We start from the raw sequence: 256569 nt of genomic DNA on the forward strand, positions 1-256569 counted from the left end.
GAGAGAAGGATGTGCTGTTGCAACAAGATTCCCCTTAACTGCCAGGAAAAAATATATGTTGCATGCAAAAGTGCAAAACTACTATAAATGAATAGAGTACACACCTCTCACAAAAAAAAAAAAAGATAAATTAGGGACTAAGGAATCACATTACAAAAATAATCTTTGCTTTATAAAAGGTTCCTTTAAATTATAAATTCATAGGAGCCCAGATTTAGAGCTGAAATGGACCTGGCAAATTATCTAATCCAAACCCATCATTTTACAAATGAAGAAACTGAGACCCAGAGAGATTAAGTGATTTGCCCAAGACCACTCAAGTACATCAAATAGCCATATAAATCCAGATTCCCAAAATCTAAATCCTTATTGTCACATTGCTTCCCTTTCCTCTTTGACATCTAAAATATGGGGGGGAGGGGGAGAGAGAGAGACAGAGAGACAGAGACATGTACACACACAAATACATATGTAACCCCTGTCCCAAAGACCACTGATAGAGGACTCTTCTTATTGACAGGGATGAAGGCCCTATCTTGTGTGAGCAGTGAGATGGGTTTGGGCAGAAGAGAGAATGTCTCAGTTCTTAGTACTGCAGTCTCCTTGAATACTCTTCAGGGTCAGTCCTTTAGGGACTCTTCAAGCATCAAATCTTCAAGGTTCTTCAAACACTTCAGCTGCCTCTGGCTTCTAGCTTCTAGCTTTGAGAGAAAAGATAGAAGAGGTCAACCCCACTTCAGTTTGCTGAAGGAAAAGACTCTTGGAAGGTAAGAAAGGAATGAGTAGTCTCCATATTGTCCCTGTTCCCAGTCTGCTACTCTAGAGACTACAGGAGATTCCCCTTGGGTGAGATCTAGGACACTTTCTTGGTTGAGCTGAGTTATCTGTTTCCCAAAGGGACAGCTTCTTCACACTGTATAATGTGGTTTATATTCTCCTATGCATACCATCTCTGATTTCTACTTGGCTATAATTTGGATAAATGGGTTTCTTTGCTTTTCTATTTGTGTGTTTATTGTGGAACTGGTATGTGGTAGGGAAGAAATCAAGCCTTGGATATAGAGTTTGGGGTCTTACTTGCCCCCCATACATCAAAATGACAAAGTAACTAGAACATAGATGGAACCCAATCACATCCCCTAGAAGTCATCAATTACAACCTTCAGATGAGGGAATTGAGTCTTACAAGGGCTAAGTGACTTGCTCAAGTTCCCATAGCTAATAAATGTCAGGGGCAGAATTTGAAAACAGGCCTTCTGACTCCAAGTCCTGCACTCTCTATTTGATAAACCATGCCATGGCTCAAATGAGCTTTATAACCATAAAAGACCACATAGTAAGCTATTATTGGTAGTATGTAACCTAAGACCCAAAGCCTATTGGTGTGGGGCTCTTTCCTCATTTGATGGAAAGCAATGCCCTAAGCATCTGAGCAGCATAGGGCAGAATTGGGAAGAGAGGAAGAATAGAGAGATCTGGTCTCTTCAGTTCTCTTCAGGTTCTTCTATCTTCTGTTTTTGAGAGAGAAGATGGGCTGTTCCAATATCTCTCCAAGTCGCTGAAGGCCGAGGCAGACTCTGAGAAGTTGACATAAGAGCTGGCAGTCTCCATCATGTCCCTATCTTCAGCTTGCTGTACTAGAGATCAGGGAATTTTTCCACTAGCTGAGAACTGGGACTCTCTCTCTCTCTCTCTCTCTTCTCTCTCTCTCTCTCTCTCTCTCTCTCTCTCTCTCACTTTCTCTCCACTGAGTTATCTCACTCCCAATGTGAGAGCTCCTTCAATCTGTATTATCTGCCTCCTATGTTTACTTTCTCTGATTTCTGTTTTGCTACAGACTTGGATAAATGCTGGCTATTTGCTATTTGTGTTCATTGTAGAACTGGTATTTTATGGGAAGGGAGTCAAACCTTGTCTATAAAGCTTTATTGTTGTTGCGCAGTCATTCAGTCATATCTGTCTCTTTGTGACCCTGTGCACCATTATGTCCATGGGGTTTTCTTGACAAAGATACTGGAGTGGTTTGCCATTTCTTTGTCCAGTGGATTAGGGCAAACAGAGGTTAAGTGACTTGCCCAGGGTTACACATCTGGTAAGTGTCTGAGGGTGCATTTGAACTCAGGTCTTCCTGATTCCAAGACCACTGCTCTATCCACTGAGCACCTAGATGCATCTTACATAAAGTTTTATTGGTCATTTCAGAACCGAAACAAGTTTATCCAAACTGGCATGACTTCATGAAAATACTGTTATGTAACTGCTAAATTTATTGATAATATGTATCTCCTAAAAGTATGAATGCTATATATGTAACTAATGGTTATATGTTTAAACATAAAAAGTCATTGGCATTGTTTTCATGATTTGAAACTGAATATAGTTTGTTCAGTTTGTTGAAAACTGTTGTTTCAGTTGGGTTCACCTCTTCATGACCCAATTTGGGGTTTTCTTGGCAAAGATACTGGAGTGATTTGAACTATTTCCTTCTCTAGCTCATTTTATAGATAAGGAAAAGAGATAAACAGAGTCAAGTGACTTGCCCGAGGTCACATACCTAGTAAGTGTCTAAGGCTGGATTTGAATTGGGGAAGATGAGTCCTCCTGACTCCAGGCCCTATACTCTATCCACGAAGCCACCAAGCTGCCCTATATAAAGTTTGCCCCAACCGATCTCCCATGAATTAATAATGATCCAGAATTTACCTTGAACCTAAAATTTACTTCCCCTAAAATAACAATAGTTAAGGAAGCCAATAGATAACAATTTTAGCCCAGCATGTGCTCTCTAAGTAGAGCTGAGAGCTAACCTCTGGCCCCAATCTTCTGCTCCCCCTCCTGGCAGGAATTAAAGTCTCTCTTAGAGAAGGGTGTGGGGAGGAGATGCTAGAGATGCCTGTCCTTGACTCCCTGCAAGCCACATCAAGACAGCCACACTACATGTTGGAGTTCTCTCTACAGGAATGTGATCATAATTTCTGGTTCCTTATTTTGCAGTAAACTGTGGGGTTTTGTTTGTCTTTTCCAAAAAGCCTTGGGCCATTTTTTTCCCTGTCCTTCTGTGGTTCTTAAGTATCTTGACTCATGACCAGCCCATTGTTTTCTAAATGGCACCTCTGGTGTGAGGGCTGCTCATTCACCTTTGGTATCTGCCTGGCACCCAGCTCTCACCTGTGGCTCCAAGAAGCTGCAGCATGCACAGCAGCTACACCAAGAGAAACATCTCAATGGATGGGCTAAACCAGGTGAGGGTAACTCAAATCAGCCAGTGAGTTAGCAGTACATCTGCTCCAAGCATGTGAAGATTTCCTCCGCTAGAATGGGTGAATGAGAACCATTTGTTCCGACGGTCGTGAAGTCAGCTGAAGCAAGCATTGTAGAGTACTTAGAACTTGGTCAGACATCAAAGACACCAAGCTCATGCACTGCATCCTGGGCCATTACCAGTCATCTTGACTTTTGACTTGCCTCTGGACTTCAATAACTCTGGAAGAGAGAGTGAGTCTGATGACTTGGGGCAACTCTGCCTCACTTAAATTCAGTTCATGTGCCAATCAAGACACCACCCCCTGAAGTCTTTGGTCCTCTTCAAAAGAAAAGACAAACTGGGGGCAGCTAGGTGGTGCAGTGGATAGAGCACCGGCCCTGGAGTGAGGAGGACATGAGTCCAAATCTGACCTCAGACACATAACACTCACCTGCGTGACTCTGGGCAAGTAAGTCACTTAACCCCAATTGCCTCACTAAAAGAGAAAAAGGACAAAGAAGAGCAAATAGGACTACTTGAATATACCTTTTAGTACAGATCGCCTCAGGCTTTTACTGAATGGTCACTGAAAGCTCCAGCCTTCAATTGGTTTATACTTTTGTTGTCTTGGAAGGAGTTTAGATAGGAATTGTTTTCTACAAACAGCCTGGCTTACAATTTCTGTTCTAAAAGTTTTTGTGAGGAAAAAAATTGTTTTTGTTTCTGCTGAGGAATTTTACCATCTCAGTTTCCTAATTTCTTATCTAGCCCTTTGTACTTGAATGGATGTTGCCTCAGGCAAACAGTCTGAGGCTGAGAAACTTCTTTAATTTAGGAAATTCCTGACTATGTTTTGCTGTGGTAATTTTTTGTTTCAGAAGTAGATTTTTTTTTCTCTATTCTATAAAATTCTTTTGTTTACATTTTTCTTTAATTTTTTTTCTTCATAGGAAGCAGACTTTCTTTAGTCCCAGATAATTTTGTTTTCCCAGGTCCTACCCTCAGATCTATTTAATGTAAATTTCATTTTGCTTTATTATGAGGTTTTTGAAGAACTGAAACAAATTTTCCAAACTGGTGTGACTTCATGAAAATATTGTTATGCAACTGCTAAAATTATTGATAATGTGTATCTCCTAAAAGTCTGAATGCTACTATATGTATAATTAATTGTTACATAAAAAGTTATTGGCATTGTTTTCATGATTTGAATTCATATCTTTTCCTGTATTATTATATTGCTTAAGCACAGTATACTAATCCAACAGACCATTTTTGTTTTAGTACATTACATTGATTAATTTCTTTAATATTTGTATATTAATATGGGCACACATGGAGCAATCTCTAGAAAACATGGAAGCTAAGGTAATTAAGGAGTACTGTCTTGTTGTTGCATTTGAAAATCATAGCTCTCTTCTAAAATTAAGAATAGACCCAGACCTTAAGAATGAGAACATTTTAAGGATATTAGGCAGAAAAATGAAAGGATTAGAAGTATACAGGTAAGGCCACTGATTTCCAGGCAGGTAAAGCAACTCAGGAAATTTTTCTAATCTTTTTTTTTATTTTCCTTTTAGGCAACTGGGGTTAAGTGACTTGCCCAGGATCACACAGCTAGTAAGTGTTAAGTATTTGGTCTGAGGTCAGATTTGAACTCAGGTCCTCCTGACTTCAGGGCTGGTGCTCTATCCACTGCACCACCTAGCTGCCCCAATTTTTCTAATCTTGCCTGAGAATTTTGACCACAAAGATATACCTGAGGAATTAAGAGTAAAGAGTTATTTCTGGGAGTTCTAGACTTGTCTATGCTCTGAGGATAGGGAATTGCTTAAAAAAGGTAGGAGACCTTCTAATTAAAGCAGGTGTTTCTACAGAGACTGAATGTCTCAATTAAATCCAAGAACCCCACTTCATCTGTGAGTAAGGATATGGCCATACTCCCTTGGTAGATATGCCATAGGTTCCGACTTTGCATTTTCTATGGACAGGAGCCATGTATATCAGAACAATCCTGAAACACTTGTGTTGGACAGGCAAGTCTGTGCCTGTGATATTGAAAGGTCTCACAACCAGACAAAATCATAAGCCTGACAGAAAACCCAAGGGGAATAGCTGCAGCAGCCATGGAGGGCCTCACAGAAGCAAAACCAGACATAGTCTGGCATGACTGTATGTAAACTTTCGCTGAGATGTTTGAAGGAGTAGAAGACCCGTATGCTAATTTTGTCTCTAATACTGTGCAGCTTGAAAGAGAAAAACCCATTGAGTACTTCCTTGGGATCGAACAACCAATACTAATACAATACTAATATACAGGACTGATATAGAAAGGCACTGTGGATCCTGAGAATGCAGGAAAAAAGGCATTGCCAAGATTGAGCCAGGGTTTGTAGGTGACCCTCGTGCATCTGATGTCATCAGATCTATATGGACACATTGCCAACAATGGCTGAGGTGAACCAAGTATTCTTGAGTTTCAATATGATTCACGGGGCTCAGGTTCAGAAGGTTCCAGGCCTTCTTGAGTATGGGACAAGAGTACCACCAGATTAGATGGGCTAGCAAAGAGAATGCAGGATAGGTCACAAAGAAGTTAAAATCTGACACAACTTTGGAAAATAGAGCAGGGCCAAGGAAAGAGATAACCCTGGGCTCTAATGACAGTCACATTGACCTAGTTATCAATTCCGTATGGGTCTATTCCACCTCCACTCATAGGACCTCATGTAGAAGTTGTGGTGAAAAATTGAGAATCTGGACTGCAAATTGAGAATGTGGACTGCAATGCTGTTCCGGACAGTGGATCTCAAGTTACCAACATTTTCCAATCTTTTATCACACATTTCTAGGTGAAATTCCTTTAAAGCCTATGACAGGGGTTGCACTTAGTGATTTGGATAATAAAGGCTATCATACCTGGGATACCTTGAGGTAAACTGGACACTTCCCAAGGAAGTCATTGGTGTCAACAGTAGACACTGTGTCTCTAATATGTCCAGACCCTCTGACACTCATTGGAGCATCAGCACTAATCTGAAGTAATTCTAGTCTTTTCAGATTCTAGCAGAATACTTCAAGCAACAAGCTGGAACCGCAAACCTATACACTTTGACTAGTCATGCAGGCTGTGCAGAAGCTTTCAAGAGGATAGAGACAAGAGGTTTCAATGAATATCACAAGGATCCTAACTGTTCACCCTCTGAGCTACATCCTCAGGTATTTTATTTTGGGGACTCCCCAGTACCACAAGAATGGAAGGATAGGTTGAGGCTGGCACTCAACAAGGGGACAGTCATATTCTCATTTAATGAGTGGTATGTGGGCTGTGCTGACGGAAAAGCCACAGAATTCAGCTCACTGATTCCCAACCATTCAAAGAAAGAACTAGGAGGATTCCTCTGTGAAGTATGATGGAAGATCTCAGAAACCACCTCAAAGAAATTCTGGTTAATGGCATCAACACAAAATCCAGTGGCCCACATGCCTCACCCATAATGGTGGTGCCTGAGAAAGAAAGAAAAGATATGAATGTGTGTAGATTACCAAGCTTTGAACAAAAGAACTGAAATGGACTGATACACTATGCCACAGGTATATGCCCTTGATTGTCTTCTAGGGAGCCAATAGTTTGCATTCATGGACTTACTTACATAGTAGTTGTTACCAGATTTCTATACCTGAGGAAGAGAGGAAAAGATTGGTTTCATCTCTCTAGCAGGACTCTACCAGTTTGAGCGAATACGCCAAAGCACCTCAGGGGGCACCAGCCACTGTCCAAAGGCTAATGGAGAAAGTAGTTTGGGACAGGAATTAGCTGTGTCAATTAAGTACCTTGATGAATGACATAGCTGTCTTTGGCAAGATACTGAAGGAACAGGAAAAGACGCTGATGAAAGTGTTCGATTGGTTGGAGGAAGCTGTTCTAAAGCTGTCAACTGACAAATGCCAATTCTATAGAGCTACTATGAAGCATTAAATATGTGGGCCACATTGTTTCACAACAAGGTGCAAACCCTAATCCAGAGAAGCTAGAAGTGACCACACCTACAAAAATCTTAGAGATTTAAGGACTTTTTCTGGGATTTAGTGGTCACTATGGCAAATTTGTTAAGAACTACATTGTTACTGCTAAAGCACTAAATTACCTCACTCATGCACATGTGATTGCAGAGACCCAGGATCAAAAAATTTTGGCAAGCAAGGCAAAATTAATGATTAAAACCTACAAAATCTTTTGGAGACAAATGGACCAACAAATGTAAAAAAACATTCAAGGACATAATCAACAGCCTTACCCATGCACTGGGATTGGCTTATGCAGACTCAAATAAACCTTTTGCTCTCTGCATAGAGGCCATCCTGGAAGGTTTGGAAGTTTTCCTATGCCAGAAGAACAATGGTCACCAGACTCCAATTGCATTTGCCAGCAGAAGTTTAAACTGATCATGTGTCTTGCTACCTTGTCCATTATCTTGAGCTGTTGGCTTTAAAATCAGCTATTACGGAGAAGTTCAAAGACTATGTATATACAGCAAAAGTTTTAAGTGTAGACAACAATCCATTGACCTATCTTGATCAAAGACACAGCTTACCAGAGTTGGGTAGTAGCACTAGCCAATTATGGTTTCAGGATACATTAAGCTTTTCTTAAGCTCCTACTATGTGCTAGATGCCACTCCCACTCTCACAGGTGACATGTATCTTTTACTGAGCATATCCGTTTTCCTATCCATCTATGCTGATAGCACTACTGTGCACAGTAGCTCCTGCTGTACATTAAGCTTTTCCAGAAGTAAGCCCAGAAAGAACCTGAATGCCTGAACTGATCCCAACAAAGTCAAAGGTTCTCAGGATGGTATCTGGAATTTCCCACCAAGCAATGGGCTGTTATTATTCATACTGGAAGGGAAGTACTTAAATAGCAACCAGGGAAGTGGAAGAAGAAAAAAGTGTGAAAGAAAGAAAGAAAATCCCATTTGTTCCCTGCCTCTCACATACATTCCTCTGCTGTCTCACCATTCCTTAGTAAGAATCTCTTTTCCCTCTCTACTAGTTACAAGTGCTGGTTAGGAAGCAAAAGAAGATGAGCTCTATTTAATCTCTGACAATGAGGACTCAACCCACAGAGACACTTTTTTTAATTCCTTTTAAATGGCACTACAACATTCACTTTGCTGTTGACTTTTTTTTTTATCCAGATTCATGATTTTGTCATGATGGGAAAATCTCTGGTGTCAAAATCCTCTCTACCTGATACATTTCAACCATACAGCTATATGCTTACTCTCTTTGTACTGTTATTTTCCACCAGTAGAATGTAAGCTTTTTGAGAGCAGGGGCAATTTCATTTTGGTCTATCACCAGAACCTAGCACAAGGGATGACATAAAATAGGTAGCTAGGTAGCACAGTAAATAAAGCATTGTGGCCAGAATAAGGAAAACCTGAGTTCAAATCTGCCCTCTGACACTTACTAAATGTGTGACTCTGGGCAAGTCACTTAACCTCAGCTTCCTCAACTATAAAATAGGGATAATAACAGCACCTATCTTCCAGCATTCTTGTGAGGATCAAATGAAATAATTTTTGTGAAGCACAGAGTGCCTAGTACATAATAGGCACTAGACAAATGCTAGTTATTATTATCATGTACTTAATAGATGCTTATTGGATGAAAGAATGAACTTGTAATTTTAGAAAATTGTTTGAGACACTAAGAGATTAATGATTTACCCATGTACACCAATTTGTGTCAGAGGCAGGATCTTAATCTAGGTCTTCCAGACTCCAAGGCTGGCTATCTAACCACTATACCACACATGATCATGGGTCTTATGTAACATGCTACTAGTTACAAATTACATATACATACATACACACACACACACACACAACACACGTATGTAGGCATTGTTACCAGACACTCCCAAAACCAAGTTTTAAAAAAATATGGACACTTTATTCCTGATACAGTGTAGAAAGCACTTGGAGAAGTCAATTAGATACATATCCTTGGACAAATAATTTTTTGTACCTTGATTTCTTTATCTGAATGACAAAAATGAATGTCAACAACATGTGTTCCACTGACCTTAAAGGGTGATTGGAAGGATAAACCAAAAATAATGTACAAGAAAGCATTTTGAAAAGTGCTTTATAATATATATATAACATAATAGATAATAGATAAATAAAATATTGTTATTGCTTCCTTACAAAGGAATTCCATACAGGTACAGAAATTCCAAAATCTTTTATCCTAAGAGTCAGGATGGAGAGTTAGGATTTTTTTCCAGGAATTTCATATCTAAGAGTCACCAGTAATGGAAGCATGCCTGCTATAATACCATATAGAAGATCCTGCCCAAGGTAGTTTATAAAAAGTTCAAGGGACATTCCTGTCTCATGATGCACATATATAGCTTCCATTAACATTAATAGCATCTATGTGCTCAGATCCAAAGGAAGACTTTTGTCTTAAAAGAGAAGTATACTCATCTAAAACATGAACCAAAACCGACAGATTTAATGTTGTAGGAGGGAAAAGAAAAAAACTGAAAAATCATTAAACATTTCGTCTATTAACTAGTGAATATCACTTAATAGTGTAGGGGTGGGGAAGGGAGGGGAATAAAGGTCTCTCTTGAATTTCTCTTGTGAATTAAAAAAGTTCACCTAGGAAAGAAGCATTTTAGCAGGGTTCAGAATAAGAAAATATATCCTCAGAAAAATTTATTGAGAAGCTATTTTGCTTTATTCCAAGAAAAGATAAATGAAACCATTCTCGCATTTCTGTAAAATAGATCATTATTAAATTGCCAAATTACATGCACAATTAAATCTATTTATTAAACAAGACATATGCCAACAACACTGCAATAATCCTGTAGGCCATAATAGCAAATTTTCAACTTTAATAACAACACTGTGCAGCCAATACTCACAGGGCTCATTTGAAAAGCTGGGGCACTCAGTAATTGAAACTGAAATTATACAATTAGGCACTTGAGTAATTTAAATATGAGCATAAGTGTCCTGAACTGTGTTGCTTCTGGCTTTTAGTCAAATTTACTAGCACAAGTCGGACTTTATCACTCGAATGATTTCTGCCGTAGATCAGATTTTGCCAAACAGAAATTGAAAATTATTTGAAGTATTATTTTTATAATTTTTATGACCATGCATTTTCTGCTATATTACTATATCCTCCTCCTAATTAAAATTTCACAGAGATAATCAAAGTACTGCTTTGAGGATTTGGATGGAAATACAAAGATAGCTGTATTCTGATTTGCCTAGTTATTTCCAGTTAGAGGGGCAATAGAGAAACTGCTTAAATAGTGTAATGGGAACATGAGTCTTTGCTGTCAAGGCAGGGTTTCCAGCAGCACTCACTCCTTCCCTGTGAGTGCTTCTAATTCTTACTTGGACCTTCTCCAATCAGAGGGTAACTTGCACGGTCTTCTTGGCAAAAATACTAGAGTGGTTTGCCATTTTACAGATGAGGAAGCTGAGGCAAACAAGGTAGGGTTAAGTGACTTGACTAGGGTTACTCACACAGCTAGTCACTATCTGAGGTCAGATTTGAACTCAGGTCTTCCTGACTCCAGGCCCAGCACTCTATCCACTGCACCATCTAGCTGACCACTCACCAACAGGGATAAAGGGAAATAAAAAGGTCAATAGAAATCAGTACAAGAGTCTTTCCTCATCCCCAGAATAACTGGAGTCAGCCACCCCTAACTTCACTAGAAGTGAGTGCCCAGGACAATTAAATAAGAAGACTGGAAGATGATTAGTTAAGAAGATGGAAGCAGGGAAGAAAAAAGGTCTTTATAGCCACCTGAAATAGGGGAAAGGGGGAGACTGGGTAAACTAGGAGGTGAGGGGAATGGAGTAGTTAAAGTGAGACTTGAAAAAGAAATGTTACTAGAAATGTGCTAACTACCTCAAGAGCATTTTGGCCCTAGCCACTAAATTGTAAGAGAGCTGTAACACTTCTTCTAAAGGAAGAAAAGAATTAGCATCATAAAAAATATAAAAGGATAGGATTTTAGAAAATTATTCCCCCGGGGGCCTCCTGAGTGATGTCATCTAGAGAATTTGAAGATATAGATAACTGAGTTTGGGGAATGAGAAGTGATTTTATAAATAATCTAATTGAGGAGTTCTTAACATGAGAACCATATGTTTTTTAAATGAGTTAACATTTTATTTTCCCTTAATTACATACAAAAAAGTTCTTTCTCTGGAGATGAATGGCATTTTTCATCATAAGTCTTTTGGAATTGTCCGTGATCATTGTATTGCTGAGAATAGCTAAATCATTCACAGCTGATTATAGTACAATATTGCTTTTACCGTGTACAATGTTTTCCTGGTTCTGCTTATTTCACTTTGCATCATTTGTGTTAAGTCTTTCTAGGTTTTTCAGAGAGCATCCTACTCATCGTTTCTTATAGCACAATAGCATTCCATCACAATCATATAAAACAACCTGCTCAGCCATTCCCCAATTGATGGGCATCCCCTCCGTTTCCAGTTCTTGGCCACCATAAAAAAACTTCTGCAAACACTTTGTGCGTGTGGGTCCTCTCCCTTTTGTCTTTTGTTTTGTTTTAATCCCTTTGGGATACATACCTAGTAGTGGCATTACTTGATCAAAAAGTATGCATGATTTTATAGTCCTTTGGGCATAGTTCCAAACTGCTCTACAAAATGTTTGAAATCGGGGCAGCTAGGTGGCTCAGTGGATAGTGCACCAGCCCGGATTCAGGAGGACCTGAGTTCAAATCCAGCTTCAAACACATAAGACTTACTAGCTAGGTGACCCTGGGCAAGTCACTTAACCCCATTGCCTAACCCCCCCCCAAAAAAAGTTTACAACTTTACCAACAGTGCATTAGTGTCTCAATTTTGCCACATCCACTCTAACATTTGTCATTTTCCTTTTCTGTCACATTACCAATTTGAGAGGTGTGAAGTGGTAGCTCAGAGTTGTTTAATTTGCATTTCTTTAAATAATAGTGATTTAGAGCATTTTTATGTGACTATAGATAGCTTTGATTACTTTGTCTGAAAACTGCCTGTTCATATCCTTTGACCATTTATCAACTGGGGAATGGTTCTCATTTTTATAAATTTGACTCAGTTCTCTACATATTTGAAAAATGAGGTCTTTATCAAAGAAATTTGATGTAAAATTTTTCACAGTTATGATTACTGTGTATTTCTCTCCATCCTAGTCCCCCTTTTTACCCTACTCTTTCGCTCCTTTCACCTTGTCCATCCTCAAAAGTGTTTTGCTTCTGTCTTTTACCTACCCCAATCCTTCTCTCTCTCTCTCTCTCATACACACACCCTTCTCTTATCTCCTTCCCTTTCTACTTTCCTGTGGGGTAAGATAGATTTCTATACCCAACTGAGTGTGTATGTTATTCCCTCTTCATGCCACATAAACTTGTTTTTTAAAAAATATTTTGACAACTATATTTCACCATAATTGGTTTCCTTTATAATCCTATGTATTTTATTTATGCATTTAAGAACATTATTCTGAGATGAGGTCCATAGGTTTCACCTATGTGAAGTATGTAGTCACACCTATGTAATCCAGAATACAAAAAAGGGTTAAGAACTTCTGCTCTAGTCTAACCTGATTATTTAACAGAAAAGGAAACTGAGGCTCAGCAAGACAATATGATTTGCCCCAAATCACAGAAATGATTAGTAGGTGATCGCCCAGGACCCTAACTCCTAGCCTTGTGTTCTTTCCTCTCATAAGACTTGTTTATTCACTGAGCACAGCACCTGGCCATCATCTCTGCTTTGCAAATGAACTGAGTACGCTCAGATAACTGAGCGCTGAAAGGCTTGAAGGTCTCCCTCACTCCTCATCAGGGTACTTTAGCCACTCCAATGGGCCACTTCACTGACACACTAGAAAAGCTGGCCATTAGCAACAAACCCAAGCCTCTCCTCAGGCCCCCTAACATTCATAGGAATGTTTTATGTAACAAATCACACTATCAGTGGAGCAGACTTGAACTCAGTGTAAGAAGACTGAGGCTTTTTTGCCAACCAAAATAAAACTGTAAGCAACCAGGCTTGGCTGCTAGAAGGTATGTACAATAAAGGCAGGACTGCAGGCTTGGTGTGCTACAGAATAATATCACTCCTTAGCCAACTTGTTGTTCTGGCTTAAATTTGTTTGCAGCTAAACCAGAGATATTTTGGGATTATTTAACACTAAAATAGATACTTTTTTATAACAGAGGACAATGATTTTTGCCCAGATATATAGAGGCAAAAAAAAAAAGAAAGAAACAATCAGAGTCTGAGCAATATGGTGTATTGAAAAGCCCAGGAGCAGGAGGAGCTATGTCTGGCTTGCCCTGGAGAAGACTCTGGGTGTGAAAGTGCCCTTGGCCCAGAGGACATCCTAGGACAGTGCCTACAGAAGCTGCTAGATGAATAGTGAGGTCCTGAGAGTTATCTGAGCCTGCTGAAAAAGGCAATGGGTCTTTGCTCCACCATAGGCCAGCTGGCCATCATGAGATAATTGGTCAGAGATCCCTGCCAATCACTGGACACGAAACAGAAAAATATTGGCCTATAGAAATTTTCATTTGCACAGGATGCCAAGTCTGTGCCTTATGCTCAGAGAGGTCCCAGGTCCAAACTTCCTACAAAGTTTCAGTCTTCATCTGATGACCAGCCCTATCGGATGCTCGAATCAAAACTCATTTTCAGACTGTGCTGTATCATCTTCATTCCTTTGTCCATTTAAAATACAAACAACCATGAGAGCTAAACAAAGTTATTGTACATCCTTAGTACTCCTGGGTTTGCAGGGGTTTATGCTGAGGTCTTGAGAGTCTGAAGGAGTACAGTTGAGTGGTAGATGCTGTATTATTAATTTTTGTTGTCATTATGTATTTTATTTATTCTATATCAAGTATAAAAGACTGCATGCTGTTAAGTATGTTTTGTCCATTCATTTGGGAGAAGTGTCTCCATTCTCCTCAGGCCACAAGGTTACAGGATACAACGAAACACAGGTTTCAAGAAAGAGCAAGAGGTAGGGTTTGCCACAGATAAGGACTGGTAAGTTCATTCTGATGGGGTAAATCCATGATGATCCACACTATTGCTATATAGCCATCTGGTCCTGCCCCATAAAGAGCTGACAAACAGAGAGAAGGCGCTGTACTTCTTAGCACTTCTACCCAGTGGAATGTATGTGCATAACCACCAAATTCAGCTTGGGAATCCTGATCCTTCCTGTCAAACTACTTTATCTAAAGGGAAAATTCTGAACCAAAAAAAGGAAGAGAACTCATAAGAGAACAAACAGGCAAATGTGACCACATAAAATGAAAAAAGCTTTTACTTTAACAAAGTAAATGCAGCTAGGATAAGATAGGACACTATCAATTTGTTTAAAAAAATATTTGTATCAAATATCTCTGATAAAAATCTGATTTCTGAAATATATGGAGAAATAACAAATATATAAGGCCAAGTACACCCCCCACAGATAAATGATCAAAGGATATGAAATTTTCAAAAGTACTGCAAACTAACCACAATATGAAAAATTGCTCCAGATCACTAACAATAAGAGAAATGAAAATTTAAGGCAACTCTGAGGTTTCATCAGGCCCCCAGAAAAATGGCAAAGATAGCAAAAAATGTATACATCAGTACTGAAGGAGCTACAGGAAGACAGGCATACTAATATACTGCTGGTGGAGCCGTGAGGTGGTCTAATTATTCTGGAAAATAATTTTGGAGTTATTTGACAAAAGTCACCAAACTGTTCATACCCTTTAGCCCAGAGGCAAAAGACAGAAAGAAAGGTAACATACATACCAAAATATTCACTGAAGCACTTTTTGTGGTAACAAAAATTACTGGATGCAAAATAGATTGGGGAATGGCTAAACAAATATGGTATATGAATGCAATGGAATAGTATTGTACCATAAGAAATAACAAATATGAAAGATTCAGAGAAAGATGAGAACACTTGTAAGATTAATGCAGAGTGAAGTAAACAGACCAAGAAAACAACATACTCAATGACTCCAATAATGGAAACAAAGCCAATAAAATTCAGATCAAATAAAATCAGCATTGTTGGTCTTTGATAACTGATTTCAAAATATACTTTCTTCCTCTGTTGAGAAATGAGTGAGATGCTGCATATTCTATCCATCCTTATGGTTTAGTTTTTTGGTTTTTTGGTTTTGTTTTGTTTTTTAAAGAAAGGTACTAGAGTGGGAGTAAGGAGATGACTATTGTTATGTGCAAATAAAATGCATTAATAAAACAATTTTAGGTGGAATTGACCATCTAGAAGGGTTTTGATCTCCCTTGAGGTCTTGAAGTAAAGCCTCAAAAAATGTCCCCTTGTCCAGTATATTAAGAGAGGATTCTTTTTCAGCTATAAATTGAACTAGAGGGCCGCTGAGATATCTTCCAACTCTGAGATTTTGATTCTATGATTTTGATACCTATCCTCCATTCTAGACACAGCTCAGGTCCCAGGCATCATGAACACATACAACCACTCACTTCAGCATCCATCCACAGCATGGATACCATTTGCAAGATTATGCAAGTAACTTAGTTTTCCAAATAGTAGAGCAAGTTCCCCTACACATAATGCAAGACACTCTGAGGTAATGTGCTAAGCAGTGGCGAAAACTGCTGAGTGTTTTTTAGTATAACTCTCACATAAATCTGTTTGTTCATAAAAACAAAGTTAAAATTAAAGTTAATGAAAGTGAGATTAACTTTGTAAATTTGTTCCAGATGACAATGAATACTGCACAGCAATTATTTAAGACTGTATACACAAAGCCAGGTCTGAGTCAGCACAGATGTTGAATCTTAACATGAGCACTGTTGCCATCAGTTGGCATAGGGTCATGACACAGATAAGTTGCATTATCTCACTGCTTCCTCTATTGGAACATAACGAGGGTAAGCTAAATATTAAATGATCTTTAATTATATAATAGTCAAAATATTAGTGTGAAAGTTAAAAGGACCACAATATCTGCTATAGATCTCATCATCTGTTTTAATAAGTACAACATAAGTTGGTTTCAAAAAAAAACAACATATGACTTTTAAAGCCATAAGACCATACACAGATTTAGAGCAAGACCAGACCTAAAAGTCCATCAAAGCCAACTCCCTCATTTTAAAGATGAACAAACTTAGGCACAGGTCAACAAGCCCTTACTATGTACCAGGCATTTTGCTAAGTGCTGGGAATAGAAGAAAGACAAAAACAGTCCTTGCCCACAAGGAACTCACAATCAATTGGTGAAATAACATGCACATAACTACATACATATAAAATACAGACAGGGCACAGAGAATTACTTGCTCAGAGTCACAAAGCTAGTAGCTAAGGTAGAATTTAAACCCAGGTTTTCTTGACTCCTAAGTCCAGTGCTCTATTTAATACACCAAACTTCTCAAAAATGAGACACTTAAGAGTGCTTATAAATAATCATTTTAAATGTCCAGCAATGAAATTTAAATTTAATGGTCCTGAATTTTTTATATCTTTAAGTTTTTTAAGTGAAATAATATCCTCTCAGATGGATAATTGCTTAATCAATTTTTTTTTAAAAAATCCAATAGGGCCACCCAAACTAGTAAAGATAATTTAAGTAGAAGAAATTCAGAAACATAAAGTAGAAAGATCAAATTCAGAAAATACAATCTATTATATTTACAATTAAGGGTTAAAAGTACTGTTATTGATGGAGAAGAAAAAACAGTTTGCTTTATGTGAAAATTTTAGTTGCAGACAGTATGAAACACCACTCATTGCAACTACTTTTTAAAAGGGTAATTTAAAAAAATAGGTTGACAAGATAAAATAATTTAACCAGAGAAATTTTGAAGCTTTTAATAAGTAAAACAATTTTCCCCAAAAAACCATGTCTGTGACATCAGAAGGACTGCTTGCTTTAATAAGGTGGTATATAGAATTGCTTAATTCAAAAGAACCATTGGTCTACCCAAAACCACTGTTATGGTTGGAATGATGCTTCATGAATCATATAGAAAACAACTCCTAATTGGTTCCACTTGCAGATAATATAGTGGGAGGTATTATTGCCCATATTTTAAAAACCCTTGCAATCAATTCACTGAAAAACTAAATCTTCATATTTTGTACTATAAGTGGATGAATGGATCAATATTAAAAGCTCAGTGAATGTCCGGACAAAATGCAAGTCTACAAGCACCAGTTAAAAATGTAACCCCCCTACAATTTGGACACATTTAATGCTTCACATACAATCACTTTCATCAAGCAAGAAATATAAGTAGAGAGTTATAATACAGTTTTTCAGCTTTATTTTTTTAAAGTCTATTATAAGGAACCCTCTTTGTAAAATTATGATGATATGGGAGCAGAGAAAGGGCACTTCCATATTACTGCAAAACATTCTGGCTTTCCCATGTCAAAGTAATTCAAAGTGTGTTCAAGCTCAGAGAAGAAAGTGACATGTGTCTTAGGAATAATAATAAAGATGAAGTAAATTCACTTTATAACAAAAGTTTCCTCCTCAAACTTACTCAAACTTACACAAACTTATATGTTTGATGGATTTTTTTTTAAACTGAGAAAGGAAATCAATGGAAGGTCCTCAAATTCATATTATGCTCAGAAAGACAAAATAAATACATTTATGAAAAAGATAAAGCTATGGACATTTTTTACAAAATAATATTTTTTTACTTTTTCCAATTTTAAAAATACTTGCCCAGCAAATGAAGTAGAAGGAAGGACTTGTTTATTAATTACATAATTTATATACAGAAACAATTCTCATTTGATTTTTAAAACCAAGAAATTTCTAAACATGAATAAATAAGGAACCAATTTGTCATGGACAAATGCTACATTTGTTCTTACTCCATATTAACAACAGGGTAACAAGCAGTGTTTTTCTTCTTAGCTCCTTTAAGAAAACTCTATCAACAAAGTATTATAGCTTGATAGCAAAGCTTCAGGGGAACAAAATCCAACATTTCTCTCCGAGGGCATGTCAATCTATAACTTCTAAGGATAGGGTATTGGCTAGAGAAAAAGTCCAGGAACTGAGGAAATTTATCCAAAGGTCCGTAGCTAACTTAGATTGGGAGAAGGTGGTATGAATAGATTGTATTATTTCTGTCACTATATAAGCACCATGAAGAGTTAAGGCTAAATAATAGGAAAGAATTTCCCAACCAGGAGGATTTCAAGATATAGGAATGTCTTACCAGGAAAACTGCTAAATCACTTCTGGAGATTTTTTTTAATGATTTATTAACAAACTAATATTGTAAATCAATGCATCTAATTAAATTTACTTAGTAACTATTTGCTTTTAAATTAATTTCAATGCATAACATATCATAGCAACTTTTTTAGTCATTCTCTCTAATCTTCCATTCAGATTCTTTGCCCATTCTCATTTACCTTCCTTCTTTTTTGGCCTCAGTATATGCACTGGTTCTATTTTTTTTGTTTTATATTATTTCATTAGGATGTTTCTAGATTGCTTTATATTCTTCATATTTATCCACTTTAATTGCATTATAGGATTCCATTATATTAATGTACCACAATCTATTTAATCATTACTCTGTGGTTGGACATTTAGATTACTTCTATTTTTTTAACAATTACAAATAATGCTGCTGTGAAAATAGCTCTTAATATTTTTTAATAAAACATTGGGAAACTATTACATAAAACAGAACCATTGGTCCAAAGGGTACAATTATTTTTACAATTTTTATTGCCAGATCACTCTCTGAAGTTTACAATTCCACCAATAATGAATGAGTGTTTCTGTTTCTACAACCCCACCACCATTTTAAGTTTCATTGTTTGAAAATTGTTTGGTTTGGGGTTTGTTTTTTTTCCATTTGATGTACATGAGGCAGGACGTTAAAACTGTTTTCATTTGAATCTTTTTGATTATTAGTGAAGTTAAACATTTTTTCAATTAATGATTAAGTTTTAACAATGTAATAGTGCACACCAATGCAGCTAATTAAATGTTTAATATCAATTTGCTTTTAAATTAATTTCAATGCACAAAATATCATCATAACTTTTTTAGTCACTCTTCCTAATTCTCCTTCCAGGTTTTTTGGCCAATCACTCTCATTCACTTTCCTTCTTCTATAACCTTAGCATATACATTGTTCTTCTGCTTCAGCTTTTTGTTGTTGCCATTTTATATTGTAACACGAACAGCTACAACTGCTGACCAACTGCTACCAATAAGCAGGTAAGCACAGGAGCCCTGGGAGTAGAAGCATTCCACTATCACCACCACCACTCCTCCAGGACAGCCCTGAGGACCATCGTTAGAAAAGCAACTCCTGTGGAGAATCCTGTGGCAGCAATCCCCATCAACTCCTACCCAACTGCCACTCACAAGGCAGGTGGAGCAGCATGGCTGGAACAGCAAGTCCCACACCCCCACGAAGCGACAGGGATCAGCATGTGCCTCCTGACCAGTCCAACCAATACCACCACCATCTTGGCTTCCACTTCTCCCTTAGACCCTGATTGAGAGCCAAGAACTATCAGCCTCCACTTCTCCCTTAGACCCTGATTGAGAGCCAAGAACCATCAGAGTAGCAATGCTTCCAGCCCAGTGCCCTCAGCCATCATCCAGGGAAGCAACCACTATGGAGATACAGCCTGGCAACTATTCCTGCAGGTGTTACAGTCACAGCTCCTGAAATCCCCCAAAAAGAAAGTTCTTCCTTCTTCTTGGAAGCAAGCCTGGAATCAGAAAGATCTGAGTTCAAAGATAACCTCAGACACTAGCTGTGTAACCCTCAGCAAGGCACTTAATCTCTGATTGCTCGGTTTCTTCAACTATAAAATGGAAGTGGTAAATGCACCTACCTCGAAGGGCTGTTCTGAGGATCAAATGAGATAATACTTGTAAAAATTGCTTAGCACAATGCTTGGCACAAAGTAAGTGCTATATAGATGCTATTCCCTTCTCCTGCCACCAAAGCCCTTGGTATTGTCAACGTCAGAAACTGGTGTGATTTTGTCAATGGAAATGGCATGAATGAAGAGGCATTAATATCTTATCTGCTTTGATGCTCTACCCAAAGAACCATGTCACCTTTCCAACACAACTGCACCTAAAACCTTCCATATGTGTTTTCTCCCCGTTAGAATGTGAGCTCCTTGGTGGGGGGTGGAGGACCTATCTGACTTTTCCATTTGTATCCTCATGCTTTGCACCTAGTCGATGCTTAATAAATACTTATATCATTCATTCACTCATTCATCCATTGTAAACTGAGAGTTACTTTTGTGAATCTTAATAGGCCATTATACATTTTAGATTTCAAGTTTTTATCTGTCATATTTGCAATGAATATTTTCCCAATCAGTTATTATTCATTTAATTATATATTTGAAGTACAGATTTTTTTATACTAATGTAGTTGAGCATATATATCTTATCTCAAATAACTCCTTCTGATTGTTGAATAGGAAAAAAAAATTACCTTCCCTTTATAATTGATATTATTCTTTTTTATTCCACCTTTTAAGATTCTTTAAAATGTTTCAGTCAATTTGTCTACCTGAAATCCACTGAGGTATAATGGTATAGGTTTTGAGTCTAAATTCATTTCCTGCCAAATTATTTTCTCGAATACATTTGTTAAATAATGAATTATTTCTCAAGTTTTTATTGAATTTAGACTAATCAAATATCAATATTTTGTATCTATTTGGTTGCTTTTATCATTTTTTTAGCCAGCAAAAAGTCTTTATACTTCTGTAAATTTTTAAGTAGAGAAAACTTCAGCTTACTGGGTTTCTGATGTCCTTCATAGCCTTGTGATAGTTTTAAGAACCTGAAGCAGGTTTCACACAATTCAACATTCATTTCCTCATTCAAATCATTAAAGAGTGCACATCAGACATACAGCTTACATCTAAGAAAACTGAATTTTAAACCTGATAAGCCTATGTGCAGCTCTAATGTAATCTACAAATGACCTTACTAAGCCTTCCTACCTTCCATAAATTTATATTAATTGTATCATTTTATTTAAGTTCTCAACTTGCTGTGATGTATTAGCATATTAAAATTAACTCTGCAGGCTCTAATCACTTCACCTTATAAACCAACTTAGCAGGACAAATTTGATAAAAATTTTAGTACCCTCTTGTGGTGTTACCTTCATACCCCAATAGGACATTTCTTAATATTATATTTTACAAAAATCTTCTTCCACCAAGCTCAGTGGATAACTAATTAACCTTTTCCAAAATCCAATAAAAGCAAGGGAAAATTAAAGGCCCCTTCACCAGATTGTGAGAACAGATGAGATAGGATGACATTTCACCATAAATTAAGAAAGAAATCTTGAGAATCAATACAGAAATACTTCCTATGGACTGGTCCACTCAGCCAAATTAAATTAAAAGGTTATGCAACTATCCACTGAATTTGAGTCTGTGGTGCCAGCTAATTCAGATAATCCAAAAACTCCTAAAAATGAATTTTCCTGTTTCATCAATGAAAGTTTTTTTTTCATTCAGAGACAAAGTAAAAATCAGTTAAACTTTTTATTCCAAAGGGTTCTTCCTCAAAATCATACTCAAATTTCTTTCATGCATTCTTCAGTAAATCAACAATAAATTGTCAGTATCTCTATATTATCATGTGGAGGTTGAGGCAAAACCATCATCAGTTTTTTGGGGAGAATTCCTGCAAAGACAGTGATGTAGTGGAAAGAGTGGAAACCTGAGGTCAGATCCCACCTCTGACAATTTAGTGAGTGACTAATCACTGAGTCCAATCACTTAACCTCTTAACCTCAGTTTCCTCACATATGAGGATAACAATCCCTATAATATGTATCATAAGGCTTAAATGAGAGAACACGTATAAGAAAGCGATATGGAGAGGTTCTTGATTAGTTTGATGAGCTTATGGGGTGGTGAACCTCTGCTTGAGACTTTATATTAAATCAACAGGGGACAAATTGTGTATTAGTTGTGGCTGATTTGGTTGGATCTGACTGGAGAAGTTTGGGGTCACCCCTTTGTGCTGGCTTATCAATAATCTTCCTGCTTTTTGCCCTTCTGCAAAAAAGATAAGCGATCCCCAGAGCAGCATATTAAGGAGCCACCCACTGAAGAAAAAAACCTGTGACTACTCACTGTTGATGAGCCTTGGCAGAGGAGTACCCAATTTCCACCAGCTGCCTCTGCTGTGCCCCTACATCTACTGCAGTGCCAGGACCTCAGGACCTTTTGCCCTTGATCTTAAGCACATCAGCAAAGCTGAACCCATAAATAAACTATGAGTTTGCTCCAGAGAAAGGTATTTAAGGGGAACTATCAGAATATTCATGATAGAGGATTCCATTTGACTCCACAGAGCAAAGCCAACAGCAATGAGTGGGAATTGCAAAGAGACAACCCATGGCTTGAGGTCAGGATAAACTTTCTAATAACTGAAGCGGTCCAAAAGTGGAAGAGACTGCTAGAGATGGGGTGTGTTTCCTCTCCTTGAAGGTCTTCAAGGACAGCATCTGCAGGATAATCATTTGTTACGTACATTGTAGGGGGAGATTCCTTATATGAATAGACTGGATTAAAGAGTCACAGGGGCCCATTCCAACTCTCAAATTCTGTGATTCTGTGGACTGTGGACACTGCTAAGGGCAAGTGGAGCTGGAGACATCTCCCATTTTGTTGTTGTTCAGTCATGTGTAGTTGACTCTTCATGACTCCTTTTGGGGTTTTCTTGGCAGAGGTACTGGAGTGGTTTTGCCATTTCCTTCTCCAGCTCATTTCACAGATGAGGAAACTGAGGCAAACAGGGTTAAGTGACTTGCCCAGGGTCACACAGCTAGTGAGCATCTGAAGCCAGATTTGAACTCACAAAGATGAGTCTTCCTGACTCCAGACCCAGCACTCTATCCACTGTGCCACCTAACCACTTTCCCATTGGTCACAAACAATTCTAACACATGCTGTGTTTAGGAAACACAATTTACTTTCTTGACTTCTCTGAAACTTTTGATACTATCAATCACTCCTCATCTCTTTGATGGTCTCTTCTCTCCATATTTTCACAACCCTACTTACTTCTTCTAGTTCTCCTCCTACCTCTTTCTTGGTCTCCTTAGCTGTACCTTCGTATAGGTCACACCCACTAATCATGAGCATCTTCCAAGGCTCTATCTTGGGCCTTCTTCCCTCTCCATACTATTTCACTTGGTAATCTCATCAATTCCATGGATTCAATTGTCAATTACACTGATGATTCCCAGCTCTATTTATCAAGCCCTAACCTCTATCATGACCTCCAGTCTTAAATCTCCAACCACCTATTGGATATCTCAAACTGAATGTCCCATAGACATCTGAAACTTACCAAGTCCAAAACTGAACCTCATTATCTTCACCCTCCAACCCAACCCCCCCCCAGTTCTCCCCTCTTCTGAATTTCTCTGTTATTATCAAAGGTACCACCATCCTCCCTGTCATCCAAGCTTAAAACCTAGGTGTTAACCTCAACTCCTCCCCTTCCCTCACCTCCCCATAAGCAATCTGTTGCAAAGTCCTTTGGGCTTTACTTTTGTAATGCCTCTGGTATATACCCCCTTCTTTCTTCTAGCACTGGGCCCCTGGTAGGGGTACTCATTACTTAACCTGCTGATTGACCCTTCTACCTAAAGTCTTGTAGTTCATCTGCCACTTAGCTGTCAAAATGATCTTCCTAAAGCACATATCTGACCACATCACTCCCCTTTCAATGAACTCCAGTGTCTCCCTCTCATTTCCAGGATCAAATATAAAATCCTCTCTTTGTGATTATAAGCCCATCATAACCTCACCACGCCTCTCTTTTGTCAAAATATTTTGAAGGCATACTGTTTCCCAGAGCTAAGGCCCAGCAAGCAGGGTGTGCCCTGAGCTTGACATAACAACAATCCTCTGCACTCCAGATGATCTCACCCTCTGACAAAGCACATTGCTTTGACCAAGCACCAGGTGTTCACTGCCCTCTATTTCCCAGGGACCTGAGAGCCATCCGTCACTTTGCTTGACTTATTCACAATCCCTGTTCCTTATAATAGCTAAGTGAACCAAACCAGGTCCTATACCCTGCTGTGAGACAATCAACTTGGAGACTGTTCCCACAGGAATCCAGGAACACCTGCATTGTCCACACATGAGGCTGCTGTGGGAACAGCTCCTCAAGACATAAGAATGATTATGTCATAGTCCAGCCCACTTATGTATATAAGCACTGCCTGTACCCTAAGCCTCTCCTTCTTGGGAAGGGGAGAGGTTTCCACTTGCAAGTGTTTTTCTCACTCTGAAATTAATTAATTCCTGACACACCTGTCTCTAGCATGCTCCATTTTGCCTCTGGCCATTCCCTGGTTAGAGGCTGGTCTAGTCCATACTACAGTAAAATTCTGTTAACACTTTCCGTCTTCTTACCCTTTACCTCGCCCTACATACTCGGTAATCCAACGATACTCGTCTCCTTGCTATTCCTTCATCTCCCAACTCCAGAAATTTGCAGTTGACAACTCTGCATAGCTCTGCCTCACTTAAAACCAATCCAAACCAAATCAAAACATCACCCATGTCACATCACTGGTCCTCTTCAAGAACGAAGGACAAACAACAAGACACTAGGCAGCTCTACTGGCTTTCTTCCATGCCTGGAATTCTCTCCCTCCTGACTTCCTTCAAATCCCAGTTAAAATCACACCCTGACTTTCCCAATCCCCCTTAAAACTAGTGCCTTTCCAATGCTGATTGTCTCAAATTTGTCCTGTGTATTATCTTGGCTGTACATAGTTGTTCATATGTTGTCTCCCCATTAGACTATGAACTCCATGAGAATAGACTGAATTTTGTCTTTCATTGCATCCTCAAGGCTTAGCACAATGTCAGCACATTTTTGTTGTTACTCAGTGGCCTTGGTGACCCTGTATGGGGTTTTCTTGGCAAAGATACTAGAATGGTTTGCCATGTCTTTCTCCAGTGGATTCAGGCAGAGGTGAAGTGATTTGCCAAGGATCACACAGCTAGTGAGTGTCTATGGCCAGATTTAAACTGTCTTCCTGACTCCAGGCCCAGTGCTTTATCCACTGAGCCATCTAGCTGCCTCTGTGATGGAACATAATAGCACTTCCTAAGTGCTTACTGACTAACTGACTACATCTCTGAACAATCCTCAGTCTCCTTCACTGGTTCTTCATCCACTCACCCTTGGTGAACACCAAGCTTCTGTCCAGAGCCCTCTCTCTTCTCTTCTCCCTCTATACTATCTCATAAGATGACCTCATCAACTCCCATGGCTTCAACTATCATCTCTATGTAGGTAGTTCCTGTATCTATGCATCTAGCCCTAGTCTCTCTGCTGAACTATACAGACCAGAAACTCTAACTGCCCATTCGATATTTCATACTAGATACTAAGGAGGTAACTGAAACTTACTATGCTTAAAACAGAAATCATTATCATTGTCCCAAAACTTCTCTTCCCAGCTTTTCTGTCAGTGTCAAGGGCGCCTACCACCCTCCCAATCACTGGGCTTGTGACCTCAAGGTCGACCTCAACTCTTCACATTCTTCTCCCACATCTTCTCTGTCATCAGATTTTATCATTTCGACCTTCACAACATCTCTCATAGACATCCCCTTCTTTCCACTCACACAGCCACCACCCTAGCATGGGTCTTCCTTAGCTGATCTAATGCAGTAGCCTTCTGATTGGTCTCCCTGCCTCAAATCTCTCCATACTCCTGGCAAAGTGATTTTCCTAAAGTGCAGGTCTGATCAGGCCACACACACACACACACACACACACACACACACACACACACACACACACACACACTTCTGCTAAATGACCTCCAGTAATTCCCTATTACTTCCATGATCAAATATAAACTTCTACGTTTAGCTTCTAAAGCCCTTCATAACTTTGCTCTTCCCACCTTTCCATTCTCCTTATACTCGACTACCATTTTCCTGTCCTCTACAGACGCTACGGTCCAATGACACTGGCCTCCTCACAATTCTTCCCACAATAGCACTCCATCTCCAGACTGTCTTTTCACTGGCCGACTCCCATGCTTGGAATGTTCTCTCTCCTCACCTCCACCTTCTCACTTACATGGCTTCCTTCAAAATTCAATTCAAATCCCACCTTCAGCAGGCGGTTGTCCTTCCTCCTACGCCTCTGCTCATGCCTTCCCACTGAGATTACCTGATATTTACTCACTGTATGTCTCGTGTGTAAAACAGTTATTTGCATGTCATCTCTGCTCTTAGAATGTGAAGTGCTTTTAATCAGGGACTTTGTTTTTGCCTTTCTTTGTATCCCCAGCACTCAGCCAATGCCTGGTACTTAGTAGGCACTTAATAAATGCTTGTTGACTAACTCATTGACTTGCCTCTAAGGCAAAATACAAACCTCTCTGGCATTTAAAAATCCAGCCTCCAACCTACCTTTCCAGACTGACTCCGCGTTATTCTCTCACATACTACATTCCAGCCAAACTGGCCTGCTAATTTTCATCTGTACATAACACAGTTTCTTCCACCCCATGGGGAACTGGATAGACTGTCACATGCCTGGAGAGCTCATCCTCCTCCCCTCCACCACAGGGCTTCCCAGTTCAGGTGCTGCCTGAAGGCAGTTACTGTTTCATTTTTGGTTTTGTATCTATGACACAACACATCAGGATAGGTAGGTGGTGAAGTGGATAGGACATTGGCCCTGGAATCTGGAGGACCTGAGTTCAAATCCAGCCTCAGATACTTACTAGCTGTGTGACCTTGGTCAAGTCACTTAACCCTGTTCACCTCAGTTTCCTCATCTGTAAAACAAGCTGGAGAAAGAAAGAGCAAATCACTCCAATATCATTGCCAAGAACACTTCAAATAGGTTCACAAATGTGGACATGACTGAAAAGGATCTAAATACCACATACGTTATTAAATTTAATCAAATTAATATTAAAAAATTTGTTACAAGATCATAGGATTATTGATCTAGTCCACCTACTTATTTTACAAATGAGGAAACTGAGGCCCAAAGGGATTAAGTGGCTTGCCCACAATCATACCAGCAATGACCAAAACAGGTCTCTTCGTTACAGCTATCTAGTTACACTCATTAAACTTATTTAGGAACTTGTTATAATTGGCATTGATGTCCCTTCCTCCGTCCATTTCATATATCTCAGCATCAGTAACATGTTTAAATAGGTTGAATTGGAGTTGTATACATTGCCTCCACATCCTTTTCTCTCTTTTATATTTTTTTCTAGTTTTGCATTAATTTTGACCTTTGCTCTAACAAATCAGTGGTCTGACTGTACACCAGCAGCTGCTCCCAGAACAATTCCCACATCGGTAATGAGTTATTTCCTCTCTGCTATAATAAAATAAATTTCATTTTTGTGGTGTTATTCATTATTCTTCATGTACAGCACCTACCAATTCATTTCTCAAAGAAAATATAAATGACATATAGGCTTGAGACTTCCATGTAAGCCTATAAACCTCTGGCTTTCTCTCCTTCCATACTCATCATGCATTACCTTCTGACATATTTTCCACCAGCTTCCCCTGTGCCCACATTTGCAATGAAGTCATCAAGCATCAAAGTATATATGCTGATTTAATTTGGAGGATCTTACTGAATCCTTCATAAACATTTTTCTATCTCTTTGTTCTCTGAAACTGACAGTGCATAAACTGCAATCATTTTCATAGGGATCTGTTTACAAATACTTATCATGAGAAGTGCAACATGAGATAACTGTCCCACAAAGAGATGTTTCTTGTTACCTTTGGATACATAATAAAACCAATTTCATCACCAATTTCTTTAATTGTCTCTCCAAGGAGAACATGTAAGCCACAGGTACCATTGGGAAAATTTCCCACCCCACCGTCAGTATATTTACTCCTTCCCCTCTTCATCAGTTCGTGATTGCTATTAGCATCTCTCAGAATATGGGCTCTCTGCTCTCAGGCAGTGATCTCTGAGTAAGAGTCCCACCTCACTCCTTTTGGTTTGGTGGGAGACAGAGTGAGTCACCTAGGATGAGCAGGTACGCATGGGATGTAATCTGCATCACCAAACTCTTTAGCACAGAACCTGATTTCCCTATTTCTGTTGAAAACACTGCCATCCTTCCAAACACCAAGGCTCCCAACCTCCTCACTCTCACTCAGCCCACATGTCCAATCAGTTGCAAATCTTATCATAACATTTCTTATGGGGGTCCCCATTCTCTCTCTTCTCACAACTACTCCCTTGTTGGGCCCTTTCCATCTCTTGACTGCCTATTGCAATAAACTCCTAATTAGTTTCCCTGTCTTGAGTTTCTCCCCCACTCTACTCTATCCTTACTCAGCTGCCAAAATGATTTTGCTAAGATATGAGTCTGACTATGTCACTCCCCAGCTCATTAAACTCTAGTAACTCCCTGTGGACTCTAGGATAAAATGTTATTTCATCTCTATTTCATCCCTCTTTCATTTGCTGTTGGTGTTTTGTAATGTATATAATCATAAGTACAGCGGTATATGTATGGGCAGCTAGTCGGCACAATGGATAGAGCACCAGGCCTGGAGTCAGGAGAATTTATCTTCCTGAATTCAAATCTGGCCTCAGACCCTTATTAAGTGTGTGACCCTGGGAAAGTCATTTCACCCTCTTTCCCTCCAATTTCTCATCTGTAAAATGAGCCAGAGAAGGAAATGGCAAACCACTGTAGTATCTTTGCAAAGAAAACCTCAAATGGGGTCATAAAGTCAGATTTGACATAAAAATGACTTTACAACAGTATATGTATGTGATACATAAATAATCAACTATACATGTAATGAGGGTCTGGAACATTCACAGACCCCACCAGCTTGCTCAGAGGCTGGAAACCTGATTCTAGGAAAGTGGTGATGATGTGTGGGGGAAGTACCTTAGAGAGACTGGAGTATGAATGGATTTCCTGTAGCTGGTTCCAAGCAGCTAACTACTTAATGAAAAAGTCTCTTTGACTTTGGAGACATTAAAAAAGGCATTTCAGCTGTGGCAACTTTCTCTTTGCCACTCTTCATATCATCTTCAGCTATTCTTTGGTGGTGTGCTGGTATCTGGTGGAAAGACTATGCTGCAAGGGATGCCCTCTGATGCCTCCCAAAATAGGACTGGTCCAAAATTAGGGAGTGGTCTCTAACCTTGAGAGTTTGAGTCTGGAAGAGTGAGCCATAGGAATCCAAGAGACCAAATCCAAGCTGGATATTGCAACCAGCCCAACATCAATGCCCCAAGGAGCAAGATTCGGGAGTGACCTTTACTACCTCAGTCCAATGGAAGGACTCATTCAATGTCACCTTTGAATGTGAATTTAGTAGGACTAATGCTGAGTCAAATTGCAAGCCTAATTCTCTCCTAGAGATTGAGGTTGCATAGGTGGGACTATTCCCCTAAAGTATTGGGAATATAATTTATTCTTGCTAAAAGACATTGTATGTATTTTGCATATGTGTTCTTGCTATCTCTGTGAAGTAAAAGATTGCTTTGTTAAAAAAAAATTACCCAATAATAAATGAAACTAGGATATAAGTCACTGGCCCCTAACAAATGGGGGCAATAGAACTGATGGGGACTCAAGTTTATGGCAAAGAAAAGAGACTTTACCAAGTCCCTTAGGGTACCTGAAACCCTGAGGAGAGGAGAACAGGGGGAATATATAACATATATAATACACACATTATATCCATATTAGAGGATGGGAGTAGTTTGCTCAAAAAAATATGTTTACTGATAGGGTACACAATCAAAAAAGTTTGGAAACAATCCTCAAGTTCATCCTTCACACTGCTGGCAAAATAGATTTTCTAATGCTCTGACCAAATCACCCTCCTACTTCATAACCTTCAATAGCCTATAGGATAAAATACAAACTCCTCAGCCTGGTATTTGAAAAAAACCTTCACCATCTGCCTTCAACCTGCCTTTCACGTGGATTTCATATAACCTCTTCCCATGTACACATTACTCTCCTTCATTCAAATGGTCTAGTTCCAACTAAACTAATCTTCCTTCAATAATAATAATAATAGCATTTAGATAGTGCCTTAAGGTTTTCAAAGCACTGTACATGTTATCTCATCAGATCCTCACAATACCCCTATGAAGGTGTTTTTATTTATCCTCATTCTACAAATAAGGAACCCGAAGGTAAGTGACTCTCTCAAGCTCACATAGCTGTTAAGTATCCGAGATGAAAACTGAACTCAAGTCTTCAAGGCATGGTTTCCCTCATGGAGGGTTCCCTGAAGCTTCCTGGCTACAAGTATACTTTTCTGCGTCCTCAAATTTTCCCAGAATATTTTGTCTGGATGGCTCCTTTGTCCCATCACAGTCTACCTTGTAATTTGTTTAGCGGTGTATATCTAATTTCCTACCTAACACATCAAAAGCTCCTTGAGGGCAGAAACTATGGAGTACTGCGAAATACTGGGTAGGCTGAAGACTAAAGGCTTTAAATACAAGGCTGAGAGGTTTGTGTTTATCCCAACAACCACTGTCATTTTCCATCTTTGTCATTCAAGCTCTATATTAGCCTAGTAGACTAGCCAATAAGTGCTCAGATTTGAATTGTAAGATGCAAAAAAGTGACTTACACAGGAGACTCGTGGTTACAGAATGAATCAAGGTTTATTGACAAAAAACAAAGACTTAGTTACTAATCAGCAGCCCCAATTAATGACCACCCAAACCAATAGCCCCATCAGCAGGACAATTTCTGAGGGCCTTGAACTGTCAGCCTCACCAGCCAGGCAGCTCACCTTGGACCTTAGTTTCCAACTCACTAGAGTATACAGTAGGCCACACATAAAATGGGATTGCACAGCAGAAGATAGGATTGCTACTTCAATGATGAATAAGCCTACTGTCTCTGGGCAAGGAGACCCCTCAGGAGCTAGAAGAAAAAGCATTGACACAGATGAGTTTTGTTCCACCAACACCAGTTCACAAATGGTCAAGAAGCGCAGCTGGAACTATATGATCTGACAGCTTCATCACTGTTTCAAGATGAAATCTTCCCAAGCTTGGCTGATTCCCAGGAAACAGAAATCTAAGCAGAAAAGCACGTAGAAAGGACATAACCATCCCATCTTTAGAAAGGACATAGCAGCCCAAAATAAATTATTTGCGTTAGCCACAATGATAGGGTTAGTACTGGACTTGGCCTCTTGAACCAATTTATGGGATAGTAATCTGTTGATTGCAGCACTTAGTACAGCACCCTTCATACAGCAGGTGCTTAACAAATGTGTATTGAATTAAATTGGGGTCTCCAATCCTGATTACTGAATATAAACCAGATAACAAGTACATTCATGTAAAAATGATAATGATAACAAAGGATGCAATGACAACATTAAAAAGAAAAACAGCTTAAGCAGATTTCAAACTCTAATCAATGAAATGTTAAACCATGATGCCAAAGGACAACAGATGACATATACTACCCACTTTCCAATAGAGAGGTGATGGGCTTAAAATTTGAAAGGAGACATACATTTTTTTTAGACATGGCCAATGTGAGAATTTACTTTATCAAACTATACATATTTGGTATGAGGATTTTCTTTCCCTTTTATTTATTGTTCACTGTCAGGGAGAGAAGGGAGAGATAATATGTAATCGTAATAAATAATGTTAGGCTGTTGAGTAGTACAGTGTATAGAGTATGGAGCCTGGAATCGAGAAGACCCGAATTCAATCTGACCTCAAACATTTATCAGCTGTGTGACCCTGGGCAAGTCACTTAACTTCTGTCTGCCTCAGCTTCATCATCTGTAAAATGGAGATAATGATAGTACCTACTTCCCAAGGTCGTTTTGAGGATAAAATGAGATGAAGATTATGAGCTACTTCAGAGCAGGAATTGTTTGTTTTTTTGCCTTTCTTTGTATCCCTAGCTCTTAGCATGGTGCCTGGTACACAGTAGACAATTAATAAATGCCAACTGATTTGTAAAACAGTTTGAAAACCTTAAAGTATCATATAAATGCTAGCCACTATTGTTATCATTAGTGACTACTGAATAATAAATAAAAAATAAAGTGCTTAATACCTGAATTTAGCTATACAATCCTAGGGCCAGAGCCAGGGGAGCAATGGAGAAACCTCAAGAGGTCATCTAGCCCACGTCCTTGCTTTCAAGTGTTATCACACTTAAATGACCCAAAAGAAAATGATGGAAATGGAGCATCCAAAAAAAAAAAAAAGGTAGGAGGTTAAAAAAACTTTTTCATGGCCAGGAGAAAATATACTCACTTGCTAAAAAAGGCTCTCCTACGACTTGAGCCCACATGTGGCATGACCCTGAATAAAGGCTCCTTTCTATACTCTCTCGCACAACTAACGATGAAAATGTTTTGCTCGTCAAACAGGCACGTTTAATTCAGCAGCAGCCCTTAAATCTGCCTTTCATTTTCCTACTGCCTTTCTGAAATTCCAGAGGAAGGCGTTATTGTTAAACAGCAGCAAGTGTTATTCTCACAGCAGTGCACATTAATAATAATTCAGTGTGGTGTCATGGAAGCCTGTGGGCTCTTAGCTGAATTTATTTGAAAAATAAAGTTTGTTTTTTTTCTCAGAGATCTTTACTTAAGTCAGCATGGAACTCTTGTAAAGATAACTACCAATAAGTCACAACTACCCAAGGATCAGCCTTTTTATTTTTTTTAATTCATTACTCACCATGACAACATAATAAATGAGCCCTCAGAGACTAAGAAGTGCATAACTATTTAAAATTTTATATTTTATCTTACATTGTATGCTTCTAGTCATAACTTTCAACTACTTTTAAAAAGACTTCTCTTAAATGGCATCTAGTAAAATGGTTTAATTCTCAACCACGAGCTCCTAGATAATAGTACTTTAAAGTTAGAGAGGGGGAAAAAACAAGCCTTATTTAGTGAGTCATCCATAATTCTACAATTTCTGATTTTTTAAAAATGAATGCAACATCTGTTTTCTTCATTTTTATTTGGAGTTCTGTTCGATGTCCCTGTATCCTTTCATATATGACTAATAGGAAAGATACAAGACTAATAAGAAACATAACTGCAACTTCATTGAGGGTTGGTTTTAGTTAACAGCTGGTCTTTAAACTATCCAACATAAAAGTACACATTTTTTTAAATGACCCCAAAACTGCTTCATAAAATAAAATATTTCATTTTTGAAAGCCTTAGGATTGTTAAAGAAATTATAGCACTAAAGGGTCCCTACAGCTGTGGGTTGTGTTGCTTTGTTTTGTTTTAACACAAAAAGCAAGACACAGAAAACAAGGGAAAAATGGAAAAGTTGTTTTCACCCTTAAATATGGGAGAAACTAAAAATTTTACAATGCTGTAAATACCATAAATAAAACAAATCTCATCAAAAGCTGTTACGTAAAAAGTGGGCTTCTGATACAAAAGTTTTTCCTTCCAAATTTTCAGGGCTAACATAAAATGATAATGAACAACTCCAGTGCTGTCTTTCTTCCCATGAAGTTCAGTCACCCAAATCAACAAGAATTTCCATCTTTCCATCTGTGTACAATATAAGCCGGCCATGTTGAACTTCTCTGATAGCTCAGCAGCTGATTCTTTCCGGTGAAGTAAATACCATCATGGGGCATCATGAAGCCTAGCATTCAATTTCTCAGCACGATGCTTCCTCAGGCAAACCCTCAAAATAACCTTCTCAGGTTATATAAAACATATGTATATACTTCTTTATTAACTAAATTATTAAATAGTATTTAATTAAATAGTATTAATTCATTTAAAATCAATCTTTTTGTTCTCTCTCTCTCTCTCTCTCTCTCTCTCTCTCTCTCTCTCTCTCTCTCTCTCTCTCTCTCTTTCTCTCTCTCTCCCCCCCCCGCTTTAACTGGATTCTGAAAAAGTAGTAAGTATACTTGGTCCCAAAACCCACAGAAAAATAAGAATTCAAAAAAGTTTAGGTTAGGGTAAGTCAAAAAGAAAGTCAGATGGTCAAAAATCACCTTGAAAGTAGCTCACTTGTAATTATGTGATCAGTCTATAAGGTCTGCCTAGTTTTCTCTATAGCCATGATAATGAACTTTCAGCACTTTTGGCAAATTACTTGGAAGAAGAAATTACTTTCCCCTTCCAATGAAGAGAAATTGATAGTGACCACATAAGAGAAGAACATTAACCATTAGATTATAAATTTTTGAAGGATGAATAAGTACATTTTAACCACACAAATTCAAAACAACTACCCCCCCCCAAAAAAAATCTGGGTTTTAAATTTTTCTCCTGCTAAAATATGAGTTGCTAACATGTCACAAAACTGACTAATTTTCACTTCCCCTCCAGGATTATGCTTGCCTTTTGCTGCCTTACTTTGAAGGGAGACACCTTAACTTCTCATCAATAACTCCACCAGTGGGCAGTTGCAGGGAGATACAAATTTGACAATCAGTCCTTGGATAATTAAAAATTGATAGTAGTTTATAATTGTAATGTGTCATGTCCTTTCCAAGGAGTCTAAATGGACCTACATTACCCTCCACACATCAGGAATGACATGCACAATTTAGCAGTTGGACTCATTTTTCATTTTTCCCAGACTAGTGTGTACTGTTCCACAGCACTGAGATTGTTCCCAATAGCCTATGTGCCTCACACAGCTCCATGTGAAGGTGAGAGCTTAATAAATACTATTTGGTGATGAATGTGCTCAATTTGCGAACATTCAAAATGCTGCATTTTTGAGTGCCCTAAAAATAGCCAAGTAGTCATGTCCTTTATGTCCAGATTAACTCCAAGTCCAACTAATTCATTTTGAATGTGCAATCAATGCCTCACGACAGCTTCACTTTAAACAGTGGTTTTCACACCTGCCAACACCACAGAGCAAATCTCACAACCAAAATCAAACACAAAGTCATTGGAGAAAGTAGATGATGCAGCTGGTTTTGTGTTGTTGTTGTTGGGGGGCGGGGGGTTCCAGCATCGAAAATGGCATGCCATTCTTTAATAAGAAAACTGTGATTTATTGCAAAATCGGAATTCTATGATTTTTTTTTAGAATTCTGTGATCTTTACCAAAGAACATTTCCACTCATCCTCCACTCCCCATACTATAAAAATATTGGGAGCTCCCTGAATATTGAGTCAATGTGTATCACTTGGGTGACCAACTACTGTTGCAGATGCGTCCTTGTTATTTGCATCTAATCCATTCACTACTAAGCACTATGCAAAACCAGGGCCAAAATACCGGCGAAGAAGAAGTCTAACATGCACAAGTTTAGAGAGCAGGGAATAGAGAATGTGTCTTGGTTATAGAACAAAAGAACTCATTTTATCACTTGGCTTTACCGCTTGAGAAAATGGCTCCTGGTGTGCTGAACTCCATGATAAATGTGCCCCCTCTAGTTCTTTATTGCCTCTGTAAATCACAGGACTGACAGCAGTTAATAAGAAAAGCTTTTGAGTGGTTTTGAAGTTTTGCTTTGTACAAATAAAGTCTCATATTAAAGAATTTGCTAGTCCTCAAGGTGTGGAAAAATCAGCACAAGTTAGACTTCCATACTTTTAACTGTTTGTCTCCTTTCTTAATTCTAAAAAAAAAAATAACAACAAAAACCTATAACCCTGGTTTCAGATGCAAATGTTTTAAAAAATCCACTTAAATGATTTAATCTAGATTTTTATTTAATACTTAGATTTTTCATAACCTAAATATTCAGAAAAACAATACCAAACACGAGAAAAGGCATGGGGTAGAAAGAAGGGGGTTGCTAAAGATTTATTGTTGCGCTTCCATCCGAAATGGTATGCTCTACCTCTTTTAGCCAAAGCAAATTTCAGTGCAGTGTCTAGAAATAAGAAATCCAAATTCCACTTGGCTAGTGTAAGAGGCAAAAAGTCAATTCATCAAATGCCAGCTAATGCATGAAGATAACTGAAATTCTTAAATCAGATATAAGATTTTAGGGTATATCCTACAAATAATATTTCCCATGATATATCCTATGTAAAAAAGAATTTTAAAGTGACTATGTCATTCTTCTCTCTGATGAGCTCAAAGAATCTTAGAGAAATTATACCATTACTCACAGCATCATTATTTCTTAATGAAAAAGGCAGATATTATCATTCCCTTTTCCAAAAAAAAGGAAACAGGCATAGGAAAGAAGAAAAGCCTTCCCCAGATCATTTAATAAGTCAGTAGCAGAGTAAGACATGGGACTTACAGTCCTGTGTTTTTCCCATATTATAAATTCTTTCAAAGCTCAGCACAAGCAACCCTGTCTATATGAGGTTTTTCCTGATCCTCCCAGGAACTAGTGTTTTCCCCCAGAAGTGACTTAGTATCTGGTACATATATTTTTTCCCTGCTAGAATATATGCTTCTTGAGGGTAGGGACTGTTTTACTTTTGTTTTTGTATCATTAGTGACTAGAAGAGTTCCAGGCAGAGAGTAGACTTTTATGAAATGCTTGTTGGCTGATCTGATTAATTAATTGACTGATTTCATAAACTACAAAACAAAGATTTTGAATTTATATTTCCTTAATGAAATTGCTTCTGCTTAACAAAGATGCCCTTATAATCTAAACGGTGTGACTCAATACATTTCAACACAACCACCAAAAGGATAGTTGCTAATTAAATGAAAAATGAGCAAACTGGCTAGTTTACAGCCATACAGAAAAGACTCCAGTTGGCATAAAGCAATCAGATTTAGTAAAAATAAGACTTTCCAACAATTCACCTGGAGAAAGCTATAGTTTGGCATGTACAGTACAAACAAAGATCGAGGAGCAAGACAATAGCTCATTTAAAATGCATTCTATTACATAGTTCTGATTATTAAACACACATTTCATTGCAGTATGCATTCAATATACAGCTTTTAGCATTAAGGTTTCTTTGAATGGCATTTCAGTGAAACAAACTGGAACTAATGTTCTGATGATTCTGTTTTCTTTTCAGTGGCTTATAACATTCTAGACTAATTCTGGCCAATTCTTTCTAAAGCCTATTTTGTTAATTCACTCTTTCAAGTGAACAAGAATCCATATTCATCCAGACCTCACTGACTGACAAAAAGAAACAGATTTCCTATCTTAACAGGCAGTACTGGGACTGCATGACCATCTTCTCAGGCAGTTTTTGACACAATTGTCGAAGGCCTCTTTGTGACTTACCTAAATGAAGCTAAGACACTCCCTGCCAGATGGAAGGTAGTCCCACAAAGCTCAGAATTCCACAGGCAACATGAAGCTAAAAAATTTTTTGCCACTAGAAACAAAACTCCTGCTTCTGACTGAATTGACTGAATAAATGGCTTCATTTTTCTCCTTTGTTTTTCCAGCAGAAACTTAGGCAAATAAAAGGGTAATGGGATACTAACCAATGAGAACCCAGGCCTTATGAGGATGCCCACCATGCTCTGCCTGATGAGACCTCAGAACATGCCTGGGTACTCTACGACTGTTTCCTGCCTAGAACACTGGCCACTTAATAAATGTTTACTAACTGATTGACTGATGTACCATATGGTAAAGAGCAGCCTTTTAGGGCCATAGAAAAGGTTATTAAACCTCCCAAACCAAGCTCCTTTTTTCCTGTTGGCCATCAAGGTAAAACATGCTATAAGCCCTCCTCTAGATGAGGAGAGGGGCCTGTAGGCCTCCACATCTCAGCCAACATGTGGTCTATGTACACATGGCCTAGCTGTGTTGTATCTATTCTTGCTTGTTCTTAGATGAAGGAATGTTACAAACAGAATGGACTAGGCGGAAACTGTGTGAGCTTCAAAAGGCTGGAAGAGCTATTAAGGATCCATCAACTGGAGGCCATGTCAGAGTTTTCCAGCAATCAAACCTGGGGAGGTGCCAGCAACAACCTATCGGAGTGACCTGCTTGACCTAAGAGACAAGGAATTAACCCGGCAGCCAAGATGCCATTTTCTGCAAACAAGGCAGCCACTTCATCCACCAGTTTTGCTGCATTCAGAAGTGAACCACAAAGCAAATGCTTTGTAGAGACCACTCAAGTTTGAGCTTACTCTCCACAGAGACCAAGGGGGTGGGGGTGGGGGGAGGAAGAATGTGTTTAGAATTATTCTGTTCTTGCTATATCTTCTTAGTAAATATCCCTTTGGAAAAAGGAAAGACAACTTAGGGGTGTGTTTCATGGGGTCTACCCCCCAGGCGTTAGGGGAAGCTCTGAGGGGTAAGATGAAGTTATCCAGCCTTCTGTGAACATGATTTGTCAGTGAGAGTGAGAGCTGGAATAAGGACCGTTAGCAACTATAGAAGCTATAATACTACAGCATGAAGCAAGAGGGACAAGGCCTCAGAACTCATACAAAGGTTAGGCTGAATTAAATATTGGGTAGGTCCCCAGGCAAATATATTCAAGGGTTTGCCCCTGTAAATTTTCATCAAACTTCAGAATTAAGAGCCAAGTAGGTAGTACAATGGATGGAGTGTTGGATTTGGAGTCAGAAGGGCAGGAGTTCAAATTCCACCTTAGACGTTTATTTAGCTATGTGACCCAGACCATGTCACAACCAGTCTGCTTCCTTATTGACAAAATGAAGGAAATAAAGTCTTCTCAGGGTTGTTGAGAAGATCGAATGAGATGATATATGTAAAGTGCTTTGCAAATCTTCAAGCACTATGTAAATCCTAGTTATTGTTATTATTAAAATAGACTCCAAGGTCTCTGAAGTTTAAATAGGCTTCCGAGGATTTGGAGTAGTGATATACAAGTGGTACCATTATTACAGAGTCCTTGGGCTGATAGGGACCTTGAAAGGCTCCTCTTCTGGCTCCTTTCCAAAACTAAACTAACATGATTTTGGAAGGAGAATTGTCTACTTTTTCCAAATTCAATTATTAATTAATGAAGCATTTGTTGAATACTCTAGTATATATGAAGTACTGCACTAAGTTCTACAGGAATACAAGGATATATAAGGCAGTTTCTGCCTTAGGTATAGTAGAGGGTATGACAGGTACATGCATAATTACAATACAAAGCATTACGGCACAAATTTTCCTAAAGGGGTAGGATACTTTTTGGTATAACCCTGCTCAGTAGCACGTTTCTACATCCTTGCTGTTCCTCACACAAGACATTCCATCTCCCATCTCCATGTCTTCCTCTTATATGCACCTCCCGGCTCCCCTGGTCTATTTCAAGACTGTCTATCAGTCCACAAGTATTAGCACCTTCTATGTGGCATGTACTACAGTTAAGTGCTGGGGATACAAAGAAGGGCAAAAAACAGACCCTGATTTAAAGGAGCTCACAGTCCAGTGAAGGTGACAACATGAAAACAACTGAATACAAATGTGATATATACAGGATAAATTAGAGATAATTAACAGTGGGGAAGCACTAGCATTAAGGGGGATCAAGAAAAGCTCAGCTCAAATCTCATCTTCTACAAGAAGCCTATTCTAGTCCCCCTCCAAGCGAGTGCGAAACAAAAAGGGCCTCTTTTTCATATTTCTTTACAATGAAGCTTAAAATGCTCTTGTATATCCAGTTTGCTTACTGCTGATTATGCTTCTACATATTACTGGTAATTGCCACATTATTGTTACACATTCATTCATTCATTTATTTATTCATCAGTTCATTTACTTCCAAGTAGGCATTCCAAGCTCCCGCCTTGAGACCTTGGGCTTCTGTGACCTAGTGACTCTGCACCACAATTATCCTCTACTCGCCAGCCATCTTGAGGCCATACATTTGTATATGTACCCTTCTCACCTCAATGCCCTCACACGCACTTTCTAACAATGGCTCTGAAAACTGTTATCAAATCAACACAATCAAAGCACTCCTTCCAAGGCACTATCGCCCAAGATGTATCCTTCCCCTATTAGAATGTAAACTCTTTTGATCCTCCTGGCTTGTATTTTTATCCCCCAGAGATTATCACATTGCCTGGCATACAGACTTAACAAATACTTTTTCTTTCTTTCATTGCTTCAGTCATTCATTCATTCATTCAACAAGCATTTATTAAGTACCTACCCTTCTCCATGCCCCCGTGCCTAGCACTAGCCATACAAAGACTAAAATAAAACAGTATTTTCCAGTTGTTTACATTCTCCTGGATCCATGACATTATATTTTTATTTGGTTTTCACTTACCAACAGATTTCACAAAGGCATTTTCAGTATCTCAGATAGTTTAAATTGATGCCTATCACAGCAGTTTTTAACAGGTTTTTTTTCGTCTCTACCAGTCAATTGTTGCAATTTTAAGTGTGAACTCATTTAAGGGAAAGAACCTGGTTTTCCCTAAAATCATTTAATAGATCTAAGCATAAGTAGAAATTTTCTTGTGAAATTAATATTTAACAAAAGAAAAGAAAAAGAAAGGTTCTATTAATGATCAAAATACTTGACTTTATAGACCTAGTCTGTTTAATGGGGAAAATTCCGGCCTCTTTTCTTGGTCTCCTGCCAGATCTTCTTTTTACTGAAGAATCATTCTAAACTTCTAATCACAGTTCAACAACCATCTGCCAAATCATATACAGATATTGATATTTGCCACTCTACAGTTAAATTGCATCAAATGTCAATCAGTGCAATCAACTCATTAGCTGGCTGTTACTGAGCTTCAGGACTAGCTATATACTTTTGCAATTCTTTGATTAAGCAATGACAATATTCCCTGTCTACATCTACTGACTGATTAACTCAATGATACAGCTAATCTTCTGAAGCCAAATGAGTAAAAGAATTATAGGAATTTTGGGGCTATTAGTGACTTTGGAAATCATCTCCACACAAATCCCTCATTTTATAGCAAAGGAAACCATGGCCTAGAGAGATTAAGTAACTTACCCAAGGTTGAAAGTAGGCCAAAAATTAAAAAAAACAAAACAGTGATTACTCTCTATTCCTCTTATTCAGAATATCAATATGCAGCAAACAATAAAACAACTCGTTAAGTGAAATTTTAAATATCCTGAGAGAAATTTTAAACAAAAGCCAGAATTAGACATTCAAATATCTTCTCATTGTCCCCAGATCCTAATCATTCCACCATCTTCCTAGCTACCTGAGATTTTAAATTTCTCCAAATGATGTCACAACCAAGAAAAGATTGTGCGATTGTCACATACAGAATCCAAAAGTCAAGAGGTCAATGCTGCTTACTGGTGTGCTGGCCCACTGCTCCAAATTTTATATCTTTTCTGTCCCTCAGTTATTGCCTGACATGATTTAACAACTGTAATTCCTTATTTAACGATGTCAAAGGTTTTTAGGAAATTGACTGTATTTCACCGACGATATATTTCTTCTTGATTACAGAGTGGTTAAAATGATTTTAAACCAAGACAGCAAAATAAAGCAGTAATAAAATCAATAAAAGGTGCTTAAAACATTCCTTCTATTAGGTAATGGCATTTAAAATATCCGTAGCTTGTAATGGCACTTAGGATATGCCCAAAAATCAATGAGCTAAATTACTTATTGAACTAGTTAATTTGAACATTGAGTTTTTTATGTATATTGATAAAATAGGCTACTGAATACTACTAGAAAGTAGTAGTATCATTTTCATGGTCAAATGTCTCCCTCTGCTGGGAAAAATAAATAAATTAATTCTCTCAGGTAAGGAACAAAAAGATATAAAAATTAAAAGCTGTAACCTCCAAAAACTCCACAAGAGGTCCCCGAATCTCTGTAGGCTTCCCAAATTCATGCAGCTTAGTAAAGAATCCTTCAGGGTTTATTTGAGTAGTAAGATTTCACACAAAAGCATTTCTTTAACAGCTCAGTAATCTATTCACCTAAAGTATGAAACATATTCAAGTCCATGCAGATAACTGATGAAAAAGAAAATAAGTTTGTGGTAAAAAATTCACGTATGAAGACTGTAAGATTTTTCAGCATTCCTAGAAATCAACTTCTAATAACCTTGGATCTTTTCTCTTATGTCAAGGGGTATTTGTTTGTTTGGGTTTGAAGATTTCATTTTTGTTTTGTGGTCTGATTTTTTTTTAAGGCTAAATCTATTTTCAAGGAAATGTCTGCATTTTCAGTAGTATACTGATTTAAGGCGAAGTCTGCATCGAGCTACCTTTTTAAAATTCTTTGAGTACTCTAAGATTTGAATTCATTATTTCATAGCACAAGAGAGCCTTGGAGTGTAAATGATATGTAGGTAGGCCATGTGAGTTTCTGATAGTATTATTACCATGACTTTTTAAGTACATAGGTGCTTGCAAAAGTTCACTTGCCTTTGCAAAATATCCTCAGCCTTCATTTCCGCTCTTAGCACTGAATCAATCTCTGTTCTCTCCTCTGTGCCAGATGAACCCCAAGCTGATTCTGGAGTTCTAAAGAGTTTAGCTGGGGATTTTTAGCTATAATGACAAAGGCAGCTTCAGAAATTATTTATATAGCATGCTTAAGCAAAGGGGATGTTGAGAAATCATCTGTAACTACTTTAAAAATTGTACCTGAAATCTTAAGGTAAACATTTTAACTATGCATATGTTTGAATTATTTTCACTGCAATGTATTCATCAATAGTGGTTCACATAGCCCTGCACACAGAGAAAAGTTCTCTGCATTTCAATTTTATTCAGCTTTTTGTATTTAAAACAACATGGACTACTCCAGAGAAGATGGTAGTAAAACAGTATTGTGGTTTGAGTTGGCTTTTGTGTTTCTTCACAGGCAAAAATACTACACCCTAAAAAATAAAGCAATTATCTCCATATAAGATTACCAGTAGAATCTTAACTACCAAGAGAATCTTTGTCAAACACCAGGAAAATAAACAAAATATCTTCCTTCATTCAATGAATCACAAAGTGATTTTGAGAAGACTCATAAACAAATGTTTATATTTGAGTTTTGTTTGACTAATAGAAAACTGGATTTTACTATTAGAAATTGCAGGTCAAAGAATCTGCAAGTTGGAAGGGACCTTAGTAGCTATCTATTCCAACCCATGTCTACTGTACAACACATTTGGAAGACTTCCAAGGAAGAAGAATGTAATAACCGTGAACCCAAATTAACCCTTCCTACCACTCCAGTTCAATCCAATTAATACTTTAAGTGCCTACTTCTTGCAATAACAGTATGGTAAGTGCTGGGGAAACAAAAATGAAAAATGATACAGTTAAAATTCCTGACTTCAAAGAACTTACAGTCTACTGAGAGTAGAGGGGAGGGCATGACATACACACAGTAGAATGTGATAGGAGCAAAAGGAGAGGTCCAGACAAAGGGCTTCCCGAAGATTTTAGGAAGAGGATGTCACTGAGGAGCTAAACCTTGATGGAAAAGAATATTAAACGGCAAAGATGATGAAATGCATTCCAGACATAAGGGAGAGGCTATACAAATAAACAGACACAGGAGAAACTAAACTGAGACTAGGGAACTGTTCAATCAGTAGCTGAAGTGTAGAATTTGTGAAGCAATAAGGTAAGAAACACAGGTAAGAGCCAGATTGTAGAGGTCTCTACATGAGAGGTTAACATGATAAGAAGTATTCATTTTACCCTACAGGTATCAGTAGCAGCCCAAGAAGGTGAGAGAGAAGAAAGAGTCCCAGCTATGGGCAGAAGAGACAAGGTTCAATCTTAGGAGACACCAAAGAAAGGTCATAATCTCTCATTCCTTATGCCCCCTCCCTGAGTTAGAGCCAGAGGGAAAATCTCTTAAATAAAGTTTAAGTGTGGCTCATATCTAAGGTCTTTCCAAAAAGAACTAAAAAGGTCCCTCTAGAAGAGTTATTGTGCACAGTACAATATCAAATATAGGACAGCTATTTTCTATACCACAAAATGCTTCAAATGTTAAAGACTCATAAGTATAAAAATACGTAAAACATAAAATAGTAACCTTTAAATGCTATTTAATATTCTTCTTGGACACTGATAATTAAAATATGAAATACTTTATGGGAATGTTGAACAGGTACTTCACCTTCACCTCAGATCTATACTGTGCAAACAATTCACTCAAAGACCCCTGACCTTCTTTCCAGCCAGCCATGCTGGCTAAGCCTCCTATTGGTGGTCATCTCCTCCAAGAAGTGTCTAGTTGCAGGAAGCACATCCCTCAGGCAACTAGCACTTGATTCAATGACTCTGGACCTCTTAAAACTCACCTAAGTATCCATAAAGGTTTAAAATATCCATCTCAGAATTGCTATTTCCTTACCTGTGCATAGGGAAAGAAACACAAAACAGAAATAGCAGCGAGGAACTTGAGATTCAGCTCACCTAGACATCAGATGTACTTGCTGTCATGTGCATGCATCCATGACTATTGGTGGAAGAAGAAGTGGGGAAGTCCCCCCGCCCCTGCATTGGCAGTCCAAAGGAAAGTTGGCTGAGTTCCAAGCAACATGCTCAACAAGAAGGGAAGAGAGGAAAAGACTTTGGCCTCTCCTTTTAAGCCTACTGAGTAGGTAGCTCTTCCTTACACAAGCACCCTCACATTTGCCATCAAGGGACCATGGAAACAAGGGTCTAATCAGGAGTTTCTAGTTGCTCACTCCCTTTAACAAGCAGCCGGAGCATGCATTCATGTCACTAAAAGTGGCTCAGTCCCATCTCATCTGTTACTTAGGCATGTGAACTCCTTGTTTACTTCCTTTTCTCAGCTACATTAAAATGCTTCATTGGCATATAATCTCAAAGAAAAGGGACAACGTCTTTGGCCCTTAAAAAATAAAAAGATGCAAAGCTTATGCTCTTTAATCTGTGTCCAAATCTCCTATTTGTTTTGAAACAACTTGGTCCAAAGTAAACAAGTCAGGTAAAAAACCAAGGCGTTTTTAGAATGCTGTGCAGCCAGTAAATATAAAATATTTGCAGCATAGACAAGAGCAAAAAATATAATTTAATTCATCTTAAAAGATTACAATGATGTTAAGCTAGTTTTAAGCAATTCCTTTCATTACAATTAAAATTGTTGAATAGAAGAAATGGATAGAGGGAGGAGAGGCAGCAGAAAAATGAGAGCCTGACCAAGACTAGCTGGAGAGGAAGCAGCTGCAAGGCCCAAATGCTTGTCTCCGGGGTTTCTTTGATATTTAACTGTTCTATGTGTTCTTGTGCCAAATGTACATGTTTTATTTTAATCATAGTAATCCCTAACTCTGATTCTACAAGAAAATTAACTATTCAGATGGGAGGCTCCCTGTAGTTTATATACCAAGATCTGTCTAAGCTGTCTAAGCTGAATCTATCCAAGACAGCTTCAAATGAATGCCACCGTATCCCGGGTTTTAAGGCTTCCAATCCAGAATGGAAAAATAATTGTAATCCTCTCGTAGTGTGCCAGGTTTCCTACATGGATTACTATTTCTGTGATGTGAGGAAGAAATTGCAACAGTATCATTGGGGTTTTTTTGTACTTTTTTTTTTCACTTTCAAGTAAGTGGACTATAATACAAACAAGAGTAACAATGACTATGTAGTTACAATAGGATAACATGATGCTACCATTTTATATGAAAAATACAACAAAGGAAATAAACAAATCAAGTATTTCTGCAACAATTATCCATTTGGGAAAGCCAATGTTTGAAAAATGGGCGAAAGAGTAAGAACAATTTTCGTGTAGTTAAAAATAACTGAAGCATATATTTTAATTAAGTAATTAGATAATAAATAATAAAATTAAGACATCCTAATAGACCAGCTAATACAGAGAAGCCTGGGAATAAAAAAAGTAAAAATCCTCATAATAGGTCACAATTAAATTTCAATTTAACAAACATTTATTAAGCACCTACTAAGCACTAAGTATATATCTAGCCACATAGATACATAAAAGCAAAAATGAAATAGTTCCTGCCATCAAGGAAGTTACATTCTACTTGGCACTAGCACACTAATACTTTCACATTCTTTATCTCAATGAATTTTTAAGTGGAAGGGACCTCAGTGCTCATCTTCTCCAACCTTCTTTTACAAATGAGGCATCCATGTCCCAAAGAAGTTAATACTCAGGACAGCTAGGTGGCACAGTGGATAGAACACCACCCCTGGATTCAGGAGGACCTGGGTTCAAATGCAGCCTCAGACACATAACACTCAGTAGCTGTGTGACTCTGGGAAAGTCACTTAACTCCATGTGCCTCGCCAAAAAAAAAGACAAATGCTAATACTCTCCCTCCTCCACTCTGACTACTGACCTCCCTCCCTGGCTTCCTTTAAGTCCCAATTAAAAGCCCACCTCCTAAGGGTGAGATCTTATTTATTTATCCCGTATATAGCTTGCTGTTGCTATTTAGTCGTTTCAATCACGTCTGACTCTCTGTGACCCCATTTGGGGTTTTCTTGGCAGAGGTACTGGAGTGGTTTTCCATTTCCTCCTCCAGCTCATTTTACAGATGAGGAAACTGAGGCAAACAGGATGAAATGACTTTCTCAGGGTGACAGAGCTAGTAAGTGTCCGAGGCCAGATATGAACTCATGAAAACGAGTCTTCCTGATTCCAAGCCCAGTGTTCAGTCCACTGTGCCACCTAGCTGTCTCATATGTAACTTACTTTGTATAGATTTGTTCACATGGCTCTCCCATTAAATTATAAGCTCCTTGAAGATAAGGGTTTTCTTTTGCCTCTTTTTGTTTCCCCATATCTTAGCATACTGCCTGGCGCATAGTAGGATTTAATAAACGTTTAACGAATTGAATTAAATTATTTTCCCAAGTTCACATGACTGATAGCAAGAATAGAATTAAACCTACTGTCAACACCCTGAAGATTTTTACAACAAACCTGTAAAGTGGGTGGGCAGGTCCTATTCTCATTTTATTTTTTTTTTAGCAAAAGACATGGTTTATTACAGATCCACCACATTGGCCAGTATCTTAAAGAATCTGAACATTTGTGAGCTATTGGCTAGATTACAAAAATCTGAGCCCTTGGTTAGACTCTTAAGAATCTGAGCACTTTAATGGAGACAAGATGAGGTTCTATCCTCATTTTATAGAAGAGTAAAATAAGGCATAAAAAAGAGGTAGGCAGGGTAACATAGTAGAATGAGCACTGGCTATAGAGTCAAAGGATATGGATTCAAATCCTGCCTCTTACACTTATTGCCTGTGTCATTTAAGTTTCTCAGTACTAGAATCATCAGTAAAATGAGGAGGTTGACTAGGTGGTCTTTGAGATCCCCTCCAGATCTAGAGCTAGTCTCATTAAGTATCAGAACTATTTGAACTGCCACCCAAGATACCTTTTATAACATGAAAGCCTTCACAAAACTAGATGGTGGTGCTTGGGCAGAATTTTGAAGGAAACAAATTATTCTAAGAGGCAGAAGTAGAGTGGGAGTACATTCCAGGCATGGGAACCAATCAGTGCAAAGGTACAGAGACAGGCGACAGCATCATGTGTGAAGATGAGCAAGCAGGTCAGTTTGACCAGACTGTGGAGTATGAGAACAGGACTAGTGTATAATAAGATTGGAAAGGTAGATGGGAATCACAAAGAGAGGTCTTTACATTTGATCCTACAGGCAATAGGGAGCCACTGAGGTTTATTGAGCAAGGAAGTGACATCAAGTTTACACTTCTGGGAAATCACTTCAGCAGTTATCAGAAGGAAGGATTAGAGAGGAGACAAGTTTAAGTCAGAGAAACCCATTGGGATGCTATTGTAAATAGTCTAGGCAAAAAGTGATGAGAGCCTGAACCTGAGTCATAACTGAGAAGAGAGAAGGAACAAATATGAGAGATGTTGTGGAGAAATGGCAAGGCGTTACTTCTGATTAGATATGGTGTGAGAGAGTGAAGACATCAAGAATGACAATGAGTTTGTGAATCTGCTTGATGGGAAGGGTGCTAGTGCCCTCAACAGAAAAAGAGAAGTTGAAAAGAAGGGTGGTTTTGAGGAACAACATAAAAATGAATTCATTTTTGGATATGTTGACTTTGAGGTACTTAAGGGACACCCAGTTTGACATATCCAACAGGTTGATGGAGATGCACAAACTGATGTCAGGAGAGAGACTAGAGTTAGATATATAGATTTAGTAGTCATATGCATGGGATAATAATTAAACCCATGGAAGTTGATGAGATCACTGAGAAAGAGTATAAAGTGATTTAAAAAAAAGAGAGAGAGAGCTTGGGATGGATCTTTGGAGTACATAATTAGGAGGCTTGATATGAATGATGATATAGCAAAAGAGACTAAGAATGAGTAACCAGTTGGGTAGGAAAAAAGCCAAGAGAGAACTATATTATGAAAACCCAGAGATGAGAGAGCATTCAGGGGGAGAATGGGGTTAACAGTGTCAAATGCTACAGCGAGATCAAGAATGATGAGTATTGAAGAGAGGTCAGATTTATCAATTAAGAGATCACTGGAATAAAGACTTCACATACAATAAAACTTATAGCTGTATTTTTTTTTGTGATACAAAGAACTAGAAACAAAATAAATGACTATCAATTGGGGACTAGATAAAAAAAATTATGGTCCATGAATAAAATAGATTATTACTGCTTTAAAAGAAACAATTAACATAATGAAAATAGAGAAGCACAGAAAGACTAATATGAACTGATGCAAAATAAAGTAAGCAGAAAAGGGAATACAATATATAGAATAACCACAACTATGTAAATGGAAAGAGCAACTACCACAAAACAATGTAACTGAAAGCTGTGAAATTATAAAAAATAAGCTTACCCCCCCCCAAAAAATAGATATAAGACACTTCCCCCACTCCTTTGCAAAGGTCAGGGATCATAGGTATGAAATATTGCATACGTCAGCTTTTTCTTTAACTGTGGTCAGTTTTGTTGAATTTTTTATTCTCTTCCTCTTTAAAAAAAACTTTTGTTCTAAGGGATGATTTTCTGGGAGGGGAAGGGGAAAGGATATATAGAAGGAAACTGAGGCAATACAAAAACGAAAGGAATAAAAATGTATGTTTAAAAAAAGGGATCATTGGCTATTTCGGGGAGATCAGATTCAGTTGAGTGATAAAGTTGGAAGCTGGATTGCAAGGGGCTGAAAAGTGAGAGGACAGAAGAGAGGGAAACAAATGTGGATAGAAACAAAGGGGCCATGAAACGGAAGTGGGTGAAGCAGTAGGGAGAATATAGACAGGTATAAGACAGAGGGATGGGAAAGGTTAGTCTGGAATGAACCAGTATAACAAATACCAGAGGGAAAACACAACCCCAAAGTTTGGTAAAGTGAATCTAAGTAATTAACAGAGAAGGGGGAAGGGAATAAGGATTTATATAGTGTCTGCTATGTACCAGACACTGTGCTAAGTGCTTTACAGATATTATCACATTTGATCCTCACAACAACCATAGGAGGTGAGCGCTATTATTATCCCCATTTTACAGATAAGGAAATTGAGACAGAACGAGGTACGTGACTAGTCCAGGATCACACAGCTAGTGAGTGTCTGAGACCTGATTTAAGGTCAGATTGTCCTAACTCCAGGCCCAGCACTCTAGCCACTGTGCTACAAGCTTACTAGCTGTGTGACCCTGGGCAAGTCACTTAACCCCCTTGCCTAGCCAAAAAAAAAGACGAAGAAGAACTGAGATAAGCATCCACCTATACCATGAAGCATACTATAAAGCAAAAAAAAAATTTTTCCCAAGCCTTGATCTTTTGATAGTTAATACAACTATAATATTACAAACTTTAGGAAGAAGGAAGGAAGGAACCCTTTGATCCTATTTTGGAGAGTTATGTGGCACAGTGGATAAGATGTTGTACCTGGAGTTAGGACAGTCTAACTTTAAATCTAACACTTACTAGCTCTATGACTCTGGGCAAGTCACTTAATCCCTGATTGCTTCAGTTTTCTCATTTATAAAAGAAGCATAATAATAGTACCTACCTGTCAGAATTGTGAAGATAAGAGATAACATTTATAAATCCATTTGCAAATCTTCCATAATTACACAAATACCTTCCCTGAACTGAAGGACAATATGCAAGCAGTATTGTTACTCTGAATCAAGTAGTGAAAACAGTAAACTACTCATTAAAAACTGCTAAGGAGGGGCCAGCAGCTAGGTGGTGCAGTGGACAAAGGATGGGCCCTGGAGTCAAGAGGACCTCAGTTCAAATCTTGTCTCAGACCAGACACTTGACACTTACTAGCTGTGTGACCCTGGGCATGTCACTTAACCCCAACTGCCTCGCAAAAATAAATAAATGGATGGATGAATGGATAAATAAATAATTAAAAAAAGAATAACTGCCAAGGGAATGAGGCAGTCAAGATGACAGAGGAGCAAGGAGTACAGCCAATATAATCCAATATAATTCCCTCACAAAGACTGAATGATGACCCAAACATTCAAGAAAAAAAATCACAGTGAGTCATATTTCTAGACCAGGTCAGCATAGAGAAATAGAGGGGTCTATAAAAACTGGAGAAAATTAGAATGGACCAAATAGAAGCCAATGACTCCATAAGGCAACAAGAAATATTCAAACAGTCAAAAGACTGGAGAAAAAATAGGAAAAAAAAGGAAGATATAACAAAAACAACTGAACTGGAAAAAAGAAGAGAAAAAATTTAATAATTATTGAACTACATGAAAATCATGACCACAAAAAAGCTTAGATATCATATTTCAATAAATATTAAAATTTCCCAGATCTCTTAGGACCAGAATAAGTGGAAATAGAAAGAATCCACCAGTTACCTCCTAAAATAAACCCCAAAATGAAAACTCTCAGTAATATTATAACCCAAACCCAGAGCTTCCAGGTCAAAGAAAAAAAAAAACTCTAAGCAGACAGAAAGAAAAAATTCAAGTACCAAGGAGCCACAGTCAGGATCAAGATTTGTCAGCCACCTCTGTAAAGAAGAAGAGAGCTTGGAATATTATATTACAGAAGCCAAAAAATATAAACTTACAATTAAGAATTATATCCAGAAAAACAGTAATCTCACAAAAGAAAGAATGTATTTTTAATAAAAGAGTTCCAAGCATTCTTGATGAAAAGACTAGAGCTGCACAGAAACTTGAAAATATAAACACAAGAACAAGATAATAAAAAGGTAAAAAATGAATGAACAATCCTAAAGGACTAAACAAAGATAAACAGTTTACATTCCAACATGGGGAAATGATATAAGTATCATCTCATAACTCAATCATCATCAGTAGTCACAGTCAGAATCAAATTAGACAGAAGCCTTGGGAGTGGTTCTATTATTTTTCAATCATCTAAAATGAGAATGAAAAGGGAGGGGAAAAGGAATGCACAAGCTGGGGCACGAATAGGTGGGACAGAAAATTATCTCACAGAGGTACACAAGTAGACATCTATAGAATCAAGGAAGAAGAGGTACAGGGAGCAAGTGACAATTGAACCTTACTCTCCATACTAGTCAAATGATGGAATGCATACTACACACACACACGTGCTCACACAGACATGAAACTGGGCAAAAATGCATTTCACTAAATAGGGGAAAAGAGGAAAGGAGAGATAGCAAAGGGAAGGACAAGATGGATTAAAGGAGGGGTCAATATAACCATGGACAATATAAAATATTTGGGAGACTACCTACCAAGACAAACTCAGGAGCTATATGAACATAATTACAAAACACCTTTCACACAAATAAAGTCAGATCTAAACAATTGGGAAAATATCAATTACTCATAGGTAGGCCAAATTAATATAATAAAAATGACAATCCTGCCTAAATTAATTTACTTATTCAGTGCCATAACAATCAAACTACCAAAAAATTATTTTATAGAGCTAGAAAAAATAAATAACAAAAATTCATCTGGAAGAACAAAAGGTAAGGAATATCAAGGGAATTAATGAAAAAAATGTAAAGGAAGGTGGCCTTGCTGTATCAGATCTAAAACTATATTATAAAGTGGCAATCATCAAAACTGTTTGGTATTGGCTAAGAAATAAAGTGGTGGATCAGTGGAATAGGTTAGGTACACAAGACACAGTAGTCAATGGCTATGGTTATCTACTGTTTAATAAACCCAAAGACTCCAGCTTCTGGGATAAGAACTCACTATTTCACAAAAACTGCTGGGAAGACTGGAAAAGAGTATGGCAGAAAGTAGGCACAGACCAACATCTCACACCATATACCAAGATAAGGTCAAAATGGGTACATGATTTAGACATGAAGGGTGATACTATAAGCAAAATAGGAGAGCACAGAATAGTTTACCTATCAGATCTATGGAGAAGGGAAGAATTTGTCACCAAATAAGAGACAGAACATAATGAAATTCAAAATGGATAATTTTGATTACATTAAATTAAAAAGTTTTTGCACAAACAAAACCAGTGCAACCAAGATTAGAAGGAAAGCGGAAAGCTAGGAAACAATTTTTACAGGCAGTGTTTCTGGTAAAGGCTTCATTTCACAAATATACAGAGAACTGAGCCAAAGTCATAATAATACAAGTCATTCCCCAACTGATAAATGGTCAAAGGATATGAACAGGCAGTTTTCAGATGAAAAAATTAAAGCTATCTTTAGTCATATGAAAAAATGCTATAAATCACTATTGATTAAAGAAATGCAAATCAAAGCAACTCCAAGGTACCACCTCACACTTATCAGATTGGCTAATATGACAGAAAAGGAAAATGATAAATGTTGGAGACAATATGGGAAAATTGGAATACTACCACATTGCTGGTGGAGTTGTGAACTGATCCAGCCATCCTGGGGAGCAATTTGGAACTATGCCCAAAGAGCAATTAAAGTGTGCATACCCTTTGATCCAGCAATACCACTACTAGATCTGTATCCCAAAGAGATCACAAAAAAGGGGAAAGGACCTACATTTACAAAAATATTTATAGCAGCTCTTTTTCTGGTGGCAAAGAATTGGAAATTGAGGGGATGCCCATCAATTGGGGAATGGCTGAACAAATTGTGGTATATGAATGTAATGAAATACTATTGTGCTATAAGAAATGATGAGCAGGATGATTTCAGAAAAACCTGGAAAGCCTTATATGAACTGATGCTGAGTGAAGTGAGCAGAACTAGGAGAACACTGTACATAGTAACAGCAATATTGTGTGATGATCAACTATGATAGACTTAGTTCTTCGCAACAATACAATGATCCAAGATAATTCCAAAAGACCCATGATGCAAAATGCTCTCCATATCCAGAGAAAGAACTATAGAGTCTGAATGGAGATCAAAGCATACTATTTTCGCATATGGGTTTTTTTTCCCTTTCTTGTGGCTTTTCCCTTTTGTTCTGATTCTTCTTTGATAATATAACTCATGTGGAAATATATTTAACATGATTGTACATGGATAACCTATATCAGATTGCTTGTTATCTTGGGGAGGTGGAAGGGGAAGAAGGGGAAAAAAAATCAGTACTAAAAATCTCATAAAAAATAAATGTTGAAAACTATCTTTACATGTAACTGGAAAAAAATAAAATGCTATTAAGTGGGGGGGAGAAAGAAAAAAGGAAGGGTTTAATCTTAAGCAAAATAAGTTCTAAATGAAGAGGGTAGATTTTGAAGAGAAACTTAAAAGAAAAGAAATAAAAGAGAACTGGCCCTGGGTGAGGAATAGAAAAGAAGAGCAGGGGAACAGAAACAGATTACATTAAACCTAGAACACTAATGCTGAGCTCATTCCTCTCTCAACAACATCTTCTTCTTTATAAAGAGGGAACAGGAAATAAAGAGAAGGAAAAGTGTAACAGAAAAGGTATATACACAATTGACAATCATAATTGAATGTCAATGGGATGAACTTACTCATAAAAAATGAGAGAGGGCAGCAGAGTGCATTCAAAGGCAAAATCCAGCAATATGTTGTTTCCAAAAAACATACTTAAAACTGAAAGATGCACAGAGTTAAAATAAAGAACTGAACAAAATTTATTATGCACCAGCTGAAGTAAAAAAAAAAAGGCAAAAGTAGAAATCATAATCTCAAAGCAAGTGCAAAAACAGACTTAATTAAAAGAGATAAACAGGGAAACTACATTTTGCTGAAAGGCACAGTAGACAATAAATGAATATCAATATCAAATATATATGCACCAAATGGTATAGCATGAAAGAAAATTAAATGAATTACAAGTAAAAATAAAAAGTAAAACTATAATAGTGGGGGACCTCAAAATACCCCCTTCTAAGACATAAATCAAAACAAAAAATAAGTGAAGGACCTAAATTGAACTTTAGTAAAATTAGATAATTCTCTGTAGATTATTAGAATGGAATAGAAATGGAATGGAATATTTCTCAGCTACCTTACCATCACAAAAACTGAATGTATTAGGACACAAAAATCTCACAAACAAATACAGAAAAGCAGAGATATCCAACACATTACAACAAACCACCAGGACACAACCATTTTGTGAATTACAATGCAATAAAAATTATATTCAATGAAGAGCCATTAATGAAATGTCTAAAAATTAATTGAAGACTAAATAATAGAATATTAAAGAATGGTTAGGTCAAAGAACAAATCATAGGAACAATCAATAATTGTATTAAAGACAATAACAATGAAACAACATACCAAAGTTTTGAGATACAGCCAAAGTAGTCCTTAGGGGAAATTTTATATCTCTAAACACTTTCATCAATAGAAGAGAGAAAGAGACGATCAAGAAATTGGTCATGCAACTTTAAAAAAACAACTGGTAAACCAATAAATTAAAACATCCAACTAAAAGCCAAAATAGAAATCCTGAAAAATCAAAGAATAGAGTGATAAAATTCAAAGAAAAAAACCTTTTGAATTAATAAATAAAACATTAGCTAATGATTTAAGTAGAAAACCAAATTACCATTATCAAAAATGAATAAGGTGAATTCACAGCCAATGAAGAGGAAATTAAAAAGTTATTAGGAACTATTTCACCCAATTATATGTCAATAAAACTGACAATCTAAATGAAATGGATGAATAATTACAAAAACAATAAAATAAAATGTCCAGATTAACGGAACAAGAAATAGAAATATAACACAGTCTTAGAAAAAAGAAATTGAGCATGTCATAAGTGAATTCCCAAAAGAGAAAAAAAGCAAAGATAGTATAGATTTACAAGCAAATCATATCAAATATTTAAAGAATAACTAATTCTAATATTGTATTAACTATTTGAAAGTATAGGAAAAGAAAGGATCCTATTAATATCCTTCTACAATACAAATTTGGTTCTGACACCTACACATGGTAGATTTAAAAAAGAGAAAGAAAACTATAGACCAATATCTCTAATGAATATTAATGCAAAATTTTTCAATACAATAGTAGCAAAGAAACTACAGTGGCGTATCACCAACATTATACAGTATGGTCAAATTAGATTCATATCATAAAAACAAGCCTGGTTAAATATTAGAAAAACTATAAACATAACTGACCAAATTAATAACAAGAACAAAAAAATTCATGGTTACATCAATAGATGCAGGAAAAGCTTTTGATAAGCTACAACACCCATTAATGTTAAAAACTTAGAAAGCATAGGAATAAACGGGTCTTTCCTTAATATGATAAGCAGCAGCTATCTAAAATGAAAATCCAGTATTAACTGTAATGAGAATTAATCTAAAAACATTTATTAAGCACCTAGGCACTGAGCTGAAGACTGGTGATACAATAAGAGGCAAAGTATAATACCTGCTCTCCAGAAGCTCACAATCTAATAGGTCCATTATCACCATTGCTATTAAATCTAGTGCTAGACATGGTAGCTATCGTAATGACAAGAAAATGAAATTGAGAGTAAGCATAGGCAAAGAGGAAACAAAATGATCACTTTTTGTAAATGATATGATGGCATATTTAGAGAACTCTATAGAGTCAAATAAAAAAACTAATCGAAACAATTAACAACTTCAGAAAAGTTGCAGGATGTAAAATAAATCCACATAAATCATCAGCATTTCTGTGTATTATCAATAAAATCCAGTCAAGTTCAATTCTTCACAATCCCATGGACTATAGCATGCCAGGCCCTTCTATCCTCCACTATCTTTCAAAGTCTATTCAAATTCATGTCTGCTATTTCTATGACACTATTTATCCATCTCTTTCTCTACGGTCCCCTTTTCCTTTTGACTTCAAACTTTCCCAGTATCAGGGTCTTTTCAAATGAGTCCTGTTTTCTTATCATATGGCCAAAGTATTTAAGCTTCAGCTCCAGTATTTGACCTTCCAGTGAATAGACTGAATTAATTTCTTTAAGTATTGACTGATTTGATCTCCTTACTATCCAAAGGTCTCTTAAATGTCTTCTCGAACTCAATTTGAAAGCATCATTTCTACAACACTCTGTTTCCCTTATAGTCCAATTCTCACAGCCACACAATGCTACTGAAAAAACCATAACTTTGATTATATGGACTTCTGTCAACAAGATGATGTCTCCGCTTTTTAATAATACACTGTCCAGATCTGCCATAGCTTTCCTTCCAAGAAGCAAGCATCCTTTAATTTCATGGCTATGGTCATTGTCTGCAATGACCTTGAAGCTCAAAAATATAAAATCTGACACTGCTTCCATTTCTTCTCCCTCTGTTTGCCAGGAAGTGATGGGACCAGTTACCAAGATCTTAGTTGTTGGGTTTTTTTTTTATGTTAAGCTTCAAGCCAGCTTTTACACTTTCTTCTTTCACCCTCATCAAGAGGTTTCTTAATTCTTCTTCACTTTCTGCAATCAGAGTGGTATTGTCTGCATATCTGAGATTGCTGACATTTCTCCCAGCAACTTTGATTCCAGCTTTTGATTTATCCATCCTGGCATGTCACCGGATGTACTCTATGTTAAACAAATAAGGTGAAAATATACATCCTTGTCATACTCCTTTTCCAATCTTAAACCTGTCAGTTTCATGTTTGGTTCTAACTATTGCTTCTTGGTCTACAAACAGGTCCCTCAGGACACAAGTAAAATTATCTGGTACTCCCATCTCTTTGAGGACTTGCTACATTTTGATATATCACCTATGAAGTGAAGATTAAAAATGTTAAAGGCAATAGCAAAGAGCCATGGAATACAGCTATGGAAAAAGTATCTTTATAAAAATAATGATCTGAACATGTAAGGGAGTTTATTTTTTGTTTTTATTGATTTTTTTAATGTACATATTTATTTTGTATCATACAGTTAATTCAAAATCCAGTATTTTTTTCAAAAGATGAAGAAGCCTTGTCAAAACCAAAAACAAAAGTAAAGCAAGGGCTACTTGAAATCAAAGCTTCTCTCTATGGACCACTAGGTCGCCCAATTATTCTTATAACTATGAACACAATCCATCTTTGAAATCAATTTCATAATTTTTTCATAATTGAAAGAGACTTTAGCAATGATGCTCTTCAACATCCCACTACATGTAGGAATCTGATACATGGCCCTGCAATTATCACCCAGCCTCTAGTATAACTAAATAGTAGAGTGGATACAGTGCTGGACCTGGAGTCAAAAAGACCTAAGTTCAAATCCTGCTCCCAAACACTTAGCAGCTGTGTGACCCTGGACAAATCACTTAACCTCTCAGTTACAATTTTGTTACTTGTAAAATTATAATAATGGCACCTTCCTCACAGAGTTATTATGAGAATCAAGTTAGGCAAAATATGTAAAGTATTATATAAATACTGGCTATCACTTTTGTTTAAAAAACAGAATATCCAAACTCACTCAACCTAGACTTCAAGAAAATAGCTATATCTGTAGTCAGTTTGTTCCCACAAAAAGTTTAACATTCTTTCAGGAAAGATAAGCTGAGACAAGGAACATGATTTATAGTAAAGGCTAATCTGGAAGCTGGAAATGAGAAGAAAGAGACGATCGAGGAAAGCTATAGATGGATTCATCTTTCACTCGTCCCTCTTCATTAGTCCCCACACTGAGTAAATGAAAAATCTCACCAAGTTTCTTCCTTTTACAGCAGAAAAAGACCCACCTGTGTCAAGGGCTGTCATTCTGTGGCTCAAAGAGAGGCAGAATAGATATCTCTAGTCTTATCTCCCCCCACCCACCCTTCTCCAAGGGAGACTTTTATTCCTGACAGGAGGGGAAGCAGGAAGTTGGGGCTAAAGACCACTCTGCTCTTCTCAGACAGAATAGGGCTAACTGGCTGGATGCATAACTATCTGCCCTTTAAATATTGTTCGTCTAAGGGATATGATTGGGTTCAAATTAATTTCTGATTATTCATTTTGGGAGAGGAGGACCCCAAGCTCTAAATCTAAGGCTCGTCTACTTTTCTGCCAAATAACATCCATAACGAATAGCAAAGAAATCCATCTACCTAAATCATAGCAAAACAGAAATGAGAGGAGGTATACATAGGAGAATATAGATGAGACAATACAGAACGATAAAATTCTCCCATTGGGAGTAAGATAACTCAGCTCAACTAGTAGAGAAGGTCCTGGTTCTCAACCAAAGGGAAATGTCCCACAGTCCATAGCGTGGCAAGTTGGAGATAGAGATATGATGGAGACTTGCCAGTTCCACTCATGTCTTCCCAGAATCTTTTCCTTCAACAACCTCACGTGGGATTGGCCTCTTCCATCTTCTCTCTCAAAGCTGGAAGTCAGAAGCCCCAAAGCAACCCAATGGAAGAGTACCAAAGAAGATTCAGATTGATGAGTACCCGAAAGGCACTGGCCCTGAAGAGCCCCAAAGGGGAACTGACAGAGAACTGAAGCTCTCTCACCTCTCACCAACTACACCCAGCTTCTCACACAGGGCAGGGCATTCATCTCCATCAATAAGGGGACAGTGCCATACTAATGGGCTTTGGGACAGGGGTTACACTTTAAAATGTCTCTTAAATCTGTCTTTTCTCCTTTTTCATATTCATCACATAGTATAAGCTTTCAGTACCTTTCACATAGACCACTCTAAGATGCTTCTCTCTTCACTCATTTCTTTAATTCCAAGGTCTACCACCTCCTCTTCAACCCTTCCAATCCATCTTGCATATTATTAATTATATTAATCTTTCTAAAATGTTTTGAAAAAATGTTGATGTTATCTACTCAAAGATCTATAATGGCTCCCTATTGGACAAGTCCAACAACACTGCCTGACCACAGTACACTCTATCAACTCTACCTAGCCCATTCACTCTCCTATTGATGGCTCTCCTAAGCTGTTTTTTATTTTTCAATTTGGATTTCTCTGGCACCCTTCACTTCAGTCTGATACAGAGATTGGACACATTTCCTGCCTTTCTGGAGGAAGACAGGTGGTTCAGTGGAATGGCTAGAGTGCTGGGACTGGAGTCAAGAATACCAGAGTTCAAATCCAGACTTAGTTGTGTGACCCTGGGCAAGTCACTTGACCTCTTTTTGCTACAATGCCCTCAACTAAAATGGGGGTAATGATAGACCCCACCTCTGAGGTTTGTTGTGAAGATCAAATGATATAATATTTGTAAAGTACTTAGCATGATGCCAAGCATATAGTAGGCACTTCCTACCTCATCAAACATAAACATTGCTTAGTTTCCAAGGTTTTATAATTAAGCCCCCATACTACTTAACAACATCACTTACCACTATTTTGCCAAAGTTCAACCTCTGTTCCAGTCACTATTGAATTTTTTTATTTCAAAAAATATTTGTTAAATATTTATGTGCAGGGCAGTCAGAGATAAAAAATGAAAAGGAAAAGATAGATTGTCCTCAAGGAGTTTACAGTCTAACCAGAGGATAGTACATGCATAAAAACATCTACATATTAGAATGTAATAAATACATAGGAGAGGTCAGTCAGAGAAGGATGAGAGATTCAGTGAGAAAATAATCACTTCTAGTGAGTAGAAGTAAGAAAGACCCTAAGGAGAAGGAGACCACTGGAGGTCCTGATTGGGGAAAAGCCATTAACTTAAAGTCTGTGAAAGGTGGAAGCCCAGACATGATAATCTGTTAAAAACATAACGAGTCATAACTTAGATACTGTGAACTGATGAAAGCCATAATATGGCTACAGTGACCAGTTCATGTCCAGTACCTGATCAGTACACAACCTCGTGTTTGGGCATTCACCCATCAACACTGACTTCATGCCCAAGCTTGGCAATGAGCTCTTTACTAACCAGAAACCCAAAATATCCACTAATCTGCAACCAAGCACCCTGTGGCTCCTCCTCCCTTTGTCTGACTTCTATGATTACCATGGGAATTTTGGGGGGTCTTTTGCAGGGATCCATTGAATTGTCTGGTGGCTGCCCCAGATTGCTCCTGTTTTGTAAATATTCATAATGATTGATTAAACTCCTATAATCAATCTGGAGCCCCATGGCCTCTTCCTTTGGTATCAAGATCCTCCCTACAGTTATGGGAGAGGCACAGAGCTCCCCAGCCAGGGGAATTCCAGACCTTACAAGGTCTCAGGTGGGTTTAGAAGGAAATAAATAGGTAGAAATTATTTGCTTCTCAAATGCCTCAAACAACAGCAATGCAAGGAGCAAATAAATACAGCGGCGAAGGACAGCAACTTCACCAGTGTGACAGCAGAAAGATGAATGAGAAACTTCTTTCTAAATGTATACAAGGAGATAAGGGCGAAGGCAGAAGTCCTGTGGAGGTAACAGTAAAGAAGTGGGCTTGGGGCATTGTGAACAGAAACTGGCAACACTTTTCCTACAGGTGAATCTGTCTTGTTTTGTTTTTTCACAATACATATTTATTTGTGCTAATACAGGCTAGTGGACTTATGTACGCTTTTGATAGAACTGTGAATTGATCTAACCATTCTGGAAAATATGTGACTTATCAAACTTATTAAACATATTTTTTGACCCACAGATCCCACTACTTGGCCCATACCCCAAGGAAGAGAGAAAGAAAATCTCATATATCCAAATATTTCTAGCAGTACTTTTTGTACCAGCAAAGAACTGGAAGGAAAGTGGGTGCCCTTCAAATTGGGAATGATTAAATAAACCATGATATATAATTGCAATGGAATATTATTACTTTATAAGAAACTGTGAAGAATTTAGATGAACATGGAAAGATTTGTATGAACTGATGTTGAGTGAAATAAACAGGACCAGGGAAGTAATCATGTAAATTTTTTAAAAAAAAGTAAGTTGAATTCTAAGTAATTGTGATGAAAAAATCTTGGTTCCAGAAAATGAATAATGAAACATGTTTTCTCTCAGCAGAGAAGTTGGAGACTATGAGGACAGAAAGTTTCATTCGCTATTAGATGTGATCAATCTATTACTATTTTTGCTTAATTTTTTTTTTCTGTTACAATGCTGGGGTGGAGGGAGGTTCTACCTGGAAATGCTGTGTTGCAAAGACAAAAAGGCATCAATAAAATTTATATGTTAAAGGTTTAAGCTTGGGACCTAGGAAAGGACACTTGAGCCCAGTAAAGGCAGTAGTACAGCAAGAAAAGCATTGGATTTGGAATCAGAAGACCAAAGTTTGAACGTTAGCTCTACAACTTACTAGCTGTGTGACCTTGGGCAAGTCACGATGTCTCTCAGCCTTATTCTCCCTCTCTGTAAAACGAGAAGGACATTGAACTAGATGATCTCTGGGTCTCTTTCAGTTTTAAATCCTATAATACTCCACACAATGACCAACCACAATTCCAAAGGACTTATGATGAAACATGCTATCCACTTTGAGAAAGAGCTGATGGAGTAAGTGTAGGCTGAAGCACATTTTCCTCACACATACCCTTTTTTTGGGACATGGCAGAAATTTATTTTGCTTGACTGTGTGTGGGTGTGTACACACACACACACACACACACACACACACACACACATACATATACATTTACATATATATGTGATGGGGTTTTTCTTGCCTTCTCAATGGGTGGAACAGGAGGAAGTAGGAAACAGAGAATTAAGAATTGAAAATAAAGGGGCAGCTAAGTGGCATAGTGGATAGAGCACCAGCCCTGAAGTCAGGAGGACCTAAGTCTAAATCCAGCCTCAGATCAAACTTGACACTTACTAGCTGTGTGACCCTGGGCAAGTCACTTAACCTCAACTGCCTAAAAAAAACTGAAAATAAAATTGAATATTATAAATATTATGCTTTAAAAAATAAATAGTATGATATTGGTCTCTAACACTACAAGGCACAAAGTCAGTTGCTGAAAGCAGCTTGCAGTGAATGAATCACCTCCATCATACACTGCCTGCCTGTTTTTTTCCCCTAGACTAGAAGGCCATTAAGTAATAAAAGAGTTCCGAAAGTTTATTTTAAAGACATTAAAAATGGATATTTTTTTCATCTCTGTTTACCAAGAGACTCAAAAGAATATATACAAGTTGGGTATCCAGAATCTCTTTCCAAGTCATGTCATTGTTGTCCAACAAAAGAGGTCATGGATTATCTGGCCTCTGGCATTTCATCCTGGATGTCTCCATTTCCTCTTCTTTAGTCTGTCTGGCATCATACATGCTATTGTAGGGCCTTTCCTCTCATCTAGCTTCATGATGACCTCAGTTTTTCATGTTTCTTCTTTTATTCACACTCACTGTCTGAACTACTCTTCTTGTGTTTCTTCTTTTTCTCCTCTTTCTGTTTCACTTGGTGAAACTCCATCAGACTTTTTGGTCTGCTCATTTGCTCTTCTCCCACAGCATTATCAGAAATATATTCATCTGCATTAGCAATTTCCTTCCCAGCTTCTCCAGTAAAGTAGGAAATTTTGACAAAGGAATAATAGCACTTGTACCCATCAACTTCTTTCCAATAGGAACCTCAGATATGTGTATAATCATTGCTGATCTTGACATACTATTGGATATCAACTAGCTAGTGGATAGCTTGCTCTTGCCCTTTAGTGATTGCTCCATGTCTTGAATATTCCTATCTTCTGTTTGAGCTAACAGTAACAGAGGGAAGTGGATCTAAATGTTCTTGACCGCCATACTTCTCTAGAAGGTTTTGAAATCTTTTTTGACTTTCAATGATTTGTACAGCATCTCAAGTTTGTTGGATCTCCTTGGAGATGTACTTCAGACCCTTTGTCATCAGCCTCCCAACCAAACAATGATGTTTATGCCATTAAAATTATATCTCCATTGCAGAGAAACAAACTGTCTCCTGCAGAACTTCATCAGGATTATTTCCTACATTAATATAGCTCTTGTCTTTGCATGGTAGTAGGAAGAATCAGTATCTAGATTTCACAAGTATTTAGTAATACCTTCTTGAATGCTGAGATTTTGGACTATAATTTGTCTTTTAGAGTCAAAATTCTGTCCAGGCATATCAATGTCATCTGAATACTTATCTTTATCCTCATGTGGATGGTCTATTTCTATCTGAGAATTTGATTCTTTTTCTCCCCACTGATATTTTGGGGAATTCACTTGTTCCATTAACTTTCCTGAGGCTAATTCCTCTAGCTTCTGAGCTTTCAGCGTACATTTAGCCAGATCAATTTTGGCATATTCTTCTATAATCTTCATATGTGCTTCTAAGTTGTAGCCATTCCACAATCCCTTTTCCCATTATAGTTAAACATAAATGAGGTTGGATATGTTCATCTGGTGCCATAATCATTCCCACGAATTCAGTACCAACATGCCTAGGTCTCTCAAAGCAGTCTTTTTTTGGGGAGGGATGAATCAGAGCCCAAATTTTTACCTGCTCTTTTGTGATATTTCATAATCATAATATTCTCCATCATGCCCCTCTCACGCCACTATCCAGATAGGCTATACTCTTTTTGTTTCTCAGATTGGGATCTTTTTGATGGATACACATAACCATGGCACAGAGGAGATGTACTAAGGAATATGAAGATTGATAGCTTTTCCTTCTTCATCTACTTCAGCTGAAGCATCTGTTCTACCTAACTGAGAGGAAAAAAGGGGTGGGGACGGTGGGGAAGAACTGCATAACTGGATAAAAGTGGAAGAGAGTAAGGAACTAATAAGCAAAACTCCAAAGGGAAAGGCGTAACAAACAAGAGAAGATCAGGGGTAAGGCGAATAAGATGAGGACCACCTTTAAAAAATAGATTAAAGTAAAGCAGTTTAAGGAATACACGACTGTGTTTATAGCAGGAATAGAGGGAAAATCATAACTTGAAAGGAAATCAATATTGGAGACAAATGGAGGAAAAATATGAACCAAACTCAACCTTAAGTGTGAATAGATTAAACAATCCAATAAAATGAAAAAGAGTGACAGAATGGATAAGAATACAAAACTCTACAATATGCTGTTTACAAGAAACACATTTAAAATTGTGTGTGTGCATACACACACACACACACACACACACACACAAAATAAAACTGAGGAAATGGAATATTTTACATAGATGAGAAAGTAGGCATGTAAGTCTGGGGGGAGAGGGGAAGAGGTAATCAGGGTTAAGTAACTTGCCCAGGATCACATAGCTAATAAGTATCTGAGGTCAGATTTAAACTCAGTTCCTCTTCATTCTAGGGCCACTGCTCTATCTACTGTGCCACCTAACTGCCCCTATAAACCAGTGTTTATTGATGTTTTCTCAGTCACTTCTTTCCACAATTAGTAAGGCCCCAAACTTTTTCCCATGATTTTGGTATGGTCCCTCCCTCACACATGCTTCAATACCATCGCAATTGTTTTGCCTCCAGCAAAATTGTTTTGCCTCTGTATACACTTGGTCCAGTCTGGCTGCTTCTTCTGTCTCTCCTGCCATTTCTACCTCCAAAGACTGTTATATAAGAGTCCAAGTGGGATAATTCTATTAACCTGGATGGTGAGAAATTTGTTATAAAAATATTTGTGAATAACAAAAGACTTGCAAAATCAATATTGCAGGGACTACCAAAAAATAGTCAGATTGTTGGCAAAACTGCAAACTAGTTGACCAAGTTTGTAAAGCAATTTGGAATTGTGCTTTAAAAAAAAGTGACTAAAATGTCCATACTCTTTAACTCAGAGATCCCACTATTAAGCATATACTCCAAGTAGGTCAACAATAGTAAAAAGAAAGAATCCACATACACCAAAATATTCATAGTGCTACTTTTCACTTGCCCTCAGCTTACACACTCAATCTGGTTGTCAAACCCTGCCATTTCTACCTTGACAACATCTCTCCTATTTTCCCTTCTCTCCATTCACACAGCCACCACTTCAGTTGAGCTCTTCATCCCATCTCCTGGACTACTGCAAAAGATTTCCAACTGGTCTCCCTGTTCTCAAGTCTCTGCCCACTTAAATCTGTCGTCCTCTACTCAGCTGCCAAAGTGATTTTCCTAAGTCACAGGTCTGACCACATCATTACACCTGCTCAATAAAAGTCCAGAGGCTTCCTGTGGCCTCCAGGATCAAATATAAAGTCTTCTGTTTAGCATTTCAAGCCCTCCATAACCTAACTGCTTCCTACCTTTCCAATCTTACTCTTTATTCCCCTCTGCACACTACAACCCAGATTGCTTCTTCTCCCATTATCTATGCCTTGACACTGCTCTTTCACCTCTACCTCTTAAATCCCATCTTCTTCAGGAGGTTTTTCTCAGCATATTCTATTACCACCACCACCACCCACACACACACACACACACACACACACACACACACACACACACACACACAAAATGGACTTGGTCCCTCTGAGATTACCTTTCATATGCTCTATATATATCTTATATGTGCCTAGTTATTTACATCTTGTCTCCCTCATTAGAGCACCATCCTTGAGGGCACAGATCATGGTTTTTCGCTTTATTTAGTATCCTCAACACTTAACACAGTAATGGGCACATAGTAAGCACTTAATAAATGTGGTAACTGAATGATTGACTAATTTGTGGTAGCAACGAATTGTAGATGCTCATCAACTGAGGAATAGCTAAATAAACCGGCTCATAAATATACTGGAACATAATTATTGTACTAAAACTATGAGGAATCCAGAGAAGCATGAAAAGACACAGATGAGTGGATGTGGGATAAAGTATGCGGAACCAATAGAACAATATACACAGCAACTACAACAATAAAAGTGAAAATAAGAAAACAACAAAACCTAACACTTTACGGTGCTCATGTAATTAGAGTGAGGGCTCCTAGGTGGCAGAGTAGATAAAGCACCAGGACTAGAGTCAGGAAGACCTGAGTTTAAAAGTGACCTCAAACACTTACTAGCTGTACGACCCTAAGCAAGTCATTTAACCCTTTTTGCCTCAGTGTCCTCATCTGTAAAAGAAGTCAGAGAAGGAAATGGCAAACCACTCCAGTATCTTTGCCAAGAAAACCCCAAATGGGGTTACAAAGAGTTGGACAGGACTGAAACAACTGAACAACAAAATAATTATAGTGATCAAACTTGTCCCCAAAGAAGTGATGAGATGATGAATATAGTTCTCTTTTTTTCTAGAGGTGGGGGATTAAAGGTGGAGATAAAAGCACATATTGTCAAATCCAATTGATGTATGGTTTGGTATTACTAATTTTTTTTTCTTTCTTTTCTATCCTGTGTTACAAGGGGTGATTCGCTAGAAAGGGGAGGAGGCAGGATATATTTTTTAAAAGTTCTGCAAAGGATAACAATATAAAATTAAAATAAGTGAATAAATTATTTGCAGATCATTTCCACTTTTCTTCTGTTTATTGTTCCCATTCCATTTTTATCCTTAAATGCCTTTGGAAATTACTTTGTTTAGCTGAATCTCTTGCCAAACTTACTTTCAATTGGCTTCATCTCTCACTGTTTCTCTTTGTTTTATGAGTTGATACTGATCAAAATCATCCACCATCCTTCTTTAAAAGATTTTACAAACTAGTTTATACTCAAAACCTTCATTACCTTTGGCCACCATCTCTGTCTGCTTGTTAAGTAGGGCAAGTGTTCACTAATTAAGTCACTTTTTGTGCTTTTTTTGGCAGTTGATTTACAGCAGTTAAATTTCTGTATAAACAATAATCAGTGTTAATGTCATTTTTACTGCCCATTACACATTTTTCATTATCTTAAGAGATTTGGTTAGTTTAGAACTGTTATAATTTTATGCCATATCTAGATTCAAGTCTTCCCCTCTGACAAATATGTGATCCTGGGCAAGTTACAACCCTTAAGGGCTCTAGACAACTCTCTAAGACTGTATGTCGCAAAGTGGTCAATCTGTAGGGATAAAACATTCTCCTTACCTGGAAGTTCCTTATGCCATTCTTTTTTCTAACTTTTTGCTCATTCTGACATTCTGACCTTCACTCCAACAAGTCAGTGGTCTACACACCAACACGTGATTTAGGTAGATTCCCACATCAAGTATTTTCCTGTTAAAACATATCAATTTCATTTTTTGTGATGTCACTTGGTGCTCACCACGCCTAGTGTCTATGGATTCTCTTTCGAAGCAAATATTCAAGATACAAGATACAATGATTTGAGATTTCTGTATACTCTACATGTCTTTGTCCTCTCTTCACTCCTTATTCCTGACCCGGGCTTTACCATAAATTTATCTAATATCATTACGTATTCCTACCTTTGCATTGAAGTGCTAAAAGGCACAGTGGATAGACTATTGGGCCTGGAGTCAGGAAGATCTGAGTTTAAATGTAGCCTAAAATACTTACCAACTGTGGACCCATGGATAAATTACTTAACTTCTGTTTGCCACAGTTTCCTCAATTGCAAAATGGATATAATAATAGTATCTACCTCTTAGGATTGTTGTGTGGATAAAATGAGATATTTGTAAGGCACTTAACACAGTGCCTGGCACATAGTAGGTACTATATGTTAGTTACTATTATTTCCCTTTATCAACTAAATATTATCTTGATTGCCACAGTGTATGTCATTTAATTTGGAGGATCTTATTGCATGCTTCATAGACTTATTCTACCTCCTCATCCTATACAATTGACGTTGGCATATAAGCTGCAATTATTTTCATGGTAGACTTTTTGGAAATGCTTTTATGAACACTGTAATATGAAGTGACCAAATGTACCATGAAATAATATTTTTATTGCCTTGGCCAAATGATAAAAGTGACTCTGCCACTTCTTTTCTCTGCTTCTCCAAAGTGTACCCGAGAGCCACTTTTCTATATCTTTAACTTCGTTTTTTGTTTGTTTACGGTGAGAAGGTCAAATTTGGTAAGATTCAATTCCTCCCATAATATGTCCACTCACTGGTCATTGGACAAGGGCCTCACATTTGAGAAACAATGACTAAATCACCATTTACAGGCTTAAAAATCAGAGATTCTTAGCATTCTCTTCCTCCTTTTCTGTCATTTAACTACCATCTCAGCATAAGAGGAATGGGAAAGAATAGGATAAAAGGATGTTTTATATTTGTTGTTATTGATGTTGTTTGATGGGTTGTCATAGACAAAGAACTCCTTACCAAACGGCCAGATCACTGCTGATGCTCCTCTCAATACTGAGCTAGGTTGGTGCTCAGAAAGCAGATTGTGTCTGTTGCCAAGGCTACACTCAAAGCATTTCCAGCACAGTAGAACCTTGCCAGAGCTTATGTATGCTTCACTGGCCTAGCCTTTGAGAACCTTCATATCACAATTGAGCACTAGAGAAAGACTTTGTGCTGTTTTGGGTTGAACCTCATCCCACAGCAGCTAGTCAGGATTAGTAAAGCCAAACAGACTTCTGCAGAGTATACTTAGTTTTCAAATATAATCCACATCAAAGATGCTGAGCTCCACAGAAATCAAACAGAAAAGCTCTCTAAAATTCAAAGTATAGCATCTTAAGGAAATTCCTCTCAAAAAAATGACTTCTACACATGAAAATTAACGTTGTCTTCTGTAAAATGAGGGGTCTGCCAAAGATAGATGTCCTCCAAGGTCCCATCTGAATTTTAGCTGCAAAGTCATTTCTTCTCATTCTTCATTGTCTGAAGAACTCAGCCTAATTACCTGAAAATGGTCCCAGCTACCCCACATGAAGGCCTCCTAATACTTTAGAGAAGTGACTATGAGATGTCAATATTATTCACTTAAATGGGTGTTTTAGAGAAATAACTGTTCAGTGATTTGGATGTTTTTCATCCGTCATTTTCAAAGAGGACCAATGACATTATGTGGTGATATCCTGATCTGCATGTGAATTGGAGTTAAATAAGGCAGAGTTGCACTAAGTCATGGATCTTACTCTCTCCTCCAGTCATAGAAATCCTGCGGCAAAACAAAAGTCAAGATGACCACAATGGCTCAGGACAAAATAGATGACCTTGGAGTCTTCCATGTCTAACCAAGCTCTAAGCACTCCACAACATTAGCTTTCAGCCCCCTTCATGGCTGCTGGAACAAACTGTTTTCATCAGCCCATTCTATCAGGGGAAGTCTTACCAATCTTGGGGCTGGCATCCCCCAACTCACTGATGGATTTGATGCCTGTAACTAAGGTAAACCATAAAGAAATATAGGGGTAGGACTAGATGACTCCTAAAGTAGCCCTCTCAACTCTGCTTTGTTTCACAGGCCCCTGTTCCATCCGCTGGAGCTAATTAATGTGATAAAACATCTAAATTATCAGTCTTATGATTATGCACTTAGTATATGGCCAAAAAGAGAGGCAAAGAAAGACCAAAGGGGGACAATCCTGGATCTGGAGGCAAACATCCCCCTAAAAATATTAAGGAACTTAGGATAGCTACGAGTCATTGTGGACAGAGCTCCAGCCTTGAAGTCAGAAATATCTGCATCAGTCACTTACTACTAGGGGGTCCTGGCAAGCCACTTCACGCCTGTGACTCAGTTTCCTCATCTTTGGAATGAGGAGACTGGCCTCGACGCCCTTTAAGGGCCCTCCCAACTCTAAATCTAGGCTCTTATGAAAGGAATAAGGGCCTGACATGGGGGAGGAGGGCGGGGCGACACGGGGGTAAAGGGGCCCTGGCCAGCCCTCTCCAGGCCCAGGAAGCTCAGGGCGCCCCGGGTCTCTCCAGGATGGGGGCGGGTGTTGGCCTTTCAGGGACTAAGGCCCCTTTCTGGTCGTCAGTTTCCCCATTTGTCAGACTAGAGCTTCGAACTCCTAAGATGTCTCTACACTCCGTGACTCCTTTGATCCGCTCGCGCTCGCTTTACCAAAATGGCGACGCTCGCTGGCGTGGTGCAGGCCGGGAGCGGAAGCGGAAGGAGGGCGGCTGCGTGGGGCGGCGGAAAGGGCGGAGTCAGGGCCGGGAGTTTACGGAGTCTGACTGGAGTCGCTGGGGCTGCCGACTTTCGCCGGTAGACGGGCTTGGGTGGCGGGCGCGATGCCGGAGCTGGCGGTGCAGAAGGTTGTGGTTCACCCCCTGGTGCTCCTCAGTGTGGTGGATCACTTCAACCGGTGAGCGCGGCCCGGCCGGCGGGCGGACGGAAGGGCTGAGGCCTAGGCCGGCGGTAGCGGCGGCTGAGGCTGAGTCACGGGGGCGGCTGGGAAGCCTCGGGAGCCACCGTGGGACCCCTCGGCTCCTTCGCCCCGGGCTGCCTCCCATGGCCCCCAGCCTTCTGCTCCCTCCCCATCCCCCAGAGCCCCTGCCAGGAGGAGAGGGTGTTAGGTTGAAGTCCTCGGTCTGAAAGGGTGGTCACGCCTGTAGCACCTGCCGCTCACGGTTATTGACGTGCATGGTGTTATGTAAATACCTTGTATGGAGTCAGGAAGGCTTGGGTTCAGATGCAGGCTCAGATGAGGGTCATAATAGTATCTACTTCCCAGTGTCGTTGTGAGGATTAAACGTGATAATAATCGTAAAGTGCTTTGTAAAACTTAATGTGTCAGGGAAATCTTGTTTTTGACACGTATGTAAATAAACCTACGATACCTACATAATATATGCAAAATGCTTTGCAAACGGAAAAGCATTATATAAATTAAGTTATGGCTTAGGGCTGAAAGGGACTGTGAAGCCCGTTCAGACAAACTTTCATTTTCCAGATACAGAACCAGGCCCAGAGAGGCAGCGGGTTGTTTCCCCACAGTTATCGGATAGAGTCCAGGACCTGAAATTCTGAATCCTTGTCAGAAGGATGTTTCTCTCAAAAAAATGTTATTTATACATAAAAATCATCTTCCTGTTCATGAATCAGGATGATGGCATTGTTCTTACCAAGACTACATCAAGGTGCTAAAACTCCAGGGCTTTCCCAAGAGGCTGGAGGTAAAATGAGGTGTTGTGCCGCCTGCCTGTCTTGTGCCTTCCCTTACTCTCACCTTCCTCTGAGGAAAATAAAGCTAGGTTACTTTCAAGTTGGTGCTGAGTTTATTAATCTCCTGTGTGTAAAGCACCATGCTAAGAACTGGGGTATAGGTTTAGAGTTGAGTTAAAATGTCTGCCCTTGCCCACAGCCTGGTAAGGAGAATAAGATTCCAGAAGTAATAGCCACAGTATGCAGTATTAAAGGAAAACTGAGTGGAGGTATTAAAAATGTTGGGTGAGATCTAAAGAATTAAGGCATCTTTCTCCAATCACCTTTACCTCTGACAACTGTGTTGAAAACCCTGTACCAGCTCCCTGACAGAGGAGTTTCCCTTCTAGAAAAGAATTATAATAGGGGGGGAAATGTGTGTGTATATACATATATATGTATGTATGTATACACACATGTGTATGTTGCTTGGATCCAGTTTATTAACATTGTAAAATTCAAGTATAATGCATAGTCTGCAAAGTGATTAGTTTATAGGAATGAGATCAGTTTGTAGCAATTGATGAATCAATTGTAGAAATAGAGAGGTGGGGAAACGTTCAGCAAAATAAACATGCTGGTACTTGTTTTGGGATTCGCATTCTTCCAACTCCTGCTTAGGTTTGGACTACCCGGGCTATCATACTTAAGTCAGTTTTTATGTTTTCAAATATAAATAAACATTTGTTGGACATACAACCTTAGATTCAGATTGTTTGTTCCAAGAAGGCAGGGTCTGCTTTTTGAACTTGGCTTTATATAACAGAATTCAACCTAACAACCAAAATCAAGCACACAAACAAAACAAAAAAAAAACTTATGTGGTGAATTGAGAATACCACTTAATGTATAATATGTATGCTTTTTAGGGTGTTGATCATTGCTTTATTTTTCTTATTAATTAAAAACTACTCCAAAGGCATTCTTTCACTTTTTGTGGAAGAACATCATTATTGTTTATATGGAGTATGATACGTGCTTATTTTAACAGGTGTGGAAACTCAGTGTTAAAGTTAACTTGTCTTAAGATGAGTAAACAAATCAGTAAGATCCTGTAGTCAAGAGTCCCAAAGTGTGATTGATCCCATTTTTCTCTGGCTTTTTCTGGCCTAGAAAAAAATATCAATAGTAGCTTATTAAAATAAAAATTGGGTTACACTGAAAAGCAGTAAGGCAGTATGGCCACGGGAGTCTGTCAGTCATCAGCTCTCCTGTTCTTTGATAGATAATGGTGTGATGTGATATAGTACAGCCCTGGACATGTCAGGAGGGCCCAGAACCTGAGCAGTTTACTTAACTTCTATAAAACTTAGTTTCCTACAGAGATAATGATACTTGTACCTACTTCACAGCTTGGCTTTAGGATCAAATGAGATAATATATGCAGAATGCTTTCTAACCTTAGAACTGCTGTACATCACTGTCAGTTGCCATGATGGCTAGAGAAGTCATTCTACCTGTGTACCTCAGGATACTTGTCTGTAAAATGGGCTTGCCACCACCAATGTCCTCTGTGTCCTAGGGAAGGGCCAATACAAATTGGATGCTATCTTATGAGTGAAAATATCTGGAACACATTAGGAAAAAAATAAAATAGGAATTTTAAGTGGTGATGGGTATATATAAGTTCATCATTTTCCCATTTTTTCTTTTCCTGCCCAGACAGGGTCACCAGATTATCTCTGGTAATTGCATGCTTCAGCTAACACAGAGGCTATAATAATAATAGTTACCATTATACAGTGCTATGTGCCAGGAACTGTTAAGCGCTTTTACAATTATTCTATCACAACAACCCTGGGAGACAGGTGCTATTATGATCCCTATTTTACACATGAGAAAACTGAGGCAGATGGAGTTAAAATGATTTGCCTGGGGTCACACAGCTAATAAGTGTCTGAGACCAGATTTGATCTCAGGTCTTCCTGTCTGCAGGCCCAACCCTCTTATCCACTCTGCCACTTAACTGCCTTAGTGGTTGAGTGTAAGTATTCAAATCAGGGATTCTTAATTTCAGATTTGTGAACTTGGAAGAGAAAAAAGTTATATCTTTATTTTCACTAAAACTAAGTGAAATTTAGCATTTGCTTCAACTATGAATGTAGGCAGCAAATATTATTTGGAGAAGGGGTCCATAGGCTTTACCAAACTGCCAAGGGCATTCATGGCACAAAAAAAGTTAAGGAATCCTGGTGAGGCACTTGGATACGTACCAGGTATGTAGTATTATTAAGTCCTTATGGACATAGATGAGATTTCCCCTTGAAGAGCATAGCAAGCCAGAAATATACAGAAAAATACCTGGCTTTCATAATAATAGTGACTTAACTTTGAAAAGATTTGGGGCTGTGACAAGATTAACACTTGGAGCTGGTCTAACCACTCTGGATATCCTTTTGGGGTCATTCAAGAAAAATGATTAAACTGTCAATACCTTCTGACCCAGCAAAAGAGTTTCTAGGATTATACCCCAGGGAAGTCAAAAGCCAGTATAGTCTGGTAAATGCCAAAACATTCATGGAAATTTTTACATTAGCAAAAAAAAGTGAGTGCACATCATTTGGAGAGTGGCTGAATAAATTTTGGACTATGAAAGTAATGCGATATTATTGTACAGTGAGAATGAGGAATATGAGGAAATCAAAGAATTACAGGAATAGGACTCTAGGTTTAGGGCTGGACTAGACTGTGGAGGCCATGTCCAATTCCATCTTTTTACAGATAAGAAAACTGAGGAACAAAAAGATGTAAGTGATTTGCCCAGGGTTCTAATAAATATTTGAGGCAGAATTTGAACTCAAGTCCTCGTGATATTTATAAAGCGACACAGGGTGACACAAGCAGAACCAAAGAACAATATTGTAAATGAAAAGAGCACTATAAGGAAGCCAGACTGAATAATGAGAAAACCAGTAATGGTCCCAGAAAACAAAATTAAATATATTTCCCTTCTCTCGTCAGAGAGGCAAGAGACTACTACTAGGGCATAATGTATGAATTGTTAGACATGATTTGATTTTGGTAGAGCAGGTATTTCCAGAAATAACATTAAAAACAAATGACAGTAAGACTTTAGGAGAGGAAAAAAGTTTGGGAAAATGGGGGATACAGAAGGAAAGGAAGGAAAAAAATTAAGTACAGTAACTTTTAAGTATATTTTGCAAATTCTGGCCAGGTGACATTTGAAAGCCTTATGGTTAAGAAGCAGACATGTTTACTAAATTTTAAATTTTTCTCCATCAACAACAGTGAAGCCAACCACATTTGGACTGTAACATCACAGTCTTGATATCAGATGAGGCATACAACCTGCTCCCGAAAGGTGCTGAATAAATGATGCAGCGTACTGTGCAGACAGACATAGAAGGTGCCCATCACAGAGTCCAAATGGAAGGAGGGATTTCCCTCTAGATGATATGATCAAGTCCTCCAAATATCCTTGTTTGCCGATGACATTATGACAGGTCCCAGGACATTGAAGGAGATCAATACTCATTCAAAAGCATTTAACCTTTACTAGCCACACCAGAAGAATCAGGGGGGTAAAGAGTACTTGTTCAAACTGATATTCAGTTAGAGAACTGGCTCCCAGATTTGGTCTGTGTTTATCTTGCACAGATACTGCAGAAGGTCAGTGAACTGGCCCCGTAACTGCTTGGTAAGGAGAGAGTAGACTGGCTTGAGTTTGGGGGACTTTACAGTGCTTTTAATGACCTTGGGCAATTTTTCCCTGAAACAAAAATCCCTCTTTTTAAATACCAGCATTCTTCCCATGCTGCAATATGGCTTCAGATCATGGAATGCCACAGTCTTCATATAATTAAAATTATGAGTCACCCACATGGAAAAAATCATAATAGGTGTGAATAGATTGTAGTATATTACAAAGAAAGACTTAAACAACAAAAATTACGTAAAAGACATCAAAGACAGAGATTGTTCAGCCAGGGGAAAAAGTGGGCCAATTAAATTGTGAGAGTGAAGAGTAACAGATGGATAGCCAATGTACGCCATTAATGCCCACATGATGTCAAAATCTAGAGCAAGAGCTCTTAACCTGGGATCCATGGATAGATTTCAGGGGGTCTGTGAACTTGGATGAGAAAAAAAATTATATCTTTATTTTCATTAATCTAAAATTTCCTGGATGCAACAAACTGCTGCAATATTTGACTTCATTAGACTTCCAAAGGAATGCATGACACAAAGATTTAGAATTCTTAATTGCAAGAAAGGCCCCCATCTCGAAAGCCTTTCGAGAATTTAGAAGAAGACATAACCTGGGATTGTACAGATTGTGTTGGAGTGGATGAGTTTCATACCATCAGAGGAAATGTCTCCAACAGAGATCACAGGCCCCTCAAAATATGGATTGGATGGCTATTTAATACAGACTTGAAGGATATCTGACTTTAGTAGCAAATAGTTTATTTTTTAAAAAAACAAAACCTCAAAACATGTCTATTCTCATTTAATTTAGATAACAGCTGCCAAGAACACTGATCTATTTGTCAATATGCAGTCAGTATTTTCTTTCTTTTTTAATGTTTTTGTTGACCTTTTTTTTTCACATTACCATAATTTACCCCAATAACCCTCTCCCAGAGAGCCTCTCCCATATGATAAGTAATATTTTTTAACACAAAAAGAATGGGGGGGGGCCCAGCATAACTAATCAGTATATCCAAAAGTCTGAAAATATGTACACTGTGCCACACTCATGGACCTCCTACTTCAAGAGAGGGGGCAGAGGGAAGGTCTTTTTGTATTTGTCTTTGAAGCCGTTCTTACTCTTTGTCATTTTACAACATTCACTTTTGATTCAGGGAGGAGGGGTGGTATCACAGTCCATTTCACATTGGGATAGTCAACGTGTATGTTGTTTTTCTGGGCTCTTCACTCTGCATCATTTCATGTAGAGCACACGTTTTGCTTCTCTGTGTTCATATTTGTCGTTTCTTACAGCACAGTAATGTTACTTCAGTCATGTAATTGATGCACCACCATTTCTTTGGCCATTCCCCAGTCATTGGGTGTCTTTTTTTTCAATTCTTTGCCATCACAAAAAGTACTGCTATAAATATTTTGTTGTATTTGGGGATTTTTTATCAGTGGTCTCCTTGGGGTATGAGCCAAGTTGTGAACTCTCTGGGTGTAAACATTTAGTTGATTCATTTGCTTAATCCCAAATTGCTTTCCAGAATGGTTGTACTGATTCACATCTCTACTAACAATGGGCTAATATTCCTATCTTCCTACAGTCCCTCCAACATTTACTGTTACTCCGCTAATTTGCAGGGTATGAGGTGAAACCTCAGGGTTGTTTTGTGATAAGTATTTTTATGGGACTCTAAATGATACCTGCAGGGTTCATGTGTTTGTGTGTTTATTATCTAAACTGATGTCTTCTGTTTTCTCTTTCAGAATAGGAAAAGTTGGAAATCAGAAACGTGTTGTTGGTGTGCTCTTGGGGTCGTGGCAGAAAAAAGTACTTGATGTATCCAATAGTTTTGCAGGTAACAGATAATATTACTTCTTTCTGGCCAAAAGTTAGAGTAGGGGTGGAGAACCGGTAGCCCTTTGGATCCTCAAGTGTGGCCCTTTAACTGAATCCAAACTTCACAGAACAAATCCACTGGGTTAGATGGATCGTCCAACTGTCCACCTTGAAAGTTTTTATTTTTTGTTAACCATTTCTCCAACATTCTGGCCATTTAACTAGTTAAGAGTAAGTGAAGTTGTCCACACAAATAGACATCATTGATTATTTTTAATATTGATTCCAGGGCAAGCCAGTAAATTGAGATATCTTTACTGATTCTAATGTCAGTGTAGATTATTAGGTAATAAGGTTGAGGACCATTTGTTTTTATATATTTCTACACTTTTTATTAACCAGCATAAAAAACTACATCTTGCTTTTGTCTTTAGTCCCTTTTGATGAAGATGACAAAGATGACTCAGTCTGGTTTCTTGATCACGACTATTTGGAAAATATGTATGGAATGTTTAAGAAGGTCAATGGTATGTATTTTATTAGAGGGACTTGTAATATTTTATAATTATGCATAATCGTAATCCTAAAGAGCTAGCTCTTTGTAAATCTGAGTTAGTATCTGATCCAGTCCTCTAATTTTACAGATTAAGAAAACATCTGCAGAGGTTAAATAAATTGCCCATAATCACATTTTAGAAGGGGCAAAGCCAAGACTCTTAACTCTTAATGTAGTGCTCTTTCCATTATAATATATTATATTACAATTCTTTGACTAGAGATTTTGACAGCAAATACATATATTCCTTCATATGCTTAAATTTTATATTGCATTTAAATATTTAAATTTTCTAGTTTTTCTGTTTGTCTTATTTCAAATTAGATTTTTAACTCCTAGACAAAGCATGAACTATGCTGTCTTTTAAGAACGGAAATCAATAAAGCATCTCTTTAAAGTTCATATTTTTTTAGAAATATAAACAAAATCTGTTGCTAATTTTATATTATAAAAGATAACTACTATATATTCAGGCATAGTAATGAGGATACATAAGTTATAGACAAATTCTATAAAAATTTAAAATTCACCTTTCTTATTGCCTCTCTCTTTTTTATTCCCCACATTACTCACTGTAGAGTAGGTGCTAAATAGTTACTTGTTGACACTTCATTCCTTTTCCCCTCTCGGTAGAGAGTTGGAAGACTACAGGTATTGAATGCTGCATGCTCCATCAGACCTGTTTCCAGTAGAGGTAGATGCCTGGAATCTTTAGAAGTTCAGAAAACAAGACATAAACCCTTCCAAACAATTTGGATTCCTTCCCTTAGTGAGTGACCTTTTCAAAATTATACTTATTAGAATTTTTTTTTCTTCCCAGCCAGAGAAAGAATAGTTGGGTGGTACCATACAGGCCCAAAGCTACACAAGAATGACATTGCCATCAATGAACTCATGAAAAGATACTGTCCTAACTCGGTAAGTGCTCTCCAAATAATAACCCCTGAAGAGTGCCCCTTGGTTACTTTACTGCCAGCCAGCTCTGGTGGGAACTAATATGGGATTACAGTAAATTATTTAAGCTCAAAGAGATATAACTCCATTTATCACGTGACAAATAGCTTATTCCTTAATGATGTTGAAAATGTAGAGCAAGAGAGCAGCTAGGTGGCACAGTAGATAGAGCACTGACCCTGGATTCAAGAAGACCTGAATTCAAATCCGACCTCAGACGTTTGATGCTTACTAACTGTGTGACCCTGGGCAAGTCACTTCACCCCACTGCCTTGCCCAATAAGTAAATAAATGTAGAGCAGGTTCTGTAATGTGGACTCATTGCTGACAAAATAACCCTGTAATACAGCCTGGAGATCCATGGCTTGATGAACCTCAAACTTGTCTTGTACATTCTCTCCTCTGCTGTGCCTACGATGGTTTGCTAAAGTGTTTTCTCCTCTAGGTATTGGTGATTATTGATGTGAAGCCAAAGGACCTCGGGCTGCCCACAGAAGCATATATTTCCGTTGAAGAAGTTCATGATGTGAGTCGTTTCAACATTTTTGGTTTAAAAAAAAAACATTTTTTTATACTTCCCATCTGCTACAAGCACACACAGCTTTGGTTCTGTTTGGCATATAACATTTTCAAGACAAAAACTCCTGTCATATTAAAGTAAAGCAAAAAGACATTGTTAGTTTCTGCTGACACTTTAGTTTTAAAAAGCTCTTCTTGGGGTTTTAACTCTTGAATTGTAGACTGTTGGAATCAGAAAGGACGTTAAAGAGCTTGTCTATTCCCTTCTTTTTGCAGATAAGGAAACAGAAGTGAAGAGTTAGTGACAAAACTGGACTTCTTTAGAAGGCCATACTCTTTGCTCTGCCCCCTCCCTGATTTCACTGCCCAGTGAGCACCATGGCAGTTTTGGTACCAGGAGCTGTTTTCAAATGATAGGATTGTCTGTCCATCTAATAGATCAGTCCTGCAAAAGGTTGTCTGGCAGGATACCCAGAGGGAATATTTAACATGTGAGCGCTGATCCCTGCCTTGTCCTCTGCTGCCCAGTGCCTCTCAGAAGAGTTGGAGACTGGCCAGAGTATGGCTGCAGAGCTGACCCGTGGCCTGACAGTGGCTCCTGACCTCTGTGTGGATCCTCATCATTAGTCACAGGACTGATGCCAGGATGGCGAGGAAGCAAGCCAAGGCCTGGTGGTTTTGTTTTATTTTCAGGGCGTTTTCTAAACTATTAAACAGCACTACCAGGAAAAGTTAAATTTAAGTTATTTCAACTCTACTAGTGTTCTGTCATCTAAACATATAAGTACATGTATGGACAGCTAGGGAGGAGGTAGCTGTGGGTTTGCTCGAATGTCTATGTGGATCTGTCCTCTCAGCAGCCCATCCACAGCCTTTCCTGGCATGATTCTTGCCCTTGTCTTACTTGACTATTCTCAATAAAGGAGCCATCTGGAGCCTTGGTAAATTTGCTGTGGATTATAATGTCATGACAGGCCTCCTCTCTTCCAGGACGGAACTCCAACCTCCAAGACATTTGAGCACGTGACCAGTGAGATTGGAGCAGAGGAAGCAGAAGAAGTGGGAGTGGAGCACCTGCTCCGGTGAGAACTGGTCCTGGCGGGCATGACCACTGCAGGGCCAGACTGAGCGCTGAGAGGGAGGCATGTCAGGAGCCCTCTGGCCCAAGCCAATGCTTTCCAGAGGAGACACTGAGGCGTGGGGAGTGAAGGGCTTGCTTACGATCGCAAGACAGGATTGAGCCTTTACCCTTTCGTCTGTGCCCTCTGCTTCCTACCATTTGCCTAAAATACGGTGTAGCTGTGTCTACATACACACTTTTCTTTTTCTAGGAGTCACTTATTTATTTTGTATCCTAGCGAGTTGTATTTGTGTGGCTCCTCTGTTTGAAAAGCTACACTTGTTAAGACTCCTTTCACCTTGGATTCTATTACCTAACTAAGCTTCAACATCTCATTGGCGCAGCACTTTTTAGAAGTGGGAGATATGAGTTACTGAATTTGACTTGTCTATGATCAGATAAGTCATAGGATCTTTAGATAACAATTAACTGTTATCTGTATTATGTTTAACTTTGCAAAATACTTTCTGCCCAACAGCACTTTGAAGTAGGTCATGCAAGTAATATGATCCTAGGATTTAGAGCTGAAAGGCACCTTAGAAATAAATTATCTAGTTCAGTCTCATTGGACAAATGAGGAAACTGAAGTTTAAGAAGGTTCAGGAACTTGCCAAGGTAATACAGATAAGAAGTAGCAGAGCAGAGGCCCAAACCTAAACCCTTTGTCTTCAGCTCCCATACCACTCTTCATGACTTGGTTTCTAGATGTCCACAACCAGTGTTACTGTCATCAAGTAAGGATTTTCACATTTCAGTAATGATCGTCCTGCTAGAAATAACCTTTCTCCAGTATGGTACTTGAATATTTGGAGGCTCTGTGATCTCTTTGATTTGAGCACTCCCTCCACTGTCCCATCCTAGTCTTGCTGCTGCTTAGTAGGACATTTATGGCCAAGCTGTTGAGGAGGGGGATTGATTTTAACTTTTAAAAAGAAATATTTTTGTTAATGAACATTTTTATTGATACCCTTTATTTTTATGTTGTCATTTATTTCCTCCTGTAACCCTCATCCTTCTTCCCAGAGAGCCATCCCTTTTAGCAAAAAAAAATTTAATTTTCTTTTGTTCCTTGAATTCCTTTAGGAAGATTGAACTTTTTTCCTCTTTAAAATGATAGAATTGGATCATATAATCTCTGAAGTCACTGCAGGTCAAAAATCCATGGTCCTATAAAACATAAGTCTAATAGTTATGTCTCCCCAAATCCTTAAATTAATTACCTGATAGTGTAGATACAAAACTCTTTGCTTCACTTTGCCTCCTTTCTCTGGCAAAGCTGGGTGTTTTCTTAGAGGTCCTGTGGAAGTACAGTTGCCTAATGTATTTTCCCCTCCTATTCTGGACTCTTGTAGAGACATCAAAGACACCACAGTGGGCACCCTTTCTCAGCGTATCACGAATCAGGTCCATGGCTTAAAGGGGCTGAACTCCAAGCTTTTGGACATCAGGGGTTACCTAGAGAAAGTGGCAGTGGGCAAGTTGCCCATCAACCACCAGATAATCTACCAGCTGCAGGACGTCTTCAATCTGCTGCCTGATGTCAATCTTCAGGAGTTTGTCAAGGCGTTTTACCTGAAGACTAATGACCAAATGGTGGTGGTGTACTTGGCCTCGCTGATCCGCTCTGTGGTGGCCTTGCACAACCTCATCAACAACAAGATTGCCAACCGGGATGCCGAGAAGAAGGAGGGGCAGGAAAAGGAGGAGAGCAAGAAGGAGAGGAGAGACGAGAAGGAGAAGGACAAAGATAAGGAGAAGGGGGATGCCAAGAAGGAAGAGAAAAAGGAGAAAAAATAAAAGTTGCAGGCTAAATGAATATGCTGCTAGAGGGCTCTTTTCACTGTCAAGTGCTTGTTATAACATTGTTTTGGTAGTTCTCTGCCTTATCTCAGAAAGGCAAGTCCCTTGCTGTTGGATCATTCAAGTCAGTAGGAGGGTAAAAGGGGCCAAGTTCACCTAAAGTGGCAGCTATGACACAGGCGTGTATCATTGGGGTTTTATGGTCTGGGCCTCAAGCGTTGTGTGGAAAGTGAGGAGGAGCAAAGATATGGTGTGTAGCTTATTTTTTCCCCAATAAAACCATGTTTTGAAAAAGCATTGTCTGCCCTCTTCTCATCCTTAAGACCATTTGGGTCTGTCCCCAGCAGTGCATGAAACTTCCAGACTATGCATAAATGCATGCACGCTGCCTTTTATCTGCCGGCGTTCTGTCCCTCCTCCTGACCTCTTGGTAGAGGATTCCACACCAAGGGACTTTGCTTTCTGAGCCTGAGATTGCCTCAGCAGCCTCAGGATTTGAGATTCAGCTCCATATATTGTTTACCTTCAGAGAGATAATTAAATGGTTTGGTTTGTAAATTTGTGTTCTAGTCATTTTTGACTCTAGAAGCTAATGGTCAGTGAGTCTGGAGTGAGTTAAAGTGATGAGACAACTCAGCTGAAGGTCTTAAAATAACAGAGCCAAGCCTGAAAGAAACTCCCTTAGAGAAGTCATTATTTGACCCCTGAAAGGTGGGGATCTCAACCCATTAAATATACCTGAGATAAGTAGGCAGCTTGGTATAGAAAAGACTATACTGAACCAGGAGTGCGGAGATGCATTGCCTGGTCCCAGCTCTGCTCCCAGCTTTATGTGACTAGGGCCTGGGCCGTCTCCTCCCTAGGCCTATGTCAGCATTGGTGAAATGAAGGAGTAAGAGTGAGACCCTTTTATACGGAAAAAGTCAATTCCAAGTAGCCACTGGAAGGAAAACGCAGAAGGATACTTCATTTTAATTGAGTTTTCTTACAAAGTCTGTAACTGCAGCTCTCAATGTCATTAACAAGATGCAAGTCCCAATATGTAAACCTAAATAAGCAGTTTCTAGCAGCCGCCTTGATCTTACTACCACTGAACCAAGTAAATTAACTTACTCTCTGCTTCCTGGGCAGGATTTGAGCCCTATTTCTAAATGGCTATGTAGCTGAAACATTACAAATATGAGGTGAAAGTAACTAGTGAATTGGTGCCAAGCTAGTCAGTGCTAAGGTCCCTTCCAGCTGTAATGTGCTACCATTACCATTCTTTGAAAGCCGTTTTTCACATAACTGCATTACTGTAATACTAGCGGTGTCACCTACACCGTTCCTTCAGAATCATGGGAAAGGATAATGGTTCTAACAACCAGGAATGGGTCACTGGTGCTTCACAGAGGGGGAGGTTGAAACACCTTAAGTAAAAGATACCAATTCTGGTGCCTGCTTGGGTAAATTCAGTGAACTAGTTCAGATAGTAGTTGATAACGTATAAGGTATGTGAGTTTCTGCCCTAAAGGTGATTACAGTTTTGGAAGGATGTTAAGCAGATGATCTTATCTGTCAGTTGACTGGCATTTATTAAGTATCAGCAGATTGCCAGTCATTGTGCTAATAAGTCTTTGGAATTCAAAAAAAGGGCAAAAAACAGTCCCTGCTCTCAAGTAGCTAGCAGTCTGAGGGAGACAGCATGCAAACAGATGTATAAGCAAGATATATACAGAATAAATTGGGGTTAATCTGAGAAGGAAAGTTTAAGATTAAGGAGTACTAGGAAAGGTATTCCGCATGGGGGACAGCTAGTGAAAACACTTGGAACTGGGCTATGGAGTGTCACATTTGAAGAACAAGAAGGCCAGAGTCACTAGATCACAGAGAAGATGGAGAAAAGTAAGGTGTGAGAAAACTGAAAACAGGATTTTATGTTTGATCCTGGTGGTAATAGGAGCCATTGGAATTAACTGAATAGGGGCACGCTACGGTCAGGCCTATTTTTTTAGGTTTCAGGAAGATCATTTGAGATAGGATTTGGGAAAGACTGCAACAGGAAGACCAACCAGAAAACTATTGCAGTAGTCCGGGTGTGAAAGGATAGCATTTGCACCAAGAAGTGTGAGAAGAGAGAAGGAGAATATGTTCAAGAAATTCTACGAAGGTAGAAATGATGACTTGGCAACAGCTGGATATGAGGGGTGTGAGGATGAGTGAAGAGTGACACCTGCCTTTTGAGTTTGGGTGACTGGGAAGGTGGTGGGACCCTCAGCAGTAATGGGAAAGTTAGGAAGAGAGGGGGACAGTAGAGAGAAAGCTAATGAGTACAGTTTTAGACATGTTGATTTTAAGATGTCTATGGGACATCCAGCCCAGATATCTAAATACCAGTTGGATATGCAAAACTGGAGGTTGGGAGAAGTTGGGGCTGAACAAGTAGATCTGAGTCTTCTGAGTAGGGATGATCATTGAAAACATGGCAGCTGATGAGATCAACTGATGAGAGTTGTCTAATCTACCATGTAGGAAGTACTAATTTTCAAAAGGACTAAAAATAAAAATACTTAGCCCTAAAAATTATCCTGAATGCAAGTTAATGTGATTCAGAAGGCACTTTTGGAGTTTATAGAGCTCTAAAATTAACCTAATAATCAATTGTATGATCTGCTAAAGGGCTAGCTAACAAATGGCCAAAGAAAGGAACAAAAGAATAGAAGATATGCCAGCTTTCACCGTACAAATATAAGTGTATACAAAGCATTGGTCACATTGATGTTCCAGAAAATGCCTATGTTGATGTCTAACAGGCATGCTTCATTGAGTTTGAGCTCACTTTAAAAGATAGAAATGTGGGTTTGACAAGCAGAAACAAGGAAAATGTTTAATGGGATTTTTCTTTCTGAAGAAGTTCTAATGCAGAAAAGGAAGGACTAGGGGAGTCCAAGTGTTGCCTGGAGGATGAGGAGAGGAGAAAGTGTGGGTTGGGTAGAAGAAATAGCTTCTAGAAGAATACCTTTAAACCCATAATTGAGAGCCTGGGTTGTTTAGAACCATTTCCCCAAACCTGAAGGAACAGAGTGACAGCAGATGGAAGATTGATTTGGTTGCCATGTTTAAAAGAGAGGTGAGATATAGGAGCAACAGAGACTAGGGATATTTTGTTAGAGGTGAGGCCAAGGCCCAAAGAAGTGATGTGATGAAAATAGAATGGAAAGGGTAGATTCAAGAGCTGGTATAGAAAGAAAAATGGCATGTCTTCCTGATTGAGTCTGGGGAAATAGGATGGGAAAGAAAGAAGGAAACTAACATTAAGCTCCTCCTAGGTGACAGGCACTAATTAATCCAGCTGAGCTTGAGGTTCAGTGAGGAAGGGGTACCTAATTGGAGATGATTTCCAGGCAAGGATTTGAAATCTGGCCTTGTTAATGGTCAGTCTGATTTGAACCCTTAACCACTTTTTCATAGAGTCTGATAAAAGAGTAAAGTTATACAAGGTTGGGGGGGTTAAATATTGTACATTTCTTAGTTGATAGAAGTGACCATTGAGCACCAGAGTTAGAGAGTGCTTATCACTCAAAAGGTAGGCCAATTAAACGTTGAAAGCAAAGGATAACTAACAGCCCAAGATTGTACTTGTATCCGTAAGACCTTTAGTGTGTTGGGTAAATTCTCTGCAGAGGATTTTGGGAAGAGAGTGGACAAGAATGGTGCTGAAAAAGAAGGAATGTTTTACTTGCACTCTGAACCTAGAAGAGGAGTATCCCTATTGATGATATTGCAGACCCAGCAAAGTGTTAAGCAGCTAAGAATATTGAACCTGTCTCGTCCTTGTTACGTATCATCAGTGTGCCCCACATACGTGGTCAAAACAGCTTGACTTTCTCCTCCTTTCTGTTGAAAACTAGTATATGACATGTAGTATCACTAAGGGAGAATCATTCTTATAGCAAGTGCTGCCTTCCGTAAAATGATGGAAGACTACTTGCTTGGCTATTACCATTGGAGTCATCATTTTGATTTAACTAGTAGCAGCTGGCTTGACTCAATAGCTCATAACCAATCATCCATCTCACAGGTGTGGTTGACCTCAGAGATTTGAAAAGTTACTGTTTTAAAAGTGAAAACCCCAGTAAATGCCTGATCCCAAGCCTACTTCTAGTCCCTAGGGCATAGGGGTTGCACCATGCATTTCTATTCCTAAAGCCCTCAGAATGACCAGTACAGATTTCTGCAATCTGGCTGCTGCTACACATCTTAAGAAGAGTGGTGTCTGGTCCTTGTCCTTAACTGATTTCCCATTTTGAAAAATATCAGTGGAATCATCCTTAAATTCATAAGTAGATGACCTAAATTACAGATAGTTTGAGCAAATAGAATGCCAAAAGATAATGGCCTGCAACCAACCAAAGCTTCGTACTTGGTAAGCTATCTCTTTTCCTTCCCCATTTTGACAACTAAATGTCTACTGTATACTAAGCACATTGAGTGAAAAAAAAGCCATTTACCTCTCTCTTTTCCCCTTCTCTACATCATAGAATCCCTTGAGGTCATCCCCATTCTTTCCTTTACTATGACAGTCTCACCAAGGACAACTCTTCTCTATGTACTTTTGATCTATCCCCTCCTCACCAAGGCCAACTCTTCTCTATGTACTTTTGATCTATCCCTTCCTGTCTTTTCCAGCAGATTCCCCTCCCTAATCTTCACTCCCTCTCCATCTGTTGGCTCCTTTCCAGCTGCCTACAAGCATGCCCAAGTATATCTTATAAATTCCTCACTGGACTCCACCATGTCCTTCTCTCCACTCACACACCCGCCACCCTAGTTCAGACCCTCATAATTTCTCACCTGGCTTATTGGAGTCACTCCCCCGCCTCATCTTTCCCTTCCCCAGTGTTGGCCAAACTGATTTCTTTCGTCAATTGTAAGTCTGTGTCATTCCCTTCCCCATCAATTCCAGTGGTTCCCTGTTACCTCTGGGATCAAATATGAAATCCTCTGCTTGGCATTAAAAGACCTTCACAACCTGACCACCATATACATTTCCTGCCTCTTATAGACTACTCTCGTTCATTCAAACCAGGCTGCAGCCAAACTGGCCTTTCTACTATTGCACATTCATGGCACTCAAATCCTCTCTTTGTACCTTTGCATTCGTTGTCTGTCCTCAGTGCCTGGAATGTTCCCCAACCTCACCTGTGTCTCCATAGTTTCCTTTGGGGCCTGACTTAAGTACCTCCTTCTGCAGGAAAATTTTCCTGATCCCCCAGGATACCAGCACCTTCCCCTCAATATGGCTTATATCAATATTGCATATGCCTTAATAATAATAACATTTGCAAAGCACTTTATGAATATTATTTCATTTGATCCTCACAGCAATCCTGGGAGGTAGGCAGACCCCCCATGTTACAGATGAGAAAACTGTAGCAGACAGATTAAGTAACTTACCCAGAGTCATACAGAGTCTGAGGCCAGTTTGAATTCAGATCTTCCTGAATCCAGCTCCAGTACTACCATCTGTTGCCCTATGTCACCTCCCCCAGCTAGACTGTAAACTCCTTGAAGGCAGGGACTTTTTCACTTTTTGTCTTCATATCCTCAGGATCTATTACAATGCCTGGCCCAGAGTAGACACTTGACTGCTTGCTGATTGACTGATTGGATATTCTGGGCAGGAAGTAGGGACCCTAGAATTTCACCTTAGTTTCCATTAGACCTTCTAGCATAGAGTTCATCCACTTAAAACTATTCTGTTTCCAAAAAATAAAAGGTATAAAGAAAGTTTTATACAAATATTTAGGTGGATCAAGTACTCATTCACTTGCTGACCAACCCTATCCGCCATGCCACGTGCCTGCTGAATGCCATGAGGCTTGGAATTGACCATGTTTGCATTGTACTCACAACAGCAGCAAATATTTTCAATATAATAATTAGTTTATCCTTCCTCTTTTCAATATTTTATAGATGAGCAAATAAGTGAGAGAATAATCCCAATAAAATTACCGATTCAGACTCCATTCCTAGAGTCTGGCTATAACGACCTGCACTGTGCCTTCTTTTTCCACTGCCTCTCTACTTTGGAGTCAATTTTTAATTAGGTAAATTTCTGCCAAGAAAATGTTCATTACAAAGGTTTCACTATCCACCTTCACTATCTATGCATACAAATGCTTGATTCCATGAATCAATACAGTCTTACTTCCAGAAAATACACAGGATCATTTGAATTTAGGAGCTGGGGGTGGTCAGCCTAGAAGAGAATATGGTGACTACTTTAATGTATCTTGGGGCTGCCATGTAAAAGAGGGATTCACTTGTTTTCTTTGCCTCCAGAGGATAGAAGTCAGAGCATTTGGGGCAAAGCTGAAGAACAAAGGAGGCTCAATGCCAGGGAAAACTTCCTGATTATTGGAGCTCACGCAGAAGTGGAAATGAGCAGTCTTTGGAGACAGTGAGTGCCCCCTCACTATCATGAAAGGTTATTGCTGTGCAGATATGGATTAGATTAGATGGCTTCTGAGGTCCCTTCCAAACATGAGATTACTATGGTCTTTCCCTCTTTCTTTCTTTCCAACCAGGTCTCCCTCTCTTGCCCAGATTGAAAGTGCAGCAGTAGCTAACTCATGGGCCTTGAATCTTTGACCTATTCCATTTCCAACCTGGGCCAATTTGACCTTCCATAGGCAGCCTGGAGACTCTCAGAAGTTCATCGTACTGGGGCTAGATTTAGTGAGGACACCCAAACAGCTTTAGTCCTACTGCAGCTCAGACCTCGTGAACTTAAGAGATCCCATCCTTCTAAGCCTCCCCTAATAGCAAGGATTACAGGTGTACACCAGCACACCCAGAGATTCTGCGATTTTTCATAGCTCATTTCTGTTGGAAGTATGGTTAGGCAACATCATCTGTACTAATAAACAACTACAGCTGTCCACCTGTCATCGGGCTGGCAAGTAGTGGAAAGAGCAGCTGGACATGCCTCCATAATTGCTGCCATTTATGGTGATAATGGGGCCAATATGGCAGCTATAAGTCTAAGAGGTTAGACACCTGTCTTCAACATGAATAGTAGCATTTTGTCTGTTTTTGAAGTTTGCAAGAAACTTTCTTAACAACAACCTTATGTAAATATTGTCCCCATTTTATAGATGACAGAACAGAGGTTCAGATAACTTAATTTTTTGCCCATGGTCATATAGTTAATATCATAAGACTCAGATCCAAGTCTTCTGGCTCTTTTCACTATAGCAGACTTCTTACAGCCTGGGGAGACTTCAAGCCAGTCTCCTCTTGTCTTCAAAATATTCTATACATAAAAGAATCTATCCTGGGGCACAGCTGAGATGGCGGAGTAGAAGCAGGCACTCACTTGAGCTCTCCCCCAAACCCCTCCCAATACTTGTAAAAACATTACTCTGAATGAATTTTAGAGCAGCAGAACCCACAAAAAGACAGAGTAAAACAAATTTCCAGCACAAGACAACCTGGATGGATGATGGGAAAGGTTTGTTGTGCCAGGCTAGTAGAGGAGCGCAGTTCAGCGTAGGCCACACAGGCAAAGACCAAGGCCCAGCAAACCCAGAGTAGGCCTCAGGAGAGTGAATCAAGGACAGCTGTGGTGCTTTCCAGACTTCTCAACCCACAAATGCCAAAGACAACTTAGAAGATCAGTAGGAAAGGCTTGTCAGATGTCCCTGGATGAGAGGAGCACCGTCCAGCCCTATCCTAGCGCGGCCTTGGGATGGCAGCCACAGGGGCAGCAGCTGCTTCAGGAGTTCTTGGCCCACAGATGGTGGGGGGATTGAGTGGCTAATCAGAGGAGAACTGCAGGGATCTCTTTGCTGGTGCTGAGGCAGGATTCTCTTGCTTTGCCCATGCTTGGATCTGGGTCCCAGTCCTGGGTGGCAGTCCTCGAGGAGGAGCAATAGCAGAACTTGTGGCAGTAATGAAGAGGGAACCCTCCTCTCATTTCCAGGGCAGAAAAGAGTACTTGTGGTAGTAATACTCACAGACCAGAGCACAAATCAGGAGAGGAGTAAACACTTCTTAGAACATATCACCTTGGAAGAACTGAAAATTTACAGGTCCCTAGAAGTATCTCTGAGAACAGCTGCACAAAACCCCTGAAGCTTGGGGTAGTACACCCTCCACACTGGAAGCAGAGCCCTACCTTAACAAAGAGTTTAAAAGTCAAGGATTAGGCTGCAAAGATGAGCAAACAGAGGGAAAGAAGTCAGACTACAGAATCTTACTTTAGTGACAAGGAAGATCAAAACATACAACCAGAAGAAAACAAAGTCAAAGCTACTACATCCAAAGCCCCCAAGAAAAATACTAATTGGTCCCTGGCTGTAGAAGAGCTCAAAAAGAATTTTGAAAACCAAGTAAGAGAAGTAGAGGAAAAATTGGGAAGAGAAATGAGACTGATGCAAGAAAATCATGAAAAACAAGTCAACAGCTTGCTAAAGGAGACTAAAAACAATGCTGAAGAAAATAACACCTTAAAAAATAGACTAGACTGGGGCAGCTAGGTGGCACAGTGAATAGAGCACCAGCCCTGAAGTCAGGAGGACCTGAGTTCAAATCCAGCCTCAGACCAAACACTTGACACTTACTAGCTGTGTGACCCTGGGCAAGTCACTTAACCCCAATTGCCTTTAAAAAAAAAATAGACTAGACAATGGCAAAAAATGACCAAAAAAAATAGCAAAAAAGAGGTCCAAAAAGCCAATGAGGAGAAGAATGCCTTAAAAAGCAGAACTGGCCAAAAGGAAAAGGAGGTCCAAAAGCTCACTGAAGAAAATACTTCCTTAAAAATTAGAATGGAGCAATTGGAAGCTAATAACTCTATGAGAAATCAACAAATTATAAAACAAAACAAAAAGAATGAAAAAAATAGAAGACAATGTGAAATATCTCACTAGAAAAACAACTGACCTGGAAAATAGATCCAGGAGAGATAACTTTAAAATTATTGGACTACCTGAAAGTCATGATCAAAAAGACAGCCTAGATATCATCTTTCAAGAAATCATCAAGGAAAAATGCCCTGATATTCTAGAACCAGAGGGTAAAATGGAAATTGAAAGAATCCACCAATCACCTCCAGAAAGAGATCCCAAAAGGAAAACTCTCAGGAATATTATAGCCAAATTTCAGAGTTCCCAGGTCAAGGAGAAAATATTGCAAGCAGCCGGAAAGAAATGATTCAAGTATTGTGGAAACACAATCAGGATAACACAAGATTTAGCAGCTTCTACATTAAGGGCTTGGAATATGATATTCCAGAGGTCAAAGGAGCTAGGATTAAAACCAAGAATCACCTACTCAGCAAAACTGAGTGTAATCAATGAGGGGAAAATTTTGATATTCAATGATGTAGAGGAATTTAATGCATTCTTGAGAAGCCAGAACTAAATAGAAAACTGACTTTCAAATACAAGACTCAAGAGAAGCATGAAAAGGTCAACAGGAAAGAGAAATCATAAGGGACTTATTAAAGTTGAACTGTTTACATTCCTGCATGGAAAGATATTTGTAACTCATGAGACTTTTCTCGTTATTCGGGTATTTGGAGGGAATATATATAGACAGAGAGCACAGGGTGAGTTGAATGTGAAGGGATGATATCTAAAAAAGAAAATGAAAGGGTGAGAAAGGAGTGTACTGGGAGAAGGAGAAAGGTAGAATGGGGTAAATTATCTCACATAAAAAGGGCAAGAAAAAACTTTCACAGTGGAGGGGAAGAGGGGTGAGATGAGAAGGAATGAGTGAACTTTACTCTCATCGAATTTGGCTTAAGGAGGGAATAACATACACACCCAATTGGGTATGGAAATCTATCTTATCCTACAGGAAAGTATGGGGGAAAGGGATAAGAGAGGGAGGGGTGATAGAAGGAAGGGCAGATTGGGGGAGGGGAGTAATCAGAAGCAAACACTTTTGAGAAGGAACAGGGACAAAGAAAAGAATAGAATAGATGGGGGCCAGGATAGGATGGAGAGAAATATAGTTAGTCTTTCACAACAGGACTATTATGGAAGTGTTTTGCATGGCTGCACATGTATAGCCTCTGTCAAATTGCTTACCTTCTCAACGAGGGTGTGTGGGGAGGAAGGAGGGAAGAGAATTTGGAACTCAAAGTTTTAGAAACGAATGTTAGAAATCGTTTCTGCGTGCAACTGAGAAATAAGATACATAGGCAAAAGGGTATTGAAATCTATCTTACCCTACAGGAAAATAGAAGGGGATGGGGGGGAGGTAATAGAAGAGAGAGAACAGACTGGGTGAAGGGGGAATCAGAATGCAGCCCAACATGTGGTGGGGGGAGGGAAGGGATGGGGAGAAAATTTGGAACTCAAAATCTTGTGTAAATAAAGGTTGAAAACTAAAAAGAAAGAAAGAAAGAAATTGGGGGGGGGGAGAGAATCTTTCCTGTTTTAAAGACTTCCCTCTATCCCAGAAAGGTTTTCATAACTTTTCTCGGTAAACTACTCCAATGTTTAATAATTATAGGTCATTTCATAAGCAACTTCTGATTTGCATACCTGAGCTAAATGGTTTTCTTCTTATCAACTCTCCAGTCTTTGGCTAGAGAGCATCCCCAGTATACATATACTTCAGATTAACTGAGGTGAGTCAGTCAAAAAAGTTTATTCATTGCCTACTATGTTCCTACTCTGCTGAGTGCTGGGAACAGGAAGAAAGGTAAAAGACAGTCTAATGGGGAAAACAACATGCAAGAGACTACGTCCAAACAAGCTATGGGCAAGACAAATTGGAAATAATCAACAAAGGGGAGGCTAAAAATGTTTAAGGACCCAGGAAAACAAAAGTATGGAGGATTAGCCCAGAAAGGTAAAGAAAGTAAGAAGGGAGGACAACCACGCAAATCAATAACATGCAGCCATACCTTAAGAAGTAGAAACATGGCTGGTTTGTTTTTCTTTCCAGTGATCTCTTCCATTAGATTTTCATGATAATTAATGAAATAATATTTGTGAAGCATTCCTGCAGTCCTTAAAGTACTGTATAAATATTAATTATTATGATCATTATTGTAGCTAAGTGGTGTAGTAGATAGAGCACCAGGCTTGGAGTCAAGAAGACCTGAATTCAAATCCAGCCTCAGGCACTTATTAGGTGTGTGACCCTGGGCAAGCCACTTAACCTTGTTTGCCTCAGTTTCCTCATCTGTAAAAGGAAGGCAAATGGCAAACCACTCCAGTATCTTTGCCAGAAAAACCTCAAAAGGGGTCACGCCCAGTAAGACACAACTGAAAGGACTGAACAGCGACAAAAAGTCTTAAGATCATAGGCTTTTAGAACTGTAAGGGACCTTGAAGATCACTTAGTCTTTAAATTTGATTTTCATTCTTGTAAGGTCAACTGAAAATGGGTTTTGTAATACAAACCAATGTATTTCCATTTCGCTGAATTGTTCCAAGTAACCAGTTTAGTAATTCACGTATTACGTGGAACTAGTCTCATGGACTAAAGGTTCTTTGGCACTAGATGGCAGTGTTGACTGAACCCATACCCTGAAATTTGAAAAATTCAGTTCTCCACAAATAGTGTTGTAGGGTCTAGTTACCATCAGTATGACATTAAGAAGTTTCCCTTAAAACTTCTCCACAGTCCCCTTATGGCTTTGGCTCCAGCCAAGGAAGACTTGATGAGACCGTGGAAGTGAGCCCCACAGAAACTATAATGTTCTTTTTTGTCCTACTTAATCTAACCCACACCATCCAGCTAATCTAAAATAGATTAATAGAGTAAGTTCTCTCCACCAGCTAGACTTCTTACGCCCTAAATTTTTCACATGACTGATCCAACATTGGATCTCTTGAAGGCCATAAAGCTCCCTGTCCCCTCAGGCCAATTCAACTGGACCATAACATCCTCACTATCACTAGTGCCCTTGTGGTTGTTAGCCATCATTTTCAGAGCCCAAGACAGGGACTGTGATTTCAGCTTTTTCTTATGATGTATCCTAGGCAAATCCCCTGATATTTCTTTTCTTTTGAGAAATTAAATATTTTAGGACTCAATCTTTTCTAAAGTCAGCCCATTTCAGGGAACCACAAAAATTATAGATGAAAAACAAGTCCTGAGTAGAAGTAAAAACTGGATTTTGGTTTTGTTTTTCTTAAATTGTAGAAACATTTCAACTTAGTGTTTATAGATATTTTAATGTAAATATTCTATATAGCTGTTTGGTTTTTAAACTTGGTTGTAGAAAAGAACGTTAGACTTGGAGCCTGGAAGATATTGGTCTGAAACCTATCGTGCTTACTAGCTGTGTGAACTTGAGCGAGTCACATACTATCTGAGTTTCAGTTTATTCAATTGAAAGATCAGGATGATAATTCTTGCCCTACTGACCTCACATGTTTGGGAGGAAACTGCTTTGTGAACTTTAAAACACTATATAAATGTTTATTGTTATGCCCCTTTCCTCCAAAAATCATGGGCATGCTCAGCCTTCTCTCATTTATGTTACAGCCCACATCTGAAACCAGCAAATGTCAACGTTAATTGGCTAATCTCTTGACCAAAATAGCCAGTTAAAAACCTAAGCTATGTGGGAGAAAGATCTCTTCTAGCTTTTGTCAGCTAGTGTTAGCATTTTTAAATGGCTGACCTCGTTGTGATTTCACCAAACAAGAGACTTCCCAAATACATACTGGACATTAGCCAACCAGTGTAACTAATGTTGACATTAGCCAGCTTAAGATAATACCTCAAATACAACAAATATTTGGATTGATGATGAAAAAAGTAGGTGGGCTGTGGGGGGTGGGGGGAAAACTAAGGTAGTTCAGGAAGAAAACAGAAGAGGGCACTGATGAGTCACGATCAGAATACAAGGCAGGCCAATAATGGTCCTTCAGCATGGAAATAGGGTTTTTAAGGAAGGGGGTCATAGGGCTTAGAGCAGAAAGGGGTCTTAGAGATCATTTGGGATAAGAATTTTTAACATGGGATCCATGGATAGATTTCAGGGGGTCCATGAACTTATGTGGGGGGGGGGGAATAACACTGTGTCTTCACTAATGCCTAATTGGAATTTAGCATTTCCTTCCATTATGAATGGAGATGACAAACAAGGGGGTCCATAGGCTTCCCCAGATGGCCAAATGGGTCCAGGACCCAAAAAAAGGTTAAGAACCCGTGATCTAGAAAAACTCTTCCATTTCATAAATGAGAAAACTGAGGCGGAAAGAAAGGAAGTGACAGATCAAAGATCAATGAAAAATAAGTAACAAATTATTTGTTTAGAGCCAGATCTTCTTTCTGCTAGAACCTTTTAACTCTGCGCCTTTTCAATGCCAGCCCAGGTACACGTTAAACTTTAGATGACCAAAGCAAACAAAAACTTCTGTCAAAGGAAAGGAAAATCAAAAGTCATGCCATGCTGGTGAAATTAATTCTCTTCCAGAAGAGAAATATGGACGTTTCTGTATTCAGCTCTCTTCTCTCTAAAGTTCAGTCATCTAACGTTTGAGAAGAGGGAGTGCAGGATTCCTGCCTTGTACTATCCTTCAAACTAACTGATAATCACAATGGTACCATTGACCACTGCCTCTCTACCCTATAATTACCAAGAAAATGGCACAGAAATTGTCCTTGACTGATTAAATATGGCATATGCCAAGTTGGGTTGGTCTGAGGCCCAGTCAAACATTAATGACATTCAGAGTTGGAACACTGCAGGAATGTAACGTACAATACCAAAGGTGGCCTGTACACGTTGTTGCTACATGAAAGTGATGTCAGGCCTTTGGTAGGAAGCAGGGAAGAAAATTACTTCAGATTCTCCCAATTCTTTTATTCATTCAAAAAGACATTCAATAAGAGTGGTCTAGAAATCAAGATCTAAATTCACTTGTACCATCCACTTTTAATTACAATTCTGGCCTATGTGATCTGCATCTCTATAAAATGTCCATACTTTATTTTTTTCATCTACAAAACAAGGCTGATCTGACCAAGGTAATTGGCAACAGACTGCCAAAAATGTTTTCCCCCATAACTTAAATGCCTTCATTTATTGTATTGGAAACAGTGCTAATTGGTTAGAAAGGCACAGGACCAGAGAGCTGGAATAGATCCCAGAAGTCATTCTAGTCCAAGGCAAAAAGAACACACAACAACAATATACCCAACATGTGGTCATCTAGACTTTTGTTGACAACCTCCATGGGGGAAGCCAACTACTTCCTAATATTGCCCATTTTATTTTTGAATAGCTCTAATTATTAGGAAGTATTTTATATATGTCAAGCTGCAACGTTCACCCATTGTCCACCCTAGTACTGACCTCTGAGGCCAGGTAGAACAAGTCTAACCTCTCTTCCAAACAACAGCTCTTCAAATCATTGATAAAAGATTTCATGTTCCCTCTAGATTTTCTCCAAGCTAAAAACCCCCAGTTGCCTTCAACCAATCTTCATATGGCACGGACTCAGAGTCCTCAACATTTCTAGTCACTCTTCTCTGGATGCACTCTACTTATCAAAATCCTTCTCAAAATGGCGTCACTCAGGAACGAACAGTATCTCTAATATGACAGGGAAGATTATCTCTTCCCTAGTGTGGGACATTTTGTATCTCTTCGTGTATTTTAACACCACATTAGCTTTTTGGCTGCCACATCACACTACTGACTCATATTGAATTTAATGTCCATTAAAATCCTCAGGTGTTTTTCAAATAAATTGTGATCTGCCAAGCCTTAGCTTTGGATCACTCTCATTGAGAAGGCAAGAAACGTGATGTCAATTATACATGTGAAGTCATGCAAAACATATTTCCATATTAGCCATGTTGGGGGGGGGGGAAACAAGAAAAATAAAGTTTAAAAAAGTATGCTTCAATGTACATTCAGACTCCATCAGTTCTCTCTCTGGAGGTGAATGACATTTTTTTTATCCTAAGTCCTTAGGAATTGTCTTGGATGAATGTATTCATCAGAGTAGCCAAGTGTTTCACAGTGGACTATAGTTACAATATTGCTGTTACTGTGTAACAATGTTCTCCTGGCTCTGCTCACTTCACTTTGCATCAATTCATATGTTTTTGCAAGTTTTTCTGACACCATCCTGCTCATCGTTTCTTATAGCACAATAGTATTCCATCACGATTATATACTACAACTTGTTCAACCATTCCCCAATTGATGGGCATCCCATCATTTTCCATTCTTTGCCAACCACAAAAAGAGCTATTATATAAATGTTTTTGTACAAATAGGCCTTTTTCCTTTTTCTTTGATCTCTTTGGGTTTACCAAACATTAGATTACTACGGTCATTTACTACTGTGTATTGTGTACCTCATCTATTCCACTGATCCACTACTCTATTTCTTAACCAGCACCAGATTGTTTTCATGATTACCTTCCTTTACATTTTTTCATCGATTGTACGGATATTCTTGACATTTTGTTCTCCCAGATGAATTTTATTTATTTTTTCTAGCTCTATAAAATAATTTTTGGTAATTTGATTGGTATGGCACTGAATAATCAAATTCAAATAGAATTATCATTTTTATTATATCGGCCCAGCATACCTGTGAACAAATAATAGTTTTCCAGTTGTTTAGATCTGCGTTTGTGTGAAAAGTGTTTTGTAATTGTGTTCATCCACTCCCTAGGTTTGTTTTGGCAGGTAGACTCCCAAATATTTGATGCTGTCTGTAGTTATTTTAATTTCTCTGTCTCTTCCTGCTGGACTTTGTTGGTAATAGATAGAAATGCTGATAATTTGTGTTAGGTTTATTTTATATCCTGCAACTTTTCTAAAGTTGTTAATTGTCTTTTAGTTGATTCTGTAGGATTCTCTAAGTATACCATTACATCGCCTGCAAAAAGTAATAGTTTTGTTTCCTCATTGCCTGTTCTAATTCTTTCATTTTCTTTTTCTTGTCTTATTACTATAGCTAAGATTTCCAGTACAATACTGAATAATGGTGATGATAATGGGCATCCTTGCTTCACCCCTGATCTTATTTAGAAGGCTTCTAACTTATCCCCATTACAGATAATTAGATAGATACTACTAACCATTTTAGGGAACATTCCATTTATTCCTGTACTTTATAGAGTTTTTAATAGGAATGAATGTTGTATTTTGTCAAAAACTTTTTCTGTGTCTATTGAGAATCATGATTTTTGTACTTTTTGTTATGTACAAAAATATTTATAGCAGCTCTTTTTGTGGTAGCAACAAATTGAAAATTGAGGGGATGCTCATTAATTGGGGAATAGCTGAACTAGTTATGGTACATGATTGTGATGAAATACTATGTGCTGTAAGAAATTATGAGTAAGATACTCAAAAAACCTGGAAAGACTTATATGAACTGATGCAAGTGAAACAGTAACGGCAAAATTGTACAGTGACCAACTGCGAATGACTTAGTTATTCTCAGCAATACAAAATGATCCAAGACAATCCCAAAGAACTTGTGACGAAAAATGCTATCCACCTCCAGAGAAAGAACTGATGGAGTCTGAATGCAGAGTGAAGCATACTTTTAAAAGTTTTCCTCATTTTTCTTGTTTGGGTTTTCTTTTTTGCCTTGTGTTTTCTTTCACAACATGACTAATATGGAAATGTATTTTGCATGACTGCACTTGTATAACATATAAAATTGCTTGCCTTCTCAATGAGTGGGCAGGAGAAGGAGGGATAGAATTTGGAACTCAAAGTTTTTCAAAATGAATGTTAAAAATTGTTTTTAAGTGTAATTGGGGGAAATAAAATATTAGATACACTGCAGTAATCTACTTGCTAGTATTTTATTTAAAGTTTTTTGCATTAATATTCATTAGGGAAATTTACATGCACCCCTGATCCCATTCCATCCATCTTCTCTAGCAGCTTGTCCCATATATCATCCCCACTCTCACTAATTTGCAATCTCTACCTGTCTACTGACTATTTCACTGCTGCCTATAAACACAATCATGTCTCCTCTACCACTAAAAAAACCTTTTACTTGATCTGACCAGCCCTACTATCTATCATCCCTTATCTCTCCTTCCTTTCTGGCTAAACTTGAGAGGACTGTCTAGAATAGTTTCCCCTCTCTCTTTGTCTCTGTCTCACTCTTTCTCCCCATCCATCCATCCATCCATCCAGTTTGGCTTCTGACCTCATCATTCAGCCAAAACTGCTCTCTCCAAAGTTACTAACAACCTCTTAATTGTCACATCTAATGGCCTTTTCTCAGTCTTCATCCTTCTTAACTTCTCTGTGGATGCTGACACCATCAATTCACCTCTTCTGGATACTCCCTAGGTTTTAGTGACACTACTGTCTTCTAGCTCTCCATCTACCTGACTGCTCTACCTCAGTCTCCCTTTCTTGATCTTCATCCAGATCATACCAACTAACCATGGCTATCCCACTGGACTCTGTCCTGGGCCCTCTTCTCCCCCCATAAAATTTCCCTTGGTGATCTCATCACAGGTTCAATTATCATTTCTATGCCGATGATTCTCATATCTCCTTATACAGCTTCACTTCTCTCCTACCCTTCAGCCCCACATTTCCAACTGCCTATTAGCTATCTCAGACAGTATATTTGATAAACTTAACTTTTCCCAAAATGAACTGATTATCTTTTCCCCAAGCCCTCATCTCTTCCTAATTTTCCTATTCAGGTGGAGGCCTCATCATTCTCCTAGTCACCTAGGATTGCAACCTAGTATTATCCTTGAATTCTCACTCACCTCCCCGTGTCCAATTTGTTGCCAAGTCCCATCAATTCTAACTTCATAACATCTTTTTTATGTAACTTCTCCTCTCCTCTGATACTACTACCATCCTGTTGCAGGCCTTTAGCACTTCATTCCTAGACTATTGCAATAGCCTACTGGTTGGTCTCCCTGCCTCAAATCTCTCCCTACTCCATTCCATCCTCCACTCAGTAGTCACAGTGATCTTTCAAAAGCGCAGTTCCAACCATATCATCCTTTTATTAAATAAACTCCAGGGTCAAATAAAAAATCCTGTTTGGCATTCAAGGCCCTTTATAACCTGACCCCTTTCTCCCTTTCCTGTTTTGTTACATCTTTATACCCTACTAGCCTCCTTGCTGTTCCCAGCTGAAGACACTCCAGGTCCTAACTGCATTCTCATTGGCTCCCCCCAACACACACACACACACACACACACACACACACACACACACACACACACACACAGCCAGAATGCCCTCCCTCCTCAGCTCCAACTCCCGGCTTACCAGGCTTCCTCCAAGTCCCAGATAAAATTCCACCTTCTATAAGAAGCCTTTCTCAATTCCCCTTAATGCTAGCATCTTCCCTGTTAATTATCTCCGATTTACTCTGTGTATATCTTATTTGCACATTGGTTTTTTGCACCCTGACTGTGATCTCGAGAGCAGTAATTGTATTTTCCCATTCTCTCTATCCCCAGTGCTTAGCACAATGCCTGGTATATAACAGGTGCTTAAATATGTGTTAACTTGTTGATATCTAGCTACACAGTCCCTATATTGTACTTACAAGGTTGATTGTTTTTACCCCAAGTGTAAGCCTTCGCATCTACCCCTATTAATTTTCATATTCTTAGATTTAGTTAAACCTTTTGGCCTACTAATAACTTTTTGAAACCCAACACCCCATCCAGTGCATCTGCTCTCCCTCCTAACTTTGTCTAAGCTGTAAATTTGATAAATATGCCTTTATCTAAAATACTGATAAAATGTTAAAATGACATGGAGCAAAGGGTAGATCATTGGGATACTACGTTAGAGACCTTCTTCCAAGTGGATATTCACTTATTACTAATTTTTCTTTTGTTCTGGTTGTTAAACCAATTTCAAAGAAACCTATAGGCTATCATCTGGCCCACATCTCTCCATAAGAAAAGCATGAATGACTTTATCAAATGCTTTGCTAAAGTTGAGGTAAACTATATCTTTCTTGATCAGCACCATGGCTGTAGAGGTGGAAGAGAACTCAGAGGCCATCTATCTAGTCCAGACTCCTTATTTTATAGATGACTTGTTCAAAGTCACATAAGTAGTAAAGGTCAAAAGTAAGATTTGAACCCAGGTCCTCTGCCTCTAGTGCCAGCTCTTTCCATTGTCCCACTCTGTCTTCCAATTCCTTGATCTAGCTGTTGAGTGGCCCTTTCAAAAAAGGAAATTATGTAATTATGCTGGTCTGCCATGACTTGTTCTGGATGCAGCCATGATGGCTTTTTGTGATCATTGCTTCCCTTTTTTTTTTTTAAGATATTAGCTATCCCTTGGATATGCTTAAGAACCAAAGTCAAGCTCACTGGCCTGTATTTTATAGACTCTGCTGTGTGTTTGTGTGTGTGTGTGTGTGTGTGTGTGTGTGTGTGTGTGTGTGTGACAGAGAAAGATTTGTCCTTCTCTAGTCCTATAGGCACCGCTCCCATGTTCCATAATCTTTCAAAGATCACCTTCTGTGACTCATCAATCTCATCTGCCAATACTTTCACTATTCTAGCATGTACTTTGTCTTAGCATGATGGTCTGAATTCACAAAGGGCAGCTAGGTGCCTTCTTATTATCTCCCAACTTACCTTGTGTTTCAGCTCCTTATATTCTCTCATCTGTCTTTTCCAGATTATTTTCCTTCCCAGAAGAGGGAAAAGGGGACAAAATAAAAAGTTGAATAGTTTCCTTTTTCTCTGGTATCTTTCACCATTATCCGTACCAACCAAAGCGGGGAGCCTAATGCTTCTTTGCTCCTCTCTTTTCCCCAACATTGCTTAGGCATACTCTTTTATTGTCTTTGACTTTCCTCTTCAGCCCAGGTTAGTTGGAGCTTTATCACTTCTGTTCCGGGTTTGGCTAATTTCTGGGAAATTCCTTTCTCTCAGTTTCTGGACAAATAGGTTTAGCCAAGCAAAGGAATTGGACTTTCATGTGCTGGGGTAATCAGCATTTGTGTGATGGGCCAAATAGACATGATTGGAAGTCAGAAAGGATAATCCATTAAGCTCCCAACCCTATTTTTACAGGACCACGATACACTTTCATATTCTTCCTCTGTTACCTGACTTTGCTTCTATCTTTTGTTTTTATCTTTTAAAAATTTACATTACTCGTTGAGTTCCCTGTGTGAAGACATTGCGAGACATTGGTCTCACTAGACAACTTTCCTTTTTCTTCTTCATTGAAATCTTTTTCTCTCTTCATAAGTTCATCCTTGAGAGCTTCCCATTCTACTTGGACTATTCACAGCATTTTAGTCCATGGGATCCTATTCTGTGAATCATTTTATTCTCTGTGAACCCTCTGAAACCTGCTTTCCCCAAATTCATGGAGCATGTCAACCAACATATACTCAGCTTTCCTCTTCTTTACCACAAATTCTTTTCTACCCATGGAATTTCCTCCATCATTTCTGCCTCAAGACCTAGTTCCTCTTTCTTTGAGGACATCCATAATAACAATTCCCCTTGTTGCAACAAGAAACCAGAGGTTCACAGGACCATAGATTTAGAGCAGGACATGTGGTCCAGCCTTACTTTAGAGAAGAAGCCTAGAGAAGGGGAAGGATTTGAACAAAGGTGCTCTAATGCTACATCTAGCACTCTCTTCTGTACCATCAGCCTCTCAATTATTAAATTATCCTCATATCTCTACTTCACAATATAGTATTTTAAATCTTTCAAGGAATACATTCACAGGAACAGTACTGGTTTGAGTGGCATTTCCCCCTCTCTCCATGTCCTTTTTAAGGGCCAAGTTTGAAGTTGATGATTTATGTTCTGCTCCAGTACCTTGAATCTAATTAATCTGTCTCGAGGTGAAGCTGTGCCTAAATTATCTTTAGTAAGTGAGATGACTACATTACTCAAACAGTTCCAGCTGTGGGGTTACCATTTTGCCATCCTAGCTCTAAAAACTATCTTTAGGGAGACTACACGCTTTCTGCTGGTGTCATTCTGGGATCTACTGATCTTCTGTCTGTAGTTGGTAAGCAGAGCTCCAGGAAAATGTGAATGATGTCCTCCTACATCGAGTATCACGTCAGATATGACCTTTTTCAAAATGGTTCCTATTAATCCAAGCAAATGCCTCATTTTATCCTTTCACTCAGAGGATAAACATGACTACCCAGCTGAAAGCCCTGCATGAAGAACCCATGCTTTCTGGGCATGCTTTTATTGGCAGGCACAGACCTATGGGCTTGACTTTGGACAATCTGTAAGTGACAAGTCTTTTCCAAAGTCTTTAAGGCCCTGTGGTAAGGAGCCCCCTCGCAAGTGGGCATTCACAGTTTTCTTTAGCTGCACCTGGATGGTCCAAGAACTGACACCTCTGCTAGACTGGAAAAGAAAGAAATTGTTGTCAGCACCTTCTAGTCAAGTACAGCCCCATCGCCGGAGGAAATATACAAAGAAGTCAACAGCCAGAAAAGGTGACAGAATTAGTTGTGCATGTCTCCTTCCCAGCTCAGGGATGGGGACTTGTGGGCCTCAGCCAACCACCTCAGGGTTTGCACTCTACACCGGTGGACACCGGCTCTGAAATGGATTGCAGGCAAGTTTTTGAAAATGTCTTGAAAACTTTGTGTGATGAGGTTAAAAGAGGATCCACAGGTAGACGACTTCTATGTTTTATTGTACTCCTACTGAGAGCTTTCCTGGATTTAACAAGTACTTGCTTACTTCAGGACATGGACTTGAGATGTCTGGTAGCACTGTTAGCCAGAAACAGTCCATTGCTATAACACAGGAGGAAGGAGAGCAGAACTAGGGTTTTTTCTAGACACCATAAACAGCAGCATCACATGACTACAACCAATTAAGAAAATTAAAGTTTAACCCCAAAAAATTAAACAAAAATTTGAATTAAATTGTTATTCAAGCTCAGTTGGTTATGTGATTTGTAGTGTCGCTAAAAAGTGGCCTCCCCAAGCTCTCATTGCTCTGGGGTTAACTCTCTGAGATAAACCAGGCTAATCATGAATGTGGCTATGCTTGGGATTATACTGAATCCTATAGAAAATACTGGGTATTGTTACTATTGCAACGTTACAGCTGGCCTAACTTCACCACACGGTGGGAGGTGTTGGGCAATAACGTCTTCCACTGGTTATCTTCAAGATGTCGAGAGGTGAGGGGCAGCTAGGTGGCACAGTGGATAGAGCACCAGCCCTGGATTCAGGAGGACCCGAGCTGTGTCACCCCAGGTAAGTCACTTAACCCCATTGCCTAGCTAAAAAAAAAAAAGTCGAGAAGTGGAGAAAGGCCCTGGCATATTGGATAGAAACGCACCACACCGCCCCATTGTGAAAAAGACACGAGCTCAAACACAGCCTCAGACACTTACCGGCTATGTGACTCCGGGCATCATTTAATCGCTCTCTGCCCGAGTTTCTTCATCTGTAAAACGGGGATTATAACGGCACCTACCTTTCAGGTCTATTGCGAGGATAAAATATTCGTAAGGCACTCTGCAAATCTTAAGGCACTATGTAAATGCCAGCTATTATCTTTTTAGTCAGGGTTTGTAAAACACTCCTCACAACAACCTGATGAGGCGACAGCCATCACTTTACCAGCACAGGAACTCGATGACTCAAACAGAAGTCTGAGAGGCCTGCCTGAAGCCTAGCTACCTTTCCAGTGCTGGCACTGAACGATCCAGGGACACTAGCCCAGCTGTTGCATGAATGGCACTCCTTCTCAGCTCCAGAAGCCTCTTCTCTGGCCATCCCCATGCCTGGAAGTCGCATAGGTTAATTCCCTTTGGATGCTTAGGCTGAATATCTATGCTTCTCCGCCTACTTTCTTCCCCACCACTCAACTAGAAAAGGCCATGGCTTAGAAAGAGCATCTTAGGAGAAAGCTACCCTCTTCGTCAAACGCCCCAGCCTGCCAAATCTTTAACGGCCTGACGTTCAAGCCGTCAGTCTCTGAAACCCTACCTGAGCTTTTCAGAAAAAGGCTCAGAAAGTCTGGTGTGGAAAGCGCTGAGCCATTACCCTCATTGAAACATTCTAGTTTCAAGGCCTACCTTGTCCACCCCAATCTTGGTGCCTAGATTCTTCCTTTAAAACAAAGAAATCTTGGTCTATATGGTGATGCAAGTCCAGAGATGTCTGGCGAGGTGCAGGCGGGTAGCTGAACGTGAACCCTGACAGTCCCATGAGCCCAAGAAGGTGACTCAGGCATGCTTCCCAGAACAGTGAGGTGAGCAGATGACCTGCCCTCTTCCCAGAAGGGACAGTAAATTATTCCACTGACTTCCACACCAATACCTCCTGCAGCTGCTGATTGTTTATTGCACAAGAGATCAGCATTGAGGCAGAAGGGATATTACAAAATGAGCTGGTGACCAGCCCGCTGCCACAGAAGTAGTTTTTTTTTTTTACAGACACTTCATTTATATACACATACGTACACGCATACAAGCGAGCACACACACGTGTACACACACACACACAACACACACACACACACACACACACACACACACACACACACACACACACCCCTAGTACTGACACCTCATGGCCGAGGCAGGAAGCCCCAGCAGCTGCAGCTTGCATGATCAAAGGGGTCGCAGTACAACACAGCAAACAAGTGAGGAAACAAGGGCTGCTCCCCCAATCCCAAGAGCTGGGCATCATTTCAAGGAGGACACGACACACGTCAACATGGAGCTGCCGGGCTCAGGTCCCCATGAAGTGGAACCAGCCAGGAAGCAGCTGCCCGAGAACCCTATTTAAAGCTAAAACCCTATGGCACGGGTCAGATCAGGCAAGGAGGAGATGGAGGAGGCATCTGGGGACTCCTTGAGTAAAGCACGCCTGCTAGAATCTAGAAGGCAAAAGGGGAAAGGCCAACATGGGGGCCCGGACACTGGGGGTGAAAGGTGCTGCTTCCCGCCTTTCTTTCTTGCAGACTGATGGAATTCTATTCAGCAGGTGCAGAAAGAAGGCTGCCCAACTCTGACCCTTCCTGTCTCACTCCAAAACAGGAGATAATGGGGTACACTGAAGAGTGCCTCTCTGGGGCAAGGAAAGGGATCCTGTCCCTGGGAACCAGGAGCCTGTAAGTCAGGGTTCACCCTCCGAATCCCCTGCTCTAGCAGAGACACAAGGGGGAGGAGGCTGAACTAGCCGGCAGCCAGCTCTGCTGCCAAGCCGGGCCCTGTTCCAGGGGAGCTTTCAGAGAACTCATTTCTGCATAGAGCCCCTGCCTTTAGGAAAATGGCCCTCCCAAGCCTACGCAGTCCTCTTAAGGATAGACCTAGGCTTAGAAGACCCCAAACTGTGTCCCTGAGAGGGAGGAGGGGAGAACCTGAGCTCTTGGGGCCTGGTTCCCCCAAAGTCCCAGCCCAACCCAGAGCTAGGGTGCCACGGAATGACAGCAGCATCACACCAAAAGGAACAAAAAAACCCCATGATCTGCTAATCAGGAGTGACCACTGCCATGGCCTGAGCCCTTCCTCCACCCCAGGGACCTGTAGCACTGAGCCCCTGCTGGGCTCACAGAGAGGAGGGCGGACAGGCCCAGCCTGGCCCTCGGGCTGCACCCCAAAGCCCTCACTCTCAAATTCAATTTAAATGAATCACTAAAAAAATTTTAAATTTCTATTTCAAAACACCAAAACGTCTCCTATTGGGAAAGGCAAGGGAAACCTCCCCCAAGAAGCTCATCTAACCTGTATCTCTCATCACCCCTTCTTCTAGGCATTTGCTTGGTCCAATGAGAATAGGGGTTCCTTCCCCCCAACTCACAAATGTGATTCTCCTACACTGGGGAAGGTAGGATCACCTTCACTGAGGAGATTCTGGCCCTCTGGTCTCTGATACAGGGCGTGCGCGCGCGCGCACACACACACACACACACACACACACACACACACACACACACACACACCACACACTGTGAGAAGAGGGATGATGGGTAATCCCAGGCTCCATTCCAGTCTCCCACCAGCTGGCTGCCAAGACTGGGGGACAGGAGCTCGTGGGCAGTAGGGCCTGGGAAAATCTGCCAATTTGAAGAGACTCAGAGACCCCCACCATACTGCTGGGGACCTCCTGAGAGTCAAATATCCTGTTGCCACACAGACAGGACTTAGTGACTGCCCAGCACAGCATGACAGGGAACTCGAGAGGGGCTACTCTTCATCACTCTTGTCCAAAACCCTCTGTCTCCTCAATGGCATACAGCAGCTTCTCTTTCAGCTGCTCGTAGCTCTTGTAGGGAGGAAGATCCAGACGGTTGAAACTGGCAAGAAAGAAGGAACAACACTGTCAGCGAAAATCCAGGGGCCTTGGACTCTCCCCCTGTAGGGCTGCCCACTCGAAGCGGAGGGAGTCAGGACAGGTCAGACAGGCTGCACGCCTGAGCACGTGGGGCACATCTCTCTTGGCTGGTCCACACCCCGAGGTGTGCTTTAGGAAAGGAGTGTCACGCACAGACCAGGGGTCCCCAAGCAAGTGCAAGCATTAACCCGACCTCGCCGGGCTGTTTCGTGCTAGGCCAGCACCTCCCCCAAAGGAACAGCTTACCAGGTGTGGCTCCGAGGCAGCCAGGTTTCCTTGCCAACTTTGTCGATGCAGAACTTCTGGGGTCCGTTGCTGCCTGGTGGCCATGAAAAAAAACACAGGGTTTAGCAAAGTAGAAAATTACCCCCCAGCTACTCCACCCCACTCCCCGAGGCTATGACCATCCCCAGCAAACACTGCACCCGAGCCTACAGAACTCTGGCATTCCACAGCTTCTGACCATATTCATCTCACCCTACTCCTGAGCACCCTGGACCTCCCCTCTCCTGACATGGCCCCCACACCAACCGATGAGTTCTGCAAATCCTCCCACAGGCAGGCGGCAGGTGCCGGTCACAAACTGCAGCAGGCGGATCCTCTTCTCATTGTCCATCTCCTTCACCACCTGAAAGCCAAAGGACGGAGCCCAGTCAGACAGGACGCTAGGCCCTGGACTCTGTCCTACCCAACAACCCGATGAAGCAGTGAGAGCACAGAAACAAAGAGATCAGTCCTGGTCTCTGCCCTGAGCTACGACAACATCCCGGGGGTTTCTCAGCAGAGGAGACAGTGGTGGACACCCAACCTCACCATCTCCCAAAGCAGGGGGCCACAGAACATAAGCAGCAATCCGCAGGGGAGCGCTGGGTCCCTGGGACCTTTCAGTCAGCCCATGGAGCCTGGGAGGTAAACTCAGCCCTGGGGCTTCCTGGGATCTTTAAAGGAGGAAGCACAGAACTGATGAAGACCAGGTCTGAAAGAACTTCCTATTTCTCTTCCTGTCTGACTGGCAGGGAAGTCAGTGGCTGGCAGATGCTTTAACTCTAGCCTCTATTCCTCATCCAGTGCTCTGCCTCCTACACACCAGTGATTAGAGCTGGAAGGAAGGCGACCGCTACCTTCCACTTGTCACCCTAGATTCACCATGCCACAGCCTCTCCAGGCCAGGAGAGCCCTGTCTTTCTTTTCAAGAAAGCACATTTGAAAGTCTGAGGACAATCAGCCATAGACAGATAGTACGTGTGTGTATGTGTGTGGGTGGGTGTTTCTGTATAAACCACCAACACGGGCTAAGAGGTGGAGGAAGGGGGAAGGGTGGTAAAGGCAGCACAAGGTTCTCTGGGCCCCCACCTTAAGAGGCTCCCTGGGCCCATGCTCTGTGTCCACGTCACCCACTCCTCCCTCCCTAGAAGGCGCAAAGGGCCTATCCCCAAGACTCACCTGCCAAAACCACTGGATGGGTCTGCTGTTCTTGGTATAGTGACGATAGATGGTGTTCTTCTGCCAGTCGGCCATATCAATCTCCTGCATGCCGCACAGCATCAGCTAGGAGCCAAATGAGACCCATCAGCACTAGGGCCAGCACCCATCCCCCTCAGGGGCTAATACCCAACCCAGGAGGACAGTGGCCAGGGGTGGGGGCAGGTGCTGCTTTCTACACCCTAAGCAGACCCAGGCCCCAACAGGAGAAGAATATGTTAGATCGGTACGGGTATCTGTGTTCATTAATTTCCTAATTAACTGAGATTTACCCCTTTTAAGAACCAAGGCTTTAATTTTAACCATTTAATACGGAAATCCTTCTAAAATGAATCAAATACCTTCATGCCTTCTTAAACAAAGTGTTCTGGCCATAATTTAACCTCTTCTCACTGACTCTGGGCAAACATTATGACTGTCAGTTACTGTACTGTATCACCCTCAGTACCTCAAATTTTCATGAATTTCATTTCAAGTGTTTGATACTTTCCAAATTCTCCTGTATTTTAATAGCTTTTCTGCCTTTTACTTGACAAGAGGCTGTCAGCTGTAATTTTCTGCTGTTGTCACTGTGCCAGGCCCAAGCCTCCCTCCTCCCTGAAATTTCTGATTTGTTGTTCTGATGGTTCTGGACTAGAAAATCAAGTAACAAATCAAATCTGTTTAACTATGTAAAAAAAGAAGAGAAGGTAGGCACTAACTCAGGGTCTAAAAGCCCTCTCATGAATATAGTAAACATGGTTTATTTAGCGTATGGACTTTTTAACATGTGTTTTGGCTCTTCAGAAGCCTCCTTTGCTAACTTTCTGGGGATTAATCTAAGTCCTGAAAGGCCAATGCTGCTATCAAAGCAGCCTCTGGGTATGAAAGGGCCATTCTCCCAACAGGGTACTTCCCCTTAACAAAAGAACAAGTCTCTACAAATAAGCAGCCCAGGAAGATTCACCAGCTACTCCTACCTGACTTTGCAAAGTATCATGAGCATGCAAACCCGGGGCCTTGCTTGCTATAGTCTAGCCTGCAGTTCCAGGAGCCCAGCTATCTATTCCAACCCCTTTCTTTTACAGGTGAGTAAACTGAGGCCACAGAGATTAGGCAGTGATGAGTCTCAGATCCCTTGAATAACAGGTGGCAGACATGAGGCTCAGCCTCAGCTGCATGAGCTTGAAACCCTCTGTTCTTTGCCGAAGCACTATGCAGCCTAGATTATTGAGAAAGGGTCTTCTCCAGAAGCGAGTTCTGACCTCTCCACTACTTAAAAGGAAGCAATTGGGAGCACAGGCTACTGGGCCAATAAGGAACTGAGAGCCACAAGAAACTTGGGGATCTCACCTCTAATTCCTTCTCGTCAAAATAGCGGAGCCATTCCAATGGAGCCACTTCATTGAAGCCATCCAGGAAAGCTTTGGTCTGCTCTTCGACACCTCGGGTGAATCTCCAATCTGTCAGCAGCCTGAAACCAAAAACCAGCCCGTCAGCACCAAATAACGCCGGGTCTCCAACCCTCTTCCTCAGGCTCTCTGCCATCCGTGGAGTCCTTTCACACGTACCAGCCCGTACGGGCCAGGGAGCAAGCCTGGATTGAACCCTGTGCTCCACAGGCACGACTTCCATTCGTTCATTACTTCCAGTATTGACTGAGCGCCTACTCTGTGTAAGGTGCTGCAGAGGCCGAGACACAAAGATGAATAAGACTCGATCCCCGCCCTCAAAAAACTTATAATCTAAGAGGAGAGAAGACGACTACGTAAATGTGATGGTGCTGCATTATAACAATATGAGATAAAGTATTGTGAAATGAAATGTGAGAAGACAGCTCCCTCACTGCTTTGCAGAGGTGAGAAGTCCATACACTGACACTACATGTTGTCAGATTTTTTTTTTACTGATTAGCTTTGTTGTCAATTTTGTGATTTTTCTCTTTTTCTTCTGAAAAAAAATTGCTGTAAGGGGTGACTCTCTGAAAGGGAGGCAGGGGAAATATACAGAAGGAAATTTTGGCTATGTAAAAATACAGATCAATGAAAATTTCTTTTTTAAAAAAAAGTTAAGTGAGGGGCAGCTAGGTAGCACAGTGAATAGAGCTCTGGCCTTGGAATCAGGAGGACCTGAGTTCAAATCCCACCTCAGACACTTAACACTTACTAGCTGTGTGACCCTGGGCAAGTCACTTAACCCCAATTGCCTCACCAAAAAAAAAAAAAAAGCTAAGTGTTCACAGTGAGATCATGTCCAAATGGCAGATAAACTGAAATTACATGGGAGAGAGGGAGTTTAATCTTAGCCTTCAGGGAGGAGTAGGCAGGATTTTCAGAGGCAGAGATGATGGGGAAACCACCCCAAGCAAGAAGGCTATGAGAACGTGTCATCCAGTTTAACTGGCAGAGAGTACGTGAAGGAGAGTACTATTATGAGCCAAGGCTAGAAAGATGAAAGGCTATGGAGCTAAGTAGTGTAAACTTTATTCATTTTTTTGTGAAAGGAAAGTGATATGACTAAAGACATGCAGTAGGAAGATTAATCTGACTGTGTGTAGTATTTAGAAAGATTAGAAATGGCAGAAAGGCTAGCCAAGAGACTACAGAAAGACGTAACGAAGGCCTAAATGACGGTGGTCAAGTAGTAGCCATGAAAAGGGGGAGCTTCCACAGAACTTAGTGGCATATTGATAAAAAAAGAAGCAAGAAAAAGGAAGAAGTGAAAATAAATACAAGGTTTCCAGATTGAGTGACTGGAAGGGAGGGGTCGGTTAGAACTGGAAAGCGAGGAATTCAGTTTGTAAACGCCACGTTTCAGGTATGCCAGCAGGACACTAGAGGAAGCTGTCCAATAGACAACTGGAATTACAAGCCTGGAGTTTGAAAAAAATCAAAGCTGCAACGACAGATTTGGATATCATCCATAGGCACAGCTAGGTGGTGCAGTGGACAGAGTGCTGTGCCTGGAATCAGGAAGACCTGAGTTCAAAATCCAGCCTCAGACCTTACTAACTGTATCACTCTGGGCAAGTCAACACTGTTTGCCTCAGCTTCCTCATCTGTAAAATAAGCTGAAGAAGGAAATGGCAAACCATTCCAATCCTAAATTGGGTCACAAATAGTCTGACGTGACAGAACAACAACAAATATCACCCATGTAATGGTAAAATAGCTGAAACCATGAGAATGGATGAGATTGTCAAGGGAGAAGAATAAAGACTGAAAATAATCATTATTTCATAATTACAATTTATATAACAATTATATTTTTAAAGACTTCCTCTTTGAAAGTCTTTAAAAACTAAGAGTCAGAGAAAAACAGAGAAAAAGAGACAGAGACAGGCAAAGAAAGCTAAGGGCAGAGTCCTGAGGAATGGCGATATTTAGTAAGTAGGAGAAGAAAAGTAAAGGATCGTCTGTCACAGAAGCCCAAGAAAGAAAAAAGGGTCAAGAAAAAGAAGGCAATCATGTTAAATACTGCAGAAAGATCAAGAAGGATGATAAATGGAAAAGGAAAAAAAATGAATGGCATTTACAAAAAGTGGTCTTTGGTGATCCTTGGGAGAATAGTTTCAGTAGAGAGGAGAAAAGTTGGACAATAAGGGACTGAGGAGTGAATGGGGGGTGAGAGAGGGATCAATGTCTACTGGCTGGGCAGTGGAAATATGATAAAGTTGGAAGAGACAGCAATCTCTTTTTAGGCATGTTTGGAGGAAGGAAGAGGAGGCGGAGGAGGGGAAGGAGGAAAAGGAGCCAGTGGAGCACATTGGAACTGCAAATACTTATTAAGCCAATATGAGAAGTAGAATAAAACTATGACATGCCTGTTGGGGTCAGAGTGCTCGTGTTGAACATTGCCTTTCCCAGAAAATGGGAGGCAAGATTACTTCCTGCAGGTGAAGTGAGCCAGGTGGGACTTGGGTGGTGGGGGTGTGAGAAAAATGGAGCAATCCCCGTGAGGAATTCAGTAAGTAGAGGATGACATGTGAATAAGACAAGCGCCATGTGGTGACGGGGTCCCACATTATATAAATGGGCAATGGTTCCAGCCAAGAGCTTCAGGCCTTTCTCTGCTACAAGTGATTGGCAGCCCAGGTGAGAGAATGGATAAAAACAATGTCGATGGAGAGAGACCCTGAGGTTGGGAATAAACAAGGTGGGTACAGTCGACTTCAACAGACGTTCCATTCAGCAAACATTTATTAGGTAGCCCTACAGAGGCAGAAATCAAATGGTCTGGGGGTGAGGGCTGGTAGGGTGGTGGTGAGGGTGCTACCCACCTATGGTAGTGTCTGGGCAGAGAGGCAGGGGAGCCAAGAAGACATTGCTGGATTGGGAGAAGATCAAGGTAAGGTGCAAGAAGTGCGGTGCACGCCAAGTGAGGTGGGAGGAGGGCAGGAGGCCGCAGTCAGAGAGAGGAACCACACTGGCTCAGGCTCTTGCGGGGGAGCAGTGGCAGAGCTTACGAGAAAGGCTGGGGACCCAAGCCCGTGTCACCACCAGACTAAGCAGAAGTTCTAAAAGGGGTGGGGAGGGGCTGCAGCTGGGGGTGGTCAGAGAAGAAAAGACGCACAAGAGCACATGCGAGCAAAGTGAAAAGACACAGAACTCAAGGGGTCATTGGGGAAGGTGAGAGAAGAGAATTCTAGATGGTATTATTTGAGGCATTTTCTTCTCACTCATTGGCAATCCAGGCATGGGGCCTTCACTATTCAAAAGGGCTGAAACTTTCAATATGTTTTTTTAAGTAAGAGAAATTACTCAGTGAAAAGGAGATAAAAATTCAATTGATCAATTAAAACAAGTCTAAAAAAAAAGGCGTGGGATTCAGTAGTGAAAATGCCGCTTGTCCAGCAGCCAGACCTTGATGTCGCCTGACCTGACACTGGCCAGGGGAGCCGCTGAGGGCAATCCCCTCCTCCCACTGACTATTTGTCAAATGGGGACAATAACGGACTGCTGCTTCCTCCTGGCCTCACGGTGAGGAAAGCACTTTACAAGCTTGAGGGTGCCACGGAAATGGGAGTGACAATGCCAAGGGCAGTCTCGTGTCAGTTTCAACAAAGAAGGAACAAGGACTCTGAGACCACCTTCCATCTACTCAGTCTACAACTCATACGTGCAGAGTTTTTCCAATGTTGTCTCGCTGTCAGAACGTGAGCTGCTCGAGGGCAGGGATGGTGTTTTTGCCTTTCGGTGCTCAGCAGAGCGCCTGACATGGCAGACACTTAATAAACGTCTGTCGACTGACTGGCTGATCCCAGAGCGATGCCTCAGCTCTCCCTGCCTTCACCATACCAGCCAGGTGGTACGATGATCGCTCCAGAAACGAGTGTCTTTCGCTGCGGGTGCAGGCATGGGGCTGAGGCAGACAGAGCACTGGACTCAGGTCAGCAGACCCTGCCCCACACCTCACAGAGGTGTCACGTGATCTCTTGCCTCAGTTCCTTCACCTACAAGATGGTGATGACACTTGCCCTACCCACGTCAGAAAGATAAAGTGAGGAAATAAAGCACTGCCTCAAAGTGAGTTACTCTGAGTCACTGGGGACTAGTCTGTGGCTGGCACCCCAAAGAAGACCACAGACATGAGAAAACACATCATCCTGCCTTGGGGACCCCGTGGTTTCCTCTGCCCAGCCTAAATCCAGGCTCCTTCATGTCAGCGCATGAACACTGACTCCAGGCAGCGTAAAGGGGAGCCGAGGGGCCCAGGAGAGGGCAAGGAAGGGCCCACCCCAACTCTCCTCTGGCCTTTGCCCCATTGGCCCCACAGTGGCACAGGCTGCAGGGTTCCCCTCCCCCTTGCCCCATCCTTTGAGAATCACATGATGTATTCTTCTTTGTTCTCCTCCGTGACACGGATGCTCTCACCACCTTCCTTCAATTCGTGGGTTGTCACCTTGCCCAGGATCTCCATGTCCTGGAGGAAGTACAGCTCCAGCCCGCACTCCTCCAGGTTGTTTTCTCTGGGGGAGGAAGGGACCAGAAAGAAAAAAAAAAGGTTGACATCCTAGGGAGTGAGCCACCAACCTGCCGCCGCATCCTCACTTCAGGCCCAAGGCCCATGGCCCAAAGGGGCCACGGGCTTCCAGTTACCGCCTGTGGGATGTCCTTCTGGAATCAATCACCTGGTGCTAAGCTTTGGTCCAATCATGCAACCTCAGCCCCACAAAAACGTTTTCATTCCCACCTGTCTGCGCTCTAGGACCACGGGGAAGAAGCAAACAGTCGGATGACAGGCCTGCGTCCCGGGTCAAGGGGCCCAGGGAACACCGGACCCCGGCTGGCAGTGGCAACCACTCACTTGATCCAGACAATGGAGTTGTAGAATTCGGGATCGATGGATTCGAGGTCCTTCAGCGTCGGTCTCTTGTTTAGCATCCGCTTGTAGAAGGGGAGGGTGAAGCCAGTGTCGATGAACTTTCCGTGATAGAGTGCCTAGGGAAGGAGGTGACAGGCAAAGTCACCTCAGCCACTGGGCAGGCCTGAGCAGCTGGGACAAAGCACCAAGGCAGGCCCTGACCTCCACAGGGACCCAGAGGTGCTGGACACCGGAGGGGGCTGGGAAGAAAGGAAAGTGTTTTCTTCCACACCAAGGGCCCTCCCCGGCCCTCACGCGCCCCACCTCTGACACTCCATGATGGAGGAGGTACTCCCTGAGTCAGACACGGGCCTGAGAGCCCCAGGACACGTTCCACTGACCGCTGCTGCCATTCCCGTGCAGTGCCCGCAGAGGAGAGTGGTGGCCGGCTCCCCCTTGGCTTAGCAGGCAGCCGCCCCCAGGCTTATTGAGAGCACTTGTCTAAACAGCTCCAGGGGGCTGCCTGACTCACGGGCTACAAGATCTGGGAGGCAGAGGCAAAGGCAGCCAAAAATAATGCAGACACTGGAGCGGGCTGGCGGGCCAGTCGTGAGTAATAGTCTGGGGTTTTACTGGTCTGTTCTGGCGGCTCTCAGGGCAGGCAGCCTTTGGGAAACCTGGAAGGAATGTACCCACTTCCTGAGCCCAGCACCTTGGCCAAAAACTGCTAGACAGGGGGAAGGGAGACTGTGAGGCACAGGCACTGAGGCCCCTGGAGTCCTCCAGGGGACGAAGGAGAAGAGAGAACTGGGGCACCAGGGGAAGTGCTAAGGGACGTGAAAGTAAGAACACGTCACTTCCCTCAGCCCACTTTGGTCTCCTACCTTAAGCCACAATATGGCTCTTTGTCACCATAACTGCCCTTGCAAGATCAGACTTTGGACACGCCCTGGGCCCCCATTTGATACACATTCTGAGTCTTCCTATGTGCACAATAACACCCCCTTCTAAACTCCATGTTTCCAAATGACATCTCACTCCCACCTTCCAGGTGGGGCAGTCCCTCTGAAAACTCCCACAAGTGGCTCCAGTGTAACCAAATCCATGGTTTTGTGGTCAGGCTATTGCCTCCTGTCCTTGCTCTCCGATCTGCTACTTACACATATCCAGGGGCCTTAAATGATTACTTATTTCTGAAGGGCCAGGGGGCCCTCACATCCCTGCCTCCTCTGCTTCAACTGGCTTCTCTAAAGCTCTTAAGTTATGAGTTAGAAGCAATCAGTTAGTCAACAGGCATTTATTGTGCGCCAGGCACTATGCAGTAAGTCACTGAGGATACAAGGGCAAAAAGGAAAGTCCCTGCCCTCAGTGGGCTTCTCATCTATAGGGAGATAGATAACTGACAATGACCAGGCTTCAGAGATGTTCAGCAGAGAGATAGATGCATTACCCCAGGGCCAAAGAATCATCCCCTGCTGGAAGGCACTAACATCCACCCATCACTAGCTCCTCAGGAGAGGAACCAGGCTGGGCCTTTTGGATGCGGGTGAGGATCCTGCACCTCTGCAATGGAAGACAGCTCCTCCCCCCAATCCAGCTATCTCGTACCCATGAGCATGGCCAACGTGGGAGGAATGGCCAGGGGGCCACTGGACCGGTAGAACCATGCCTAGGAGTCGGGGAGAGAGGCAAAGGCTAATGCAGGCCCCAGGATTTCCTTTCTGAATAAAGTGGGGCTTTTAGGTCAGTTGTTGGGAAAGGACCCTGATACTAGTACTAGACACAAGTCTTTTATCATGTCCATTTTAGGATAGAGTCTGAGAGTTTTTAGTACCAAAAAGCTTGTAAGCTCTTAGAGGACAGGGATGAAGCTCTGAGAAGGAAAAATCTGCCCCCTGGCCATTCCTCTCATTCAGACAGTGACACCCCCCCCCCAAGCCCTGACAAGATTGACATAATCACAATGCTCCCTTCACCCAGTCATCCCTTCCAAGGAGAGCACAGCCCTGCATGTGTCTGCTCCTCTTCTCTCCTCACCGCTCTGCTTCCTTGGGCTTCAGGAAGGGAGGGAGGAGAGGCCAGGCACCCGGAGCCCAGATGACATCCCTGGAGCCCTTACCATTGCTATAAACCTGCCAATGAAGCGGAAGTAGGTGAGGTGGTCTGGGTTGATGGAGGAGGCCGGGTTGATCTGCAGACAGTAATTGTTCTTCCCAGCATATTCAAACAAACAATACATGGGGTTGAGCACCTCGTGAGACAGAAGGAAGAACCACTCTCTGTGAGAGAAAAGACAGAACCACCGATAAAGGGAGCCTGTCACGAAGACACCACACTGCACTTATGTGTTTCTGCTACAGCCTCAGGACTGAGATCCAGGGCCAGGAATCCCAGGAACAGGGCCTCAACGATCCTTCTTGGGGTCTTAAGGCAATAAATAGGTGGCAGGACAACATATAAGGGCTGGTATGGGGGCAGCGGTGGAGCCCAGGGAGGCATGTGTGAGCAGAGGCTTCCCTGGGGAGTCTGAGGACAGTTCAATGTAACCAGATCTCATGTGGCCTCAGCTAAGGGCAGGAGAATGATAATAACAGCAAAAACATCAGTAACAATGGTAACAACAGCAGCAGCAGCAGCTGGCATTTATCTAGCCCGCTAACGTCTGCAAAGCGCTTTACAAAATGCTTATGGTTTCTGCTCCTCCCTTTGCCGGTCCTGAATCAAACAGCTCCAGTACGTGGCCTGCGCCCTACGACACAGGACAAGGGGGCACCGTGAAGACCGACATGGAAAGGCAGAGCAGACAGTGTGCTGACATACGTGCTAAGATTTACCTCCTAAACCCAGCCACCCCTGAACAGGTTTCCTTGCCTTGCTATAATTTCGGGGTAATCTATGCTGCCTCTCAATTATCAATCTAATTTTCTATCATGTATTGTGTAGAGAATGTGCCAGACTGTGGGTGTCCCCCTTACCCTTTGTGCCCAAGGAACCTTCCTGTGCCACCTCCCCACCACGATGCCCCCTCTCTCATCCTCTTGCATGCACCTGAACCAACACCCCGCTCCTTGGACTGCCCTTGCTCCTTGGGTACCAGGCTCACGCCAGACTCGCTGAGCCCTCAGCACTTGCGCTAAACCCAAAAGGAGCCATGATAAGTAAGCCAGGTTCCTTCAGTCCCTCCTCCCTGGCTTCTCAGCTGTTTGTGGCCAGAGACGAGGAATCCTCCGATGCAGAGAGCGCCCCAGTATCCTGTCCGTGGTTCTACCCTGTGGTAGAACAGCATGACGTAACCTACCATAGGGTAAAACCACTGGCAGGACACAGAGAGAGACACACACACACAAAGGGCAGGAGCCACACCGGAAGCCCACAAACCAAAGCCTGGAGGAGGAGGTGGAGGAGGGTCACCACGGAGAAGGAACAATAAATCTAGAGTGGGACAAACATAAGAGCAACAAGAAGAGGACATGGTGGGCCAGGAGAGGCGTCAAACCCAGAGCCGAGCAAAAAGCAGCCCCCAAGCAGCAGAGGACGTGTCCAGGAGGCCAGGGCCCCGCAGCCTGGCACAGAAACCGCCTGCCTCTGCCCAAGTGCTTGCTTTATCATAGAGGGCAGCTTCTCCCAAGGACTCTGTCTACTTTACGAGACGGAAAAAGGAGGAGGAAGGCAATAATTCAGGAGTTCCAGTGGTCGAGTCATCAACCGGCTCTCTCCATTTGTAGCCTCTTCTCTGCACACCACTGTCCTACAAATTGTTACCCACATTACAGAAAAGGCGCTCTTTAAGAAAAGTCTCGAGGTGACCATGGCCTTATCTGATCCAGAAACTGAGGAATAATACACCTACAGACCTGGGGGAGTGGATGTGACATGCACAACTTCGGCCTTGTTGAATTTAAAATATCCAAGTATAAAATGTATTTCACCATCTTAAAAATAGGAAGAAGTTTCTGGATTCCTTTCAGGTACACACTTCATGCTAACTCAGGAGAATCCTGGCGAGGCGAAAGGTGATCTAACGCTGAACCCAGGAGAGAGAAAGGAATTCACCTGAGTTGATACTACCTGAAACCTCTCTGGCTATGGGTCTTATTCCCCAAGGAGGGATAGAAAAAGAAAAAGGAGCATCCACCTGGTGAGAGCACCCAAGCCACCCTCACTAGGCTCACCTGGCAATGCCACCATAGTCCAGGCCCTCCTCACCACGCATGATGATGTACAGCCGGCGACGTAGGTCGTATGGCTTCATGTTCATGATCTGAGAAGAGAATACAGACATGCCCCCCAAAAGTGTTAGTCCCCAGCTCTCCCAAATCACAGCACAGAGCAGAATCAAGAGAATCTGAGGATGCCCTTGGCTTGAAGAGAACAAGCATCTTTCTAAAAATGCTGTCATTTGGACTACTCCATGTTCTACTTGAGCAGCCAACACATAAGAAGGCCATGTGTGTGGCTTCTCCGTGCTCCTGGGCTCAGGCAGAAGGGCAGAATTTTGGCTTCTCACTGTTCCCCTACCTGTTGGAAAGAATCCTCAAAAAGTGTCTGCCTGGACACACTGATCTTCACGTGGCTGGGCAGGGCATTTGACTGGAAAGAGAAAAAAATCCTTTAGCAGGGAATCAAATGATCTTCACTTATTCTACTCCCTGCTCCACCCTTATAATCCATCCAACCCAGGGGGCCTGCACAGCAGGCAGCCCTAGCCCAGAAAACCAACTTCAGCCCAGCTAGGAATGAACGTCCAGCTTTCTGAACCACACCCACCACAAAAGTCAACTATAGACAATCCGTCTACCCAGAACTAGACAGCTTAACTTCCCTCCAACCCTCAAAACGACAGGACAACTTCGCATCCACTTGAGGCTGAAAATAACCAAGTGATCCTGATGAATACGGTGGGGGCGGCCCCTAGATGGGTGAGGCATAACTGACCCTGTAACTCACATGGCAGAGAAAACGGAACTGGTGATACTTCCAGCGAAAGCTTCGATCATAGGCTCCAGGAGAACCGCCTTGCTTGTTTCTATGAAAAGCAAACAGTTCCCGTAGTTTGTGAAATTTCCCAAGCATCAGCAATTTACCTTTCTGCATCCTTTAAAATGTTTTCTTTTGGGAAAGTTGGTTAGTTTAACAATGGAGAAATGAAGACAAGGAGAAAGTGACTTTCATTAGGCTATCAAGACCAGTCAATACTTAAACTACTTCAGTGGCCCAGGCTTTCAATGGTATGAATGCTCTCCCCACAATCATTCGTTGGTAGATGGCTTCCCAAGGTACTGTGCTGCTCCCCACCCCCAGTTAATCTGCTGCGCAATCTTCTAATGAACAGCCTCTCTGCTGACAACAAACACACACGTTCTCCATCCCTGGTGCAATCCTCAAGGACTTTCCAGCCTGGTAGGACCCACCAGGGTTTGTGTTCTGCCAAGACAGCGGCAGAGAAGCCAGGGTTGCCACCAGGCTATGATAAAACACAGAGGAAACTTTCAGTGGAGGATGGAGATAAACCTGGCACAGAAACCCAGATTTCCTGCTTCCCAGAACCCTGACCAGGCAGCTCAGATCGGGTTCATTCTGGAAAGATACCAGAACTGTTATTGTAAACCATATGGAAATGAGCTGAATTCCTCATCCACTACCACTACTACCATCAGGCTGGCTGATTCAAGTCCACCAAATATACAGTAAGCATCTCCTACATTCAAATGTTCAAATGTTTTTCAAAAGAGACAATTGATCTTTGGACAAATTTACCTGTGCTATTTCTACTGTTCAACACAGAATGATGGGACTGCAATGTACTTGGGAAAGCAAGCTTGCTCCTGCCCCTTCCTCCAGAGAGCTCGGACATCTAAGAGAGGTGTCCTCCCAGGTATTTTAAAATAGGGGTTTTTAACCTGAGAAGGGGTCCAAAGGCTTTACCAGACTGACAATGGGGTCCAAGACACAAAAAAAGTGAAGAACTCTTTTTTTTTAAGAAACTCCAAAGATCTAGAAATGAGTTACTGGACCACTATAAATGTGGACCCTTCCTTCCTTCCAGGTAACTTTTGTCTATCATCCCTTTGGGGGTACTGGGGATCCAAATTACAGCTTCAAATCTAGCCACCAGGGGGTGCCATAGAACAGTACAAACCCATAATGGGCTACTACCCAAACTCACCAGAGGGACCATCTCCTCCAAAACTTCCCTGGATGGAGCCCAGGCTGAAAGAGCATAGTTCAGCCCTGGCGCAGCATGAAGAACTCACCCTGATTCAAATCCGGGACGTGGGTCCTTAAAAGTTGTGGTGCGTGTGTTGTGGTCCACAAAATAGCGCACCCCCTCACTGGTGTATTTCATCTCCCAGCCTGGGGGCAGAGCAGGCTCCTGGATCATCCTGCAGAACCCAGAAGAAATGTGTCATCCGGGGCAACAGACACAGTGACTGTCACTTCTCTGCAGGGCCCAGGGCTCTCCTGTCCCTGCCCCACCTGTGTTTGAGCCAGGGTCTGCAGAGCCCTATATTTAGCACGGCCCGAACCTGGGCCTAACTATGGCCAGGCTCCAAAGAGAGCCTTCAGCAGAGAGCGACAGAGATGGCTATCCCCCAGAGTCTGAGAGAGATTGCCTCCTTCTAGCTGGCTCTGATACAGGAGAGAATCTGCAATGTTGGGGCACTATCCAGCCAGCACCACCTTCCAAGGGGCAGGGGACACTCAGCCTTTTGGGTTCTCACTGGGATCCTCCACAACGGCACTGCGGGTGACAGGGCTAAGTTCACAAGTGGCTTTTTAGAAGCTACCAGCAGCAAACACTATCCCGAGAGGGTCTCAGGACGAAGGACCGGCTCTACCTTTCCTTGGGGACAGATGCAGTGCCAGGCACAGTCATCAGATGCTAAGAACTAGCCAGCCCAGCCCCTAAACCCCAATCCATACATACCCTTGGGTACGAGGGTCCTCCCACTGGGTGGTACGTGTGTTGTGATTAACGTAATACACTCGGCCATTGTCCTGTCTCTTTTCTGGAAAAGAGGAAAAAAAAAAGGTAAAGAGCTAATTTGAATATTTCTTAGCATCTTTCTGTTCTTCTGAACTCATTCTGATGTTCCTGCCCTTAAACTTTTTTAAAGGTTCCACCGATAAGAACTTGATACATTTCCCCCCAGGCTTCACTAGGGAGAAGGGAAAGGAGCCTATTTCTATCTCTGGGGCAAGCACCGTCTCCTCTGCTGTGGCTGGGGCAAAGGGAAGTTGAGGAGAAGCAGCGGCACCTCTGCCGGCGGGGCACCAAACACATGTGCCTCCCTATGCTCAGTGCCTAGCACACAGCAGGTGCTCCATAACTGCTGACTGACCGAGTCTCTCCCCCCGCCCACCAGCCCAGGCTTCTTCAGGCTCTATGATTTTCCATCCACAAGGGACCGAGAAGTTGGATTTTGGACACCTGGACGGGCCAGTCCTCAAAGCACCTAGAAGCAAAGCAGTTCTGGGGGCATCTGTAGTCTTCTAGTTGCTCCATGTCATCCAATTTTGCATAGGAACACCCAATTCCTGCCCCAACACTGACTTAGATGTTGAAATCCCTCTCCTATTAAACAAGGATCCTAAGTTTTAAAGGTCTCATTATCCAAACTCCTAATTTTACAGATGAGGAGACTGAGGCTCAGAGCAGTAATGGAATTCCAACCCAGGTCCTCTGACAAAAGACCTCGGTGCTCCTTCTCTAGACTATGCCTCCCACCTCCCCTTCAGAGGCTCTATATTCTTCACCCAAACCCCTACACCCCAATGACATTCATAACCTTTGTTCTGGTCCCACTGTAGGCCTACACAGATACGTGAATAGTGCCCCTCTGGATCAGACACCCAAAGACAGAGAGACAGTCGGGGTGACTACTGGGGCATTTCTCTCTTTCGGCTTGCTCTTCTTATTCCTTAGGCTCCTGTGACCCTTTGCTGAAGGCTATCTTAAGCCTAAGGTCGGCCTGGCTGCTGACCTGCCTACTGGGCTGATGGAAATTTGTAGAATGATCAAACATTCTGGAGATGAAATATACCTGTTGGGGTCAAAGAGACTTCATTTTGAGGTGAAAAACACTCGAGAATGGGTCTGTAAGAGTTGGTTTGGGTTCCTCCAGGCCAAGAGAACCCTAGCTACTGACTCTCCAAACCATATCGAGGTTCAAAAGAATTCCTGAAGGGACCAAGGCTCTGAAGCCCACAGGAAACCAAGAGTTTCTATAAAGTCACAGTCTTGGGGCCAACAATCATTATCAGGGAGTGCTTTCAGCTCTCTGAGCCCGAGCTTTCTCATTAAAAAACAGACAAAGTGATATCTGAACTCATCATTCCACAGAATTCAGAAATCATCAATGTATTAGGTAAATATTACCATCGCTCCTACTAACGGGGAGGAATTGCTTTCTCTTTTGTAATGCCAATCAGATTCAGAAGCAATAGCAAGCTGAAGCTCAAACAGGAGTCAAACTGGAAAACTCTAGCCAGCTATGCCCCCATTCCTAAGGCCCAGCTCCAGAACTCCTGAGGATCTGTTTGAACACTTTTCCCCCCAATCACATTAAACCTTTCCAGTAATCCTAGAATTTTAAGAGCTAGAAGGAGCCCTCTGGAGCTCATCCAATCCTACCCCATCATGTTACAGATGAGGAGACTGAGGCTCAGGGAGGGAAATGCCTTGCCCAGGAACAGGGCTTGAACCCAGGTCTTTTAGACTCTATAAATTTGATGCTGTTCAACCTGATAGCCAAACCTTTTTCTACTGCTTTCTTCTCTCATCTGTATAGATGGAGAGAAAGGAAAGAAGGCCAGGAGCCAGGAATTAGCTACAACTGCCTCAAAACAGCCTGTGCAACCAGCCTGTGGCTGGAACCTTCCTTCCCCAGAGGCTTCTGTGGGCAAAAGCAGGCCCCTCCCAGCCGAGAAGCTGCTGCTGCCTCCCGATGAGAGCCTTCACGTCTGCCTCCCCGGGCACAAAGCCAAGCTAACCACTGGGACTCAGGATCTGTCCAGCCTGTCTCAAGACCACACCACTGAGCGTGCTGCTGATGGCTGAATGTGTTGACCTCGGCTCACTGAAGCAGCTCCGTCCTCACAGAACAACAGTGTTTCAGATGTGGAAGGGGCACCTGAAATCACACTGCATCTAAGAAAACAGGGAGGCTGGTGGCGGGGGTGGGGCAGGGGAGGTGTCTAGAGTAGGGGTGGGAGGAGGGAATCATTTGCCCAAGGAGACACCAGTAGTTAGTGGTGGTCTTGGGACCAGAACCTGGGTCTCCTGACCCGCCTTCTCCAGGCCTCTTTCCACAAAACCATTCTACAAAGAGAATGAAAATGTGTCTCTTTTGGTGTGTCTAAATCAGGCGTGGGGAACCTGGCCTCAAGGCCACATGTGGCCCACCCCTGGTCTAAAGGGCAGCCAGTAACACCTACCATAAAGAAAACCCCCCAGGGTAACCTGACAGCCTTCTGGGAGCCAGGACAGACAAATGGGATCATTTCTCATCTTGTCTGGCTTCTTGGTCCTATTTCTTTTTAAATATCCCCAGTAAAGTGGCTACTACCATAGACTCAGGCAGACAAACACACAGTCCAAAAGAACTTGTGGTGAAGAAATGTTTCCTGACGCTGAAGCCAAAAAAATTCTTTTTCTCAATTTTGTCCTATTATAGCCTTCTAGTCCTTTCTGAACAATTTCGCCTCTTCCCTTGGATTTTACATCCTGTAAACAGTTTTTAACCTGGCCCTCTGGCCTGCTCCCATCCCAATTTAGCTCTATGCTTAGCAGTGAAAAAACGTTGTTCTCTCTTCTGCTTACTTCTTTAAAAACCCCCGAGTGGTTTTTCTTTATTGACAGCTCGACAGTGGGAGGAATTCAAAAATAAACAGCCTAAAATGTGCTACTCCTCCCTAGGGCCAAAGGAACAACTACCGTTCCGGCTTGGAGCGCTGGGTCATGATGTGCCAAATTCTGCAGGCTCTTTTCTACCAAATTAGATTACAAAATCATTTTAATTACTTCTTGGAAGTAGCTTTAGTGGAAAGCAAAGAGTACTAGGCTGGGAGTCAGATGACCTGGGTTCCAGCCCCAACCCTGCCCAAGTCAGTAGTATGACCCAGGAGAAGTCACTTCTCTTACCCCAACTTCAGTCTCTTCGTCTGTAAAATGGATAGAATTATACTAGCAATACCTACCTCAAAGGGTTGATTATGAGGAATGCACTTTGTAAACCTTCACATCCTATATGACTATGAGTTATCAATACCACTACTACCATTCACTGCCAAGGATAAAATCATAAGAAGGGATGAGGCTGGATCAGATACACTCAAAGATCTCTTGGATTCTGTAAGTTCACCCTTCCAGCTTTCCATATTTCTGTAGCCTGTCGATATGTGAAATCCCAATAATTTTTCTATTAATACGCTTAGCCAGACAGATTACCTGAGTAAGCGACTCCCCAGGAGCAAATGAGGCATGTCTGGAACATACATTAACTCATTTGTGGGGCCAAAGGGACAACAGGTACAGAGCCCATTCTGAGCCCTTAAGTACAAGAGTAATTCACTCAGTGATCTCCTTGTGGTCTCAAGGAATGGATGCTTCTCCCTAGTCTGAACACCAAGGAGTAGTTTCTAGGCTGGAAGAATCCAGTTCCATAGATGTCTTTTTCCAGGCAGATACTTCCTTGTCACTTCCTGCTCTTCCAAGTCTTCCTGTCTCTGTCCTCCCTGGCATTTGCATCTGCTCCCAATTTAATGCTATCTGTGTGATTCCAAGTCACACTGCCTCCCTTCTGGAAGACTTCGATGGCAAGCAAAACCAGTACTCAACAATCCTTACAGCTGCACCTGACCACTACCAGCTCATCAGTGTCTCTTTAGCGGCCCTTCTGGTTTCAAGCCTTAGTGACAACTCCAGACTCATTCATTAATTAGTAGAGTATTCTTATAAAATACACTAGAAAGATGCACCCCAACCCAAAGAGTTGCAGAGCTCTGAGCTTGGCCGCAGAGCTCACAACCAGTCTGGGGCACGCAGGGAGAGGAAAGCACCATGAATTACCTCTCCATTGTGCTGGTGATACCAGCATTCTTACTACAGCACGTTACCAAGTCACCAGACCTAGTTTGGTCTCATGTTCCTAGCATACAACCTAATCACTATGCAAAGTACTTCTGCAATCACGCCCTCAGTCTCTCTAACGTGATGGATTTATGTTTTCCCCATGCCCCACAACTATTTGCAACATTCGTAACTTTCATTTCACGTACAGAGGAATAGAGAAAGGTAAGCGCCAGATAGCAATGGAAAAGCAGAGGAGACGTTAGGGTAAATAAAGAAGCAGCGAATTCCTGGGACCTTCGGGTCCCCTAGAAGGAACTCCACATTACAGCCCTCCACTTCCTCCTCATAGCATCCTCCCCAGCTGTGTCACAACCAAAGGAGTTAGGCTGTTAACAAAAATGGGAAGAGTTACCATTGCTAGTTATAATGAGGCTTAAGTCTCCAACATCTAGGCTTCCATGAGGACCCATTACAGTGTTTGAATCCAGCCTCAAAGTCACAGACCAAAAACAAATGTGCTTTATCATAAAATTCACAGATAATCTCAACATTTCTTAACTTGGCTACCTGGGCAAAAACCCAGAAAGACAGGTCCAAAAAACCTTTCAAAATCAGAAGGACCAAGACTTTGCATAGCCTCATGTTGCTTTAACTAAGGCTAATGGGAGCTGAGGAAGAGAGGATGCCTCTGCTTTACTTTCTCAACCTTATGAACCCACTGCCCACAATTGCTCTGAAACATAAAAGTCAGGCTTTAGAAGGGCATCTCCAGTGTCAGAAAAGGAGAGCAGTAAGAAGCCTGAGAATGAAGACCAGCAGCTGAGAAGAAGCCAAGGGCTTTGCGGGAGGTGGCACAGAATGGTAAGCCTGGGGAAGGAGGGTCTGGGTCCAGGGACAGGAGCAACAAAATGTACTACTCACCCCAGCCAGGAGGAAGAGGGCCGAGTGGATCATGGTCAGATGAGGCACCAGAAGACTAAATACAACAGACAACAAAAAATAACATGCACATATAACACAAAGAGGTTAAAAAAGACAATTAAAAAGAAGAAGCCAATGCCAACAACTGATTCTTAAATTCTTCCCCATCAGTCTCCCACCCCCCCTGCCCCAATCCTAGACTTTCCTCTGGTATTTATGGAGCACAAAGGGGAAATGTGAAGTAGCATCTGCTCCATCAGGAACTTAAAAATGAAAAGGCCACCAATCCAGCACCCCAAAACAGAAGCTGAAAGGAGAGAGTGAGGGGGAGAACATGATGCAGGCTGGGCAGGCAGCTACGGCAGGGGAAAGGGACCGAGGGATGGCAGGAAAATTCAGGAGCAGGACTTCCCGGGAAGTTCAGACATGTGTGTCTGCTCTGCTCTTGCTGGCCAAGACGACTGAAATCACCACCACCTCCAACTTTCTCCAAGAACCACACACAAGAGGGGAAAAAATATCGCAGGCCTTTCCAATGAAATCATTCCCACAAGCCCTGCCCACGCCCAGAGCTTCCTGGCTGTAGATGGCCCCCTCCCCTCCTCATCTCCCTTCCCCCCTTCCTCAACATGCTGTGAGAGTAAGCAGCAGTGTGCGATATTAACTCAAACTGAAGGGACATTCATGCCCTCACAGACAGGCGTCTCCCCCAAGCCCCTTCACCTCCCCCCGGAATGTTCTTATGGCCTTTCACAAAGCACCTTTATTCCTCCGCCTGCCAGGAGCCAGCTCTTCACCCGGTCTGAACCTGGGGATGCTCAGAGCTATGGACCAGCCTCACCAGAGGTTTGGGGAGGGAGGGGAGAGAAAGGGAAGGAGAGAAGTAGAGAGCAGGAAGGCAAAAGAAAGAGTGTGTCGGGGGGAGAACTGGCTCAAGGGCTAGAGTGTCACTGTTTATATTCTAACTCCCCTTCCCCAGCTCTGCTGGGAGCTCCCCAGGGAATGGCAATGCCAGACTGAATGTTCACATGCCCCCCCCGGGGGGGGGCAGGGTGGAGGGAAGGGGGATGCTGTCAAACACTTTTCATAGTTAAATAAAAAAAGCATTGTTGCTAAAAAAAGGACTTTTTATTTCACCTACTAAAATTTAATAGTTGTATTAGGGGATCACATTCCAAATGCAGGCTTCAGGATGCTTTATTTGCCTAGCTTGGGGAAGAGGGGGCCATGGATCAGGAAGGAAAATATATGAATGGAGCTCAGTCTGAGCTTGTGAAAACATTGATCTAAATTGCCACCCACCCCACCCTTACAGTCCTCCCTAAGAAGACAGAGAAACTTTTTTTTCCAAGGGGACAACACAGCCCACTACTCAGTGCAGGAGTTTTAACAAAGAGGTTTAGTTTAGAACCCAAGGATGGCTTGAGGGGCTCCACAGCCCTCCTTCAGCCAAGTGCCTCCTAGCAGCTCAATGTGAAACTGCAAAGGGGAAGACAGAGGAAGGCTCAAGGCCTGAAGAGGCACAAAGGAAAAGGCCAAAGAATAACAGAAAAATTAGGCAATTAAAAGTGATGTGTCTTCCACATTAAATCAAGCCCCCACAGCTGCTCTCCTTAAGAGTGCTTTAATTGGGTAGGAAAGGCAGAAACTTGTTTTCATAGACATTTGCCCATCACTACCCAGCCATGACACGCATAAAATCTCAGACTACACGCGAGATTCTCTGCTTTTCATTACCAGAAAAAGCACCCAAACGTACCAGCCAGCATGGAATTCAGATGTCATGAGATGACACCTCACGTAAAAATGAGTTGAAATTCTGTCCAGTAGTTCATCTATTAAGTACAACCACCATAAACACATTTAGGAGAATGAAGGAAAGAAACTGGAAACAGACCAGAAACAGAATGCAGCTCTTTTCCAAAAGACGGCAGAATACATTAAGTAGAAAGATGCAGAAATGCCCCTGGAGATGAGCTGCATAAAAGACAATTCTTAGAAAGGGGAGATGATGAGAAAGGATAGACTTATTGGCCTAGGTCCTTTTTAGATGCCAAAACTTCAGAAAATACATGAGCACTCTATAAAGAGATTTTTAAAAAGTCTTTCTTATCCACCCAGTCTCTTCCCATCAGAGCCTCCAAACCTGTAAGAAAGAGAAGAAAAGATGAAAGGAGGAAAGCATGAAAAAGAAAGGGAGTACCATAATGAAGAATACAGTTAGCAAATGAGCCAGGAGCAATGGAGATACTGACACCTATAGAGACGGATGTTTTCCTTTGACAGTTAAGATTTTCCAAATGCTTAGCTCTGCTCCACATATTTCTTATTTTAAAGAACTCAATGAAGGGAAAAGAATGGAATAAGGACAGCAAACAGAACCAAATCAGAAACAACTAACATAAATCCTTGCTCAGTAAGACCTATTCCCCACCTAAAAACATACTTTAAATAATAACAGCATTTATATAATGCTTTAAAGTTTACTTTTTTAAGTTAAATTTTATTTTATTCTCAAAGACCATCCTTGTCTCCCTCCCACTTACCTCCCCCTCCAGCCAACCCTGCATTGAGAAGACAAGAAAAACAAACCCCCTGTCACAAACATGGACAGTCAGGCAAAACAAAATTTCTCACTGGTCATGTCTGAAAAAAAGATATGCTTCAATCTGCACTTTGACTCCATCCCCTCTCTGTGAGGAGGTGGGCGATGGCATTGCTTCATCATAAGTCCTCAGGGTCACTGTGCTGGATCAGAGTTCCCAAGTTTTCATATATATACATATGCACACAATACAAACACGTACACACATACATATTATGCAAACATTCCTATCTATTCCTATATGCATATGCATATACATACATATATATGTGTGTGTATCTTATTTTTTTTCTCTTTTAACCAACCAAGATCCTCTTTCTTACCTTTCCCCCTCAACTCCCATTCCCCACTACTGAGAACACAAGAAAAACAAAACCTACTACTAAACACATAAACAAAACAATCCAAACGAATTTCCACACTCGCGGTGATGACCAAATAAAAAATCTGTCTCATTCTGCACTGTGAGTCTTTCACCTTTCGACTGGGAAGTGGGCAGCGTATTTCAGGTTTCAAACCTCTGGAATTATGATGGGTCATTACACTGATAAGAATTCCACACTACTGTGCTGTATATACTATAAACTTATTCAGCCATTCCCCAATTTATGGGTACTCCCTCAGATTCCTCTTCTTTGCTACCAAAAAAAAGCTATAAATATTTTTGTATATCCTTAGAATTTTGTACATCTTTAGAATCCTTAGGATTTATTTTGCATAGGACTTAATGCTCCCTTAATCTAACTTCCCGTTCACCCACACATTGAAAAGGCAAGAAAAATCCCCTTACAAACATGTACAGTTATGCAAAACAAATCCCCACATTAGCCACATCCAAAAAGAGAGAGGAAGGGAAGGAAGGAAGGAAGAAAATGTGCTTCACTGTACTCAAAATCCATCAGCACTCCACCTGGAGGTGGATAATGTTTTTTGTCACAAGTCCTTTGGAACTGTGGCTGGTCACTGGGTTGACCAGTGTTCCTAAGTCTTTCAAAGCTGTTTGTCTTCACAATATTTTTGTTATTGTATAAATTGTTCTGGCTCTGCTTGCTTCACTCTGTATCAGCTCATATAAGTCTTCCCAGATTTCTCGGACACCACCCCCTCATCATTTCTTATAGCACAACAATCTGCCATCATGTTCATACACCACAATTTGTTCAGCCATTCCCCATCTGATGGGCATTCCCTCAGTTGCCAATTCTTTGCCACCACAAAAAGAGCTGCTACAAATATTTTTGTACATATAGGCCCTTTTCCTCTTTCTTTGATCTTTTTGAGGGACAGACCTAGTAGTGGTACTGCTGAGGCAAAGGGTACTCATACTTTAACAACTTTTTGGGCATAGCTCTAGGTTGCTGTCCAGAACAGTTGGACTAGTTCACATTATTGTGGAACTATTTTCCCACAGCCCCTCCAGAAAAATAGAATTCTTAACAATCAGAACTGCTCCAGGGTAGAAGGAGACCATCTACTGGCATAAAGACTCCTGACAAAAACTGCTAGGAAACTGGTAAAGTAGGGGTGGCAGAAACTAGGTGTAGGCCAATATCTTAATAAACCATGATAAATTCCAAATAGACACATGACCCGAACATAAAAGGTCATATCAAAAAAAAAAATAGAGTCTAACATAACTATTGTTAGGGGGAGAATTCTTACCTAAACAAGGAATAGAGATGATCATAAAAAGTAAAACTGCACATTTCAATTACAGAAAGTTGAAAGGTTGTTGCATAACCAAAATAAATGCAGTTAGAATCACAAGAGAAACAACTGGGAAAATATAAAAAGAACTGATTCAAATATGTAAGGACAAGAACCATTCCCCAATATATGTGTCCTGAGAATAATACTAACCAGCGGTCCTCAAATGAACAAATGCAATTTTATCAAAAGCCATGTAAAAAATGCTCCCAATCACTAATAAGAGAATCACACGGTGAAATTCAAGCTCCATCTCATGCACATCAGACTGGCAAAGATAACAAAAAAGAAAAATAGTAATTGTTGGAAAAGCTGGGGGAGGACAGCTGCAAACTATCTCAATGTTGTTAGAAAAGTATGTGTAACCATACCCAAAGTCACAAAACTGTCCATGCCCCTTGAGTCTGCAGTACTACTATTTAGGTAACCCAAGGACAGAAGGAAAAGACTCCCATGCAGAAGAATATTTATAGCAGCACATTTTGTTGTAGCCAAGACCTGGAAACAAAGCGGATGACCATCAATCAGGGAATGGCTGAACAAACTGTAGCATGTGACTGTAATGGAATTTGACTACACTGTTAGAAGTGAGTGGGGCATACTGGATAAAGGGCTGGCCTCAGAAACAAGAAAACCTGTGTTCAAGTCCCGTCTCTAACATACACAGACTGCGTGACCCTGGACAAACTGCTTAATCTCTCGCAACTCTCAGGATCTCTCTGAGCCTCATAAGGCAGTCTCCTTACAGTGAAATAACAATTCTATCCTCAGCCTATTTCATAAGAAATGAGGAATATGACGGATTCAGAGAAACTTGGAAGGACATGTATAAAACTAGGCAGACGGAAATGAACAGAAGCAAGAAGATTATACATGGGATCGCAACAATTAATAATGTGGGGAGTTACAACTTCAGAGGACCTCAGAACGCCTGACATCACACACCTAATGAAATATACCTCCCCCCTCTTGGGGAGAGGTGATGGACAGAGGTACAGGACAAGACAGCCATTCTCAGACAAGGCCGATATGATTGACCATATATATTTGTGAGAGGGGAAGGAAAGGTATTAGTAGATAGACATGTCCAAAGAGGACATCAATAAAACATTTTTTTAAAGGCACAGAAGAAAAAAGTGCAGCAGGGGACATAAATACAACAATTTTATTATCACCTTATTAAATTTAATATGTTCCTTTAAAAAACTTCATGTAAGAGAATTTTGATTTTTTTATAAAATCCTCTTCCCTGTTCTTTTTTATCTTGAGATGCCTATTTCTTGTCGATTATGTTTGCAATAAAAAGGAAAATGCTTCAAAAATCAGTGGGAAAAAGGGGGGGATGTGCTGCCTTGGGAAAGAGTGGATCTCCCTTTACTAAGAAGGTCTTTAAGATCACTTGAAGGGGATGTCACTGAAGAGATACCTATTCAGGTACTGATTAGACCAAAGGACCTCCAGGACCTATCTAACTAAGATTCTGTGAGAATATTCTACAGAAAACTGTCAAGGACAACATGCAGGGATTAAGTGGCATAGAGATATCACTGAAGATAGGATATGCCTGGCACTACTATTGTGGGAGGGGCCTCAGCCAGGCTCACTCTCCAGACTTTTCTTCCTCCTCAAGGACAACGGCCTTGGCCCTACCTTAGTACCTTTCCCTGTCTTCCTCCACCATCCTTCCTCCCATATTCCATTTCCCCATTATGGGGCATCAGCTCCTTGAGGGTAGGGGTTATCTTGCTTGCTTGATGTGTATCTACAGGGCTTAGCATGGTGCCTAGCACACAGTACGCTTTCAATAAGTGCCTTATCTACCTACAGATCTAGGGTTCTGTGATTCTATGGGATCTGAGAGCTAGAAGCAAGGAGATCTGTTAAGAAACTTAGTTAAGATTCCAGGAATGGGGTGATAAAGGTCTCAACTGAAATGGTAGAAGTGGAAATAGGAATAAAAGGACAGATATGAGACATTTTGAAGACAAATCTTTTTGCAGAATTTGATGACTATTCAGATACAGGGATGCAGGAGACAGAAGGATGAATCAAAGCTGACTTCCAAGTTTCAAGCCTAGATGACTAGAAGACGAGGAGGGAGAATCATTAACAGAAATAGGGAAGACTGGAAAGGGGATCAGTCTGGGGAAAGGGATGATGAATTCAAGTTTTAGATGGGGTGAATCTGGCCAAAGACAGACAAGGTTTCTTTAGGCAGAGATGAGAGAGATCAGAACCCCTGCCTATCAGCCAGAACTACAACAAGGGAATGCACCATACCATGCCCTGTCTGCACCTACAGGGCTTCCTTCTCTTACTGAGAGCCCCTCATGACTCTTACCTGGTAGAGGAATCTTTGGCTGAACTGCTGCATGGCCCCCTGCAGCTGACTCCTTTGGGACTGCCACTGCTCGTAGTTCCTCACGTACTCTGCTGTGGGACGCTGCCAGGTAGTGGTCCTGGTATTGTGGTCCACATAGTAATATCTTCCTCGGGGGTCCACACGCTTTTCCCAGCTGGAAACATCAAGTCCAGAATCAGCACAAAGACCTCTGAATCTCGGGGAACCCCAAGATTTCCCAGGCTGAAGACAATGGGGGTAGGTTTGGGGCCCAACAACTTAGGGGCCCACCAGGGAAGCTGCTGGATCCCAGTCTCCAAGGCTTACAGAGAACATCCAGTATTAACAAAAACCCAGTGGAACAGCGTATGCAGGAAAGAAGCTGGTTCACAGAGCAGCACGGCTTTCTATTGTCTCTTTTCCTTTATCACCCCATTCCTGGAATCTTAACTAAGTTTCTTAACAGATCTCCTTGCTTCTAGCTCTCAGATCCCATAAAATCACAGAACCCTAGATCTGTAAGTAGATAAGGCACTCATTGAAAGCTTACTGTGTGCTAGGCACCATGCTAAGTAAGCCCTGTAGATACACATCAAGCCTTTCTAGAGTTGAACTATAGCACCTTAGCTCTGGAAGTGACATGGGGGAGTTAGGAGTAATGTTAAGGAATAAAGATGGCAGGTAATCCTAGTGGGTATAATGTGATTCACACTGCCAGGAAAACCAGTCAAAAGATCAGCAAAAGCTAAATCTCAAGAGTGCACTGACATTCAGTAAATAGTACACAAAGCAAACCCAACAACATTACTATTAACCTTCTAGAAAGACTCCCTTGGCTGTCACCCTCTCTGACCTCCCCTTACTATGAACCGCTTACCCCACAATCCAATGTCCTATCTCAATGCTATGGATCTCCTGGTTTAATCTTCCAGCCAGTTTCTGTCTGCTGGCTCTTGGCTATTTCTTTAGAGCTTTTGACCCCCACTCTTCCCCCATGCTCCCTACTATACTGTTCTTCCCCTGAAGCAACCTTTAGTCCCTAGGCCTGGTTTCTAGAGCTGCTGTCCTGAATTACTAACTGCTACCTGCTAGACACCTCCTTTTGGACATCTGGCAATAACTTCAAATTCAACATGTCTAAAACCAAACTCATCATCTTTCCCCCAAACTACCTTGCCTTCCTGCCTTTTCCAGTTTCTACCAATGTCTCCAGGTGTGAAAAGTTGGATTCACCCTTGTTTCTCCCTCTACCCTCCCCCCTTTCTGACACCAGTCAGTAGGGAACCAAGTCATAGCAGTTTTTCCTTCGCAATATCTCTTGTATTGGTCCCTTCCTTTCTATTCCCGAGGCCATCAGCCTCATCCAGGCCTTCTGTCCAGTCACTGTGGCCTTCTGCTTATACAATGACAACGGTATTCTCCTCACTGATTTCCCTACATCTAGAATCCTCCTTCCCCAATATATCTTAGATGTCACTACTGTGTTGATCTTCCTGAAATGCCATTCTGCTCCTATCCTCCTGTGGCCCTGCTGAAAAAGCTCCAACGGCCATTTGGTGGTAGTAAGTTCAAAATTCCCAGACGAGCATTCAAAGCCCTTCAAAATGTGGCCCCAACCCCTAGCTCTCTAAATCTGTCTCCCATTAAACTCCCTACGTGAATTCTCCTCGGACCCCAAGCCAAACTGGTCTCTTCATTAATCCTCATCTGAGTCTCTTCCTTCTCAGCCTCCTCCTCCTCCAGGCCACTGTCTACAGCGCTTCTCCTGCTCAGAAGGCCTTCCCCCTTTCTCCCCATGTCCTTTAAGCCCACCCGGCTCAAGCTTCACTTTCTCTGTGAGGTCTCTCCCCAACTATCTCAGTCTTTGATCTCTTAGAGTATTTACTGTCTATAGTGGTCACCTGGCACAAAGTATGTGCTGTTTCACACTGTTATTTATCTCTCTGTGTGAATGGCCTGCCTGCCCAATTCGACAGTAAGGACCTGGAGGGCAAAGATCACGTTTTACAGACGTCTGTATCGCCAGAGTTTAACACAGCACCCTGCTCATAGTGGGCACCTAAAAAGCACTTGCTGTTGATGACAATGACGATGATGATGATGATGATGACTGGGTGACATGGACAAACAAGAGCTTCCCCTTCTTCCATGCCTTGAAAATGGCATCCTGTTCCAGTGTAATCCCTGAAAATTCTGGGAAATGAAATAAGAAGACCAAGGAAGGAAAAAACAAGATCAAGAGCCTCATGGAATAAATTATCTTTTAAGCAAAGTTCTTAACCTGAGGCCATGAACTTGGATTGGGGTGAGGGGGGAGAAACCACATCTTTATTTTCACTAACTTTTGGTCTCCTTTGTAATCCTTGGGTATAAAAACCTTATTCGGAGAAGTCCACAGGCTTCATTCACTAGACTACCAAGGGGGTCCATGACCCCCATAAAAGAATCCATGATTTAAAGGGACAAAATAACCAAGTATCCTCATACCGATAGCCAGTTACAAGAATAGGAGCATATGGGGAAAGAAATGGCTTCTCTATAATTCTGAATCTACAATGAGGGCTAAAGAAGAGTCTAGAACCAAAGGGGACCAAAACAGGAATTTCAGAGATCAAACTGAGAGTGGGAAATGAGGCCAATGGTAATAGATTTGCACTCTACAATCCAGCTACAACGGCCTACTTGAGGTTCTTCCAACACAGTGCTCTATCACCCATCTTCCTGCATTTGCCCTGGCTGTCCTCCACAGCTTCACCCCCCTTAGCTCCCCTGGTTTCCTTCAAGACTCAGCTCCAATGCCCCCTTCTGTGGAGACCTTTCTTGGTCCCCCTTGCTGTTAACGCCTTCCCCTCTGAGATTACCTTCATCTGTTCTATGTCTGTCTTTTGTGCACCTGGTAATTTACACATTGTCTCCCCTATCAGAATGTTGCTCCTGGAGGACAGAAGCTGTTCTCTGCATTTCTTTGTATCTCCAACACTTAGCAAGGTACGTGGCACACACTAATCACTTAATAAATGCTTGTCAACTGACAGACTAGAAAGCACCTTAGAGGTTAAGTGCCTGCTAGGACCCCCAGGATTAGGGCTGGGGTGAAGTTGTGAAAACATCTAATTCAGCTTTCTTATTTACAAGTCACCCAAATACAAAGTGTCAGAAGCAGGCTTGAGAACAAGGACCTCTGACTCCAGACCAAGCACCCATGCCCTGCTACCACCCTGTGAGCAAGCTCCTTTTCTGGACCTCAGCTCTGTGAAGTGAAAGTACCAGGACTAGTGAGATGGGGAGGGAAGGATTGACAAAAAGAACCCAGACTGTTTCATTTTATGAAGATATAAAAACAGAGGAGGAGACTACTTGCTTTTATAGATAGTGCTATAAGCAAAGGAGTCAAGACTGGCTGCTGCCTGAGAAAGTAGCAAAGACCAGGACTGCAAAACCCCAAGCCACCATCCTCAACCCTCTCAGGTACCGGGGAAACATCGGAATGGTTCAGATACAGTTATTCCATGTGCACATGACATAGACGAGGGCACGTACAAGGTTGAAGCCACAGGCACAGTCTTTTTATCTCAGAGACAAACGAGGTGGTGGCCAAGACTGGATGACAGAAGGGCAGTGCTCTGAAGATGGTCCTACTGCTGCACACTGACTTCCCCAGGGTAGCTCTCTTCCCACTGTCTGCTGATGACAGCACAAAGCTGTTCCACCCAGTTTTCCCCACTATAACACTGCATGAGGAGCAAGGAGGCTTGAAGTACTGAGAAGAATGAAGCTGTGACTTCAAAATTATGTTCCTTTAAGAAGAATTCAGCAACTATTCAGAGGGAGGGAAGAGGGGCTAGAATCCGGTCTCATCAGGGCATGAAGCCACAATGTCTCCCATGAAAATACCAACACCATAATGAAATGAGAAAACCTCCATCCAGGACTCTGTGTCTCACCACAGTGCTAGAAGGAGGAGGAAGCTCCGCTTTTAAACAGCATCATGGAACATCTCTATTTCCATACCACCCAAGCACTGACTAAGACCAGTCCTGAATAGCTTGTAGAAAATCTCTCTGATATAATTGTGTATAAAGAATAAAATGTCTAGATGTGTGTGTGTGTGTGTGTGTGTGTGTGTGTGTGTGTGTGTGAGAGAGAGAGAGAGAGAGAGAAGAATGAGAGAGAAAAAAAGAGAGAAGTGAAGGGGAAAAAAGGGACAGAGACAAAGAGAATTTCCCAGACAAGGAATAAAACAAAACCATGCCCATTCAGACTTACATGGAATGAGTGAGGTTGCCCTATACTATATCCTGATCACACAATGTGAACATCTGCAAAATACACCATTGAGAGATAATGCTTAACTTGGGTCATTCTAAAAATGAAATTCTAAGTCATTCAAAGTGAAAAATAGAAAAAAGAAATAATAATAAGAAATTATCAGAGACTCTTTTCCCAGAAGTGGTGGGAAAGAGGAAAAAAATCCTCCTACTGGAAAACCCTAAGCTATGAGGAGACTCTTAATGGAAAGTCATAGGGAGAGAAGGTGGGGCTGTGTTTGCACAGGGCCTGACTGGTATCTGGGCGGCAGCCGAGCATGAGGCCTCTCAGGTATCCTGCCTGCTGCTGGCCCCCCTTCCCACACCACATTTAAGAGGAAGGAGGGAAGCCTTCCCGCCCATGTACGTATAAGCCCTTCATGGCTACTTTATTAGAAAGGGATTCTTTTTTCTGTGAGTGGGAGACATTCCCTTTCAAAAGCTCTCAATGTGGGGATTCTCATTTGGAAAGTACGTTCTGTCCCTGGCAGACATGGAACCAAACCGCTTCTCCTTAGACTTGGACAGTTCTCTTTCCTTGGAAGCCCCTCCTGTCCTCTGGTTATGGCACGGTATGCCCCTCCCTCCCTCCAGAACCCAGAGGACTGCAGAGGCATACGGTCTGCAATGGAAGATCTCTCGAAGGAGAGACATAATATCTGATCTCTCCAGCTAATTTTTATGAGTTTTTCAAGAACGCTCTCTACTTTTACCTCCTCCCACCCTCTCTTCTGAAAGCTATAATGATGATGCTCTAAAAATCTCCACACAGACTTGATAAATGAATGCAGTTCCATATGAGCCAACAGGAAAAGTAACCATGAAAGAATTCAGGCAACCCAAGACAGGTGCCACAATATTTTGTAAAACCAGGTAGAATGTCCTAGAAACACGTGACTCAATAATAGAAAAGTTTCCATGCAGTGCCATCTACTGATTTGCAATTGGGCATCTATAGCCCAAGGTCTCTCCAGTGGCCTCAGATTTTAGCCCAAGGCTCCCCTTGTTACAGAGCAAGGCTTGTCCATGCCCACAGGTGACACCTGCAGGCCTCAAGTCAATGCGGTAGAAAAAGGAAGAAGGAAGAGGCAAGTGGAGGAGAAGAGGCAAGAAGACCAGAGAGGGCAGTGTGTTGGTAAAGAGAGCCACCTCCAGCCTCATCCACCCCTAGGCAGAGGGCCCCTGGGTCAGTCTCAGCAGTCCTACTTACCCTGGGGGAAGAGGCCTTTCCCAAGTAGTTGTTTTCGTGTTGTGATCAACATAATAGACCCTCCCGCTGGGCAGCTCTCGTTGCTCCCACCTGAAAAGAAATTAAATCAAAGAGGCGTGAGGGGCACAGGACAAGGAAACCCGGTGTGGTGAGGAGGGGCAGTCCCTGCCCAACCCCCCAGGAGCCCCAACAACTAGCCATGCCTACTACGTACAAGGTACCCTATGGACAAAGAGGCACTGCCTCCAAGGCACTCTTTGTATTTGAATGGATAACGGAGGCGCCGTCAATAGACCTGAAAAGTCCATAATTCCTTAGAGCGGCGTCTGTGATCCATGAATTTATCTACATCTTACTGTACAGTACCAGTCCTATATTTCTGCCTGGATCACTTCTTGGGGGGAGGGGGAATATTAAATGATTACTAGCAGCTCTGGCACACGCTGCGTTTCCCTGTGCGTTTCCCCACACGTGGAATGCTGGCCCTCCTTGTCTCCTCCAGGTGCTGGCGAACCAGGCTTCCTTCATGTCTCAGCTCAAACCCTACCTTCTCTGAGGTCTTTCCTGGTCCCCCTCCAGACCTGTGCATTCCCTGAGATGGCCTTCCATTCCCACTGCATGGAGCTTGTATGGACAGAGTGATCTCTAGGCTGTTTTCTCATTACACTTTGAGCTCCTTAAAAGCAGGAATATTTTCTGCCTTTCTTTGTTTATCCCCAGCACTTAACACAGTGCCCAGCATACAGTCAGCATTTAATAAGCGCTTGCTGACTTGACCCTATATGATCATGACCAAATATATCTTCAGAATGTAAGACCCATAGATGACTCAAAAAATCCAGATGCACCGTTTTTTTTATTTGCCCTCTTTATTTGCAAAGTCTGCCTTCTACTTCTGTCATCAAAGGTGGAAAGAGAGTTAACTCTCTTATCAGTCCTAACAGAAAGACAACACGGCAATGATAATAATAATTATAGCTGGCATTTCCAAAGTGCTTTAAGGTTTAAAAAGCACTTTACAAAACCTGGGAAGACTTATATGAACTGATGCAGAGCGAAATGAACAGAACTAGAACACTAGACAGTAACAGCAATCCTGTAAGGATGATCAACCACGAAAGACTTAGCTACTCGGATCAGTGCAATGATGCACAACAATTCCAGAGAACTCATGATGAACAAAGCCATCCCCCTCCAGAGAGAGAACTGATGAGCTCTGAGTGCAGACTGAACCGTATTTTTGTCACTTTATTTTTTCACAACACGGCAAATGTGGAAATACGTTTTGCATGACTTCATACATATAATGAGTATCATATTTCTCACCTTCTCAAAGGGTAGTGGAGGGAGAAAATAAGTTTTAAATAAAGATACACAATCTCATTTGAGCTTCATAAGAACCTTGTGAGATAAGCAAAGAGGACATTATTTATCCCCATTTCAACTCTACATGGTCTTCTTCTCGAGTCCCTTGCTCCCTTACTGTACTGCCAACCTTGCCCAACTAAGCTTCAGCCTTGGATCACTCCCATCATCTACTGCCTTCACTACTACTAATGTGCTGCTGAATGAGATGGAGAACATCAGAAAACCACACTAAATGGGTCCGCCATAAATTTATGTTACGTAACTGGACCAGGCCCTTACTGCCACGAGGCAATCCTTGTCTCCCTCTCTAATTAGGAAGATAATGATCTCCCTCTCCACAGCAGCTCTTCTAAACCTCTTCCTTCCTCCTCAAACCCCCCACAGCTGTCTTATCTACTCTCTGAGCAGAGAATCTTGCCTCATATTTTACCCCAAAAACCATGTCAGCCATTTGCTGAGAGCTGTCTCCTCCCCTCCTCCTCTCACATCATCCAGATGCCTTCTGCCACTATCTTGTCCTTTATCCCTGTCTCAGAAGAAAAGGTGGCTCTTCTCTTTGCTAAGCCCCACCCTTCTACACACACAACTAACCCCATTCCATCCCATCTCCTCCAAAAGAATGTCCCCCATGTCGTTCCCACTCTATCACTTATCTTTAATCTCTCCCCATATGCTAGTTGCTTCTCTGCTACCTACAAACATACCTTTGTCTCCCCTACCCCCCAAAACTCTCATTTCATCCATCCATCCCTACTAGCTATTGTCCTATATAGGGGTATGCTAGATCCAGTTCATACTGGCTTGCTAAAACCAAATATTAATGCTGCAGAAGAAAGCTTAAAATGTGTTATGTATACATTCTATTTTTTTTCCCTAAAGGGCTGGAGAACTGGTTGTTAAATATTTCTGAATCAATCTATCAACAAGTATTTATGAAGCACCTACTACACGTCAGGCACTGTGGTAAGCACAAGTGTGGAGGGTAAAAGATGAAATGGGAACAGAGCTAGCTCCAGAATTGGGCCATAAGATGAAGTCAGTGTGGTTCACCCAATTCCCACTACCACTTACTATTTTAATTCCCTCACCACGAATACAAAAAAGAGGCGAAAGACAGTCCCTGACCTTAAGGAGCTTACAATCTAATGGGGAGAGAGCATGCAAATACATACAAACTATATATAGGGTAAACGGGAAATAATTAATAGAGAGAAGACACTGGAATTAAGAGGGACTGGGAAAGGCTTCCTGTTGGAGGTGGGATAAGACTCAGAGGAAGCCAGGGAGGTCAGTAGTTAGACTAGAGGAAGGAGAGCATTCCAGGTATGGGAGACGCCAGAGAAAATGCCTGGAGCCCAGAGTTGGAGTGTCTGGTTCATGGAACAGTCAGGAGGCCAGTGACACTAGTCTGAAGAAAACATGTCAGAGAGTAAGTTCTAAGAAGACTGGAAGGGACCAAGTTATGAAGGGCTTGAATGCCATACAGAGCATTTTGTATTTGTTCCTGGAGGTGACAGGGAGCCACTGGAGTTTATAGAATAATGGGATGACATGATCAGACCTTCACTTTAGGAAAACCTAAAAAGGACTGGAGTGGAATGGGGAGAGACTTGAGGCAGGCAGACCCACCCACAACCAGTTATTGCAATAGTCCAGGCATGAGGTGATGAGAGCCTGCGCCAGAGGCAGCAGTGTCAGAGGAGAGATGCTGTGAAGGTGAGATTGACAGGCTTTGGCAACAGCTTGGGATGGGGTGGGGGGAACAGACAGTGCGGAGCCCAGGATAACTCCAGGGCACAGGTGGGGCTCTAGCATTCACTCCAAAGTTCCCTTTACTTTTCCTTAATCTTCTTTTTGAAAATGAAATGGATTTTTATTGATTTTTTTTGTTTTCACATTGCCTAGATTTATGTTTCTGATATTCTGAAATTAATAAATACCAAACAGGTATTTTCACATATATCTATGTGTATGTACATATGTACATACATATATATTAGAACAAAAAAAGAGTATATAAAAATGCAGACCTCTATTACACACAGTTTGATTTTGTTTTCAATATATAATAAAGACACATAACTTTCAAAGCTGTCTTAATTTTCTATAATTCTTTCTGGCATTCCTTCTGTTCTCTTCTGTTTTTTTTTTTTAGCGCTTCAAAGACCTTTTCCTTCCTTCTTTCCTTTATTTCTCTATCCTATTCTACTCCCCCCTCACCTTCCCACCAACCCCAAATTGGAAAAAAAGGCAAACAAAATCTGGTAACACAGGGGCATAGTGAAGCAAAACAAATTCCCACATGGGCTATATGAAAAAATATATGTCTGATACTGCATCTTGAGTCCATTAACTCTCTGTCAGTAGGTGGGGAAGCACGCTCCATCACGAATCTCCTAGAATAATGATTGCTCATTGCATTGATCAGAATTCTTAAGTCTTTCAAAGTTGTTTTTATTCTTAACAATGTTTTGATTATGGTATAAATTTTTATACTGGTTCTATTCAATTCCCTCTTTATCAATTCATACAAATCTTCTCAGGCTTGTCTGAAACCATTCCTTTAATCATTTCTTATGGCACAATAACATTCCATTATATTCACTATAATTTTTTCCCTGAAGGGCACCTTGGTTTGCAGTTCTTCGCAAAAAGGGCTGCTATATCTATCTATCCATACATGTATAAAATGTGTATTTGTATATATATGTATTTATAGCATCTTTTTTGCATTTTATATATGTGTACACAACACACACACACACACACACACACACACACACACACATATCTTTTTCCTCATTCTTTGATCTCTTTGGGTATAGACCAAATAGTGCTATCTGTGGATCAAAAGAGAAGCACAGGAGAGTAGCTTTTTGACTATGGTTCCAAATTGCTTTCCAGAATGGCTGGCCCAATGCACAGCTCCACCAATGGTGCATTAGTGTGCCTCTCTAGGTTTCAGTGACACTAATCTATCCTGGTTCTCTTGCTACCTATCTGACCACTCCTCAGTCTTCTTTCTTGTCTGGATCTTCATCCAGTTCACACCTGTCAACCATGGATTGCCTCCAGTGCTCTGTTCTTGGCACTCTTCTCCTCTTAACACTATTTCACACGGTGATCTCATCAGTCCCTAAAGATGCAAATATCATCTATACCCTGATGATTCTCAAATCCACTTATCCAGCCCTAACCTCTCTGCTAACTTTCAGTCTCACACTTCCAACTGTCTATTGAACATCTCGAACTGAACGTCCCATAGACATCTTAAACTCAGCATTTCTAAAACCGAACTCATTTCGTTGTCTTTGCCCAAAAATGTTCCCTTCTTGCTAACTTCCCTATTACTGCTGAGGGTACCACCATCCTCCTAATCACCTAGGTTCACAAACTTAGGTGTCATCATCATCCTCATCCTCATCTCCCAAATCCAATTTATTTCCAAGTCCTATTCAATCCACCTTTACAATATCACTCAGATATATCCCCTTTCTCTTCTCTGATACTACCAGCACCCTGATGTCAGCCCTCATCACCTCTCACCTGGACCACTGCAATAGCTTTCTGGTTAGTCTCCCTGCCTGAAGTCTCTCCCCGTTCCAGTCCATTCCCCACTCATCTGTCAAACTGATCCTCCTAAACTGTAGGTCTGACAATGCTTAGTTCCAATTCAATAAACTTCAATGGTTCTCTATCTGCAGGATCAAATAAAAAATTCTCCATTTGGTATTTAAAGCCCTTTGCAGTCTGGCCCTCTGTGACCCTCCCAGTCTCCTCAGACCTCACTCCCCACCACGCACTCTCCAACCCAGTAACACCGACTTCCTTGCTGTTCCTCATGTAGCAATACTTCATCTCCTGAGGGCTCTGTGGTTCTTCACTAGCTGTCTCTAATGCCTGGAGAGCCCCTGTTTGTCTCTTCCCCTGGCTTCCTTCATGTCTCACCTAAAATTCAACCGTGTACAAAAAAGGCTTTCCCAGTCCCCTCCACTGCTAGTGCTTCTCCTCTGAGATTATCTCTAATTTATAGATATAGATAGATAGACAGACAGACAGACAGACAGATAAGACTGCACACAGTTGTTTGTATTCGGTCTTGCCCATTAGATTATAAACATCTTCTTGAGGGTAGGGACTTTTGTATCTCCAGCACTTAGAATGGTGCCTGGCACACAGCAAGTGTTTAACATATGCTTGTTGATTGAGTTTTATCCGTAATTAATCTAAGCGCCTTTCTTGAAAATGTATTCAGTGGCACATCAGAATTTAAATTGGGGGAATGCGAATATGAAAAAAACAAAACAATTCCTACTCTCAAGAGCTAACATTCTAGTTTAAGGAAAGAAAGCTATATACAAGTACATATAGAATAAATAAAAAGAAAATAAATACAAAGCAGTTAAGTAAAAGATAGTTTGGGGGAGAAGAGACTAGCATATGAGGTGATCAGGAAAGGCTTCAAAACTCTGACCCACACAACAACCAGCCACAATTCCAGAGAACTCATGAGGAAACGTGCTGCCCACCTCCAGACAGAAAGCTGATGGACTCAGGGTGCAAGCTGAAACATATTTTTTCTTTCTTTTTTGGACATGGCTAATGTGGGAAATTGTTTTGTTTGACTGCATGTATTTGTAACAGGTTTTATTCTTCTTGTTTTCTCCATGGAGGGGGGAGGGGGAGGTAGGAGGAAGAGAATTTGGAACTGAAAATAAAATAATTCTGAATTTTCTAAAAAGGAGAGGCAGTGCTTGAGCTGTGTCTTGAAAGAAGAGAGGGACCCGAAAGTCCAGGAACTGAATATTCTGGGGCATGAAGATGTTTGCTCCTCCATGGTTTCCTGAATCTTAGCCTCACTCTTTAGATACACAGATGTACACTGTACAGAGGAAGTACTGAGAATTCTTCAGGGCTTGGCCCAGATGTCTGCTATACCTTTCCTCTCCTCCAACACAGAAGAGAATGAAATACTCTATTTTCCACCTGGAAGCTTTTGGCCAATCTCCTTGCCACAAAGCAACCAAACCAGAGCTCATCTGCTTACTTTTCAGTCACTAATTCAGCACCTGGGCAACTGTCCACCTGTGGGTAGTGCTTCCCCCTTGTCAAGAGCAAACTATCTGCTGTAGGTGTGAAGGATGAAGGGAGATAAACACATTTCTTTTTATACCAAAACTTCTTTCCACAATGCTTCCATCTGTAGTCCCAACTTGTGACAATCCCGCCTTTGTATTTCACCTAGTTAAGCCACTTTTACTATGCTTTAGCTAATGCCTGAATTTTGGACTAGAGCCTTGAGGCTTCCCCCCAACCCCCAATCCTCACAAAGGGGGCAATTAAAACCCACCACACCATTTTTTAACTGTCCTCCAGTTGCCCTGCCCTTCCCCCAACCTTCCACTCCCAGAGAAGAAACCAATTTGCTTTTTGGAGTTTTTTTCACTTATAACCAAAAAACCATCTACATCCTATCTTTGATCCCAGCTGATCCTGAGAATGAAGGGATCCCTTAGTGTCCAGACATTCAACATCTTTCTGTGAACTTATCCTTTGTTAGCTCAGTTGAAAAAAGACAACCACCAGAAGGAAAAAAACCTTGCTTTGCTCACTTTTTCCCAAGTTTACCTCCCTTCAGTATCTAACTCCCGCTCAGATCAAACGTCCACTTTGGCTTCCCTGATGCCTAACGCTAGCTACATGGTTTCCTTGTAGAGCAAGCACTCAACTGCACCCCTATTCAGCCATCTATATTATACACACACGACCCATAAAGGTCCTTTCGTTTCATTCACACTGCACAGCTGGCAAATTCCAGCATCATCAATCCAAACAAGCCCATCAATCCTTCACTCCCCTCGGTTAAATGCCAACCCTTAGTCAAACTCCTTAGCTGGGTCTCCTTGAGCTGGGGTGACACGTGTGGGGTATTCTCTTCATTAACACTCCCTGTCAGAGATTATGTCCCTGTCCCTTTTAAATAACTTTTATGATGAGATTAAAACACTTTTCCATCAAAATACCAATGGATTTCAAGGCTACTCTGAACACTCACCCCACAGATCATATCCTCTCCACGTGAACAGCTCTGTTTGATGTTTTTTAGAAAGAGCATTCAAAGCATCAACCTTATTTTTAGGTTCCTACCCAACACATTGCTCCTTGGCCTAACTGTGAAGGACATTCAATGGAACTATGAACTAACTACTCAGGACCTTTGTACTTTACACTGTCTAAAAAGTAGTTGGCAATTTCACTTAATCTTGGTTACAGGCTTCTGAAGTCACTTTTTGTCTCAAGAGAATTTTAACTTTCCATAAGTTAGATGCATATTCCTGTATCTAAGGATTATTAGGTTAATTGTAAAAAAAATCACTTTTTTGGATGAAAACTAATATACTAGTAATATTTGTAAATATTACAGAGACACTGAATAAGAAGTCACAACCCCACCTTCTGGAGATGCTCTGAGGCAGTGTGGTATAGCAGAAAGAGTACTGCAACTAGAATCTAAGGGCCTGGGTTCAAATCCAGCCTCTGTCACTTACTACCTGTGAGACCTTGGGTACCTGACTTCTCTGGGCCCTGAATTTCCTCAACTGCAAAATAAAAGGGTTTAACCTAAACCAGGGGCTCTTGACTTGAGGTCTAAGAACTTTTTTAAAGAATAATTTTATAATGGCATATTACCATATAATTGGTTTTTATAGTAATCCACTGTATTTTACTTTACGCATTTAAAAACAGGATCCTGAAAAGGGCATCCACTGGTTTTTACCGCACTCCCAAAATGGTCCACTAGGAAGGCGAAGATTCCCTGGACCAGGTTATTCTGAAAGGTCCCCTTTGTCTCTAAAGTCTATGATCTGATGAGTTCTAGTTTTCTGCCCAAGGCCAAGGATGGGGCTTCTTTCTAGCAGATTCTCCTTGGGTTGGTGCTGCCGTTTACCATGTCTCTGAATCATAGGCTCACAGGCCAAGAAATGGAAGGGACCTCAGAAATCATGTAGTCCAACCCCTCCTTTTTCAAAGGAGGAAACTAAATGCCATGCCCCAAGTCATTCCAACAAAAAGCAGCACAGTTGGCATTGAAGCTCAGGGGTGCTGACTCCAAACCCAGAGCTCTTTCTGCTCCACCACCTCTCCCCTACCCCAAACACCTGACCCGTGAAAGGTAAAGTTTCCCAAGTTATCTGCCATTAGATCATCTGCTCAACCCAGGGCTCAGCCCCCTAGCCGGCATACTTCCTGCTCAGCTTCCTCTGTTATTGTTATAGGTGAACCTTATGACCCAGGCAGTAATCACCAAGCATTTCAAGTGCTTCCCATGTGCCAGGCACTGTGCTACACTCTGGAGAAATAAAGAAAGACCAAAAACATGGTCTCTCCCCTCAAGCAACTCACAGTCTAGTGGGGGAACATATAAATATAAATATAGAGAGAGAGTACAAATGGGGGATAAGTCTCAGGCGGAAGGCACTGATTATAGTGGAGGTAGGGAGGAGGAGAAGACCAGGCAGGATTCGAGCTGAGTCTCAAAAGAAGCCAGGAGGTGACAAGGGAGAGCATGCCAGGCATGGAATGCCTATGAGGAACAGCAAGGAGGTCAGTGTCACTGGCGCTCAGAGCACACAAAGGACAGTGAAGTATAAGAAGACCAGAAAAATGGGAATAATAATCCCAACAACAACTCGCAGTCATACAGCGCTGTAGGGTCTGCAAAGTGCTTTGCATATCTTACCTCATTTGATCCTCACAACAACCCCGGGTGGCAGGTACCATTATTATTCCCATTTTACAGGTGAGGAAACTGCAGCAGATAGAGGCTGAGTGAAATATCCAGGGTCACAGAGCATCCAAGGCCAGATTTAAATTTAGGTCTTTCTAATTCTAAGTCCAGTACTCTATCTACTGCATTACCTAGCTGCCCAGGTACCAGCCAAATTGTTAATGGGCTTTCAAAACCAGGCAGTGGAAGTGAGGCACTGAAGTGTAATGAGTGGGTGATGGTGTGCCATGGCCAGACTTGTACTTTAAGAAGATCACTTTGGTAGCAGAGTGGGAGGATGGACTGGAGCAGGGAGATATCTGGATGGTGGCAATGAGTAGAAAGAGAGGCAAGATGTTATCAAAGTAGAAATGACACTGGTTTCCAAATTAATTGAATGACTGGTTTCCAAATTAAAGATACTAAGTCATTACCGATTAGAGAAATGTAAATTAAAATAACTCTGAGGTACCACTTTCATACCTATTAGATTGGCTAACATGATAGAAAAGGAAAATGACAAATGCTAGAGGGGATGTAGGAAAACAGGCATATTAAAGCACTGTTGGTGGAACTGTCAACTGGTCTGACCATTCTGGGGAACAATCTGGAACTACACTCAAAGGGTTATAAAACTACACATAATCTTTGACCCAATAATACCCCTACTAGGCTTGTATCCTAAAGAGATTCAAGAAAAAAACAAAAGAGATTCAAGAAAAAAGAAAAGGACCCACATGTACAAAAATATTTATAGCAGCTCTTTTTGTGTTAGCAAAGAATTGGAAATTGAGAGGATGCCCATCAATAAGAGAATGGCTAAACAAATTGTGGTGTGTAATTGTGACAGAATACTATTGTGTATTAAGAAATAATGAGGGGGATGGTTTCAGAAAAATCTGGGAAGACCCATATGATCTGGTGCAGAGCGAAATAAAGCAGAACCAGGAAATCGTTGTACATAGTAACAGCAATATTGTAATGATGATCAACTGTGAAAGACTTAGCTACATTGATTAATACAATGATCTAAGACAGTTCCGAAGGAATTTTATGATGAAAAATGCTATCTACCTCCAGAGAGAGAACTGGTGAACTCTTGAAAACAAATTTAAGTATGATTTTTTTCACTTTATTTTTCTTGGGTGATTTTGTTTTTGTTTTTTGGCCACATGGCTAATCATGGAAATATATTTTGCCATGATTTCACATGTACAATCCATATCATATTGCTTGCCTTCTCAATGGGTGGTGGAAAGGGCTAGAGGAAGGGAGAGAATTTGAAGCTCAAAAAATTTTTAAATGTTTAAAATAAAGAATAAAATTTTTGAAAACTGAAGAGATATAGAGAAGTCTCCATCAGAATTGCTTTTCTATATTACAAAACAATGGTTATGTCTTCCCTTTGACAGCACATATACTAACACTGGAATGATGAAGAGAAGATGAATCCTCCTGGGTTTATGCTCCCATTTACCACGTCTCTGAATCACAGACTCACACACCAAGAACATACCAGGAACCTTAGACAGCTCACCTAGTCCAATCCCCTCATTTCACAGGGGAAACAAAGTGACTTGCTCCAAGTCACACAAATCACAGGAAGCTGAAATGGGATTATCAACAGAACTGACCTCTTCTGAAAAGAAGTGTTCAGGCTGTTTTCTAAGCTGCCAGTCTACACCTTATGGAAGACATCTCCTGCCCACATTTCTCAGTACTTCTGTTGGCTCTTTGTAAGCTGGTGGTAAGGAATATTTAGCTCAATCATTCCCCAAGGACCCTTCTCAGTATTCTGAGCTACTCTTTAAACCTAAGAACACTGAGCTCCCTTTCAAAAAATATAAACAACATTCTTTTTATTTCTTTTACACACAGGATGGCATGGTAGCGGTTCTTCAGGTCCCTAAATTACATACTGATTTTTTCCCCCTTCTTTAACTAGTCCCTTTCTTCTGCCTTGGACAAGTTTCCAGTTTATAGTGGAAGTGTTTAAAAAAAAAAACTTCATATAGTGGCAAGAAGATTTCTGTAGTATATACAAGTATGGTCTATTCATACATTTTACAGACGCAAATAAAGGGAAAATGAAAAAAAGTAATGATTATGAATGAATTACAGCTATGGACAGAATGCAGATAAACACTAATCCCAGTGAGGGCTTTGTAAATTTCCCTCTATAGATCAATGAGATACAGGAAACATGCTCAGCAGAACTGTTCAGCATCACCAGCACATTACCTCTTCACAAAGTGCCTTAAACTCTTCAGGAATGAAGCTGGCTAGTAGTAAAATTCAGTTTGGGATGAAAGGGCAGAAGCTGGTTTCTAACTTAGCCGAGAAGATCCCAACCCTGATTGTTGCTAAAATGTCTCTACAAATCAAGTCTCACATGAGAACATGTCAGCCCTGGGGGGTCTCTGGGGCTGCCCGGAGAAGGTGCCTCTGGAGCTCGACATGGTGGTCACCATGAATCTGAAGGTCTTTGAAGCCACCTCGCCCCAATTAATTCTGCTCTAAGGCAGGAAATAGCTCGTGCAGCCAGTGACTGTGCGGAGAAAGAACTGTGGGGAGGTAACCCAGCAGTCCAAACAAAACGCCCTCCCTTATGTAAGAAACCACAGCGACATACTGTTTGCCAGGACAATATAATAGGCTTCTGTGTGAAGCCATGGAGAACACTGTGTGGGAGCCCAAACACTCCCTGAGTTTACCTAAGCCATACCTGTGCACACAGTGTTAATGGGGGCTCTGTCCCCAAAGCAGGAGCCCCACTGATAGGAACCAGATGCAGGATGGGTTGACAACAGCAGCCTTGCTTTACCATTATCAGCTGGCCAAGAGGGGCACAGTATACCCCCTTTAATTGATGTTTCAAGCATCTTTTTGAAAAATCTGTTCTTCCTCCACCCAATTCCCTTCAATCTAATCAAATTAAAAACAAGCTAGACAAAAAGGCTAGATGGTTTAAAGGGAAGAAAAAACCCTAAATGGCCATTGTCATATTTAGATCTATTGAGATGCACTGCACTCGCAGGGTCCTCTAGTCCCAACACTAATTTGAGAGACTCCTCTGCGTTCACAATATCTGCTGTATATTTTTAAAGACAGAATGAATGCTTCAAAATACCCATATCAGCAAGTTCAGAAGGGGAGACAGGGAGAGTCCAGGAGAACATGCTGGGATAGGGACAGGCACAGGGGCTTTGGGAATTTCAGTTTACCCGCATCAGACACACATGCGTCAAGAAGAAAAAGTGTTCTCTAACACTCATTAAGTAAGAATCTGAAATGGACAATAAAGAACCTCACATACTGTGAAGGATTCAATTCAACTAAGTAAACATTTATTAAATACCTACTACATACAAGGCACTGTGCTAGGAGGTGAGGAAGAAAATATGAAAACCAGCCTCAACCTTCCAGAAGCTTATAAGCTAGCAGGCTGCAAGATTTCAATAAAAATTTACTTAAGAGAGAGAGACAGAGATTTCAAAAGGCATAGAGGTAAATGGAGTCTACTCTAAGCACTGGGAGATGAAGGGATGGGCTGTGCAAATGTATAGAGGTGGAAGACGGGAGATGAGATTAGAGAACCCCAGCTTATGCAGTTTAGCTGTACTATAGAGTATTTGTCAGGGAGTAGTATGAAATAACACTGAAAAGATAAATTAGAATAATTCTGAAGATGTGAATACTCCTAAGGAGAGCTTATATTTTATCCTATGTGCAATGAGGACCCATGTAAGTTTTTTGAGCAAAAGAGATTAATATAATCAGATCTGTACATGAGGAAGATTACTTTGGTAGCTGTTCAAAGGACTCAGTATAAAACAGAGAGAATGGAGGGTGGGAAGATCTGTTAGGAGGCTACCATACTAGATGATGAAGATGATGTCAGAGATGATGAAGGCCTGAACTAATGTAGTGATAGTCGGAGTGAAAAACAGAGAGGGAAGAGAAATCAATATTTGCCGAGGCAAAATTAACAGGATTTGGCAACTGACCGGCTATAGTAGGTGAGAGGAAGCAGAGTCAGTGAGGACTCCTAGGTTTCCAGCCAGAGTGACCGGAATGATGGAGGTGCCATCTACAGAAATCGGAAAGCCAGAAGGAGGGAAAGGTCAGAGGGAGAAAGGAACAGGTTCAGGTCTGTTTGTGATGAGTCTGAAACACTGCTGGGGCACTCAAGCAGGCAAAAAGAAAAATGAAGAACGGGTGACTGAGGAGAAAGGGAGCAGGTCAGAAGGCAAGAAAGCCTCCACTTCAAGCCTGGACACTCAGTAGCTGTGTGAGTGATTATAGGTAAGCTACCTGGCCTCCTGGGGCTCAGTTTCCTTATCTGTAAAAGAAGATAATAATACCTACTGTAATCATGTCACAGGATGATTGTGAGGATGATTATCCTATTTCCAGACATCATCAAATGAGATAACGTGTGGAATGCTTTCTACAAACTGTAAAGCGCAAAGAAATGCCAGTTGTTGTTATTACTGTTGTTATTTAATATGAAACTGGATCGCTGAAGCTAGGGAAATGGTTGAGACCACCGGGGGAGAGAAGATGCAGGGACAAGGGGGAAGCCAAGGACAAAGTCTTGGGGCAGACCAAGAAGCAGCGAGGTAACAGGAGAACTGAGGACACCTGCCGCAGTGTCATGAAAGCCAAGGGAGGGAGAGATCACAGCTGGGAGGGAGGGGCCTTCGAGTCAAAAGCCTCTATTCTGCAGATGAGGAAACCGAGATTTGACCAGGATCACACAGCTGGTGAGTGTCTAAGGCAGGATCTGAACACAGGACCTCCCAATTCCAAGTACAGTGCCCCATTCCCAGCCTGAGAATCAGATCGTGTTTGTCTCATAGAAATAGTTTAGTAGAGTAACTACTGTTACAGCATAGAGATTATTTATTCTTTAAATGTATGACAAAATTCAATTACAAGTTCACCTGGACCTAAAGAATGTTTCCATGAGAGTTTGCTTAGAGCTCACTCATCTTCTCTAAGATTGATTGACTGATTTGTCTTGCTCTTCCTCACATCCCCAGTGTTTAGCATAGTACCTGGCACACACTAAACACTTAAGAAATGCTTGTTGACTGACTTTTGTTAGTTTGGGTATTTTATATTTTTGTAGGTATCCATCCATTTAATCAATAGATGGGGGAAGAATTGTAAGGTAATAAATAGCTCCTCTGAAAAACATCACGGCTTTTAGCCATCTGCAAGCTCAACAGGACAGCAGTGTTATATAGAACGCAATCCTAGTGTGCTCTGCAGAGTTTGGGCATTCAGGAAAAAGGAGGCACTAGCCCTGTAGCGCTCTGCTGTGGTCAGGCCTCATGTGAACCAAAAGTGTAGACACCATATTTTTGGAAGAACACCGATAAGCTGGAATGGCATTATTTTAGTGTTGTAAGGGATCTCATAAGTTAATGGTACAACCCATGCCTCCATAGTTTCCAATGAAGGAGAGCCCACTCCCTCCCAAGGCAGCACGTTCTACTTTTGAGGAGCACTAATGATTAGGAATTAATAATGTTTGCCCTGAGAAATCTACCTCTTTGAAGCTTCCCCCACAATTCCCATTCCAGAATTAAAGAATGGTCTGAAGGAAAGTGGAGCAATGGGAGACTTCATGTCATGGGCAAGGGCCGGCTAGCCAAAGACGGCTAACACGGGGAATGTAATGGGCAATGGGGAACCATCCAAAGCACTGGCAGCAGAAGACAGAAGTCAGTCTGTAGAGGGCTCATCTGTGAGGCTGAGGAGTTTTTCCATCTATCCTAGAGGAAGCAAGGGAATGACATGGTCAGACCTGTACCTTGTGACTACTGATTTGGAATCTGTGTGGAAGACACTCGGACAGCGGAGAGACTAGAAGCAGAGAAACAAATTAGCTGGTCGTTCCAATCGTCCAAACCAGAGATGATGAGACTCTTAGTGAGGGTAGTGGTTGTACAAGATGGACGGAAGAAAGGTTGTAGAGGGAATTTTTCAACTGCTTGAAGGAGAAGGGGATGAGGAAGAGTAAAGAGTCCAGGCTGACTGAGAAGTTGAAACCTGGGTGACCAGAAAGACGGTGGTGCTAGCAACAGAAACAAGTAAGTATGGAGGAAGGTTCCAATGGGAAGTATGGAGGCAAGAAAATTTAATGAGTTCAGACTTGGACATTTTCAGTGTGAGAAGCCAATGGGACATCCAGGTGGAGATATTTAGAAAGCAGCTGCTGAACTAGAGTTCAGAAAAGAGATTAGGACTCAATATATGTACTTAAGAGTAAATTACTATAATTTCTCTTTACAACATGACTAATGTGGAAATATGTTTAATATGATAGTACATGTATAGTCTATATCAGATTGCATGCCATCTTGGAAAGTGGGGGAGCGGAGGGAGGGGAAGAAAATTTAGAACTCAAAACTTTACAGAAGTGAATGCTGAAAACTCAAAACAAATTTTTTTTAAAAGAGTAAATTACACAGAAATGATAAGTGAATTCCTGAGAGCTGATAAGATTGCCAGGAGAAAAGACTGTAAGGCCCACAACAGAGCCTTGAGAGTAAGCCAGGCTTACTGGGTGGGAGATGAGTGATGAACCAGGGAAGATAACTAAGTTAATAAGAAACACTCAGGCAGCTAGAAAGACGACTAGGAGAGTAGAATATCATAGAAGCCAAGAGGGAAGAGACTACCTAAGAACAGGGGGGAAAAAGCTGCAAAGAAGTCAGACAGAACAAAATGAGGAACAGTCCATGGATTTAGCAATTACAAGATGAATGTAACATCGGCAGGTGACTGGATCACAAAGGGCTGAGAAGCAAATCAGAGTGGGATGAACGTCCTATTTCATTAAAGACAAAGACCTCAAACTATGAATGACACCTTAAAAGCAGGACACCGTCATTCACTTATTCATCCCCTCAATTACTATCTGTTGAGAATATACCAAGCTAGAAAAACACACTCATTAGGCACTGGAAGATACAAAGACCAGTGAGGCAAGCTCCCTGCCCTTAGGGAGTTCACAATCTGGCAGATGTGATATGATACAAAACAAATATGGCATGACTATACTACATAATAGAACCTGACAAGAGACTGAGAGAGGTCCAAAGCGGAGCATAAGGAAGTGTACAGAAAGCGTTTTTGTCTGGTGGGACAGGTAGAGGGAAGACTGGTGGAGGCTTCAAGAAAGTGGCGTTTGACCTGGGTCTTGAAGGACAGGTAGGATTTTTACAGGTACGCACTGCATCCCTGTAAAATGAATGCCCTTGAGCAAAGATGCAGATGTAGGAAAAGTACCTGACACGTACAAGGGACGTCCCAAAACAGAGAGCCAACTAATAACCTGGCTTGCAGAGAATGCTGACGCCCCAAACAAATGGGCAGGGAGGATGTAGGTGTACAACCTGAAGATCACTGAAACACGAGCTTCCTTCGCATCTTGTCTTTCTCCCTCTCCCTCCCCAAACAGAAAGCCTCGATTCTGCTCTCCTCCATGCCATCTTCTCTAATGATATGGACAGAAATGTCACTAAGCAACAACTGGCACAGAAACAACCCACAGGGCTGGACGTGGCCAGCCAGTTACCCAAACCCTAGATGCACTGGGGTAGAGATGAAGAGCTGGAAAGCCGTCCTGGAAGGGACACCTCCAACACCCATCATCAGGGCCAAAGGTCCCCCTGACCTAGGAAGCTGGCTGCAGAGACGTGGGCAGGCTTTGCCGGGTTCTAAATGCCCTTGGGAGAAGACGTTGCTCAGTCACGCACCCCAGGCCCCCAGACAAGAAGCTTGGCTGGCGGCAGGAGGAGGGAGGGAGGAGGGCACACAGCCATAGCTGGGGCAGGAATAAAGAGAGCTTTTTTCAGAGCTGACTGCAAACAGGAAGTGCCCAATCCCTGAGAACAGTAACCCTCACACACACTCCACATAAAGACACACTGAGCTGTTAACCCTAATTACCTGTGACGGACACACGAGTGAAGCCCCAACCTTCCAGGCAGTAGATTTAGCAAAAGGAAAACAAACAGCTCACTGGGAATACAGGCGGCTATTTTCCCCCTAAAACGGCCTTCTCGTCTCCAAATGATTTGCCTTCTTGCTCCCAGATTATAGTGCAGATGTGAAATGAAAGATTAAATGAGGTTTCGCAGGTATTTCTCCCCACAAGAGTTACCAGCCCAGCAGGGAGCAACGGGATACAAGCAGACCCCAGCCACAAAAACTTTTCCATGCCTGTTATTAAGTTCATCCTTCACTGCCATCGGCTCACACCTCCTAGGATCTGGGCGTTTTTTAAAAGGGGGCTGTGACATTCAACATGTATGGAGTTGACACTCTATGTTCTTAAAGATAGTTTAAAAGGCCTTGGCAAGAGACACTGCAGTGGGGCATGCACTGAGAGAAAATAGTCTTCCTATTTTCCTTTCAAGTTTTAAAATTTTCTTGTTTGTTGTTCAATCATTTTCAGTCACGTCTGACTCTCTGTGACTCCATTTGCCAAGAAAGGAAAAAATACCGGAGTGGTTTGCCATTTCCTTCTCCAGCTCATTTGACAGATGAGGAAACTGAGCCAAACAGGGTTAAGCGACTTGCCCAGGGTTACACAGCTGGTAAGCATCTGAGGCCAGTTTGAACCCAGGAAGATGAGTCTTCCTGACTCTGGGCTGACATTCTATCCACTGTGCAACTTACGTACCATCATTCTGAAAAAATAAAAGTATCCAAAAGAGCTTATGGTTGCTTCACTCTGCATGCGTGCGTATGCGTGCGTGTGCGTGTGTGTGTGTGTGTGTGTGAGACATTTCCATCTCAGAGAGTTCCCAGGGATACTGAGAGATTCCATGCTAGGGTCCTATACACTCTGTGTCAAAGGTAGCACTCACCCTCCCTTTCTCTGACCTATATATTCTTCCGATACTCTTCCCTACATATTTAGAGGGAGGTATGGAGCAGAGGCACTGGATCTGAGACCATAAAGATCTGGGTTCAAGTCCCAATTCTGACACTTACTAGCTTACATGATCTTAAGAAGTTACTTCCTACATCTCTAAGCCTTACTTCCTCATTTATAAATGGAGCTAATAAAACCTGTACCTCACTTGTATCCTCACAATGTTATATTGAGAAGAATGCTTTGCAAATATTAAAAGCAATATGTAAAAGTGAGGACTTATGTTGACTCCTCACATTTGTCATTTTTTAAGGACAAAATGAATAGCTGTTCACCGTACTGGCATCCTACAGTATGTTCAGCCATTCTGCAATTACTGAACACAATGGCCACATCCAAATGTTTTTCCATAACAAATAAAGGAGCTCTGACTATCTTGTTATAGATAACGTTTGGTATAGGATATTTGATCCTGATTTGTTTCCCCTCTTTGAGTACATCCTTAGGATTTAAGTCAAATAACAGAACCACTCTGTCCTCTAGCCTTTCCTCTAATGGATTAGAAAACAAAACACCCTCACCACGCCTCAGAGGAGCCCATCAGCCAATACCACCAACCACATGAACGGACCTTGGTTCGATGGTCCAAGGTCTGATAACGTCCAGCGGGACAACAGAACCATCACTGAATGGCTAACAAGCAGCCCTGCCCACAGCTGGCAAGCAGACCTAGACCAGGCCCTCTGGTGGAGCTCAGATACCACCCCCTCCCTTGAGGGGGTCTTTGTAACCATGCCCAGGACGCAATGACTCCATGGAAGCCTGACTGCCCAGCCAATCTTGAAACTCCCTGTGACTCATCACAGCTAGTCCTCTCATTTCCTCTCAAGTCTACAACTACTGAAAGTTGTCTGGAACCAAAAAAATAAAACTGACTGTCAGCCCAGCAACAATCATGGTTCGGGGAGACAGATTATGCCAAGGCATGGCTGACCCCTCACCTTGGCTTGGAACCCTCAGCAGTGTGGACTAGCTTCCTACTACTGACAATACAATAAGATTCTGAAAGAAACGGTTTCCCGGACTTACATGAACTGACACAAAGTGAAATGATCAGAACCAGGAGAACGTTGTACACAGTAACAGCAGCTGTGAATGACTTAGCTATTCTCAGCAATACAATGATCGCAGGCAATTCTGAGGGACTTATGACGAAAAATGCTATTCCTCTCCAGAGAAAGAACTGATGGAGTCCCAATGCAAATCAAAGCATACTTTTTTAAACTTTATTTTTCTTGGGGTTTTTTTTTGCCCTGTGCTTTCTTTCACAACATGACTAATATGGAAATATGTTTTGCATGACTACACACATATAAACTATACCAAACTGCCTTCTCAATGAGGGGGCAAGGAGGGTATGGAGGAAGAAGAAGAGAATTTGGAACTCAATATTTAAAAAAACAAATATTAAAAATTGTTTTTACATGTATTTGAGAAAAAAATAAAACATTAAGTTTAAGGGGAAAAAAAAGCTGTTTCTCAGATTTATTTTTGGGGGAAGATCTAAGCGAAGGCCCCACCATGAGGTTCTTATGTGCTATAAAAGCCATATTCTCAAGTTAAGGTTTTCCTTCAAGATGTGAAAAAAGTGGCCTTCATTTCATTCCCTCTACATGACAAAGATTCCAAGGCCACCTTTCCCACCAGGCCAGGGACTACCTGCAGCTCTCCCTTCCTCCAGGGAATGCCAACCACTTGGCAATAACCAGCCATGCTGTTGGTGCCTGCATTAGTGAAGGAGCCACAGCATTCTGGAAGAGAAGGGCTGAGCCCAGGGAGGACACAACTTACCCAGGAGGCAGCGATTCCGAAGCCTGTGCTGCTCCAAGAGGCTGCTGGGCACTGACGCTAGAACCCGGCTCCTGTCCTTCCCTAGGTTCTGCTGTGGCCAGAAGAGAAGTAGTCCCGGGGTTGGGGGGTCACACTTGACACTGCAGCAGGCGGGGAAGTCACACCAACCACGGGCTGCTCTTCAGGATCAGTGGCTGCTGCAGATTCTCCATTCACTGAAAGAACAGAAACTCAATGAAACAATTAGCTGCTTTTTATCCACTAAGGTTTACCTTCAGCTAAACTTACTTTAGTTTTGCTAGCACAAGAACCTAGAACATTCTCATACTGTTGAGAGCAGCAGCAATGATGCATTTATTGATTTAACACAGCTTCTAAAATTGACATGAACACATGCCCGGGACCTCTAAGAATCAGGCAAAGGTTCTAAAATAAATTAGAGACACCACCTACCTTCCGTGATGCTTTTTTCAAAATTCTTATAAGGCTATGTTTAGCAGACTGCTACGGGTAAATGCTTCTGTTTTAACCCAATGAAAGGGTAGCAGGAAAGAACAGATGTGACCAGGATAATGAGGGGCTGCTCCTGGTAAAAGGCAACAAGGCCAGTGCAAAATCTGTAGGCCCAAATAACTGGCTTTATACTTATCTTTAACTGTTAAAATAAAAAACTTTAAATAAAAAATAAAATTTTATATTTCTATGTACATATGTGTGTATATACATATCATATATATAATTTATACTTTATTGGTTATCTTTTTTCAGTCACCTACATTTCTCGTCTCCTTTCCCCTGTCCCTCCCTTTAAGATAAAGGATACAAAAAAGAGGAAGAAAAAAATTCCTCACACCCAACATATTCAAAAAGTCTGGAATTACATGTAGTATTACACACAAGCAGAAAAAGGTATCTAGATATCTTCTGATGAAGATACCTAGACTTGGAATCAGGAACACTTGAGTTCAAATATGGCCTCAGACACATACTAGCTGTATGACTCTGGGCAAGTCACAACCTCTGTTTGCCTCAGTTTCCCCAACTATAAAATGAGGATAATAACAGCGACTACCTCCCAGGGTTGTAATGAAATAATATTTGCAAAGCACTTAGCAAACCTTTGCTTTACATCTATGACCTTGTTATGAATACATGTACATAGGAAATATGTATGTTATATGCACATATGTTAACTCTCTCTTCTTCAGGGTCAAGCTTTGTCAGTTTCAGTTGTGTTGGTGATGACAGTAGCCACTGCCCATAATTCTCCTGATTCCACTTATTTCACTTTCTATCAGTTCACAAAAATCTTTCCATAGTATCTCTGTAACCACAATATTCATTTCTCACAGGACAGTAATAATTTATTGCATTCAAGAACCACAATTAGTTAGCCATTCTCCAATCCATGGGTATATACTTTGTTTCCAGCTGTTACCACAAAAAATACAGCTACCAGAGTTTTGGTGTATATGAAGCCTCATCTTATTACTGACCACCTTAAGGTAGATGCCCATGAGCGGAATTTCTGAGTCAAAAGGTATGGGTATTTTAATCACTTTCTTCCCATTATTCCAAATTGCTTTCCAGAAAAGCTGGATCATTTCACAGCTTCACCAACAATGCCCTAGCGCACCCACCCTTCTGAAAACCCTCCAATGCTGACTCTTCCCATCCTCTGTCATCTTTGCCAATTTGTTATAAGTGACCCTGAAAACTCATTTCTCTTATTAATTCACAGCATCTTTTTCCCATATAGTTGTTAATAATCTGCAATTCTTTTGAGAAGTGTTTGTTTGTATCTTTTGCCACTTATCTACCGGGAAATGGCTTTTGATCATAGATTTCCATTAAATATGTACATATCTTAGATATCAGAACCTTATTACATATAAGATACGGTTTTGTTTTTAAAACTTCCCCCCACCCCAGTTAACTGCTTCCCTTATGTTGGTTACAACAATTTTGTTCATGCAAATGATTTTCAATTTCATTTAATCAAAATTACCTAGTGCCTCAAACTGAACACAACATTCTTAATACGGTTTGACCAGAATAGCCCCAAGTGGGGCTGAGAAGAAAGTAGAAGAGAAGGAACCCTAGAAGTGTCATCAGCAGGTCTGGTCAGTGATCTCCTTTACCCCGTCAGGCTGAGAAGTCACCCCAACCCACAGCTGCTCTGTTACATTAGACTAAAATAGCATGTTTTTGGCAACAACTTGTAAAAGACATAATGCTCTCTGCTTTGCACTTTTGTGTTATCAGTCCTTCAAGGAGATCATGCTCAAGGGAGCAGGCAAAGATTATTTGTCACTGTACAGATGAGGAAACTGAGGCTCCAAAGTTCAGAGACTGATATCAAAGAACACAATGGTCATAAGCCACATCATTGGCAGGACTGAAAAGAGCCAGTTCCCAAGTGGCTATTTCACTTTTCCAGATGGCCACACTGTCTCTCCTTCTCTAACTTTATGTTAAAAAAAAGAAAAGGAATCCAGGTAAGTACTGGTTTATTTGGTATGCTAACAAATGAAAACCTCTATTATCTATCTGGTGCTTCACCAGTACAATAATAATTAATGTTCATAGGGGCAGCTAGGTGGTACAGTGCATAGAGCTCCAGCCTTGGAGTCAGGAGGACCTGAGTTCAAATCCGATCTCAGACACTTGACACTTAACTAGCTGTGTGACCCGGGCAAGTCACTTAACCCTGACTGCCTCACCAAAAAGCAAAAAAATAAAAAATAAAATAATTACTGTTCATAATGGGAACCCAACATCCTGAAATGTTATTTGAATCAAAGAGTAAATTGGTAAAGATAAAACTGATTAAATTTGATATAGTTTTAAAGTTAAGCCGAGGTATTTTGTTGATATTCTAAATCTTTGGATATAGGTAACCTATATGTGAAAGTATATAACTCTCTCCAGAGTGACCCCAAAGTCTCAGAACAGCTTTAAAGCTTTAATTGTCTGAGAATTTTAAGATCCCTCTTATTAACCAGGATACTGCACAGAATCATACAATTCTAGAGACAGAAGGAAACTTGAGAGGTCATCTGTTCCAACCTCCCAAAAAGGACAGGAATCCCTTCTACAGCACCCCTGAAAAACGGTCATTTGGTTTCTATTTGAATACCTCTGGCGATAGAAAGAAGCCCCTTCCATTGCTGGACAGCTCTCAATGCTGGAAACTTCTTTTCTTACATTGAGCTGAAACCTGATTCCTCAAAACCCCTACCCATTTCTGCCTTCTGAAGCACAAAACCAAAGCAGCTGACTAGGCTCCAGGACAGCATGTCAAGTATCTGAAGAGAGCAAGCATATATCCCCTGAGCATTTCCCTCTCTAGACTAAACACACTCAATTTCTTCCATTGTTCCTCAACTAACATGGATTCCAGACCCTCCACCAAGCTCATGGCACTCCTCTGCATAGGCTCTTATCTGACAGAGCCCCTCACCGGTGGTGCCTCCAAGGGAGCACAACATCCCCAAAGCAGTTTGACCAGAATGGGGCCAAGTCAGTCCTGTGCTTCCCACAGTCGCAACCTCATTGGTTCTCTCAATGAGAAGCAGTATGGCATAGGAAAACGAACCCTGGAACTGTCCTCAGCAGGTTTGGCTTCAAGTGCCATATTCTCTACTTCCTAATTGTGTAACCTTGACCAAAAGTACCTTCTTTCTGAGACTCAGGTTCTTTTGCGTTAGCAAACCAGCCCAAGGGTCAAATCTGCCCACCAACTGTTTTTGTATGGCCCACAAGCTAAGCATGGTTTATACATTTTTAAATACTATTTTTAAATTGTAAATGACATTTAAACAATATTTTTACATTATGAGCAACACTTGAATATTTAAATTTAAATATTATTTTTTAAATGTAAAAGCCATGCTTTGAGAGACAGTGGGCTGAATTTGGTCTATGGGCCATAGTTTGCCACCCCCTGATCTATAATATGGATCTAATAATACTGCCCATCACATAATGAGATAATGTGTGGAAAATGCTTTGTAACTACAGAGCACTATTAAAATCTGAAGGACATACTATCATTATAACATAAGAAAAGGGCACACTGCGGAATATGAATACACTAGCACTTGGGGGGGCAAGGGGAAACAGGATGCAAAGGCCCCTGCTAACGCAGCCTGGGGCCTACTCTGCAAGTCAGGGCCCCAGGCAGTCAGTCCAGTGTCCACCAGGGCACACAGCTGCTGTGTGTCAGAGGCATTAGCACTTCTAGCCCCCAATATCACACAGCTGGCACACAGCAAGCTCATGGGATTTCAGCAGGCACATGAACTGCTGCCATGCCAGGCCTCCTGTTCCTATTCTCATGTAATGGATCTGTTAAACTGACATGCAGCATGGAGGAGCAGATGAAGTCAGAAGACCTGGGTTCAAGTTCCTCTGAAACATATAGAAACCTAAGACTGCCGATCTGCAATGGTGGAGGGAATTCCTACATGGAAACTCCCCTCAATGATGAAATCAAAGCTCTAAACCAAACCAAACCAAACATTTATCCCAGTCTAAATTGTATCTGACTGGTTTGGGCTCAGGTGGGACAACTGGTATTTCAGACTCTCAAGATCCTTTTGATTCTACCATCTCTAACATTAACTATATGTTAAGAGGCACGAGAGAGAACAACCTTAGTACTGGCATGCTAGTAGTGAGTAGACCTGGCGTCCACCACCTCAGTTTCCTCAACTATAGCAGAGAGGAGACAACAATCAGGCTAAATCAAGGGTCTCTGAGGATGGGTGCACTCACAAAATTAGAAGAAAAAAAAGGAACAAAGAGAAAGGAAAACTTGTCTTGGATATCTTCTTGCTATATACCTTATGTGGTGATTATATTCAACTTGGCACTTTATTTTAGACCACCATTTCTTGGTTTTTAGTCATTTCAGTGCTAATTTCTGCACATGTATAAGTCAAGTCTCTTTAAAAAGATGAGAACGTCCTTGAGAGTCAGGACTACACCATTAACTTCTTTGTCATTCACTGTCTCTCAGGTCCCAGCAGGACCCCCAAGATGAACCTTGTACTCACTATCTACCCCAAAGGCTTTCGTGAATCTGGGTCTTTACTCAAGCTGATTCTCTCATATGGAATGCCTTCCTCCATCCTCTTTGCCTTTTGAAGCCCTCTATGCCCAGCCCAGTCTGCAGAGATCCCTTCTACTTCTATATTCATGATACCAATTGCCTACATCAATCATCTGACAAGTGTTTATTACCTTGAGACATGTCTTATACTGTGATTTAAATCTGACATCCTTATTTAAATTTTCACGTACTTATTTAAATTTACATGTCTAGTCACAACCTGACTGGAAACTTAAGGGTAAGGACCACACTAATATTTATTTATTATGAAAGTGTCCTACATACAGAATGTGCTCAATAAATATCGGTTGACAGGTACTCAATAAGGCATTTCTAGCAGGGGAAAAAAAATATATTTGGAAGTAAGATAGAGAAAAGGGAGACAAAAAAAGGATGATAACAAGATGGCCTGACTGTATGGCTTGGGGGAGAGGCAGGGTTGGTGAGAAATGTACAAAGCCAATAAACAACATATGTTAATAATCATACTCAAATGAGACTAAATGGGCATGGCTGAAATCAGTGGCAACTGGAGAGCTTGGAATTTCTAAGATCACGGGTATTTCACAATGTTCCTTCCACGTTGTTAGTAAACCTTGTAGTTTTTATGAATCAGAATGTTCATTCAGTATGAGGACATACTCAAGTAGTTAGCAAAAGGGAATGAGAATTGGAAACTTTCTTCCAGATCCTGGATACCCTGCCAATTCTCTGTGTAAGCCTGGGCTATAAGGTGTATGTAGCACTTCAACGGCTGGTCAAACAGTGGTCTTTTCAGGAGCACACATACAGAGGGCAGTTACCATCTGCAGCTTTAAGTCTGAAGTACAATTAATACAGTGTGAACCAGGGTAATGCAAGTCACTGAAGAACAAGGGTTTCTCTCATGTGAAGTTCAGGTAGCATTTTTTGTAACAACCTTGAAAATCATGCAATTCAGGTCTTCGGCGAAACAGTATACCATTATATTATTTTTCCCTATCAAATGGCCTCAAAGACTTAAAATGCCCTTCTTTAGATACTGTGTATTCATACAAGCCATCTATCTAATTCTCTTTCCTTCTGTAGAAAAGTTTACTTATTGTCTGTGACTAGATGACAAGCATCTGAAACTCTGCTCCATTTTCTCTTTCAAAATGTTTTCCCATGTGTACAATTCAATGAAAAAGGTTCCCTTAAAGAATACCTTCTGTATGTGGTATCTTCACAGCAGGAAATATTTCCTGGAGGCATGGAAACACCAGTTTACCCTAGAAGCCTTCCTTCCCAGCTCAATCTTCAGCACATTGGCCCAGATGAGTGCCCCTTACATGTATCTCTCCAAATCCTTTCTGTTTGCAAGCTACCATGTGAAAACTACCTTCCCAAAGCACTTGCCACCAAAAAAAAAAAGAGAGAGAGAGAGGAGGAAAAGGAGAAGAAGGAAATGGAGGAGATGGAGATGAAGGAGAAGGAGGAGATGGAGAAGGAGAAGTAGATGGAGGAGGAGAAAGAGAAGGGGAAGAAGGAGCAATACAATTGTTACTTTTCGGATACAAAAACAACATAGACATAGGGTTAGTAGGGAGACCATAAAAAGTTAGTGATTTCAAGGAAAATCCTATCTTTCTATTGGGTGGACTGTGAGAGAGAAGGAGAAATAAAAAGGAACCAAGGAATGACAGAAAGAAAGGAGGAAGGGAGAGAGGGAAAAATAGAAGGTCCCTTTTCTTGCTGATGGTTTTTAGGGGACAATGTCAGTTGGAGCACTGGAAGCATTACGACAAAGTACCTTGAAACTTTTCAAAAGCAGTTATCGGTGGTGGGAGAGATTTTGGCTCACTGGTATCTGTCTCATCTATCATATTGTAATATTTCTTGTGGCAAGGACAATAACTTTCAGTCTAGTTTCACACAGTGCATGCATCATATGTATGTAACGCCTGCATTCATTCAGCATTTAACAAATGGCCAATAAATAAAAGGCGCTGTAGGAATAAAAATTAAAACAATTCTTGCCTTCGAGGAGTTTATATCCTATAGGGGATACAATAAGAAATAAGTAAGTAAATACATGATGATTAGGGGAGGAAGATATAATGCTACTTAAAATCAATCAAGGTATAAGAAGATTAGAAAGGTAGGAGGGGGCTAAGATATAAAGTGTTTTGGGGGCAGCTAGGTGGCATAGTGGATAGAGCTATGGCCTTGGAGTCAGGAGGACCTGAGTTCAAATCTGGCCTCAGACACTTGACACTTACTAGCTGTGTGACCCTGGGCAAGTCACTTAACCCCAAATGTCTCACCTAAATAAATAAATAGATAAATAAGTAAATACATAAAGTGCTTTGAATGCCAAACAGAGTATTTTGTATTTGATCCTAGAGGCAACAGGAAGCCACCCGAAGTTTATTTAAGTAGTGGATTGACATGATCAGATCTGTGCTTTAGGAAAATCACTTTAATGACTGAATGGAGGATGGATTGGAGTACAGAGAGACCTGTGGCAGACAGACCCACTAGCAGGCTATTGTAATAATCCAGAAGTCAGGCAATAAAGGCCCACACTAGAGTGGTGGCAATGTTGGAGGAGAGAAGGGGCATATCCAAGGGATGTTGCAAAGGTGAGATCAACAGGCCTTGGGGGGGAGGGGGGGGCGCCAGGGAGGCCACATAAAAGAGAATAAGGAATGCATGATGACTCCTAGGTTGCCCTCTCCAATAACAGGGAAGAAGAAGACAGGAAGGGGGAAGGGTTTAGGAAAAAGGTAGCAAATTCCATTTTAGATATATTGAGTTTAAGATGTCTTCATTCAGTTCAAAATGTCTGAAAGGTAGTTAGAGATGACTGTAGGTCCAGGAAATATTTGAGAATCATTCCATAAAGATGATAATTAAATCCACTGGAGCTAATGCGACCACCACAGAAGAGAAGAGGGGCCAGGACAGAGCCCTGAGGGTCACCTACAGTTAAGAGAGCATTATCTAGAGGAGGATCCAGCAAAGGAAACAGAGAAGGAGCATCAGCTAGGCAGGAAGAAAACCAACAGAGAGGGGTGTCCCAAAGACCTAGATAGAAGAGGGTGTCAAAAAGGAGAGAGTGACCAACAGTGCCAAAGGCTGCAGAGAGGTGAAGGAGAATGAGGATGAAGAAAAGGACGCTGGATTTGTCAACTAAGGGATCATTAGCTTCCCATAAAAGATGTCTCCCTTAAAAGAATCTAAGGACTGGATTCCAAGAGGCAGAGGTGATAATGGAGAACATCCCAGATAAGAAGCCCGCAGCCACACCGGCAGAGGGGTGGAAGATGGAATGCCAATTTCAGGGAACAGCAAACACAAAATCTCGGCCAGTTTGGCAGGAACATAGGAGGTGAGGGCAATGATGCCAAATAAGTCTGGAAAAGAAAGCTGGAGCCAGGCTTTAAATGTGAAGGACTTTAAATGCCAAGTTAAGGAATTTGTATTTTATCTGAGAATAGGAAACCACAACAAACTTTACCAGAAGAGTGACACAGTCAGACCTGTGCTGTAAGAAGATATTTTTGACAACACTGGAATGAGGAGAGACAGAAAGAGAGAAAAGAGCCAGTAGACAGGAGGGAAGGAAGATGGGGGGAGGAGGAAAAGATGAGTGATGGAGGATGAGCTTCTTTCTAGAGGAGCCAAGACAGATGGACTTGGTCTTGACAGGAAGAGCCATCTCTTCTTCAGAATTAACAGCAGAGGAAGACAGAATGAGGGATGACACAGAGAAGTTTTGAGGGAAGAAAAGACTGTCCAGAAAAGACAGCCTCTACTTCCTCTGTGAGAAAATGAGTGTCTCTTGGTGAAAGGGAGAGGGGAGGAGTGGTACAAAATGACTGAGGATAGAAGATAAAACTGAAATAGCCACTCTGGGGACCATAACATAGAGTCAACTTGGAAAGTCTATGGAGATTACTGTGAGGCACTGAGAGCCCAACTGAGATCAAATAACATAAACTTGTAGTGGACCCAGTCAGCATAGATGTGTAACTCACCTCGTAGTTTTTATCAGCCCTCCAGTAGAAGTAGAGAAGGTAGATGTGGAGAGAAACCTAGGGTTGGCTTTGGCAAGGCATGGAGCCAAATGGAAGAAACCTAATCCAAATAACTGAAAACAATTATCATGTCTTCTCTTCTCCAAGCTAAATATTCTCAATGTCTTCAACTGACCCTCATACAGCACGAACTCAAGGCCCTCCACAACTCTGGCTGCTCTTCTCTGGACACTCTCTAGACTATTAAGGTTCTTCTCAAAACCTGAGACCCAGAACTGAACATTCCACATGGGATCTGAACACAGAAGGGCACAGTAGGAATATGGTACTGAACATCTTATTAATCCTGCAACAAAACACCCACATCTTCCCCAGATGAACTGTTTCCTGGTCCTTCACCTTGTACCTGTAAAGTTGACTTTCAGAACCAAAGGGTAATGCTTTACATTTCTCCTTTATTAGATAGAGCCTAGTATTCTGGCCTATCAAGGTCTTTTTGAATCCTGATTCTGTCATCTAATGGTAGCTCTCCCACCCAGCTTTGGGTCATCTCAAAGTTCAATAAGCCTTGATCAATGATCAAATGTTAAACAGCACAGGGTCAAGCCCAGCACAGGGTTAACACTCATGGTGTTCCACTAGAGAGGTCCTCACAAGAACAAACCTACTCTGGATGAACTCCACTAAGTATACTGTTCTGAATTCATCTGAATGATGTGTCTTCTAGCCTGTATCCCTCCCATCCATCTTTTCCACAAGAACAGCAGGAGGAATTCTGCCAAATGCTTTACTGTCACAATAAAACCAAGGATAAGGGAAAAGCAAGAATTAATTTGCTTTTGCTTAGGTCTCTGACCACTTGCAAGTGGCTATACCTAAAGGTAGAATCCAAGTTTTCTCCACTTGTAGTAAAATAAGGATTTTTTGCAAATAGGAAAAATTCAGTTCTCTGAAAATGGGTTATCAAGAATCCAATGCAAACCGGTCTTGCCCCTCATCTGCATCCTGAACCATTTCAACAGCCCAGATATCTTCTGCAATCCATCATTTTAAGCAAAGATAAACTCATGGGCCTGGCATACAAATAGAATATTAATTTCTTAACGGGAGAGATGGTTTTGTTTATATCTTTGTAGTCCCAGAACCCAAAAAAGTACCTTATAAATAGTATATTCATTACATAATAAATGTTTCTTGAGTTGAATATTACTTTATTACTTATTCCTTATTCTAAAACTAGCAATTTCCATTTGACTTAAGAAAATTTGGGATAGCTATTAAAAGGTTATTCCTAAGGAAACAACACAAGAAGGTACAAATTACTAGAAAAATTAAACCTTTATGTTTCTGTGCAAAGGAAAGCCTCCTTTGACTGATGTCTTTATGATGAAATGAAACAACAAAGAAAGCCATTTGTCACAGGTAAGGCCTAGGCAGAGTAAGAATTGGAAAGAAGGCAAGTCAAGAGAAGAATGAATTGTTTCATCTTTCTCCTTCAGCACCAGACCACCTCCTTACTCTGAATTATTCAATAATTCTGTTTCATTTTTTTTTATCACTGGTTCATGCCAAAGCTAGATTCCTAAGCACATCCTAAAACAACTCTCACATAACATTCCTTGTCTCGATTAAGGCTGCCCTCATAAGTCAATGTAAATTATTATATGCTGCAACTCACTTGTTCCATTGGCCAAGCCACTATGGTTCTGACTCTTGGCTGGTTGCCGGTGCCGATTCCTGCTATTGGGGCTCTGTTCAACATTTGCTGTGGCTCTGGTTGGTCCAACAGGATGTCTGTGTGTCCTTGGGAATCAAAGTGCAAAAGAGACGTGAGTCATTGTGAGAAAGAGGCATCTCCCATTGGAAGAAATTGCTTTCTTTTCCTTACCCCATTTATTGTAACCATGTGCTTTTATCAAAGGCCTTTTGAACCAAGACCCCCCAGTGACCCCTGCAGACTACTAAGATGATTCACAAAAGGAGACACAGAGGAGTTTCTTTATCAATCAAAATTCTAGTTAGATCAAATCTACGCATATATTTTTTACATCCTTTGCTTCAATTGCCAAAACCAAAGTGAATTATTCCCTTGACAGAGAGTAGCTCATAGATATCATAGTCAGAACACAACATTGTGTTTTGATGGGGGCCAAGCTATTAATCAAGAATCCTAGCTGTGTGAAAATCTGAGTTCTCCAACTTCTAGGTCTCTCCTTCTGGCAATGAGAGAAGGAGCACTAAACCAGGGGCAAATCAATTATCTATCAACAGACACATTCTTTCCCTACAGGTGCTTTCTACCAGACAGGAAGCCAAAGGGCTATTAGAAGTAAATGCTATAAGACCACTTCTGTGTTTAGTACAGAAATATTAACTAAAAGAAATTTCCCACTGTTCTAAAGAAAGCAGAAGGATCCACCAGCAGAATCCCTCAGAGAACAGAGTAAGACAAAGTGATACTATTTCTAGTTGTCCCACAGGCACACACTGAGAATATCTAACCTCATGGTTCAACTATTTTACAGAGTATCTAAGCTGACTTCATCCATGGTATTTATTTTCAATATTGAGATGTTTTACAAATACCTCTTGGTGACCAAGACCTCCATTTTCCAGATTCAGAGGACGGCCTGCTTGCCTCCTCTGACAAGGAAAGCTTATAATGGAGTTGTTAAAAGGCTGAACTCAAGTCTTCTCATCCTTAGCCCAGCACATAAAACTGTATTAAATAAGGTATCTACCCAAGATTCTCTGAGAAGAGGACCCTCAACTGGGAGTACAAAGAACCACCAATAGCTGAAAACTACTGGTGAAACTTTGGATTTTTTTTTTTAAAACTAGGGAGAAGATATAAAAAAAGAACTTAACATCTTCACATGAACCATCTTCTTTAACGAGAATACCATGAAGAAATAGGCTTTCTTGGCCCAGAGTTGAGCAGAAGAATGTCCCAAATGCTTATAAAAGACAAGATTGTTGAAAATGAGTAAGAGACAAGTCTGATCTGTGGAAACTAAACTTTAAAGGTGGACTTTTTTTTAACTCAATTTTCTTTCACCTCAGTCAAACAAAATAAAAGGCTCCAAGTCCCTCCCCAGGAAGGGGAAGGGAAGAAATGTTTAACATCACTGAGCCTTTTAGCACACCTCAGCCAGGCACAAACATTGAGAGCAAGACAACCCAGAAGGCATTCCAAAATGAAAGCTTTGTCTTTAACATCTACAGCAGAGTGGGGAGGAGGGGGGATGGCTGAGGGAAACCAAGTTAGTTGCTACCAGGTTTATTCCAGCCAAGAATCCCCTCAAAAGGGCAAAACCCACTCCAATCATTCATCCTGCATGGAGCCCTCAAAAAAAGGCTTAGAAGGCTTGGGCAGAGAAGAGTGGCTGAGGCAACAGAGAGCCTGCCCCATCAGCCCTGTCACACCCATGGGCTTGGAGAAGCCTATAATTACTTCCAGTTGCCTGGACTCCTTGTCCCCTACCAGGGCAGCTGGGCATGACAACTGGGTGGGGCCCATTACCCTCCTCTCTCCCAGACTCTTCTCCCTTCCACGAAAGGGTGTGTGGTCAAAGGCAAGAGAGAAGAGTTTAAGAAGCATTTAACCACTAATGACAGCAGCTTAGCCTGCACAGTATGATGGAGCAGGGCCTGCGTTATTCTCCTCTCCCTGCCGCTGTCCCCCTCCTCCAAGAAACCAAAAGCAGCTGGGACCATTTTGGATAGATCACACCCCTGTACCCTTCCCCAGATTCTTTCCTTCCCCTAAATCTGGTGTTTCCAATTTTTTACTCCAATATTAAATTTAAAATAAAACAACCAGAAGAAAGAGAATAACTAGAGAGTTGGAGAAAACGTTCTATTTAGCTCAGTTTCCTTCACTAAAGACTTTGATCAAACCTTAACGATGGAGTCTATCTTGATTAGAACCTGGCTCCAATGCTGAAACCATCACAGCCCACACACACAAAAAAGCATCCCAGCAAACTGCAGTAGTGGGTTTGGGGATGAGCAAGGCTTTCATCACAGACAACTGAGTGTAGACTCTGCCAGCAACCTCAAACCTGGCCTGAACCCCCACTTCTGGAGCGGGAGAAAAGTTATTCAGTCTCCTTGGCAACCCAGGACCAGTCTGAATATCAGTATCCAACTCAGCCAAATCCCGTCTGTAGTCAGTACTGTCTCTGGCCACAGGTCCTCAAGCTTACTTTGCAGAGTGCCCAGATCTGAAATCTGAATTCTGATCCCTAAACAGAGGCAGACACTTTGCTATCTAAAGGCCTCCTCTTAAAAAATGTTGATCCCATAATCAAGACAGTTACTCTCACCCAGTGGTCCCTTCACTATCTCAGGAAGTAGCTCAAGCATAGACGAAGAGAATGCCAAGACAGGCAACAAATGAAAGTGCCAAAGTCAAGGATGATCAGACAACTGCGAAGTGTGTTCCTCTGCTGAGGTGAAAGGCAGCCAAACCGGACAACCCCACCAGCAAGCAGCTGCTGTTGCTTTGTGAAGTAGCATCAGACTCTTTGTGATTCCACACACCAGGCCCTTTCATCCTCCACTAGCTCTTAAAGCCTGCCCAAGCTCTGTTCATGGTTTCCATAATACTATCTATCCATTTCGTCCTCTGCCATCCCTTTTGCCTTTTGCCTTCAATCTTTCCCAACATCAGAGTTTTTTTCCCCAGTAAGTCCCATCTTCTCATTATGTGGCTAAAGCATTTAAGCTTCAGCAATTGACTCTCCAGTGAATAGTCTGAATTAATTTCTTTAAGTACTGACTGATTTGCTCTCCTTGCTGTCCAAGGGACTCTCAAAAGTCTTCTCCAGCACCACAATTTAAAAAGTGTCGATTCTGCAGTGCTCAGCTTTCCTTATAGTCCAGCTCTCACAGGCATGCATTGCTACTCGAAAAAGACATGGCTTTGCCTACATGGACCTCTGTCAACAAGGTGGTATCTCTGCTTTTCAGTACACTGTCCAGATTTGTCATAGCTCTCCTTCCAAAGAGCAAGCATTTTTAATTTCACGGCTGCAGTTGCTGTCTGCAGTTATCTTTGAGCCCAAGACTATAAAATCTGACACTGCTTCCATTTCTTCTCCCTCTGTTTGCCAGGAAGTGATGAGACCAGCTGCCAAGATCTTGGTTTTTTGGATGTTAAGCTTCATCTTTACTAAGCGCATTTATTGTATGCTAAGTATTATGGTGAATCCCTAATAACAAATTTAGTGCTGTCAGGATTTGGAAGGCAACAGGGGATAGTGCTGGATTTGGGGGTTTGAATCCCAGTTCTGCCATCCATACTTTCTTGATTCTGGGCAAGTCACTTACCCCTCCAAGCCTTGATTCCCTCCATCTATGAAATGAAAGGGCTGACCTAGATCACATCAATTTCCACCTGGAAATAACCTTGGTGGTTTAACCCCCTCATTTACCAACAAGGAAACTGAGGGTCTGAAAGGGAAGTCTCAAAGTTGCCCAATGTCACAAAGTCTCCTCTAACGTTCTTTCCAGCTCAAAGTCCACGATCCAACAATATTTACAGAAGACAGAACTAAAACTGATTCTCTGCCTCCACTCAAAACAAGCCTGACACAGAAGCCGAAAGTCTCAAAGAAGCACAAAAGTTGCCCAAATCCCACTTGTCTAAAAATCATAAACCTCTAACTGACCAATCAGTCCCAAAGAGTTATTAGACCCAAACGAGCTGGCTGTGCTCTCAAGTTCTGCCTCTCTCTCTCTCTCTCTCCTACAAGTCCTCTTAACTGTGCATTGTCTTTTAATAGCAGCATGGAAACAAATTTCAGTGGGGCCAGGCCAAGTTCCAGCAAGACGGGCCCAGAGGGAAAACAGGCACCTAAAATAGAAGCAAGGAAAAAATGGGAAGTGGGGACGGGAGAAGATGCTGCTTCTCCCACAATGAGAAGCAAAAATGCAAGAGATGGTCCTGACCCCCACCCTCCCCATACCAAGCTCACCAGGAGGTGCAGTTTGGACATGGGTTGGGGGTGGCAAGGGGGGAATAAGAGGGAAAAGGAAAAGGAGCAATTCAAAGTTAAAATAGGTCCATTTGAGACATCCCACTCATAATTTATGACTCCTTTCCACACCCTGCCTCTAGGCTGCCAACCTCACAAATGACAGACAAGGTAAAAATAAATATTTGTCAAGCCCATGGCAAGTTTCAGGAAGACAAAAGGATGCCATTTTTTTCCCCTTTTTTGCTCCAGTCAAGGGTGTAGAGCAGTCATATCTGGCAAGGCTGATTTCCAGAACCGAAAAACTCAGCTTCAAAGTCACACCAAACCTAAGCCAACAACACTGACGCTGCGTAAGAAGGAGCCAACCTCTCCACCAGCCTGGGGAAAAGGGCCAGGAGAGACAGCCCCAGATCAGAGAAAAATACATTCACCACTTCAGCTCTAGCCTTAAGCCCATGACAACAAGTCTCAATAGTAAATGGCTTAGAGATATCTTGAACTGAGAGCAGCACATTCTGTGACTCGTGATTTGCTCCCATCCCAAAGCAAACGCCAAGGATGTACTGTGCCCTGCAGACTCCTACCAGGGCCCCAAGAGAGACACAGCTGCGTGGGTCAGCCCTGCCTGGCTTGTAGCAGATTTCAGTACATGGCAGCTCTAGCAAAGAACTGCATACAACTGAAACAGAAAAGCAGAAGAGACAAAAAGAGGCAGGGACTGGAAATAGCTTGTAGACTTTTGATAACCATACAAGACTGAGGAAAAAGGCTTGGAGAAGCGTTGCAAATCCCCACTTAGACAACCACCAAACGTTATGGTTCCAGACCAGAAGCCCCAGAAGATAACATTCACAGACAAGAAAAGGGAAAAGGAAGGGGCAAGGGGCAAATGAGCCCAGCACTGAAAAGATCTTCCCACACTTACTAGCTGTGTGACCTGGGCAAGTCACTCTATTTGCCCCAGTTTCCTACCTCGAAGGGCTGTGGTGAGGATAAAATGAGATAATATTTGGGGGTTAAAAAAACCACCAAGCACAATGCCTGGTGCACATAGTAGGCATTATATAAACATTTATTCTCTCTTCCTTCCCCATTCTCACATCATTTTCCCCAGTCAATTAAAGCAATGTGGAAGCAGCCAGTACACAAAACAGAGAACTGTTTTATATGAAGACAAGGAAATTGGAACATATACATAATCCAGAGATCTGATTCCCATGACTGACTTCTGTTATCGGTTTGCTGGGTGCTAATTCTTTGAAATAAGCCTAATGAAGGGCAGCCTCCACCTCCAGCCTGTCCCTGAAGCCTACCAACAGGCAAAGCTCTGTTGCATAAAGAATACTACATCTTGTGGACATCCCTTCCTCCCCAGTTTGAAAGTCATTCCCCCACACAGCAGCAAAGTGGAGAAGCAATAAAGTCTGATATTCCTGTCCTACGCATCCCTTCCAGATAAAAGCAGTAAGAGCAGCCCTACACGAAGTAGTATCCAGGACCAGCGTCATCCATAAACCAAAACCAGGCATTTACATGGCGCCTACTACGCGCCAGGCACTGCACTGAACACTTTTTTACAAATACGATCTCATTTGATCCTCACAACAATCCTGAGAGGTTAAGTGCTGTTGTTATCTCCATTTTGCAGACAAGGGCACTGAAGCAAACAGAGACGTAAATGACTTGTCCAGGGTCACACAGCTAGTAAGTGTCTGAGGCCAAATTTGAACTCAGATCTTCCTGACTCCAGGCCCAGCTATCTGGGACTCTATCCACTGAGCCATCAGCTGCCTCTAAGTAGAGACAAAGAGAAAAGTGGAAAAGCACTGGGAAGCCACAAGGACATCAGGCTAACTAAATGTTATCTAGGCCAGAGGTGGCATACACAGCCTCAACCCTTCTGAACCAGATTAAAATGTAACTGGAAATACTGAACAAAATTTTTAAAAAATAATAAAACAGATTATGTACATTTTAAACTGACATCAATATATAACTTCAAGGGTCCTTAGGTTCAGATCCACGGCCCCTACTTCTGTCTGAGTTTGACACTACTACCAGGCCCAGGGAGGGGGGAGACCATGGCGCAGCCCCCTAGGACACTAAATATGGGAGAGGAGTGAAAGGAAGGGAAATGCTCAGGAACAGAATTTTTAGAAAAATGTTTTATAAGTGAACACATGTCTAATGCCCTGAATCCTGCTCCCCACAGTGTGTCTTTATTTTGTGATAAGGCATGCATGCATTATGGGTGAGAGTTCAGAACCTCCAGCAGCCAGGGGTGAGAGAAAGCCTGGTTTTCAAAACTTTCAGTAGGCCCCAAAAAATGCTTTATCCTGGTTCTCTCAGTAGGGACACTCAGCAGCACTGAGGTGAACCAAGGGGAATATAGCTGATGCCCCCAGGAGCCAAAATGGGGCCACGTGGAATCTTGAGCAGGCCCCTAAACCCAGGGCCTACTTATGAAAGGCACCAGAGGGCCACCCCCCAAAGGAGTTTCTGAAGCACTGCTGTTCTGTAGCCTGTCCTCTTGTTCTCTTGCCCCCAAACCCCCAAGGTCAGAATCAATGGTATATTTAGAGCTAAGGGGACAGACGTACTGTCTCCCAGAAGACCGAGGTCCTGTCCTCATGTATCATTATTCCTTACTATCAGGGTCTGGGGGGGGGGGGGAAATCACCACCCAGAACTGTTCCCACCCATACCCACATACGAAAATTGCCAGAATTCATCTTCAAATACAACGGATTTTATTTGGCATCATGATTTGTTAGCTATGCTCTTCTTTTTTTAAAAATAAGTTTTTATTGATGTCCCTTTTTTACATCACCATGATTTTCCCCAGTTTTTCTCCCTCCATCCCCCCCCTTTCACAGAGAACCATTCCACATATAACTAGTAATATTTTAAAGACCAAAGATTTTAAAAAGGTGGGAAAAGTCAGCAAAACTCATCAATACACTGAAAAAGTCTGCGGATCTATGCAATGTACTACATTCATGGTACTAGCTATACTTTTCAAAATATCCAAGCTATGAGAGTTAAGGCAAATGAAATAATGATTATAGCACAGGCAAGCCTTTAGCATTGTGCCTGGCTCACCATAGGTGCTATTTTTATTATTATTAAATGATTCAACATGAGAATCTCAGATTAATCTTAATCAACACACAGCCAGAGAAAACACTACCTTTTTAAGTATGTTGCTCAGGGTACAATCCCTAAGTATTAGTAGCCTCAATCCAAATTCATTGGAGAAACTCCAGGTCACTATCTCCTACCCTAGTTTCAATGAGATATGCTTCCTCCTTGACTTTTGTCATGAAATCCTACTCTCTGAAACCCCAGTAATTGTCTCTAGGGGGAACACTGCATTGTGGAGAAAAAGATCTTAGGTCAAAATTTGTAACTCTATGTGGCTAAACAGCCCTGGGTGGTAGGGATGAGGGGTGACTACCCAGAAGGTGAGAGTAGGCAACACTTTGGCAAGCTTAGGGCACATCTGCTTGGCAGAAAAAACATTCTGACGTGGCTGCTTCCCTCTGATTCCAAAGCCAACTTTCAATTTGCAAGGGGAAGATTTAGATTAGATTTAGAAAGCATCAGTCAAGAGAAAAAGTTCAAAACAAAAACACCAACCACAGCGACAAACAAGCTGAGACAGGAGGGTCTGAAATATGGACACGGATGTGCTCAGCTGGATGCCAAGCTGAGCCTGCAATGGCCTTTAGGCAGCGCTGCAATAAAACACAGCCTGTCCACAGGACTGGGAGAGCATGCCAACAGGCCCAAGATGCCCAAGAATAAGGAACAGGATGGGGACTACTCAGTCAGCTCCCACTTCAGCTCTGGCAAATGAGGGGATGGAGAGAAAACTTAAACCAGATCTAGAAGAAAGGATCGTTGCCCCGCCCTGAGTAGGAATATGCAGAAACAACCTGCAAGGACTCCTCTAAGTTCTTGATACCAGCAAAAGCAAATCCAAATTCTATTATATGAACACAAAATAAATTAAAAAAAAAAGAATATCCCTCACGACAATTTGCTTCCTTCCCCAGTAAGAAAAGCCATCAGCTGGGGTCCCCACTCAGTCATTAAGAACTGGATTCCAAAAGGTTATTTTAAATTACAAAATACACCCAACTGACAGCAGAAATACCAACACCCAAAGGGGACAACACCAAAGCCTTCAGAGCAGGAGTCGGTGAAGGATGCATGCAGCTGGCTGCAAAATTCCACACACTCTCAGCAAAGTCATAGGCAAAATCTAAAGCAGCACCAGCTCCCTGAGAAAGGCAAGGCAAAAGGAAGGCCAGCCCATGAGGGGAGCTTGTCCTGCACAGTTATTCTAGAGACAGAAAATACAAAAATGTCGTCCCTTTTAATGCCAATGACTTCCTTCTGAGATCACCTCGAATTCATCCTGTATAAATCTGGTTTATACAGCTGTTTGCATGCTGTATCCCCCCATTAGAATGTGAACTCCCTGAGGGCAGAGACTGTTTTACAATCAATCAGTAAATAATTATTAAGTGCCTACTATGTGCCAGGAACTGTGCTAAGTACTGGGGATACAAAAAGAGGCAAAAGATAGTTTTCTCCCTTCAAGGAGCTTACAAGGTAGCGGGGGAGACAACACGCAAACAAATATATACAAAGCAAGCTATCTACGCAAGAGAAACAGGAAATAACTAGCAGAGAAAAGGCACTAGAAATAAGAGGGGGCTAGGCAGGGCATCTGATAGAAGGTGAGATTTTAGTTGGGACTTAAAGGAAACCAGTCCGCAGTCCGAGTGGAGGAGGGAGAACATTGTGGGGGAACAGGCAGAAAAAATATCCAGACTGAAGAGATGGAGTGTCTTGTAGCTAGCACTGCCAGACTAGCGTCACTGGATCAAAGAGTACATTTTCGGGGAGAAAGGGAGGAGGGAGGGAGGTTATGAAAGGCTTTGAATGTCAAACAGAGCCTTTCGTATTTGATCCTGGAGGAAATAAGAGTACTGGGGTTTACTGAGTAGGAGGGTGACATGGTCAGATTTGTGCTTTAGGAAAATCACTTTAGTGGCTGAATAGAGGATGAACTGGAGTGGGGAGAAACTTGAGGCAAGCATGCTCTCCAGCAAGCTATTTCAAGAGTCTAACATGAGGTGATGAGGGCCGGCACCAGAGTGGGGGCAGTATTGGAGAAGAGAAAGCGGCATATTTGAGAGGTGGTACAAAGGTGAACTCAAAAGACCTTGGCAAGAACTTGGATATGAGAGGATGAGGAGATAGTGAGGAGTTCAGGATGACTCCTGGGCTACGAGCATGAGGGCTGGGAGGATGATGTTGCCTTTTATACTCATAGGGAAGGTAGGAAGGGGAGAGGGTTTGGGGAAAAAGATAATGAGTTCAGTTTGAGAGTTTAAGATGTCTACTGAACATCCATCCAGTTCGAAATGTCTGAAAGGCATTTGGAGGTGTAAGACTAAAGGTCAGCAAAGAGATTGGGACGGGCTAAGTTAATTTCAGAATCATCAGAACAGAAATGGTAATGAAATTCATGGGAGCTGTTGAGATCATCAAGTGAAGTAGTATGGAGGGAGAAGAAAAGAGATTCCAGGACAGAACCCTAAGGGACACCTAAGGTTGGAGGGTATGATTTGGATGAGGGTCCAGCAAAAGAAACAAAGAAAAAGCAGCCAGACAAGTAGGAGGGAGAACCAGGAGAGAGGGGTGTCCAGAAAACCTAGAGAGGAGAACTATATCAAGAAGGAGCATGATCGACAGAGTCAGAGCCTGCAGAGAGGTCAAAGGAGAACAAGGATTGAGAAGAGGCCATTGAATTTGGCAACCAAGAGATCACTAGTAACTCTGGAGAGATAAATTTCTGTGGAATAAGGTCAGGAGCCAGACTGTAAGGGGTTAAGAAGTGAGACAAAAGTGGAGACACCTATTGTAGATGGCCTTTTCCAGTTTAGCCACAAATGGCAGAAGAGAAATAGGATGATAGTTAGTGGGGATGGAAGGATCAAGTGAGGGGGTTTTGGGACTTTCTTTATATCCCCCAAACTTAGCATAGTGCCTGGCACAGAGTGGGCATGTGACCCATTTGCTTCATTATTTATCTAATTAATTTGCTGTTTAATTAATTTATTGCTCTATAGTTACCTAACAAATGCTCATTTGGCTGATTAACTCATTCAGAAGCCCCAGTATGCAATAATCAGAAAAAAGGAAATTAGTTTCTTAGGATAAAATGAACAAAGTTATAAGTCAGAAGTATTTGTCAGTGTTAAGGAATGTAATATCTGAAATGGCATGTGCAAAACTCTCAATACTAAAGGAAAACAGCTAGTAGTTCTAGTTTTAAAAAAAAGGAACACAAAGAAATCTCGCTGTGACAATGAACAGGATAATCTATATGTCATGATCATTGAGACAGTTACCAAACAGGGTAATAAGCAATGAATGTACTTACTGAAAAACTGTTGACGAAATAAAGTTATATCTCTTAAGATAAAGAGAGCTGACTCTAGAGTCTAGGGGTCTGGGTTCAAATTCTGTCTCTGCTGCTTACTACCTGTATGATTTGGCCAAATCACTTAATACTCAATGGGCTTCACATTCCTCATATGTAAAATAATGGGGTTGGCCTAGACAGCCTTTGAGGTTCCTTACGGTTCTAGATTTTTGGTCTTATAAATGTACTATGTTAAATTAAAAAAAAAACTACCTTATTTTTAAATCTACAATATTCCAGCTAGCCAAGCAATGGAATCTAGCAAGTATACCTACAATCAAAATCTAATTCAGGAAGACATACAAAGCTAGGATCCAAGGCAAGGTATAAATCACAAACTAAGACATACTTGTACTCCAAGGATAACAGTTTCTCTTTTGAAAATGTTACATGCCTCTTGCTGCAGTTCTTTTGCCTTTTAAGTCCCATTACCAAGTGACCACCACTCTGTAGGTAGGATATGGACAGAATGCTAGACTTGGAATTAGGAAGACCTAAGTTCAAATCCTGACACATACTTATTAGTGATGTGATACCAGTCAAGTCACTTACCCTATCAGTGTTTCAGTTTTCTCATCTGTACAATACGGATAATAACAGCACCTTCCTCATAGAGTGAGGATGAAGTGAGATAATATATGTAAAGTGTTTAAAGTGCTCTATAAATGTTAGCTATTGTCACTGGATTTTTTATTATGCTGTGTAATAAATTCAGATTAAAATCTTGTTCAAAACTTAAAAGAAGGGCATTAAGCTATACCCAGAAAGGTAAGCCTGGGACTGACTAAGGAGGTCTATAAAATGCCTGGCTGAAGATTTTACATTTCATCTAAGAGGCAAAGGGAGCCTTGGAAGATATTTGAGCAGGGAAATATTCTGACTCAGTCATCAAACACAGGAATCAAATCCAGGGCTTTCTTAACTCCAATTGCAATGCTCCGTATGCCATTGTAAATACTGTCATAATATACATAGTATATACAGATAGGACTTTGAACATATTTATTACATTAAGCAGAATAAAATGATTTCTTACAACATTAGTGATTTCCATTATTGCAAGTATTTATATTAATAATTATCCCAATTGTTCAGATAAAACACCTGAGCTTCAGAGGAGCACTGGGGTCTGTCTAGGACCACATGAGGCATTCTAAGTCCTTAAGTGCGGCCTTTTGACTGAATCCAGTTTTACAGAACGAATAACCATGTACCTCCTTAAGGCCAAAGGTTCGCCCCCTGATCTAGGATCTCACAGCTAAGAGGCACAAAAATTGGGATTTGAACTCGATGTCCTGACTCTGATGTTCTTTCCATCACACCCAACTGCTTCTCAATTGTGATGTTTTGGATTCTGTTAAAAACTCCTTTTCAATGCCTCCATGCGTGAAATCAGTTCCCATTTTGAATTAAACCATCAGTATCCTTTTGGATTTTGAGTTGGCTCTCTCCGTCAGGATTAGGTAAATGTCACAATCGCTTTTATGGCAATGCCTGACTGTCAACATTTAAACATCATATGATATTCATTCACTCTAGTGAGGCAGTGTGATATGATGGAAAGAACACAGAATTTAGAGTCAGACATGAATACTTGCTCTGGAATTAGCCACCTATGTAATGTCAGACAAGTCACTTAACCTACACGGGCTCCAGTTTCCACATCTGTAAAAATATATGAGCTGGACTAGATACCTCTGAAGTCCCTTTCTGCTCTATCTAAATTTCTGGATAATCACAATGCTGCCGTGGAGCAAGGCTCTCTATTTAGGGGTATAGAAAGTGAATGATCGTAACTTTTATTCCTAGTACTTCATATGTTGCTAAATACTTTCCTCTCACACCTATGATTTTCTCAACTTGGATGTGGGTGTTATCATGCCTAATAGCTTTTTTTATGTACTTTCAGTGGATTGGAAGCTAAGAATGTAAATAAAAAGAAGCATTATATAAAAAAAAAACTTTAAAAAAGGGGGCAGCTAGGTGGTGCAGTGGATACAGCACTGATCCTGGATTCAGGAGGACCTGAGTTCAAATCTGGCCTCAGACACATAATACTTCCTAGATGTGGGCCAGCCACTTAACCCCAAAAGCCTCACTAAAAAAAAAAAATGCTTAAAAAAGAAAGAAAATGTTAGGTGTCTTTCTTAAGCTTCGAAGACTAAAAAACTAAATTGTCACCAGACCACTTATTGGTAATGAATAAATTTAGAAATATACTAAAGACCAGTATAAATAACCTGCCATGTCATAGCATTTACGTTTTTAGAGTTTGGTCTCTCAGAGACTATCTAGCCCATGGCTGTTCCCTCTCTTCTCAGATCTATTATTAGCCTTAAGCCCTCCCCTTTCTGTCTCCTATCTCCAGGTATGTTACTGGACATCTCCAACTGAATGGCTCATGGACATCTTCAACTCAACATGTCCAAAACTGAACTCACCTTTTCCCCAATCCTTTGCCTCCTAATTTCCCAGTTTCTGTCTAGAGTACCACCAGCTTCCCAGTCATCCAGGTTCAAAACAGAGATCACCCTCTACTCCTCACTGCCTCTGATTTCTATCTCCATAACAGTTCATATATGCCCACCTTCTCTCCTGACACTGCCACCATGCTGGCTGCAGGCCCTTGGCCTCTCTTGCCTAAGCTGATACAATAACAGCCTCCTTTCTCAAGCCTCTCCCAACTCCAGTCCAACCTCTGCTCAGCTGTCAAATGGATTTTCCTAAAGTAGAAGGCCTCTTTGGCTTCCTCAAGCATAAGTCCGATAAGGACACACGCACATTTGATTCTAGAGGTGATAGGGTACCACTGGAGTTTATTATGTCACACACCTCCCCCTGCCACTCAGGGTGATATGAACAGACCTGACCTTTAGGAAAATCACTTTGGCAGCTGTGTGCAGAGTGGATTACAAGTAAGTAGAGATGAGGTAGGAAGAACAATCAGGAGGCTACTATAATCAGGAGTACAAATGAGAGGTAATAAGGGTCTGATCTAAGGAGGAAAGAAAAAGGAACATATACAAGAGATCTTGCGGCAATTAAAAGATAGGATTTGGTAAGTGATTATTAGTGAAGAGCCAAATATGACCCCAAAGTTGTGAACCAGGTGACTGAAGGATGGTGAAACCCTCACAGTAAAAAAGTTTGGAAGAAGGGAGGGTTTTCAGGAAAAGATGACAATTTCATGATGGCAAAGAATTCGAAATTGAGGGGATACCCATCAACTGGGGAATGGATGAACAAGTTGTGGTATGTGATTGTGATGGAATATTGTTGTACTTTAAGAAATCATAAGCAGGATGGTTTCAAAAAAACCTGGGAAAGCCTTACATGAACTGATGCAAAGTAAAGTAAGCAGAACCAGGAGAACATTATATACAGTAATGGCAATACTGTACAATAATCAATTGTGAATGACTTAGCTGTTCTGATGAATACCACGATCCAATATAATCCCAAAGGATTTATGATGAAAAATGCTATCTATCTCTAGGGAAAGAACTAATGGAGCTGAATTCAAATTGAAGCATAATTTTTTCATTTTCTTTGCTTTTCTTAGCGGGTTGTTTTGTTTTATTTTTTTTTTTTGCAATATGGCTAACATGGAAATGTGTTTTACATGATTTAACATGTATAATTGATATCACAGTTCTTGCCTGAACAACAGATGGGGGGAGGGGTGGGAGGGAAGGAAAGAATTTGGAACTCAAGAGTTTTTTAAATAAATGTTAAATAAATAACTGGGTTTTTTGGAAGAAAGAAAAGATGATAATTTCTGCTTTGGCTGTATTGAATTTAAGATGCCTAGAAGACCTCTAGTTCAAAAGTCAGTAGGTAGATAGTGAGAAAGAGTTTGGCCTTTAATTTTATTCCCAGCTCGTAGCAAGGTGCCTCATACATAGTAAGCACTTAATAAATAAATGTTTGTGTACTGACTGGAGCTCAGGAGAGAGCTGAGAGTCATCTGCACAGAGATGATAAATGAAGCCCTGTAAGCTGATGAGATGCCCAAGTGAGAGTACAGAGAGAAAAGCAAAGATGGGTGCAGGACAGAGACTTGGCATATACCCACAGTTAGCAGTGTGACAAGGATGAAGATAAAGATGAATAGAACACTCAGACGGTGGCAAGGGAACCCAGAGAGAAGAATATCATGAAAACCCAAAAGGAGAGAGTATCCAGAAGGAGTCGCAGGAGACCAGCTGTGCCAAATGCTAGAGACACCATCAAAAAGGAGGAAGACTGAGAAAACACTATCAATCTGGCCAGCCTGCTGAGATCATTGTTAACTATGGAAACAACAGTTTCATTTGAGTGATGAGGTAAGAAGCCAGACTGCAGAGAGTTTAGAAAGCAATGAGAGAACAGGAAGTGGAGGCACAAGGTGTGAATGGCTTCTTCAGGGATACTGAGATGACGGATCATAGCTGGTGGGGATAGTAAGCTCTAGAGAGGGCTCATGAGGGTGGGGAGAAAGGAGTATGCAGGCAGCAGGGAAGGAACATATAGACAGGGACAAACTGAAGACTAGGGAGAGAAGGGTTGACAAAGGGAGCAATCTGCTAAAGAAGATAAGAAGGGATGGGATCAAGGGCATAACTGACCTGGCAAAGAGAAGAGCCACCTCTTCATCAGAGGTTGTAGAGGATGAGGAAACAGTGGAGGATGATGTTCTAAGAGGAGAGAAGGGAGCTCAGAACGGCCTTGAGGTTTTTTTAGCACTCACCCAAGTAAGTTATGGGGAGGAGTATTATGGTGTGAGAGGCTTAAGGAGAGAAGAGAATGTCTGGAACAGCTGCTTTAGTTAGTGGGGTAGAGAATCATTTACGGAGAAGCAGCAGGATGGTCTTGCTACAGAGAGGGCCTCGCTGACATTAGATAACAAATGAGGGGGAGCAGCTAGGTGGCTCAATGGATAGAGCACCAGGCCTCAAGTCAGGAAGACCCGAGTTAAAGCTAGCCTCAGACACTTACTAGTTGTGTAACCTTGGGTAAGTCACTTCAACCTGTCTGCCTCAGTTTTCCTCCATGAGCTGAAAAAGGAAATGGCAAACTACTCCAGTATCTTTGCTCAGAAAACCCCAAATAGGGTCACAAAGAGTCGGATGTGACTGAGAGACTGAACAACAAAACGAATCTGTAGCGGACCTGTCAACCAGCTTTCATGAATTTGTCTAGCTCTCTTCAACAAGCACATGAACAAGAGCAAAGGAGGCTGGGAATAAACTAGGGCTCTAGCTTGGCAAGGCAGGAGAGGCAACAGGACGAGGGAGCAAAGGATCTGGGAGCAGAAGAGAGTGTGGAGCAGAAGACTAACAAGAGAGAAGACCGGCCAAAGCACGAATGATCGTCCTGAAAAGTACTGAGGAGTGAAGGGACTTGTTTGAGGAATGTGAAGAGCTCTTGAACATGGAAGTGGAAGGAACACTTGAAAGTGACAACACCACCAAAGGTATGACAGCCCTGTACATAGTCGTGGTGGAGGACAAGGTCCCAGGAGCTAAGTTCCAATACAGTCCAATATAGTGAAAAGTATCACCCTGACACACTAAATCATTCACAAATACACCCCCCTTAAAAAGACTATCCTTCCTTGACGTTCACACTTACCTACTACTTTTGTAGGCTGTCACACTCTCTAGTCTAGTCATTGCCCACATGTGATTAATAAAATATTCCTTCAGTGCCTTTATTTAGGGAGAGATTTCCTCTGAACCTTCCATCTCTTACTCATAACTATCTAGTAATGAAAATTCCATACTATAGAACCTAAACATCGACCATTATGTCACAACGGGAAGAAAGTTTACCTCTCTTTCCTTAAATGGGATGTCCCTTTTACAAAGCTTACTATAAGCCTAGACCCTTCCTTCATTTACTACTCATGATCAGGAATAAATTCTTACTCACTGTTAGGATCACTAATGTCATCAAGTCATTTTGGTTGTAATGTCCCCTCTACTGCTACTTCATCAAATGATATATCCCAAACCCAGGTGAGAGGCTAGTTTATGACATGCTGATTTGTGTTACAGATATTTATGACTACATGCTCATCTCCTCCACCAGAGTAAAGCTCTTCCAAGAGAGAGATTCTTTTCTACACTTTGCACCCTGAGTGGTGCCCAGCACCGAGCTCCACAGATAGCTGTCAAATGAATGCATAAGGCAAACCCCACAATGGCTGGAAACCTTACCTTCAAAAAATAGAAACATATTCATTTCCAACATTTTTGGTCTCATCCCATAGATGCCGACTGCTCAGAACAGAATCAAGCCAAAATATGAGCTATGTGATCAATCAATAAGTATGAATCAAGAGTTAACTATATGGCAAGCACTGTGCTGAGCACGGGGCCACAAAGAGCAAAACTGCTCAGCCCTGCCTTCAAGGAGGTCACATTCAAACATGGGAAAACACCAAGGAGGCCAGGCAGAGTAAATGGAAGGTAATCTGAAAGGGGAAGTCCTTACAGCTGGGGGAACCTAGAAAGGCTTCCTGCACAAGGCAGAATTTGAGCGGAGTCCTGAAGGAAGCCAGGGAAGCTAGGAGGCAGAGGGGGGGAGGGAGAGCAACTCGGGGTTGGAGGCCAGCTTGTGCCCAGGCACAAAGATGGGTGTTGCCTGGGTAAGGAACAGCACACAGGCCAGTGTAGCTGGCATCGTCGCTATCTCTACCACGTTACATACGTTCATTCCTCTTCTTATACTTTGTTACTCTCCAATAATAAAAACTGGGCTTTAACAGAACATACATAAAGGCTTCTGGATAGGAACCGCCACAGAGAAAATATAAACAGATGGTAAACTCGACTTCAAGCTGACTGTGTATCCCATCAACTCTAAGTAATGGATATTCCCAACATAGTGGCTTTGGCTACTTCCATCCCAAGTCAAGGAGAGGAGACATGCAGTCAATGAAAGAACAAGACACTGAGTCCCGCGTGCGGAGGCTTGGTTCCCATCTGTTCCTTTCCTCTTTTCCTGCTTGTACTGCCCCTCCCCTTCTGCCCTCCCTGGATTTACTGAAATATTCCCAGTGGACTCACACCTAGCTTCAGTTTATTTTCCTTTCCATTCCGGGGCAGGCAGTCTGCAGACACAGTTGGCCAATTATTTAGAGGTCTCCATATGTCTTTGGGGCTTTGTTCAAGTCTAGCATATTACAAGCCTATCAGATCCTCTGAGGTTACTACAGAAAAAATGATTCAGTCAGTATACTTGATACATTTTCATCAAAATAGAAACAGAAAGGAAAAAAGTGATACATAGTAAACAAACAGCAAAAACTCAAGATAGCCTCTTAACCAAGGAATCCTGCTCATACCTTCAGGACTGTTAATGAAAATACCTCTGACAGTGGAGATTAAACTCAGCGATCCCAGTTTTCCAGCTTCTATGACTCCTACAAGTCTTCCTCAGGAGAGCAAGACGTATGGATGGCTTCTGGGAATCAAATAGGTGTTCTGCTAAGGAATCATTTAACTAAGTCAGAAGACACTTGGGCAAACGCAGAACTGAACTGATTTGCAGAGATAATTTTACTCCCCTGAATCCCCTTACAACTTAATTCCCTGCCCCCAAGACAGTCTTGGGCCTAGAAAGGAGAGGAAAGAAAATTTTTAGTATCTGGTCAATTGATTATTTCACATGGTAATTGAAGTAAATCTCAGGTAGCTGAGAATTCAGCCACTAATGAAAGGCCCCCAACATCGTGGCTTTCCACTCCAAAGCCTAGAATTTCACACTCATTTTCTAATGTCACAGTGACTTTGAAGAATATTGCCAGTATAAGCTGAGGCTATATTTGGATAATTTCCCCTCTCCCTCCAGGTGTATTTCATTGGCTCTCCTCAGCTATCATCAGATGTGATTTTGAGCTATTGTGTATCTATGAAAAGCTTCACCAGCTTATATTCTTGTCCCTCCTCCAGAAAGTTTTCCCCAAATATTCCAAACCCACACTTCTTATCCTTTCTTTAAACTCTTAAATTATTGCCTTTAAGGGTCCTGATCAAATAGGATCTTGTATTATTATTTAATCGATGCATGGGGCTTCTCCTAAGAGAGTAAATTGCTCTGCAAACAAAGGCTCCTTCTTACAGGCCTGTTGTACCTAGGATCGGAGCAGCCCCACAGTGGAGAGGTGGAGGGGGCCTCCAAAGCAATCTTGCCCACTCAACCCTGAACAAGCAGCCCCTCAACACATAGTCGATCACCTAGCTCCTGCACAAAGACTTCCAAGGAGGGGAAACCTACTAATTTCCAACCCCCTCCCCTTTTCCTTTAATTAACAGTTATAGAATTGAATTTTATCAGGTTACCAAAGACATGAAACACTTAGGGCTTACCGAGGGGCATGACAAGTGCGGTGTCAATGTCCATACTCCTCAATTTTTGCTTGAAATTCATTTACCCAACTCCCGGCATAAATATTTTACCAGAGCAGCTGTGCCTCACACAAAATACATTGATAAATTCAATAGGATTGTCTGCATGCAAATTTTGAAAGTGGATGACAAACTGTGAGGCTGTAGCAAGTGACCTGGATTTGGGGTCAGAACACCTGAGCTTGAATATAATCTCTACTACTCTACAGAGCCGCTGTGTGACTCTGATGGTGCACTTTACCTTTTAGGACCTCAGTTTCCTCATTTGTAAAATGAAGGAGTTGACTAGCTGGACTAGATGGCTGCTGACGCCCCTTTCGGCTCTAAAACTACAATCCTACGCTGGTCATAAAGCATCACTTCAGGCTGCTGCAATGTGTCTCTCCTAGATAAACCGAAAGGAATGCATTAACTATTAGTGGGCCTGGAGAGTCCTCGGCTCTACAATTTATATGTCTTAATTTAGGAGAGGAGCACTGGGAATGCCTCATAAGCAACAATTTCTTCAGCCCCCAAACATCCCCTCTCGGATTTCCTAAGATTGGGAAATATCTATCTCCTTCTAAGTAACAAAATACCTCCATTGACTGTCAACTCTTATCCTGTTCCCAAAACAATCCAAGCCAAGTATATTGCTAGGACCCCTCTGCATTGCCCCCCTCCCCATGGGACATCAGACAGAATCTATTAAGACATTTCATGCACAGAGTTTGGGGAAATCAGAGATAATCCCACTTGGAAACAAAGCTTTGAATCCCAGCTTGGTAGGCAGGAGCTAGCTGTATGTAGCCTGATGATCTCAGGCTGGTATGGCCCTGAGACCACGAAGATCAAATCCAATCTGAGCTTACGTCGATTAGCTCTTGTGACACTGAATGAAGCATGGGAGAGGAGAAGGAAAGGACACCATTCCTGGCTAGGCATCTGTATTTCAGTCTCTTCAGGGAGCCTGGCATGATTTAAGTCCCAGAAAAACCTGCCCCTCAGACAGTGAGCACTAAATATTTAGTCTAGGAGGCTAAGTACAGAATCTAATCTTTCACTATGCTTCAGGGGCAGGAGAGCAAAGTGCTGTCACTGAAAAGGTAGAAGGTGGATTCCTTCTCCTCCCTTCACTAGTCCATCTTAAATTCAAGGCAATAATTCATCCTGCTTCAAGCTCTTGAATCTACAAGGTCCCCTACATTTATTATTGCATTAACTGCTACCATATGGGGTAGCAACTATAAAATGTAGGGGAGCTGACAGGCTTAGAATATTCTACCCAACCAGCATTATCTCCAAAATGGTTTTCTGTGAGATGGCAGCACCCACCACGTACACCCACAGAATGCCCAGATCACAAGGACATTATCCAAGGACTTCAGAGGCTTACCTATAGAAAAATATTGCTACAAGCCATACAATACTGCAGTTGGCCCACCTGCAAAGAACCCACATAGGGCTTTACAGTGGATACAGAAATGACTTTGCCCATCACAAAGCAATCAATATTTACTGAACATCTATAACATACAAGGCTCCAAAACAGAACCATCTCTATGTCAAAACTCAGCGGATGTTTTCACTTAACTTTTAACAAGTTAACAATATAGAGAAGGAATGTGTCTGCGTGTGTGTGTCTCCCCCTAAATCAATCTTTAAGAGAAATTAGGGGCAAAGGTCAGACATGTAAATCCAACTGTGTTCAAGACATTGTGACAGCTTACCCACCACTGTCCCCTCCAGTCCTTGAAGTAAAAAGGGGCATGAGCTCTGTCAACTACAAAGAAAGCTTTCTCAACCAACTGGAACTCCAAAGTACTTGTGTGGCTGGAGATAAGAAAGAAGCAAAGTCTTCAACGAGTGAGATGGTAAAGCTGCCCCTTGCTCCCAAGCAGCTAGTTACCACTTTAGCCCGGGATCAGAGCCAGTGTTTCCCATTCTGGATACCAATTAGCTCCGTTAGCTGAAACAAGATTTGCTAATGGCACCACTCATTTCTGTGCTTCGAGATCAGATTATTTATTCAGACTTTTTAAAAGTTGTCTAACAAATCATGGCCAAGCAGGACAGCTGTCTCATCCCTTCACAGTCTCTACAGAGCAGTTTATCTCATCTCACCCAAAGAATAAAAGAAAAGGGATGCCTTTAATGACAACATATGTAAGCAAACCCAAAACTCAGTCTTTCCTTCCCACCCTCTTTTCAAACTAAAGAAATGTCAAATCACATCAATTCATCAACCCATGAAACCAGGCTAGTCCACTGTGGTCTACTGAGATGGTCTAGATTGGAATCGCCAAAGGCCAAGCCTGTTCCCTGAAAGTCACACAGACACAAGCAATCATTATTTTTGCTTTTTAAAACCCACTGCTTCTCAGCATTTCTGCCTCAGGAAAATTTTGCCCAAATTTACCAAGACTAATGGGGACTTCACCAATCAATTCCTCAGCTGCTCCCTGAGGAGCACACCAGGCTGCTGCTCTGAGATGGCTTTTTTCCTTAAAGTGCCTGGAGACTTTGTACACAGTAATAAACAGGCCAGGCTGTCCCCACCCCCATCTCTCTAGCATCAATGCAGTCATAACAGCTCCTCTCTGCCCAATAACTGTTGCCATGGGAATGCTCTTTCACTATTAACACATGGACAGAGTGAGAATTTCACTAAATAAAATGCAGTCTCTTATGATGGGAGCAACAGCACACATTATGACACCAACTCCCAGGGTTATGGATGTGGGTTCTAAAACGGGCAGTGGAGCAATGGCACCTGATGGAAGAAAGGGCAGAACCAAGTCACTCAGAGCAACCAACCATGCCAGCCACCATCCCTACCAACGAGCCTAAACTCCTGCCTTTCCAAAGGGCCCAGGTTCTACCCCCATCTTGGAACCATCGGAAAAAGCTTCAGTTCTTAAGATTACTGGGAATTTCTGAAGGCTTTCTTGTATGAACTGTCTTTTAGCTACTTCCCAACATCTTTCAATAATGCCAAAAATCTCCTCTACTTTGGGTGCTACAGATGCTACTGACACTCAGGACTCCAAGAAAGTCATACCTGGATCTACCTCCAAAGCAGTTTGTGCTGGGAGGCTGATGCCGGGCCTCAGTCGCAGAAGCTGTCCCACTGGGCTCTCTCCCAGGTAGCTGTGCTCCTGAATGGGGAAATCCACACAAAGGGAACAGAAAGATTAGACACTTAGTTTCTCCAACACAGCTAGGGCCTCCCCCCTACCCCAGGGGCTAACAGAACCCTGGCTGGGACAGCAGTAACCATCAATGGAAAGTTAAAGAATACAGGCACCTACCTGCATTGGAACACAAGCCCCCTGGCATGCTATAGCCACTGAGAGAGAGAACCCACGAAGAAAAGATACAAGCGGAGAAAGATGAATGAGACAACTCTCCTAGCATGAAATGGCGGGCCACGAACACAAATCTTAGGAAAAGATCAGAGCTATTTGGCTCTAGGCCTTCCTAGAAGGTCTCTGGAGGAAGTTTGGTGGCACAACGGCAGAGTGGCAGTGCGTTGCACTTGCAGTCAGAAAGCCCTGAGTTCAAATGCTACTTCAGACACTTAATAGCCATGTGACCCTGGGCAAGTCTTTGTGCCCTAGTTTCCTTCTCTGAAAAAGAAGGAGTTGGACTCCCCTGATGGCCTCTAAAGTCCCTTCTAATTCTAATCGATGACCCCTGGTCTTAATTTTCTTACTTATAAGCTAAGGGAAGTGATCTAGCTCTAGTACCCTATCTTTCTAAGGTCTTATGCTTACTTGAGATATGTCAAGGATCTGTGACTTCCCAGGTGTGAGTAGTCCTTCCACTAACACAGAATGAAATCTCTTGGCAACCCAGTAAACAGTCTTTTAGAGTTGTTGTGGCTGAAAAAGTCACTACCCTGTAGGCCCCTTGGCTAGATGGGGCCATGGCCACCAGAGCCATCCTCCATCACAGAGAGCTTGAAGCCTTTCCCCTTGGGAGGTTCCAACTGCAGCTTGTGCTCCCCCGACGCCCACCCTCCACCCCCAGCCTTGAGACCACACTGAGATGGAGGACCTTAACAGATCTTGGTCTCTTCAATGGAAATTAATTTCAAAGTCACGGAAAGTGGAAAGTGTGTAAGAGAGCATGAGGACAAAATGACTTGTGGGGCATGCTCCTCTAAGGCCCCAATCTTTGGACCCAAAGTGGCCCTAAAGCTGGTTTGCCACTCTCCCTTGGTCCTTTTCTGCAGTCTCCTTGGCTGCTACGATGCAGGACCGTTTCAGCCCAGTGAATGAAGGTCTGTCTGTCTGTCTGTCTGTCCCTCACTGTCATGACATTCTGCCTCCTTATCCCAGAGTCAGAACACCAGTCTTGTCTCCTTTAACCTACAGAGAGCCTCTCTGGAAGGTGGAAGGCTCTATGTTCACACTTCATGCAATAAGACATTTAGTAAGGGAAAGAGGAGGAAACCTAATCCATTTCAGGGGCCAGACTTTACAAAATAATTTCTTTCTCAATCCAAAAGATCCAAATTCATGTTAGACTAAATGAACCCCCTTATCAGCTCTGAACAATGGGGTAAAAACGTTCATCTACCCTGGCTCCGTTCCTATGTTGTTAGATCTGTATAGCTAGGACAGCCAGAGTGCTGTCCTGGTATCCATGAAACATTACCCAACAAGCCAGAGGAACGCCTCAAGAATGTGGGACAGATTTTCTATGGAGGAATTACAGAAAGATGGAGAAAAGACGTGCACAGGAGGAGTGAGCCTGGAGGGGCTGCAATCTACTCCACAGAAGGAATGGCCATGCTGAAGAGATCTAGACGACAATGAAATACTGAAGCCTATGAGTATCTGTACTGCACATGAATCCATCTCCAAAGAACATGTGTTCTCACACAGTACACCTTCAAATCTCTCCATTAGGCAAAGCACAGAAGGAGGAGGAAAAAAGAGCAAGAGGGGGAAGCTATTTCCAGGAATTCCCCAAGACTGAATGTAGTTTACTGCCTTTGCTGCTAAACCAAAGAGCATGCAGTTACTTTTCAATTTTATACTCATTCTTAATCAAGTAAGTCCTGGGAAAACCAGATTAAAGGAGACCACCTTCTTGACTTAGACACAAAACTTGAGAGCAGAAAACACATGCAACTGATTTATGAATCCAAGGTGCTCTGGCACCTTTCACCCAAACAGGAACCAAAGCCATATTATGGATCAGGACTGTCCGAGAGGCACACCTCCGCCCCTGGGGCTCAAGCCCTGCCCCTCCCCTATTCAGGCACCACCACGTGCAGCAGGGCAACACTCACCGTCTGTCACGGCACTGCCATTAGGCACACTTCCCAGATCAACAGTTGGCCCGTCCAGGAAAATTGTCAGCTCTCCGCCTGAGACAACGCTGCCTTTGTTCTCTGTCTGCAGGTTCAGGGTCAGCTGCGTGTTCTCCACTGGTGGATAGAGAAGGCAATACAGACAGAGCAAACCAATTTCACCATTAGTTAAAGACTTTTCAATTGAAAGCCTCCCCTTTTACTTACTCTCTCTCTTTCTTTTTGTTTCAATTCTATTTTTCTCTTACAGGACTCTGAAAGAAGGGTTAGGAGGTAGGTGACATATTGAGAAAAAAGAGACCTTGAGAAAAGTTTCAGACAGTATCCATTGCACCCACCTCAAGGGCAATGGCAAAACAATCCCACTCATAGAGTTCATTCCTTCCAGCTAGAGAAGGAAATGAACATGACCAACTTCTCACGGGTTGGGCCTCATGAGAGCAGAGCAGTCAAGATTTGGCCCTGTGGGCGGGATGGAGACCAGGGCCGCTCTTGAAATGAAGGAAGGAGTGCCATCTGGCACACTCCAAAATTCAAATCTATGAGCCTGGTACAAAAGGGAGAGTGTTGGTATCTGCAGCAAATACACTGTTCAAACTAACAAAATCTGTGAATGTAGCATTTAAATAAATGTCTTCAAAGTACAGCATAATAAAGGATCAGTCTTAATCCCTTTCCATTTCAGGAGCTAGCTATTCATTTAGTACAAATGTTCTGTCCACGCAACTTCTTTAATATCTTCTTTATTCTACTGATATTTTCAGCTACTATTACCTCTTAGTTCCATAACTAATTTTCTAGGAAGTAGCACTTTTTACTCATCTTAAAATAACTTATTTCCAACTTCAGTGTTCACCAATACCAAAATAGAGTGACAGTTCCTTTCTAACCTTCCTCTTTCTTTCCTAAAGTTCTACTGTATCTTAATCTCTCTGCTCCATAAAGGGAGCTTCCCCTAACTTGTTAAGTCTAGAGGCTTTTATGTAGACCTCTTCCTCTTTCTCTGCCCTCCTCAAGATGCAGCAATCAGACACACTATGATGATAAAACAATGTGGCCTAACTTGTTTCCAACACACTTCTCGATGATACCAAGCATTATGATATCCATTTTAGTCAACTACCAAGCAAAAGTATTGGAGGAACAGTATATAAACAACGTATAGATATATTCCTTCTATATGTCTTCTATCATCATCTTAACATGATTTGGATGAATTTCCCTCCCAGCTGAAAAGACAACCACATCAAAGATCATCACGGAATAAGAACCTCTTCTGGCCCTTTTATAATATCACATTTGCCTATGGCCTCTCACGTGAGCCAAAGGAGCCCAGCCTTCAATTAGGCTGGCCTCGGCAGACAAATCAGTGAAGGGCCTGGAGAAGAGACCTCTTCCTGGAAAAGCAGAAAGGTGGGGACCACTAGGACTGAAGGGTGCATACACTCTAAGGCCCAGTGGCTGCATCAGGTGTTTTTACTTCAGTGTTTTTCTTGGTCACAAGGAAGGGATCAATGGAGTGGGGAGTGGCTATGAAAGTAAAAAGCATCAATGAAGGGCTTTTATTTATTTTTTTTTAAGGTAACAGCAATGACATTGGCCCAACTCTGCTGGCTCCAATATCTCATGGCCCCGATTTTGCTTTTCTTTCTTGTTTTTCCACTGTTTCTGGCCAGATCCATTTATATAATACATACATACATACACACACACACGCCCAGAAGCAACTGTGCGGCCCTGTACAGTACATTTTATCTTCATTTTCACTCAGAGGGTATTTTTATGTTTTTTTTTATTAAACCTCTGAGAATACAACCTTCCATTCTTTAACTTGCTTTACCAAAAAAACCCCACAGAGCCAGGGGAGCTACACAATACATAATGGGGCTAAGAGAAGGTGATTAGCTAATTGAATGACAGACTGGGGTACCCAGTGGAGCCGAGAAGGAGTGTGCGTGGCTGGAAAATACAGCCTGGAACTGGAGTTCTAAATAGGAGCATTAGTTGTCCTCCCCCTGGAGCCCAGCAGGAAAGCTGACAGACTTTACAGACGCCCTTTCTTCTCTTGCACTCATTCCTTTAAATTATGATAGTAATGCCAAATGGGTGTAAGTCATCCGCCTGACGGCATGGACGAGTCCACCTCAGCCAAGGCTTCTGACTGGGACTGTCTCTGTCTGGCCCAGCTCTGTTTGCACTATCAGCAGATACCACACCAAACAAAGGCCATGTTGCTCCCTCAGCAATGACTAGAAAACACTCATTCTCTACTTTCCACAACTAATGTTTTAGAGTCCCTGCCAATGCATCTCAACTGTGACCCACAGATTTACTACCCTCCAATTCTAATCATGGGGCCTCTTTAGCAGAGGAGACCAATGTATGGAATGGCTGGAGGAAATCAGACGCAATCAGAACAAAACAGGACATAAATACAAATGGAAATACAAAGCTAGCAGTAGAATTCAGCTACTGCCCAGGGTATGAATTTATGCTGGCCTGGGATATCAGTACAGGCCTACTTCCTAAGTTACAGGATTAGTGGTTGTAATGGTTACCTCCAAGATAATCTCAGCAAAAGCGAAGGGGACTCAACAAACTGAAAATAAATTACCCCTGACACCTAGAATTAGGATGTCCCTCTTCTCTATTCCCTTTCTTCCAGACCAACTATAAAGTATATCAAGCATCACAGAAAGAAAACCATGAGCAAACACAGCCAAGAGCCTTCCTCTGATGCCTCCCTGTGAGCTGACAGTGCCCCTGGGTTCTGAAAAGCCATGCCAATGAACTGCCAGCCCTCACCAGGTCTTAACAAACGCAGGCCTAGCAATGACAGTGTGCCTTATCAACCGAGGATCAGGTTGACCACAGGATAGGGAGTTTCTCTGCCACAACAACTCACAAAGACCACCTGTTAAGGCAAGAATAATGTATAGCCTGTGTAAATGTGTAAACCCCATAGATTCCTAAAGTTCTGAGACACGTGCACATATTGTCACATTGTGCCTACTCTATGGACAAGATGTTTGGCTCCACAATGGGTATTTTTCACAAGCACTCTTGTCATTTTAAATAAGGTCTGAAGAGAAGCCTACTAGGTCAACTGCCACTGCTGCCCTACTTTGTCACATTAAGGAGAGAAAAGATCTGGAAAAACCCTTAAGTCTTACTTGAATCTCAAGAGCCAAGCAAGGGATTCACTTGCTTTCCTACTAGAGAGCAATCAATTTCTAGATTTTTAGTATAAGCCAGTCAAACCATATCTGAATACAAGTTCAAAAATCTTAACCCTAATTCTAAGGAAAGGATCAATTGTCTTGATCCCAAATTCCTACATCCTCAATTTGGCCCCTCCTAAGCATCACATCAGCCATACTCCCCAGTGGCTTCAGATAACTCATGTCCAGTAAAGTACTGTCCGTATGTTCAATGAGACATTAGAATTCAACTTTTCCCCTTCCTTAACTGTGGTGTTTCAATACGTATTTTCCGCAAAGCATTAATAAGTTCGGATGGATAGAATGTACAACATTGAAGGGGTTTTTTTTTTCCCTCTATGCTGATGACAAAAAAAAAAAAGGCAGAAAACCTCAACTGGTAAATCATTACTGCCACACTATACAATAACAATGCAACTACTATGTGTTTATGAAATCCAGGGCTCATGCTCTGACAAGAGATTTCTAAACACTCAGGATTTCTGCAGTGTATGTGAGAAAGCATTTTCTATTTAGATGTTTAGCTGTGCTTGAAACACTTCCTCCCAAAGTATGCATGCATTACTTTTAAGGAAGGGAATGTTATCCTTGGTTTCTCATAACTCAAAAAATGAAGGCAAGGATTGCATTCAAATGTCTAGTATTCAAACTTTCTAAATCAACCTTTCTCTCTCATTTCCCACCACAAAAAAAAAAAAAGACTATACAGTACTTTTGGAGGAAACTAAGTACTGAAACCTTCGGCTCAGAAAGGCTTCTTTATGGAAACTGACAACAATGTGGTTTGCTTGGCTTTAACTCTAATGATCACTGAAACAAACAAGGCTCCTTCTTCACTCCGCCGTCATTCCCATATTCCTCTCAAAAGGAAGAAAAAATAAACAGTGTGTTTATTAACAGGTAAACGTTCATTTTGCACATGACTGTGAACCTCTGTGTATGGCCAGAGCTACTCGGCAACAAAGCACAGAGGAAATACCAGAAGAACGCAGTGTAGTTTTCCCTTCCCAGTCCTTCACAAGAATAAGCAATACCCACGGGTCTGGGGTTTAACCAGCTTCCCCTGCTCCTATAGCTCGATCCCAATGCTTTTCCTCCATGTTCCTGATACAGAAAAAGGAGGCCACAGGGCTTCAGTATTAACTCTCATAACACTTGAGACATCTTTGCCACCATCCGGCTTCCCATCAGCCACAGCCTGACAGGAGAAATGCACTGCTTTGAGTTTCCCTCAAACTAGCATCAGCCTGAGAACACTAAACTCTTGTTACTTGGATAAATTCCATCGTCCCACAATGGGACCCATTTTGTTTCGATCTCTTGCCTAAGGGGAAAGTCCTGATCTTATTTGCCATCTGCACATAAGCACTCCGGCTTACGGATGAAGTGCGGGCTAACGACACACAAGGTTACACTAACTCGCCCTGAGAAAAGAGCTTCATCTCACAGGACCAATTCACCTCTATACATATAAGAACTATCAGACTAAGAAAAAATGATCATGAGCCTCCTGGCCATGAACGTACTTCAGGTCCCAATGTACTTCATTCCAAATTTATGTGGACACACACACACACACACACACACACACCCCTCTCTATTTTAAAAAATAACAAATATAAAGAGTATCAAAATCTCCCAGTCATTATTATAATATATCCTATAAGTCACATATCATTCACAAAGAGACTTTGCTGACCCAACAGAGGAGAGGGTTCCCTTAAAACAAGATACAAAGCCCTCCTCTATCCCGGTAAGTCTCACTGTTTGTTATGCCCTAGCAAATTTCAGATTATTGGAATGATTTAGAGGGAATAATTATTATTTTGGGAAAAGCAGGTGAGTTTGACTTGAATGAAGTCTCAGTTCACATCAGCGCTGCTGCCCTGCATCATTAGTATTTCTATTCACCAAGGGAAGAGTGAAATTCCCGCTCACCTCATTAATCTGGATTCCTAGAACCAGGACCAATTTTAACAGATTCTGTATTCCCTTGCCCTCAAGAAACTACACTAACTACCATCCTTTTATGCTGCATGATGCCAAAATCATTATTATAAACACTATAAAGGAAACAGACTGCAATGAATCTTTATAATTAGCACTTCTGATAAAAGTCTGACATCAAAAACCCATAAGGAATTAACACAAACTCATAAGAAATGCCATTATACAACAGATCAGAAATCAAGGGTTGCTCTCAAAAGGAACTCGATTTACAAAAAGCCATGTGAAAAAAGATACTGAAACTTTAAATTTCAGAGAAATACGCATGAAAACTCTAAGATGACGGGCAGCTAGGTGGCACAGGGCACACAGCAACACCCCTGGAGTCAGGAGGACCTGAGTTCAAATCCAGCCTCAGATACTTCCTAGCTGTGTGATCCTGCACAAGCCACTTAACCCCAATTGCCTTTAAAAAAAAAAACCCAACACAACTCTAAGATGCCATCTTAAACCCATCGAATTGACAAAGATGGTAAAAGATGATAAAATTCATTGCTAGCAGAATTATTGAAAAAATAAGCATGCCAATTTCTTGTCAGTGGAATTGTGAATGGGTATAATCTTCTTGGAAAGCAATAGGGAAATTATACAAAAAAAATTACAAAAATATTCATACTTTTTTACCTAATGATCCCAGTTTGAGAATGACATCCTAAGGACACTATAGACAGGGAAAAAGACCTGTGTGTTCCAAAATAATCCCAGCACCTTCTGTAACAGCCAAAAATAAAATGCGAAACTGTGTGTTCAATGTTTAGAAAATGATTGAACAAATTATATTATATGAATGTATTAGAATACTATTATACCATTAAAAAATGGCAACTATGAAGAATTAAAACTGCATAAAGAGTAAAGAAAGAAGGGCCAAAAGTACCACAAATATGATGCCTACAAGGAGGTAAATAAAGACAGCAATGCTATTTATAAAACCCAAGGAAATACAGAAAAAAGAAGTAGGGAAGGGGCCATGGAAACAAAGAGGTCAAATTTGTTACTCCCCAGCCAAAGTCAATAAATACATCTTTCCTGATTGGGTTTTGCTTTGTTTTGTTGGTAAACAATCTGCAAACCATAAAAGTTGATGTTGCCTAAAGGAAGCCTCATGAAAGCCCCACAAAGGGAAAAAAGGACATCCAGCCAAAGGACTTCCTGGAGAGGCGGGCTGCCGTTTTGCAAGAGGTGTTGTCTAAGCTTGAGTCCACTTTCCCCTGGACTATCCATGTGTTTATGAAAGAGTGTGTCACAGACTTTGGGGGGATGTTTACACCAACTGTACTTACTATACACCACCTGAGTAAATATCTGTTTTTAATAACTAAAAACAGCTGGTGGTTACATTAACAAAAAACAAAAAATATCCACAATGGGCTTTGTGACCCAGCACAAGTCACTTAACCTCTCAAGGGCCCCAGGTAATTCTCTAGGACTACAAGTTGCTAAGGCAGATGTCCATCTGCATCAGTCCCTGCACTCATGAAATCACAGGTCTTGTAAAATGAAACAAAGCAAACACTATAAGGTTAATCATTTCAGCGAGTATCCAGTTTATTTTCATCCTCCCTCCTCAACAAAGTACAAAACAAGGAAGAAAGAATAGTCAGAATTCCAAACAGACAAAGATGCCGGGCTCTGGGTGTGGCCTGCTGTTGGGAGAGAGACTTCTGTTTGACTACCCAGCCTGTGAGAAGCTCTCCCACTGGAAAAAGCAGCAGGTGATTCTGCCCCTCAGCAGCTAGCAAGGCTACAGAAATGCACAGATTACATGACTGTAATGAGGATCCCCTCTGCTCACTCAGTAGCTCGCTCTCTCTCTCCTTCTCTGAGACTGGCCAAAGAAGATATTCAAGGTATCCTGGCAGACAGTGGGAAAGTGGAAAACAGAGCACCATGAAGGAGCACTATGCCAGGGCAAAGCTAGGTTTCACCTCACCACCCTCCAAGTAGCCTTAACTACCCATGGAGATAACCCAAGGCTGGATAAACAAGCAGGAGACAGTCATCATGACAAAGGACTGGTTCAGATTGGTGACCATGACTTAAAGTTAAATTTTTCATTCTTGTTTTTGGCAGAAGAGGGAATGGCTTCATTCCTCTATCCCTGGTTCTAGTTTGAGGCCAGATCATCATTCACTGCCCTATAGAAAATACAAGTTTTGCAGCAAACTGTTGGAATGCCTTTTCAGATATATTACTGGCCAACTAAGGGATACAAGAAACGGTTCTATGGTACAGATTTAAGATTGCGTTGAAGGAAATCTCCGGGACTACTATAATCAACACAATCCTAACTCGGCAACCTTGGGCAAGTCATTAACTATTCTGGCTCTGTTTCTTCATGCATAAGAAAAAGGGCTAGATTAATGATTTCTAAGATTCCTTTCAGTTTATGGAGTCTTCCTCAATATTAAATCAAACGGCAGTGGAGGCAGGAGAGAAGAAGGGGGATGGACCCTTCTATTTCTTCCCTGAACAATTCTTTCACCTAAGAAAAAATTCACCTCACTTCTTTGCCACTTTCCAGACCTGACTTCAAAACTCCTAAGAAAATGCTCTGTATGTAAGGATCAAGAACCGTCGCTCTCAAACAAGACCCCACTGGAAAGCTGTTCATTCTGAGAAAAACCTCTTTTTCTGGAGAGCTAAAACATGGGATTGAGGAAGAAACCCTGCTAACCTCGAGCCCTTTGCAGAAAGGAAAAGGAAGATGATCTCAACCATGGCTTGTGTTTTTAGTTATAGAATTATTCCCTACTTTCAGGGATGGGATTCGGGGACATTTGCCTGTTCCATGTGGTTTAATTGAATCATTCTGGTGGTCATTATGCCCATTCCAAAGCTGATGCACTTACAAATCACTTTAAAACTGAAGCTAAATCCCAGGCTATGCAGAAGGGGCCAAGAACAGGGGAGAAGAGGACTTTTAGTGCAGGACTTTTTCTTCCTCTTTCTGAAAGTGAGATTTTACAAGGCAACTTTAAAGCCTGAGACATAGAAAGCGGGCTTGTTTTAACATTCATTTCAGGGGCCTGTGTGTTTGCTTTTTAAGACTCATGGCTAAAAGAATCTTTTCTTTCCAACAGCTCTCTTCTTCTGCCACCAAAGTCACAAAATGGGTCCAACTGCAGCTTTCAGGAGGTTGGGGGTCGGGGGTGGGGTTGCTGTTGGCTTCTTAAAGAATTCCTTGAGGTTCTGGCTTGGGCATGTACGCCTGAGGTGCAGGAGGATGCAAAGCAAACACATAAGGCGCTTTTCAGAGGCTGTTAAAAAAAACAACCTTGGCATCTGGTGCCAATCAAGAAACAGTAGCCGCTGATGTAACTGCAACTCGATCAGAGTGCAATAAAACAAAGGCTTTCATTTGCAGGCTGTGGGCTGGCAGACTCGAGCGTGCTGCAGAGCCCAATGGGGCTCCAGTGGTCTGATTCAGCACACAGTCCATCTAAGGCTGCATGAAGGGGCCGACAACACAACCATGCTCCTGCATCCCTGTTCCCAAGGCTGAGGAAGGCCCCACAGAGTTGTCTCTCAGTCTTCCAAGGCCGCCTCCCCCTCCCTGAGCCAAGTGTGGCTGTGCTAGAGCTTTGGGGATGTCCCGGGGTTGAGACAACAGGATCTCAGTAGTTTCCAGAGTTATAAATATAACAAGCTGGTTATGGAGTCCTTCAGAACCTGACTTGGTAGTTTTTGTTCTTGGGTATGATGTCCTCAGGCCCAGCTCACCATCACCTTTAAAACAAACTTTCCTACCAGCTCCAGTAGCTATTAGACACAATTCCCCTCTTCCCCCACACCCAAGTGCCTGGCACAGTGAACGTGTTATATAAATTCACGATGACTGATCAATTTCTCTCCCTCTCCCACCAAGCTGGAACAATGGTAAATAAAACAGCAACAGCTCAGACAAGGAAAAGAGAGTTTGATCTATTTTCTGTCTCTGTTTCTTCTCCTACTTCAAAGATTTAGAGGATTAAAAGTTTAATTTATGTTAAACAGGAAGCTTAGAATAAGTTTGGGGCTGCAGTGAAGGAATAGCTGAACTATCACAGAGGAGTGTAATGGAAAATTACTATCCTGAAAAGGAAGAAAGGCAATATGGTTTAATAGATTGAATGCTGGCTTTGAAAAACTGGGAAGATCAGGATGGGTTTGAGCCTGGCCTCTAACAATGACTAAGCTTTGTGGCCATGGTCAGTCAAGTCACTTAAATTCTCAGGGTCCCACGCAACTCCGGACCTGCATCAGCAGAAGGGATTTCCAGGGCCCCCTGCAGGAGTGAAATCACAGGTCCAAACCAAAAAAAAAAAAAGTGAAAGACAACCATGAAGAATTCAGAGAAACACAGGAAGAGCTGGACAAATTGATGCAGGATAAACAAATAAACAACACACAGAATGATGACAACATAAATAAAGACAACATTAAGAGGAAGAAAAAGGAGGGTTTGATACGAAGGAAAACATGGTAACCACATGAACCAAGCTGAGGCACACGTCCTCCCTCTTAGCAAATGCAAAGAGACACATACTGTCTGTCACAAGCAAATGATCCCACGCTGAAGATGACTTGTTTTCAGGGGATGGAACTCAGTCAGGTGGGAATGCTGGTGTATTTGCTGGGAAGTTTCTGTGGTGTCAAAAGAGAAAGTATCAAGAAGAAAAAGAAAGATCTAAGCTGTTTTTTTAAATATGCACGTCCAGGGCACCTATTTCATATACATAAGGACCCCTAGTCCTGATAAGATAACAGGCAGGCACGTGTACAGCTCGTGACCTGCAATCTGGCCTCCGCACTCAGAACACGATCAAACAAGACAACTCTCTGCTTATAGATTAAAATGAACAAAGGAACCTTTGCTTCTTACTGGGAAAGATTGCTGGAATCAGAAAGGAACAAAAAGAGAGACAGAAGAAGCAACATAGAGGAAGAAAGAGCTTGGAGAAATGCACCTCAGGCCCCATCCTTCTACTCGGCAACAGGTGAATCTGGCAGCAACCGTGAGGAGATCACATGCAGCGAATAAAGCAGAAGGATCCTCATTCCGTCTCACAACTTACTAACTGTATGACTACAGGCAAGTCAACTTAACCTCAAAGAATCTCAGTTTTCTCATCTGCAGCATGATGATGACAACATGTGTGAGATGAACACTTCACAAAGAATGCAGTGATACAGAAACGGGAGGTACTTATCATTACTGTTATTATTGTAGGGGAGACCACATTGAAGAAATGCAAGTTGCTCTCAGACCTACCTGCCATTAGTGCAGAAAGAATTCAACAGCCCCGCTCAAATACTCATTCCCACACCCAAAGCTACTCCTATGCAGAGAAGGCCCCAGGAAGTCGTCTCCATCCGAAAACCAGAGCCTCGCATCAAATCCCATTGGAGGCAGAGGCAGGGGAGACGTCCCAGCACAAAGGCTGTAATTGCCGGCCACAGTGTTGTTCTAAGACTTTTAAGAAAACTCGCCATCACCATTTGCTCTGCCAAGGAAAAATCCAATAGCTTTTTCTAGTGAGAACCTCAATAAGGGAAAATCGGCATAAACAGCCAGTTGACTTTTCCAGTCATCTTCCATCAATGCAGAGGAATAGAGGGACTAATGAAAGGACCAGGTGTGCCTTGTGGAGCCGAAAAGCTACAGGTAAGAATGGCCAACTGCCCTCACCCAGTTCCTCGCTGGGAAAATCTGCTTGGGACAGATCAGTCTATGTAAGCTCAACTGTGTGTCACCGCTTCCAATACCTGATGTATTTGCAACAGAAAACCCATGTGGGGAACAGAGATCATGACCAAAAAGCTGAGATACCCCTGTTTAGAGGCAGATAAGGAAATCTGTGGACTGGAAGCAAGGCAGAACTGGATTCAAAATCTAACTCCAAAAATTACTAGCTATGTGAAAGTCACTCTCTCTGAACCTCGGTTTTCTCATCTGTAAAATAGGGATAATAACTGCTGTGCCCACCTCACAGCATTGTTGTAAGAATCCTGTAAGATCATGTATGTAAAATGCTCCAACAACTTTAAAGCATTCTAGAAAGCCAGTTATTATTAGTGACAATTTCCCCCCAAATCTGCTGTCCAACCCAACGTGGAACTGACCAATGCAATCTCCCATTTAGGCCAATCTCCTCTTTACCTTCTCTCAAGACAGGAGGCCCCTAAATGTGTCTCTCTAAAATGCTACCCCTCCCCATGTTTCCAGGATGGCAAGCATCAGCGGAGACAGAAGCAGGCCTCTATTTGAGTTACAATCGCTGCATACAGCTCTGCTCTGAATAGAAGGCTTTATGGAGTCAGAAACCCACAGCTATGGACCACACCACAGACCGCAAACAGCAGTAAATATCCATAGGGTTTGTTTTTCTAAGCGAGCAGTAACACCCTGTCTAATTAAGGTACCGTTTCCATCATATTCCGATACGGTACACCCAGCCATGCATACGACACCCTATAGCAAGAGTCAGCCAGCAAGCTTTCAAAAATGGGGTTTTAGGTTGGCAATTCCTGTTCTTCTGGCTTGCTAACAGGTAGACGGGGAAGATGCCAGTCACGGTGGTGATCAAGAACGGCTTTCAGAAAGGAAGTGAGCACAATTCTTGAAAGCAATTTGGAATTATACAAAGAAAATTACTGAAATATCCATACCCTCAGACCCAGAGATTCCCCCTGCTAGGCATATAAGTCAAAGAGCTCAAAGCCAGAAAAAAAGATTCAAAAGAGCACTTTTTATAACAGCAAGAAACTGGGGGGAAAGAAAAGGAGATGCCCACTGACAGGGGAAATGGCTGTACAAATTGTGGTACATGCATGGAATGTTATTTAAAAATGATGACTATAAAGGATATAAACAGGCAGTTTTCAGATGAAGAAATTAAAGCTATAGTCATAGGAAAAAATGTCTAAATCACTATTGATTAGAGAAATGGAACTCAAAACAACTCTGAGGTACCACATCACACCTATCAGATTGGCTAACATGACAAAACAGGAAAATTATAAATGCTGGAGAAGATGTGAGAAAATTAGAACACTAATGCATTGTTGGTGAAGTTGTGAACTGATCCAACCATTCTGGAGAGCAATTTGGAACTATGCCCAAAGGGGTATAAAACTGTACATACCCTTTAACCCAGCAATACCACTTCTAGGTCTGTATCCCAAAGAGATCACACAAATGGGAAAAGGACCCACAAGTACAAAAATATTTATAGCAGCTCTTTTTGTGGTGGCAAAGAATTGGAAATTGAGCTGGGGAATTGTGGTATATGAATGTAATGGAATACTACTGTGATATAAGAAATGATGAGCAGGCAGAATTCAGAAAAACCTGGAAAGACTTACATGATCTGACACTGAGTGAAGTGAGCAGAACCAGGAGAACACTGTACACGGTAACAGCCATATTGTGTGATAACTAACTTTGACGGACTTAGCTCTTCTCAGCAATGCAAGGATCTAAGACAACTCCAAAAGACTCATGATGGAAAATGCTGTCCACGTCCAGAAAAAGAACCATGGAGTCTGAATGCAGATTGAAGCATATTATTTGCTTTCTCTCTTTTTTTTTTGTTTCTTCTTTCTCGTGGGTTCTCCCATGGGTTCTAATTCTTCTTTACAGTACGACTAATGTGAAAATAAGTTTAATATGAATGTATATGTTGAGCCTATATCAATTTACACACCATCTTGGATTGGGGGGAGGGGAAAGATGGGGAGAAAATTTGGAACTCAAAATCTTATGGAAGTGATTGCAGAAAACTAAAAACAAATAATAAATTTATTAATTTTTTTTAAAAATGATGACCATAAAAAAGAAAAAAGCCTGGGAAGATTTATCTGAACTGACAGAAAGTGAAGTGAGCAGAACTAGGAAAACAGTACACACGGTGACTAAGACAATGTAAAGGAAAAGGGCAACAATAAAACAACAGAAACAGAATGTTGTGAGATTACGTGAACCAAGCTTGACTCTCGACATGAGACAATACCTTCCCTTTCCCCAATTCTTTGCCTAGGTGGGGGACAATGGGTGTGGAACACTACATACAACATCACACTTTTTCCTTATGTTGGTTAGTTTTGCTGAATTTCCTTTTTTTTTCTTATTTATTAAAAAAGGACTTCTTGCTGGGGGGGAGGCGAAGGAAGGGACATAGCGGGAAATGTAGATGATAAAAACTAAAAGTTAGCAATAAACATTTTGGTGAGAAGCCCATCCAACAAATATTTCTCCCTCAGAGAGCTTCCTAGGGGTCATCTTCTTGCCTCCCTCACCTTCAGCTTTAAAAAGGCAGGAGGGGGTTTCCCAGATGATCAGAGGGCCCCAACAAGGAGCCTGGGGATTTTTCCATAGACCTAAGATGGCCATCACACAGTCCCTCAGGTTGCCAAGGACAAACCTCATTCCTGCATCTGTCAGAGAAGGTCAGAACAAAGGAGACTTGGGAGTTCATGCAGTGGCCCAGTCAGAAGAGAAGAGTAACCGAGTAAACTCTCTTTGTTTTCCCTAGGAATCTCCACAGCACACCATATCTTTCAAGCTAAGTCCCACGTTTAGTAAATAACTCCTGAATAGCCAATGTCAGGAGAGACTGACACTGCCCTAGCCGTGGCTTACAACCACCACATATGGTTGTACTGTGAGTGGAATCCTTTATGAGGTGGGGCCAGAACACCACAGCTGGGGGCCGGTCCACTGGCCAGGAATGGTGATAAATAGCCTCTGGGTCTGTGTTTCCAGGCAGGCAGAGGCACCTTGGCTAATTAAGGTACATCATAAGCAAGCGACTGCTTGGCAATGACTTACTGAGGGCCTACTATGTACACAACCCTACTGCACACAGTGCTGCCTTGTTCTATCTATCCTAAGACTAGAAAAGGAACAACTGAGAACAGGAAGTTCAGAGCCATTTCCCCCACATATCACACATCCATTCTACCACCAAGACAGGTAGGGAAAGGGTGTGCTCGAGCAGCCCAAAGTAACCCACAGCAGAGGCAAATGATCGCCTCCCTCTCCCAAAGAAAGGGTCTGAATTCTGTGGTGGCAGACGAGCACATTCCTTCCCCTTCCAAAAGTCCTAGACGGGTCATCAGAGGAAAACAGAGTCCTGGGGCCGCCTGATGCTGCTAACAGTTTAACTGAACTGTCTATGACGCTTGGGAAATTTGGCTTACCGAAGCCGAGGGCTGACAGTATGAACGCGCCTTGGTGACGGCCCTAACGTCTTGCATCAAAAGCACCTCAGGCAGGCCCTCACCATACTTACTTTTACCCCCATTGTTCTTCAGCACGCTGGAGAGACTGACAGAAGCAGTGCCCAGCAACTCATTTCTCAGGGTGTGGCAGCTCCAGACCTTCAGATCTAAGTGGCTCTGTGCTGTGACATTCCTGAAAAACAAATCTCTGATTTATCCCACTGACACACCAAGCACATCAGCTACTCCTAGAATTTGGGAGAGACCAGGTACTAGTGATAAAACCCTGAGAAAAAGCCTAGCGGATACAAATGGATCTCCTTGTCCTTGACAAAGATGACCCTGAAATTTTCTAGCTGGTAACAAATACTTTTTGACTGCAGTGATATGGACACACTGATAGAGAAGTGCAGAATGAAGAAGAGGGATGGTAAGGGGCTGGCCACACCAGGCTCCCCAACGAGGGCCTCCTTCTCTTCCCGTATGACTATTTCAAGAGGGAGAAGAGTTCTCTTACAAGATGATGATTTCATTCCACAGTAGCTCAGAACTCCCAATCCGTTTCCCAGTCTTCTTCGTCTCGCTGGGGAGCCCGTCCACGGCCACCTCCACAAAGGAGTTAATGCGAGGCTGGCGACTGTGCACCTTTGGCTTTGCTGACACCACTGTGCAGAAAAAGAGAGACAAGGGGAGTCCTCAAAGCCAGGTCCAAGGGCTCCTTCATACCCTCCTGGGGCAGAGTTTCTGAAGCTCATTCAGCTGTAAGAGACTAAGGACTCATGGAACACAAAGCTAAGCGAATATCTCAGTTGTCCTGGGTATTCAGCCCCTGAGCCATCAACAATCACAGCAAATACTATCTACTGTAAAAAACGAGAATAACTCTGATCTGAGTAGCGATTATAGGACCCCCCCTCAGTCTTCTATGTCTTCCATCTAAGTACCCACAAATCAGAGGGCGTGCCCGATGCCATCTCTCTGACCCACGATGATGGCACATATACTCCTTCCCAACACGGCTTGTCAAGTTCACAGTTAGATTAGAAGCTTTTCTATCACTGTGGTCCCTTTCTATGGATCTTTTTAAAAACACTTCAGGACTTTGGCATGTCATCCTTGTGGAGGGGCCAGGAAACATTCTCTGCATCATTCTGCTCTTAGCATATATGTTGCCAAAGAAAGCCCTGTCTTTGTAAAGACTTTACAATCCTCTCCCCCCTCACTGAGAACTCTTAGGTGGGCACAGGTGAGATTCTGCTGCCTCAAGACACCTCTAAGGCTGCTATCCCACCATGAGAAAGGTAGCCTCACCCAGAGGACCAAGTTTACAGAGTATGTGCTTAATAAATAAATACCTCTCAATTACAAGATTGTTTTCTAAAATACGTGTCTATTTCAGAAGCTTAAAATCTCATATGAGGCCAGAGAAGCGGAGAAAAGAAAAGCCCAGGAGCAAGACAGAGCCAAGGTTTGACTTCAAAAGTGACAAGGTGTTTGGGGCTGGGGGAGGGAGAGGGGGCACAAATAAGGGATACGGACGCCACCTAGTGGTGGTGGGGAGTCTCAGCACCCAGAAGCGATGGCTCAATGGGGGAGCCAAGCTTTTGAATAGTGACTACAGCTTAGGGTGGACATGGTGCTTTTTGGCTACAATGCACTTTCAGATAATGATAGCAGCTCCCAATGAGATGGGACTTTTCAGCTGATGAAGCAGCTGAGTATTGTAAACTCATTTCATCCTCACACCAACCTTGGCAGATAAGTAACATATAGTATTGTGTCCACTGTTACCAATGGGGAAGCAGGCTTCAGGTGGGAAGGGATCTGCCTAATGTCACAAAGCCAGTCTGCAGCAAAGGAGAGAGTTCAGCGCTCCTTCCACTAGAGCCCACTTCATAAAGGCCAAAGGACTGGGGAAGAGGAAGTAGTTAAATTTGTTCCAAAAAGACAATAAATCAACACCCAAAACAAGTCTCAATATAAGAACAAAAGGACCCAAGAAGGGCATACCTGCTCTCCAATAATACTGATTTCCATTTCTAATGCCATCAAATGACCTCCTTCCAAGGGCAAGAAATGCAGGATACTAAGGGGATGACCTTCGGGATCCTGCATTAAATGTTTACTGTGTGGGGGTCACCTTGTCAGAGCACCTCGCTCTACATGAAGCAAACAATAAAAACAATGGGATCTTGAGCGTTCTAAAAATGTCTATGTAGCAGGCACTGGGCTAGACACCGGGGACAAAAAGACAAAAATGGATAAAGCCCGGCTCTCAAGGACCTTCCATTCCCATTAAAAAACAGCAATGTGAAGGATGCTAGCAGACAGGCACAGCATTTAGGTCTGGCACACACCAAGGTCTCCTTCACTCCTGGCTTTGGGCACTCTTGGGGGAAGAAGAGAAGGATGAAGTCATTGGTGGAGGCATGCCTCCAAATGCCCTGCTGACCCATCTCCTTCAGAGGCTACATCAGAAATGGAACTCTGGGACACTGATGAGAAACCTGGCAAACTGTAATACAGTTTTGTCCAGGGATGGCCCTGTTGAGAGGCCTAAGACCAACCCCTAACTGTTGTCGCCCATCATCCCACAGGTCTAGCCCTGTGGAAGAGCTGGGCCTGCTCTCAGGTCAAGAAACTATCCTCCCTACCCTCTTCTGAAACTGCTTGGGGGAAGATCTCCAGGTGCTGACTAGGACAACGGATACAAGGAGGGGGGCCCACTTCAGGGAAATGCAGCCTCCTCTTCATCAGTCCTAACCAGTACACTGGGACTGTCCAATAGAAGGCTGGTTCTGTCTGACCGGGCCAATGCCAGATGTCTCTTCAGCAGAAGATGCTCCTTCCTGCTACAGGTCACTGGCCCTCGGCAGGACAAATACAAGTTTCACTCACCTTTCAAAGTAAGCTGAGACTTCTCAAAAGGCAGGCCCACCCCTGCCCTGCTGGAGCTAGCAGATGCCATATCATCACCATGAAACTGTAAGACAACAGATCAATAAACTTTAGAGAGGATTCGTGTGAGAAAAGGGGAAACACTAGAGACAACTCAGTTTTAAAACTGAGATTTAGTAGGACAGAGGCAAGAGGTCATTAGTGGGCACCCAGGGACTGTTGCCGACTTGGTGGATTTTACAGCTGCTCAGACTTGGGCAACCTTCACAAAAGTACCCAGGGAAGAAGAGTGTGGAGGTGGCACTTTCATCCTGGCACAGGGACCCTCTCAAGTGTGGTCTGACAATGCCAACTCTCTGATTCCTCTATAATATTGGAGGATTTTAGAGTTGAAAGGGACCCTAGCAATCCTGTAGCTTAACTCCTAACTATGCAGATGAGGAAACTGAGGTCCACAGAGGAAACTACTTGGCCAAAGTCGGACAAGTGGTAAGCAGCAAAGGTGGTTAAGAAACCACAGTCTTGTGACTCCAAATGCAAGGCTCCGTTCACCACCCCATGCTTGTGTCCAGGAGGAAAAGAGGAGCTTTGGGAGATCCCACTGCAGAAAGCCCCAGATAGAAGGCTTAGGGTGGACATGGTGCTTTTTGGCTACAATGCACTTTCAAATAACCATAGCAGCTCCCAACGAGATGGGACTTTCCAGCTGATGAAGCAGCTGAGTATTGTAAACTCATTTCATCCTCACACCAACCTTGGCAGATAAGTAACATACAGTATTGTGTCCATTGTTACCAATGGGGAAGCAGGCTTCAGGTGGGAAGAGATCTGCACGCTAGCCAGGGAAGATGCTAGCCACTAGGACCCTTTCCTTTTATTTTTTATTCTGAACTTAACAAACACCAACAAAACATTTCTACATATAAAGTAGAATGAAAAAAAAAGGATTCTATGAAATTGCTGAGCCATCAAAACTGCCCCGTGCCGCCCAATCCAGATTACAATGTAATTGGGAAATTTTAACAAAATAAATTTTAAAAATACAACATAGATAACATTGATTTGTGGTTTTCTAAATCAAGATGCAACTCTCAGGAGTCCATTTCTTTTTCAGTCTGACACCCTTCATGTTCAGCTTGCTCTTTCCAGGTACAGAATAAATTCAACTTGTTACTTTCAAAGCTGTCCTGCTCGTCTGTCTCCTGGTGAACTTCTTTCAGTTCTCTTTCATGTATTTTGAAAAACTGTTCTAATGATCCGCCTTTGCTTTCTTTTCTTTGGTAATTATCACTAGCTCCTCTCTTTCCCCTTAAGCACTTCATACACAAATACTAACAGAAAAACATATAACATGCTATAACATATAGCACAGTCAAGCAAAACAAATACCCACAGTGGTCACATCCCAAAGTGCACATCTCCTCCTACCCTCCGCTTGGGCCGGAGGTGGGTGACACGTTCCTGGCCCGTCCTGGGCAGTCAGGGTTGGTCGTCACGCTACTCAGTCGCAACCCTGCGCTGACATCAACGTGCTGCCGTCAGCGTTACTCTAAGGACGCGATGGCATCGGTAGTGGCAGCCTCGTGCGCTCCTGTAGGTCATCTGTCCACGCCCTTTGATCCACGTCCTATTCTGAGCAGTCATTCAGGTTTACCACATGGCTCCTCTCCCTGCACGCCACCCAATGAATGCTGGAACTACCTTTAGTGGTGACCTATGTTCTATTCTCTAGAGACAAGTGAAACGGACTTGGGAAAAGAGTTCACAGCTGATGCAAACCAGGCCACTGTGGTCTCCTGGGTCAGATCCATTTTTTCAGGACTAACACATAGAGAACTTTTTACTTCTAGCTCAACTTCAAAAGCAGCGACTGCTGTAATATCATGCAGAACAAAAGGAGCACAGCTCAACTCTTTGTGCCCACAATTTCTGGAGCAGACAAAGGTCTGCACCAGATGCTTTGGATGCTTGAGGCTGAAATACTACCATGACCAAATCCCACAAGGTTTCAGGGATCAGAGCAGCAGTGAGATCCTCTGAAGTAAACGTTCCCTAAGGCTTTCAAGGCTGCGAATGCAATAACCACTGGGCTGGCTCTTTTTCTCGACTTACACATTCTCATTAGAGGCAGTTTCCAGGAGTGCAAACTTACTTCTTCGCTTTGTACTGAAAACCTTTGCAAGAAAGATGAAGGCATTTTAGCTTCAGCATCTTCTTCCCAAATCTCCACAGAAATCAAACACTCAACTCTCATCCCTCCTGAATGTAACCATGGGGACTGCAACGCTCATGACTGTGCTTTATAAGGAGGAGCTTTGAGGCAATCTCATTGCTGATCTTCAGAACAACCCTGTAAGGGTAGAGCCTTCCCTAATTCACAGATGGAAACACTGAGGCTCACAGACGGTAGAAGACTTGCTCCTAGCCACACTGCTACTAAGTATCAAGGCAACCCTCTCACTCAGCTTCCTCTTGACTCCACGGTCCAGGCTTTGTTAGGGCCTGGTCTCACAATTTCTTCAGTATAATAAAGTCCTCTCTGAGTAAACTTCCTCTATCAAGGCAGCCTGGCACATGACTCACAATTTTTAGTCTTTAAGAGCTTAGAGATTATGTAACTTGCCCAAGGTCACAAGGACAGTCTGGCCACAGGCAGGCCTAGTCCCCAGGGGTCCCTGGCTCCTCAGCCAGCTCCACATTCCTTTTTCCAAGTCTCTTTCCATGACAAGACAACTCAGAATTGACCGACTCCCTTGGTCCAAAAAGAGAACCAATGAAATTGATATCAATGAAGAAGAATGGCATGAAGAGGAGCCAAAACGCTGCACTTCATCAGTGGGTCCAGCACTGTGAGGGTCTGTGAATCTACGGGGCTGGAGAATCCTCCCACCGGCACAGAGCCCAGCCCCTGCCTGCTTTGGTAAATGAGTGTTTTCGTAATATGATGTGACTAGAGACAAATAATAACAATAACAATTAACAATGACAGCTAAAAGTTATATAGGGCTTACTTTGTGCCAAGAACTGTGCTGAACTCTTTACAATTATTATCTCATTTGATCTCATGATAACCTTGTGAGATGAGTGCGCTATTATTACCCCCATTTTACAGGTGAGGAAACTGCAGCAAGCAGAGGTTAAGTGACTTGCCCAGGACCACACAGCCACTAAGTGTCTGAAACCAAACTTGAACTTGGGTCTTCCTGATGCCAGGCCAGCTCTCTCTCCACTGCATCACCCAGCAGCCAGTATCCCAATGATATACCTCTATACATTTCATTAGACTGGTCCTAGGCCCACGCTCACTCCATAAACCCAACCCTTCCAGCCTGGTAAGAGCTTCCAGAGCTTATGTTCTACTTGAAAGAGCCACCCTTGCACCATAAGGAGGCATCAGAGGGGGCTTTGGGTGGAGGCCACACTGATAAATGCTGTCTCCGCATTCGCCATCCCACTCCTCACGGAGACTATTCCAGATCTCTTCATTCCTTCTCAAGCCTCCTACATGTAGCATCATATGTGTCTGGGTCCCACAAGGCTTTGTCTTGGGCCCTCTCATCTTCTCCCTCTAGGCTATCTCAGCTAGCAACCTCAGCAGCCCCCTTGGGTCCAAAGATCACTGCTATGTGCTACATAACCAGCCCTAGTCTCCTTCCTGAGCCACAGACATGCACCTCTAACTACCTCTAACACATCTCGAATTGCATGTCCTGTAGGCAATTCAAACTCATTACCTGTTCCCCCAAAACCTCCCTCCCCCCCAGCTTCCCTATTACGACCAAGGATACCACCATCCTTCCAGTCACCCAGGCCAGCAACCTCTGTCTCAACCATAATTCCTCCCTCTCCCTCAGCTCACCTGCACCACCTGGTGTCACATCTTGTGCTTTCTCCCGGATGGACGTCTTTCCTGTCTGCCTCCTTCTCTCCAGCCACGTGGCCCTCGTCACCTTCCCTGACCTACTGCTCCAGCCTGCTGGTTGGTCTCCCTGCCCCAGCTCTCCACACTCCAATTTCTCTTTTGCTCAGCTGCCAAAGTGACTGCCCCTAAAACAGAGATCTGATCGTCCCCCTCCCCCAACAAACTCCACTGGCTCTCTAGGACTCCCAGGCTCATCCTGGCCCCTTTCTACCCTTCCAGTTTTCTTATACTCTACTCCCCTGCACAGATTCAAAAATCCTGCCCATACTGCTCCTTGAACAGGACACACTCTCTCCTAACTTCATTCACTTCTACCAGCTCCCCCTTGGCTTCCTGGCTTCCACGGCTTCACTCAAGACTCAGTTCATTCAATAAACATTTAATAAGCACCTACTCATATAACTGGGGAAAAAAATACTATAAAAACAAGCACCTACTATGTGGAAGGTATAATGTGAAGCATGGAGAATGCCAAGAAAGGCAAAAAAAATTAGGGCCCTGCTTTCCCAGTCAAACGAGGGAGAAAACATGCAAACAGCTATGTACAAACAAGTTATACAGAGGATAAATTGGAAATAATCCACCGAGGGAAGGCATTAGAATTAAATGAGATTGGGAAAGTCTTCCTATGAGAGGTGGGATTTTAGCTGGGACATGAAAGAAGCCAGGAGGCCAGGAGGTGGAGATGAGGAAAGAGAGCATTCCAAGCACGGGAAAGAGACAGTGAAAATGCCCAGAACTGCAAGATGGGATGTTTTGTTTGAGGAACAACAAAGAATCGGGGGTCACTGGGTTGGGGAAGGGAGGTGAGACTGTGTGTAAGGTATAAAAAGACAGGAAAAGTAGAGGGGGGTGGTGAGGATGGGAGGAGCTGGCTATGAAGAGCTTTGAGAACAAAGAACAAACAGAGAATTTAAAATTTCATCCTGGAAGTGGCAGAGCCACTGAAGCTTACTGAGCAGGGGGATAATATGGCCAGACCTCACTTTGACAGGGGAGCAGAGGACAGACTGGAGCGGGGACAGACTTGTGGCGAGGACAGAGACCAGGCTACTGCAACAGCTCTGACTTGAGGTGATGGACCAGGGTGGCGGCAATGTCAGAGGAGACAAGGGGGCGTGTGTGAGATTCCCTTCCTTTCTCCACTGCTAGGACTTTTCCTCTGAAATAAGCCTCCATTCCTGCCATATACTAATCTTCTAGACATATAGTCGTCAGCATATTATCCCCTCCATTATATGAGCTCCCCGAAGGCCAGGACGTATCGTGGACTTTCTTTGTATCGACAGGACTTAGCCTAGAGCTTTACACAGTTAGTGCTTAAATGCTTGCTGACTGACTGGCAGTCTGCCACTCTCCCTCCTAGCTTCCCTAGCTTCTTTCAAGACTCAACTCAAAGCCAACCTCCTCCAATAGACCCTTCCCAGTCCTCCAAACTCGACCCTCTGAGACAACCATGCATAACACTGTCTACTACTTGTATGCCCATAGTCAGACCCATGTTGGCTCCCCAGTTAGAATGTCAACTCCTAGAAGGCAGGGACTGTATTTCTGCCTTTCTTTGTATCCCCAGCATTTAGCTCAGTGCCTGGCACAGAAGAGGCATCTAATACACACTTGCTGACTGACTGCTGAAGCACCAAGTTTGCACATGTTGTATCAAGCTCTGGATCACAAAGACATGTCTTCAGGATAGGTCACAGCAAACAGTCTGCCACTGCAGGCTTGTCCAGGCTCATTGGGTGGTTTTGGTTATGACCCTTTTCAAGTCTCGGGCCAGAATGGGGAAGTGAGGCGACAGCCCAGAATAAGAGAGGTCAGACTTTGACTTGGGTTGTTCTGCTTGGGATACACATTACAGAGGAGTATGGGATGGGAAGGCGCACAACTCCCACAAAATTCACACTGTTAGCACTGATGCAATGTAGCTGCCCCCTATAATAAGACTATGAAACAAACTGCCCCATACCAGGAAGAATGGCGGAGACTAGTGGGTGTGCCCCACTACACAAGTGACTTGTCTACTGTGGATATTTTCTCCTCAGTCTGCTCCCTGATGGCAACCTAACAGCTGAATGATGTTTACTCTGTGGCCCTTTCAAGTTACTCTTTTGCATTAGTGCAAACTGAGAGAGAGAAAAAAACCTTTTAAAATGTAATTATGCTGGTTCTGCGCACACAAAAACAAACTTACAGAAGCTCTCTGTCAATCTTAAAACAGATAAATACAATGGTGTTATTAAATATCATGTTGATCCCAGCTGCCCTGTAACTCAGAAAATCTATAGGAGCTCCAAGTGGAAGGCAGAATTGGGAGCTCCTCTAAACTGTACCTAAGCAAGAGTCACCTTTTACAATAAATATCTCTGGCAAGTGGTTATCCAGCCTTCCCTTGAATAGCTCTAGGACACAGAACTCACTACTCACTGAGGCAGGCTGCTGTACTTTCAGATAGCTCTAAACTCCAGTTCAATGGAAGAGTTTGCTCAGACCTCCCAAGGAAAAAAAGCCAACCCAATTCTATGAAATTGTCCTGTCCCAAGAATTCTCTTTTCGATTAGAGGGGAAGGGGTCAGGACAGGGAAACAAAACTCAGAAATATTTCAGAATTCAACACACAAAAACACCTTACAAACCTTAAACTGGAGATAAGTCTTTAATTGGGAAAGAGTCCATCATCATCTTGGAACCACAAGGACCAAGGTGTTTTTCCCAAACTAGGTAAAACTATGGCCAGAATGAAAGAGGTTTAATGGAAAATTGGAATTGCTCTAACCCTTTATGAAACATAGGTTCTGCTAAAGATCTGTTCAGATATTTCAACATGACAGCGAAAGGGCCCTAAATCTTCAAAGGCTATACCAACAGGATGCAAGCTTGGACAGGGCCTACAAGCTAGAAAGCCTTTGACTATGGCCTTACCACTGGACTGTGGATCTGTAGTCCAAAGACCAGCCTAAGCTAAGTTCTAAGAAGCCCATAACCAGAAGACTGGTCACAAGATGTTTTTTTTTTCCCTTACTACAGCAATTCAGGAAGACTAGTCACTAAGGTGCGGGAATGAAGGATAGGAGGAGACAGACTGAGGTCAACATGGACAAAAGAAGCCCTCATATTGATTAAATCATGTATCTTCTAACATACAAAAAACCACTTATAAAACCTACTGAAGTCACTCCAACCACAACACTGACCTCAGAAGAAAAACTTGATCAAGGGTCTAAGACAATAACACATCACTTCCTTTGGAAATGACATTTTTCCCACGGGAAGTCTTCCATTCAAATCAGCCTAAAGGATGATGTCTCTGCTGGGTTTTAATAGGAAATGACTATCCACATTGAATCAAAGCTAAAAGCTATCAGGAAAGATATGATTCTACTGATACCATGTGACTGAAATTAGAAGCCTTCTAAGTATCAAGGAAAACACCTCTAGTAGCTCAACTTCAACAGGGCTCTCATGTCTATCTAAACACCATGGCAACACTATCGTTTTTCTTAAGAAATGAATTCCACAAACTTAGTTCCTCCAGGCTGACAGGCTGACTTGTTGGGCTTCTCACTTCTTTCTTAAATACACAGAAATAGGACTATTAAAGGGTACTGTGATTTTTAAAAGTTTATTTTTCATGGTGTTTATTTTTAAATGGCTATATTCTTGAACTTTCCAAAAGTAAAAGTCATCATTGTCATCTGTGGTCGCTAACAATGGAGGGGGGAGGGAATCAGCAATACTGTAATGTCTTTTAGGTGTGACACACTGTGCTAAGTGCTTTACAAACACTATGCTATTTGATCGCCATGACATCCCTGGGTAGTAGACATGAGTGATATCCCTATTTTACAGGTAAGGAAGCAAGACAGGTTAAATGACTTGCCCAAGGTCACACAGCTACTAAGTGCCACATGTGAACTCAGGTCTTCCTGAAGCCAAGCCCAGCACTCTATCCACTGTGCCAACAGCTGTTTATTACTAATTATTGTGATTAATAATAATAACAGCTCACATTCACATAATATTTTATAATTATGGTTTACAAACCTTTCCCCATAATGATACTAGGAGGTAGATAGTATAAATGTTCTTATCCCTAATATATAGGTGTATATATGTGTATATGTATGTATTTGTATGTATATGTGGTCACAGATATAGATACAGACATTTGGAAAGTGAGGCCCAGGAGTTAATCAGCTTGCTCAGGGTCACACTGCTTTTAAGTGTCTGCACCAGGAAGTAAACCCACAGCTGAGGTTACCAGGCCTGGAGCTCTCTCCAGGACACCAAGGTGCTCCACACTATGCTTCACTGCCTCTTATTTTGTGTTTGTATCACCAAAAGAGTTTGTGTGTGTGTGTGTGTGTGTGTGTGTGTGTGTGAAAGATTAGTGAAATAATGGGTAAAAGATTAGCTGGAAGCCGAGCAGAGAGCCTCCAGTAATCATGCCACTCAATAGTATCTAAAGCAACCTTCTGTTAGACTCAAATGCTACCACTCACCAGCACAGGTAGTTAACTCTCCCTTCTCCCTCTTGCCTCCCCCCTACTTTCCAACTCCCTTTCTCCTCTTCATCCGCCCCCCTTTTCCCCTGCCTTTACCTTGGACCTGCTCCAGACACTGCTTAGTGCCATCTTAGTACTAAGACGGAATGGCCCAGTGGACAGAAGCCTGGGTTTCAGATCCTGCCTCATTCACTAGCCACGAGACTCTCAGTAAGTCAATTAACCTAGACGAGCCTCAGAAAGAGGAGGTTAACAGTACAACACCAACCTCAGAGAAGTGGGAGGAGGATTTAATGAGATAACATTCAAGTTGTCAATGAGCATTTATAAAATGCCACCCTTGAACCAGGCGGTGTGCCAGGCACTGGGGATGCAAGGAAAGGCAAAAGCAGTCCCTGGCCCCGGAAGCCCCCTCACTTTGTAAGCCTCACAGCACAATACAAACACCAGGTGTTATTACTGTTGTTGCTGTGATTGTTGTCACTTCCACCAGCGGGTTTCCGGACACAGAAGACAAGTCCTGTCGCACTGTAGCTACGGAACACTCTCAGGACCTCTGGGGGCCCCTAACCCTCCCCTTTTTAGGGCCCCCAAGAAAAACCACATCATCTTAATCTTTAAACAAAATGAAACAAAAAGTTATTTCAGCATCTGTGCCCAAGCTCATCCCAGCATCCCAAAGAGATCTGTGCATTTCACTAGCCCCACCTACTGGTTCCAAGTTTGCAAGCCTCCCATTGGAGGACGTGAGCAAAAAGATTCAGCAGGATCCCTTTCACCTGGATTACTTTAAAGCAACTATGGCCACAAAGTGAGAGAGAGAGAGAGAGAGAAAAACTGCAGAGAGAAAACAAAGGAGGACGTTGAGTGGCCAGGTGCAGAGGAGGCGAAGGAGTGTGGCCAAGGCAGCCGCCCACCTGGACTCCTGGATTTGACCTCTGTGAAATAAAGATACTCAGACTCAAGCCTTGCTTTGAGATAAGGGCTGAGCTTCCGGAACTCTACTATTCTTTTTAGTATTCAAATCCAGCCTCAGATACTTACTTGTGTGACCCTGGGCTCATCACTTTACCCTGCTTGGCTCAGTTTCCTCATCCGCAAAATGAGCCAGGGGAAGGGAATGGCAAACCACTCCGGTATCTTTGTCAAGAAAACACCAAATGGGATCACCGAGAATTATACATCACCACCACCACAACATTCTACTTATAGCAAGCCACTCTGACTTCCCAAGGATGAAGACATCAAAGGGTTCTGATTTAGGAACTGGATTTCTAAGTCCCCTAAGAGAGCATCTGGTCGAAAATGAAGGACAATTCACAAATTAAGAAACTGAGGCCCAGAAGGAAGAAATGTCTTGCCCTGGGCTACACAGGTAGTAAGTAACCTGAAGAGGCAGGAGATGAACCCTGATCCCTAGAAGCAAACTGCTAGAACATGGCTTTATGCACCTCAAACAGCAATCACAACCTCCAAAGCCCAAACAGCTTTTTATAGAGGCTGGCACCCAGTTACGGTCCCACCAGACAAGCTCTCTTACTGTATCTAGCTCGACGTCCATCGTTACCTGCGTCAGGTAAGACTCTTCAGATTAAGGCCCTACACCTTATCTTCAGAGTCTCCAAAATCCCATCCTGATATTTTCTACCTCTCCTACTACTGGCTCCAGCAGGAATCTTAGGAATCTGAGTGTTCATCTTCCAGTTTAGACTGGAGACAACTGAATCCTGACTTCACGATGAAGGGAAATCTGCCGGGGATCATCCAGGAAGAACAGAGAGGACACTTGACTATCAAACAGCAAGAGGATTTTCCTTCCAATAGACCCAGCCGTGGAGAGGCATTCATGCTTTCTTTTTTTCTAACCAGAGGCAAGCCCAATCCAGAAAGAGATGGAGAAGAAACACTTCATCCCCAATCCTCTCACTTCCTTCCCTTCTCTGTCCCCTGCTCTCCAAGGACTTCCTATCACAGGTTGAGGCCTTCTCCTCACTAGGCTGTGTTCAGACTCTAATGGAGCTCAAGAGGTCTGGGAGACTCTGCCAATACCTCCCTGCCCATGTGATCCTGAGCAGGTCATTCGGCAGCTTTTCGGGGCTGCAGTTTCCTCAGCTGTCAAAAGAGGAAACAGGACCCCTCTGGCGGTAACCAGGAAAGCTGATTATGCCCTTCTCAGAATCATGCTTTTAAATTCATAAAAGAAAAGCCATTATAGACTTGCAAAGGAAACCACTTACATGGAAAGAGTTATCAAAATATTTTTAAAAACAAATTCACAGAATTCAGTTTATGAACCACTACCCCAGATGACTGCTAAGGTGCCTTCCACTCTGGAACTCCATGAAATCAGCACTAACAGAAACACTAAAAAGCAAATAAATAGAACCTGATTTTTTTGTTAGTCTCTAGGGGACTAAAAACAGGGAGAAAAGATGCCACACGAAGGGCATTGACGTGACATAGCAGATAGGGCACCAGGCCTGGAGTCAGGAAGACCTAGGCTCAAATCCAGCCTTGGGAATTTCCTAGCTGTGTGACCTTGGTCATATCACTTAACCTCTGTTTGCCTCAGTTTTCCCAAGTGTAAAAATGAGGATAATAACAGCATGTACCTCATAGAGTTGTTGTGAGGATGAAATGAGCCATTTGTAAAGCTAAGCACAGTGCCTGGAACACAGTAGGTGCTACATAAAGGCTCAATCCCTTCCCCTTTCCCTCCTTCCCTCATATCCCTGGGAAGTCAGTCAATAAGCATATATATAACACTTACTCCATGTCAGGCAAAAACTTCCTTCCCTCGAGGAGTTTAGCTACTAATGGGGGATACAGCATGAAAATAAATGTGTGTGTGTACAGGATACATACAGTGTAATGGTGTTAAACAAAGGGAAGGCAACCTTAGAGAGAAGGGGAAATGTGGCACACACAAGGAAGGGGGACAGCTGGGAAAGGCTTCTCACAAAAGATGGACTTTGAGCTGGGTCTTTAAGGAAGTCAGAGAAGCTAGAAGGCGGAGGTGAGCAGGGACAGCATTCCAGGTATAGAGGGACAGCCAGTGCAAATGCATGGAACAGGGAAAATAGCCAGCTTTCCATTCTATGAGCAGATTTTCCATTTTCCTGATACTCAAAGAAATTCCAGTGTGTATAGAAAAAAAAACCTACTCCAAAGATCCTTGAAAACAACTTTATCTATCGCTTCCTATGATTGTGTTCATAAGTAACACTAGTCCTACAAACAGGAAAGAACTCCCACCCTCCTGACACCCACTCTTCCTGACACCCCAAAGCCCAGAAGCCACTATTGAAATCTTTCTCTGCAGACACAACAGCACACGGGGAGACATGGCTTTCCCATCAAAACAGCTCAAGACTTTTCAGGAGAAACTTCCAAGTTTCTTAAGGACTCTCTAAATAAAAAGCAAACCCAATCAAAGTCAATCCCGTTCAATTCAACAACTATTTAATAGGCACCTACTGTGTGTAAAAGAGCAGTGGATCAGGCACTGGGTCTGAAAATCAGGAAACCATAAGTTCAAAGCCAGCCTCAGACAGTTCTCAGCTGTGCGACCCTGGACAAATCACATAACCTCGGTCTGCCTCAGTTTCCCTATCTACAGAGAAGTTATTAACAGCACCTACCTCTCAGGGTTGCAGTGAGGATTAAGTGAGATAAAATCTATAAAGAGCTTAGCAGAGTGCCAGGCAGATAAGTAGGTGCTACATAAATGCTTCTCCCTCCACCCACCTACCCCACCCAACACGACCCACAACCATCAAAGGCAACGTCAGGATATAAAGTTTCCAGAGGTATTAAACTAACTTTTAATAAACTTCAATTGGAAATTAAACAACTCAATGTAATGCAAGGTAAAGGTTTTTTTGCTTGAAAATTTAATATCTACTAGAACAGAACCTTTAAAATATATAGTATTTCCTGTAGGAAACAAAGAGCCATTAATGATAGCTAAAGCTTCCCTTCTCTGCCCCCCTCCCCACCATTTCTATCCCTTTCCTTGGGAAATAATGGAGTAATAACTTAGAACTGATACCTGAAAATAGATAACCTTGTCTAACCTCGTTTGGGGCAAAGGAGTAAACAGTCAAAAGAGTCGGATTCTCAATTTCACTGTCAATTGCCAAAGGACCCTGGGCAAGTCACTGTGATTCTAGGTTTACTCCCTTAAAAATGGGAATGCCAACTGCCCTGCCTCTGCCACAGGGTGTTTTGAGAACCAAATGCGACTCTATCTCTAAAAGCATTATTGCTATTTCTACTACTTACCAACAACTACCCCTAGGCCCAGCATGAATCTTCAGGTCAGTGACGAATTTCAACATGCCAACATCATGTTTTCAAATTTTGGTAGCAAAGCCACAAAACTGAGATAAAGCAGACAGACCTAAATAGGCATTTAAACTAAAAATGAAGCAGCCACATGGAGGACACAAAAGGGCACTGAGGAAAAGCTGGAAACATGACTTGAGTACCTCTGTCCCTTATTTATAAAGAAATGTCTGTTTGAGACACTCAGTCTTGTCCTAAAAAGAAAGCAAGCCAGAGTAGGTTCCTATATGTATTTGAGAAAAAACATGAAAGGTATGAAAGTAAATAGTAGTGCAAAGGCCTCTTTTTGCAATACTTGGAGGTAATTACTAAAATGACTCTGATAGACAGATGCAAAGTACTGAGTTTTTCTCCCATAAAGGGAATTGAAGCAATAATTTTCCAACCCCAAAATATTACAAAAACATTATGTGCATTTTGTAGAATTTTAGTTCCTATTTAATGCTTGTAATATTCCATGAAGCTGCAGCATTACAAAGTGGACAGAACAATAAATTTGGCAACACAGCACCTCAGTGCAAAGCCTTGCTCAGTCGCCTACTAGCTATGTGACCTTGGGCAAATCTTTTCCCCTCTCTGGGCCTCATTTTCTCATCTGTAAAATGAGGTGGCTGGACTACAATGATCTTCCAGGTCCTTCCCAGCTCTAACATCTACTCTCATGTTTAATCTGGGGCATACAAGTGACCTTGGGATCGTGAGGTTGAATCACCTGTAACTTTCAGGACCAAAGCCCCTTCCTAGCCACTAGCCCTCTATGAGTACTGTTTCCCCCATTAGAAGAGAACTTTCTTGAGGACAGGGGCTGTCATTACTTTCGCATTTGTATCCTTAGTGCTCAGCCAATGCTCAGCAAGTAAATAAGTGCTTAACAAATGATTTTTCATTCATTGAAGGTTATATGTCAGCAGAAAATGCACTCACCTATTTGGAAGACTTCATATACAGATACTTCAATAGACTGTACATCTGTCATCCAAGGACCAATCTAATTAATGTTTGTAGAGACTCATCACTAAGGGTAAAGTCACCAAGTAATGAATGTTTTTGGCCACTGAAACTCATAAATACCATTTATTGAGGCAGAGAAGAGTCACAATCTAGACCCTTTCCTCTTTGAAATCCTTTAAATAAATAATTTTGGTTTAAAAAAAACCCTGAAGCTTATTTTATTTTCAAAACTGCCTTTCACTTGGGCCTCACAATTAATGTCCAAACTTCTGGTGTACAGTAGGAGTTTAAAATAGAACTACTGCAGAGACTCTGGATTAGTCTCTATATAAAGCAAGCTGCATGATGGGATAAGGAAAAACTATGATTCTGAGTCACAGTCTTTACAAACATTAACAAAGGTCTCTCTCTAGGTCAACCCTACGTATTTGTTTGTCAAGATAAACAGGACCATCACTAGGTTAAGGAGACTGAATAATTTAGATCAAACACCAGAAAAAACAGAGAGCAGAACAGGTAGAAACCTCTTGGTCTAGGACTTTAGCAGTAACCTAGCCTATTAAAGTTTTGACAGCTCAAGCACTAGGCAAAGTCATCACCCGAGAATAAGGGCTGGTTCAATGCCAGAGCAAGGCACATCTCTCTTATTTTTTTCATTTTTTTTTTTAAGCTTTGACTGTGAGTTGGGCTAAAGAAGACTGCAAAGAAAGATTATCTGAGGAGATCAGGGACTCCTGCTGAAGTGGAAAAACCACACCAGCAAAACTAGGGAGTCAGATGAAAGAAACACTTAAAGATTAACGAGACGAAGTTAACTCTTCCAAGGGGGAGGAGGAGGGGGCGGGGGGGAGGGGAGACTGTGACTGAAGAAGCCAAAGTAGGTGGGAAGGAGGACGCCCGTCCCCGGCAGGGTTCCCCGAGGGGCACCCCTCCATGCCCGGGTCTCCCCACCACCTTCGTCCCTTCTTCGAAGGCTCTGAGCTCCTCGAGCGTAGGCAATGTTTGGGTTTTGCCTTTCCGGGTATCCCAGCACACAGTACGTGTTTAATAGATGCTACCTGACAGCCCGATTTCCTGACCCCTCACCCAGAGGTCACGGGTGCCGGGTCATGCCCTGCCCCCGGCTCCCCGCAGAAAGGGCGCTCCCGCCCCTTCCCTTCCCCTCCCCCCGAGCTTCCCAAAGTGGGTGTATGGACAACCCCTCCTCAGAGGCCGGAACCACCGTCCCAGGCCCCTCCCACAGGAAGCCGCCTCCCCCCCTCCTCAAAAGCCGGCCGTCGGCCTCGGCCCGGGCTATCCCGGGCTGCCCGACCCTCCCAGGGTCCGCCCGCCAGGCCCGCCGGTCTGAGAGACTAGACCCCTACCTGCAGCAGGCCAAGCAGCGGCGCCGAACTCCTCTTGTACTTCCGCCTTCGAGCTCTGGAACTCGGGCTGGGTCATGTGGCCATTGTTGGTCACCTGACCCGGAAGAGGCTAACCCGGCCCACACAAGTGTGGGCAGGCGAAGCCGAGAGCGCGCGCGGGTGCCAGGAGGTGGGCGGGGCGGGGAGCGGAGGCCCCCGGGGTGGGAGCGGTGGGGAGGCGCGCACGTGGCAGCGCGTGGCGTGTGGGGAGCAAGGATTGCGACGAGCTAGCTCTCTTCCCGCCTGGTGGACTGAAATTCCTTTGTTTATTTTGCATTAACTTTCTCGAATACGAGTTGCAGTCCCTTTTAGAGTGTAAGCTCCATGAGGGTAGGAACTATTTTTGGCCCTGTCCCCAGTGCCAGGCCACGCAATAGGCGTTTTGTTCTTGGATGAAATTCTAGAATGAATGAATGAATGATCATTTATTTCAGAGCTTGCAATTTGCAAAACACTGTCCCTGTGCTGGGGATACAAATTAAATTAAATAATCGTCTATTAAGTGTCTGCTCTGCATTGGGGCCCCTAGGTGACAGTGCCTGGAGTCAAGAAGACCTGAGTTTAAATCCTACCTCAACCACCAGCTGTGTGACTGACCCTCAACAAGTCACCCAACCCATTTTGCCTCAGTTTCCTCATTTGTAAAATAAGCTGGAGAAGGAAATGACAAATCACTTAAGCTTTGCCAAGAAAATTCCCCAAAAAAGGGGTCAGGAAGAGTCAGGCACAACTGAAAACAGCTAGACAACAACAGTGTTAAGTTCTGGGGGTACAAAAACAGGCACAAGACATATTTGTAAGACAGTCCCACTTCTGAAGGCACTCACTAGTAGGAAAGATTGCACATGTAGAAGGTTTCAGCTACAAGAACATTCTATTTATTTTTAATTATATTTTTTAAAATTAACAAGCATTTATTTTCTATTTCTCCCACCTCAATGGGGAGAGGGAAATTGAGAAAAGAAAGAAAGGTGGTGCAGTGGATAGAGCACCAGCCCTGGAGTCAGGAGGACCTGAGTTCAAAGCTGGCCTCAGACACTTGACACTTACTAGCTGTGTGACCCTGTACAAGTCACTTAACCCCATTGCCTAGCCAAAAAAAAAAAAGAAAGAAAGAAAGAAAGAAGGGAAAACAAAACCCCCTATAGCAGATAATGCGTGGTCAACCAAAACACGTTTTCACATTGGCCATGTCCAAAAATGTACGTCTTGGGTTGCACCTTGGTTGCATCCTTCTGTCAGGGGGTAGGTAGCATTCTTCCTTATCAGTTCTCTGGAGTCCTGGTCATAAATGCTTCTTGACTGTTCAATAAAACAATGCCTATGAGAGGTGGTCAGAAATTAGACAAGTAAGAAAAGGAAGACAAAGGGCAGACTTTTCCAGGTACCTGCTGTTGCCAGGCATCATGACCCAGAGCAAGATGAAAGCTGCTTTCCTTATGAGACCTAGCACTTGTATAATTCCTGAAGGTTTGCAAAATGTTTTACGCCTATCTTTGTAATAACCCTGTAAGGCAAGTGCTATTTACAGATTAAGAAAGTGAAGGTTCAGGAGGTTGTAGAACTTGCCCAAGGTCACACTGTTAGTAAGCATCTAAGGCAGGATTTGTGCTGGATCATCTCATTGACTTAAACCTCTCCATCCACCTAGCACACATGTGCTGACCCATTTCCCAGCTGGCTCCTCTGGACTTCTCCCACACCCCTCTGTACTTAATTCATCACACCCCAGGAACCTCATCAGCCTGTAAGATCTCTTCAGCCTTGGTACTCACACTTTCAGTTCTGATTGGAGGGTGAAGCTAAGAATTCCTCCCAAAACCTCCAATTGAGGGGGCTGGGCAAGACAAATCTTCTTTCCCTACTCGGTAGCACCCCTTTGTAGTCCTCTCCCACTTCCTCCCACCCACCTGTTGTCTTCCTGGGTTAGATTGTAATTTCCTGTAGTGCACAGACTGTCTTTCTTTTTTCCTATTTTTATCCCCAGAGCATAATAAAGTGCCTGGCACACAGTAAATGTTTATCAGTTGTTGTTCAACCGTATTCAACTCTTTGTGACTCCTTTTGGGGTTTTCTTGGCAAAGATATTGAAGTGGTTTGCCATTTCGTTCTCCAGTTCATTTTACAGATGAGGAAACTGAGGCAAACAGGTTTAAGTGACTTGCCCAGGGTCACATAGCTAGTAAGTGTCAGCGGCCAGAATTGAACTCTGGTCTAAACAATTGGCAAAACATCAATTGCTCATGAATAGGCTGAGCCAATATAACAAAAATGATGGTTCTACCTAAATTAATTTATTTATTCAGTACCATATCAAACTATCAAAAATTATTTTATACAGCTAGAAAAAATAATAACAAAATTCATCTGGAAGAACAAAAGCTCAAGGATATCAAGGGAATCAATGAGGGAAAAAATGTGAAAGAAGGTGGGCTAGCCATACCAGATCTCAAACTTTATTATGAAGAGGTAATTATCAAAATAATCTGGTACTGGCTAAGAAATAGAGTGATAGGTCAATGAAATAGGTTAGGTAGAAATTACATTACAATAAGTGACCATAGTTATCTAGTATATGATAAACCCAAAGATCCAAGCTTTTGGAACAAAAAATTCTATTTGACAAAAAACTGCTAGAAAACTGGACAACAGTATGACAGAAACTAGGTATAGACCAACCTCTTACACTATATACCAAGATAAGGTCAAAAGGGTACATGATTTACACATAAAGGATGATACTATAGCAAAATAAGAGAGTATGGAATAGCTTATCTGTCAGATCTATGGATAAGGGAAGATTTTAGGAAGAAGATATAGAGAGCATTAGAAAATATAAAATAGATAATTTTGATTATATAAAATTTTAAAGTTTTTGCACAAACAAAACCAATACAACCAAAATTGTAAGGAAAGAAGAGAACTGGGAGAAATTTTTTTTTTTGCAACAAGTATCTCTGACAAAGGCCTCATTTCTCAAATATAAATATAAACACAGAATCAAATTTATAAAAATACAAGTCATTCCCCAGTTGATAAATGGTCAAAGGATATGAACAGGCAGTTTTCAGACAAAGAAATCAAAGCTATCTATAGTCATAAGAAAAAATGCTCTAAATCACTATTGATTAGAAGAATGCAAATTAAAACAACTCTAAGGTACCACCTGAAACCTACCAAAATGGCTAATATGACAAAAAAGGAAAATGTTAGATGCTGGAGGGGTTGTGGGACAACTGGGACACTAATACACTGTTGGTGGAGTTGTGAACTGATCCAACCATTCTGGAGAGCAAATTGGAACTATGCCTAAAAGGCTATAAAACTATGCATACTCTTTGATCCAGCAATACCACTGCTAGGTCTATATCCCAAAGACATCCAAAAAAAAAAAAAGAAAAAGGACCTATTTGTACACAAATATTTATAGCAGCTCTTTTTGTGGTGGCTAAAAAATGGAAATAGAAGGGATGCCTGTCAATTGGGGAAGCTGTGGGATATGATGGTAATGGAATATTACTGTGCTATATGAAATGACAAGCAGGATGATTTCATAAAAACCTGGAAAGACTGACATGAACTGATGCAAAATGAAGTGAACAGAACCAGGAGAACATTGTATACAGTAACAGCAATATTGTTTGATGAAGAACTCTGAATGACTTGGCTATTCTCAGCAATACAATGATCTCAGACAATCCCAAAGGACTAATGATGAAGCGTACTCTCCACCTCCGGAGAAAGAACTGATGTTGTTTTAATACAGACTGAAGCATGCTATTTTTCACTTTCTTTCATTTTTTTCTTGTATCCAAGTCTTGTACAAAAAGACTAATATGGAAATGTTTTACATAATTGCACATGTATAACCTATATCTGACTGCTTACCATTTCAGGGAATGGAGAGGGAAAGGAGGGATCAAGGGATAGAATTTGGAACTCAAAATTTTAAATAAAAATGTTAAAATAAAAAAAACCCCGCAGATCTGGACTCTGGAAGTTGAATCTTCCTGACTCCTGGCCTGGTGCTCTATGCACTATGGCACCACCTAGCTGCCTCTTCCCTGCCTTCCCTCCAAACAAATGCCTTTCCCTCAATCTGAACAGTAAAATTGAGAACACTAGCTTTCTTTACCCCTGCTGCTTTTAGTGCAAGGGGCTGGAAGGCAGCAGAGTGGTGATAGCCCCTGAAGCCAAATCCCAGCTCTGCCACTTCCTACCTGTGTGATCTTGGGCGAGCCAAGTTCGCTGGGCCTCAGTTTCCTTATCTATAAAAATAAGGTTTTTTGGCACGATGGCCTGTAACTCCTCTTCCAGCACATTCGCCCTAGGTAGATGGAGAAGTTTAAGTCAATGAAATGGATCGAATGCTGGACTTGAAGTTCAAAAGACCTGAGTTCAAATACTGCCTTAGATGCTTATAGATCTTCTTATAATCAGAGACAGTAGAGTGAAAAGTGTGGCTTTGCAAGGATAGCTTGGAAGCTTCCTGTAAGAGGAGTCTACAAAAAAAGGAATGTCAAATTTTTAACAATTAAACTTTTTAACAATTAAACTAACTTAAGAACCTCTTTCCACCTGTAATCAGAGATATGCTGGTAGAGGTTAACAACCAGCTCTTCCTTTTTTAAAAAATGTACCCAGGGCACACTTTTAAGTTTAATCTTCATTATTAATATTTTCTCCATCTTTTCTTAAGTCTAGGCAATCAACAAAACAATAAATCAATGTCTGATTTGTAGCATTTGCAAACGTCTGAGATGTAAACGCTCACCCTGATAATTTAACAATCAGCTCTGAGCTGGCTCCTGTCGATTCCTACCTATAACATACACTACAATATAATAATAGTTTAGATTTAGATAGCACTTTGAGGAACTCAAACCATTTTACCTGCACTATCACTTTTTTTTTAATGGGAGAGCCAGGGAAATGGCTAGTCTATTTTTTGGAGAAAACATTACAGCACATCTAGTAAACCGGTCCGGGGGCTCGGTGGCTAAACTGGTGGGGTACCAGTTTGTAATGGGTTCCATAGTTAGGGCAATGCTGTGTCTCACCTTTGTGAAGTCAGAACCAGATGACAGCACTGTTGTCCTCTTCACAGACACAGCCCACGATTTGCTTGTCAGTGATGGAAGGGACCAGGTTGGGCTTAGACCCTTCCTTTAGTCCCTGGAGTTGCCTTTGGGGCTAGCATATTGTATAGAACCAAAGCATCCCTTGCAGCCATCATAATCTCTCTCCAAGCCAGTAGCCTGCTCCCCCTCGGAAAGGATACCTCCTCCAGTCACCATGGAGTGAGTGGCCACCAAAGCAGGACCACAGGCCCTCAAGGCCTGGACCACCAGCACCCCACAATCCTGAAGCCCTACCTGCACTATCTTGCCTCATCCCTATAACAACCCAGTGGGAAAAGTACTTTTACAATTAAAAAAATTAATGTTCTGTATTTAAGGGACTTTTCCAAGGTCACACAGCCAGTAACTGGTAGAATCAGCATTTGAACCCAGGTCCCAGGCTCGTTCCACTATACCATGGAGACTTGTCTGATTATGGTCACCATGTGTTCCAAACCAGAAATCTGGATATGTGTTCTGACAATCAATATTCTTTTTGCACAGTATTTTTTAAAGTTTATTTTCTTTTTATAACTTGAGGAAATCTGGCAAATATAGCCGTCATTAATCTATTTCATCATAATTTGACTAGTAAGGTTTTCTGGCTTGACCATGTCATTTTTAAAAAATATTCTTTACCAAATAAAATGAGCATTTCCACTGAAAAGTGGAACAGAAAAAAGATTGCAGGTGAAATTGTGAATCTTGATAACATATAGCTTACTTTTCCTTTAAAGTATTTAATAAATTCTAGATGTAACTTTAAAAACTGTCTTGCTTGTCTGTTTCCTTTCTGCTTTTTTTTTTTGCATTTTTAAATGCTTCAATGACTTTCTTTTCTTTTTTTTACTTTTCCTTTTTTAAAATAACCTTATCACTAACCCCCTTCTCTCTCAATTCTTCCCATAAACTAGGAGGGGAAAAACTCATTTTAACAAATAGGCTTAATCAAGCAAAACAAATTTTCATTCTGCAACTTAAGTCTATCACTTCTCTGTCAGGAGGTGAGTAGCATGCCTCATCTTTTGTCCTCTGGAATCATGGTTAGTCATTACATTGATCAGAGTTCTTAAGTCTTTCAAAGTTGTCTTTTTAACATTTATTTACAATGATGCCACTAATGTATAAATTATCCTGGCCTGCTGATTTCACCCCCAAATAACAGTTCGTGCAAGTCTTCTCTGAGATTACCTTCCATCTACTCTATCTTGTTTGTACCTAGTTATTTTTACATTTATCTCTTCTTTTAGAATGTGACCTCCTTGAAGGTAGAGACTGTACCCTTCTTCGTAATCGCAGCACTTAGCACAGTGCCGGGAACATAATTATTGCTCTCCTTCATAATTGAAGAGAGCCAAAATGACATCGTGATCTTGGGGTCAATGTAGAGTCTGTGCAATCATACCTGATCAGAGAAAAATGAGCTGGGATAGGCCATACGAACATTTCAAAAGATGTTTCTAAATTTGCACATCTCACATTTCTTTTGAGCTGCAATTCTGCTTCCCTTATAGAGTACAGCACCTTCTCTGATGAGGACATGCCATGCTGGATGGTCCTATGCCAGTGTCTCCCATGTCTCACAATGGATTCCAAAGCTCTTCTGAGAGACCTTGAGAGTGTCTGTATATCACTTCTTCTGAGCTCCACGTAAGCACTTGCTTTATGTGAGTTCTCCAGAAAGCCGTCTTTAAGCAGGTGTACGTTTGGCATTTAAACAATGTGACCAGCCCATCGGAGCTGTGCTCTCTACAATAGAGTTTCAGTGCTTGGCAGTTTAGTTCAAGAACTACCCCGCTCCATCCCACCAGCTTCTCTTCTCCTAGTCCGGTGCTGTGGAAGGAGCTGAAGGTGATTGTACCATTAAGCTAAGTAGGTCCACTACAAATGCACATTACTTCAACAATTCAATTTAATTCAATAAACCCTTGTTAAGCACCTGCTCTGTGCCAAGCACTGTGCTAAGTCTTGGGATACAAATAAGAAAAAGACAGTCCCTGTCCTAAAGGAGCTTGCAATCTCTCATGGTGGGCGCTAGGTGGCACAGCAGATAGAACACTGGGCTTAGAATCAGGATGACCCATTTCATGAGTTCAAATCTAGCCTCAGACATTTACTAGCTGTGTGACCCTGGACAAGTCACTTAACCCTGTTTGCCTCAGTTTTTCATCTATGAAATAAACTAGAGAAGTAAATGGCAAACCCCTCCAATGTTTTTGTAACAACAACCAAAAAAACCACACAAATAGGGTCACAAAGCATCGGACACAACTGAAATGACTGAACAACGTCATGGGGAATAGACAACACAGAAAGAAGCCGGAAACAAGAGAAGTGAGGGGTATCTGGCCCAGGAGCATGATTCTTTGCAGTCCAAGGCTAGCCGAGCTGCTGCTGGAAAGTAAAGACTTACCTGGAAAGTTCTGAAGCCAGCCTTTACTATCTATTTTGTTAGGTACTGGGGATACAAAATAAAAAAACACAAGATGGCACCTGGCCTAATTACATTCTATTTAAGGAATTCACATGTACACAGATAAGTAAATATATGGTAATTTGAGACTCACTGACAACTTGGGAGAGGAAGAAAAGCTTCCCCCTTAGAAGGCAGCATCTGACATGAATATTGAAGAATAAAGCTAAGGGTTCCCAAAAGCAAAGGGGGAATAAAGTCCAGACATGGGAAAATAACGTGTGAATGAGCAGAGGCAGGAGATCAGGCAGTGGCTAGCTGTCCAAATTGGCTAGTTGATGGTTTGTGAAAGGGAGGGTGATCGTTTGATGGCCCAGTTTGAATAGGGTTTGAATTACAAAGTGCTGGAAATACTACATGAGAGAAACTTGTAGTGTAGTGGAAAAACCACCGGTCTTGGGATCAGAGAACCTGGATTTGAATTCCAGCTAGGCAGCTTTCTTCCCAGGTGACTGTGGGCAAGTCTTTTCTTCTCTTTGGGCCTCAGTTTTCTCATTTGTAAAATGAAAGGGTGGGTTGGACTAGATGAGCTCCAAAGGCCCTTCCAGCTCTGAATCTAAGATCTTATGACTTAGCAGCTTAAAGAGGTTCACTGAAGGTCAGCCTGTGCAAATACACAGAGGGTGAAGATGGGATGCCAAGTTTGGGGAGCCCCTTGTGTTCCAAAGTGGCTGGACATAGTGTGAGAAGAAATAGAAGGGGGAACGTCTGTAAAAGTAGGTTGAAGCCAGATAGTGAAGGGCTTTAAATTCCAGGCTGAAGAAATTATATTTTATCCTGTGGGGATCCCATTTGGGAGCCAATGAAAAATTTTGAGCAGAAGGATAATATGGTCAGATCCATAACTTGGGATAACTATTTTGGTAACTATGTCAAGGATAGATTGGAGAAGTAAACTTCTTGAAAAAGAAAGACCAGTTAGGAAATCATTGCAAAAGTCAAAATGAGGGACAGCTAGATGGCACAGTAGATAGAGCACTGGCCCTGGATTCAGGAAGAACTGAGTTCAAATCTGGCCTCAGACACTTCACACTTACTAGCTGTGTGACCCTGAGCAAGTCACTTCACCCCATTGCCTCACCAAAAAAAAAACACCCAAAAACATACACATACACAAAAGTCAAGATGAGTGGTAGTGATGGCCTAAACTATAGTGGTGGCTGTATTAGTAGAGAGAAGGGGATGGACATGAAAGATGGTATGAAGATGGAATTGATAAAATACGATGGGTGATTGGACATAGGGGTATAGAAGAATGAATCAAAGATAACTCTGAAGTTGCAAACTTTGGAGACTAGATGGATAGAAATGCTCTATCCTAAGGTGGAAGTTTGGAGGAGGGACAGGTCTAGAGGGAAAATGATATGTACTGTTTGGAACATGGTAAGTTGAAAATGCCAAAGAGACATCCAAGTGGAGATATTTAATGGACATTTGGTAGTGCAGAAGAGGAGTTCAGGAGTGAGACTAAAACCTGGATTTGTAGACTTGGGAATCATTAGAGTAATGCTAATGAACCCATAGACACAAAGAAATTAACCAACCAATAAGCATTTATTAAGCAGAGGGCTGAATGACATTGAGACCATTTTCCCTGCTCACAAGCTGGAGTCCCTGGCTTTGAAGTAGACTGTCACTGAGAAATTCCAAGACTATGTTTATGGAGCAAGGTTATAAGTCTGAATTGACAACAACCAACTGAAATATTCTGACAGTGCCAAGTTAACAACAATAGCAAATATTTATCAAGTGCCTACTGTGTTCCAGGTACTGAGCTAAGCACCGGGAATACAAAGAATGGCAAAAAAACAACAACCCAATAACAACAAAAAAACCCACTTGTAGTCGAAAGCTTCCGGAAGACAATATGTAAACAACTATGTACAAAAATGGGCAGCTAGGTGGCTCAGTGGATAGAGTGCTGGGCCTGGAGTCAGGAGGACCTGAGTTCATATCTGGCCTCAGACATGTACTAGCTATGTGACCCTGGGCAAGTCACTTCACTCTGCCTCAGTTTCCTCATCTGTAAAAATGAGCTGGAGAAGGAAATGGCAAAAACACTCCAGTATCTTTATCAAGAAAATCCCAAATGGGGTCATGAAGAGTCATCTATGACTGAAACTACCGAACAAAATGTACAAACAATATACATACAGGATAAATTGGGAATCTCAAAGGGAAAGGCACCAGCACTAAGAATAAGGAGAAAGATTTCTTCCAAAATGTGAGATTTTATCTGAGACTTGAAGAAAACCAGGGAAGCGAGGAGGCAAGGGTGAAGGAGAGCATTCCAGGCACTGGGGACAGCCAATGAAAATGCAGAGTTGGGAGATAGAGCGTCTTATACCAGGAGACCAATGTCATTGGATCTTAGAGGATGTCGAGAGGAGTGAGGTATAAGAAGACTAGAAAGGTAAGGAGAGACCAGGTTACAGAGGACATTAACAGCCAGAGGGTTTTATATTCGATTCTGTAGGTAATAGGGAGCCATTGGAGTTTACTGAATAGAGGAGGTGACCTGGTCAGATCTGCACTTTGGAAGACAATTCTGATAATTTGAATGGAAGATAGATTGTAGCAGGGAGAGCCTTAAGGCAGGCAGACCCAGCAGCAGGCTATTACAACAGTGCAGGGGTGAGGTGATGACGGCCTGCACTAGAGTATGGCAGTGTCAGAGGAGAGAAGGAGGCATATTTGAGAGATGTGGCAAAGATGAAATCAGGGGAAGGAGTGAGAACTAATGAGGAATCCAGGATGACGACTAGGTTTTGAGCCTGATGGACCGGGGAGCTGATGATGCCCTCCCAGTGGCTCTTTCAGTGCTTTCTTGACCCATATGCCCAGTCATCCAAAGCTTTATTGGCCATAGATCACCATATGCACTGAGTTGCACCAAGTGCTTCCAGATACCATGTGTGGAATCAATGGCAGTCCAGTACAACATTCTGTTGTCACACTTCTGTTCAAGTCCCAACTTCGGCCATTGGCTCAACAATCAGGTGTCTTCAGAGGATTGGCACTTGAGTCCTTTGGCATCACATCCTTGATTCTTGGCTTGTATCACTTCCCACAGTCCATGAGCCCATTTGCTTTCTTTACCAGTTCTCCACAGACAATTGATTTAGTGAAGCAAAAGGAAATTAAAAGGGGGGAGGGTTACAGGGGAAAGATAATGAGTTCAGTTTGGGATATGTTGAGTATAAGATATCTATAAAACATCCAGTTTGAGATGTCTGATAAGCAATTAGAAATGAGACACTATTCTGTGGCACAATTTGGAACTATGCCCAAAGGGCTATAAAACCACGCATACCCTTTGAGCTAGCAATACCACTACTAGTCTATATCCCAAAAGAGATTTAAAAAAAAAAAGAAAGGAAAAGGATCTATATGTACAAAAATATTTATAGCAGCTCTTTTCTGGTGGCAAAGAATTAGAAATTGAGGGGATACCCATCAGTTGGGGAATAGCTGGACAAATTGTGGTATGTCGTTATGAGGGAATATTATTGTAGTATAGGAAATGATGAGCAGGATGGTCTCAGAAAAACCTGGAAAGACTTATTTATATGAGCTGATGCAAAGTTAAATGTACAGCAGAAAAGTAACAGCAGTATAGCTATGAATGACTTAGCTATTCTCAGCAATACGATGATCCAAGACAGCTCTGAATGGCTCATAATGAAAAATGCTATCCACGCCCAGACAAAAATCTGATGGTGTCTGAATGCAGATAGAAGCATACTTTTTTTTACTTTATTTTTCTTGAGTTTTTTTATGGTTTTTTTTTCACAACATGACTATTAAGGAAGTGTTTTGCATGACTACACATGAATAACCTATATTGAGTTGCTTGCCTTCTCGATGGGGTGGGGTGGGGGATAGAGGAAGAGAGAAAATTTGGAACTCAAAGTTTTAAAAATGAGTGTTTAAAATTGTTTTTACATGTAACTGGGGGAAAACAAAACACTAAATGAATTTTTTTAAAAGAAAAGAAAAAGAAAAAAAGAAATGAGAAACGAGAAGTTAGGAGAGAGGTTAGGGTAGGATTAACAGATATGGGAATTATCTACATAAAGATTGAACCCATGATCCAGAGAAAGGTAGCAGCACTAGCCAACTATGAATTCAGCATGCACTACTGATCATGGAAGACCAATGTGAATGCAAATACCCTTTCCAGTAGGCCACAAGATGTCAAAGGCAGCTAGGTGGCGCTGAAGTCAAATCTAGCCCCAGATGCTTATCAGCTGTGTTACTCTGGGCAAGTCACTTCACTTCTATCTGTCTCAGTTTCCTCAAATGTAAAATGGGGATAATAATAGCACCTACTTCCCTGGGTTGTTGTGAGGATTAAATGAGATAATATTTGTAAAACACTCAGCACAGTGCCTGGCACATAGTAAGTGCTATATAAATGCTTATTTCCCTCCCTTTCCCATGAAACTTGGTGATCATCTAAAGAAGAAGTGAGAGGCCAAATGTAACATCAAGGGAGCTGGATTATAAGCAGATGGCAGGACAGCCATCTAGGGACTCTCCCTAGACAGTATTCCAGCAGCATATGTGAATCTTTCTTCATTGAATCAACCTTCTTTGCCTTATAGTTGTCTGTGGAAGACTAGTAAAGAGAACAAATGACTGGTGAAGGAGTAAGTGGAATGATATGAGCCAAGAATCAAGAGTGTAATACCAAAAGACTCAAGTGTTGTTTCCCTGAACTAACATGGCGGAAGCTGGAACCATCCAATAGAATACCTCCCTGGATTGTCATCGATCTGACGCACAGTATGAGAAAACAGTTGATGCTGCCCAGTACCTAACTCTCTATGGCCAAAAAAAGCTTTTGGACACATGGGTCAAAAAGGGACCATAGAACCTATAAACAACAGATCTTAGCACCTCCCCCACAAAAAAGAAATCCTTCAGATGTCACCAAGGAGTATGACTTGTGCTTGTCGCATGCAAAGAAAAATGTTACCAACTCATGCTGCCTATTTGATGGACATAAGTACTAGCAGACCTTTGAAATTTATCCACGTTGACTTTCTATTTTTGAAGCACAATATGACCATGTCATATGTCGATAATCACTGACTACTTCACAAAGTATGCATTGGCATACCCATCCAAGAATCAGAAAAACATCCATAGGTGCTAAAGTATTGAGGGAGGAGAGTATATTATATACATAATATACTATATACTGAATATATATAATATACATATATATTCAGTATATAGCCTTCTTTTGATGATCTGTTTGGACCAAGGCAGAGACTTTGAAAGACATGTTAGCATCAAGAAGTCTAAAACAACTCCTTACCATACTCAAGAAGAGCCAAAAGCCTAAACATTTCAATGGCTCACTGATGAGCAAATTAGGGACACTGAGACCAGAATAAACATTTCAGTAGAGCCAGATTATCCTTGTAACACATGAACAATTCTCTCATGAATCATGCTGCTTACTCTACACCCTGTTGCTGTTGTTCAGTCATTTTCAGTTGTGTCCAATTCTTCATGACCCCATTAAGGGTTTCCTTGGCAAAGATAGTAGAGTGGAAAACAATCCAGAGGCTCAATAGCCTCCTTGGAAATGTAAGTCGGCATCTTGACAGAAATATCACCTGAGCTGGGGACAGAACTCTTGAGATTTGGCAAGCCTGCAAAGTTTGAGAGAAAGCAGGAGAACGTGGGCAGATTAGGAGTAGAAATCTGCAGCTTGGATGGCAGAGAAACAGTTGGGAAGCACATGGCAGCAGCTGTGGCAGCCGTAGTTTTAGTATAGAGATTCCCCTTAACAACACACACAAGGACAAGGGAAGACAATGGTGGCAATTGGAGAGGTACAGCGTCTGCTCAGGAAGATTTGACCTACTCCATTTTTCTGATCTAGGCCAGTTCACACCCCTTCAGGCTGCCTGGTGGTCCTCTACTCTTGGGGACTCGATATATTGGTAATGGACTTAATGTGGACGACTGGTTGGCTTAGCCCTACCCTGCCTAGAATTCCCATACTCAAGGGACTCACCAGCCTCAGTCTCCCCAACATATGCACCACCATGCCCAGCTCTTTATAGTGACTTTTGCTCTTTCTCTCTATAAAAGTTCAAGTCAACCAAGACACATATTTGCTTGGGTACTTTAACTGTGATCCAAGATGACAAGGGTAGCATTTGGTTGAGTAATTCACAGGAAATACAGGCTAGACGCTCTCTACCTCAAATTTCCAGCTTGAAGTGAGGGACTACATGATCCCTGGGGGTTAATAAGCTATTGTTTAGTTATGTGAATGATTCTATAACTCTTCCAACAAGCAGAACCTTATACATGAACTTGGGTATTTACTTTCTCTTTACCTAGAAGAATGAGTTTGCTGTAACCAAGGGTATAGCTGAGAACATAAACACTGGTCACTGGGGCTAAAATTATATCCCTTTACCTGGAGGGATGGAGGAGAGTAGGATTGAGTAGTTCTCACTTTCATTTCACTCTGCTCTCCCCTCCTGGAGGGGATTGTTGCTATGTACGTTGACACTTAGGGGTTCCACAAGGAGAGAAAGAGAGAGACAGACAGACAGAGAGAGACAGAGACAGAGACAGAGAGACAGAGAGGGGGATACATATACATATATATTACAAGATGGTTTGGGGAGGGAGTGTACTAATAACTAGGAATAGGAAAGAATCAGGAAAGACTATGTAGAAAATGGTGCTTAAGTTTAATCCTGAAGGAAACTGAGGATTCCAAGGAGCAAAGGTGAGGAGGAAGACAACCCAAATTCCAAACATAGGGGACAGCTAATACAGAGGCACAGAGATGGGAAATGAAACATCATGGGTACAGAACAGCAAATAGGCCAGTATGGCTCAATAGCAGAGTCTATACAGGGAGTGACATATAAGAAGACTGGAAAGGTAGGAAGGGCCCAGGGTGTAGAGAGATTTAAGGACCAAACAAATGAGTTTGTATTTGATCCTAAGTAAGATAGGAAGCTCCTGGAGTTTATTGAATAGAATAGGAACATAGTCAGACCTAAGCTTTTGGAAAATCACTTTGGCTGATAAGTGGAGTAGGGATTGGAATGGGGAGAGGCTTAAGGTTGGGAGATCAAACAAATTGACTATTGCAATAGTCCAAATGAGAGATGATGAAGTCATCGGTTAAGAGAAACAGGACTGAGGGAAAAAAGACAATCACAGGACAGAGACTGCAGGTACACACATGCTTAGGGTCCAGAGTACTGGCAGAGATTGAAGTAGATGGCCACAGTGGTCCCTTCTGGCACTAGAGTTACTACTGAACCTGTGATCCTGGGGCAAACCCCTCATTTTGTAATCTAGAGGCTCAGCTAGGGACAATGATTTGCCCACAGTCACAGGGCAAATGGCAGAGTCAGGAACTGTAACCCACGTGTCCCAGCTCCCAACCTACTGTTCTTTCCATTACCCAATGCTGCTTCCCTAGCTCGGGTAAAGCTGAAAAAGTTGGCATTGAGCTGTGTCTTGAAATAAGGATAGAATTTCTATAGGCAGAGATATGATGACTTTCTGAGCAGGGGGAAATGATATGAGTACAGAGGGGAAAATATAGAAAGTATGTTTGGGGAATGACAAGGACATCAGTTTGACTGAAATATTCCTTCATGAAGTAGGGTGGGAAGAAAAGGCAAGCTTCCTTCAGACACATGTATTAAGGTATGAAACCACCTACTGACAGCAATTAGGAGGCATGTGGTAACTATTTTAAGAAGCCGTTTTAGCAGAATAGTGGGATAGAACCCAGATTTCCATGGGCTGGAGAAAAGTACACATAATAAATAAGTGGAAACAGTGAGTATATACCATTTTTTTTTAAAGTGAGCTATGAAAAAGAGGGAAATAAGCAACTAGTAGAAGGTGCACCAATAGAAGTGAGGATTGATTTTTTTTTTCTAACTAGGAAATATTTGTGCATGAATTTTTTTGCAGGGCAGGGGAAGGATAGAATAGGGACTTGAATTTGAAAACGGAAAAAAAAGGTTTGGCACAGTGATTGAGGGCAGTGTACTAGGAAATCCACAAAGGAAGAATGATTGTGTTGCTAAGCAGCACAGAATTCCCTATTGAAGTTTTTTGTTTTGCTTTGTTTTGTTTTTTGGCTAGGCAATGGGGTTAAGTGACTTGCCCAAGGTCACACAGCTAGTAAGTGTTAAGTGTCTGAGGCCAGATATGACTCAGTCTTCCTGACTCCATGGCCAGTGCTCTATTCACTGCCACCACCTAGCTGCCCCCCTATTGATCTGCTGATCCAAGTTGCTGATCTGTGCTGGGGCTAGGGGTCCCCCACTGGCTTGCCTGGGCATTGCCTCGGCTGTACTTCCCTGATATCCATGTGAAACAAACCTGTCCTGTAGTCCTCCTAAGTTATCTTGGACTGGAAAATTGTTTCACCCTGTCCTGTTGTGGGTTCTGTCATTCATTTTGAGGCTTTATTTAAAGTTGTTTCAAGAGAAACTGAGGAGAGCTCAGGCAACTTCCTGCCTTTCCTCTGCCATCTTGGCTCTGCCTCCCTGACACATACTTCACTTGAACCCAGGTTCTGAATCCAAGTTGGCCTCTCTAACGACTTCACCACACGGCTTTTCTCTAAAATAATAATGATCACTACCACCATATATGACCATGGGCATATATCAGTTAACCTTTCATCGGTATTAAGCAACTCTCTAAGAGTATAAGTTATAGCCCAATGTCAATCTGCATCCATGGAGGGAGTTTACACACCTGGAATTCCCCACATCAATGAAAGCAGAGGACCAGACCACTATAAGGTAGAGAATGACAAGGGCAAAGGAAAGCATCATCCAAAGCATTCTAGGAAACTGAGAACAATGCAAGACACACACGTAAAATAAATAGACCTAAATGGAGATTTAATAATGAAATCCTGGACAATGGGATCAAAGAAAAAATCATAGAAACAATAATTATGTGAAAGAGAGTGATAATGATGAACAGATAAGAAATGTGCATTTGGGGTTTCTCATCTTAAGATAGACATAGGAGGCTCTGATTTCTGTCAAGAAAATCAGTGACAAGCCACATCTTGAGGAACCCTTTGAAAAGCCTCCAAGAAGACTCAGCAAAGCTGCTTACAGAAGGCAGAACCTGACAGAGCTAAGTTGAAAAAAGGTAACAGAAGCACATCTTATACCAGGTGACAGGAGACAAGAAGATTCTACAGTTGATGTGTGGAGCTGATCTGACTGGAGGAAAGCCTGATGCTGGGAACCAACCGGAAAGCCACATTCCATGCTACGTGAAGAGTTGGGTGAGGAAAATCTGCCTCACTCTCTAGTATCATCTATAGCTTGAGAGAAGATAAATCCTTAAAAGGTTTGCCTAAATTGTCCTTTGCTGCCCTCTTTGACTCTAGAGTGGAAAATCCCTCAAAGCTTATATAATAAAGCAAGATTTGAATAGCATATTTGCAAATTCCAGTATGAAAGGGAACCACTTTTCACCAAGGGCAGCTAGGTGGCACCATTATGCACAGGCCACCAGGTCTGCAGTCACGAAGACTCATCTTCCTAAGTTCAAATCTAGCCTCAGACACTCACCAGCTGTTTGACCCTGGGCAAGTCACTTCACCCTGTTTGTCAGACACAATTGAAACAACCCAACAACAACAACAAAAACTTTTCACTGAAAGAGGAATGGGTCATCCAGGCTTAATTTCTAGCAAAGGGATTACATCTGGAAAGCTCTGCAGACCTCAGATTTAAGGCTGCTGTTAGCTAAAAGGGCTTAATACCACGTCAGTGGCCCCTGAATAGCAGAGAAGCGGCTTTGTCGAGGAGGAGAGTGGAGAGGCTCAGGAGAGGAATAGATGGTCCATGACACAAACATCCAAAATACAGATCAGAGTTTTGAATCTGCCTCAGGTTCAATGGCTTCCCTATTCTTGTGCCTTACCTATAGATGGCTAGGTGGCACCACAGTGCACAGAGTGCCAGGCCTGGATGCAGGAAGATTTATCTTCCTGAGCTCAAATCCTGACTCAGCCACTTAATAGCTGTGTGACCTTGGGCAAGTCACTTAACCTCTGTTTGTCTCAGTTTCTTCAATTGTAAAAAGGGAAAAATAATAGCACCCACCTTCCAGGGTTGTTGTGTCAAATAAGACAATATTTGTAAAGCATTTAACACAGTGCCTGATACATAGTAGGTGCTGTATAAATGCTTATTATTATTCTTAGTAAGTTCAAACCCTGCCCCAGACACTCATTGCTGTCTGTAAGCTGGGCAAGTCACTTAACTTGTCTCAGCCTGTTTTCTCATCTGTTAAATGGAGGTAATAATAGCACCTGCTTCCCAAGGTTGTTATGAAAATGAGAAAGTACTTTGCAAACCTTAAAGCACTATGTAAATGCTAGCTATTTATTTTCTCTATGTGTATGCTCATTCTCCATACAGACCCTGTGTGCGCTGCACGAAAAGTCTAACCCAGGCTTATGTGGAGAGTGCTAGGCTTTCATCATTCCTGATTTTTCTTTCTAGTTAATGACTATTCTTGCTTTCGCCACTCTGATCACTGTTTTGTGTTTAACAGTTAATAGCGTCATTGCGACTGATTTCTATAAAGGAGAAAGACACTGGTGGGGACTCAGAAGCTACAGTACTGTGTGCTACAGTTACCCAAAAATAACACTCGGAGATTTTCTAGGTATAAAGTGAAAGATTTATTATCGGGCGTCTGCTTCGTCTGGCAGTCCGAGCAAAGCAAGGCAAGGCACAAAGGTCAGAACAAAGGTTATATAGTCCTAACACAGAGACACCCACCCACCACTGGCTGTAAATTCCCATTGGACAGGAATTTCAGCCTTACAATCTAAAACGCGAAAATCTACCCCAGAAACAAGGAATCTCATTATAACACTACCAATGCTAGCTATTTTATCCTTATTTAGCATTAGCCATTACCTAATACTAATGTAACAGTACAGACCATGTGTTTTTTAGGAACTTGAAACTTGGGCCTATTCAGGCTAGTAACCAACCTTGAGTTTGTAACAGTCTACAAAACTGTTACACTCAGTCCATCTGAGAGATCTCACACTGTTTACATTGTCTCACTCAGTATAAAGTGAAAGGATGCATTTTCCCCATGCCAGAATTACCCATATGGCTCTAAGAATCGTAGCAGCATGGTGGATGTGGCTGGCCATCATGTCTGTTCTCTCCTCCCCCACCCCTACCTGCCAACATGAGTACAGGGTGGGATGAGTGAGGTAGACCATAGAGAAAAGAAGAGGGGGTATGGCTGTCGCATTGTATGTCACGCTCTCTGTGTGCTAAAATATAAAATGCCTATATCAATAGAACACCAAAAAGTGATGTGAAATAATCCAGTTTCAGAGAAGTAAATTGAACTAGTTGTAAAGGAACTACCGATGGGGGAGAAAACCACTGATCCATATGGATTTACAGAAGTCTATCAAAATTTTAAAAAACAATTAATAACTATACTTCAAACATTCTTAAAAATTGAAAAAGAAAGCACTTTTCTGAACTCCTTTTATGAAATGTAATCTGAGTAATTAAATCAATGAATAAAAAACAAAGAAAACTATAGTATATCAATATATCAATTCCAAAATTTTAAATAAAATCCTTAAAATTACTATGAGAATTTGTCTGAAAAATATTTAATATAATTAAGTTGAATTGTGCAATGATTAACTTTGATAGATCTAGCTCTTATCAGCAGTGCAATGATCTACAACAATTCCAAGGGACTCATGATGGAAAATGCTATCCACATTGAAAGAAAGAACTATGGAGTCTGAATGCAAATGGAAGCATGCTATTTTCCCTCTTTTTTTTTCTTTCTTGCGGTTTTTCCCTTTTGTTCTAATTCTTCTTTCACAACATGACTAATGTGGAAATATGTTTAATATGATTGTATATGTATGGTTTATATCAGATTGTGTACTGTCTTGGAGAGGGGGAAAGGAAGGAAGGGAGAAAAAAATTTGAAACTCAAAATCTTGTAAAAGTGAATGCTGAAAACTATCTTTGCATGTAATTGGAAAAAATAAAATAGTATTAAATGGAAAAATATAATTAAGTTGAATTTATATCAGGGATGAAAGGAAGGTCAACATTAGGAAAACAACTAACATAATCTTATTAAAAATATGTGGGATGCCACTCAAATTAAAAATAAAACAAAACACAGAGGTGTCCAAGGAGAAACAGAAAGTTAATTTATTACAGCTATAATTATTATTATTTCAAATCTCGAGATTTGGGTGTCCTTACACCAATGGCTCTGATGAGAGGAGACAGCCCGAAGAAGTAGAAATCAGTTTATATAACCCTGAAGACTCAATTTCCCCCCCTCCCCCAACTGTGGGCTCACAATCTCACACAAAAGACTCTAATTTAGGACAAAGGACATAGTATACATCTCTATATTTCTTAGTTTGTTGAGATAATGTCAAAGAAGCAACTAAAAATGTGCAGTTAGGAAGATAATTTACAATTGTTTTGGAAGGTCTTAGGGATTGAACAGACAATGCTGGGAACTGGAAGACATCTGAGTAAGATCCTGACAAAGGGAGATAAGGGGAGTAGATAAGGAACCTTTTAAGGGTTTTCTGGAGCCAGATTCTTTTTAGGGGCAAAGATGCATTTGAATAAGATTAAAAAGTAGGTTAAGGCTTAACCACTAGACAAATTTTAACTACTGATATATTGCACTAAAAAAAATAACTTACAGAAATCTATTCTTAACCCTATCCTACCTTCTGAACTCATTACCTTAATTACACTGAGAAGTCTTCACTGGGACATCCCATTCAATAACAAAAACATCCTAAACCACATGACTAACCAATAAATGTAGAACAATGTTTTGACAATGTATAAAACTCATTTACACTAAAAACCCTACAAAGCATAGATACCGAAAAATCACTTTATAATATGATTTTATTAACTAAAACCAAAAACTATCACTATATGCACTGGGAAACACTAAAAACTTTCTTTCTTTTTTTTCAGCCAAAATCAAGGTTTATTAAAGATCTGCCATATTAGCCAGACTCTTAAGGAATCTGAGCATCTGTGAGCTATTGGCTAGATTGTAAAAATCTTTGCAGTGGCTAGATTATAAGAATCTGAGCATCTTAATGGAGACAAGATGGACCTTATATACAGAAAGACTATGGGAGGGATCTAGAAGTGGCCAAGTAGTCTGAGGTAATAGAACTCCAGGGGTGGCCAAACTGAAACTTTCTTTAGTTGTTTATTTTATTTTATTTTTAGCTCCTTTAAAAATGTTTTATTTAGGGTAACTAGCTGTTGCCATATTCTGAAAAAGTTAATAGTTAAGTTTTATCTTTTTTTACTTTCTTTTTTAAAATTTATTTATTTTTCGTTTTCAACATTCACTTCCTCAAGATTTTGAGCTCCAAATTTTCTCCCCATCTCATCCCTCCCCCCACCCCAAGATGGCATGCATTCTGTATACCCCTTCCCCTAAGCTGCCTTCTCTTCTATCTCTCCCCCCCTTCTCTTATCCCTTACCCCTTCTATTTTCCTATAGGGCAGGATACATGTCAATACCCCATTTCCTGTATTTCTTATTTCCCAGTTGCATGTGAAAACAATTCTAAAAACTTTCTTAATAAATACAAGGTAAATCAAGGAAATTCCTAATCCCCACTCATTGTTTGTTTGTTTTGACAGTTTTAGAAGTGCCATCAATAGCAAGACAATGAGAAAAAGAAAATTACAAGGAAGAGAAGGACAAAGATTATTAAGTACCTGTTAAATGCAAGGAAATATGCTAGTTCTTGAGGACACAAAAGCATAAATGATATTTCTTAACTTCAATAAGATTACCAAGGGGCTGTGACAGTGTAAAAAAGAAAACCTCTCCAGTCTGAGGGTGTTGATTTGGTTTGTATTTTGCCTCTCTGAGAGGTGACTTCTCTGAATTAAAGCAAGAAAATATAAACAAGTACTGATTTCTGTTCCTGCTTTCTGATATTCAGACCTATGCTTCAGGAACATCAATTTGGCAGCTGTGAGAAGAATGAATTGGAGAGAAGAAAGACTAGAGTCAAGAAGGCCAACTAGGAAGCCATCAATATAATTCAGGTTAGAGGTGATAAGGGCCTGCACTAAGAGGGGCCCTTGTGTGACTAGGGAGAGAAGTAGTGAAGTGAGAGCTCTTGAGATAGAATTGACAAGCCTTGGTGACTGATTGCATATGGGAAAGTGAGAGGGAGTGAAGAGGGGAAGATGATTCATTGGTTGTGAACCTGGGTGAATGGAAATATCCTCAATAGGGAATTTGAGGGTGGGGGGAATGACTGGGGGGAAAGAGAATGAATTCTGTTTTAGATTTACTGGGTTTGAAATGCCCATGGGGCAGCTGGGTGGTACAGCGGATAGAACGCCAGGCCAGGAATCAGGAAAACAAATCCTGATTTCAAACTGGCCTCAAACACTAGCTGTGTGACCCTGGGCAAATCATTTAAATCCGTTTGCCTCAGTTTCTTCATCTGTAAAATGAGCTGGAGAAGGAAATGGCAAAACCACTCTAGTATCTTTGTTAATAAAAACCCAAAAGGGGTCAAGAAGAGTTGGACAGGACTGAACAACCACAAACAATAAATACTTGATAATGACTTAAATTATTGAATGGACAATTAAATAAATAAGTAAACAAAGGAAAGGATGAATGATCAATCAATAAACATTGATTAAATCACTACTGCTGCTGCTGCTACAAATTAATCACATTCTATGTGTCAGGAAAGGTTCTAAGTCTGGGAAGAAGAAGAAGAAGAAGACAAAGAAGACGAAGAAAGAAGAAGAAGAAGAAGAAGAAGAAGAAGAAGAAGAAGAAGAAGAAGAAGAAGAAGAAGAAGAAGAAGAAGAAGAAGAAGAAGAAGAGGAAGAAGAAGAAGAAGAAGACTGCCCTGCCCACAAGGAGCTGATAAGATGTCAATAAGATGACGGGGCTGGACTGGGAGGCTGCATAAGTCTCTCCCACCAATGAACCTTTGTGAGGGAGGCGGGGAGCGGGCGGAGCCCCTGGTTTTCTTTCTCCGACCAGCAGGGGGAGACGTGCGGGGGAAACGTGCTGGGTCTGCCTTTCTCGGCCTCCTCCCGGCGCGACGACGGACTGCGCAAGCGCGGCCGTGCTCGACGTCACGTCCTGTCAAGATGGTACTGGTGGAGCACGTTGTGGCGGACGCCGGGGCCTTCCTGCGGGATGCGGCGCTGCAGGCACGAGGAGCTCGGGCCCGGGAGAGGAGGGGAGGGGAGGGGAGGGGAAGAGAGGGGAAGGCAGAGCAGAGGAGGGGGCGTCCTCCCGAACGATGGGGTCTGGGCGGGGGCGCTGGAAGGGAGGCAGAGCTCTCCCCCTCCCCCTCCGCTGACCCTCTGACACCCCGCAGGACATCGGGAAAACCATCTACACCATCAGGGAGGTGGTGACCGAGATCCGCGACAAGGCGACCCGGCGGCGCCTGGCCGTCCTGCCCTACAAGCTGCACTTCAAGGAGCCCTGCCCCGAGTATGTGAGGCTGGGTGAGTGCGGGGACCCCGGGCACCCCTCCTCCCCGCCCCTCCCCCTCCTTTTTCTCTTCTCTACTGGCCCTCCTTTCCTTTCTCCCCTCCCCCTTGCTCGCCTTCTCTCCTTCCCCTCCTCTGTTTCCCCCTCTGACCCTCCCACTTCTTTTCTTCTTCATGCCTCCTTCCTCTCTACTCGCTCTCTTGTCCCTTCTCCCCTTTTCTTCCCCTCTTCCTCTCTGCCCCTCCCCCTCACCACCACCCCCTCCCTCGGCGCTGCTTCAACTGCACTAGGACTTTTGGGACGCCCGGTCTTTTCGCCTTTGTTTCTCACCTGGGGGAAAGGTGGCTATTGGCTTGGTGACTTGGTCTGGATGTCAGGAATGACCTTTGGAAGAGCAGTTTCCATAGAATCCTGGGGGCAGAAGCATGATCTCAAAGAGTTGAGCCAGCCTCTAATGCAGGTGGGTGTCTCGACTCTGTCCATGGAAGGAATGGAACTAGGGGAGAGGGTGGGGGGTGCCCAAAGTGAAGAGTTTTGAGAAAGGGGCGTGGAGTAGAGAGCCTCAGTTTCATCAGATTAAACGTTTAACGTGTACCTACTAGACATCTCCATACAAAACTAGGTCCTGCCCTCAAGGAGCTTACATTGTACTCACGGGGTTCTGTCCTGGGCCCTAAAATGTTCGTTCTTTTCCTTACTTCTTGGGAATCTCCTCTGCCCCGTGGGTTTAGTTATCATCTTTACCCAGAGGAGTCCTAGGCTCTCCCCTGAGCCCCAGCTCCATATCACCAGCTGCTTATTCGAGGTTTCAGACTCGGTGTCCCATAGACATCTCAAACTCTGAAAGTCTGAGACAGAGCTCACCATCTTTTCCTCTTTTTTGAATTTACCCATTTCTGTTGATGTCAGTGCCATCTAAATGGTTGTCAGGTCCTGTTGATTCCACCCCCAGAGTGCTCTCATCGGTTCCCTTCCCTTAATTCACAAAGCCCCCACTCTGATTCTGGCCCTTCTTTCCTTTCACTCAGAGTATTGTAACAGCCACTTAATAGGTCTCCCTGCCCCTCTCCCCTCTCTGATTCATCCTCCACACAGCTGCCAAAGTCACATTGCTAAGCACAGGTCCAACCATGTATCTCCCCTATTTAATAAACTCCAGCTAGGCAGCACAGTGGATAAATCACTAGACCTGGAGTCAGGAAGACCCGAGTTCAAATGTGGCCTCAGACCAAACACTTGACACTAGCTGTGTGACCCTGGGCAAATCACTGAACCCTCTTTGCCTCAGTTTTCTCATCTGTAAAATGAGCTGGAGAAGGAAACAGCAAGCCACTCCAGTATCTTTGCCAGGAAAACCCCCGATGGCTTCATGAAGAGTTGGATACGACTGAAAATCACTGAACAACAACGAAATGGTCCTCTGTTGTTTCTGGTATCAAATACAGACTCTTCTGTTTGTTACTCAAAAATTGGACTCCATCCTGCCTTTCCAGGCTCATTACACATTAGTAACCCTGCACACATTCTTAGTCTAGCCTGATTGACTTCCTTGCTGCCCCTCACACACCACATTCCACACCTCATCTCTCTCCCTTTGCACAAGTCTTTTTTTTTTTAAGACAGTTGGGGTTAAGTGACTTGCCCAGGGTCACACAGCTAGTGTCAAGTGTGTGGTCTGAGGCTAGATTTGAACTCGGGTCCTCCTGACTTCAGGGCCGGTACTCTATGCACTGTGCCACCTAGCTGCCCTCTGCACAAGCTTTCTATCCCCCTTGCCTGTAATATCCATTCTTGCCTCTTAGAATACTTGGTGTCTTTCAGAGTTCAGCTTGAATGCTTGTGCCTTGTGAAACCTTTCCTGCTCCTGCCCAGCTGCTGGTGCTGTCCCCTCCCAGATTACCTGGAATGTGTCTTGTATGTTCAGTGTACGTGCCTGCTCCCTAAATAGACTGAACATCAGGTCCTTCAGGGCAGGGCCAGCTGTTGGATTTTTTCTTGTTATCCCCAGCACCTAAGCTACCCAGTACCAGCATGTATTAGGCACTGAATGAATGCTTCTGGATTGATTGATTGATTGATAGAGAGAAGTTTGTATTACATGAGTGATGGGTCAAGGGAAAAATTAGACAAAGCACTGAGAATATTTTTTGGAGGAGAGAACGTTGGCCTGGGGCCACCCAAGGGGTGGTCTTGAAGTAAAAGATGAGGAGTCTGAAAGAATGAAAAATGAGAAAGGATTGCATCCCGGCTGTGGGAAATGACTTGCAAATGCATGGAGGTGAGAGGTAGCATGTAAAGTTCAAAGAACAGCCAGTGTCCAGTTGGGCTGGAACATAGTGAGTCAAGTGGAATACTAATGTGAACTAAGGCTGGAAAAGTAGACAGACTTTAAGCACCAGCTTGGGGATTTTGTATTTTATGCTATAGGCAGTATTTCCCTTTGGCCAATATTTATTTGGAAACAGGTGTTATTGATTACTTGGTCAAACCTGTTGCTTAGGTTGGTCGTTTTGGCACCTGAGGGCAGGATATATTGCAAAGGAGAGAGACGGGGGTCAGGAACCAGTTAATAGGCTAAGATGACATAGTCCAAGTAAGCGGCAACAGTATGAATGGGGGAAAGGGGACAGTTTCCAGAGATGATATGGAAAGACTTGATAGAACTTGGCCATTGATCAGCTCCGTGGGAGCGGGCTGTCAGGGGAAGGGAAGAACAAGATTTTGAGCCTGGCTGACTGGGAGAATGGTTGTCCTTCATGGTAAACTAGGAAAGGTTGGAGCTGTGGTAGACAACAATAAATACGATTTTGGACACATTGAATTGGAGGTGTGAATGGGATGTTCTTCAGTTAGCTGGTGCATTGGAACTTTTTCTGAAGAGAGCTTAGGGTTGGAAATCTAAATTTGGAAATCATCTGCATAGGACTGATTGAAAAAAAAATTTAGGGAGTGATGAAATCATCAAGAAGTAGTGTGGAGGGGGCAGCTAGGTGGCGCAGTGGATAGAGCACCAGCCTTGGATTCAGGAGGACCTGAGTTCAAATCCAGCCTCAGACACATAGCACTTACTAGCTGTGTGATCCTGGGCAAGTCACTTAACCCCATTGCCTATCCTTAAAAAAAAAAAGAAAGAAAAAGAAGTAGTGTGGAGAAACAGGCAGTTCTGTGTAACCATGGGGTATAACTTTGTTTAGGGAGTGAGAAATGGGTGATAAACGAGTAGAAGGGACTGAGTGATGAACAGACACAGAGGAGAACTGAGGAGAACCATGAAAACCAAGGGAAGAGAGAATGGGGGTGAGGTCGGGGGGGGGCTTGAGAAGATATAGTCAATAGTGTTGAAAGTTAAAGGAAGGTCAGTGATGAAAACAGCAGCATCTTACCTTGTGTATTACTTTTCAATAGAGTGCTGAAGTCAGAAACCAAATTACCAAGAAAGTAAGAAGTAAGTAGGTGATGAGGAACTAGCCATGAGGGGAGTAGGTTAACAAAGAAAGGTGGGGATATAAGCTTAGCTTGAGAGAGTGGAAGGGTCAAGTGAAGTGTCCAATTTAAAATTAAACAAATTAATCAATGAACATTTATTAAGGGCCTACTGTGTGTGGGGGGGGTGTTGTGCTAATTGCTGGGGTTACAAAAGAGGCAAAAGACAGCCCCTGCCCTCAGGGACCTTAACTGTCTAATGGGGAAGACCCCATGCAAATAAATATAGACAAAGTAAGCTATATATAGGATAAATAGGAAATAATTAACAGAGAGAAGGCACTAGAATTAAGTGGGTTAGGGAAGACTTCCTACAGAAAGTAGGGTTTTAATTGGGACTTAAAGGAAGTCTGGAGTAGAGGAGGGAGAGGATTCCAGGCATGGGAGACAGCCAGAGGGAATGCCTTTAGCCAGGGTGGGGGGTGGGCAGTGGTCTTGTTTGTGGAATAGCCAGGAGGCCAGGGTCACTGGAAGGAAGACATGTTGGAGAGTCAGGTGTGAGAAGGCTAGTGTGTAGGCAGTGGATAATGAAGGATTTGGTTCAGTGGATTTGGATTGGAGATAGAGCAGTGCTTCATGGGACCCTTCATCAGAAAACAGGAGGGTACAAACAGAGGGGCTGGCCAGAGCCACCTCATCCTCTGGAGCACAGGAGGAGCTGTGTGAAGAGGTTAGGCACTTCTGGAGCGAGCTCAGGAAGGCTCTTGTGGGCAGCTTGATTTCCTAAGGTAGTGGATGACTTCATTTGCTGAGAGAAGCGGGAGAGGGTGGGCTTGAGAACAGTTTGGATGAAACAGCTGCTGCTAGAAAGTCATCTGCCCTACATGTGGGGTGTTGGGGGAATTAGAGAAGAAGAGTTTTGGAATGAACACTTAGGAATGAGCTGGAGAGCCAGTGAGGCCGCGGGATTGCTGGATTAATCCAGCAGCAGATCCGGGCCTAGATGTCAAGCTTCTTGGTGTCTAGTTCAGTGCTTTTTCTACTCTGTCATGCTGCTTTTTTGATCATATCACCATGTTAAGATCCCTAGATAGTGAACTGTTCTCTTCTAACCGCTTGTCATCTTCCTGGAAGAATGGAAAATTAAATTGTATTATCTAACAGCAACCTGCTCCTAGGCCTAAAAATTGTTCTCTCTTTGACCTGGCCTGATGATGTTAATTCTCCATGTTGGTTGTATTGAAACCAAAGAACTTTTAAATAAAGCTCAAAAAAATCTTGAAGTAGACAAAACTCTCTGCTATAAGTAAGGGAAGGAAAAGTTACTTTTTTTGTTGCTAGCTTTTGCTTTTGTATCACCTACATTTCCAAATGAATCCTAACCCCTTTTCCTCCCAGAGCCCCATTTCATACAGCAAAGAATAAAGAGAACAGTTCCTCAAAATTAATCATGTTGAAAAATACCTGATATTATCTGCAGTATTCTGTATTATTATGTATTATTTTTCCCAAAGATTTTAATTTTTCTTATTTTGATATTTTTGTTATCAGTTGACTTCTGTTGTAATCCCATGCTTTTCAGTAACTAACCAAGAGTGGTCACCTCTTGTTTATAGTGACCGAGTTTTCCAAGAAGACTGGTGATTACCCCAGCCTTTCAGCCACAGATATCCAGGTGTTGGCCTTGACTTACCAGCTGGAGGCAGAGCTTGTGGGGGTGGCTCACCTGAAGAAAGAGCCAGAAGCAAAGGTATGGGATCCCGTGATTGAAGCTAATGATGGGTTGCTTTTTAGGGAAGGACAGGGAAGACAGCTTTCTTAATTTAAATCTGAGCATATAATAGACCTGCACCGCACTGCCTACAGGGATTGGGAAACCTAACTGATCATTTTGAACTGTTTGGGTGAATCTGTGATCATGTCTGCTTGAAATTCCTCCTTGAAGACTGTAAGGTACTATTATCCTGTATTTCTAAGACCGGTGTCTTACCAAGTGTAATAAGTAAATTAATCTTCATCTCACGACTACCTGCGAAGAGGGCTGTAAATTGCAGTTCTGGTTTTAGAGGTGCTTTGTGTGTAGTGGGGTAGGGGGGAGCAGAGGTGGGTGAGTGTGTATCCTCACGTTGTTTTCTTACTCAGACATCCCTCTTGTACTGCAGGTTAAAGTGAGTTCGTCGGTGCTCCATCCAGAAAATCCTCTACATATTCCTGGCTTTTACCTGCCTTCCAAGGTAATCTTTTGTACTAGCTACTGAGAGGCTACAGGACATCGCTGTGTGGGCAGCGTTCACTCCAGTCTTTATGGTCTGCTGTGCTACATACCTGCCGAGCTGACTCATTCTTCATAATTTGCGATCCTCAGTCATTTTCTCTGTAAAAATTTCAGTCCAAACTTCCAGAGGAACACATATGTCCTGTGCCTTCTGCTGCCGAGCCTGCTGAGAACGTGGAGTATAATTCCTTTCTGTTCTGGAGAAACCCTTTGCCCAGTATCGATGTCGATCTTCAGGACTTGACGGTGAGGTTTCTCCTGTGATCCTTGGTGGCAGCAGAGTAATTTGTTTCTCCTCAATTCTCCTGTATGTTGAATTTTTATGAATTCTTAATTTTCCAGGCTGGAGAAGATCAGAGCGTCCTAAGTGAGGAAGAAGAGAATGAAAGAGGAGAAGAGAGTGAAGGCGGTGCTGAGGAGGACGAGGATGATGAGGATGAAGATGGAGGCTGGATAACACCCAGCAATATTAAGCAAGTCCAGCAAGAGCTGGGACAGTGTGACAGTCCTGGTGATGTCCAGGTTGGCTGTGTAACCACAGACTTTGCCATGCAGGTAAGGTAGTAAGCAGTCTCTGAGCTTTTACTAATCTCGATTGTGGCACACTCGTACTTTATCCAAGCACATTTTCTTCCCTTGTAAAACCCCAGTCCAGGCTGTTCAAAGAACATTTCACTCACTTTCTGTCTTTGGGACTTGAATGCTTTGTTGTCATAGTAGTATCACTTAGTCAAATTGATGTATGGACCAGTTTCAAGCTTTGATCCCTCATTCTAATTTCCATTGTTCATATTTCAGGTTTAGTGATATCTTTATTCTCACTCAAATTTTAAAAAAGTTGTGTTTTGCCACAAAGACAGTGTGTTTGGTATAAAAGAATATGGCTTTT

At 41.8% G+C, this 256569-nt stretch overlaps 3 protein-coding genes, 2 long non-coding RNA genes and 1 pseudogene across 9 annotated transcripts in view; 2 read left to right on the forward strand and 4 right to left on the reverse strand.

Annotated features, from left to right (window-relative positions):
• Positions 1-31016: 31016 nt before the first annotated feature.
• Positions 31017-70497, reverse strand: LOC144455768 (uncharacterized). Of its 2 annotated transcripts, none has more exons than XR_013484511.1 (3): positions 70421-70497; positions 67509-67637; positions 31017-31455 (listed from the first exon to the last, which is right to left on the reverse strand). It is a non-coding gene; the product is annotated as an uncharacterized LOC144455768 (long non-coding RNA). The 2 variants fall into 2 exon arrangements; XR_013484512.1 differs by lacking the exon at positions 70421-70497 and adding an exon at positions 68722-70411.
• LOC110210482 (pre-mRNA-splicing factor SLU7 pseudogene) lies at positions 62637-65434 on the reverse strand (annotated as a pseudogene).
• Positions 70498-70579: 82 nt separating the features above from the next.
• Positions 70580-82507, forward strand: PSMD7 (proteasome 26S subunit, non-ATPase 7). Its single transcript, XM_020989072.2, has 7 exons — positions 70580-70664; positions 76928-77019; positions 77435-77527; positions 78377-78474; positions 78956-79036; positions 80020-80111; positions 81502-82507. The coding sequence occupies exons 1-7, from the start codon at positions 70591-70593 to the stop codon at positions 81944-81946; spliced, it is 975 nt and encodes a 324-aa protein (XP_020844731.1). The 5' UTR covers positions 70580-70590; the 3' UTR covers positions 81947-82507.
• Positions 82508-105224: 22717 nt separating this feature from the next.
• WWP2 (WW domain containing E3 ubiquitin protein ligase 2) lies at positions 105225-226861 on the reverse strand. Its single transcript, XM_020989073.1, is given in 25 exon segments — positions 105225-107204; positions 107489-107561; positions 107774-107870; positions 108686-108790; positions 110057-110177; positions 114531-114671; positions 115010-115143; positions 117126-117285; positions 119179-119267; positions 119525-119596; positions 119954-120032; positions 121261-121389; positions 121935-122016; positions 127002-127056; positions 133655-133829; positions 139172-139261; positions 159055-159179; positions 159181-159269; positions 169850-169974; positions 192091-192187; positions 194332-194469; positions 208856-208977; positions 209302-209449; positions 211683-211767; positions 226772-226861. Coding segments are annotated over 24 exon segments (2616 nt in total). The 5' UTR covers positions 211753-211767; positions 226772-226861; the 3' UTR covers positions 105225-107104.
• Positions 226862-227665: 804 nt separating this feature from the next.
• On the reverse strand, positions 227666-228672 carry LOC110210251 (uncharacterized). The gene is made up of 2 exons (XR_013484298.1): positions 228586-228672; positions 227666-228131 (listed from the first exon to the last, which is right to left on the reverse strand). It is a non-coding gene; the product is annotated as an uncharacterized LOC110210251 (long non-coding RNA).
• Positions 228673-249583: 20911 nt separating this feature from the next.
• The window catches only part of NOB1 (NIN1 (RPN12) binding protein 1 homolog), an 11041-nt gene continuing 4055 nt past the window's right edge, over positions 249584-256569 (forward strand). For 2 of the 4 annotated variants that reach the window (XM_020989074.2, XM_020989075.2), the window contains exons 1-6: positions 249584-249693; positions 249864-249996; positions 255022-255155; positions 255568-255639; positions 255795-255926; positions 256023-256235. In XM_020989074.2, coding sequence (XP_020844733.1) covers positions 249631-249693; positions 249864-249996; positions 255022-255155; positions 255568-255639; positions 255795-255926; positions 256023-256235 — 747 coding nt within the window. In that variant the 5' untranslated portion in view covers positions 249584-249630. Of the gene's footprint in view, positions 249694-249863; positions 249997-255021; positions 255156-255567; positions 255640-255794; positions 255927-256022; positions 256236-256569 lie in introns of those variants that run through there. The other 2 variants (XM_020989076.2, XM_020989077.1) reach the window with 2 other exon arrangements.

This window comes from Phascolarctos cinereus, unplaced genomic scaffold (genome assembly GCF_003287225.1).
Source record: "Phascolarctos cinereus isolate Bilbo 61053 unplaced genomic scaffold, phaCin_HiC Scaffold_2;HRSCAF=192, whole genome shotgun sequence".
Classification (NCBI taxonomy): domain Eukaryota; kingdom Metazoa; phylum Chordata; class Mammalia; order Diprotodontia; family Phascolarctidae; genus Phascolarctos; species Phascolarctos cinereus.

What these genes read in the sequence shown, in the direction of transcription:
- PSMD7 (XM_020989072.2), top strand. Translation starts at nt 70,591, where the DNA reads ATGCCGGAGCTGGCGGTGCAGAAGGTTGTGGTTCACCCCCTGGTGCTC. An exon ending in CCGTTGAAGAAGTTCATGAT is followed by an intron (nt 79,037 to 80,019) that starts GTGAGTCGTTTC and finishes CCTCTCTTCCAG; the next exon opens with GACGGAACTCCAACCTCCAA. An exon ending in GGAGTGGAGCACCTGCTCCG is followed by an intron (nt 80,112 to 81,501) that starts GTGAGAACTGGT and finishes GGACTCTTGTAG; the next exon opens with AGACATCAAAGACACCACAG.